Source organism: Peromyscus californicus, unplaced genomic scaffold (genome assembly GCF_007827085.1).
Source record: "Peromyscus californicus insignis strain IS unplaced genomic scaffold, ASM782708v3 Scaffold_13__1_contigs__length_99412109, whole genome shotgun sequence".
Taxonomy (NCBI): domain Eukaryota; kingdom Metazoa; phylum Chordata; class Mammalia; order Rodentia; family Cricetidae; genus Peromyscus; species Peromyscus californicus.
The window spans coordinates 79017951-79262807 of NW_026294424.1; the positions used below are offsets into that span (position 1 = coordinate 79017951).

Sequence of the window (244857 nt, forward strand, 5' to 3'; positions counted from 1 at the left end):
GTGTGTACTAGTGTGCCTGATTGGGTGTGTGTAAATATGTGTGTCTGAATGAGAGTGTGTGAAAGTGTGTCTGAGTGTATGAGTGTGTGTGTGAGTGTCTGGTTGTACATCTGTGAATGTGTTTGGCTGTGTTGGTGAGTATGTGTGTCTGAAGGTGTCTGTATGCTAGTGTGTCTGTGTGTTTATGAGTGAGTGTGTGTCTGAATGTGTCTAAGTGTGTATTAATGTGTCTGTGTGTGGATGAGTGAGTATGTGCCTGTCTGTGTCAGTGAGTATGTGTGTCTGAGTGTGTGTGAGTGTATGTATGAGTGTGTGTCTGAGTATATGTGTGTGACTCTGTGAGTGTATTTGAGTGTGTGTCTGAATGTGTGCATCTGAGTCTGTGTGTATATATACACATTCAACAAAAGCTAACTAATTTTAAAACTTGGCATAGATACAGATCTCTCTTTTTCTCTCTCTCCCTACCTCCCCTCTAAGAACAGAGGACCTCACACATGCTAGGCAAGCATTTTACTGTTGAGTTATGTCCCCAACCTTTGACACATTCATTTGTACCAGACTACACTTAAACATTTGCAACATTTTGGTTTAGATAACTTGCCTGTCTCTGCTATGATTTATACCATATATGTTGATTTTATTAATTTAAACAAGAAATATTTTAAATTCTGTCAGAGAATGAAAGAACTAGATACTGTACTTCTATATTGTCAACTATGTAGAATGTACACATAGTGAGCATACAGACATATTTAGATATGATACTTTTACATGGGTATACATAAGGGTCAAACAGAGAGCAGGAAGCCCGTGCTGGGAGGAAGTGAGTCCTCCATCTTGCATTGAGCTTGGGGAGAGCTGTCCAGACATGGTGGGTTGCAGCTTTTAACCAGCAGGGCCTCCCAACATCTACATATAAGAAAAGCTTGCTCCTTTTTTAATCACTTTGGAAGAATTTTTGCTGTATTTGGCATTAACAGTCTCCAAGGCTAAAAAGTAACAATCAAGTTTCAAAAGTAAAAACATTACAGCTATCAGAAATGTCCTGTTAAAAATATAATAATAAAAAAAGCTGTTAACTTGGGGGCCATGGAGGGGTTTTGAGGGAGAGTAGCTGGGAGGGCCTCTAGGGAGGATATAGAGGGAGAAAGTGATGTAATTCTATTTCTATAAAAAAAAAAAAAAGTTTTAGCCGGGTGGTGGTGGCGCACGCCTTTAATCCCAGCACTCGGGAGGCAGAGGCAGGTGGATCTCTGTGAGTTCGAGGCCAGCCTGGACTACCAAATGAGTTTCAGGAAAGGTGCAAAGCTACACAGAGAAACCCTGTCTCGAAAAACCAAAAAAAAAAAAAGTTTTAAAGATGAATTTATTTTTAGAATCCATTAATAATTACAAAAAGTCAGAAGTGTGCTTTTTTATTATTTACCTATTGGAGAAATGTTTATGGAAATCCTGTGCTCATTTATTAATTGTCTGTCTTTTTACCAGGTTGTTTAAAACTACTTCTATGTGTTTTGGATACCAGTCCCTTATTAAATGTAAGAGGAGAACTATGAAGGAATAGGAAGAGGAGGACAAGGACGGGGAACAAAGAAGGTGAATCTGACTGAATTACATTTTGTGTGTTTGAAGGTGTGTGCACGTGTGGGTGAGTGTGTATGCATGTGTGTGTGTGTGTGTGTGTGTGTGTGTGTGTGTGTGTGTGTGTGAAATACCATAAGGAAGCCTATTATTGCTAGTAAAAATGGTAACAACATGCACTAATCAGTTCTAAGAAACACAGAAGCATGGCCCTTGCATCATTTCATTCCCTGTTCCGCTTTGTTTGTGCTGTTATTGTGACAAGTTTCGCCAGCACATCTATCAACCCTTATAGCTCTTAGTGCTGTTCTTTGTGTAAACTTATGTGCTTTGAAAATCTAAGAGGGAGAGAGGAATAAGTGTAAAGTTTTAGCCTTCGCAAAAGAAACCTTTCATCCTTTCTGGGCCTCTGGCCTTATTCCTATGGTTGAGGTGCCACCTAGTGCTGCTCACAGATTTCTTCCCATACTCCTTTGCATTGGCACTCTCACATTTAGTTTATTTCTATAGAAAATGTGAGAATGTGCATGATTAATATAGAAGTATTTTAAGCCAATGAAGAGAAAAGTACAGGCAAAAAATGCCATTTTATGATCTTTAGTAATTGCTTAATTTTTCTATCTCTGAACTGGTATTTTGACGATGCTCTGAGTATGAGTTACTTTTCATTTATATTTCTTGACATTTCTGAGTTTTTAAATTGTACATGGATGCTTTTAATCAAATCTGGAGTTTTATTGTATTATTTTTCTCTTCATTTCTGTTTCTCTTTCCCTGTAGTACCCTCACTGTGGATATTTCAGTCTCTGGGGTTCTGTTTATTTTTATCTTCTTCCTTTTATCTCCTATTAGAGTTGCATCATCTTTATTGACTTATTTTCAAATTTGAATATACTTTTTCCTGCCAGCACATACCTACTGCTAAAGTCTTCTAGTGGATTTTTTCATTACAATTATTGTACTTTTGAAATCCACAAATCCCATGTTTCTTTCCTTTTTTTTTCCTAGAGCTGAGGACCGAACCCAGGGCCTTGTGCTTGCTAGGCAAGTGCTCTACCACTGAGCTAAATCCCCAACCCCAAAGATCTATTATTTATTATGTATTCAGTGTTCTGTCTGCATGTATGCCTGCACGCCAGAAGAGGGCATCAGATCTCATTACAGATGGTTGTGAGCCACCATGTGGTTGCTGGGAATTGAACTCAGGACCTCTGGAGGAGCAGCCAGTGTTCTTAACTTCTGAGCCATCTCTCCAGCTCCCCATGTTTCTTTCCTATCATGTTTTTACTTCATTCTAGCTCCAATGTATTTGGTGAACATTGTTGTCACATCCTTCTCTAGTCCTTCATTTTCTAAAATATTCATAACAGTTGTTTTTACACCTTTGTCTACTAATCTTACCAAATGGACCTCTTCAAAGGCAGGTTCTATTACTGGTTTGTTTTATGTGTATGAATCGTATTTCTTTATTTACATGTTTCATAATATTTTGTTTAAATTTAGAAAGTTCATTTAGTTTTTGTTATTTGATTTTTTTGTTTTACTTTGTCCAGCATAGGCTGGTACTCCCAACAGAAATCAGGTTAGCCTTAAATTCATGGAATTCTTTCTAACTCAGTCTCCCATGTGTTGATGTTACAGGCATGAGAGACCACATTCAGATATTCAGTTAAAATGGAAAATTTCAGATTTTATGGCAGTGAACCTAGTGACAGATTCCCCAGGGGTTGTTTGCTTAGAAGTTTATTTGGCGAGGGCTGACCTGATTCTGTGAAGTAAGTTTCTCCTGCAGTGTGTGATCAGTGGTGTTCTTCATGAGATTTTTATTCTCTATTTCCCTTTCTATATACACCACCTGCCAATTGACAATAACCAAAGTTCTGCTGAACTCTCCTTTGTGAGTTGGAATTTTACCCCTTAGCATTTGTTATATGTGTATCTTATTGGCTTCTATGATAGCTCACAGAGTTTATAATTTGCTTCCCCATGTTTATTCAGGGACTAGTTACTTTGAGATGTTTTCTTTGATAGTTTCTGAGAAGCTACAGTCTTGGTCATAGGAGTCATCGGAATTTCCAGAGAAACACAACTAATAGGAGGATTAAGGAATGAATTCACACATCTTTTCAAGTAACCAAGTGAATAGTCTACAGGGTAGACAAGTAGGCTGAGACCCAGTGAAGTCTGTCCTTTGGCTCTAAAGAGAATCTGGAGACATAATTCCCTACTAGTCTTAGAATCTTGGGTTTTTTTTTCTATTACAGCTTTTAACTAATTGAGCACCAACCCATGTTATAGAGGGATAATCTGTTTTACTCATTTTTTCCTAATTCTAATATAGATATCATCTAAAAACTACCTTCATAATAACCCTTAGATGGGTAGTTGATAAATATCTGAGTGCTATAGCCTACCTAAGTTGGAATAAAATTAGACATCATAGGCAAGCACATAGCTTTCATATTGCCAGAGTGACATGTTATGATTTTTAATTTGTTCTTTGGGAGTTTCATACAACATATTTTTATCATATTTACCACCCCCAGTACATCCAGATCCTTTTTCCTTCCTTACCCACCCAACATGTATCTTTGTTTAAAAAAAAAATCCTTCAATATCAATTTGTTCTGCCCAAATATTCTTGGATATGTGGTCTACCACTGAAGAATGGTCAACTTATCTACATTTTTAAGATAAACAATCGAGGGGTCATAATAATCAAAGTGAGAGGAAAGGTTCTGCTGCCACAGATCCAATTGGAAAGGTGTGTACAGACTTAGGATCCAAGATCACATCAGATGCAGGCAGCATTGTATGCATAATTCTCCAGTGTATTTGTAAAATATAGTATCAATTATTAGATGTAAAGCAAATGAATAGCCAGGCTACAATCCACAGCCCCAGAGAAGCTAGGGAACAAGGAGGACTCCTAGAAGGACACTTGGATCGCCCTGGGAAGGGGAAATAGATGAGATTTCCTGGGTAAACTGGGGGCAGGAGCGGGGAGGGGAGAGGGGAAGGGATGGGGAACATGAAAGATCAGGATGGCTGAGTTGGGGGAGGGACGGAGAGGGAGAGCAACAAAAGTGATATCCAGATAGAGGGGCACATTACAGGGTTAGGGAGAAACCTGGTGCCAGGGAAACTCCCAGGAATCCACAAGAATGACCCCAGCTTAGACAACTAGAAATAGTGGAGAGGGTACCTGAACTGGCCTTCTCCTGTAATCAGATTGGTAACCACCCTAATTGTCATCATTGAACCTTCATCCAGTAATTGATGGAAGCAGATGCAGAATTCACAGCCAAGCACTGGGATGAGCTCGAGGAGTCAAGTTGAAGAGAGGGAGGAGGGATTATATGAGTAAGGAGGGTCAAGATCATTAAGGAAAAACCCACAGAGACAGCTCATGGGAGTTTGTAGGCTCTAGACCGACAGCTAGGAAGCCTGCGTGGGACCGACCTAAGCCCTTTGCACGTGGGTGACAGTTGTGTAGCTTGGTCTGTTTGTGGCCCCTAGCAGTGGGACCAAGCTCTGTCCCTGGGGCACGAACTGGCTTTTTGAAACCTATTCACTGCCTTGAGCTTGGTCCTGCCTCAACTTGATATGCCATGCTTTGTTGACTCCCATGGGAGGCCTGACCCTTTCTGAGGAGTGGATGCGGGGAGGGGGGGGGTTATAGAAAGGAGGTGGGGGGAGGGAACAGGAGGAGAGGAGGGAGGGGAAACTGTGGTTGATATGTAAAATAAATAAATAATTAAAAAATAAATTCACTACTAGTTAGCAAAAAAATCTACTAAAAATGTTTTATTAAGTCTATATGTCAAAGAAGCCTCTGCTGTGCTGATGGATATGTAGCCCTGGGAAAATATTTCCAAATCTGCATCATGTCCTACTCTGAATGCTCCTGAGTGGGAGCAGCCAGCCATGCACACAGTCTTCTCAGTCCCCAGACTTCACAAGATCTCAGGAAGGCTCTACTTGGCTGCCTCTTTTTTTTTTATTTTTCCTTGAACTTCTATGCTGTTGTTTTACTTGTAATATGAAGTTACTGACCCCCTCCTAATTGTTCTCCACCAGAGGAGACTAGAGTTCACTCCCCGCTCTGAAGATAATCACTCCCATCACACAGAGCTGTGGAGCAATTTGTCCTCATGGTCTGCCTTGCTGCTGAGAAGAGTCCTGTGCAGCTGCCTCACACTTAAGGCAGAAGTCTTCCAAGAGTGAACACCACGCAGCATTGTAAGTGGACACAGTGTGGTAGGGGACACCTTGGGCTTCTTGGCTTACCTCTCCTAGGGTAAGATTTCTGACTACAAACGAGTGGGAGTAGAGACAGACTTTAGTCTTCTCAGTCTGCTACCACAAATGGAACCTCTTCTCTATGAGTGGGGGCTGTAATAAGTAGGGGGGACTCCACTACATCTGCCTGCAGAAGAGCTTCCACAACACATTGCTGGGTGGGTGGTGAGTGGAAAGAATCAATACCAGCAGCCTATCCCTCCTAAGGGGACTACTGGCTGCACCTATCTCACAGCAAAAGCTGCTGGGTTGAGGAGCTATGAGATAGAAGGAGTTGAAACTTCTATTTATGATGCAGATACTGTAGACTGTCCTTTCCAAGAGCTGTGTACTCTAGAGTGAATGCTTAATATGACTTCCAGAGACAGTAAATGAAGCCGTTATATAATTGTCACCAGTCAAATGTGTGTTTTACTTAGGAGAACATCCATAGAATACCTTCCTCTGCATTTCCATAGTCCTGATACTTTTTTTTACAGAGCCAAGATCCTTGCCTTGCATTCTCCTTTGTCGTTTTCCCTGCCTGGAATTAATTTGACCATGCCTAACCCAAATACCTGCCTTTTCCTTAAGTATTCATTTAAAAGTTAAATTCTTAGAGGCCTCTACATAATCCAACTGTCCAATTCAACCATTTTGTTATGAAACCTAGTTTTGTCCTAAGTTCTCTTTCACATCACACATTGAAAGAGGATATGAGAAAGCACTTTTCTGATTTCTGATATTTGCAACTGCATGCTTTGAGTATAGTTTGCCCCTTCTAAGACTCGGGCTGAACTTCAATTCTCATGATGTAAATTTAACTTGTGGGACCAGTTAAGAGAGTATTGGAATTCCGCTGTCCTTAGTGGAATCCATTCAGATAATTCATGGGTTAAGTTAATGTCAAAATCTCACAGGTGAGTCTGACTTAAAGTCAGTGTGGCTAGATCTCTCTCATGTTTTGCTTCTTTTATCCCACCTCAGCATTCTGACAAGGGCAAGACAATCCTCAAATTCAGCCTGTTGATCTTGGGCCAGAGCCCTGAGCTAAAATAAATCTATTTCCATTATAACTTGCCCAATCTGGTACTGTGTCAGCAGGAGGCATCACCTAAAGCTAATGCAAAGAAGAGTAGGTACAAAGTAATTCACATTCTTCATGGGATCCCAAATGCAGCCTACAAGACTTACCATTAGCATAACCAGCTACGAGGTCTCACCCATATTCATACCTATATAGCCATTTATTTGCAATTTGGAAGTTACAAAGAGATACATCTACTCTACTTCAAAGCCAGGTGTATGAGTTAAAAGAATAATTCACAGACGCTATGGTAGTGTGTGAAAAGGAAATACTGACCCCTTCTTGGGCCATGGGTAGCACAGCTCCTGGCCTGGTCTGAACTAAACAGAGAAATGGAGAACTGAAAAAATATAACAGTGAGAGCATTGTCCAAGGCTCTAATAAGTTCATCAGCCCTTCAACACATGCATATACTCATTTCCCATGTGCAGAATAAGCATTGTAGAAGTTAGCTAATGCTGAGATGTCACTAAGTCCTGCCCAAGGAGTGGCCTTGAAGGTACGGGGATCTGAGCATCACAAGGGTGCCAAGTGTACCAAAGAGAGGGAGGAAAACCACAGGGAATAAGCTGTGAAGTTTGTTGAGTAAATATGCCCTCATCCATTTTCTAGAACTCTCTCCCTTCCTAAGAATTCCCCTATCCACACACTCCTGATAGGTCAACAGACTGGGTTCGGGAAGAGACATGAAAAGAAGGACTACGTATGCCTTCCCAGTTCATGTTTCTCTCACCCACAGCCAGGTCTCAATGGAAGAGGGAAACAAATAATGAATTAGAAAGGAAAATAAGTATCTAAACTGTCATGGACTGCAATCGGTTGATTCCCATAGTGGTTATAAAATTATAAAATCCCCCTGAAACATCATTAAAGAGCAGGAAAGAGATACTTGAGAAATACAGATGCTCAACTAAGATGCAACTACATCCCAATCATAAACTGAAAATATTTTAAGTGAATATTGTACTAAGCTGTCTAAGTACTGAATATTAGCATGTGGTGACTTGCAGGGCATCCATCCTTACCATCATGGTCCTGTGGCTATCTGGGAGGTACCAAGAGAGAACTAGACTACATATTCCTAGGCCAGGAAAAGATTAAATCTCAAAATCTAAATATGGTTTCTAATTCATAATAGCATTAAGCTAACCCATCATATTCCAGGAATTAATTTAATAGAGAAAAGCAATGGGTTGAAAGGAAATTATTTTATGCTTGTACCCTACTAATTTCAACTGATGAGAAAAACTTTTGAACAATTGTTTAATAAAATTATCAATGGGTATCTGAATGTATGCACTTTCTTAACACTCTTGTTCCACTGAGCTCTAAGTTCTGTGAAAGCAGAAGTCATGTTCCCAGGACCATTCAGTCTTGGATACACTGAACATAACCAGTTATTACCAAATAAATGGGTGAATATATACAGAAGTTAGTACTCTTGGATTTTTACCTTAAAGTCCCTAATTATTCAGAATAAGCAACAAAATTGTGCTTTACTATATTCACATATTAAAAAAATACCATAAATACCAGATAATGCATTTAAGCAACTAGACTCTAGAGATAAAAAAAATTTTGGAAAAAGAAAGAGAAGGAGGAAGGGAGGGAGGGAGAGAAGGAAGGAGGGAGGAAAAAGGGAGAGAATGCCTCTGAGGAGAAGGTGACTTTCTTCTGGGAGTGTTAAATCCAAGCTTGACAGTTCTTGGAAGAAAACATTGAGAGACAGCATAGGTCTCTGAGATGGGAGAAGAGGCTCTGTTAGGGCAGATATGTTTTTACCTGAGAAAAGACTGCTGGGCAGGAGGAAGGGGAGTTAATTTTCCTGTATTTTTCCTTCCCACACAATGACTCTCAAGGTGATATTTCATCCTAGAGTGATCGAAGTCCCTGAAATCTCAAGAATGGGCAAGCCTTCTTTTACAAGCAACAGTGAAAAAAACTGAGCAGCTAAGCGTGTTACCAGGGAATTAATAATAAATCTGTACCGATTGGTATTCCCCTGAGATAAACACAAAGAAAAAATATTAAAGACTCAATGCTTCTGGCAAATGAAAAACTAATGGAGTGTGTATCTTTCGGGGGGAAGGGAGGGCCTGCACTTGCTCTCTTCCCAGGATTGTAGCGTGCCACGTCAGAAATGAGCAAGACTGTGTCTTATCAGCTTATCGTGTGGGCTTTAGCAGTCCACTGACAAAAACCTAAGAGCACGATGCTAAGGAGCCCAGGTTCCAGTGCCAGGTCTGCTGTTAAGAAGCTTCACATCCTATGACAAGAACTTGCTATCTATCCTAAGCCTCAATCTTGGCAATGAAAAATAGAGAAAATACCTTCTTCATAATAAGCAGAGAAATTAACAGAAGAGTGCACATATCAGCTGGCAGCCAGAAAAGACAGTATGCTTTTGATTCTTTTCCCATAATATAATAGGTTTTCTTCTAAGTAATTTCATCTTTGTCCAAAAAAAATGCTTTAGTTCACCTAAATGATCAATCCTTTATGTACTAACTCCTATGCTACTGTTTTACTGATAATCATAATGATCAACCTTTATATACTAACTCATATGCTATTCCATTTTACTAATAATCATAATGATCAATCCTGTACATACTAACTCACATGCTACTCTCTTTTACTGATAATCATAATGCCTCAGGAAATTTTTCTCTTACAAAACATTTTAGGTTTATTTATTTTGTGTGTATGAGTGTTTTGCCAGCATGAGTGTATGTGCATCACATATGTGCCTGGTGTCCAAGAAGCACAGAAGAGGGTATCTGATCCCCTACAACTAAATTTATGGGCAGCCCTGATGTACTGTGTGGGTGCTGGTTAGCAAATATGGGTCCTCTGCAAGAGTAACAATTGCTCTTGGCTGTTGATCCATCTCTCTAGCCCCAGAAATAATTTCTTTATCCAATTCTGTAGATATTGCTTCCTAGAGAATGTAAATAATGATTTTGTGGCTTCCGTCTCCTCCCACCAACAGCCAATCCACATTCCCATCAATCAGCTATAGATCAGCAGTGGAGTTGACATTTTTCTCACTACTGTACTAACACAGAATCTAACACTTTGAAAATCACCAGTACATGTCTATTGCATGAATATATTAATGATATATTCATTAATCATCTCTATATTTTCAATATTCTAGTATTTAGTAAGTGTATTTCTCATATATCCACAGTTGGATGTGGATTAGAGGAGGCTTGACCTCTGCACAGATGTTTAGACACTTAGATATTTTTAATGCATGTTTCCATTTCCTCTTGGAACTCCAAACCTTTCACTAGGTCATCTGTATCCAATGGCAGTGAACACAAGAGCAAGTCAACAAGAGTATGAAAATGTATCCATCCCTTCCCTTATATTTCTCTGACTAGAACTTGGAGCTATTGGCCAAACAACATATGGGAAAAGTGAGAAATTATATACAATTATTCCCATAAAGGAAATGGGAAATCCATATCATGAGTCTCTAGCCAGATTCTCTTACCAAATATGTCTGCTGAGTAACTAATTTGTAATATCATACTGGACATGGAAATTTTATTCAGCAATAGAATCCAAAGATTAGGGACAGGATTCTGTGAGGCATAGAAACATGGGAGAAACTGAATGAATTGCACAGAGGAAAATAAGATCCAAAATAAGATTTAGGTCTGAAAATTATGGCAAAAAATTACAACTCCAAGGAAAGTGGACAATATCACAGCTTAATGTTATTGCATATCAACAACCTACCAGTGGAAGAAAATAAGTTTTTTCTGCTTCAAGTCCAAGTTATTGTGGAAACTAAAGGTGGGATCAAGCAGAAGTTCGGAAACATAGAATGTCTGTCACTAAGATAAACATTCAGAGCCGTAACGCAGTATATGTAAAGCCGTTCTTGGCTGTCTACAAGCCCTCCTTATGAGATATGACTGAGGAAACAGGGCTCCCATCCATACTCTTGGGCCTCAGCATTCCTTATTCCCTATTACACATGTGTAATGGCTTTAATGAGAGTGGCCCCCATAGCCCCATAAGCTCATATATTTGAATTACTTAGTACCCAGTTGGTAGAAGTGCTTGGGGAGGATTAGGGAGAAATGTCCTTGTCGGAGGAAGTATGTCACTGGGGGTTAGTTTTGAGGTTTCAAAGGACTCATGTTTATGATTCTCATTCTCTCTTTCTCCCTCTCTGCCTCATGTTGTGGATAAATATGTGAATTCTCAGCTGTTCCTTTGCTCTGCCATTATGGACTCTAACTCTGAAACAATTAACCAAATTAAATGCTTTCTTTTATAACTTGCCTTGGTCATGGTGTTTTACCATAGTGATAGGAAAGTAATTATGACAACATATATGAAACAAATCAAAAATTCTGGATGGTCACATTTAACTGGAAGGAATACACCTCACCCTGAAAGACAAGTATGAGATCCTTGCATGTAAATGGGAGATGGGAACCTCTATCTGATGCCCCGGTGCTATGTACCTATTCCCTACATGTTGAAACACTCACGCCTGTAAGAAAGAGGAAGCAACGTATGTCTCAGGAAACCATGGAAGCTTACAAGGCTCAAAAAACTCACCCAACTCAGGAAGCTCAGAAAATGACAGGACTCTTGAGGTCAGATATAGCACGAATCTTAAGGGTCTTATTAATAAAAAACAAACCCAGAGCCAGGTATTAGGGTCAACGCTGAAAGATCAGAGAAACAGAACAAGCCGCAGCTAACCTCACCTTGCCAACTCCTCAGCTGATCTTGTTTCCTCAAACGGGAAGCCTCTGAGCCCTCATCTGAATTAATCTCAGCTGAACTGCTGCTAAAAGCTTTAAAAGGCTCTAGTTCCTGGTCCTCATACCTTTCTGCTTCCTGCCATCACTTCCTGGGGTTAAAGGCATGTGTCACCACGCCTGGCTGTTTCCAGTGTGGCTTGGAACTCACAGAGATCCAGATGGATCTCTGCCTCTGGAATGCTAGGATTAAAGGCGTGTGCTATCACTGCCTAAACCTATGTTTAATACAGTGACTGTTCTGTTCTCTGACCACCAGATAAGTTTATTGGGGTGCACAATATATCAATCACAGTCAGATCCCAAAGTTAAATCAGCAGTGAACAATTTCTGAGAAGGAGAAGGCTCTGGTGAATCTGCAGGCAAGTTCACTGGAACTCCAGTGATGCAGCATTCCTGAGCTGTCACTCATGCTTTTTGGGCCAAACAGCTGACACAGAGTCACCCATTTGCCAATGCTTCCAGTATGCTCAATAAGATCATTGGTTCACCTAGCTAGACTTAGATAGGATGGTTTATTTAGTCTGTAAATCATGGCCCTATCTAAGTGAATAGACGTTTGTTCACATCTCCCCAGGGAAAAAAATCAAACAACACTCATCTTGATGACTAGCACTTTTGCTGGGACAAGGCCAAGGTGCAGCAATGCACTCACCCTAGTCAGTGAGAAGACTACTCTCACTTCATGCATGCAAGATGCTGCTTTCGGCGTGTTTTCCTCCTGCAGGCATTGCAATGAGTGCTTCTTTGTGAACTTCATTGTAAATTTGTTTTGATGAATTGCCCTCCAAGCTAACATGGCGTTATTGAGACACTAAAGAGGATCTGGACTTATTTAGTAGTCACACTCCTATATGTAGATGTATCCAACTTTCTTATTAAATAAGAAACACAGAACCAATGCAAAGAAGAAAGCTAAGAGGTCAGAGCTAAGAGCTAAAACCTTACCCTTCCTCCTGCAGTGGTCCTACCTCTCCGAACCAGAGCTACCCCTGTGTTAAAGTCTTTATATAGAGTTCCTGTCCTGCCTTCTCATTGGTTGTAAACCCAATCACATGACCGCCTCCTCACGGCCTGTCTGTATAGGCCTCCAGGTTTTCCATGATTGGTATTAAGATTAAAGGCATGTGTATCCAATAATGGCTGTATCCCTGAACACACAGAGACTTACCCAGCTCTGCCTACCAAGTGCTGGAATTACAAGCGTATGCCACCACTGCCCTGCTTTCCTATGGCTTGATAATAGCTCTGACCCCCGGGCAACTTTATTTATTAACATACAAATAACATTTTAATACAAATAAAATATCACCATACCTGTATCTTATGAGACTCTTCTGTCAGCCCCAAAACTTCAAGTTCTAAACTGCCTGTGTTAGAAAAATGTTTTATGTGTCTAATTAACTATATGTCATTTTGAAGTAAGTACTAAGATACAGTCTCACCATCTTGTGTTAAGTGATGTATGTGTAACTTTTTATGGTCCCATGAACCATTAAATTCAAGAATCAATTTCTAGATTTGGCAACAATGACAAAATTGTCTAGTGTGTTAATTTGTGCTGTGGCACATTGTGATCTAACTTTCCAAATGGTTTCTTGAGATATTGAAGCCCTCTTCATCCTCTAGTTTTCTTAGTCTCTATTTCCAGTTTTCAATACAAAACTATAGCTGGTAGTACGCAGAGCCAAGAGTCACCCCATAAGCTTTGGAGTAAGTGTCCAACCAAGAGAGTAAAGGCACAGGTTCTCTCCATCCCTCTCACTAAGTACATGATTAGGACTGTCAGCCATCCAACAAGATGAGTTTAGGTAAATTAGGGACAGTATCAGCACATACAACTGAAAAGTCCAGAAACTGTTTTTTAGACACACCTAAATCAAGATCAAACTACAGGTTACAGGACTTGGTCTCTACTTCCTGTCTTTGGCTTTTCTTTTCCTTTTTTAATTGGCTTTATCCTTCAGTGTGTTTAAGGTGGCTAGAGAAGAGAATCAATGACAGTTCTAGAAATACACATGCCATGAAATTCTTAGTTGTATTAAAAGATGGAATCTCTTTCTCTCTCTCTCTCTCTCTCTCTCTCTCTCTCTCTCTCTCTCTCTCTCTCTCTCTCTCTCTGAACATCCATTAACAGACTTTTACATTTAGTCCCTGATTATCTCATTGGACTTGGAGCCCACTGCTGCCTCACTCACCATAGTGAAGGGTTGAAGTAATCGGAGCCACGTGGGCTGTCTTACACCCTCTCCTATAGAAATAAGGGGGAGCAAAGGAACACCAGGACTACCTCTCCAGGGGTGACACCGCACCTGGTAAGCTAGACAGATGCACGTCAATAATTAATCAAGAAAATGGTCCATCGGCCAATCTGGTGGGAGTATTTTCTCAACAGAGGTTTCCTCCTCCCAAATGACTCTAGTTTATGTCCAGATGACAAAAGCCCAACCAGAAGAGTATTCCCCTGAATAAGTTGCTGCAAATGTCAATTTTCCAGAAAAACTAAGGAAATGTGAAAGGTATAGTGAGCCTTCCTTGGAGTCTCTAAGCATGGACAGAGCTACTCCTCAGTTGGCTTGGAGGCAGCTCCCTGTGAGAGAAACATCACTCCCGTTGAGACCGGGCCCTGCTGACTGCCTGTCAACAGGTCATCTTGCCTTGCACTCACCGTGTTTGTCGTTCTACACAAATGAACAAACGGCAGCAGAAGAAAGGGGAAAAGGCAAGAGTTCAGGAACAAAGAGCTTGCTTTCTTTAGAAGCGTTTGCCTCAAAGAACTTGGCAGCAGCACTCTTACTCACTTTGTCTTTTTGTAATGCATCAACACATAATGTCAGAAAGGAAGCACAGTAGTTTTGTAGAATATCAATGAGATGACATGAAGAGGGTTGCTTTCTCTACCAGCGTAAATATTTACAAATCCGACTAAACTTTGCCGAGGTCATGATGAATGGGTCCCTGGTTATGGCCAGAGGAGCAGTGTGTGTTTGTTGTAAGCTATCTGCTAGAAACCGATTATTTTCTTCGCTCTGTAATTTTCAGTGTGTGTGTGTGTTTTTTTTTAAGTATGGTCATTTATTTACTATGTGAGATTCCACACTTTTGTCAGATTATTTCCAAAGCATTATAAACCAATGTCAGATGCTTATGGCAGTGACACTTGTAAAAGCCACCCAGTGGAATTTAGCAAGGCCTGCAGCCAATGAATAAGTAATGTTGGCCTGAAAAGAATAGTAAAAACACAACCTCTACTTCTGCTTCTACCCATAAATAACTACTGAGTATTAATTGCTCTACAGCATACCATGGGAAGAAACCTGTGCCCATGGCAACCCAGTAGTTGAACTCTGATGGTGGGTTCTTTTAATCTTGGAGGAGGGAGGATGTGAATTCACATGCCTACCACAGCTAATAATAATTTGTAAATCTGGCATTTCCTGATAATGCAAAACACTTAGAGAATTGCTTTTATCCAAGGACCTGTAAAAGGCCTAAAATCAAGCAAGTATTCTCAGCATTTAAAAGATAAAGAAGCCCCTAATGATTATGCAGTTTGCCCAAGGTCAGACAGAAAAAAAAAATATCTAAAGTGAAAATACAATTCAAGGTAAGCAACTCCTGGACTGCTCTAATTATTAGACAATCCTTTCCTGTCTTAAGCTTAGAGTCTTGCCTCAGGTTCTCAAGACCTTCAACAGATCAGTGAAGTCCAGGAGTGTTCCCAGAGGGCAGCTGTGGTTAATTGAACATCTTGCAAGTTGCAGGATTCTGTTATTAGTCTCATTAATTAGCTTAAAGTATTTCTCACAAAAGAAAAGTCTCAAAACACATGAAAATTAAGGATCTCCCTTTTGTTTTACAACCTCATAAATGAAGATGTTAGAAACCAATCATAATTGAAATAGATGTACCACATTTTCATTTTATGACTCAATAGAAAATAAGGTCTTAAAAAATAAAGTCTTAGTTGTACTGGGTTAAGGTAGATGTAAAGGGTGTGGAGGTGCTCTCTCCATGCTTCAGGAAGTGTTCTAAATTATGTACCTTAAAACAATAGGTGCTAACTACATACAAGCAAAGTAGTAAAAAAAATAGTAATAATATATTAGATGCTTCCTTGCTCACCTTTGTTTCACTTGCATTTACTGTTTTCATAACCCACACTGCCCTTCCATTTCCCTTTCTGTCTTCATCAGCTTACCTCCCACAGGACCCTACTTTGGTGCCTCCTGTTCCTTTGCCTGCTTGCTCCCTCCAGATTCTACCCCATCTCTGTGGACTAACATATTACCCTCCTCTGTGCTCATCTCCATCTGTCGCCTCTCTTCCCCTGTGCGTGTGGGCTCATTTGTGTATTAGAAGAGCAGGCAATTCAGTTCATTCAGTGAAGTGCTTGTTTCTAATTTCCAGTGACATGGTTTGATTCATTGACTTCAGAGTTCAGAGAAAATGTCCAAAATTGGAAAAATGAATGTTTCTGTTTCATTGCCAACACATAAGTTGCCAAGAGGCTGTCACTCTGCTTCTTGGAAAAAGAAGGAGGTGAGAGAAATGAAGACCAGTGAATTCCCTTGGGCACATCAGAGAACTGAAGCTGTGAGGAAAACCAGCATCCCCAAATCTGGATAAATAGATTCACCTAGAGTTATAATTAAGACTTGCTTACTGGGAGCGGACACTTCTGGAACCATAAAGTGGTTGGTTGACAAATTGGATGAATTGCTAGAGCTGAGTGAGTGCAGAGCACTGAGAGACTCCCTAGAGCTGCAGGTTTAGGAAATGCCCACCCTCACATGTCCATGGCTTTTATATCCAGAAACTCAACTATTGTCTCATAGTAAAAAGCCAAGAAAGATCTTTTATGGCCTCAGCAGGGGCCAGAAGAAAGTCATCATTGAAAAATTCCTGAAGCATTTTCCATTACAAGGCCCACTTCCCTGGGGGGCAAAAGACCACACCACAGCCTCATCCCACCAGCAGATGAAATATATCAGTTAATTCCAATCCTCTCTAGCATCCCAGTCTTACTTAGGATGTAAAAATAAAAGTACTGGACATTGTGAAGAAGATAGCCCAGACTCATTAAAAGACTGAAATTCGATCATGAGATTATAGAACCTTTCTCTGGCCAATTCCTCACCACCACACCAACAAGGCTGCATTACCACCGAAAGTATGGCAAAATGGAGACTATTGGAGGAGGAGACTAAAAAGACCAAGGAACAAGAAGAGAGAAAATCAAGGATATTTGGATAATTTGGAGTCAAACAGTAAAGAAAGACCATACTTTGAACTAATAATGGATATCAGGGTAAAGACCTTTAGATTTAGCTCCTGCTATTCAATAAATATATTCAACTGTCCACAAAAAAAAAAATCATAAGGCATGCTAGAGGTCAGAGGAACTGAATCAGATATAGTGATACAGATTGTGTTTGGGGTTCTTATACAGGGAGTTTATGATAACTGCATGATACCTTCAGGACTCTTGTGCAAAAAGGAAATCTTATGAAAGAACATATGGGCAGTGTAAGCAGAGACATGGAAACTCAGATAATACTGAAAATGGTAAAAACAAACCACACCAAACAAGTGAAAAATGTCTCTATCAGCTCACTAGAATACTGGACACAGACAAATAATTGAAAATTGCCAATACAAACTTGCCAAATTAAAATAGAAAGACCAAAAAAAAGTATTTTGAAGATGGAAATAAATGAAGATCTCATTTATAACCTTCCTGCCTCAATCTCTCAGCGTGGGTACAACAGGCATGCACCACCTGGCTTTTTGTGGGATAATGTCAGAAGAAAAAAAAAAAAACAGAGCAAAAAAAAATATTGAAAGTAATAATGACTAAGAGTTGTCCAAAATTAATGTTAGACACCTATCCACACATCCAACAAAATCAGAGAACACCAGGCAAGACAAAGACTGAAAGAATTTTGCTCAGAAATTCAAACCACAGAAAACAAAAAGCAAAGACAACAGTTCGAAGGAGGGAAAGCAGTTTATACATATAGACAGACTTACTAGAAACAGTGTAAGCAAAGCACAGCAAGCTGAAAGATAAAGCTGCTGCATAAGACCCTTTGCAGGGGCAGAAAATAGAATTCTCTTTAACATGTTTTTTTTTTTTTTTTTTTTTTTTCTTACAAAAATTTTTTTTTTTTTTATTAATTTATTTTGCAATACAATTCAGTTCTACATATCAGCCACGGATTCCCTTGTTCTCCCCCCTCCCGTCCCCCTCACCTTCCCCCCAACCCCCCCCCCCCATTCCCATCTCCTCCAGGGCAAAGCCTTCCCCACAGACTGAGGATACTCTGGTTTCTCTTCAGATCGTATAAATCTTTCGCCTTTTACTTTAACATGTTTTGATTCACAATAAATAAGCAAGTTACTATATCCTAAGTATACAAAGTAGTTTTTGTGCGTGTGTGTGTGTGTGTGTGTGTGTGTGTGTGTGTGTGCATGCGTGCATGCGTGCGTGCGTGCGTGTGTGTGTGTGTGTGTGTGTGCCTGTGAAACTATTACCACATTCAAAATCATGAATATATCATCACCTTCCCTATGTTCTACTGTGTGTCTTTGTGACTCTTCATTCCTATCCTTCCTGCCCCACAGCCTCAGGCAAACCTTGATCTACTGTCACCATAGTTTTTTTTTTATTACTTTATTTAAATTAAATTACACATTATATTTGAGAACTATCCATGTTATAGCATCTGTCCAATTGTTCATCTCTCTGTGTTGCTGTGCATGTAGTACATGTACAGATGCACCACAGCCTGTTACCCATTCACCTACGACTACTTATGTTGGTGTTAACTTGAGGCTATTAAAAATAAACCAGATACAAGCATCCATGTAAAATTCTTTTTGTGTACATATTTTTCTTTATTACTTTTCAAAGATTTTTGTTGATTTTTAATTATCTGTGTGTATGTGTACAGCTCAGGTCTTCTGCAAGAGCAGCAAGAACTCTTGACCCCAGCCATCGCTCCAACCCCTATTTTCTTTTTCTCTTGGTTAAGAAACTTGTAGGTGGAGTTTTTTGTCCTGTCAGCCCACTCCCAAATAACCACACAGAGACTTATTATTAATTATAAATGCTCGTCTGATAGCTCAGGCTTGTTACTAACTATTTCTTAGAACTTAAATTAACTCATATGTCTTATCTATTCTTTGTCATGTAGCAGTACCATTTTTCAGCATGGCATGTTAATCTTCTGCTTCCTCTGGGTCTGGCTGGTAATTCTGCACTCCTTCCCCATGCTCTCTTTTTGTCCACAACCTCTGCCGGCCTAGCAATTGGCCATTTAACCCTTTATTAAGCCAATCCAAGTGACAAATCTTCACAGTGTACAAAAGGATTATTATACCACAATGTCTAGTAGTAAAATAATTGAATTATACATATTTATGTTTAAGCTTTTAAGAAACTGGGCAGCTGTTGACAAACTGGTTGTACTACTTCTTATTTCCACCAGCAATGTGTGCTTCAGTCTGAACTCAGCAATACTGAGTCACACATATTTATTAATGGTATTTTTAATTTTAACCATTCTAAGAAGTCTGTAGTGCTGTTTAAACAGTTTTACTTAATTTTTATGACTATTAATGACAAATACATTCATATGCTTATTTGACATCCGTATATCTTTGATGATATACTTGCCAAAAATACCTGTGCTTTTTAAATTCTGTGTGGCAGACCTTGAACAAAAGCCAAATCTATTACAGGCTCTTGCTCCAAATTCTGAGCCTGAGATTATGTGTTAGGCTTTTTCTCAAGAGATGTGCTCATTAACATCAACTTCGAAGTTCACTTCTGTAATATTCCCCAAAGTTATTCAAATAATCAGGGGGAGGCTTCCTATATGTACCCAGTGTCTTTGTCTTTATATTGTATATGTTTATATTTTGGGGATCTATGTTGATTGCATAGTACATTAGTTTGTTGAGACTTTTTGGATTCCCAACATATTGGAGGTGGATTTTTGAAAATAATGTTAAAAATATTTTTTTTATCTGTATGAGTATTTGCCTGCATGCATAACTGGTGCCCACAGAGCCCAAAACATGGCATTAGATTCCCTGGAAGTGAAGTTATAGACAGTCATAAGCTATGTGGGTGCTAGTAAACAAACCTGGGTCCTCTGCAAAAGCAACAAATGCTCTCAACCACTGAGCCATCTTTCCAACCTTTTTTTTTTTTTTTTTTTATCATTTTAAGTTTATCAAAGCACCCACTGAAACCTAAAAACAGAGACACACAGTGATGGAACCAGAACAGGAAAGCTATCTGATTATTAAAATTGCTGCTTTAATAACTATAGAAATTCAATTATTGAATTCCTAAATATTGTTCTTACCTCCTAGACATAGTCAACAACTGTAGGCTTTTTAGGTTTTATTTGTTTGTTTGGCTTTGTTGTTTGTTTTTTAAAGGCAGGATTTCTCTGTGTAGCCATGGCTGTCCCAGAACTCACTCTGTAGACCAGGATGGCCACGAACTTAGAAATCCACCTTCTTCTGCCTCTTGAGTCCTGAAATTAAAGGTATGTACCACCACTGCCTTTCCTGACTGAGGTCAGATTATTCTCTATTTTCTAATTGAGATTTTTTAAATTTCTTTTTGTTTAGTTTATTACATATTATATATTCTTTTTCTTTAAGACAGTGTCTCAATTTGTCCTTCACACTGGTCTTGATCCTCTTGCCTCAGCCTCCTGAATTCTAGGATTATGGAAGTGCACCAACACACCCACCCACTTATCATATATATATTTTTTATTTTTTACTATATTTATTTATTGGGGTAGGGTGCATGCATGTGACACCATGTAAGAGTGGAGATCAGAGGACAATCTTTGGGAACTGGTTCTCTAGACTGTGAGTCCTAGGGATGAAAGCATGCACCCGCCTAGCTGCTCACCAGCACCTGCTATATATTCTTGATGGAAGTTCTTTATTATATATATATTTTATATATAATATAAATATATATATATATATATATATATATATATCCTTTGCAAACATTTCTCCCACTTTGTGGGTTTTTTCATTTTGTTAATTATACCTTTCAAAAGAGATCCTTAAATTCATGAAGGCCAACAGAGCTCATCTTAACTTTTGTATCATGCCTAAGACTTATTTTTCTAACCCAGATCACAAAAATTATCTTCTTCAAGTTTTTCATAGAAGTTTTCTAGAAGTACATCTTAAATTTATTTTATGACCTCTGTGAGGTGTATTTTTTGTATACTTCATAAGGTCAAGTTTGAAGCTCTGCTTTCGTGCATGTGTGTATTCAGTTGTCCCAGGAATATTTATGTGAAAAGTCTGAATCTGCTTTACTGTGTTATCCACACACATTTGTCAAAACCACTCCCAATTGCCAACCACACTGTGCCATGTGCACACAGTGTTTTCTGAGTTTCTCATTGTCACACCACTTGGTCACTGTTCTCATGCTGTACTTTCTTGATCACTGTAGCTTCATTAAAAAATGGAAAGCTGGGATATTAGTCTTCCAGTTTTGTGGCTCTCTTTAAAATTAGATTAGCTCTTCTAGGACCTTTGTATTTCTATATGGATTTTCATATGAAACTAGAAATTCCTATTAAAATTTGCTGACTTTTGTTGGTATTTGATTAAGTAAATCCATTTCAACAGACTTTATATTTTAACATTGTAGTCTAACCCATGAAAAATGATTATCATTTCATTAATTTGGGTTTTCCTTAATTTGTATGCTTTGATATACATGTATTATACACGTTTTAACATGTTTGTTCGTAGTTTCTTTGATTTCTGATATTATGAAATATTTCTTATTTCAGTTTCCAATTATTCATCACTAGTATATGGTCATATAATTTTATCTCTTATCTTTGGTAAGTTTAATTATTTTTCTGGGTTTCTTTTTATTTTTTAGACTGAATCTCAAGATAGTTTTTTTTCTTTGTCATTTATGATGATTTTTCCTCTCTCCACCCCCACTTTTTTGCCTTGGCTAGGACTCTACTGTGCTGAAAAGAAGTGATAAGAGTGGTAAACCTTCTCTCTAGTCTTGGAGGGAAAGCATTCACTATTACACTTGATGTTAGAAGGACAATTTTTGTAATTACCCTTTAGTAGAAAACCCCATTTAGCACAAGTTTAATATGTATTTTACTAGGAAAATGTGGGGGTTTTTTTAGAGATTTACTTTTATGTGTGTGTGTGTGTGTGTGTGTGTGTGTGTGTACCACATGTGTGAGGGTGCTGGCAGAAGACAGCAGAGAGCATTGTGTTCCCTAGTGCTGGAGTTTCCAGAGCCACTGGACATGAGTTCTTGATGAATCAGCCTACTACTATCTTAGGCTTGAAAGTCATCTTATAGTAAAGACAAAGTATGTCCATTCCAGTTTATGATTAAATCTCTATTTCTCAAGGATTGGGCTATGTCCCACCTGTAACCTTAAGTACAAATAGTTCTGCAGTGCTTGTTCCAGGAAACTGAAACCATGTCTTTGTTTCAGAAAGTTGTTATGAGCATCTTACAATCCTACCTTTGTTTCAAAAGATTATTATGACTACTTTGTTATGACAACCTTGTTATGCTGCTCCTATAACCCTGCCTACATGCCTGCCGAATCCTCCATTTGGAAACCCCCTACCCCTGAGCTATAAAAACCGTTATCTTGCCCACGTCCAATGCAGACCTCTTGAACCCCACCTTAGGAGGAGGCAGCCCATACATACAAATAAAAAAGCTTGCTTTAGCCGGGCGGTGGTGGCGCACGCCTTTAATCCCAGCACTCGGGAGGCAGAGCCAGGTGGATCTCTGTGAGTTCGAGGCCAGCCTGGTCTCCAAAGCAAGTTCCAGGAAAGGCACAAAGCTACACAGAGAAACCCTGTCTCGAAAAACCAAAAAAAAAAAAAAAAAAAAAAAAAAAGCTTGCTTTAATTAATTTGGCCTTGATGATTTTGGTCAGTGGGCTTTCTCCCCCCTTCTTTGAAATTAATATTCTGTAATGAAACTTGGGTCCTCTGAAAGACCAGCAAGAGAGCTTAACCACTAAGCAATCTTTCCAGCTCCAAATGTTGGATTTTTTTCATATTTCCATGTATCTATTGAGGTGATCATACAAATACTGTTGGTGTTTTGAGTTCCCCTTCCTTCCTTCCTTCCTTCCTTCCTTCCTTCCTTCCTTCCTTCCTTCTTTCCTTTCTCCCTCCCCTCAACCTTCCTTCTCCTCCTTAAGATGACATTTTTTTTTTTTTTTTTTTGGTTTTTCAAGACAGGGTTTCTCTGTAGCTTTGCGCCTTTCCTGGAACTCGCTTTGGAGACCAGGCTGGCCTCGAACTCACAGAGATCCGCCTGGCTCTGCCTCCCGAGTGCTGGGATTAAAGGCGTGCGCCACCACCGCCCGGCTTAAGATGACATTTTATTTAGTCATTTCTGTTTATAATTGAAACTCTGGGGATTCAAAATTAACATCCTTGCTGGCAAGCTTCTGGTGTACAAAAACACTTTGGACCTTGCTCTCCCTATCGTTCGGATGCACTCTGTATAACCAAACTCTGAGCCAACAGCTGTCCAGTTACTCGCCGATCCTCTCACCCACAACTTCTCTTGGGAAGGTCAAGTCCTCAAGGGTGGCATTGTGCACCTCAGTTAGTGTGAGTTCTGTGGAGCTTTTGCTTAGTTTTTGTGTGACTTTTTTGAGTCGGCTTAGGCAAAATCCTCCTCCAAGCAAAGACAACTATGGGCTTCCCACGCAACTTTTTCTCCAATTCATTTGTTAGCCAGACTTGGATTTTCTGTAAGGATTTCAACTGAGGAACTGGTCCAAAATTATGAAAGCCTCCAGACCACCACCAATTTCAGTTTCCTCTGTCATGGTGACATTGAGTTCCCACAGCTGTGCCTTGAGGTCTGAGCTCATCTTCAGCTCCAACAGTGCCCAAGAGACACTGCACTCAACCCCTCCAGCTTCCTGCCATTGGGCTTCCCAATATTGGCACTCAGCTGAACACCAGCTCACCTTCGTGAGTCCAGCTTAGAAAGTACTGTACATGCTTTGCTAATATGATGATTGAATGGATTTATTCCACAGTGGTAAGCAAATTCAGCATTCTTAGGATAAACTTAGGTGATCATGATGTATGCTTATATGATATTTAGGGATTTAAGCTACTTTTGCTGAAACTGTTCTATCTATGTTATTAAGAGACATTAGCCTATACTTTCTAATCTTGTGACTTTCCTATGTAACCTTCCCAATACTGTGCTTGGGAGTAGAGTATCTCCTACAGGAAGCAGCTGCTGTTTCTTCAGTTATGTTGTGAAAAGGGCCACTTAAGACAAAAACTGAGAATTAAAAACCAAGCTTACTGTGAGATAAGTGTATAAACCTAGGGGCATGGTGAGCTGAAAAGTGACACCTATTCAGTGGAGACAAGTCATAACTTTGGCAAGGAGGAAACTTCCTACCGTGCGTGAGGATTAACCAAGGGTATCAGCTTGAACACCAGTCTGAGTGGAGCCAATTTTAAGTGAGACCCTGTGTTGGCTTTCCTTGTATTAGTTTCTGAAATTGAATAAACTCTGCCCCAAGAGGCAGCCTGGTTTAAAATGTGAGAGTTTAAGAGAAAGAGCTGAGGAAGAGAAATAAAATGAAGAGTAGTGGTAGCTCTTAGCAGCCCGAACTGAGAGAGAGATAGCAGAGGCACGAACATCCCAGAACAGTCATGACAAAAATGGTGATATGCTAGGCACTTCCAGGCAGAGTGGAAGGAGAGAAACTCTTTTACCAGGCATGCAGAAAAACACTGGGAATGAATAGAGCATTTGAGATATGCACAGAAAGAACAGAGCATGCAATCATTTGGAAGGAGAAGGGAAAAAAATTTAGTAGGGAGGCAGTATATGCAAACCCTGGCTGTGCCCTTACAAACTGATGGAATTACACCAAGTAGTTCAGCCTTTCTGTCCCTTACATTCTCCATCTCTAAAACGGCTGCAATCATAATACCTACCAGAACTCTTCTGAGGAGGGCACAGGTAAACACACTCTAAGTATTAAATTGAACAAATAAAATACTGTCATTTACATAGACTGGTAAGAGCTAACAATGGCATTTATAATCATGTGTTTAATGAAAATGTCACAAATAGTATGTCTGCTTTAGTTATATCTCATCGACCTATGCAGATCCAAACAGCATTATGGAAAATATGCTTCGGTTTTATGAGTTGAGAGAACATAGGTCTGCTTTGTGGTGGTATTGTGTTCCTCAAAATATTGTGTATCCTAATAAACTTATCTGGGGTCAGAGAACAGAAAAGCCACAATATTAAACATAGAGGTTAGGCAGTGGTAGCACACGCCTTAAATCCTAGCATTCCAGAGACAGAAATCCCTCTGGATCTCTGTGAGTTCAAGGCCGCATTGGAAACAGCCAGGCATGGTGACTCATGCCTTTAATCCCAGAAAGCAGCCTTTAATCCCAGAGAGTGGTGGTAGAAAGCAGAAAGGTTTATAAGGAGTGAGGACCAGAAACTAGAAGCATTGGGCTGGTTAAGCGTTCAGGATTTTGAACAGCAGTTCAGCTGAGAGCCATTGGGATGAGGACACAGAAGCTTCCAGGCTGAGGAAACAAGATCAGCTGAGAAGTTGGCCAGGTGAGGTTAGCTGTGGCTTGTTCTCTCTCTCTGACCTTCCAGCATTCACCCCAATAACTGGCCCCAGGTTTGATTTTATTAATAAGATTTTAAGATCTTTTAAGATTCATGCTACACCACTTAAATTTTTTCTTTTCACGTGTCTACTTCAAGAGTTACCTAGAGTAAATTTTTGTAAAAATGAAAGTATTTTTAAATATGCAATGAAAGAAGTTTAAAAGTCTAATAAGTTTACTGATATAAATCAGAATCTTCGATATGCTCCAAGAAATAAATTTTAAATTTTATGTCTAAAATATCCTATTTATAGAAGAGTCTCAATTTAATCATTTCCAGATGTGAGGTTTAAAAACTATGCTGCCTACTATTACTCGGCTTGCCTCATTAAGGCAAGTCTATCTATCCTTGTCAGCGAAGGACAGTATGCTAGACTCTGAGGGGAAAGGCAGGGAATAACTGGTCTTTACAGAAGTCATTCCATGTCACATAAGCAGCTACATGTTAACTTCACCTTGGGAAATTATTTAGTATTGAGTCAAAAAAAAAAAAGTTCTCTATACAGATCTCCTCAAAGTTTGCACAACAATCTTATAAAGAAAGCACTACTCTTAGCTAGATTTTACAAGGAGGCCCATAGAAGTTAAATAACTTACTCCAATCAAAGAGCAAGGTAAGGATCTAGCCAAGAGCCAAAGAAAAGCCCGCTTGTATATCCAGGCACCAGCTATTAACTGTATTACCTCAGAAGCACCTGTATACACAGACTACACATAATGGAAAGTGTCTCAGTCGTGCGAGCACCTTAACAAAATGCTGTAGATGAGGTAGCATAGAAACTTACACTTCACAGTTTGGGAGCTGTGAAGTCAAAATGCACAGGTAGATCTGGTGTCTGGCACCTAGATCACACCTCGATATTTGCTCACCTGAAGGAGACAAGGCAGCTCTCTGTCCTCCTTCATTAGTACACCAATGTCATTGATAAGGGTTGTGCTGTAGTGACTTGGTCTCCCCACAAAGTCCCTCTCTCCAAATACTCCCATCTCAGTGATTAGGTTTCATCCCATGACCTTTCTTTGTAGAGGACACATTGAGACCATGGTGAAGAGAACCTCAACACACAGGATGTTCAATGGTTCCTCCCCAAGCATTTTCTGTTACTGACTCACTGACTTGAGAGCTCTGTATCAGCTCACAGATTTGAAGCTAAATGGGAAAAAGGAATTATCATCACTAAGAACACTGGACATAAGAACAGAGTACGCTTCTTGTGCAAACCTTCTAAAAGTAGTACATTGTGAGCTTCGGAGGCAAGCATTACAGCACTCTTTTTTCCTTGTCACTGTAGAATGAAGTTGTCACTCATTTATTTTGTTCACTTTGCCATAAATATTCTGAACATCTGTTCTCTTCCAGGCACTGGGTGGTAGGTATTAACGGTGCTCTCAACAGTCCATTTAGAAGCACTTAATTTTTTATTTCAAGCTTTTCAGACCATTGCTCACTGAGATTCAGTATTAACAGAAAGAAAAATGTCCCTGCCTCCATGCACATGCCTACTCCTTCATAAACCCAGGCCTTGGGCTTCTCTCATGTTCCCTACACAAGGCACAAGTACTTTTCAGTCTCCCATACTAAAGTACAATCAAAATTACACATGTACAGACACACACACACACACACACACACACACACACACACACACACACACACGAATGATGAAGAAAACCAGTAAGTATCCATTCAAACAAAGGCAAATTCAATCAAAAGGCATAGATACTCAGCAGGTATTTGTGAAACTGAGGCCCATTTATAGCCAGAGATTTCTATTTTTTTAAGTCTGTTAAAATTACCGTTATCCATACATACTAACTGCTTTTATCCATGATGGGGCTGGCATCTTTCTCCTTCCTAAGCTGCATCCTTTATTATGGAAGGAACGTTTAGTAATGGAGTCATTATCCTGCTGAGGACTAAGAGAGAGTGTTCCTTCTTTCCAGTATTAAAGTGCCTGCTCCTTGACTTGGTTATTAAAATGAGGGCTCAAATAGCTCCTTGTTCTAATTTTCCTTATCAGCCTCCACAGGACCCATTTCAGGCTGTCTGTGAAGTGTTAGAATGCAATTGTGTGCTTGAATAAAAAGAGAAACGGAATGAGAGCCTCTTAAGGCCATTATATTGTCTTATTTAGTGACACTGTTTGCCTCACCATTACTAAGCAATGAGCTAAGTGTTCTTCCTGAGTAGAATAATAGTACCCACATTTAACCAGCACTTTACACTTTGCAGAGCACTTCTGCAGCATGCAGTCTCTCTTTTGAACCAGGCTACAATAGTGGAGCAGATTGAGAGTGTGCTGTGATCACAGATTTACATGGTTAAGTTATAGCTTTCAACCTCCAAAGTCAGAAAGGACAAGTTGATGGGCATGGTAATAGGAAAAGAGTTGTCCTATCTCTGGAAAGTGGAATGTCTGTCACAGAGCTTTCCAGCTCACTAAAGACTCAAGCACCATCATTCCTTCTGCTCTGTGTAAAGAGACTCACAAATCCTCACTGAAACTGTTCATATTTGAAAAGACAGATAATGAGGCAATTCCATGGAGTTTATCTGATAATCAAAGGGGTTTATTTAGGGTTTACTTACAACAAGCAAAAGGGAGTTGGTCGTGGGGCCCAAGAAAGTTGAGGCCCCGTCCAACGCGGTTCTCTGGAGAACTCTGACTTGGTCCGCAGTACCAGCATCCAGCATCCAGGACCACGAGGTAGCCAAGAGAACCAGCACATATGTATTCCAGGTCTTAAGAGATCCCCCTTGGCAGTGCCCTGGGGGAGGGGGTATGTACCTAGCAGTTACCTGCTGCCTATTAGAAGTGGTGCTTCAGGGGTAAAACGCAGACAACCACCGCTACAGACAGAAACGCTACAAATCAGAGAAACCATAGAGAGGACAGGCAGATACATCAGGATTAATTACTAATCCCATCAATTACGGAGGACAAGGAAGTTTTAAAGGTCATAAGTTTTTAACATCTGTATTGAGGCAGGGGAGAATGACAGAAAATTAAGGGACATGGGAAAGGAAAGATGCCCCTCTGAGGCTAGCTGAAGCCTCCTGGAACTGAGAATCAAGAATTGCAACACAATTAACATCTGCTATGAATGTTGTTAACACATATTTCCCTCTTTAGGTATTTTATTAACTCTTTATGAATTTTATACAATGCATTTTATCGTATATACCTCCCTCCTCCAACTCCTCCCATATCTACTCCCTGTGCCCCCCACCCACCCACATTAAGTTCTCTCCTCCCCTCATCAGGTCCAGCTTATGTTGCCCAACTACTCCTGGGGGTGGGGCCTGCATCAGCACGGTCAACCGATATGGGGTCATATCATTAAAGAATACTGACTCTCACTCTCCCAGCAGCTACCAAATGCCCATAGCTCTCAGCTAGAGGTAGGATGTCATGCCCACTTCCACCCACATACCTTCTGTATAGCAAGACACCATCATCCAAGAGAAGGGGCAGTCTACAGAAAGAGGAAAAAATCTTTACCATTTATGCATCTGACAGAGGGTTAATGCCTAGAACATACAAAGAACCCAAAAAATTAATGACCAAGAAAACAGTCAATGTGGTTAAAAAATGGGGCATAGCATAAAGATGGAAATTCTCCTGATTTCCTATTCTGCTTACCTCATAGGAACTAAAAGTGGTTCTAACCATTACTTAGATACTTGAAGACATGTTTCAAACTACACACAGAAAGAATTCCATCTCCACAGTAAAGAATTATTTCTCATATTCTATAAAAATGTTAAAAAATTTTAAATTCCCAGATATTAGTTAACTCATTACAAAATAAAGTCTACCAAGTGGGCAAATTGAACTCACACACGCTTTCTGTGTGAGGTCTGTAGCTAGTAGTAAACTTGAACTCTTGCCAGATGGATATGAAAATATTCCCAAAGAAACCAAGGAGAGGAGGAAAGCATGGGTTCATTGAAATTCTGATCCTTTCATATGTTAATTTCATTTAACTTTCTTTTTGTCTTCTGTGTATTTTTTTCCTGAAGCATTTCCGTTATCATAGATTGTAGGTCAATCTCTCCCTCATCTTTAACAATATCTGTTTCTTGTTGGAGTTTTCCATTTCAGAGCTCCCATCTTTCTTTATAAATTCTAGACTAAACCACTCACTCTTCTCACTGTAAAGCCTAAGTAGATTCAGGAAAAATAAATACATTGCATCTTATGTTTTCATTAAAAATAAACAAAATGAAATAATGGGGCATGAATCTAAGCAAAGAGTTCTCAAAAGAGGAGATACAAGTGACTGGAAAACATTTTTTTTTTAAATGTTGAACGTATTTAGCCACCACAGAAATGCAAACTAAAACTGAATTGATATTTCATCTTACTTTAGCCAGAATGGCCTAGGAAAAGAAGAGAGAGCAGAGGCTGGCAAAGATGTAAGAAAAGAATACTTCTAGTGGGAGCATGGTCTGGTACAACCACTACACAAGTGAAGTAGAGGTTCCTTAAAAATCTGGAAGTAGAGCTACCAGATGGTCCAGCTATCCAACTCTTAGACATCTGTACTACAAAGTGACTTGCTCTTCCATGTTTATTGCTACTCTGTTCACATTAGCCAGGAAATGGAAATACCCTAGATGTCCATCAACTGGTGAAATGGATATGAAAATGCAGTAGATTTACACAATAAAATATTATTTAGTTGTTAAGAAAAATGAAATTATTAAATTCACAGGTAAATTAATGGAGCTGGAAACAATCATTCTGAGTGAGGCAATCCAGACACAGAAAATCAAATATCATGTTTTCTCAAATTTGTGGATGTTAGCTTTGAATTTTCAGATATGTGTTCCATTTTGAAAACTCATAGAGGTCAGAAATTTAGTAAGGGGTTATTGTGAGGTGCTTTCAAGGAAGGTAGATATAACACAGTAGGATAAAGAGCTAAATGGGAATATTTATTTTATATAGAGGTATATAAGCAATGAACCATTCTTAAGGCCTAAGTGTGTATGGCCTTCCTCCTTTCCCAGCTGTAAACCTTCAATTTTCTAATAACTTCACCAGAAACCCCACATAGAGTAAACCCTCAGGAACCCCACATAGAGTAAACCCTATGTCCTATCCTCCTTGTGCCACCTTAGTGGTTCCTGGTTTTATTTAATCAGATTTTAATGTCATCCAAGACAACTCAAGAGCTACCCTAAATCTCATTTGTTGAAGGATGGGAGAAAGGAAGAACAAATAAAATTTGTTAGCAACCCATTGAAATGTAACTTTAGAGACACCAAAATGGCATATGGCTATGGCTAAGACATTTAGTTGTGACTCTTCTTTGAGAAGCCCACACCCACATACTCATATGTACCTTTCTCTTTTCAGTAAAGTCCAACTTTGTTTTGTACTGGCTCATCCTGTAATTCTTGTCTGTGATAGAGTCAAGGATTTGGCTTTCCATTAGTGGAGGACCCTAAAAGAAAAAGGCAACTCCTTAGGTTGTAGTTCTGGGCTATCTTCTGCTGCACTGCCACTGATGTTAACTATTTGGATGTATATTAAGTATGTTCATAGTCTGTTCTGGTATCCTGCCATATGGTAAGAAAGTCCTTGATGTGTGCAACATTTCAATGTTGTCTCAGGTTATCTTTGGTTATTAATTATTCTAGCATATATATATCTATATTTATATATATATATTTGCATATATGCTTGCTTGTTATAAAAGCAAACATGTGCTGGGCAGTGGTGGCACACGCTTTAATCCCAGCACTCGGAAGGGCAGAGACAGGTGTATCTCTGTGAGTTTGAGGCCAGCATGGTCTACAGAGTGAATTCCAGGATAGGCTTCAAAAGCTGCAGAGAGAAACCCTGTCTTGAAAAAATTAAAAAAAAAAAAGCAAAGCAAACATGTTCTTATAAATGTTTGTATGATCCAATTTTCTGATAAATTTTATGAAAAGTTTTTATCTTATGTAATTCCTTTAGTACACTATTTAATGATGCAAATATTGTCCCTGATAGAGCTCTGAACACGGAATCGCAAAATATGACTTGCCATACTATTTTAATAAAGCAAACTGAGAAAGTGTGTGTGCAGGAAGAAACTTGTGACCTTCCCTTGGATCTGGATATAAATCTGTCCTTTAAGAAGCAATTTTGATACACCCATAGAGAAGAAACACTCTTATTTCCAACCATAAAGGGACCCAGAGAGGACTCCAATTATACAGGCTTTGCTCACTCTTTGTTGTAACACGTCTGCCTGTGACTTTCCACACTTCACCAAACATGGTAGAAACAGGTTGTGTCCAGCCTTTCCTTGGATGTTCTTTTCCTTCTGAAGACTCCTGTGTCATACAAAAGTTACATCAAGCAGGCTTATATGCGCTATCTGTCTTTTGTTGCAGGATGACAGCCAAAAGAAGGAAAAGATCAACCCTCCCCTCCTTCCACCTCACTAACTTCATTCATCAGCTTGGATGTGAGGAAGTTCACAGTTCTTGTCAAGCAGGTATTGACAAGAAAAGTAACTAGTGCATCCTGCCTCGGCCCCACCCCTCATGAATGGTGGCTGCCTGCCACCTCCCTTTCTCCCTTCTCTCCTTTCTATCCCACCTTACTTGAGTGGCTTACCAAGAACACAGAAAGCCCACAGGTTCAGCAGCGAGGGTTTGTGAGTAACTGCATCAGGGATGAATTTTAGAAATCTCGTGATCCAGTTAAAGATAGGTAGAACATTTGTTGCCCCTGGGGTCCTGCTAGAGTGTGAGAACACAAAGACGAGCACGTCTGACACAGGACAGATACTAAGAAGGAAAGTTGTCTTTGTCTCTATTTGCTCAGAGTTAGAAAACAGCAAATGTACCGCCTCCAAAACATAGCACCTTGATTACTGACTACTTCAAGCTGAAGAAGAGCAATGTAGGGAGAGGTTTTCTCTAAACGCCCCTCCTAATACTATCAAAAAAGACAGGTGACTACCTACCTGATGATATCCTCTGACACATGGCTAATGGTCAGTAACCCTCTTTACAAACAGCTTTCTAAGTGCCCAACAATACCCTATCTGAAGTAGAGAAAGTAGGTGCTTCCCACTCCCAGACAAGGCTGAAGACCTCCTGCCTATGCAATAGGGGAATATTCTATTGACACCCAACAAAGCCCATCCTAGAGCCAGAAATAGGCTAGACCTGAAGAGGTGATGAGAAATGTAGGGGAGCAGCTACTCCCTCACTGAGTTATGTTCTTAAATACTACAAAGTCCCTTCCACCGGGCAGTTACTCACAAACCATCACGGCTAAACCCGTGGGCTTTCTGTATTCTCGGTGAGCCGGGATAGAAAGGAGAGAAGGGAGAAAGGGAGGTGGCAGGGAGCCACCACTCATGGGGGTGGGGTGGGAGCAGGATATATTAGTTACTTCCCTTGTTGCTGTGACAAAATACCCGAGGTAAACAGCTTAAGGGACAAAAGGGTTATTTGGGCTCACAATTTGAGGGGATAGCCCATCATGGTGAGGACACCATGGCTGCAAGGTCATGAAGCTGCTGCTTAGTGTGTCCACAGTCAGGGAGCCAAGAGAGATGACTGCTCGTGCTCCGCTCACTTCCGGGATGACAGGCCACGAAATGGTGTGGCCTACAGTTAGAGGGGATCTTCCTACCTCAACTAGCCCAGGCTAGACACTCTCTTCAGACATGGCCTTAGGTTTCTCTGAAGCTACCCACTATCTTGTCAAGTTGACATCAATATTAATCATCCCAGAGGGATTCTGAGATAATATAGGATTGTTGACTCAACACAGTAAGTATTCTTTTGTGTTGTAGATTCACTACATAAAACAACACACCATTTCCCACAGAAAATACTAAAGTTAGAGATAAGATTACTACTATACAGCCTTGAAAAGTCATGTTGGTCTCCTTTGAATACTTTCCCGATTACAGTAATTGGTGTGTTTTTAATATCTATGGTTTCCTCTACACCGTATTTAAGGACAAAGATCACATTTGTTTTCTATTTCAATTATAGCTCAAGTAGCTAGTCCTCAAAGAGAGCTAACCAAGTACTTGTTGAGTGAATGAATGAATGAATGAGGTAAATGTGCTCAAAACTCAGCTGAATTGTTGGTTTTCTGCTACATTTCAACAGCTTTTCTGGTCGTGCATTCATAAAGATTAAAAATGCTTTTATTCTTTTAAGAGAAAATGGGATTGGGAATAGAAAACACTGTTTATGAATGTTGCCGTATCAAACAGAGTGACAGGTGTCCAGCGCTGGCTATATTGTGCAATACACGTGTGATGACTAGGTCAAGGAGTTATTTTAGATGGGAAAGCGATAGTTCTCTCAGCTACGGCTGTCTTCCTTCTCCCTTCCTTTTTTTCCTTTTAAGACAAAGGTTTCACACAGCCCTGGCCTTGAACTCTTAGCTATCCTGCCTTGACTCTTGAGTGTTGGGATTACAAGTATGAGCCATTATACCTGGCTCAGTTCTTCATAAATTAACAAGGTGCCTCTTCTCGCTCCTAAAATCATTGAAATCTATATTTCTACTTAGAATTAAATAACTTGAAAGTATTGTCGTGATGTTTTGAAATAACCTCCCTATGAGCTTTAAAATGAAGGACTGAAGTCTTCTGCACTAAATAATTTAGTAGTTTGTAAAGAGCTTACAAAGTCAAAGTACTCCCCCACGAAAAAACAAATACCCAACTCTTCCCTCCAGCACTTTAGTTCCAATCCTTAAATTACTTTTATCCATTTCACTAGGGCTTCTTAGGATAACTGAGGCATAGTTGCCAGAGGTCCCATAAACTAGATGTGATGTATGTTCTTCCAACACCCCCATAAAATTAACCAATTAGTCAAAAGTTGAGTCCTTTAATAAACAAGATTGGACTGCCACCTACTGGCCTAATATGTAAGCTAATGGAACCTCCTTGGTAATAGCAGATACTCCAAATTTGGTTTCTAGCTAACCCAAAAATAAAACTTATTTTTTAACAAAGATGATGAACATACATCCAAAATTCATTCCTTTGCCAAGATCATCTGTAGATGGAGTTTTCCTGCCTGGCCCACAGTCAGGGCAAATCTCTCTCACCTGCTAGTCCCACAGCTGCTCAGACCCGACCAATTAAACACAGAGACTTATATTGGTTTTAAACTGTATGGCCATGGCAGGCTTCTTGCTAACTGTTCTTACAGCTTAAATTAATCCATTTCCATTAATCTATACCTTGCCACATGGCTCGTGGCTTACCGGCATCTTCACATGCTGTTTCTCATCATGGCGGCTGGCAGTGTCTCTCTGACTCAGCCTTCCACTTCCCAGCTTTATTCTCTTCCTTGTCCCGCCTACACTTCCTGCCTAGCCAATGGCCAATCAGTGTTTTATTTATTGACTAATCAGCAACACATTTGCCATACAGACCATCCCACAGCAATCATCCAAAAGTGATCAAACAATATGAATGCATCATCCATAGCAATGTTGCAATGAAAGATTAATTTGTACCACTAATATGTGGAAATAATTATAATTCTAAAATTTCTAGGTGACTATATAACTTGGTGTTAGAAAACATGGCTTGAATATCACTTGCCTTGCAGCATGTGTATGAAGTCCTGGGTTGGATCCCCAACACACACACACACACACACACACACACACACACACACACGAAGGTACAGGAGAGGGTGAGTGGGGGATAAGGGTGGATTTGGCTTCTCTCTCGTCTTCTAGTTCAGAACCATTCTTAACATCAAGCCTCAAGCTCCTAATATATAAATTTTTTGTTAAAAACAGAACTATTCATGATAAAAACAAGATGTCATTGTCATCTAGAGAAGGATGTAAAATACTAGTTGATTCAGTTCAAGACGTTCTAAGACTTCCTCTGCCCCGCACCAATCTTGCAAATTGGCACTGCAGAAAGCAGAAAAGACAGGAAATTCACTCTCACCTTCCAGTGACCTGTCATCCCTGCAATAGGCCGTTAAAAGATTCTTTCCTACAAAGTAACTCATAAGATCTTCATAATGTTCTGTTCTCAGGTGAAAGGAATGAAACCCAGAGAATCTGAACAAGTCACGCTTGCCGAGCACCTTCTGGTTCACCACCCTGAGGCCATAACCTGTAATTTGCCTCTTTCTTTGAATCTTCATTTCTGAAGATGCCCTGTCTCAAAAAAATTATATTAAAATAAGTATCACATTGTGTACGTGAAAGTGTTGATCTTAGAGGCAACAGCCATGAAACTTGTGATAAATAAGGAATCCTTCTTCCTTCCAAGAGGCGAGCAGTAAATGCACAGTGACGAGTTTATTTATACTGACCCAAGTGAAGTAGTGTGAGTTCTGAAACTTGTTAGACAACTCAATGAGCAGAGTACAAACAAGAGAATTTTAAAAATGGTGTGCAAGGAATACAGCTTGGCAGGAGGGCACAGAGGTGCCCAGCACAGGGGCAGGGTACTGGAGGAGTTACCCAGTATATATTGAAGAGTCAACGGAAAGAAACAAAGATCATCTACAGGAATCAAAATCCTAACCACAGTGAATAGAAGTTCATACATAAGAAAATAACAGAAGGCTGGAGAAGTGGCTCAGCAGTTAAGAGTACTAGCTGCTTTCCCACAGGACCTGGGTTCAGTACCAACATGGTGGCTCACAACCATCTATATAACTCCAGTTCCATAAAAGGATGTCCTTTTCTGGTCTCCCCAGACACAGGCATGGGCACGCACATAGTGAAGACACACATCAGGCAATATGTGTGTGTGTGTGTGTGTGTGTGTGTGTGTGTGTGTGTGTGTGTGTGTGTGTATATATATATATATATATATTGCAAGAAAAGAGTATGGTGCAGGGAATCATGGAGTTGACTTGGTCTAGCTGCCATGAGAGGTGTGCATCATAGGTTTTTCAGGTTGGAGTCAGTTGCTCCTGGGGCACTGTGCACCTTTCAGTTCCTGAGAAACCAAGGCACTCCTTCAAGCAGTGAAGCGTTCAGGCTGCCTGTGTTTCTCTGTATTCCCTAGAAGTCAGTGAAGCACATAGAAGCTTGACAGAACAATTAGTCTTAGACATTAATCTTATGTATGCTGTACACCTTACAAACGTCATTGAATCCTAGGAACTACCATCGTATTGATCCTGGCAACCTCCATTGTATTCTGTTTCTGACAAGGGGATAAAATTCTAATTGCTTGCAATAAATTTATCACAGCCTCAGTCTTGGTGTGATCCCTCCAACCCGACCTGGTCAAGATTTATTTCTCATTGGCCATATCAGGTAAAGTTGGCCCAATACGCAAGCACTGGATATGGTACAGGCATATAACACTAGTCCCAAAATATATGGTCCTCTGGCTATCAAGGGTGTGTGTGTGTGTGTGTGTGTGTGTGTGTGTGTGTGAATGCCCACCCTGTCTCTCATATTCACACATGTCATCCCAAAGTTTTCAACCTTAATCTCCAAAGTATAAATTCTACCAGGAGACACATATATTTACACAAACACATGCAGACATTAATTCAAAAGCCTTGAACTTGGAAAGCTTCCAAGTTCATTCCTGGAGGAACATGACACAGACAGTCAATGTTACGATGTTACAGTATTTCAGTTTTGAAAAATATGACCAAACTCTTGGGAGGATTTTGTTTAATTACTAAAGTAACAGTTAAGATTTCCTGGCTTTTTTATGTGCATCATGTGTGTGTGGAGCCCAGGTAGCTCAAAAGGAGGTGTCAGATTCCCTAGGACTGATCTACAGACAATTGTGAGCTGCCATGTGGATGCTGGGAATTGAATTCAGCTCTTCTACAAGAGTTATAAGAGTTCTTTCCTGACTTTAATTCAGCCTTATCTGCTTTGCAAAAAGAAGTCACCTACATGAAAAACATACTTTAATAAAACTGTAGTCAGTGTTATTTCATATTCAGGACCATGCTATCCCAAAGCAGAATACCTCATCATGCAACTTCTGCTGAAGCAGTTTAAGAGCAAACACAGGAAGAGCAGGCCTTCTCCAGAAGCATGTCCTAAGACTCTCACAGGAGAGGTCCTCCCTGACCTCGAAAAGGAGCATCAGAGAGCAAGCTAAACCAACAGTGACTACTGTCTCCCTAGTGCACTGCTCTTAGCCCATACCCTTCTTGTCCTATCATACTCTCCGATGACTTTCTGCTCTGTATCAGAACTAGTACAACATTACTCAAAGTTAATCATGTTTTGAGGTCTTAGTTTCTTATGAAGAGTGTAGCACTGAAAGCTTTTGACAAATGGTGTTTTTCTTTTCTTTGTTTTAGGTAGGCAGGAAAAGACATTTTCCTCCCCCAAATATGCATAGTATATTTTATACATTAGTACATTAATTATTATGTACTATATAATATACTGCATATTACATTGCTATATTTAGAATATATTTTCTGATGAAGTGAAATTAAGGCTCTGTTGCTAGATTCTATTTAATTTGTTTGAGACAAGGTCCGGTGTGTCCCAGGCTGACCTCAAACTCACTAAGTTACCAAGGACTCTCCTGCCTCCGTCTCCAGAATGCAGGCATTACAGGTTTGTGCACGCACATCTAGATTAAAGCTCTGCTGCTCTTTAGAATGTGTTCGGGGGTGATAAGGATTTGGAACTCGACTATCCTCACTGATATGATTTTAGCTACTTATAATGCTAGCCAGGTCATCTTTCGTTACCTAGCTATTCTGAGGTTTGAGTTCTTTTACAAGAATGCAGAGGTGGTCACAATAGCACTACCCTCAAATCACAGGGGAGTTAGGAGACGCTGTTTTGGAAGGCCACAGAAATGCATCAGCAAGTTTCCCTTTTCTGTTTAATTAGCTCAGCCTCCTGCCATCTCTCTCCTCTTCCTGTTCTCCTTCATGCCTTAACCTGACCTGTCTCAGCCAATTACACCTAAATTGTCCCTGAATCAACATTTTCCAAACTCACTCAACAAAAGAGGCTTCATTTCTCCAAATCCTTTCGTCCTATATTAACTTTAGGACGAAAAAAGTAAGACACATATCTTCCTTTGATTTCCAGTCAGCTTAGCATAACTGACCTCTGCAACAGATGGTAAGTGTTAAATTCTAGTCTTTAAACCAAAAATAAATGTAGGTTTATTCTTGCCAAACTAAATTCTTAATCCTGGCTCTTCTTTGGACACAAAATGCAAATTGTTAAACAGTTAAAATAGTTTGGAAATGATATTTTATGTCTTGCTAATTAACCCTTGCAATAAATGAATGGCAGGGTTAATTGGCTCTTGTAGTTTAGGCAAAAGAAAGAAAAGCAACCAAGCAAACAAAAGCCAAGCCTTTCAGATTAGAGATTCTCTTTTGCCATCTTGTGGCTTAATTCCCACATTGCAATGTGTGACACAGCTCTTCTCTGTAAAAGCTGGAATGTGTATGATATATATATGTGTGTGTGTGTGTGTGTGTGTGTGTGTGTGTGTGTGTCAGTTTGCAATATTTGTATGTATATGTGAAGCTAATACTTAAAAATAATAGATGACTGCATTTTGTTTTCAAATACCAGATAGCCAAATGTTGAGTCTCCATAACCTTCTAAAACAGGAGAATGTTTCCTATACATTTGTTTATATATGATGATGTGTAAAACAGCTGTGTTTACAAAGGCTGAAAGCTGCATAATTCTTCAGAATTCTATTTTTAAGCTACTGTACTGTTCTATTTTTACAAAAACAGTGAAACCCTTAGAGAATCCAACCAGCACAATTAGGCCATTTAACCTGAAGACAACACATTGTGGTTTTGTTCTTGACACTGTTTTTTTTTTTTGTTTTTGTTTTTTGGTTTTTCGAGACAGGGTTTCTCTGTGTAGCTTTGCGCCTTTCCTGGAACTCACTTGGTAGCCCAGGCTGGCCTCGAACTCACAGAGATCCGCCTGGCTCTGCCTCCCGAGTGCTGGGATTAAAGGCGTGTGCCACCACCGCCCGGCTTGTTCTTGACACTGTTTTTTGATTAACTTTTCTTGTATTTGTCCAGTTGGCCATTTCCTTTATTTGCCTCCCTTCAAACTGCTGACAGGGAGAGAGCCTGAAAGAAAGTTCATTGGCAGTCCTGTGCATTGGTTAGGAATATTAGTGCTGAGATCAAGAAAAACTCAATTCGTTAATTCCTCGTGCATTTTAATTTCCATCACAGCCTTAAATTAGAAGCTTATTTGCATAGAACATTTAAAGCAAAAGTATTCCTATGTTTTTCCATGGTTCCAAAAAGGACTACCAGAATTAATCTTAAAAAAAAAAATGGAACTCACAGTTAAAACATGTCTATCATTTTTCTATGAAACCTAAGAGTAAACATTGGACTTCAAAAACATCCATCCTTAGACAACGCCCAGTTTTTCTCAGACATGGCAGTACGAATGAGTTCACTAAAGACTTCCTATCCAGCCTCAGTTAATTGCTGTATCAATAACTGACAGTTAGTTGTGTATCATGTCAGATGTATAAGAACCAATTTTAAAAGTGACTCAAATAGTAACTCTACAGGTCATTACCTTGAGCTGGCCTTAGGCAGGTGACTCTTCTGGTGCTCAGTGGATTCACATACACAACCAGTGGCTGTTTGTTAGGTTTGAAGCTAGCTGGGCTAGCTTGGCCTCAGCTGAGACAGCTTTTCTGTGATCTGTGTGCTCTCTTATTCAGTGGACTTAGCTGGCTTTTTGCACACGAGCCAGTTTCCACATTAAGGCCTGTGGTGGTTTAAAAGAAAATGGCCCCCAAAGGGAGTGGCACTATTCAAGGTGTGGCTTTGTTGGAGTAGATGTGGCCTTGTTGGAGGAAGTGTCACTGTGGAGGTTTGCTTTGAGATCTTTGCTCAAGCTACTCAGTGGGGTAGACAGTTTACTCCTTGTTGCCTGCAGATCAAGATGTAGGACTCCAGCTCCTTCTCCAGCACCATGACTGCCTGCATGCCACCATGCTCCCCACCATGATGGTAATGGACTAAACCTCTGAGCTTCAAACCACCTCAAATAAGTGTTCTCTTTCATAAAAGTTGCTGTGGTCACGGTGTCTCTTCACAGCAATAGAAACCCTAACTAAAACAAGGCCTTCACTTGGAACTAGCCTGAGAAGTACTAAAGGAGTTAATGCCTCGGCTCAACTTTGGCACACTGTCACTTCTGTTTTGTTATATCAGCTGCAGTGATGGACTGTGACCTAGAACTAGCTTTTTTTAGCACACCACTTACTTGCTCATCTCCATAAATTAAAGCAATGGGCTAAGAGATCTAAAAGGAGTTCCTGTCAGCTCTTCAAAAACAGAAACATGGCGAGCATGGAGTTCCCTGGGTTTACCATATAATTGCTTTGCCAAATGTTCATTTATCCTCCCACTATCTTTGCCTCTCACTCCTCTAGGAGGAGAAAAAAAAGAAAACCTTCCAAAAATACATATGCTGAATGGCCTTAATCCAGTTGGGCTAAGAATACTTGCAATGTAAATGGGATCATTCAATATGCTAACATTTGTGGTGAGTGACAACTTGTTTAACAGACAGATTACATGACAGATGCATAAAGACAGGCTGCCAAGAGTGGCCTGGATATGAGACTCAGAAGGAATGACAGAGACAGGAAAGAATAAAGGTCGATGACCCAAAAATGACAGTGTCCTGAAAAAGGTAGATACAACTTTTAGTTAAAACATCAATACTCAGAGATCTGTGATTAGTCAAGGTATGAAAGCCAAACTTCAGAATTGTTGGATGGAAAAGAGACCAGGGGAGCAGTGTGGGAGTACAGGCCAAAAAAGAAAGAAATCCAGGAAACGAATTACAAGAGTGTCTTAGTGCTTTTTCTGTCTCAGCATAGAATACAGCAGGCTGGGTGATCCATAAACTCAAAATTATTTGGTCCATAGATTTGGAGGCTAGAAGATCCAAACATCAGTGGCCCACATATGGTGAGGGCCTATTTGCTGTATCACAAGATGGCAAGATCCCCCATGGGTGAGAAAGAGCAAGAGAGTGAACTCACAACACAAACGCTTTTATAGTATCATTCATTCACTTCTGGAGGTAAAGCCCTCTTGACCTAGCTACCTGTAATTAGGCCTTGCCTCCCGTGGCTGGGGATTGAGTATCTAACACGAACTTCAGGGTAGAGGTATGAATTGAAACCATAGCAAGGAGAAGCATACTCAGTTCAACTCAATGAATTCAACAAATGTACATTAGAATTATATCTATGCAGACTACTGTCTCCACAGTTATGCTGCCGAGTTATATGTCAACTTGACGTGCACTATAGTCATTTGGGAAGGACTCTGAACTGAGAAAATGCCTCCATAAGATTGGCCTGTAGGCAAGTCTGTAGTGTATTTTTTTAATAACTAATTGATGTGAGAAGAGTCCAGCCTATTGTGGGCAATGCTTCTGGGTGCTATAAGAAAATGGGTTGACAGCTCTGCTTGGACCAAAAGGTAAGTGACTCTTCTCCCACCCAGAGAGTCCTGTCTCTAGGACCTAGTCCCTGGGGCACAACCTGTGCCCCCCATTCCCACCCATTGCTGTTCCAATTGCAGGCCAGCAGGGAAGACTCCTATGGGCAGGCTTCCCCATCTACTTCCCCAATCAGACCCTGCAATCTATAAGACCCACTCCTTAACCCAAACCTACCCATCCTCCTGCAACCTCAGTGGCTTCCTGAGACACAGAATCTGCTGGCTCCAATTAGACCAAGAACTATGACTGGACCAAGAATGGACCCCTGAGACACAGATACAGCAAGCACAGATTGGATCAAGAACAGTTCCCTCAGACACAGACACCTCTTGCACCTATTGAAAGAAGAGATGGGTAGACACCAGTGCAAAAATACATGCAACAACATAAAGAGCAACATGGCACCATCAGAATCTAGTAGTTCTAAAACAGCAGGATCTGAACATCACAACATAGAAGAAGCAGAAAAAAGCGACTCTAAAAACAACTTTATAAAGATGATAGAGGCCTGTAAAGTGGAAATGAAAATTCCCGTAAAGAAATTGAGGAAAAGACAAAGAAAAAATGGAAGAAATCAATAAATCCCTTAAAGAAAGCCAAGAAAACCAAGAAAAAGGAAATGAACAGGTGAAGGAAACAGTTCAAGACCTGAAAATTGAAATAGAAGCAATGAAGACACAAACTGAGGGAATGCTGGAAAGAGAGTATCTGAGTAAAAGAACAGGAACTACAGATGCAAGCATAACAAACAGAATACAAGAAATGGAAAAGGGAATCTCTGGTATAGGGGATACAATAGAGGAAATAGATTCGTCAGTCAAAGAAAACACTAAGGCCAAAAAAGCCATAACACAAAACGTTCAGAAAATCTGGGACACCATGAAAAGGCCAAACCTAAGAATAATAGGGATAGAAGAAGAAGACGAATACCAACTCAAAGGCACAGAAAATATATTTAACAAAATCACTGAGGAAAACTTTCCCAACCTAAAGAAGGAAATGCCTATGAAGATACAAGAAGCTTATAGAATATCAAATAGACTAGACCCCCCCAAAGTCCCCTCACCACATTAATCAAACCACTAAACATACAGAATAAGGAAAGAACATTAAGAGTAGCAAAGGAAAAAGGCCAAGTGACTTGTAAAGGCAGACCCATCAGAATAACATCCAATTTCTCGATGGAGACTCTGAGAGCCAGAAGTTCCTGAACAGACATTATGCAGACACTAAGAGACCATGGATGCCAGCCCAGACTACTATATGCAGCAAAACTTTCAATCACCATAGACATAGGAGTGCACAAGATATTCCAAGACAAAACCAGATTTAAACAATACCTATCTACACATCCAGCCTTATAGAAAGCACTAGAAGGAAAACTCTAACCTAAGGAAGTTAGATGCACCCATGGAAACACAGGCAATAGATAACCCCACAGCAGCAAATCCAAAAGAAGGGAAATACACACACACTACCACCAAAAGATAACGAGAATTAACAGTCACTAGTCATTAATATCCCTTAATATCAATGGACTCAATTTACCTATAAAAAGACACAGGCTAGCAGAATGGATACAAAAACAGGATCCATCCTTCTGCCACATACAAGAACCACACTTCAACTTCAAAAACAGACACTACCTCAGAGTAAAAGACTGAGAAAAGACTTTCCAATCAAATAGACTCAAGAAGCAAGCTGGTGTATCTATCCTAATGACTAATAAAATAGACTTAAAACTAAAATCAATCAAAAGAGATTGAGAAGGACATTACATATTCATCACAGGAAAGACCCACCAAGATGAAGTTTCAATTCTGAACATTTATGCCACAAATACAAGGGCACCCACATATGTAAAAGAAACATTACTAAAGCTTAAATCATACATCAAATCCCACACATTAATAGTAGGAAACTTCAACACCCCACTCTCACCACTGAACAGATCTGCCAGATTGAAACTTAACAGAGAAATAAAGGACCTAACTGCTGTTTTGAATCAAATGGACTAAATAGATATCTACAGAATATTCAACCCTAACACAAAAGATAAACATCTTCATTAATGTGGCAGAATACAAGATTAACTCAAAAAAATCAATTGCCTTCCTATATACAAATGATAAACGGGCTGAGAAAGAAATCAGAGAAACATCACCCTTTACAATAGCTACAAACATTATAAAATATATAATATATATTAATATATAAACATATATTAATATATAAACATATATTAATATATAAAAAAATATATAATATATAGAGGGTAACTCTATCCAAGCAAGTGAAAGACCTGTATAATGAGAACTTAAGTTTCTGAAGAAAGAAATTGAAGAAAATGGAAAGATCTCCCATGCTTATGGATAGGAAGGATTAACAGAGTAAAAATGGCAATCTTACCAAAAGCAATCTACAGGTTCAATGCAATCCCCATCAAAATCTCAACACAATTCTTCACAGACCCGGAAAGAACAATACTGAACTTCATATGGAAAAACAAAAAACCCAGGATAGCTAAAACAATCTTGTACAATAGAGCAACCTCTGGAGGCATCACTATCCCTGACCTCAAGCTCTACTATAGAACTGTAGTAATAAAAACAGCTTGCTATTGGCATAAAAACCAACATGTGGACCAATGGAATCGAATTGAAGACCCCGACATTAATCCACACACCTATGAATGCCTGATTTTTGACAAATAAGCCAAAACTGTACAATGGAAAAAAAGAAAGTACCTTCAACAAATGGTGCTGGCATAACTGGATGTCAACATGTAGAAGACTGTAAATAGATCCATATCTATCACCATGCACAAAACTCAAGTCCAAGTAGATCAAAGACTTCAATATAAATCTGGTCACACTGAATCTGATAAAAGAGAAGGAAGTAGGCCTCTGATAAAAAAAAAAGGAAGTAGCCTTGAACACATTGGCACAGGAGTCCACTTCCTAAATATAACACCAGTAGCACAGACACTGAGAGCAATAATTAATAAATGGGACCTCCTCAAACTGAGAAGCTTCTGTAAGGCAAAGGACACAGTAAATAAGACAAACAACAGCCTACAAAATGGGAAAAGATCTTCACCAACCCTACATCTGACAGAGGGCTAATCTCCAAAATATATAAACACAAGAAACTAGACATCAAAATACCAAACAATCCAATTTAAAAATGGGCTACAGAGCTAAATAGAGAATTCTCAACAGAAGAATCTCAAATGGCTGAAAGACATTTACGAAATTGCTCAACATCCTTAGTCATCAGGGAAATGCAAATCAAAATGACTCTGAGATACCATCTTACACCTATCAGAATGGCTAAGATCAAAAACACTGATGACAGCTTATGTTGGAGAGGATGTGGAGCAAGGGAAACACTCCTTCACTGTTGGTAGGAGTTCAAACTGGTACAGCCACTTTGGAAATCAGTATGGCGGTTTCTCAGAAAATTGGGAATCAATCTACCTCAAGACTCAATGATACCACTCTTGGGCATATACTCAAGGCATGTTCAACCACACTGAACATACCACAGACACATGCTCATTTATGTTCATAGCAGCATTATTTGTAATAGCCAGAACCTGGAAACAACCTAGATGCCCCTCAACCGAAGAATGCATAAAGAAAATGTGGTACATATACACAATGGAGTACTACTCAGTAGAGAAAAACAATGGCACCATGAAATTTGCAGGCAAATGGAACTAGAAAATATCCTGAGTGAGGTAACCTAGACTCAGAAGGACAAACATGGTATGTACTCACTCATAAATGGATACTAGATGTAAAGCAAAGAATAACCAGACTACAATCCACAGCTCCAGAGAAGCTAGCTAACGTGGAAGACCCTAAGAGGGATGCATGGATTGCCCCAGGAAGGGAAAATAGATGAGATCTCCACGAGCAAACTGGGGTTCAGGAGGGGCAATAGAGGGTAGGGGATGGGGGATGAGAACATAAGGGAACAGGGCAGTCGAGCTAGAACAGGTACAGAGTGGGAAAGCAATGAAAACAATATCATGATAGAGGGAAACATCATGGGGATAGGGAGAAACTGGGTGCTAGGGAAGTTCCCAGGATTCCACGATGTCCCCAGCAATAGTGGAGAGGATGTCTATACTGGCTTACCCCAGTAATCAGATTGGTGATTAAATGACTGTCATTACAGAGCCTTCATCCAGTAATTGATAGAAGCAGATGCAGAGATCCAGAGCCAAGCAGCAGACGGAGCTCCAGGAGTCCAGTCAAAGAGAGAAGAGAGATTCTATGAGCAAGGGTATCAAGATCATGATGGGGGAACCTACAGAGACAACCAAAATAAACTAGTGGGAACTCATGAATTTTAGACCAACAGCTGTGGAGCCTCCATGTACTGGACTAGGCCCTCTGCATAATCAAGACTGTTATGTAGCTTGATCTACTTAAGGGACCCCCTGGCAGTAGGATCAGCTTCCATTCCTGGTGCACAAGCTGGCTTTTTGGAACTCACTACCTATGGTGGGACACCTTGCACAGCCTTGATGCAGGAGGAGGGGCTTGGACCTGCCTCAACTGAATGTACCAGGCTCTGCTGACTCCCCATGGGAGGCCTTACCTTATCTGAGGAGGGAATGTGGTGTGGTTTGGGGAGGGGGAAGGCTGGGGGGGTGAGAGGAGGAAAGAGAAGGGGATCTGTGATTGATATGTAAAATGAATAAAAAATTCTTAATTAAAAAAATAAAGAAAAAAGAAAATGGGCTGAGCCGGGCAGTGGTGGCACACACCTTTAATATCAGCACTCAAGAGGCAGAGGTAGGCAGATCTCTATGAGTTTGAGACCAGCCTGGTCTACAGAGAGAATTTCAGGACAGTGGGGCTACACAAATGCTGTTTCAAAAAGGGGGGGTGGAGGAGACTGCACAAGCCAAGAGGTAACAAGCCAGTAATCAACACTCCTCAATGGCTTCTGCTTCATATCTTGCCTCTCCAGGTTCTTGCCTTGCATGAGTTCCTGCTTTCGCTTCCCTCAGTGATAGACTGTTACCTGGAAGTGTAAAGCAGAATAACCATTTTCTCCTCGTGTGGCTTCTTTGTGGTTTTATATCAAAGGATAGAAATAAGTTCTAAGAGAATAGTGAAAGGAAAATTTTAAAATCTTTGTACTCATGAAGCATTTTAGAAAGAAAAAAATACAACAATAAACTATACAAATAAATGTAGCATGAATTGTTAAAGGTCTTATTAATAAAAACAAACCCAGGGCCAGTTATTGGGGTGAATGCTGAAAGATCAGAGAAACAGAACCAGCCACAGCTAATCTCACCTCGACAATTCCTCAGCCAATCCTGTTTCCTCAGACTGGAAGCCTGAGTCCTCATCCGAATGGATCTCAGCTGAACTGCTGCTCAAAAGCCTAAAAGCTTAACCAGCTCTCATTCCTGGTTTTCACGCCTTATATACCTTTCTGCTATCTGCCATTACTTCCTGGGATTAAAGGCTCTTGTTACCATGCCTGGCTGATTCCAGTGTGGCTTTGAACTCACAGAAATCCAGACGGATCTCTGCCTTCAGAATGCTAGGATTAAAGGTGTGAGTGCCACCATTTTCTGGCCTCTATGTCTAGTGGCTGTTCTGTTCTCTGACCCCAGATAAGTTTATTAAGGTGCGCAACATACCGGGGGACACAATATCACCACAAATAAATTAGAAATTGGAAACTGCTTAGTGTTGTGGGAATAAAGCAGGAAGAGTGTTCTTGAGTATGGTCAGGAAGTTTACAAGTTTAAAAGATTAGTCAAGGAAGTTCTCAAGAAGTGCCCGCTGGGCAAAGATTAAAAGGAGGATGCAAAGGCTCATCTCTAACACTTGAGTTTGGTGAAACCAAACAGTGAGATGAGAACAAAAACAAGGTAGAGAGGCAGCAAGAAGAGCTGGCCCCTTGTGCTGCCTGCCCAAAGCGGTCTTGACAGTATGTGAATGACACTGCACTGCAGCCGGGGGACCCAGAATGTGCTTGGCTCTGAATTTTATGCCCTGGCAATCTTTTGTGGAACTCAAGTATTACAGAATATCCTGCTGTAGGAAGAACACCAAGAGCCTCAGCTCCTCCAAATAGTTAACTTAGGACCCAGAAGTCTTGGTAGACTTTAGTATTCTGACAAGTCTAAGAAAGAGGGTGGAGAACTAGGTTCCCCTCAAACTAACTTGCCTTCTTAGAGGGAAGAGATTATACAGGTGCCTACTGAGGAGAGATGCTGGAAGCTGAGCAGTGTGCCTCAGAGTTAAGGACATGAAAATAAGCCAGTCTGGCTTAAATGGAGTTAGCGGGGGACAGGAAGAAGAGGTCTGATTTTAGGGCATATAGAAAGAAACTTTAAGGATATGAAACTTTTATTTAGAGCATCACAGAAAGGTGATGCTCTAGAACTCACTATGTAGCCAAGGATGATCAGACTTCTCCTGCCTCCACCTTTGGAGTGCTGGAATTATAAATGTGTGCCACCAAGTTTGGTTTAAGGTGGTGCTAAGAATTAAACTCAGGACTTTTTCCAGGCTAGGCTCTAGCAGATGAGCTTTCCCACCAGCACATACAAACCTTTATTGAGCCTAGTTCACCAGCTCTATCTAAACACTACCTCTTCACTAATTTCCCTTCTGATTATAACAATTTCTTTTCAACAGCCACAATAAAATCTTATGTATAATTCCAAATATCAATGATAGGTATCCCATACATATGCTGTGTGTATATATACATAATCATTATACACACACACATATATATATATAATATATTTATATATGGAAATTTTTTAATTTCATGCACAGGAAACATAAGATACTTAATTGCAATATGAATTTTACACGTGGGGACCTTGCATTTTTAAAAACACTAAAGATGTTCTTGTCATTTTCATCTTCTTTCTTACATTAAGTGGAGGCAAGGGATGTAGAAAGTCTCAACTGGCATAGCCTGTGCTGTTTGACCAACTGCCTCTTGAAAAAATTAATGATCCCTCCAGACACAGACAAGCTGGTTGACTCTTACTCTTCTACAGTGACAAACTAGATAGATGGGTGTTTTCTAAGCAGTTCTCTAAGTTCTTTCTTAACAAAAAGCATACAGAAGACACACTTTAAAACATTTCATTAAAACTCTTCTTCATGAGGTCCTATTTCCAATTTGACTATCATTACAGGGTCCAATTAAGTTTAATAGTCACAAAGCAGATAGCTTGTGAACAAGCACATCACAGATGTGATAGCTAATCCTAAGGCATCAGTTATCATCTCTAAAAAAACCCCAGCATAATGTTGGCTCTCATGTCTTCTAAACTGAACCAAAGAAGTGGGGGTTTGAAACCTAGGAATCTTATCTTCCATAAAATATTATCCTCCTTAGCCTTAATTCACAACTAGTGCTTCATTACTATGCTCTAATAATATTTCCACTAGTTTTATTGGTTATTGTATATACAGTTAAGTATTATTATAAACCATTAAGTATAACTTTAAAGTTATACTTAATATATAAAAATATATAAATATACTTAACTTCTTTAAAGTTTAAAGAAGACTTCTCTTTAAACAAAAATCAGCTGAGATGTACCTCAATTAGTACAAGGCTTAACTAGCATGCATGAAACCGAGTTCCATCCTGTCTTAGTTAGGGTGACTATTGCTGTGATGAAACACCATGACCAAAAGCAACTTGGAAAGGAAAGGCTTTATTTTGCTCACAGTTACATATAACAGTTTATCAACAAAAGCAGCGAGGGTGGGACCTCATGCATGGCAGTAAGCTAGAGACAGGAGTTGATGCAGAGGCCATAAGAGGAGTGCTGCCTACTGGCTTGCTCAATCTGCTTTCTTACATAACCCAGGACTACCTGCCCAGGGATGGCCCCACCCACAGTGGGCTGGACCCTTCCCCATCAATCACTAATTAAGTAAATGCCCTACAGGCTTGCCTGCAGCCCCATCTTATGGAGGCACTTTCTTCATTGAGGTTCCCTCTTCTCAGATGACTTTTGCTTATGTCAAGCTGACATAAAACTATCCAGCATTTGTCCGTTTGACACATAAACACATCACTATAAACCCACAACCTTTCCTTTTTCATTCGTCCCCAAGAACTCACATTAAATATATAAATAACTTTAAAAGTTTCGTAGTCAATAAAAATTCAAACACATTAAAAGTTCAGTCTCTTTAAAATATCCAATCTCTTTAAAATTCTAAAATCTGTTTTAAAAGTTCAAAATCTTTCAGCTGTGGGTTCCTGTAAAAAATCAAAATTAAGTTAAATACTTTCTTCAAGAGGGAAGAACCAGGGCACAGTCACAATTTTAACCAAGACCAAACTCCAACAGTCTAAATAACTCAATGTCCAATTATCTGGGATTCACTAACAATCTTCTGGGCTGCTCCAAGGACCTTGGGTCAATTCTCCAGTTCTGCCCTCTGCAGCACACACAGCTTATCTTCTAGGCTCCAGCTGGCTATAGTCCACTGCCCAAAGTTCCAAAGTCCTTCCACAATCCTCTCCAAAACATGGTCAGTTCTGTCACAGAAATACCCCAGCTTGTCTAAGGGTTAGGGTTGCTATTGCTGTGATGAAACACCATGACCAAAAGCAACTTAAGGAACAAAGGCTTTATTTTGCTCACAGTTCCATGTAACAGTTCATCATCAAAAGCAGTGAGGACAGGAACCTGGGAAGGCAGGAGCTGATACAGAAGCCATGGATGTATACCACTTACCAGTTTGTTCCATTCTTAAAGAACCTAGGACCACCACCCGGGATAACACCATCCACAATGGTTTGTGCCCTCCCTCATCAATCACTAATTAAGAAAATACCTACAGGCTTGAATACAGCCCCATCTTATGGAGGCATTTTCTTCATTGAGGTCCCCTCCTGTCTTAGTTAGGGTTTCTATTGCTGTAAAAAGACACCATGACCAAGAAAACTCTTATGAAAGAAAACATTTAATTGGGGTAGCTGGCTTACAGTTCAGAGGTTTAGTCTATTGTCATGGTGGGAAGCAAGGGAGCATGCAGGCAGATATGGAGCTCGAGGAGCTGGGAGTTCTTACACCTTGACCCACAGGCAACAGGAAGTGGTCTGAGACACCGGGCATGGCTTAAGCATATATGAGACCTCAAAGCCCAACTTCACAATGATGCACTTCCTTCAACAAGGCCACACCTACTCTAAAAAGACCACACCTAATAGTGCCACTCCCTATGGGCCAAGCCTTCAAACATATGAGTCTATGGGGACCATACCTTTTTCAAACCACCACACCTCCTCTCAGATGATTTTTATCCAGAACAATTCCCTAGCACTACACAAAAGCAGGTATGGTGGCACATGCCTTTATTAGCAACCACAATGTCAAAACTTCATGGCTGCAGCTTCCCTGTATATAGAAGGCCCCACATATGGAAGGCACTATCTTGAAGCAGGCATACATCATGAACCTCTGGCTCCTACAGTATATGCTCTTGCTCTTCCTTAATGTTCCATGAAGTAGGGCTTGTGCTGCAGACCTATTAATTTGGATCAAGCACCACACAGTCAGTTGTTTTCTGCATTTTGAAGTTAGTTGATTTCTATAATAGTCTTCATTGGCTACAAAAAGAAATTTGACAAGGGATGAAAGCTACACTTACCTGTGAGTATAAGTATTTAGAATACAGAAATTATCCTAGTCTAGGAAAGGTGGTTGTAGTAGTTTCTCCTCTAGGGTCCTTGACCTCACCAAACATAGATAATGGGCTAGGTTTACTGTTTCAGTCATGAATTAATTGGCTGTTGGGAATCCTCAGGATACAAGTGCCACAACTGAAGAAGTACCATGCCATCCTGGTTATGGTTGTGATTTGTAGGCTTTACAGCTAGGTAGGACTACTGAATACAATTCTATCTTGGCAGCTTGCATAGCTTCTCTTGGTATTATGAGAACTAGTCTTCAGGCAAGGCTTCTACATCAGGTCCAGCTTCATTCCTCTAAGTCTTGTGTCTGAAATGTGTGAAGTCCTCAGCAACAGGTTCTTACCTTCAAAGCACTTATTTCTCAGACTTCCACTTCTCATCTCCTATTTCCACAAGATGGATACATAAGCAAAAGCTACTCCAGGATTGCAAAAGGAGAAAGCCAAACTTGTAAGTAAATAACTTGATTCAATCAGAGTGTTAAAAGAAACAATCTGGGCCCAGACAATTCCCGAGCTCATGCTGGTGAGATGTGTGTTTACCACCATGCAGGCACACTGGGCCATTACCCACTGCCCCAAGAAATTAGTCAGTATTTACTGAGCCTCATGCTAAGTGCAAAAATAATCTGAATAGCTGGTGGCTGTTTGGGATGGATTAGGAGGCGTGGCCTTGTTGGAGAAGGTGTGTTATTGGGAGCTGGCCCGGTGGTTTTAAAAGCACATGGTATTTTCAGCTCACGTTCCCTTATGCTTATGGATCTAGATGTAAGCTCATCTTGTAAGCCCCAAATGAACACCTTCTTATATAAGTTGTATTTGTCATGGTGTCTTATCACAGCAATATTAAAGCAATTAAGACATATGATAAGAGGTAAAAACTGAAGTGTTTAAGGTACAAGACAAGGAAAGCCAAAAACAGGAACCAAATCAGATAGTAGAAAGAAGAAATGAATCCCTTTTACAGAAGTGAGCATTGCCCTGATGACACCTTGAATTCATTCACACTTCAAGCCTCAAAAAACTGAGGCAAAAAAATACATAAACCCAATTTCCATTGTTTTAAATCACTTTGTTACAGCAGCCCATGGAAATTAATTCATCACATTTACAACAGCTTTCTATTAGATTATTTAATGACCAATGATTTAATATTTGTATTTGGAACCAACTATTGTAAAGGAGTAAACATATTAATTATCTCTTTTATAGCAGATGTGTTTTATATTGTGGGAACAGTGATTTTGTTTTTTTCAATATTATTAAAACAATACCAGCAAAATGGCAATCACTAAAGGTAGTATGCACATTCAAGCAAGATGATGAAATGTTTAACCAGGAGTATGAAATGATTATCTAATTCAAGTTTACTCAAAACTAAATAAATGTTTTATTTTAACATAATCATAGTTACAAAAATTTACAATAAACAACCTATTTTATACACATACACATATTTCATCTCTTTATTTGAGTAAAAAGAAGACAACTTTCCACATTCAAGAGGTTTTTAATGTTGTAATGATTACCTAAAAGTAAAGTAACAAGAAAACAGAATTATTTCAAGTAACAAAAAGATCTGTTTCCATAGAATCATTACTTCTCCACGTAACACATACAGCATATAATATGAAATAGAAACAATTTATCTAGCTTAAAGTAACTTATTTAATTTTAATTGCATGAATTCAAAGATACAAAAGTTAATTACCACCTACTGATTGAAAGAGGATCTGGCCGGGCGGTGGTGGCGCACGCCTTTAATCCCAGCACTCGGGAGGCAGAGCCAGGCGGATCTCTGTGAGTTCGAGGCCAGCCTGGATTACCAAGTGAGTTCCAGGAAAGGCGCAAAGCTACACAGAGAAACCCTGTCTCGAAAAACCAAAAAAAAAAAAAAAAAAAAAAAAAGAAAGAGGATCTGAAAGAACACAAATTTCCCGTCATTCTCTAACAAAGGCAGAGTTAAATTAGAAATATGTGCAAGAAGAGAAACCATTCTGAAACCAATCTTTAAATGATCTTTAGAAATGCTGTAGGTTCCTATAAATCAGACACGTACATGCACGCATAGGTAAGAATGAAAGGTGCAATGTTATATAAAGTAATTTTAAAAGCAAATGCTGCTCTTAATTAATTAGGTAATATAAAAGTGTCAGATGGATAGTGTCACATATGGCAGGTTTACTTGCATTATTATTAAATGTTATTACTGTGACTTTCTCTATAGTAGAAATTAGTATTCATTAAAACTAATAGAATTAGAACATTTCTACAGCAGTGCTAGCACACAGTAAGCTCAGGGCTAAGGATGGGGATGCACTCACTGAGCACTTGCCTAGCAATAAGAAAAAGATCTCAGTTCAATTCCCAGCACCACAAGACAAAAGTATATAAATATAGCTACTATTGCCTTCATCACAGTCTGAGCTTTGTAAATGGAAGATTTCTCTCTTTTCCATTTATTTATCCCAAACTTAAAGAGCAATACTTGGCACCACAGTACACTGTTACTCATATTTACTGAATGAAGGTATAAGCAAGCAAATAAATCAAAATACCTACTACCAATGACTTGTAATTTTTTAAAAATACATTGGTCTGTATAGTTAAAACAATCAACTAAAAAGGACCATATACTGTCATAGGAAATAACATTGCAGAAATAACTTCCCTTATAGCTTGGAAGGCAACATAACTGCTACTTAATATTTTTATTCTTTAGCAATAGACATCTGTCTGAATTTCACACATCAAAACACTAATATATACTTACTTAGTGATAAAATGAAAGAAAAATATGTACCAAACTGCTTTGGCATTAATAACATGGTAGTTCATTTTGACCACTGTAGCTTCCACATTCATGGAACTATACACTAGCAACCGTACAGACATTGTAACAATATGAATCAAAATGCTTTAGTTGTTCTTACCTGAAGGAACATAGAACGAATCACCAGTAGTTATCATATACGGTGTTTCATGTAAGGTACATAAAAGGTCACCAAAGTTAACATAAAAAACCTATAAAATTAAAAAATAAAATCTCATTTCAAACTGAACCACAATGACTGTACTTCAGAAATCCTTAAATGAAATGCAACAGGCAAAATAAAGACTCCTCATGGATGTCTGTATTCTAATCTGTAGAATCTGCAATTACATTCTATGTGGCAAAAGAACCTAGAGGCGGAGACTAATCCTTCATTTCAACTGAACCCAATCTAAACATACAAACCCTTAAAGATGAACTCCCCCATACCAGCGACTGACCCCCATACAAACACATCCCAACACACACACACACACACACACACACACACACACACACACACACACACACACACACACACAAAGAGAGAGAGAGAGAGAAGTAGTAGGTAGTAGAAAAATGAGGCAGAAAGAGCAATTTTAAACTTTTTAAGTTTTTTGTACTCTTGCTGGTGGTAAGAAGGGGCCACAAGCCAAGGAACAGGCTATTTGTAAAAGTTGCCAACTTCCAGAGAAACAATGAGAACGTCGGTTCTGTAGTCACATGGGAACTGAATTTTCCCAACAATATCAACAAAACTGGAAGGAAATGGACAGATTGACCCTTTGAAAAGGAAGCAAACCTGTTAATATCTTAATTCCAGACCCGTGCTACTCAGGACAAACTACATAGCCGAGCCTGCAAGATGTCTAACTAGGCAAAATAAGATAATTAAAGGTCACTGCTTTAAGCTACTAGTATGTGGTATTTTGTTAGGTCAATAAAAGAAAACTAAGATCAATTCATTTTTGTTCTAATTTTGCTCATTCAATGTCATTAAAAGGCAATACTACCTTGCTAGTAAACTTTACTAAAAAAAAGAAAAATGTTATACATGCTTCTTCCAAGATGTTTTCTGGATACCACACTTCTCAACAGGAATGATGAAGCCCAGATAGAAAGTCAGATCCATCTTGTGGGTGTGGGGGACGACAAAACAATACAAGACAAAACAGAAAGCCCATCTCACATATTTAAGCATCAGACTAAAAAAGAAATAGGATAAATTTGCTTTTCAGCTGTATTGGCTTCTAATTCAAAGATGGCTAACTTCATAATTTATTTAGATGTAGACATACTGTTAACTATCTGTTTTGGAGACAACAAAAATAAATACAAAGTCTCCAAACTTTAAGATGTGCCTACTGCTAGGTTTATCATCAAATTTCATACTTTGATGTCTCAATTCTCAATTTGATGGTAATAGTATGGAGCCATTCTGAAAGGATGATACAGTATCCTTAAAGCTACACTAGAATGTTCTCTCCTTTTCTGTCTCTCTCCTTCTTCCCTTCTACCCTTTCTCTCTCTCTCCTCTGCTCTCTCCTTCTCCCTCCAACCCCTTTCCCCACTTCTCTCCTACACATAAACCAGGAAGTATGCCTTCACCAAACACATCTCAGTCTCTAAAACTGAGAAATAAATGTTCATTTTTGGAGACACTAATCTATAGTACTATGATTAAACTAAGGTACCCATCAAGAATATTTTGCTGCCGATAAAATGCCTATGTTTGAAAAGTGGGGGCATAGAAGCTGGATAACTTTCAAAAGTCAATGAAAGGACAGAACTGGGATTAGAAGTGTGCACTCTGACTCCACAACTGACATTCCCAACTTCTACAAAAGGATAGCTCTCTAAATGGAGAAATGGTCCTCAATTATTTTTGAGAAACTAGAAAAATTTTGAAAATTCTTATGTCATCTAAAGACCTGCCTCAAGTAGAAAAGGTGAATTTAAAGGTATGCATATATCTCTAGATCATTTTCCTTATCTGGTCAGCTTGGATCTCTTCTCATTTTTGCCAATATTTAATTAAGATAATCTTTATTTAAATGAGAAACAGCTCTACATAGACATCAAATGAGAACATACAAATAGCTAATATTTGAATATCAGAATAACAAACTTATCAATAGGAAAAGAAAAGTTACAAGCTATCACCTTACCCCACTAAGAAAGATTATTTTCAAAAAAATTAACAATAAGCCGGGCAGTGGTGGCGCATGCCTTTAATCCCAGTGCTCGGGAGGCAGAGGCAGGCGGATCTTTGTGAGTTCGAGGCCAGCCTGGTCTATGGAGCGAGATCCAGGAAAGGCGCAAAGCTACACAGAGAAACCCTGTCTCGGAAAAAAAAAAAAAATTAACAATAAAAACTGCTGGTAAGGATATGTACGGAGAGAAGCAAATGTTTCTATTCTATTGGTGGAATGTCATTTAGTGTGTGCCTTATGGAAAACACCACTTAGATACCTCAAAAATTAAAACTACAGCTATAATATAACCCAGCAATTCCTCTAATGGATACAAATACACAGAAAATAAAATGAATATATTGAAGAAAGTACCTGAGGCTCTCATGTCCACAACAATCAAGCACTAGAAATAAACTAAGTGCTCACTGTCCAATGGGTGGATATAAAATGTGATACACATACAGCATGGAATATTATATCATAAAAAAGAAAATCTTATTATTTGTAACAACAAATAAAACTAGAGATCTTTAAGTTGAATAAGCCACCAACGAAAAAGACACTCCTGGAATATAAAAAAGCTAATCCCGATGGGTACTAAGTTACAGGTAGAGAGACAGAAGCAAAAAGCTCTGACCCACAAAAAGGCTACAACAGAAAATACTCTGTACATTTTTAAAGCAGTAAGAAACATTTTTTAATTTCTTTTATTTTTGAAGTTATAATTACATCATTTCCCCTTCCCTTTCCTCACTTCAAACCCTCCCATATACCCCTCCTTGATCTCTTTCAAACTCATGGCCTCTTTTTCTTCAATTGTTACTATATGTATATATGTACATCTACACACATATATATTCCTAAGTATAGCCTGCTCAGTCTGTAGGTCACTGTGTGTATATGTCTTCAGGGATGACCACTTGGTACTGGACCACCAGTTGCTGTGCTCTTCCCTGGAGAGGACTCTTGCTCTTGCTCTCAGAATTCCTTAGTTGCTTGCTGTTCTTTGTATAGGGTTGAGGCCTTGTGGACTTTCCCCTGTCCATTTTTACCATGAAGCAATGATAAAACTACGAAATATAGGTATGTTTAACCTGATTTAAATAGTATATAGTATATCACACATGCATCAAAACATCACATTACTCTCTATGTATTGCTTTTTAACTCAGAGGAAAAATAATAAGATTTAACTAAACAAAGCATGATTCAAATGTATTAGAAAACATGTTTTTTGAGGGGCTGGCGATGGTTCAGGTAGTAAATGCAAGCATGAAGACCTGAGTTCAGATCCCAGTACTGCAGTTAAAAAAACAAACAGGTAACATAGCACATGCCTATAATACCAGTGCGTGGGTGGTGAAGACAGGAAGATCCTAAGGTATCATCGCCCAGCCAGTCTAGCCAATTGGAGAGCTCCAAGTTTAGGAAAGACTTTATCTCAAAGAATAAGGTAGAAAAGCAACTGCAATCAACCCAATTTCCATGTGCATATGTATACCCTACCCATACACGTGCAGCCCCACCAACACAGGCACATTCACACACACACACACAAAAGAATTTGATACATACAAAAACAGAACGAAATGGCAAATATCTACGAACACCTATAACAAACTACCTGTCCAATATACAGTCTATTTCCTTCATTAGTTAGTATTTGAGAAGAAAGCCTAGCATAAATAGTTTATAAGCATTCATTGTGTACTAGAAGATTAAGTCCTTCATAAAAATATAACCACAATATTGCCATTGCTAAAATTAATGTTCAAAATTCTAATTGTGTTAACCACATATTTGCAAGGATTTTTTTGGACTAGGGTATACATTAGAGGTGCACACAGTGACTGGTCAGTCCTTTCAGCCAATAGCAGTGGTCTCTATAAAGGCTGATTGATTGTTCTCCTCAGGATACAACAGTTTCTGAAAACATAACTGTCACTGCCTCATGTGGTACCAGTAGGGAGACTCTAGGGAAGCTTCTAAATACCCTTCTATATATAGGATAGCTCCCTGCTTCAATAAAAACTATCACGCAGGGCAAAATGTCAACAGCGCTATGTTGGGAAGCCCTGACATAGAGGTTTTACCTGGTCCTCTCTCTCTTTTCAGTTCCTACTGCTCTCCTACACACACAGCAGGACTTTGCTCATTATATTCAGTTTCAGCTTTCTTTCATTCCCTGTAAACTAGTAGTTCGATCTAGAGACCTTCCATGTTGTCTTTTTCCAGTTTCTATGTATTTTAAAGAGACAGAGACACTAAGATTACTCAGAACTCTATTTTTCTATCAGAAAATACATGTCTAACTATGCTCCTTACAGATGTCAGCAGCCACTGATGCTCAGTGCCCACATTAAGTAGTTTATTGAGGAGATGCAAAATGGTGATATTTCAACTGTAACATTCCATGTTCATTCAGTACCTAAGTATTCCTAACAAGAAAATTCTCATCTATTGTCTGACTACCTAGCTGCAGACTTTGTATGGGAAAGGGAGAATAAAAGATTGATTTCCCCCTCAGCTTAACTATCAGCCGGGAACATGATAAGAAGCTTCCAAGAAGCCTTCAGAATTAACACATTAATTTTTCTTTCAGAGGCTGGCTAACAGTGATGGACTCAGACATAACTGAAGTACATCAGCCTACTAAGGTGTTCTTACTGATGCTGCAGTGCAGATTTTATCCTTGGCCAGTGGAAGAGCATCTTCAAGCTAGCTGCTGAGATGTTATTACCTAATCCTATTCATCTGCGGTGGTCTTCCATCAGGTATGGTGTGATAAAAATATTCAAAGCTGAGCCAAAGGCCCCAAATCAGGCATTTCCCCCCAAGAAATGGAGAAATGGTTAATGTGAGCAGGTCGAGAAGTTTTTTGGCTTTAGTTCTGGATTTTTCATTTAATTTTAAAACTGTACTTTCAGCCCCTTTTTTAAAAAAAGAAATTCTGTCTTTAACATTCCTACTATTTGAGTACATTGTCATGTTTTGTTCTGTTATTCATACCATTTTTTATTTAACATTTATTTTATTTAATTTATTTGGGGGAGGGGGGTACAAGCCACAGGCCACAATTAGGAGTTGTAGACACCAGTTCTCTCCTTTCCGAAGCTGTCAAGCGTGGTGGCAGGCGCCTTCACTCAGCGAAGCATCCTGATGGCCCTCCTTACCTTCCCCACTTACTATTTCTAAGTGCTCTTTTGTTTATTAGGGAAGATCCATCATCAACTCTAATAGTACACTGTTAATCTTTTTTGGTCTGGTCTCCTCCTCCTCCTCTTCAGACAGGGTCTCTAACATTATATCAGGAAAGAGCTAAAGGTAAAGGCTGGGGCTCTATTCTTGTCTCTGTTTTTCAAAATCATATCAAGTGTGCTTCAAGTTTTAAAAATAGGCAAAAAATACTTCGTATGCTAACCTAAAGAATTAAGAAAAAATGTTCCTATTATTTAGAAAATACTTAATGCTGATTTTCAGTTAAAAATTAGTACTCAATTTGAGGCCAGCCTGGTCTCTAAAACGAGTTACAGGAAAGACCCAAAGCTACACAGAGAAACCCTGTCTTGAAAAACCAAAAAACAACAACAACAAAAAAATTAATACTCAAGGCAAATAACCGATCACATAGTAACACGTTTTTCCATATTTGCTTGCCATTTACACTTTCAAACTCTAATCAGGGGCTAAAGATGCAGCCCAGTGGAAGAAACTTGTCTAGCACATACCAAACCCTGAAGTTCCATTCCCAACACACAGTAAAGCAAACAGAAAGTTAATATATATATATATATATATATATATATATATATATATATTTGTCTTAAAAATTTGCTTTAGAACTTTAGCCCAAAGAATTTCTCATGTGGCTAGTATTAAAGATATGTTTGAGATAGTTTTTAAATGTACAGACACTTCTTAGATTACATTTGAAGCTATATAACTTTATTTTGCCACACATAGTGGCTTATGTTATTAAGCCAAAATAAAAATATAGCCATTTTCTCTCTGTAGTATGTTCTTCTTTTCCAAATTTTCCAATTATAAGCAATATTACAAATAAGTGTAAATAATCATTTTGTATTCTAATATAATAAATTCTATTAATTCATTATAGTGTCACTTGTTTTAAAACGTGGATCCCTTTGACTACTAACCAGGTTAAATATTTCAAATATTTATTATTTAAATTTCCTTTTCTGTAAAGGCGTTACAATTGAACGGGTAACTACTATTAGGTCTGTGATGATATAAAATGTCTTCATCATTAGTTACTCTTGTATCCACTGTATTAAATAAGTCATTAAGAATCATGGAACAGGAGCTAGAGAAATGCCTCAATGGGAAAGACACTTGTTACACAAGCACGAACAGCAGCACCTCCGTCAAAAGTCGGCTGTGGCATGTGTACCTGAACCCTAGCAGTACAGGGAAAGAGGTGGAGGGACAGTCAGGAGAAGCGCTGGGCTTGGGTTTGTCATCCTAACTGCCTGTTCAGTGAGGTCCTGTCTCACGGGAATAAAGCAGAGAGAGTAACTTAGCAGGACACCATCTGGTCTCTGCACCTGCCATGTGTGCACATACCACACATACATATGTACACACAACCACACCTGGAAAGCTACAGAACAGTAAGACTGAAATTATTTTAATTGATTCTAGTCATCATGATGCAACAATAAATTATTCTTGCAATGTCCCTTATTTATAATGTTGCTAAAATGATGGCATAATATTAAATATCTTTAAAATATACTTCATAGGTTCTATTTCATTTTAGAATGAAATCAGAACTCATGAACATATGCAGAGCAGATACTGAGACAAAGGGAGAGGAAGGAGGGAAGAAGGGAGAGAGGAAGAGAGTGAGATAAAATAACTCATCATAAATCTCATTGTAACTTCAGACCCTATCAAGTGCAACAGCCTATGGTACTGATTGATGCAGCTAGCCCTTTGTCTCCAGGGAACTCTTAACCAGTTAAGTCATTTTTAAACTCTTTTGATTCTCAACAAGATGATTACAGAAATTCACAAGACTTAATCTCTATAATCCCTTCCAGCTCTAAAATTCTATTTATTTGCAAATCTGTATCCAAAGATTCTCTTAAAAAACAATCACACCTTAAATCACTGAAGCTCAAGGTTGTGCTATACACAGTACAGGTATTTTTAAATAATTACTGACTGGCTAACCACAATAGATTTAATAAAGGAAAAGATTTCTTTGTGCAGCATAACAATGGGATTTCACTACTAACTAAATAGAATTTTAATGTATCAGAGAAAAAAATTCAGTTGTACTTCTAGAAAAACAGAAATAAATGGAGAAATATACTCACCAATATATCTTGGCCAACATGTTGCTTTCCTTTTTCTTCATGGGGTCCTAAAACCAATTTTCCAGTAGAAAAAACTGCCGTATCCAGTGTTTTAAAAACTTTCAAACCATGTTGCTCCACAAAAAATTGGTATGTATCTCGTGGTCTTATAAGATCTAGGAGGAAGAGAATAATACAAATATAAACCATCACAAGCTACAACAGCCTGTAACTGTGGTCTCAGCACTTAGAGAACTAAGGAGGGTCACAAATTAGAAGTCCATCTGGGCTATGCATGGGAAACCCTATGTAATAGTAGTGTTCAATGATATACTAAACGTTTATAGACACCTCATTTAGACCATGCATACATAGAGGAAGCACTATTACACAGGGTGAAGATGACTGAATCTGGAGCTGGAATGCCAAAGGTCACACTCTGCCTGGCTCATAAACTGCATGACTTTGGACTACTTAAGTTCTCTCTCTAAGCTTCAATTTCCTTTCCATAAAAATGAGCAACAGCCTATGTTTAAACAGCTTCTGTGAACATCAAAGAGTTAATATAGAACAAAAAGAAATGACTGGCTCAAACTGAGCACTATGTTATTTATCTTAGCTTAACAACACTGGAACTGTTTTTACTTCTATGGAGGCTAAGAAGGACAATAATATTAGGGAGACACAATAAAGAGCTTCGTGTCTTTACAAAGCTGAACAAAGTCCAAAATAAAAAGTGTCATCACAGTAACAATAAATTGGTTTTTGTTCATTCGATGATTAATCAGAAACATTTTTATTTAATTAAGCAAAGACTACAAGAAAGCAGAATATAAGCCTTAGCTCCATAATCACTCTCTCATTTCAGGTTTCCTTTGCATTTATGAACCTTTTCAAGCCTCTTAATGCATTCATTAATCATAGCTTCTGGCTCTGTGTCACTAGATATTTGAGAATGTTAAGGGTCAATATATACAATGCAATAAAAAAAATGCATAGACTATTGAAACAGATAAAAGTTGAAAAAATTTTTCTGGCCTGGAAGGGCTCAGTTTTCACACTAAACAATGCCTTCTGTATTTCAACCTCTGAAATACAGAATGACTCTAAAGATGATAAATGTAAACTAGTTCACAGACAAAATTTAAGTTGGAATATCATTAGTGACTTCTAGTTTGACCAATCTGTTTGACTTGAGAAATAGTTGTTATTACTTCTGATAGTCTGTGGTGGTTTGAATAAGAATGGCCCCCACAGGCTCATATATTTGAATGCTTAGTCACCAGGGGTGTGGCCTTGTTGGAGGAAGTGTGTCACTAGGGGTGGGCTTTGAGGTTTCAAAAGCTAACGCCAAGTCCAGTGTCTCTGCTTGCAGATCAGGATGTAGCTCAAGTACCCCTCCAGCACCGTGCCTACCATGCTTGTGGCCATGCTTGCTGCCATGATAATGGACTAAACCATAATGATAAATGAAAGTGTGAGCATGCCCCCAACTAAGTGCTTTCTTTTATAAGAGTTGCCTTGGTTAATGGTCTCTTTTCACAGTAATAGGACAGTGACTAAGGCACAGTCCTTACAGTTATTAAGATATTTAAGTACTTCCTATACGTAAATACTGCTTGGGTGGTATGGTGGTTTGAAAGAAAATGGCCCCCAAAGGGAGCAGCACTATTAGGACGTGTGGTCTTACTGGAGTAGGTGAAGTCTTGTTGGAGTAGGTGTGGTCTTGTTGGAAGAAGTGAGTCACTGTGGAAGCAGGCTTTGAGGTCTCATATTTGCTCAAGCCGCGCCCAGTGAGACAGTTGCCTGCATATCAACATGTAGCAGTTCCTTCTCCAGCACCATGTCTGCCTGCATGCTGTCATGCTCCCCACCATGATGATAATGGACTAAACCTCTGAAACTGTGAGCTCCCACTTCAATTAAATGTTTTCCTTTATAAGAGTTGCTATGGTCACAGTATCTCTTCACAACAATAGAAACTTAACTAAGACAGTTGGTAAACACCCAAGTATTCCCTAAACCCCTATACCACTAGAGTTTATTCCTTAGAATTGTGTATGGCCTTCCAGAAACTAAATGTTTAACATCTATGTAATACAGTATGAGGCTTCTAGGTTCTTAACATTAATGCTAATGTTTGTATGGCCGATTGATGCTATTATACAGTCATCTTCACAAAGGTTTCATGTCCCAGATATCATTATTGGTGTCCAAAGGTTCAGAAGATGGTGTGTACCCTGGCCTAAATTCCACTTGGTCACATGGACTACATCCTGGGGCATACCAGTTAACTTTCCATAATTTCCCATAGAAAGTTCCTCACACTTCTTCCCAGTTATAGAAGGCCTAGGCCTACTGGAGGAGATAACACACCTGGTAGGTAATAGTTCCACGTGAACTCCAGAATTCAGAACACAAACACATAATACTGTACTTAACATAAATGCTCATCCCTAATTATTCTCACAGAGGCTGTTTATTGGAATAGACTTTAGTGCTGAGAGAGGAAGAGGGGAAAGAGGGAGGGAAGAGGTAAAGGGAGGGAGGAAGGGAGAGAGGGAGGGAGGGAGGGAGGGAGGGAGGGAGGGAGGGAGGGAGGGAGGGAGGGAGGGAGAGAATACACACACAAACCAATCATTCAATAGTTTCTGTTAAATTATTTTCGGTATCATTCCCAAGCTTACCCATAGGGACAATCTCTCTTGTTTCTGGGTCCTTTGCCAATGTTGCCTGAAAGGGATCTCCTAGAGTTATATCCAAATTCAGTACTAACCTATCCTCTGTAAAACAAATACCATTAAAATAAAACTTAATTAATTAATCTCCATTATAAAAAAAATCAGTACAAAATATGAGAGACAAGTTGTAAAGAAAGCTGACAAAGATTTAGCAATCTCTTCCTGATCATATGTTAGCACACTAAGAAACAAAATTTTAAATTCTAAGACATATTTAATGTAAAACCAATACCTCTGTGAGCCATTATGTAAACTTTCATTTCAACAAAACACTAAATGATGATTTGTATATTCCCTCAGAGCTGCAATCATGGCAAAGTTCTGAGAAAGTTCATTAAATGTCTACTGTAACCATATTTTGAGCATGGAAAAGGGAAGGGTCATATGACTCTTCAGTAATGCACTCATAAGGAAATATTTTATACTATACTGTACAGCTATTTTTATAAGAATAAAATTGTCCTACATTCTAAATTGCAGGGGGGCAACATTATAAAGTGGCTTTTACTGAAGAGAATACTATGTCTCAAGTTTTTAAAAGGTATGAAGTCTAAGTTACATTAGAACATGCTCATCATACTTTCAGAGCTATCACGATGTATCCACTTCCTGTTAGCTTTTTTGTTGACTTTGGCCAGGTTTCTTTTCGACGTTCTTCTGGGTGATACTGGAGGTGGGGATACTATTCCAATGACAAGTCTTCCTAAAATTTAATAAAAAAGGTAAAAATAACATTCCTGGGGACTTCAAAAGCTAAAAGCAAAACATTAAATATATTTCTTTTCAAAGTACCAAGGGAAATGCTGTTACTACATATTACAGCTGTTAAAGTGACACAAATTTTAACCAATTTCATTTGTGCCTCTAACACTCTAAATCTAGAAGCACTGATGAGACAAGACTCAATGACTGTTTACTCACCCAAAATCAACAGTTATCAATGGAGGGCTAAAGACAAAAAAGAACGCTCTAGAAACTAGTAATGAACTTGAAGGAGTAAGCCACATGTAAGTGTCCTTTAGCATAGCTACATCCATCTAAATAGGGAAATAACTTTATCACTTAGTTCCTTGTTAACTCTCTATAAACAGAATAGATGCTAAGAATGAGAAAGACACCATTTTTATCAGATACATTCTAGTATGTTTCATTTTAGGCTAGAAAGACAGTTCACCAGTAAAGAGATTGTTTATACTGCTCTTATAAAGGACCAGAGTTCAGTTCCCAGCACCCATGATGGGTGCCTCACAACCACCTCGTCAATCCAGCTCCAGGGGGATCCAATGATTCTTTGCCTCTGTGCATATCCTCACACCCACCCACATTCATATAATTAAATAAAAGTTAAAATGATTCACTTTATGCAATCAGAAACCTCAGATATTTAAGTGACAATATCTACAAAGTCACAGAGTCAAATAGATAGTAACAAAAAAAAGGGAAAAAAGTCAACACCTCTAAAATAATGAAACAAATCTGAATGAAAACCCAATTTTCAGATGTCTGTATGTGGGAGGTGATGATTAAATGAGGTAATGTATAATAATGTGTAGGCTAGGGCCTGTCACATGATAAAATTAATTAGAGCAATAATTCCTTCCTTTATAAGACATTATCATCTAAATTAGGTCTTACCTGATGGCCTTTCTTGATAATCTATCCGTTCCCCTCGCCAATATTCCAGAGGTTTCAAACGTATTCTCTTTGTTCTACGAACATTTGGTGAGTTGGAGGGCAGTACTGCCAAAAGTTAACAAAAATTCAAAGGCTGGGTAAACATAGTAAAGATGCATGCCAACCCTTAGAACATAATGTTTCTATGATGAGACAAAATCCACAAATTTTTAGATGTTTGTGCAAATAAATAAAAGTCCATGAAAAATGAAGCCTCTAGATTGGCCAAGAAATAAAAGTTTGATAATACCCACGTGTGAGAATGTTAATGGTATTATCTGAACAATGCTACACTCCATATATTAAACAGAATTGGTTCTTATAATTTGAGACTCCATTAGTTTATGACTCCCGCTAACCTGCAGAACCACTTCTACCAGGGACCCCTGCTATGGGATGTTCTGTATGCTCTGAATGTGTTGCTCATAAAATGCTGATTGGCCAGTAGCCAGGCAGGAAATATAGATGGGACAAAGAGAGAGGAGAAGGCTGGGAGTGGAAGGCTGAGTGAGGAGACGCTGCCAGTCACCAGCCAGACACAGAGGAAGCAAGATGTGAAGGCAGAACTGGGAAAAGGTACCAAGCCACATGGCTAAACATAAATAAGAATTATGGGTTAATTTATGTGTAAGAGCTAGTCAGTAATAAGCTTAAGCTAACAGCCATACAGTTCATAAATAATATAAGCCTCTGTGTGTTTACTTGGGTCAGAGCGGCTGTGGGACTGGTGGGTGAGAGAGATTTTTTCCTGACCACTGGCAGGCTGGGACACAGGAAAACTTCAGCTACAGCCCCCCACCCAGTCACAATATATGGCTAGGTCCCAAGTGGATAAACTTTATCTTCCTTCCTGCTCTCCATTCCAGTTTCTTTAGACCAACTTTTAGGCCTGCTGCAGCTTGCCCACCTTAGTAACATCTCCCAAGCCCATTTCCAAGTCCTTCAGACTCAGCCTGTTGGTGCAGAGTTCTTCCTTACCACATCTGTCAGCCTTTCCTTCTATCCCATCTCAATTGCATTATGTCTTCTCACTGAACCACAGAACTACCAGGGACCCCAGTCACCACACTTAGCTGGGAATCAGGGACTCCAAAGAAACCACGGTTGGTTAGGACCCAGAATGGACAATAGCAACCAAAATAGAACATCCACCACATAACAAAAACAAAAAGCGTTAGCTATGCCAAGAATCACTTCAAAAGTCATTAACTTCAGAAGCTAGATCCCAGGGCCAAAAAAATAAAAAAAAAAAAAAAAACCAAGAATATGAATAACTAAGACAATACAGGACAGTATAATGCCTCTTTCAGAAGCTAGTAATCCTATTATTGTAATAGGCCCCAAGAAAAGCATTTTAGCTGAAGCACAAGAAAGGACTTCAAAACTGGCAACAAACAAATATGTTCAAAGATGTTAAAGAGGATATGAATAAATGTGTTAATTAGGACTATGAAAACATAAACAGTTGAATGAAATAATGAAAATGATTCAAGATATGAAGGTAGAATTTAACAAAAAAGAACCACTAAAGAAAACCCAAACAAAAATAAAACTAAATAAAAAGCTTATGATGTCAAACAGAATCCTCAGAAGTAAGCCTCGCCAAAAAAAGACATGGAAGAGAGTCTCAGGTGATGAAGAAAAAATAGAAGAAATAGTTCAGTTAATGAAAATGATAAATCTAAAAAAGCCAGGCACAAAACAACCAGGAAACATGGGACACTACAAAATGACCAAACATACAAATAATAGGTGTAAAGGAAAGAGATGAAACCCAGGTCAAAGGCATAGAAAATATTTTTAATGAAACCATAGAAGAAAATGTCCCCAATCTAGAGAGAAATACCTATCAAGGTACACAAAGCACATAGAATACCAAATATGTGGGACTAGAAAAAAAATTCAAACCAGGAAACCTAAATAACAAGTTCTTGATATATACAACTTACCAAAGTAAAATTGAGATGAAACAATTTAAACAGATACGTATCACCAAGTAAAACAGAAAGAATAATTAAGAGCCTCACATCCAAATACCAACAACAACAAGCCCATGGACAAATGGATGCAGAATTCTACCACAAATTTTAAGAATGAACACCAAAATTCCTCAAATTATTCCACAAAATAGAAACTGAAGGAATATTTCCTAATTCATCATACAAAGCCAATATATTACACTGATACCAAAATTATACAAAGACTTAACAAAGAAAATTAAAGACCAATCTCTTTTATGAACATAGTTGTAAAAATTCTCAACAAAATACTTGCAAATCAAATTCAAGAACACATCAAAAAGATTATCCACCATGATCAAGTGGTATTCATCCCAGAGATGCTGGGATGGTTCGACATACATAAATCAATAAATGTAATCTAACACACAAACAGACTGGAAGACAAAAATCACAAGATCATCTCATTACATGAAAAGACCTTTAACAAGCATCTAACATATATGTGTGTGTATATGTATGTGTGTATATGTGCATATATGTGTGTATAAGTGTGTGTTTGGATGTGTGTATAAAGGTGTACATGTGCATGGTATATATGTGTGTGTATGTATATGTATATGTGTGTGTGTGTGTGTGTGTGTGTGTGTGTGTGTGTGTGTGTGTGTGTGTATGTGTGATAAAAATCAGGGAGACACTAAAGATCCAAGGGACATAACTCAACATAATACAGCCAATTAAAAGCAAGCCCACAACTAACATCAACTAAATGGAGAGAAGTTCAAAGCATCTCCGCTAAAATCAGGAACAAGACAGGATGTCCACTCTCCCCATACCTATTCAGTATAGAACTTGAAATTTTAGAAATATCAGTAAGATAACTGAAGGAGATAAAGGGGATACAAATAGGACAGGAAGAAGTCAAAGTATCTTTATCTGTAGATGCTAAGACGTTATACATAAGAGACCCTAAGGATTCCACCAGGAAATCCCTACCGTTGACAATCTTCAGCAAAGTAGCAGGATGCAAAAGTAACACACAAAAGTCAGTAACTTTTCTATATACAAATGACAAAAAGACTAAGAAATCAGGAAAACAGTACTTTCCACAGTATCCTCAAAACAACAACAACAAAATTGGGATAACTAACAGTCAAAGACAATGCAAATTTTAAGACATTGAAGAAAGAAACAAGACACCAGAAGATGGAAAGATCTCCCAAGCTAATGGATCTGTAGGATTAATGTTGTAAAAGGGGCCATCCTACCAAAAGCAATCTACAGTTTCAATACAGTCTCCTTCAAAATTCCAACACAATTCTTGACAGAATTAAACACCCTTCAACTTCATATGGAAACAAGCAAAACAAAACAAACTAAGGAAAAAAAAAAAAAAAAACAGGATAGCTAAAAGAATCCTGAATAATAAAAGTAGTTCTGGAGTTATCACAATTCCAGACTTCAAGTTATACTATACAGAACTACAGTAATAAATACAGCATAGTATTGGCATAAAAATAGACACATTGATCAATGGAATCAAACTGAAGACCCAGCCATAAGGCCACTCACCTATGAACACCTGGTTTTGACAAGCCAAAAACACAATGGAGAAAAGACAGCATCTTCAGCAAACGGGCAAATTGGATAGCTACATGTACAATGAAAATAGATCTATATCTCTCATTCTGCACAAAAATTCGACTCCAAATGTAAAAAGGACCTCAATATAAAACCAGATACCCTGAATCTAACAGAGAACATGGGAAAAAAGCTTGAACTCATTTTCAGCAAAAAGACTTTCTGAGCAAGACACTCAGAGACTAAGACTATGGTGGTTTAAATAAGAATGGCCCTCAAAGGCTCATATATTTGAATGCTTGGTTCTCGGTGAACTGTTTATAAAGGATTAGGAGATGTGACCTTGTTGGAGGAATTGTGTCACTGGGGCTGAGCTTCAGGTTTCAAAAGCCCATGCCAGGTCATCTTGCTCTCTCTCTGCCTACAGAGCATGGATCAGGATGTAAGCTCTCAGCTACTGCTCCAGCACCATTCTTGCCTGCCTGCCGCCATGCTCCCCACAGTGGAAATGGACCATCGCTTTGACACTGTAAGCAAACCCCCAAATAAATGCTTCCTTTTATAAGTTGCTTTGTTCATGGTATTTCATCACAGCACCAGAACAATAACTAAGCCAAAGACCAATAATAAATGAGTTCTCATGAAACTGAAAAACTTCTGGACAGTACAGGACATCATAATTTGAACACAACAGTAGTCAATAGAATGGGGGAAAAATCTTTACTAATTATGCATCTGACATAGGGTTCATATTTAGAATATATTAAGAAATAAAAAACTGAACAAGTAAAGAAATTAACCCAATTTTTAAAATGGGGTACACAACTAAACAGAGTTCTCAAAAGATGAAACACAAATAGCTGAGAAATACTTTTAAAAAGGTTAGCAGCCTTAACAATCAAGGAAATATAAATAAAAACTACTTTGAGGGGGCTGGAGAGATGGCTAAGTAGTTAAGCGCACTGGTTGTTCTTCCAGATGAGCCAGGTTCAATTCCCAGCACCCACATGGCAGCTCACAACTGTCTGTAACTACAGTTCCAGGAGATCTAACACCTTCACACCAATGCATATAAAATAAAAGTAATAAATTATTTAAAAAAAACTACTTTAAGATTTCATAATACACTATGAAATGCTGAGAACTGAATATATAATACTAATTGGGATATATTTTCCCTGCTTAAAAAAATTAAGTTATGTTTATAGAGAGATTCAATAATACCATTTTCTTCAATGGAAATACTGTAAGAATAAATTATTTTACCGAATTTGTGATGTATATTCCTATCTGGTGGCACATTAGAACTTTTTCTTAAATCTGCAAAATACAAAAGATAGTATTATAAACAATACCACAATGCCTGCTAATTCCATATTGACTTAAATTACTATCTGATCAACTTTCACTAAGTATTATAAATAAAATTTAAACCTGAAAATATAATTTATACTTTCGTTTTTCATTGAGTAACAATACAAACTAAGGAAAAAACAGTACAACATTTCTTTACACTTTGATACAACAAACATATTTAAAGAGCACAACCATTAAAATTAACAAAAAAACCTCTATTATTCATGACTGGTAAATAATCCACTAGCAAATAAAAATGCATGGCATAATGGTTAGGAATAATATGTAATAATGTTACCTACAATCTACCTACACCTTTCTTCTTAAAGTTCTAATAGTAAAATCACTCCCAGGTTCTCAACTTAGCAATGTGCTAAAACACCAAAAGATTTTGTCATTGATTTTTTTCCCCCGTCATATACACAAGTAATCTTTATTAAGAAGCAGAGTCCCAACATTGTACAGGTGCCCAAACTGGTGAGTCCACCTAGTTTACCGTGCAGCCACACTCCCAATCCTCAGATCCAGCCATAATCCTACATTCAGTGCCTAGGACTAATCTGCTGAGCCCCCAGCCCCAGCCCCATACTCTCCTCAACCTCCACGCTTGGGCCAGGGTACACATCCTATGTACTACCCCAGCATTTTCTGTGTCCCTAATACTTCAACCCACCACACCATATCCAGCTTCCACGTGCTATGCTCTGTCCCAGCCTACTGTGTCCACATCAAACACAGAACCAATGAATGAAGTCTACATGCCCAGTTTATCACAAAATAAAAATATGAAAAATCAAAACAGTATGTTTCCTCTAAATCCACCAGCCCTACAGAGGAGTTCTAAAAATAAAATTATTTAGATGAACTTTAGGACACCTAGTGCAAAAGAACTACCATAAACTTCAAAGAATTCAAGGAGTTTAAAGAAGAAACAGCTGAATGAACTTGAAGAATATAAATGCCTAAGTGACACCAAAAAAAAAAAAAACAAAAAAAAAAACCCTACACAGAAATGAAGCTGATGAAAATGATGAAGACATCCCAGGATTCAAACACTAAATTCAATAAAGAGGTGTATATTGACGAGAACTCAAGATGAAATGATGGTGAATTAAAAAAAAAAAAAAAACAACAAGAAAATTTAGGAGAAATCTTTATAAGTAGAATGAATCAAAAAGAAGACAGAATATGAGGACTCAAAGACAAAGTAGAAGTATGAGAAAGCAAAGAATATGAGAAATTAAAAAAACAATCCACAGGAAAGGAATATGCAGGAACATACACCACAGATGAGGAATAAAATCCCAATTCAATGGGATAGACCAGATCTTTAACAAGATAATAAAACAAAATGTCCCCAAACTAAGGAAAAACATACCCATACAGATACATAGTTAAAACACTAAGTATACAGAACAAAGAAATAATATTTAAAGCTACATGGAAAACAAACCACATTTGACATAAAGAAAACACATCAGAGTAACTGCTGATTTCTCAATGGAAACTGAACAGCAGAAGATCCTAGAGCAATGCACTAGAAGTTCTAAGAGATCATGGGTGACTACCTAGACGACAGAACCCAACAAAACTATCAGTCACAGTCAAAAAATGGTCCATAATATAAAAAGGCTAAAAGAACTCATGTTCACCAAACCAGCTCTAAAGAGAATACTGGAAACAATACTTCTATTTTTAAACAGAGAAACATGCATAATCAAGAGACCGTAGGAAAAAAAACAAAAACAGAAGAACTATAACTACTGAAATACAAAGTACAACTAGGAACAAGAAGAAGAAAAGAAGAAGGAGGAGGGAGAAGAGGAGAAGGAAAGGAGGAGAGGAGAAGAAGGAAAGGAAGGGAGGGAGGGAGGGAGGGAGGGAGGGAGGGAGGGAGGGAGGAAGGAAGGGAGGAAGGAAGGGAGGAAGGAAGGAAGGAAAGCTGTAAATTGCCTTTATTATGTTTAGGTATGTTCCTAGTATTCCTGATCTCTCCAACACCTTTATCATAAAGGGGTATTGGATTTTGTCAAAGGCTTTTTCAGCATCTAATAAGATGATCAACGTGGTTTTTTTCTTTCAGTTTGTTTATATGATGGATTACATTGACAGATTTTTATATGTTGAACCATTCCTGCATCTCTGGGATGAAGCCTACTTGACCATAATGGATGATTTTTTTGATGAGTTCTTGGATTCGGTTTACCAGTATTTTTGCATCAATGTTCATGAGAGAGATTGGTCTGTAATTTTCTTTCTTTGTTTCATCTTTGTGTGGTTTGGGTATTAGGGTAACTGCAGCCTCATAAAAAGAGTTTGGCAATGTTCCTTCTGTTTCTATTGTGTGGAACAATGTGAGTATTGGTATTAGCTCTTCTTTGAAATTCTAATAGCATTCTGCACTGAAACTATCTGGCCCTGGGCTTTTTTTTTTTTTTTTTTAGTTGGGAGACTTTTATCATAGAACCTTCATCCAGTAACTGATGGAAGCAGATGCAGAGATCCATAACCAAGCACCAGGCTGAGCTCCAGGAGTCTAGCTAAAGATAGGGAAGAGGGATTATATGAGCAAGGGAGGTCAAAATCATGATGGGGAAATCTACAGACACAACTGAACCAAGCTCATAGGAACTCAGGAACTTTAGACCAATAGCTGTGGAGTCTGCATGGGACCAGAATATGCCCTCTGCATAGAGGAGACAGTTGTGTAGCTTGGTCTGTTTGAGGGGGCCCTGGCAGTGTGATTAGGATCCATCCCTGGTGCATGAGCTGGCTTTCTGGGTTCCATTACCTATGATCAGAAGCCTTCCCCCTGCCCCATGCAGTGGGGAGGGGCTTGGACCTGCCTCAACTGAGTGTACCAGGCTTTGCTGACTCCCCATGGGGAGCCTTATCCTTTTGGAGGAGGGGATGGGGGATGGGCAGGGGGTGGGGGGAATCTGGAGGGGGAACTGGAGGAGGGATGAGAGGGGGATCTGTGGTGGTATGTAAAATGAATAAAAAAAATTTTTTTAATTAAAAAAAAAGAGTTAACAAATCTAGGAGGTGGATCTCTGAGGAGATAAACAAGATTAGCAGACCCCTGACTCAACTAGCCAAAAGAAAGAGGACCTGAATTAACAGAATCAGAAATGAACAGGGAAACATTATAACAGACACCAAAGAAATCAATATTATAAGTGAATGTTTTAAAAAAAAATACTCCATTACGTTGGAAAATCTAAAAGAAATGGACAAATTTCTAGATTTACTGAAATTACAAGGGGGAGGGAATTATGTAATTATATTTCAAATTTTTAAAATGGCAACAAAAAGAAAAGCCTCAGCAACATTTTCATTTCCTTTTTGAATTTCTGCCAGCCAGAGTGACTTGGTATACTAATTGAACACACAAAAATTACTTTCTGGGACTAATGTGATTACATCCAAAATCCTAAGAAGATATGCAAATTCCATTAGGGAGTCAAACTTTGGGGGGAGACAATAGTGCTATCAACTACTCAAGATTGCCATGCTTTCAGGAAAGCCAAGACAGCCCCACGAAAAGGCCATACAGAGGGAAAGATTCTGAGACAGCTCACAGCGTTCTGTCTATCCAAGATGGGTGCCAAACACAGAAGTGGGGAACTCATTTCAAATATCTAGTTCAATTAAACTTACAGAAATTAGTTAAATAGCTCATATCTAACTATCAAATCATAAATGTACCCTCCTAAGAACTGCCAAGACAAATCAAGTCTACTACCAGAACCACATAAAGTAAATCAATGGCTGTAGTAAGCCCCTGAGTTTTGAGGTAGCAATGAAGCAGCAAGTGGTTGGAGAACTTCTTGTTTATGATCTAAGTATGTTGACTGAAATACACGCATTTTCCAGAAAAGTTGGTCCAAGCTTTCAGAAAACAATTTTGTTTTGTTTTTTCGAGACTACTAAATCAAAAATAGAATTGTTGATTTGGAAGAAACTTTCATGTCTATAAAATTGAACTGTCCTGTACTAAATAAATCTGTGAAGATCAAAAGCAGATGAGTGTTTGCCCAGGCCTGAGAGGAAGAGAATCCAATGATGACTACATACCATTGACTTGTAAGCTAATTATGACATGTGAAGTTTATCTTAAAAATTAAGCTGTCTTCACCTCCACTCCAATCCAATTTCCCATGTAATCTGCACATAAGTAGATGCCTTGTCTTTGTTGAAAAATTTCCCACTATCTGGTAGATAGATAACTGAATGCATTGAGAATAATGGGAATGAGGTCCTTACTATTTGAGAAAGGTCTTATACAAACAGAAAAGAGAAAGTGTACTGTGCTGGAATTGGAGGCATAGATGTAAATCTGTGGTTTCTAGATATAAATATATATATAGCTGCTGTGCTGGATAGTTTTTGTCAACTTGACACAGGTTAGGGTCATCTGGGCAGAAGGAATCTGAATCAAGAAAATGCCTGCCTAGGATTGGCTTGTAGGCAAGTCTGCAGAGCATTTTCTTGACTAATATAGGAGGGCCTCTGCATCAGCTCCTGCCTCCAGATTTCTGTCCTGTTTGAGTTCCTGTCCTACCTTCCCTCTGGGATGAACTATGATGTAGAACTACAAGCTGAAATATACTTTTCCTCCCTAAGCTGCTACTGGTCATGGTGTTTTATCACAGCAGTAAGATAGATGGCAACTGTTAAATACAGTCAGTCTCAGAGTCTCAGTCTCTCTGCTTCCCACCAACCCTCCCACCGTGTGTGTGTATGTGTGTGTGTGTGTGTGTGTGTGTGTGTGTGTGTGTGTGTGTGTCTGTATGTCTGTCTGTGCATGTGTGTCTTCCTCCCACCCACCCTCCCACCGTGTGTCTGTGTGTCTGTCTGTCTGTGCATGCGTGCGTACGTGCGTATGTGTGTGTGTGTGTGTGTGTGTGTGTGTGTGTGTTTTCCTATCCTAGCCAAAAAAAAAAACTAGAGTCAAAGGTATGTCAGTAATAAGAACACTGATCTTAGATTCTAAATGCCATAGTCCACCAAAATAAATCAAGTGTTTTCAGAGAAATAATTAATTCCAAAGTTAAAAGTACACCTTATGGAACAACTTACATCCCCCAACTCCCTAAAAGGTAGTATTCCAAAAATGATAGATTCATAACAAAAGAAGGTACCAGCTAAAATAACAGCAAATGATGAAATCGATCACTATTTGAGTATAAGAATAAATGATAGTTAATTACTATAATACCACGGAGCAAAAACTAAGTATTTTTTAAATGATGACGCATTAAGTAAGTAACAATTCAGTCTGCTGTTTGTAAGGCATTTTCACTTCTCTAACAAAGTTTAAGTAAGGGGCTGAGAAGATGGCTCTGTGGATGAAGTACCAGCTGCATAAGTGTAAGGACATGAGTTTGGATTCTCATCACCCTCCTAAAAGCTATGCACTGGCCAAAGGCATTGTGGGGCATGGTGCATAGGTACATCCCCAGACCTTGCTGGTCAACCAGTCTAGCCCAAACAGCAAGCTTCCAATTTAATAAAAAGAGTCTGTCTCAAAAACAGGTAGAGAGAAAAAAGGAAGATACTCCAACATCAACTTGATCTGCACGTGTGCATTCACAGCTGCAGAGATCACATGTACAGAAGTGCGCACGCGCGCGCACACACACACGAGAATGGAGGGGGTGAGAGAAGGGGAGGAAACGAGGGAAGGAGAGGAGGGGAGGAGGGAAGGAGGACAGGTGGGGAGGAGGAGGTGGAGAGGACAAGAGGTTTTACCTAGGATGCATGATCCTACATTCAGTCCCCAGAACTCCCTTGGAAATAAAAATACAACAAAAACATTAATAATATAGAAAATGGGGCTGGAGAGATGCTCAGTGTTTAAAAGCATTGGCTGCTCTTCCTGAGATACTGATCACAGGTCGCTGTAACTGTGGTCTCAGGTAATTCTCATAGAATCTGATGCACTCTCCTGGTGTGCAGATGTATATGCACACAAAACACTCACATACATAAAACACATAAATAAATAAAAATTAAAAAAGAAAAACAGAAACAACAGTCTTCCAGTTCTGGTGATGTAGGCCTGCAATTTCACCTACTCCAGAGCCAGAGGCAGGCTGCAAGGTCAATAAGGTCAAGTCTGGCAAGTTGGCTGGTGACTACTACAGAGTTAGCTCAAGGCCTGCCTGGGCAACTTAGCAGGATCCTGTTTCAAAACAAAAGAGAAGAGGAATGTAAAAGATATAGCTCGATGGTAAAGTGCTTGCCCAGCATGCACAGGGCTTTGAGTTCATTCCTTAGTACCGTTAAAAAAGAAAGGGAGGGAGGGGATCAAACCAAAATCCAAGACATTGTTAGATTAAAATAAGTAAATAAAATGCATTTCATTATATCAAGAAAGTTTTAGCCAAAGCAGGCTACAGTGCATCCGGGGGTTTACACACTGGGTAACAGCACCGATAGGTCTGAAACAGGGGTTATACGGAATACAAGGAGAAGCCAACACACATCCAGCTGCAGTGAACACTCACTCCACCTCTACCAGTGATTAACAGTCTCTAGTCAGAAAGGATACAAACGGTCACAACAATATCAAGCTTACCATGTTCAAATCTACCATTCTGTTTCCTCTGCCTCCCCCCAAATATCTGCTCCTCCTTTTGTCTCCAATTTGGGTAAAAATAATGCTATTGTCTCAGATGTGTAGGCCAACAACCTTAAAAGTTATTTCTAGCACCTTTTATTTCTTATATCCAACCCAGTCGTCAGGAACTCCTCTTGACTCTGCCTTCCAAAATTTACTATCAGTAAAAGAAACAAACAACAACAACAAAAAAAAAACATAGCTTCTTAGACTAGCAGCAATACTAATTGGAATCAATACCAGAATTTTATATGTAAGTGAACTGAAGTTACAAACATTGAATTTCAAGATAAGAGCTAGTAAGGAGCAGAGGCAGATTTACCCCCAGGTCTAGACAGCGAGATCTCTATGTGCTCCTTCAGTAACTACTGGGTAACAGAAAAATTATTATAATTCAAACTATATTACAAGGAGCTGGAGCGATAACTCAGGCATTAAGACCACTTATTGATCCTACAGAGGACCAGGACTTGGTACCCAGCACCCATATCATGGGTCACAACCATCTATAACTCCACTTCCAGGGGATCCGATACCCTCTGCTGATCTCAAAAGACAGCAGTCACATACGTGGTGCACAGACAAACATGCAAGCAGAACACTCATAAACATAAAATAAATAAAGCTAAAACAATCTTCATACTTGAAAAAAGTCTATTTCTAAAAGAATCTATTACAGTACTATAGGGAAACCTATTAAATGACATCAAAATTATACTCAGGCAAATTCACTGCTTCTTGACCAAATAAAAAGTAAAAAAAAAAGAATACAGAAAGATGTAAATTTAAAAAGAAATATATAAAATAAGTCTAAACATAGGGGGAAAAAAGAATTAGTGAATTAGGAACAAAAAAGGTATAACTTCATATTCAAGCACAAAAAAAAAATGTGTAAAACTTTACTGAGACATGAAGTTTCAAAATTATTTAAAAAAAAGGAAAACACCCTAATGAATCCAATATATCGACCATCTACCTTCAGTAACCATCAACATGTACTTACTGTTTCTTTAAGTACTTCCTTACAGTTTAACGGATTTATTTGTTTATTTATTCTGTTGCAGAGGGTATTTACTCCCAGAGAACAATGATAGAAATAATTCTCTCTATCTACTGTGTGGTAGGTTCTAGGAAACAATGGTAGAAACAATTCTCTCTATCTACTGTGCGGTAGGTTCTAGGGAATGGAACTCAGGTTGTCAGGTTGTTAGCAAGTGCCTTTACCCATCTGGACCATTTCAACAATTTCCAACTTTACAGCAGTAATCTCAGGAGTAGATCCACACTTACTATTACTGAACATTTAAATAAACACAGAATACCTTACTTTATAGTCATAGTGCCATAGAAACCAAGACAGTAGAAAATAATAACTTACCCAAACTCTCCTGGTCCTTTTCATCACCCACGTCAGAATTATTGCTTCCAGACATTAAATGATCCTTGAACCTGGAAGGTCCACTTAAAAATAAAATAAACCATAAAATTTGTGCTTTTATAATATAAAACCCTGTGTATCTAAATTTCATGATGTCTTAAAACTGCCATCAGTTTCTTTCTTATGAAACTAAAAGTGATGTAATACATCAAGAATGTATTTCCATGCAGCATCAAGCAAGGACTATGATTTGATCCCATAATTGAGTCAAATCTGACAAATACAAATTTATATAAATGAAAGAGATTGAGCTTAGATAGCTCAGGCCCTGGGCCTCCTTATTGTAGCCTAAACTGGTCTAGAATTTGCAATCCTCCTGCCTCAGCCTCCTGAGCATTAGGATTCTAGGCATGCACTACCAAGCTCAGCTAGAACATTTTAAATTAATTCATGGATCAGTTATGAATTTAGTCAAGTCCAATAGCAAGCTTCTTTCACACAAATAACAGAAACCAGCAAGCATATCGTAATTTTAAAAGAAACCATCTACAAAAAATAAAATTAAACATATAGTCATATCATCATAGTTGACTCAAGCTATGGTAGTCCCAGGTTCCTTTCCTTCTCCAAGTCCTAATCACAATAAAGAACCCTCCTTCAAAAGCCGAGGTTTGCTTAATTTATTAATCTTGCATTTTTAAAGGTTTTAACAGTTCATAGCTAAAACAAGCAGGTTAATCTCACTTGTTCAGTGTTAGTGAATATTTTAACAATACATCCACAAATTCTGCTACAATCTTCTTCTCAAAAGATAAAGTCTTACTTCCCTTTTCCTGAGTGTGGTGTGGACTTGTGATGACTTGTTTCTGATGAACAGAAACCATAAAAGTGAGTGTAGACCTTGCACAGCCTTGATGCAGCTGGGGAGACTTGGACCTGCCTCTACTAAATGTACCAGGCTCTGCTGACTCCCCATGGGAGGTCTTACCTTGTTGGAAGAAATAGGGGGTGGGTTATGGGGGGAGAAGGCTGGAGCGGTGGGAGGAGGGAAGAGAGGAGGATCTGTGGTTGGTATGTAAAATAAATAAAAAATTCCTTAATTTGAAAAAATGAGAGACAGAACTCCAAGATTAAGTAATTAAGAGGTATTTGATTTCCCTTGTCTTCTCTCAGGTTATTTGCTTTGTAGGAAGTCAGCTGCCACATGACAAGAAGTGAAGGTTGACTACCAAAGACAGTAGAGAACTGCAACCTTCAGCCAACAGCCATGAGCCATGAATGGATCCTTCCAGGTGTAGTCAAGTCATTAAAGAGATACAGAGAGACACCTCCAAACCCAAACAGCTGGCTAAGCCTTGCCCAGATTTCTGACCCCACAGAAAGGATAAAGCAACACACATTTGCAAGCCAACAGCAAAAATAAAATTCTGTTTGGAGTAACATAGAAATGGATAAACAGTACAGTGAGTAACTTCTATTTTCACTACACTATATACACACCTTTCTTCCCAAATCGAATTTTTAGGCTCGCCTGAATCCCAGTTAGACTCTATTGGTGTCTTACTTGTATATTTCCCAGTATGAGACTTTAAATGAACATTTTGTGAAGTCATAATACTGTTTTGATACTTAGAGCCTCGTGTAGGTCTATGAGAAAAAAAAAAGGTTAAAATTATTTTTCAAAAGTTCTTTCTTCTAGAAACAATATACAAATGTTTATACATGCAATATATACTCAGCTATAACAAGTATCAGTTCATCATGTTCAGACCTTAAGGTTTACAACTAGGTCCACAAAGGTATCTGAAGTCTACCAAGACTCCGGTACAAACCTGGCCTGAGAATAAGAGTGATGCTGAGTGACATTAACAGTCTACCACATGCACTACACAACCAGATACTCATATTCCCAATGTGACAGCAAGGAAACAAGTTCAGAGTGGTAGTGTACCTAGGTGTCATCTAGCTGACTGCAGAGCCTGGATTTAATATCAGCTTTGACCAAGTGCTTATTCTTACTCTGAAGACTGCATAACAGACAACTACTAAATTCTCAACAGGGGAGGGAAAAACAACAGCTATATTGTAAATACAACAGAAATTACCCAGAAATATCCAGACTTTTCGTCTGAGTTGGGTCTGCCTCGTTGTTTTCCAATGGCTCACTCTGGGAACCAGAGATTTCATCATGACTAACACTTCCTCTAGAACCCTTAACGTTTGAAGACTTCTGTGCTCTCGAGCTGCCCTTTGTCTTCTGTCTTTTTGATGGAAAAGGTTTTTTGCCAGGATTCTCAGGTAATTGATTTTTCTTAGCCCGTTTTCTTCTATTGTGATACACCCCTGACGATTCATTTTCTCTTGAAGAACTTCTATTAACAGAACCTGAAAGATTCAATGACAATTTGAAATTAGCATGTTTGTTCAAGTGATCTGGCTCACTGAAATACCAACATCATTATATTTACATATAAATACACATAACAATTTCATAAGCTAAATCTGTTTTCACATAAAAAAATTCTTACATTTTTCAATTGTATTTACACGACATGCTAGATTTTTTAAATCTATCATAAACTTCCTTAATTTTTTTCTCTGGCTCTGCCCTGACCATCTGTAATGGTAAGTGTTGTCAACCTAAAAGAATCTAAATCTCCTAGGAGATGGGCTTCTACATATGCCTATAAGGAGGCCATGTGGATTGTATTAACTAAGGTGAAAAGACCCACCCACACCCAGGAGAGTGGCACCATTCCTTGGCTGCCATCTTGGATCCTGGATGATTCAGGTGGGGAAAGATGCTTCCTAGATGCGGATGCAATACAAGCACAGCTAGCCTCCTGATGCCACCGTATCTGACCCCTCTAGAACTGTGAGCCAAATAAATCCTTCCTCTCGTAAGCTGCTTTTGTCAGAGTATTATCACACTAACAGAAAAGTGGTTAAGATAGCATCCTTAAGATCTGAGTGTTTCCTGTAATTCCAAATTTCTCAGTTTATCATCTTTCTTTGTAGCAACCTAGCCAGCCATAGCATCTTGTACTAAAATCGTACTCAATTCGATCTAGGATTCCCTACCATCTCTTTCTTATTTTTATTCTTCTTCTGATTTTTAAACATCTATCATTACATGTATTATTTTATCTATACTATTTTCCCTCATAGAATGTAACCTTCTTAAGTACAAGGACTTCTAACTTTGGCTATGTTTATCCACAGACCATGCCTCCACACAGAATACTGTATAAATTTATACTTTATAACTGACAATATTTCTGTTGGTGAACCAATTTAACTTTGTCTTTATAAAATTTTTCTATATAATGGGAATAAGTCACACATAACCCTGTAGAGAATGATTGGAGGGGGCTTTTAACAAAGATGATTTAAATAAAAATACTTACCTTCCTCTGGTTTTACCAGCCACCACTCAGATGGATGGTGAGAAATTCTACAACTTCTCCTGACACTCACAGATACTTCGTCAGGCACACATTTGTCCTTAGACCCACCAGAAAAACATTTCTCTCTGGATTTTTCCTCATCTTTTTGGGTGCTATGCTTTTTTTTCTTGTTTTCTAATGTAAAGAAAAACCACAAAAACTATTCAAAATATCAGTTTTCAAAAGTTCACAACAGGTTTTAAATAAATAAAATTCAATTACAGAAACATGTTTATCTCATGAGCTACTTTCAAATTAGTTTCTTTAAAAAGCCATGTGTTTTCAATCTCTGGTTTTCTGTCAATTAAATATAAACGCTTCACATTGCCTGTCATAAACTAAAAGAGAAATATGTGTGTATGTGCATGCAGGTACATGCATATAGGTGCACATGTATGGAAACCAGAGGACAATCTTAAATGTCATCTCTTCTCTTTATTTATTTTTTTCTACTTTGTTTTATTGAGAGGGCTACTGCCTAGAACTCACCAGCTAGGCTATGCTGACTGGCTATCAAGCCCCAAGGATCTGCCTATCTTTGCCTCCCTAGTACCGGTATTACAAATGTGGGAAACCTCAACAGCTTTATTTTTCTAACTTGGGTTCTGGGGATCAAAATCAGGTCATTCTGCTTAAAAGACAAGCACTGAGCTATCTCCCTAGCTTGAGTATCTTTTGAAAAACAAAACATTGTTTCTTTGTACTCACCACTTCACAAAAATAAAACAGGTAATTACTGACTTTCATTTTAATTGTTTTGAAATCTAATTTTGGAAGAAATTAAGTATAACTAAATTATAAACCTTGAAATGAGATTACTTTGGATTAACCCTACTAGCTCAATCATGTATCCTTAAAATTTGTGATCAAACAGAACTTGGGATGATAGCAGGAAAAGTGAGAAATCAGCCACAGCAGAAACTGTTAAGCTTTGATGATGGAGAAGGACCATCTAGGATTATGGGTACCTAAACACAATGGAAAAAGTAAGGAGCAGACCCCTTACAGACACACCAGAAAGAGAGCTAAACAAAGATCTTTGTTTCCATCTTGTGAAACTTCTGACCTAAAAATTATATAAGATAGGAAAAAATTTTTAAGTGTTTTGTTTAAGCTAGTAAATTTGTAACAAAAATGGAAAATCAGAATCAGTATGGCAACACATCAGAACATTATATTCAGTCTTTACTCAAAAATATTTATGAAGATATAAAGATCTTTGGCAATATTGGGTAGGGACTTATTTTCTGTTCTACTTTCATCCTATATACATGTTTATCTGTCAATCTACATACCCACCACACACACACACACACACACACACACACACACACAGAAATGTTAGCAGGTGAAAACGCTCCATTAACTTGTTTATAGGCTTTCACTTCTCCATGGGTGTTTCCGCCTTAGGATCTATTTCAATAAATTAAAAACAAAAACAAAAAACTGACTGTGCACTGAACTAAACCTAGAGAGATTCTCAAAAAGAACCCCCAAAAGACTTGTGAATCTGCAGGCAGCTTTCCTTTGCCTAGCTCCCAAAGCTAAGGAGGAATATAACACCTATAAAATACTCCTACTCTGAATTAATATAAACACTTACCAACAGGCAGCATCTGTTTCTTGGGAACAGGCTCATTTCTCCCCTCTTCACAGCCTTCCATATTTCTCTTTGAATTTACATGTGACTTGTCCTGGCCAATGTTTGACATGTTCCTCTTCCCCTTTTTACCCTGTTGCACATTAAGCTGCTCTTCAACTACTGTAGGCTTCGATGCTCTTCTCTGCTGCTGTCTTACAGTCCTTTTGCTTCCAGATGGTTTTTTGGCATTCTCAGAACGCATTTTATTTTCTGTAGATCTACAGTCATTTTCCAGTTCATCTGTACAACGAGTCCCCAGGAGGTTTTCAACAGAAGGCTGAGATTTCTCTATTGGGGGAGCCTTATGAGACTGTGAACCACTTATCAAAGTCTCAGCTGACACACTGTCAGGTTTTTCTCTTGACTTCTTATCTTTAGCAGTTACAATGTTTCCAGGAGTTGGCGAGTGGTGTCTCAGATGTCTGCCTTTTCTTGGTATTGTCACCCAAGGTTGACTTGCAAAACTTCTATCTGACTCATCAATAATAAATTCATCTTCTAATAATTTCATGTCATTTGCAGGAGATGAAAGAGGTCGAACTGTTGTTGTATGTCTAACAATGGAACTGAAACAAAACATTATTTTAACAGTTAAAGTAACTGAAGTTTCATCTTTATTTACTGAATATTCTTTACAGGAAATAAAATCACAAGTCTCCTCAATTTTCTCTTAATCTTCTTCTCCATTTTATAATACTAAGATCATAGAAATTTAAAGTTGGGCATCCACTTTGATGCCCCTCAATCAATACACATGCTAAAACCTTGAAATTTACAACTGTATAATTATAACGCAACGTATTTACTAACAAAAAAAGAGTGCATGCCTTATCCATGTTTGATTAAACTATTTGTACAGATATCTGCATTTCTTTACATCTAAAACATTAACAATGTTAAATATAATAAGCCATCACATCCAATATTTTAAAAGAAAAGTAATATAAGTGATCTTGAATGCCTTCTTATCCTTTTTATATCTGACAGATGTAAGTAAAAGAAATGTAATCATCATTCATATAAATGAACTATAATACAGAATTTCAGCTTAAGTTCTAATACTTCATGCTTATTCTCACAGATATTTCTATACAATAATAGTGGTTCAGAATGAAGTTGACTAGGGTACCACTGGCACAAGAAATTTAGTGCTAAAAAAACAGGGAAAGATGACTCTTATTATAAAGCGGACAATGCCACACAATCTGTTGTCATGAGGACAAATCATTGTCTCCTGCTAGAGCCCTCTAGTCCCACATAGCTAACCCTGAATTTATTTTACTAAGGAAGCATTATCATACTTGCATATACTCAGTTATAAAAGAATTATAAATTTACTAAAATATTCATAAAAGAACACATTTGTACATCTTAGGCAATTCACACATTTAGTAATTGCCCTGGTTAGGTTTGTTTGTTTGACGGGTTTTGTTGTTGTTTGGCTTGGTTTTTATCAACTTGACACCAGCTACTGTTCTCTAATAGGGAAACACAATAGAAAAATGTCTCCATAAGATTGGCAAGCCTATGGAGCATTCCCTTATTAAGTGACTGATGTGAGAGGGCCCAGCCCCTTGTGAGCAGTACCACCCCTAGGCAGGTGGTTCTGGATGGTCTAAGAAGCAGGCTGAGCGAGCCACCAGGGAGCAAGCTAGTTAGCAACACTATTCCATGGCCAATCTTATTTACCCAGCTGTGACTCCTGAATTACAATAATGACTAGTCTCTTAACAGACTCACTGGTACAATCATGGCAGGAATACCAGAAGTAACCAACCACTTTCTGACTGGATTTAGCTCCCACTACACAAGATGAAAGCCATACCAGGCAGCACTATTGGGGTCAAGCACCTGTGGCTATACAGGTCATAGGCCCTAGGGGACAACCTGCTACTATTATTCTCTAAATGGACATAGTATTAAACTAAGTGCTATTGGCTTTTTGTTATGCCCATACATAAATGTATCTCTCAACCCTCACAGAGAAGCTACTATTTATAGTAGAAAAAAAGAGACCTACAGAAAATTAGAGACCGTGGATTGTCCTAAATGGGATATCTATATCACACTCCCTTCTCTCAAGGGATCAAATGATCAAGGATGATCTGTGGGAGAGAAGTGAGAAGAATATAAGCGCCAAAGGCAGCAGGTGACTACAAAGGAACAGTATCTTCCAGACATAACAGGGCAGCTGGACATATGAACTCACAGTGGTGGTGACAGTATACATAAGACCTGTGCAAACTCATGCCAGTGAAGGTGGGCACAAAGTCCCACCGCTAACCAAGGATACTGGCAACTGAGAGCTGTTGGCAGAGAGATACTTGGTTTTCTTCAAGAATGTAGCCCTAGTAAGTAAACCACGCTCCAGTGGGAAGGTCACACATCCCAGAATACATGCGCAGCATAAAATGGACTTTTAACATGTTAAAAAAGAAAAGGCCACAAAGCTGTGTGGGTAGGGAAGGAAGGAGCCCAGATCTGGGAAGAGTTTGGGGAGCTGTATAAATGGGGAGGAGTATGAATGATCAAAACACATTGTACAAAATTCTAATGAAAATTTTATAAGTCAATAAGAAAAGAAAATAAGATTTCTATATTAAATAACAAAGAACACCCAAATATGGTTCAGAGAATGAATCAGAAGAAATGTCCAAAAGGACAGTTTTGTAATAACTTTACCTAGATTCACTTTTCCTCTTGACAGTTTCTAAATACAATGCTGAAAAACTCTTCTTAGATCGTGGTTGGATTTCACAGCTCAAATCTTGTCCTCTTCTCTGAGATGTTTCTGATGCTATCCCTTCTTGTACTTCTGATGTGCTGTCTTCTTCTACTACATTGTTCTCTATTTCTGCTTTGTTCAAAATACTTTTATCTTCAAAGTTTAACCTGAAAGGTTGAAAAGGTAAGCAAATTCTCCATAAGGTAAATTACACTTATAACAAAGGTCTCCAAATAACAAAGTATCTTAAATAACCTATTGTTTGTATCCTAAAAGCAAAAAGAAAGCTCCAAGAAATGGAACTGGGTTTATAACTCATCCGTACTCTGTTGTTCTAGAAAGAACCTAATACTCAAACTTGCAATCACAAATAATATGCAGGAAATATAAATTGTTTCTTTCAAGAAGTTAAAGATAATGGGGTGGAATGAATGTAAGCAATGCACAATGGTATATAAAAACGTCAGTGAAAATTATTATTTTGTAAGATAACTAAAAAATGTTAAATAAACAAAAGACATTACAGAAAACTTACTATCACAAAGAAAACTTTGTCTTATTTATTGTGTATCTGCATGTATGTGTTAGGATGCACATGCCACACAAGCACATGGACGTTGAGGACAACTTTGTATGATGAATAAGGATGCACATGCCACAGCACACACATGGACGTTGAGGACAACTTTGTGGAATCAGATTTCTCTTTCCAGCTTTATTTGGTTTCCAGAGATTGAACTCTAGTTACCAGACTTGCACACCAGGTGGCTTAATTTGCTAAGCCATCTCACCAGCCCCACAAAGAAAACATTTTCCCACAGACTCTAGAAACGTTAACCTCCCAATCTCTCTGAAGTATACTTTAATGCCTTTCTTACGACTAATTAAAAACTAAAGCTAAGCAAAAAGCATTTGTTTTCTTCTCATGTTACCCCTCAACCCCTTTCTTCAAATCTACATAAGAGGCTAAGTTAGCATTTGCAATATAAGGATAAAAATTAAGAATTATTACTCAGACAAAAATTACCTCTTCCTGGTTTTAAGAGAAATGTCTGTATTTGAAGATTTTGTATCTCCTGAATTTCTTAAGACGGAAGCCACTCTTTTTTGGCCAAGAGATGAAATAACATTCTGCAATTTAGACGTTTTTGCACCCAAAGGAACCACAGGGGAGCCACCAGATAAGACAAAGTCATCATTGGTGGCACTGTGGTGACCATTTGTTTTTTTACTTGACATGTTGTTTGAGTCCGCTGTACTTTTAGCCGGAATTTTCTGATGAACTTCATTAGCCTGAACTAAAAGAAAGTCATGTGGTGACAGTTCTCAGTAGTTAAAAACAGTATTTAAATCAAATGTACTTTAAAAAATTAACCATAGTTAGAATAAGAAGCTTTCAGAAGACACATATTTCATTAAGTTTAGAATCAAAGGCCTATAATTAAAATACCTAAGTATTTTAAAGAGTTCTGATACCAAATTAATGAACTGAAGCATATACATGTCTACATCATCTGAGGTTATAAAAACACAGAAATCCTCAAACACAGAAACTCCAAAATGTATGCCCAAAGTCTTGAAATGTACAGTTTGTACACAGCTAAAATACGCAGAACAGAGAAATTATGAAATTCTGCTGTGGACAGGCTAAGAGCAAGTAAGCTCTTATGTATACATAAGAATCATACATACTCCAAACCTGGAATGTAACACTATATTGACATAGTAAAAAACAAATGAGGTCCAAGTTCAAAAGTGTGTTAAATTAAATTGAAATTCAATACAAAAAAGTAATAAATTCAGAAGAGCACAGATTAATGAATGAATGTATCTGACAAAACAAACATGAAATATATCACTTTATATATGTAGGTATGTGGCTAGATGAACATACCTATAAATATAACAGGCATACACATAACGTGTGCATACATGTATCTATATACACATACAGAGAATATACATACATACTTACATAAAATCACCATCAGTCTTCAATGTCAAAGAAAAATGACTAGACAGTATTCATACTAATGTATTGCTCTTAAATGCACAGATTTAAAAATTAAATACAACAAAAAAGGGCTTGTGGTTCAGTGGTAAGATGTCATTTCTCTACTTCTACCTCTTAATGAAACTAAATTCCTTAGAAATCACCCATCAACAACAACAAAAAAAAAAACGGGGCTCTGAACCCTGAGAGGAACTAGGGTATCAACATAGAAAACAGAAGACTAAGGAACAATTCACAATGTGGTCTTTGGGTTTCCTGGTCACTTCCCATTTGTCCCTGGACTAGGCATCTGAGATGTCTGCAACCCAGAACCGACACTAAGCAAAGGGAAAGGAAAGAACCCACATACTCTCAATAAGGTAAGAGCATACCGACTAGAGGGAAACTCCAACCCTAGGTCTAGAACATGGGCCATGGGGGCTCTCTTCTGCCTGTAGTGGCAGAGAAGCAAAGCGCCAGGTTGTACTATGGGACAGGGGTAAGTATTATGGAGGAAAAGTCCTTGTCAGATAATTTGTATGTGCACTTTCTACTACACCTTAGTTATCCATTTACACAGTTTATAGTGCCCTTCAAGCTTTAGCATTTTGAAGGGCATATATATGTTGTTGAAGAAGACAAATAAAAATTGTCAAAAATTACAACATCAAGCCCATTCTAGTTAGAGTTTTAACAAAGTTATCAGGAACCAAATAAAACTGAAAGTTCAGAGAAACATTTTGTGAATGGTAGGTGAATAAATGAAAATAGTTAGTTTTGAATCATACATACTCCAAACCTGGAATGTAACACTATATTGACATAGTAAAAAACAAATGAGGTCCAAGTTCAAAAGTGTGTTAAATTAGATTGAAATTCAATACAAAAAAAGTAATAAATTCAGAAGAGCATAGATTAATGAATGAATGTATCTGACAAAACAAACATGAAATATATCACTTTATATAAAATCCATCTCAGATGGACTGATGCCCCACAAAAGATAACAAAATTAATATCTTATTATAGATATGTACTACTAGGGGGAAAAGGACTGTTGTTTAATCAAAATAGGAAACTAGGCAACTTACAGCTAAAAGTCACACATTCTACAATTAAAATAAAGAGTGTTAAGTTACATAGTTAAAAATGTAATTTCAGCTGTCATTGTGGTATAATACTCTGGAAGAAGAAGGCAGACTGATCTCTGAGTTAGAAGCCAGCCTGATAGCCACAGTGAGTTCCAGAGCTACATAGTAAGATCCTGTCTCAAAAAATAAAAATAATTATTATTATTATTTCAGGTCTGGCCTGATGTTTCAGTGAGGAGAGCTGCTTACCAAGCAAGCCTGACAACTGAGTTCAAGTACGGGAACCTGTGTGAACGTGGAAGGAGAGAACCAGCTCCAAAGTAATCCTCTGCCCTCCACACACATGCCATGGCATGCCAATCACAGTGCACACATGCCATGGCATGCCAATCACAGTGCACACATGCACATGCAAATAATAACAATTTTTAAATGTATATATTTATATTTTTAAGCCCATAATCTAGGGATCAGTTAGAAGCATACATGCCACACAGGGCAATCATGTCACACACAAGCTTATTTCTTTTAAATTTATGAGCACCAATGGAGCTGTGGAAAAGTTCAAGAGTTCCCGAAACAAAATGATGGAAACAATGATTAGATTTTTCTTTTCAATCTTTGAGTCTATGAGCTCAAACAGAATAGCAGTCTTCTAATTTGGAACAAAGATAAAGAAAAAGTAAAATTAAAAAATAAAAAAAAATAAAAAAAAAAAAAAACCAGCAGCATCTATCACAGAATAAAGCAAAAGGAAAAGGGGGAAGAAAATCAACCAGACCACAATCAACTGGACCTTGTCTGACCCTGACTGATCCTGTCACCTGACCACAATCAACCGGACCTTGTCCGACCCTGATCTTTTCACCTGACACAAGGTGTCACCACCTTTGTCATGGCAGCTTTTTAACTGTCATGAGTATACTACCAACCTGATCCATGAGCAGCTTCACTCAGTTCTGCAGCAACTTGCAGAAAAGCTTCTTTGCTCCTTGAAGAACCCGGAACTGATTTTGAACGTGATGCCTGGCACTGAGCACAAAGAAATACATTGATGTACTTTTATTATATTGTCAATTCTGATTAGATGCATGCTTTTAAAATGGGGGGAGTCAGCTAAACAACAAAGCAGCTGGTCCTGTATACTGAAGTATGGTGATATTTTATTTGTACTGAAATGTGATTTTATTTGTATGTTAATAAATAAAATTGCCTGGGGGTCAGAGCTAACAGCAAGCCATTGCAAAAGCCATGGCAAAAGCCAGGCGGTGGTGGCACACGCCTTTAATCCCAGCACTCAGGAGGCAGAGACAGGCGGATCTCTATGAGTTCGAGGCCAGCCTGGGCTACAGAGTGAGTTTCAGGAAAGGCGCAAAGCTACACAGAGAAACCCTGTCTCTCAAAAAAAAAAAAAAAAAAAAAAAGAAAATTCAATTCAAATTCAAACCCTAGAGGATAGCTGCAGCAGTAAAGGGTCAGGCTGTTAGCTCTGACCTCTTGGGCTTTCATCTCTGCATTGCCTCTGTGTTTCTTATTTAATAAGATGGTTGGTTATATTTACACTGAAGAACTACTGAACAGAGAGGGCATAAGCAAACTATGGAACATTATATATCTCTAACAGTTCAAACACCAGAGTTAACACAAACTGCTGTGGGATGGTCTGTATGTCAAATGTGTTGCTGATTGGTCAATAAATAAATCACTGATTGGCCCGTGGCCAGGCAGGAAGTATAGGCAGGACAAGGAGGAGAATAGAGCTGGGAAGTGGAAGGCTGAGTCAGAGAGACACTGCCAGCCACCAGGATGACAAACAGCATGTGAAGATGCCGGCAAGCCATGAGCCATGTGGCAAGGTATAGATTAATGGAAACGGATTAATTTAAGCTGTAAGAACAGTTAGCAAGAAGCCTGCCACGGCCATACAGTTTGTAACCAATATAAGACTCTGTGTTTACTTGGTCGGGTTTGAGTGGCTGTGGGACTGGCGGGTGTCAGAGATTTGTCCTGACTGTGGGCCAGTCAGGAAAACTCAAGCTACAACAAACCACAAACAATTATATTAACAAAAAAAAAGCAAGTTCATGAAATACATAGTGATGTCTTTAAGATTAAATTGCAAAATAGATAAAAGGAAGTATGAAACAAGACAATATTCAGAGATTCACTCTATGTAATAAAGTGTTAACACAGCATACTTAATCATTTAAATCTTAATTAATTTTAATGGGCTAGCCATTGCCATGGGATAATGCTCTTGTATACTGGTTTAATAAAACACTGATTGGCCAGTAGCCAGGCAGGAAGTATAGGTGGGATAAACAGACAAGGAGAATTCTGGAAAGAGGAAGGCTGAATCAGGAGTCACCAGCCAGACACAGATGAAACAAAATGTGAAGGCAGAACTGAGAAAAGGTACCAAGCCATGTGGCTAAACATAAATAAGAATTATGGGTTAATTTATGTGTAAGAGCTAGTCAGTAATAAGCCTGAGCTAATGGTCATACAGTTATAAAGAATATAACTTCAGAAAACAGAAAAACTTCAGCTACAAGCCATTGCCAGGAATCTACAGATTGGGTTTTATAATGCTGCTTCTTTAACAAGTGGCAAGGTTGAACCTGTTATGGCAACCTGCCTTAACTATTTTACAAAATATGATTATGATGAACACTTGTTTTGTTTCCTTCTGGGATTATATTTGATAGACAGGGAATGTCCAGGGGTCCAGAACCCAATAAAAATGGACTTGGTGTCAAAAAGCTTTCCCAGGGAGAAATAACATATGCATGATTGCCTTTCACTGATAGTATACTAAGTGATGGGTATCCGAGTGTGTATGTGTTATTACTCTTCAGATCTAATATTCATGATTCCTAGGGTAACACAGGAGCCTGCACATGGATGTCTAGACTTGATGTCTTCTCCCCTTATCAACCGGGCTACCTGTCCTACCTGTATGGCAGTAATAAAACTCAATTTTCAGTTCAAACGAACAAATTACATTTTTTTTTAGGTTTATTTTATTGGGCTGGAGAGATGGCTCAGCAGTTAAGAGCACATACTGCTTTCCAAAGACCCAACTTTGAGTCTCAGCATCTACATCAAGTGACTCACAACCACCTGTAACTCTAGCTCCAGGAGGAACCAACACCTCTGGCCTCTTCAGGTACCTGTACTCACATACATACATACACATAATTAAAAGTGACAAAAAAAATTTTTAAGATTTTATCTTATTTACATGTATGTCAGTGTGACTGGGTATGCTACATGCATGCTGATAGTATGGAAGTCAAAGAGACTCCCTGGAGCTTGAGTTAGGCAGCTGTGAGCCAAAAACATGAGTGCTGGGATTGAATTTAGATCCTCTGGCGAGAGTAAAAGTGATCTTAAGCCACTGAGCCATTTGTCAAATCCCCCAAATTACATTTCTTACGTGAAGGTCACACTAACTTTGCAGCTTATAAAGTCCCAATCTGGATAAAAAGCTTAACACATACAAAATCTCTACTGTTTTGAAATACCTTTTACAGGAGAAAAACTACACATACATATATATGAATAAAAAATAACACAGAAACAACTATATAAGGAGAAAAATAATGAGACTAATAACAAGTGTAAAAAAGAATCAACAAAACTAAACTTCCTTTTGCCAAAAGACCAAAACTAGTAGCCCTGACACACTAATGAAGGAAAATGCTAAAGAAAAGTACCAATGTCAAGAATGTAAAAGAGGACATCATTATGGATCCTAAAAACATCAAAAAAAGTTTTAGAAAGTTATTACCAAATCTATGTTAATAATTTGAAAATGACAAAAAAAAGGAAACCTTTTTATTTTTATTTTAAGGTAGTCTACCATGACTACCTAAAATAGAATCTCAGCCCTTCATATTGTATACCTTGATCTAGATCATGATTATAAAAATTCATCAAATATGCATTTAAATCAGGCAAGCTAGTGTACAACTATAATCACAATACTTAGGAGATAGTGAAGGATCAGGAGTTCAAGACCATCCTTGGATACACAGCAAGTTCAAAGTCAGACTAAGTTACATGAGACCTTGTCTCAGAAATTTTTTTAAAGCCAGCACAATGGTATACATCTGTGATCCCGGTACTCAGGAAACTGTGCAAGAAGCTCATGAGTTCAATCTCAAGTGAGACAGGGTAAGTTAATAATTAAATAAATACATATATACATATATACCAAGGCCAGGAAAAAAAAAAAAAAAAAAACATCTGAGCCAAACAGAAGCTAGATTAATGCCTGTACCTACCAGCTAGAAAGGAAAACCTTCCTAAATAAAAAGACACATAAGAACCTTTTTCTCCCTCAGAAATGAAGAAAATTGGCTAGATTATATACTGCTAAGCCTGTCTACCTTATCTCTGAGCTTTAAAACTATAATTTGTTTACATTTTATACTTAATTAGCTATCACAATAGGGTGTTCCTGGACTGCTATAACATACTTTATTCTACCTAGAAAAGGAACCTCAAAAGTTAAGACCTATAAAAACATTTTAAGGGGAAAGATAGGAGAATATTCATGAATATGGATGCAAACATTTCAAATATTAAACTAAATTTAAGCAAAAAAAGACAATTTGTCATACACATGTATAAAACTGTCAAAGTACAGACTTACCTCTTAAGAATTTAATGATCAAGTCAAGTTGCCAAGAAATTTAAAGTTGATTTTAACTTTCAAAGATCAATGTAATTTCTCATATTATAAAAGGTCTCTCAAATTCTGGAAGATATGTTGTGTACTTTCCTTAAACCAAAGGCAATCTATACAGGTACAGCAATCAGGATCATGAACTCAAGGCCAGTCTAGGTAGTATAGCTAAGTTCCAGGTCAGCTTGTGGTACACTGTTTATCAGTTTTTACTTCTATGATCTTTCTAATTAGTACTATGCTTCCAAATAATATCTCTTAGGTTACTAGCTTCAAAAACTTTACCACTAGGAGTGTGGCTAAGTGATCCAGCCTTGTGTTTGGCATGTGCAAGGCCCTGGGTTCAAACATGGCACTTAAAAAAAAAATTCTAACTAAAACTGCACTACTTTTGGATAATAAATCAACCTACCCTTTTAAGGCACATAATCAACCAAAAGCAGTTTTTGTGGACAGTAACCAGTCCCATCAGTCTTCAGAAAACAACCACACTTGTCAGTCTAATCAGGAACTTTAAAGCTACCCATTTCCCTAAAACTCTTAAGTATTAGTTTAGAACAAAAAGGATTGCTATAATTTTGTAATTTTTTTCCCAATTTCAAACACTAGAAATATCAAACCAAAATTTTATAATATCTCCAAATTTTATGAAATGCAATGGAAGCATAGGATTCTCTTTAAAGAATAAGATAACTAAAATGTACATAAGAACACTGTTTAAATATCATTCATTAAAGTACCAAACCCACATCAGTTCTATTAGACTTACCTCTTTGCCTGCTGATTGATTATGATTATCTTTCACTTTAGGTGTGGAACAACGCAAGGACTCTGTAGAATCTGTAATAAAATCCATTGACAAGACTTAAAAAAAAAAAGCTGGGAAAGGTGGAATACAACTTTTAAATCTCGGCACTCAGGCAGAAGAGGCAGGCAGATCTCTGAGAATTCAAGACTAGCCTGATCTATATATTGAAACCCTGTCTCGAAAGAAAAATTCTAATTGAACAATTAAAGGGACTCTATATCAATGGCTCTCAACCTGTGGGTCATGACCCCTTGTGGGTCAAATGACCCTTTCATAGAGGTTGCCTAAGACCATTGGAAAACACAGATATTTACATTGTGATTCATAACAGTAGCAAAATTAGTTATGAAGTAGTAATGAAAATAATTTTATGACTGGGGGATCACAACGTGAGGAACTGCATTAAAGTGTCACAGTCTTAGGAAGATTGAGAACCACTACTCTATATGACCTGTGAAGAACTGTCAGTTGACTCTTCAAAATACAATTAGCCAAAAGAAACAGAGATGTCAATGTAATATTCAAATGTTCCTACAGAGCATCAGAAACATAAAAACAAAATTCCTAAAAAAAAAAAAAAAAAAAAAAAAAAAATTCAGTTCTTTCCGTCTGTAATGAAGATACTTTTTCCGCTGTCTTACTTTTGTGTAACAGAATACCTGAGACTGAATTAGGGATGTAGCTCGGTGATAGAATGCTTGCCTAACAACCACAACGCCCTGGGCTTCATACCCAGATCTGCAAAATAAATATAGGAAACTGAATGATTTAAAAAGCTCAGAGATTTCAGAGATTTTGTATCTAGCAAGAGTTTTTATTTTATCCCAAGCAAGTAAGATACAGAACCAACAAAGCTCCCAAGGCCTTGATGGTTGGCTCAAATTCATTCATGAGGGCAGAAACCTTATGATCTAACACAACTCAAGTCTCATCTCTCAACAGTTGCACTGGAAGTCAATGTTCCAGCCCAGGCTTGGGGAGCTGACATTCAAGAGCAGCATCTACCATTCATCTCTCCACTCGCCTACTCATGCTCAGCCTCAGAACGCTTTTTGCGTTAATTCATCACTTTGAAATAAACAAATGTAAATTGCCAAAAATTAATTCAAATTCAAATGATCCCTTATGCTTTCTCCCTTACAGAAATGCTTGGATCTGTAAGTACCTAATCTCATGTTTTATGCAGATTTTGGAATATTTACATATGCATCTTAAGATTTTTCTTGAGTCTAAACACAAAATTTACTTACATTTCATGTGCACTTTATATACAAAGACTGAGTGTAATTTTGCGCATAAAATAAAATTTCATAGAATATTCCACTTGTGGCATGATATTCATATTCAAACTTCTGGATTTCCAAGCATATATGATTTTAGATTTTCACATTTAAAGAAATATTTTCTTTTGTGGAAGGTAGTGATCTATGGAGTTCCAGTTTATAGGGATCTACTGTGAGTTAATGATGGCACATTACTGTGGCTGTATCAGTAGTATTCTATATTCTTCTCAATATACCAAAAGATACAAGAAGGATTAATTATGTATATTCAAAGTTATGAAGAAACTGCCCTACATATTTAAATGCTAGAACATATCTGCTACATTTGACATTAATGATAAATTTCATTTTCACCTATACCAACTCTGAAAGTCCGTCTAGAAATGAAGCCTTACTTTGTTCTTCAAAACAGTCTTGTAAGATATCCAGCACATTCTGGCCTTGCTTTGCTTGAATGATGGGCACTCTAATAAAAAAGAAAAAGTAAATATATAATTTCTGCAAGATATGTGTTACTTTGTTACTTGTTGTCTACTTGAAAAGCCCATATAAAATGTTAACTGTAAAGAGGAAAAAATATCTCTATTATTTGAAAACTTGGTAGTCTGAGTCCAACAAACATTCTATTTGTATATAATATTAAGAGAAGTTATCTTATTATCTACATATATCTACTCAAAGTTGAATATCTGTATCTAAAATTGGTTCAGATAACTGCTATATTTCAATAGCAATTCCAATTTTTGAAGAACTAAACTAGTTCTGAAATGTTTTGCTTTTGTTTTGGGAACTAAACCCAGGGCTTTTGGCATTCCAGGTCAACTTGTCTACCATTGAATTTTATTTCAAGCACTAAATGCTTCTTTAATGAAGACTTTATAGACACCAGTCTCAACATCTCCAAGTAACACTGTCTTCTCTGCAAGCTTTCAAGTGCGCTTTGGATTCAATAGCATTAATTTTTAATTAATCAGCAATTATGGATGGTTAGAAATAGTTTAAATTGAATATTATATTGATTTTACATTACCATATAGTTATAATATATTCATTCAGTTTTTTCTGGTTCAATATGTACTCACTCATGTTTTTATGTTTTGAAATGACTAATGTAATACAGTTTTGTCTCAACTTTATTTTGTCTGCCTAGACTCTTCTCAGCCTTCCAAACCTCCAATAGCCACATCTATCTTGGCATCACTTTGGGAACTGTCATGACCCCGATTGTGATCCAGATATATTAACTGAAATAACTGATCTTTGTGGAAGTTTAAAAATAAAACTAAAGTAACTAAGAGAAATATAAATCAAAAATAATTATCATGTAGTGTCTGGAAAAATCCCTCACTACTGTGAATGACCCCCTCCCCTCCACCAACCGCCAGCACTGATGTAACTGTGGTTTTGTCTTTAAAAACACTGTACCCCTGAGCTTGGTCACTAAGAGCCTTTTCAGAGGCACGAGTCTGTTCTTTGTCTGGCCATTAAAAGGACTCAAAACTTTTAACCGGTTTAATTTGTGTGGTTATCAGTAACTATCTCACATAGATCATTTCAGTTTCTATGGGGTGTGTGTGTGTGTGTGTGTGTGTGTGTGTGTGTGTGTGTGTGTGTATTATTCTACCCAATGTATTACCTCTGTAGGTTCAATATCACAACCAGAAACAAGATACTGGTTTGGTCACCATAAGGATCCCTGTATCGCCTTTCAGTAATAGATCTATTTCCCTCTAAGTCCCTTCTGTCCTCACCTCATCCTATCATTCCTAACCCCTGTCCACTAACTACCTGTCCATTTCTAAATTTCTGTCATTTAAAAAATAATCATCCATAAAAATGAGATTGTATAGTATGCAATATTTTGCAATGACTTTTTTTACTCACTATAATTCTTTAGGGAGTAATGCAAGTTATTGCAAGAATGAACTATTCATTCCAATTATTTATTGCTGAATAATGTTCTATGCCATGAATATATCAGAGTTTAAGCATTTACCTAATAAATGACATCTGGATTTTGGTCAGCATAATTTAGATATGTAGGTCTAAAGAGGGTTAATAAACTTTTGCTTAAAATTACACTAAACCTTTAATGTTTCATTAAATTCACACAAATTCCATATAATTTTTTACATGGCTGGGTACACTTCAAATTAATAGCTAAATTATATATAAACCTTTTAGGACATAAACTGTTACTTTATTATCCTATATAAGTAATACTTTTGTCTATTATGTAATTTTACTGATAGTACAGAAAAAAAATCTTTCAAACAAAATGCAAGCTCTTTATGGTCCAAAAACTTATTGAAATAAGTATACTTCACTACTTATTGAAATAAGTATATTTCACTAATATTACCATTGAGTGCTAATAATTCATTGTTCAATTCTTCTTGTCCACGATTCTATATAAGCATTTTTTCTTACTTCCACTAAGTCATTAGATGATTTGTGTTAATATTTCTCTTTTATATAAAATAATTAAAAGACCAATCAGTGTGCATAGAAATCAGTCAGCCAAAGGTAATAGATTTTTCTATCTTAAATTAAAAAACCCACTTTCTGAAGATGAAAATAAGTCGCCTTAAAAGCTTAAGTATAAGCATGTCACCTGGAAGGCCGGCAAAATCTTCTGTGGTAATTTTTTAGATGATCCTGAAAGAAAAGTTAACTATTAATTTTTAAAAACTATAATCAAATACAACTCATCTTCAAAATAATTCTAGTACAATACAGGATTAACAAAAGAACATATTTTCCCATTTACTCATTTAACAAGTATCTATTAATTATCCGATATAGTACTATAACTAGGGACAGGCAAGATGGTTAATTAGGAGCTTTCCACTCACAATACAAGCTAGATGACATGTTTGATCCCAAGAATCCAAGTTAAGTTAGAAAAAAAGAACTGACTCCATGAAATTGTCCCCAGATATCCACATGTCACATGAGTATACACACACACTAAATGAAATAGCAAGAAATAAATTAACAATGAAAATGGAATAGAAAGCCATATGCAAATAAACCAACAATTTTCTGAAAGATGAAAACTAGATGAAGCATGATAAATAATGAAATATGACAAAAACTGTAGCAACCTAAAGTAAGATCAAATATTATATATTAATATTCTTCATTGGATATATATGATATCCTTATTATATATATGATATATAATATATAATATCCTCCATTGGATATATTAATATATTAATTCCTTCAAGGAGACTAATCTGCCCGAGAGAAAGCCACAGAGACGCAGAAAAGGAACTTGAGATAAAACAGAAGGAATAAGACAAGCAAACAGCAATAGAGCAGTTCCCAGGTACAGCGGGTGCTCAACTGTAGTCCCAGAACTTGAGGAGGCTAAAACTGAAGGATTTCAACTTTGATATCAACCTGGGCTGTGCTAAATAGTGAGACTCTGTCTTACTAAAGGTGGGTAGGAGAGATTAAAAGAAAGCATTGTATAAACTGACAGCATGACATGAAATGGTTAAGAGGAAATTTTCTATTATAGGTATGAGTTAGAACAGCCAGAAGCCTCTGGAAGAGCACAGAACAGAGAAAGAAGTAGACTATACATGGTCAACAGACTGGACCTGTCCAAGGCTATAGGGAAGACAGTGAGACCAGCAAGGGATAGATAATAAAGAAAACATAGTGAGAGAAGCAGGAGCAGAAGAGAGATAAAGAAAAACAAGTATAGCAGGGTTGAAAGGAGAATGAGTATCTGTGGGGAGGGAAGCTTATGAGATGGAGGGAGTTTAGGATAGAAAAGGAGGTGAGAAGGGCTAGGATGCTAGCATGGACTTGGAAATGTGTAACTGGTGCTTGTGTTCCTGAGGGGGCCTAGAGGCCAGCAGGAGCTTTGATATGCTGATAGGTAATACCATGGTAGCCATTTGTCCTTCTGCAATAAGAAAAACATATTCCTTTTGGTAGAGGGGAACCAGCTTCCCAAGTTCCTGAGGTATGCTGGCTTTTCTCTAATTGCCAGAAATCCTCCTATAGTTCAGGTTGAGCTCATTTCTGGAAATGTGGACTGCTTTTGGAGTTTGAGGAATTGGGAGTTTCCTTTGGATCTAACAAGCATAATTATGGAACAGACAACTTAAAGTTGCATATCTCACAACAAGTATTCTGTTGTCCAAGTCTCAAATATGACCAACACCTGCAGATTACTGGACATTTAAGTCTCTAAAACAGAAAAGGAAAATCAAGACATGAATTTTTAAAATGTAAAATGTCCCAGGAGAAAATTAATGCCAAAGACAAAAATGGAGAAAACCTAAAAATAAGAAAACTAATACTTTTAAAAGATATCTGAAATACAGAATTCTTAAAACTAAAATGGAGCTTGCTGTGGTGGCCTGTGCAAGAGGATTGTAAGTTTGAGGTCGCCGGGGCCACATAGCAAAATCCTCTCTAAAATAAATAACAAAAAATAAAAACCTAAGATTGCATATTATCAACAATAAGCAAAGAGCAAGAATTCTTAACAATGAAAAGCAGAATTACCTAAAACTATGATAATTTTAAAATTGAAACTAATTTTTAAAATGTACCCCACCATAGAAAGGAAGGAATTGGGAACAAAGGAAAGACAAAGTACAGTAAAATGGTGCTGTGCCCTTTGAACCTTATCTGTTAATTGTAGAACTACAAAGGAAAACCTTCTAGTTGGATTCTGTAGTAAGATGATGACCAGCACTCTCTTAAAAATGAGAGCACTATCAACACCAGTTGTTTACTTAACCCCACTTTTATTACACCCAATGGTATATAAAAATAACAAAATATTCTACTTGTTCTAGGCTAACTTTTATGCTGGCTGCACCAGCTCTGAAAGCCACAATTTTTAAAGAGATCTTCAGTTCCCTTTAGTTTTAGTTTAGAAAGCAGGAATGAATTGAATGTCACGGATACTCATTGTTTTGGGGAAGCTGCTATCTGTTCTCCAGCCTGTAAGACAACAGAGAGAATATGTGTGCACCTCTACTTCTCTGTATCTGAGTTCAGTTCCCTACAATTACAATCTAAAATCACAGGACCCATTCTACGTTATTCTTTCTTCTCCCAAGTATGGAAGGATATATGTGATCTTCCTCAAGCTGATTAATGTGGCTTGTATTAATCCATTACTATACTGACTTCACTCTGTCTGATCAAACTTCCCAGATGCCTATCTGCTAAGGAAGCTCTCCCATATGGGTCCCAGCCACACCTTCCACATGTTATCTCCCTCTGCTCAGGCTTTCTCATGGAGTTCTAAGCCACTGTCTGTGAAGATGCCCCATGACACCACCAGGATTCCAACTCACTATGCAAACAGTCCAGTACGGATGTCCTCCTCATACCACACCGGATTACTTCTCACTGAAACACTCGCTGCTCCCTAGCTGGGATTCACCCCTCACCAAAAATCCTAAGTGAATCACTCCTATGTCCATATTTGATCTCATTGACTACAGAAGCTGTCCCCATGTCCATAAGCACACAGGTACTACCTTCTCGACACCTAATGCCCTGGCACTGTAAACTGGGCTATCCTGTCAACCCGATTCATGCTTGCTCCTACACACCAGCTCTTGATTCACTACAGTTTCCTATTCATAGGGATAGCCACATCATTTAGTTCCACCTAATATTGTTCAGACTGTGTTGCTTAGGAAGGGAAGAAAAGGCAAAAACAAAACAGATATAAAGAAACATGGAAGGGCCATGGAGATGGGCCAATGAGTAAAAACACTGTTGTGAAGCCTGTCAACCTGAGTTGGATTCCTAGAATCCATGTAAAGGTGGAGAATCTTCTAACCAACAAACACAGATCCACGCCCCCACTCCCTCCCACACACACAATAAAATATTTTCAAAAAACATAAACTTGGGGTAAAGATTTTGTCTTGAGATAATTTATCTTCTTTCCAGAACTTTTCTACTAAACTATATGCCATATTAACATACAAAAAAAAAAAATCTGTGCCAGGAGTGCAGTTGATAGAATGCTTTCTTAGCATTCAGGAATCTCTGAGTCAAATCCCCAGGACCTATAAACATGAGGAGGTGGTAAATCTGTAATCCCAGCATTTATGAAGAGTGGAAGGAGAGTTCGAGGTCAATCCAGGAAACATGAGACCCTGTCTCAAAAAATCAAAAATGCTTGCCAAAAGTTGGGCATGATGGTATTGTAGACCTATAATCCAAATTACTCAGGAGATGGATACAGGAGTTCAAAGTCATCTTTGCCTATATAGTGAGTTCCTGTTCAAGGCCATCCTTGGTTACATGAGACATTGTCCCAAAACCAAACAACAACAACAAAAAAGATATGCCAAATAAATAAAAACAAAAAAGTAAATAAAAATATTTTTTAAAAAAGGCGAGAACCCATAATCTTAAAAGCAAAAAGATGGAATCCATTTTATAGGCAGCAAACTAAAGAAAAAAATGTCTAACAATTTGGCTTTATTATGAATTTTCTTTTAGTGTCAAGATTAAACCCAAGACCCATCAATGCAGGAAAAACACTCTATACCCTATGTTACAACCTCAAACCCGCAGCTGCGGTATTTTTAAAACAGCCCCACTATTACTCATTTGATGGAAACGTTTAAAGCAGACATGTAGGTCTCTCTCCAGTATTCAGCACTGTGAGGCACTGAAATAAAAGCCAATCCTGAGAATGTAAATTACACAAGCTTCTGGACCCGAATTTATGAAATTTCTTCTCATTTCAGTAAATTGAAGGATCACAAATCTGCACACTGAAACATGTTTTTAAACATAAACACCTATACAATGCTACCTCTTCCTCTGCTAAGTAGGAACATTTTTAGGACAGGCTAGGTCACCTGCTCATGAATACTGAGCATCTACTAGAATGTCAGTGAGTTTTAGGCACACTCAAAAGCAGGTAGTAAGCAAGACAAATAAGGTTCCTTAATTCTGAGTTAAAATCTAGAAAATATTTATTGGAAAGTACAACCTGTCAACTTCAATTTATCCTTCAGTTGATCTCAACTTGAGTTTCTTCCACCGGGACTACAGCTCTCAAAAAAAAAAAAATGTACAACACAATTGGATTTGCCAACCTCTATTAGAGTGAATGACTTTTTGTTATAGGATGCTTAGCAGAATCCTTGGCCTCTACCCACTAAGTACCCTGTTAGGGTTACCTGTTAGATATGCCCTCATCCTCCCCATCCCAACCCCAAGCCTACCTTGGGAAAAACCAAAGTTTCTTTGGTTATAACCAAATATGTCTAAGGTAGGAAATCCCCTTGAAAACACCTGAGTATATAAGAATACCTGAGAATAACCCCTAACTCTTCTCTGCCCTTATCTTCTAAACAGACCACACATAAACATCAGAACTAATAAGCTCAAAACAGTTGTAAGGTTATAACAGGTATTTGATAATGTACAGCAAGCATTTGTTGTGTTGTTCTTTGTGGCTTTAATGATTTTTCCCTCTGATCAAATGCAATGTAAATTACATATGATTTTGCAGAATACCCACTATACTGTCTTTTCATATATGTTCAGGCATACATACACAACTGCATAATAGGAGATCATCAATGAAGATTTTCTTAAAAAGATAAATAGAACTGCTAGGTGAGAGCATAGTAATCACACGAAATTTGAAAGACTAATGAATATCAATGTGTCAAGAAACATAAAGTTGCAAAGTTGGCACCTTTTAAAAGCTCTATCAATAACAGGTGTCCCGTTAATATTAGAAACTTCATACAAAATAGTATTTCGACAAAAAATATAATTTCAGGGTTTTTGTTTGTTGAGAGAAAAAAGCAGGCATAGATGAAACTACGATGTGAAACCTTGAGACTAACAGTCCAGTTACTCCGACTGTTGGTACACAATCACACCTGGTTTGTTACCTGTGCTGCTTTCAACCCACCCATGACCAGCCTCACACAGCACCCATCCCGACCCACCCCTCATGAGGCGCTCACAGCACCCATCCTGACCCCCCCATGACCAGCCGCTCACAGCACCCATCCTGACCCACCCCTGACCAGCCGCTCATAGCACCCATCCTGATCCACCCCTGTCCACCCCTGACCAGCTGCTCACAGTACCCATCCCAACCCACCCCTGACCAGCTGCTCACAGCACCCATCCCGACCCACCCCTGACCAGCCGCTCACAGCACCCATCCCGACCCACCCCTGACCAGCAGCGCACAGCACCCATCCCGACCCACCCCTGACCAGCCGCTCACAGCACCCATCCCGACCCACCCCTGACCAGCCGCTCACAGCACCCGTCCTGACCCACCCCTGGCCAGCTGCTCACAGCACCCATCCCGACCCACTCCTGACCAGCCGCACACAGCACCCATCCCGACCCACCCCTGACCAGCTGCTCACAGCACCCGTCCCGACCCACCCCTGACCAGCTGCTCACAGCACCCGTCCCGACCCACCCCTGACCAGCTGCTCACAGCACCCGTCCCGACCCACCCCTGACCAGCTGCTCACAGCACCCATCCCGACCCACCCCTGACCAGCCGCTCACAGCACCCGTCCCGACCCACCCCTGACCAGCCGCTCACAGCACCCGTTCTGACCCACCCCTGACCAGCTGCTCACAGCACCCATCCCGACCCACCCCTGACCAGCTGCAAACAGCACCCATCCCGACCCACCCCCGACAAGCAGCTCACAGCACCCGTTCTGACCCACCCCTGACCAGCCGCACACAGCACCCATCCCGACCCACTCCTGACCAGCCGCACACAGCACCCATCCCGACCCACCCCCGACAAGCAGCTCACAGCACCCATCCCAACCCACCCCTGACCAGCAGCGCACAGCACCCATCCCGACCCACCCCTGACCAGCCGCACACAGCACCCGTCCCGACCCACCCCTGACCAGCCGCACACAGCACCCATCCCGACCCACCCCTGACCAGCCGCTCACAGCACCCATCCCGACCCACCCCTGACCAGCCGCTCACAGCACCCATCCCGACCCACCCCTGACCAGCCGCTCACAGCACCCATCCCGACCCACCCCTGACCAGCTGCAAACAGCACCCATCCCGACCCACCCCCGACAAGCAGCTCACAGCACCCGTTCTGACCCACCCCTGACCAGCCGCACACAGCACCCATCCCGACCCACTCCTGACCAGCCGCACACAGCACCCATCCCGACCCACCCCCGACAAGCAGCTCACAGCACCCATCCCAACCCACCCCTGACCAGCAGCGCACAGCACCCATCCCGACCCACCCCTGACCAGCCGCACACAGCACCCGTCCCGACCCACCCCTGACCAGCCGCACACAGCACCCATCCCGACCCACCCCTGACCAGCCGCTCACAGCACCCATCCCGACCCACCCCTGACCAGCCGCTCACAGCACCCATCCCGACCCACCCCTGACCAGCCGCTCACAGCACCCATCCCGACCCACCCCTGACCAGCTGCTCACAGCACCCGTTCTGACCCACCCCTGACCAGCTGCTCACAGCACGGGCCCCGCGTCGGGACCGCTCGACCCCAGGGCCGCCGCTTCAGCTCGCAGCCCGGGCCCAGACCGGCACTTACCAGATGGAAGGAGGCCATGTTTCCAGCCCACGATGCCCGACTGAGGCCTGAGAGGGAAGCCCCCGCAGGCCAAGGTTCCAGGAGGGTCGAAAAAAACTAAACCCCGCAGGCCGAGAGGTAAACCGCGGCCGGAGGCGGCCCAGGAGCCGCCGGATCCGCACCGCAGACTCGGCCCTAAATAAACAGCAGAGGCGGAGGAGGATTCAAAACTGCTGCGCGTGCGCAAAACGCACCGCGCAGCCAATAGGCCACTGGCCGTTATTTGCGTTTTTAGAGTCCCGCCCTTCTTCCCGCCCCCTAGCCCGTCACTCCACCTATCAACCCGCCTTTCACAGGTTCCCCGCCCTCCCACCCAGCGCCTTGCCGACCGGCAGAGCGTCTCTCCCCCCCCCCGCCTGTCTCGCCGCCTCCCGCCCCGCCTCTCGCCCGTCTTCCCGTCTCCCGCCTTACGACTTCCGCCCGTCGGCCCCGCCCGTCGCCCCGCCTCCCGCCCGTCGCCCCGCCCTCCCCAAGGTTTAACGCTCCTGTTCCACAGTTCGGTTTTTTCCGAGCACAGTTTGCTGTGCACATACATGGCTGCTTTTATTTGGAAAGCAGATCGAGCACGTGTGATCCTTGAGATAAATGTATAATACGTTTATTACGTTCTATTATGGTTTAATGGCCAATAGTAGGAGGAATTAGAGAGCGAGAGCCGGAAGGTAGTGGAGCATGTCTTTAATCCCAGCACTCGGGAGGTAGTGTGGCAGATATCTGTGAGTTCAAGGCCAGCCTGGTCTACATAAGCAAGTCCCGGAACAGCCAGGGATACGCAGAGAAACCCTGTCTGTCTCGAAAAAACCAAAGAAGAAGGATTAGAGGTAGAAATTGCAGACATCTTGAACAGATTACACAGATTCATCAGCTGCAGCCAAACCAGCTCATCTATACATTATCTCTGAAAATAATAACGATAATAATGCCGTCTATCTTTTTTTCAAGTATGTAGAAATTATTTATGAAGCATCATTGCAGACAAAGTAATTTGCATGAATATGTATGTGTATGTATGTATGTATGTATGTATTAGCAGAGCGACTTATTAAGGGAAAGTGCCTGCTTCAGTCTTACACAAAATTAATGGCCCAGATTGGAAAACAAAATAAACCGATGTTCTGAAAACTATCCCGTACCACTTCTGGGTCACTTAAGAGTCACACAGTTGCAGCCTGTAGCTGAACTATATCCTGAGAGGAAAAAATGCCCTTTAAAAACAAACAAATAATGAGTGAATGAATGAGGGCTAAAGAGATGTCACTGTGGTCAAAAGTGTTTGCCGCACTCTCAGAGCATCAAAACTCGGCTCCCAGCACCCAAACACCAGCTCACAACCATCTATAGCTCCAGTTCCAGGGGATCCGACGCCCTCCTCCGACCTCAGCTGGCACCAAGCATGCAGGTGATGCACTTACATACATGCAGACAAAAAACTCATACCTATAAAGTAAATATTTTTTTCTTTATTGGAGATTATTTAGAATGATGGTGTTCTCTAAGAGCTGTGCTGGTGGCTGCGCCAACGTCTGCCAGGCTTGCCGGCCAGATCCGCCAGAGGGCAGCAGAGCTGCTGCAAACCTAACGGGCAAGAGCTGCATTTATTAATCCTGTTCTCCAATAGAAAGCTGCGGAATCCAGGCAACTTGTACCTTGCACAAGAGCAACGACTGGATAAACCTCAGTGAGGAGTCAGCTGATCCTGGTTACTGAAATAGAGTCTTTCTCCTACGTTGGAAACAATTTGGGACTGTTGTCGTCAAACACAACACTGTGCTTTGTGGGTATTTTGAACAAGAAACACCTGTGACCAAATGGCAGCGAATGATGCTGAATTGTTCAAATGTGCAGACACTGTTTGCTAAAGAAGCAGTTGAGAGTGAATCTACTCTAGAGAATCAGATGAAATGTTCGGGAAAAAAAAACGGATTTTTCCTCGAAACTTTGGTAACCAAAAAGCATAAGCAATCTCTGAACTCCAGGAGAATAAAGAGAGTTGACAGTGAATCTTTGAGTCTCCCAGCTACTAAAGACAAAGAGAACATCACTAATACAGAAGGTTCAGTCGCTTTGGTCAGTGATGCCATCCACGATGACTTGCAAGATGACTCCCGCCACCTCTCTCCATGCTATGCTGATGCAGCCAAACCTGAAGACCTGTACTCAGATGAAAATATTCCGTCCCCTGCAGAGTATGAAGCTCTTGGATATCCATGTGAAACTTTCAGAAAGGCCACATACTGAAGATGACTGAACAGGACAGCCATTGGTCTTTTGTCATCAAAATGCTGAAGTCGGCCAAGGGATGAGGAGAGTGGAGACCACCTCCAGGATGAATGCATCTGTTTTCTAGAGACCTCATCAAGTTAACAGCTCAGAAAGCCATAAAAGAGGGAAGGGAAATGCTCTGGGACTTGGAATCCTCCACGTCATCAAAACCAACTAGCTGGAGCGCTTTACCTGCCTGACTTACAGGAATGGCAGTTCACAGAGTTTAATTTCGAACCCTGTGAAGGCAACAGTCACTGTGTATATAATCATACTGGCCTTGCACATAAATAACTTCAAGATTTTCCTGGTGGTGTCACAGGGGAAATGCCATGCAATGTCCTATGTTTGGATCATCCTTAAGTATCTGTTAATTCAAAGTGACTACAGAAAACCATAAATGATGAAAATGCCAAACTTTATCTTATAGGTAGTACATAAAATTTAGAGATTGTGTAAAAGAGGAAATACAAAGAAAACTGCCTGCAAAGATATGCAGCAAAAATGAAACATTGCTGAAATATGGAACACTTTTCTTATATTGAAAAATATGTTAACGCTAGCAAAATGGATTCTGATTATGGAACACGTCTGATGTTAGAATAAAATTTCACTAATTCTATGGTCAATGAAGGACTGTATTAATCTAGGATTGAGTATAAAGAACAACAATTTGTAATCACTAGTTCAGAACAAAACTCATCCACCATCAGGCATTTAACAGTTTTCAGAAACTTGAGAGGAATGATAAAACTGTGTATTGGGGGGAGAGGGGAGTAGGGAACCATGCTCACAGACACAGTGTGGAATTAAGCCACTGTTTCTACAATCATGAAGCAAATTGAAAAATTAGGAACCTGATAATAATGTCAGTCTCTAAGAACACATAGGCAATGCAATCAGGAAGTCGCCACAATTACAAAACTGCCACCTCACGGAAGCCTCCACAAGTAGCACACCAGTGAACAGCAAGACTGCTTATTGCTTCTGAATTCATGCCACATCACACCTGATATGATACACAGCAGCACAACTGATGTCGCCTGGCTAAATTGTCAACATCCACGAAACTAGAGATCACACGCTGGACCATCCCATCACATTACCATGGAAAAGTCGGATGCTTATGTGCCATTCTTGCCTTTTCTTTGGTGAGAAAAACCAAAGGCAGCATAAAAATTAATTCTGCTTCTCTTCTTCCTTGGCAATCATATTGATTCTTCCCAATCCTACTTGGAAAACTTTCTGAAAAATGCAGAGGTTTTTTTTTTTTTTTAACCTTTTCAACTTCTCCAGTAAAGAATGGCCCTTTAGGAAGGGTTGAAATGGATGTGAAACATCAGTCTGCTTTGCTTTCTCCAGCAACGCCAACTAAATGATCTTAAAAGAGTTTGCAATGGTAGAATGAATTTTAAAGAAATTGGACTAACAATATGATCATTACTCTATCCCCAAAGTATCTATTATTCTGCATTCCTAGTTTCTGTTAAAGCTAGCAGCAGCTTGTGATTGGCTTAATTTGAGAACTGGCGGTCTCTACATATTGGCCTCTGTTAGAGGGAGAAAACAACTTCATGGGAGGAGGGTTGACTTTGCTCCTGGTTTCAGAAGTCTCAGTCCACTATGACATGGGAGAGGGGATACGGTGCAGCAGAACACACATACCACAGAAGCCAGAGAGCAGAGAGAAAGCATGCCTAGCTCACTAGCCCTCTCCCCTTTTACCCCTCTTATTCCATCTGGGTCCCCAGTGTGTGGGATGGTACCACCTACTTTCACAGGGAATCTTTCCCTCTCGTTAATCTTTTCTGTAAATGTTCTCAGACCCATCCAGAATTGTCCTTTGCTAGTTTAGGTGCTCCATAATCAGTTGTCAATCAAGATTCACAACTTCAGATGAATGTGGTGGTGTACACCTTTGGTCCCAGCAGAGGCAGGCAGATCTCTGTGAGTTCCAGGCCAATTAAGCTACATAATGAGACCCTGTCTTAAAAGGGAAGAGGAGAGATTGACAAGCTCCCAAACTATACACACATACATACACACACACACACACACACACACACACACACACACACACACACACACACACAGAGTTACATTATAAGTGTGAACATATAACTGGGAAAAGCTCTTACCAGCTAAAAGTAATTCTTTATACAATACTGAAAATTCTAAGTCTAGCAAATTAAATTATTAAACAGTGCTTCTAGTATAACTTCAGTAGCAGTGGTTTTATACCATTCTTTTCTGACCCAAATACTTCTGGAAATCATGTTCTGAAAGGCTCATTATGTCAATAATTCTTGGGTAAAGGGGGAGGGAAGAAATTCCATATGAGTGCCTATGGATATCGGAGATTATATTACTAGAATTTCCATTTTCTCTACTGAAGACACTTTTATCCTACTAGCATCAACAAAAACTGACTGGGAATAAGACTGTGACTAATAACTCATTCATGTATTCCACCTTGTTATTAAATTTAAAGCTGTTTGTTCCAGTTATGTGTTGTAAACCTAGTATGTGTGTACCTACGTGTGTGTATATGTGTGTGTACATGCATGTGTATGTGCATGTGCGTGTGTGTGTGTGTGTGTGTGTGTGTGTGTGTGTGTGTGTGTGTGTGTGCATTTTTCAAGACAAGATTTCTCTGTGTAACTCTGGCTGTCCTGAAATTCATTTGCTGACCAAGCTGTTCTGAACTCAGCAATTCGCCTGCTTCTGCCTCCTGAGTGCTGGGTTTCAAGGCATGTGTCACCACGCCTGGCAACAGAATTCTATTCAATGTCAATATCTTTTAAATCTATCAGAATGAATTGTGATGCACATGGTAATAAATCAATAAATAATAAGGGCCAGAAACTAAGAAGTGCTGGATGAGGACTGGACATTTCTATTCAGATTTACTGGCTTAAGCAGTACTAATAAGTAGATAATAAAGTAAAAATTCACAGTAACAGAAAGATTTCACCAGGCTGTTGACAGATGGATAAGACATTACCAAATAGATAACAGAAAGGACATGTGAGCACACAGTCCAGGGAGCTGTGAGAAGAAAGACCAAAGGGCTTTGAGACATCTAGGAAGAAGAGTAATGACTACCGCAGAGGGGACTTGTTTGCAAAAGACTTTGGTTGGATATGTTGCTAGTGCCACAAATATGTAGGGTTCAATAAAAGTTGAAAGAAGAAATCTCAAAAGCAGTGAGGATCTGTTAGACAAATGTTAAAGGTGGAAGTGACTTCACCCGTTTGTATTTCATGTGAGTGAGTAGAGAAAAATAATGGGGACTGGTCTGCACATTTGATCTATCTGTAATATAGGATTTCTACTTCAGTAGTGCCAGGGAACAGTGGTGTTGGGATTGCTGACAGGCCTAACTGGCTGATTAATGTTTAAGACAGATTAAACATTCAGATAATGTTTAATTATTATTATGTGTATGTGTGTGTGTGTGTGTGTGTGTGTGTGTGTGTGTGTGTGTGTGTGTGTGTGTGTGTGCATTTTTCAAGACAAGATTTCTCTGTGTAACTCTGGCTGTCCTGAAATTCATTTGCTGACCAAGCTGTTGGGGGCGATGGTTGTAGGAGACATCATTGGTTCTTGGTACATTAAGGATTCATTTTAGTCCCAAATCAATAGACCAAAAGAACCTCATTGATTCTAGGTTTTATTTTGTGTTTGCTTTTTTAAAAGGTAAAAAAGACATAGGTAAGCAGATGTTTGCTTAACAGAAATATTTCTGTCTAGGCCAGCTGAGATGGCTCAGGGGGTTAAAGAACATGCTGTCAAGTCTAAGTCCTTGAGTTCACTCACTCCTCGAGCCCCTCATTGTAAAAGGGAAAACCAATTGCCCTCTGCTCTCCACACAAGCATCGTGGCATGTGCACACTTAAACCTGAGTGTGAGCTCACACACATGCGCACACACTAAGTAAATGTCAAAAAATAGTTCTTTCTGTATTTTTCTGGAGGCCTTCTTTTTCTCTCCTATAAAACTCTACAGCCATGACTAGGCATGGTAGCACAAACCTTCATCCCAGCACTTTGGGAGCAGAAGCAAATGGATCTCTGTGAATTTGAGACCAGCCTGGTCTACAGAGTAAAATTTCAGACCAGCCATGGCTACAAAATGAGATCCTGTTTTAAAACAAAAAACAAAATCTCTCTATAGATCCTATAGATTTTATATATATATATATATATATATATATATATATATATATATATAGAGAGAGAGAGAGAGAGAGAGAGAGGTTGAGAGAGGTTATATGTCCACTAGAATCAATACAAGAATATTCAATGAAGTATTTTTCAATGAACACAGTTTATTTAAGTCACGTATTTTAGAAATAAAGACAGCAATAAACCATAATAAAAGCTGAGAAAGTCGAATGTGTCCTTGGTGTCTCTAAAGCCCACAATGCCTGCACCTGTTCCTTTCATCCTTAGGAGATGATAATCTGCTGTTTATTTTGCTACCATAAATCTAAGCACATGAAGCTTGAAACGAGGTTGCCTTTTAAAAGTTGGTCTGTGCCTGATCTTTCTTACTTCACTGAAAGCAAAGGGGGGAAAGTGTGTGTGTGTGTGTGTGTGTGTCCTGTTGGTGGAAGGGTTGGTGGTTAAAAGCAAGTTGGGACTTCCTCTTTGAACAGTTGCCTTTCCTCTCACAAAACGGAGATTTCATTTTGTCTGAAGCTGGATAGAATTGAAAGCGAACCAAACACCAAAGCCACGGGCATGATGGCTAAGAAGCCCCCAAAACCAGCGCCCCGCAGGATCTTCCAGGAGAGGTTAAAGATCACTGCTCTACCCCTGTACTTTGAAGGGTTTTTATTAGTCAAACGGTCTGATTACCAGGTAAGTCTGTAGATAAGAACTTTAAACCTGAAAGTTTTCACTTAACATAAAACTTACTTCTTAACATTGCAATGTGATGAGGCCTCCTTGTCTCTGTTTGGGTTATACCTTCTTCCTTGAGTGAGAAGAGTGACTCTAATTTTGAATAGCTTAAATACAATGCACAGCACGTGTGTGTGTGTGTGTGTGTGTGTGTATACATATATACATATATATGCATGTATAATAAGTTCTCTAATATTTATCCGTAATAGAAAAACTCAATGAAATTTCCAAAGGATTCTTCCAAACATCACATAAGATTTTGGTTTTCAAGATAATTTTTTTAATGATTTCTCAGCAATTAACTACTATACTTCAGTGGTGATGAATTACATAAAGAGAAGATGACTTTAGGATGACTAATAACACACTCCTACTCTCAGTCATACTGAAATGAATGGTAAACTTTGATAAAATTGTGAAAATTTGATATTTATTTCATATTGCTTCATTTCACATTCTGAAAATACTGTTCATGATACTGGCTTTAAAAGAGAGGATTTAGGGTGGTATTATGAATAGTAAATACACTAATTTTGTTTTTAAAAATGTACCTTTACTCTAAGAAAACTCACAAAGTATTCTACATATTTTTAAATGTAAAATTTTAAATTATAGTTATTAAAAAGTATTTCCTTTAAAGTTGTAAGTGTGGACAACATAAGATTAATTAGAGAAATGAACATGAAATCATGTTACTGAAAAAGTAAAGAAGCCCTTGGTGTAGGTAAAATATTATGAAATGTTAATATTGGCTAAAGCTAGCAAAGTTTTAAATGGCTACAGAAATAACAATAAGTGTTCAATTGATGATAAGTCAAGGCCTTAGAGAATTCATTAACATCCATGGAAAAATTATGAATGTAAAAATACTATAACAGTATATTCATATTGTGTATACACATGGTAAAGACATTTGCCATTTGAAAGCCAGACTGCAACTCTTGTAGGTGGTAAACATTTGTCAGTAAATTTGAAAACTATTTTGGAATTTTTGTTATTGTTGTTGTTATTGATCATACACAGTTCAGCTATATGGTTTTACTTCACCAAAAATGGGGAACAGCTGAAAGTCAATTTCTAGTTGGTAATGTAAATTTGGTCATTCACTGACTGCCTTTCCAGAGTGTCTCTAATAATTGCGTCTGATACCAAGATCTTTCAGATGTTTAAACAAGGCATGAGTGGGTATGGTTAGCAGAAAAAAAATCCACAATTTTAGACTATCGGTAAACTTGATGGTTTTTCCACATACAACTTGTGACCTTGTGAAAACTACTCCATCATCTCCCCTAGACTCAGTTTATTCAACTTCAAAGAAAAAGAAGGATACTACTTGCCTAGCATAATATATTATTATTTGCATTGTATTCTTTATTATTTCTGGTATAAGTAAGTATGGTACTGAATCCATTTGTTTTTCAAGCAGCATTGTACACCTTTTATACAACAAACATGAGAAGAGGCTTAGCTTAGTAGTAGTTATGATTTCTTATCTAACTCCTACTCTGGTTTTTCTTAGAAAGCATGCTTTAAAACAGAATGAACTATAATCAACTATTTCTCATAAGAGCTGGGGATATAGCTAAGTGGTAGGGCACTTATCTAAGATGTATCAGGCCCTGAGTTCAATTGGAGTACAGAAATATAAATAATTGTGAAGTGTATACATGAGAAAACTAATTTGTTTACCCGTTTGAATTTATAGCCAAGTTCCTTTCCCTTGTGTAGTAAGTAGAAGAGGAACTAGAGAATGGCAACAATGTCAACGTACATGGTGGTTTCAAAGATGAAAATGATAACTATATAGAACACCAATTTCACACTTAAGATTAATTAGATTCATTTTCTTCTGATTTACTTATTTGTTGGCTAACATACTGAAGTCAGTTTGAGGTCTATAAATGAAATTGCTCAAAGGGACACCGTAGTGCTCACAAACGTAAATATAGAAGCCATGAGAGGAACACTAAAGGAAATAAGTGGGATTTCCCCACAACTGGCAGCAAATGCCAGGGAGCATTGAGAAGCAAGCTGAGCAGAGAAGGTTACTGACCAGTCAGCTGTGGAGCTAGCTCACGGTGTCAATGACATGGAGAGGCTATGCGGAGCGCTGAGTCCCTGCTGAAAACAAATCCAGAAGACTGAACTAGAGAAAACTGGGTTAAAGAATAAGGTGTTCAATAAAGAAGTTACAGGAAGAGAGGTTCTTATTACAAGGTTTTCACTTTAGTTTAGTTTAGTTTAGTTTTATTCTTCTCTCATACATTGCATTCAACCCACAGTTTCCCCTCCCTCCCCTCCCCTTGTCTCTCCACCCCACCTCCCCGTTCCACCAGATCCACACCCCCTCTGTTTCCCCTCAGTAAAGAGCAGGCCTCCCAGTGACCTCAAACAAAGGCAGCATAACAAGCCTCAAAAGACCAGGCACATACCATCACATCAAGGAGAAAAAGAGTACCACAAGCAGTTGTTGCAAGCTTTTTTTTTTTTTTTTTTTTTTTTGGTTTTTCAAGACAGGGTTTCTCTGTGTAGCTTTGCTCCTTGGCAGTCCAGGCTGGCCTCGAACTCACAGAGATCCACCTGCCTCTGCCTCCCGAGTGCTGGGATTAAAGGCGTGAGCCACCACCGCCCGGCGTTGCAAGCTTTTTAACAGATCACTTTAAAAATATAGTGTCTCACCCCCAGGAATAATGCACCTATGCTTATTTTAATACAATTCTAGAAGGACCCGGAATTTCAGGTCAATAATCTATGAAAAGTATCTTTCAAGGGGAAAGGTATGGGAAGATTTACTTGAACTGTAGCATTAGGATTTTGGATTGACTAAGAAGACATACTCAATAATTAAAACACAATCAAATACAAAATATATCGCACTTTTTATAAATCAGAACTGGAACTTTAAACACAAGAAAGTTCAGGTACTAGCCCATTGTTCTTTCCATCTGTGATGTACACAGCTTTAAAGAATGTAATATGTCCTCTTAGCCTGAACATGATGATGTGATCATCATAATATATCAAAGTGTCACTTCTTTGATGGCCCTCACATTTATGAAGCTTTTAGTATTACTTCAATTATGTCATGAAACACATTTCTTTATACCAGAAAACTCCAAAATTTTATAATAGCATGCCTCTTCCAGAAAAACATTTGGAACACAGATATTCTCTATGACAATATGAACATATGTACCCCCTTTACAAATATTCTATGCAAATTGCTGAATATATGCAAAAGGAATTAAGAAGAAATACATTATATAAGTAGATATCCTCTAAGTTTCCCAATGGATGCTCTTGCAGGTTTTGGGTATGTGCACCTCATTTTGGAGAAGCATTATATAACATCTTCAGCTATCCAAATGCCTTGTTGTTAGGAAAAAGAGGACCATTTTGTTGGGGGAGAAGGATAGAGAGAAACTTAAATGGAAATTCCAGTGGATTGTATTATAACCTATCTTATCTAGTTACATTACCAAGAAAAAATTCTGTGGAGACAAGAGATTGGTCAACGTTTATAAAGTGTACAATTCTTTTAAGTGTAATCTGTCTCCTCCTTCGTAAAATGGTTGATTAATCTTTTGCATAAGTAAATGAATTTGTGGAACAAATGGAGCATGTGACAGTGGATATATTTTATTGAGGTTTGACTGTGGAGGATATTATGCAAGGGTCTTAATGTCTTGTCACTCCAGTTGTTAAAACAGCTCTTTTGGATAGAAAGTTTGTGCATCTCACAGATAGATATCTGTGGCTCATGGAAGTTTTGTTGACAATTCCTCATCAACTAAAAAGTATGGATTTTATTGTGAGGCATGTGACAAAATGTTGCCTCTCAAACTCAAGTTCTAATTCCATTTGACAGTAGCTTCCAGATATTACAGATGCCGTTTTAGGTAGACATTTCATCATGAACTCAACAATAAGCTTAGCAGACTTTCACAATCTTTTGAGTATAATGAGACAATGACCTTAAATTCTAACTATAAAGTAATCGGTGGTTACGAAGCAAGGGATAAATTAGAAATCTCACTTCAGCACCTTTAGTCCAGAGATTTAATGTAGATTAAAATGCAAGAAACTATGTGCTAAATGCACTCCATCCAGAGATATGGCCATCAAAAGTAATTTTGAAAATATTTAAACATCTATACAAATAAAAATACATATCTAGAAAGATACTAATTGTTTAGTATTAGTCAAGTTATACTAGAATCCATGTGGTCTTATCAGAAACTAATTCAGGTTTCTGACTTTCTCTCTACACACTAAACAGAAGCTACCTCTATCTTTGGGTTTGTGACTGTGGCTGAAGCTCATGGGTCGTACTGCTATTTCTAACCTTATTTTTCCTCCAACAACATTTGTACTCAAGTCATTGCCTTTATATTTGGTTCATATTCTATCCAATAACTTCTCCTTATTTGTGTCTATCAATTTATAGGATTGCTCACCCTTTAACTCCTGTTTATGCCCTGGCGAATTCTACCCAATTAATACCATTCTGTTGTGTTGGGCCATCTCTGTAATTTTTCTCAGGAGCACAAATAGACACTCACAAGGGCATACTGAGGAATCTTGATAATATTTGTCTTTTTAAAATGATGTTAGCCTTTTTTTCTTCTGAAGGCCAGTTAGGAAAATGAACAGAGTGGTAGAGCGACTTCTAGTGTTTTCTCCAAGACTATCTTGGGTTAGACTTGATTTTAGAGGCTCCTTATCTGTTAAGCATCACTAATGGTCATGTTCCCTAAATGATGCACCTACATTTCAACTGCTTCTATAGCACTCTCCCTCATTGCTGTTCTAGATCCAAAACACAAAATAGCTTTGACCTATTCCCTTCATTACAGAGGCTTACTGAAAACTCCCTCCAGCGCCCCCAAAAAGAGTATGGTAAACTAAATAAGCCAGCTCCTCAGACATAACTCTTTTTGATAATTCATTGCAGGTCAAGTCTGTGTTAGTTCAGTCTTTTTCAACAGTGTCAAAGACTACTCAGTACCAACAGTTTTACATAACTCCCAACTGATTGAGGGGCCAGTCCATATTAAACAACTCCTGAAGTGAAATTTCTCCCTGAAGTTTCTAAAACATCTCCCAATGTAAGAAAGTAACTTATGGACCCAAGAGATGGCTCAGTGGCAAAGGGCACTTGCCATCAAGACTGCTTAACCTAGTTTGAGTGCAGAAACCCACATGGTAGGAGAGAATGGACTCCATCCACCAAGTTGTCCTCTGACCCCAACACAAGCTCTATGGTATATACGTGCATGCACACACACACACACACACACACACACACACACACACACACACACACACACACTAAAGAAAGAAAGAAGGAAAGAGATGTTTTATAATTAAAAAGGGAACGTTCAGGAGTGATTTTGTACAGGAATGACAATTTATTTGATTATTCTGTTCTTTAATATAACCTATCCTACTCATCCACAGTCTCATTGGAATATACCTACTTAGGCATATCTTTAAACCATATCATCATTCTCTCAGATGACAATATAAATCACTAAATTAAAAAAAAAAAGCATTACTGGCTGGAGAGATGGCTCAGTGGTTAAGAGCGCCCCTGACTGCACCCACATGGTGGCTCATAACTGTTACTCCAGTTCTGGGGATCTGGTGTCCTCTTCTGGCATTGAAGCAGCAAACACACAGGGGATACAAAGACACACATGTGGGCAAAACACCCATACATATACTATTTGTTCATTTTGGTGTTTGTTTGATTGTTAGTTTGTTTTTGAGACAGGATCTCTCTGTGTAGCCCTGGTTGTCCTGGAACTCACTCAGTAGACCATGCAGGCCTGAAATTCAGAGCTCCACCTGCCTCTGCCTCCAGAATGCTGCCATTAAAGACATGCAACACCACCACCTGGCAACATATATACAGTTTTTAAAAAGCTTTATACGGGTAATGAAAAATGCAAAGTATCTGTCCACACTGTGAATATCAAAGCAATGTGCTGTTTTGTTGTTGTTCAAGTGGTGAAGACTTGGTAACATTTGCTACATTCCAGCTCCTATGTCCTTCTATGCATTATTATCACACCAAATCTTCAACAGCTCTATGAAGTAAGAGTAACTATCTACTTCTATGCTCTATCTCCCAACAGTGAACTGTCACACAGCATACACAATGATAACTGTTAGTTGATGGTTCTAAAAATATTCACAAACACCGGGTGGTCGTGGAGCACACCTTTAATCCCAGCACTCAGGAGGCAGAAGCAGGTAGCTCTCTATGAGTGCAAAGCCAGCCTGATCTATAGAGTGAGTTCCAAGCCAGCCAGGACTACACAGAGAAACCCTGTCTTGAAAAGCAAAAAAAACAAAACCAAACAAAATTCACAAACCAATAAGTCATCACTGCTATCTATTTCCAAAATAAACAAATCACTATGTGTGGAGCCAGACCAACCCAAGACTTTCTTGGAGGCCCTGATTCAAGGAAAAAAGGGAACTTTAATTCTGTGTCCTTGTCTAGTAATGGACTTGGCAAGACTGGTCTAGGGCTGGAGTCCATGCCTCAGAGGAGTCAACGTTGTAGTTTCTGGGGACACGACTCTTCCCTGTTGGCTGTGGTTATCAGTGTTTAGGCATCTGTGTCTAAGGTATCCCATGTTCTCTTTGCCAACATTGTCTAATTTAGCTCTCTGCTGGCCTTGGCCATTTTCCCTGTACAAATAGTATATAAGATGCCATAGTTTTTAATAAACTTGCTTGGCCTTATGTCATCAGCTCATGCACGACCTCCTGATTCCAGCTACTGCTTTTGTCTTCTTTACTTCTTATCTGCTCCATTTCTCATGCCCCGTCTTCCCTCTTGACACCTTGCTATGTAGGACCCTTATTTCTGTAGGTTTGTATCATCCCTATATGAAGTTCCACGAGCGGCCATCCCACTCTCTTCCCCCAACTTTAAATGTTTATGATCTTCTTCTGTGATTTTTCTTCTCCTAAGTTTAAAACCAGACAGGCCCAGGAATTACATAACTAAGGATCTTACTTACTTTTATTACTGATAAAGTCTACCAATGTGTGGGTTTGGTAGTAGGCCTAGGGAGCTAACAATCCATTCTAGAGTGAGCTACCTTGAGTCACTGACTCAGCTTGAAAACCTAAGCCTACACTTCTTTTTTTTTAATTTTATAATTTTATTTTATTTTATTTTACAATATAATTTAATTCTACATGTCAGCCAGGGATTCCCTTGTTCTCCCCCCTCCCGCCCACCTCCTCTTCCCCCAAGCCCACCCCCCATTCCCATCTCCTCCAGGGCAAAGACTCCCCTGAGGATTGAGATCAACCTGGTAGACTCAGTCCAGGCAGGTCCAGTCCCCTCCTCCCAGGCTGAGCCAAGCGTCCCTGCATAAGCCCCAGGTTTCAAACAGCCAACTCATGCACTGAGCACACTTCTTAAAGCACCTTTGCTACCTGGCAGGAAATGGAGCAGAACACCCACTCTCTCCAAGGAGCCAAGGCTGAGAGAGGACCGGAAGGGGTGAGCTAAGCATCCTGCCTCCCAACCTCACCAGTTTGATATTCAGTCCTACTCAGTCCAGAGATCAGTCATTCTGGAAGCATTCATTAGTGAAGACTAAATGGAGAAGCATAAAAAAGTGGCAAGGCCAAAAAAGGGCTATTGTCATGACAAGAAACATAGTGTCCTCTATGAACAGGAGGAAAGACATTTCTGATGGGCTCAGAATTAAGGTTTGTTTGCTTACTAATCTACTTGACTCTAAGATGCGTCAGCCATTGGCGCACATGGGGCATTTAGACTTCAGGAACCTCTTCCTCTGTTTTGTAATCACCTTTTTGGAAGGATCTTTTGACTGACCCCTTAGCTGCATCCATAGGCCGATTACAGGTTGTAGTCAGCTCTCAGTTGTGGGTTCACTGGAGTGGAAAGACCACCTACCGTGGGCAAAGTACCTCATCCCAAGTTCCAACTCTATGACTGGGGTAGATTGCTGTAGTAATACTATCATTTTATTTAAACTTGACCATATATACATACCACTGAGATATAACTTTTATCTTTTTTCCCCACAAATAAGGTGAATCTATTTCTCTACCTTTTGAATTTTGACCATGTCATGTAATGTGGTAAATATGACAAATGCAGAAATCTATATTAATAATATGCTTGTTAAGGATAGAGAGATGGCTCAGTGGTTAAGAAGATTTACTACTCTTGCAGAGGAACTGGGATCGGTTCCTAGCATACACATGGTGGCTCACAACCACCTTTCACTCCAGATCCAGGAGATCAGACCCTCTTCTGGCCTCTGTGGGCTCCTGAACACATGACATAAACTCATTAGGTGTGACTGCAAGCGCGCGCGCGCGCGCACGCGCACACACACACACACACACACACACACACACACACAGAAAGAGAGAGAGAGACAGACAGACAGACAGACAGACAGAGAGACAGAGAGAGACAGAGAGAGAATTTAAAAATGAACAAGTATGTTTGCACATTGGGCCTTACTCTCTCTTATAGAAAATGCTTTGGATGTTTTATTTTTACGATTTAATTTTAATTTTGTGTATGTGTGGGTAAGCCCAACATGAATCCTGGAAACTGAGTCATGTCTTCTAGAAGAACAGTAAGCATTTGTTGTTGTTGTTGTTTTCTAGATAGGGTTTCTCATGTAGCCATGGCTATCCTGGAACTCACTCTGTAGACCAGGCCGGCCTCAAATTCAGAGATCTGCTTACCTCTGTCTCTGGAGTGCTGGGATTAAAGGCATGTGCCACCATCCAGCCAGTAAGCATTCTTACCCTGTACTTCTCTCAAGCCCATTTTCTTAATATTTATGAAAATATTTGAATGAAGTTTGGGCATGGTGTAGTTGGGAGACAGAGGCAGGTAGATCTCTGTGAGTGCAAGGCAAGCCTGCAGCATGGTCTGTGTAGTGAGTCCCAGGACAGCAGTAGCTACATAGTAGGCCTTGTCTCAAAAAAAAGTGAATGAAGCCTCAGCTAACTGAAATGGGACTCTGACTAGGTTATTCAAATTTTTTTTTACATTTAGAACGTTATGTGTATAGAACTCATGGTAATGTGAATGTGTTAATAATTAAATATTCACTTCATGGATGAAATTCTGTCTTCAAACTTCAACTATGATGCATTAAATCTTTTTATCATCAATTTTTTTATATTACTTGATCTATGTCAAAAATAAATACTGTTCCACAAGCCCACACTGAAAGTCACACTCTCTGCTAAGTGCTTTAACTGTTTTTACTCACTCATGCAGTCCTTTCATCTGTTCTAGAAGGCAGGTGCGTCCATGTCCTAAGGTGACCTCTTAAGTGACCCTATCACTCATTTGAACTTCCTCTAGAATTGAATAAAAATTCTTAAATTATTGATAAGAATTGCACAAGTCAAACATTATACTAAAATAAACTTGAAAAGGATTTAATCAAGAATTAACTGCAGGGCTGAAGAAATGGCTCAGTGGTTAAGAACACTAGCTGCTTTTCCAGAGGACTTGGTTCAATTCCCAGAACTCAAATGATGTGGTTCACAACTGTCTATAAGACAACTTCCAGGGGGCCGAGTGCCACCTTCTGGCCTTCAAGGATGCCAGACACACATATGATGCTAATAAAATACATGCAGGGGTGAAAATGCTCATACATATAAAATAAAATAAATATATCTAATTTTTTTATTTTTTTGGTTTTTCGAGACAGGGTTTCTCTGTGTAGCTTTGCGCCTTTCCTGTAACTCACTCTGTAGCCCAGGCTGGCCTTGAACTCACAAAGATCCACCTGCCTCTGCCTCCCGAGCGCTGGGATTAAAGGCATATATCTATTTTTTTTAAAAGAATCAACTGCAAAATAAAGCATTAAAATGTGGATGAACTTTGTTTAAGAATGCCATATCATGATAATATGTATGGTAATGTAAAAGAATTTAGGGTCAAAAGATTGAGTGAATAGCCAGGTGCGATGGTACACACCTTTAATCCCAAAACTTGGGAGGCAGAGGCGGGCAGATCTCTGTGAGTTCAATGCCAACATGGTCTACATAACAAGTTCCAGTCCAGCCAGAGACTTATAGTAAGATCTTGCCTTAAAACAAGAAAGAAAAGAAAAGAAAAGAAAGGAAAGGAAGAAAGGGTGTGTGTGTGTGTGTGTGTGTGTGTGTGTGTGTGTGTGTGTCTGTGTGTGTGTGTGTCTGTGTGTGTCTGTGTGTGTGTAAATGGCTCAGTGGTTAAGAGCACTTCCTGCTCTTCCAAAGGACCTGGGTTCAGTACCAAGCATCCACATCAGGCAGTTTACAACCTCCTATAACTCTAGTTCCCATGAATTCATCATCATCTTCTGGCCTCCTTTGTCACTGCTCACAAGTGCTCTCAGGAACACACACACACACACACAAATAAATAAATAAATAAATAAATAACTTTTAATATTAGGCAAAATGTGAAGGATAAAGAATAACTATATAGTATACAATTACAAAAGATAAGACAGAAAATTAAAAAGTTGAATATGCAGTTACAAAATGGTGTTTGTGATTTCTTTCCCACAGGAGTACAAACACTATTGGACAGAGTTGAGAGGAACCACACTCTTCTTTTATACCGACAAAAAAAGTACAATAGTAAGTAGCTTGACATGTTTACCTGGTTCAGCTTTTCAATAGACCATTGGCATGTAATCTATTATCCATTTTTTCCTATCACCCCAAAATAAAGGTGTTAAAAAATGTAACTCTGAGGGGTCTATCAATTACGATGGGATAGGGGTGACAATTCCCTAAACAACTCAGAAGGTATTAACTCATATTTTTAACTTTTTGTTCTTATTTTCCTGACCTAGATAATAAAGAGTTACGTTAAAAGTAGAAATTTTAGATTCTTGGGCATAAACTGCTAAATACAAATGATAGCTCCCATTTCTTGTAATCTTGGCACACTAGTGAATGCAACCATTATCTGAAAGGAACAAGATGATTCCCATAGCATCAGAAAATATGATGTAACAATTTAATTTTCCTAGACAAAAAATACCCTCTAATAGCAGACTCCTAAGAGCTATAGTGTGAGAATAATGATGAAGTGATTCTTCAATTAATTCTTTGCAGACTAAGATTTTCAGTGTATATTCCAACTTTCTAGTGGCACCAGGAAAGCAAAAACCCTGGCCTAAACATGTGTGATTTATAGTAACCAAGTTCATTTATTACTTCAAGAGGCAGTGCAACGTGGTGATTGAGATCCTGGTATGCCCAGAAAGACTGTCTAGTTTTTTAAAGCTTTAAAGCTGGCCCTATCATTGTTAACTGGGATCTTGAGATAATTACCTAACCTCTCTGAGACTCGTTGCATAAAAAGGGACATGGTAGAAAAACAGATGACATCTCAAATTGGTCAGTTTAAAGAATGTTTAATTAGGTTCTTATAAATATTCAAAGCAGTGGGCAGAATAGAAAGAAGTCACAAACAGTGCTCTGAAGCTAAAAATAGAGCTGTATCACCACATGAAAGGAAAGAGTGGGAGGGCTTCTACTTAAGGGAAGCATGACGTTTGATTGAGGGAGCAGCTAGACAGGGTGATAAACATCATCCTCACTCTGACCTCCTGCTGAAGGTCCCCAATGGTCCAATTCAACATGAAGTCAAACGGTATGGCAAACTCTGATGTCATATACATCCTCCTGGTGCAGTGTTGGGAGGTCAAAGGATACAACTGAATCTGTGGGAGCAAATAACAAAGAAGCACACAGGAACTCTCCAGTACTCCCATTTTTCAAATCTCTGTATTTAGGATGAAATTCATAGTCATCTATCTCATAAGGCTATAAAAATAATCAAATGAGATGGGACATAAAAGGACTTCAGTCAGTAGACTGCACACAGTAAGCACTCAGATTGTTTACATATATATACTATTTAATTCCTATGCAAACTCTGTAAATTTGCTTTCTGGTTTTTATCATTATGTCTGGTTTTTGATCAAGGCCTTCTGTGAAAGCTGTCTGCTTAACTCATGATCCTCCTGCCTCAGTCTCCTGAGTGCTGAGATTGCAAGCATGCACACCACTGGCCACCACTTCATCCCTATTTATAAATGGAAATTGTCAAGTTTAAGGATTAAGAAATTGTGCACAATCATACTTACCTGGCAGGGTTGATACCATCATCAAGAAGGTGGTTTTCCAAGGGCAAGCCTTCTCCATTTTATTCGAGATTTGCTAATCCCTGAAATTTCCCCAAATGTGCCAAATGCGGGGAATTGACTGCGTAATGTGTTAGTGGAATACTGAGTTCACATTTTCCCCTAAAATAATTTGATACACACACACACACACACACACACACACACACACACACACACACTTATGAAATGATACAAGTTCATACAGCTAGTAAAGGGGAGTAACCCAGGTGTGGCTTGTGAGCTGGTGGTCTTTTTTAGGGCACTGTGTCACAAAGAGGTCACAACAAAAGACTGTCGAGTTGTCCACCTACCAATTTTGTTAAAAGAGGATGAAAACCCTTGGGGAAGTTTTTTTGGGGATACTCTCAGTAGAAACAATGGGAGGACCAGCTGAGAACTTCAGGCATTTGTATGGTCCACAGCATGGAACAACTTGAAGCTGCTTTTACATATCTAAAAAAAAGGGGGGGGGTAAGAGGAAGCCACATCAATAGGTCACTGAATTTGTTTAGTGCTATTCTGTAGAAAAGAGTTCAGGACCAATGGACAGGAAATACCTAGAAAAAAAATGGGACTCAGTACAAGGAACACTTAGCAAGGCTATTTCAGAAGTGTGAGTTCACTGTTTTTACAGATGCTCAACTGAGGCTTGAGCATAACATAGGGAGCAGACCCAAACATCTGGGCTAGACAGATGACCTTTAAGGCTCTTTACAGCCTACCATCAAAACTAGAAGATATGACTTCCCTTTCTGTAATTGGTGTGTCAGCACTGTCTGTTAAAGCAAAACTCACTGAGTCTGATCTAGACAGTCCACCATACACAGATGTGTTTAAGTTCTGGTTTTGTACCCTTGTATTTATCCTTCTATTTTAAATTTTTCTTTGTTTCTTGAAAATAAATAGGACAAACGAAGCTTAACCTCAACCTCATCAATATGGAAATTGCTCTGGAAAACTATTTGTCTGTTTTTATGCCCTACATTATCTAGGAAAGTTAAGAGAGACACATAAGATATTATACTAGGAACAGCTGAGAAAAACTAAGGGCGAGAGAAAGAAGTGAAGAATGGGCTAATTTGTCAAAAAAAAAAACAACTAAAAAACAAACCATAAAACCCCTATCACATGAGGTCTTTCTAATAGTAGAGGACAATGTTGGCCTGTTGTATACAGAGCAATTGCTCAAAATGTTTTTGGTGCACCTGAAAATCAGAAATTTCTTAATAGGTACTTATAGCCAGTGGTGTTCGATGAATGTGATGAAGGATGACTTTCTAAAATAAAGTTTACATATGAAAATAGGTATATAAACTCATAAACATAATTTGTGTAAAGATGTACAGCACTCATTTGAGAAAATACTTAATATTGTTTACTATAACTTTTTTATTATAACAATTCTTTTTTGTATAGACATTTGATTCTATATGTATGAGTACAATGCTTTACTTATTTTTGTTAAACAGTTCCTTTGATGAATTAGACATTATTTTTTTGAAAAAGTATTTTGCAACAACCATCACCCATGGACAAGGAAGCAACTTTAGATATAATGGACTAATGAAGTTTCATCTGGGTTATTAACATTTTTTTCTATTATTTTCTATAGTTTAGACAGAAGGCCAGAAAGTCAGTAGACCTTGAGGTAAATTTGACCTATGACTTGATTTTATATGGTCCCTGAAAAAATCACTTTATCTTTATTTTTTTTACATTTTCAAAAATCTATAAAGAGAAAGCAAAAACAGAAAAATATGTAATGGAGAATTATACACACCCAGGGTATTTATTATTAGAAGGGCTGCCTTTGGGAAAAGCAACAAGCCAACAACATACACATTCATTTTTAAATGGTTTACTAATTTCCATAGTGTAAACACTCCTGTCATGACTGATCCAGCCTATCAAGGTTGAATGATAGCCTGGAGTATGAAGAAATGCAGAGCAGCACTGTTACATGGTATTTATGCCACACAGAATAAAGACGTAAATAATGTTGAGGGCGTAGACAGTAAAATATTGCAATATAATTAGAAAATAATGAAACTTGAATTTTGACTATATTATAAATTTTATTTTAATGTAATAGTTTATTTACTGGTATGTTAATATAATTAAGTTTTAGTAATAACTATGTTAACCAAATGCAAAATTCTCAAAAATTTAATATTGTCTTTGCAGATTTGTATGGGTCAAGTCCAGCACACCACCACAAAACGCATTTTCACATACTTTTTAGGAAAACCAGGTTATCATGCAAAGTGCAAATATGTTTAAACTATTATTTCCCTTCACGCTAGAACAAATTTATCTTACCCAGGAAGTAACTTAACTTCGCTTTCCTTTATCTTTGCAGTATGTTGGCAAGTTAGACATAATAGACCTTGTATGCCTTACTGACCAAAATTCACCTGAAAAGAGTTGTGCAAAATTCACTCTTGTTTTGCCTAAAGAGGAAGTGCAACTGAAGGTGAGCGAAAAGTAGCAATTTGTAGAGTGTAAAGCTTATAATAGCCTTTATCTTTTAACATCCCGTGGTTGGAATGAAGAGGAATTACAAGGGGGGGCCAAGTCTTAATACTTCGCTAATATTGCCTGCCCTTCGCCAAGGACTACTGTGTTCTGAGTTACATTTTAGAAGAGCACATTCACTTGTTTAGTATCTAAGCACAATGAAACCTTAGACATCTGTCCTCTGACGACGTCAAGCATCCCACCTGGTGTTTGTCAAGATTGTCCCTGAATCAGCCTAGAGAGCTAAGAAAAATTGCCCAACAATGACACTCATAACACAGAGAACAACTTGGAGTTGGTAAAGACAATATTGGAGAGGTTCCTAGGAAGTTGCTGTTTGACGTTGAGCATCGCGGTGTTTAGAATGAATCTGAATTTAAGCAAGCTCTCTGTAGAGCTCTTGGACACAGAGGTGAAGAGTCAGGCAGAGTGAGGAGTCAGGCAGAGTGAGGAGGCAGGCAGAGTGAGGAGTGAGGAGGCAGGCAGAGTGAGGAGTGAGGAGGCAGGCAGAGTGAGGGGTCAGGCAGAGTGAGGAGTCAGATATCTGCTGAGGCAGACATTCGCTACTTTATGCACTAGCTGTGTATCACAGGCCAGTCACTTAACCTCTTTTGTTTCTTGAATTATAATAAGTAAGTCTTTGCTCAAATGTAAACTTCTCACTGTGGCCCACCTGGAACACGTCATCAAAATTGTAACCTTGTCTACCTAGCCTGTTGTGGTCCAATTGAGGATGACTCCATGGGCTCCTGTTTGAATGCTTGGTCCCTAGTTGGTGAACTTCCTGAAAAGGATAGAAAAATTAGGAGATGTGGCCTGGTTGGAGGAGGTGTGTCACTGAGGGTGGGCCTTGATTTCAAAAGTCCACACCAGGGCCAGGCCCAATCCTCCCCACCAACCCCTGTCTGTCTGCTTCCCGCCATGATGGTCACAATCCCTCTTAACCTGAAAGCAAATCCCCAGTTAAATGCTTTCTCTTTTATAAGAGTTGCCCTGGTCATGATGTCTCTACAGTAACAGAACAGTAACGAAGACAGCTGCTCTTTCAGCCCATTATCAGTTTGTCTTACTTCTACACTTTATTTTTCCTGTTTGTTTCCTTCCAACAATATCAAATGCACTATTATTTATTTATTCTTCCATGCTATATTTTTCTTTTTCTTTCTTTCTTTCTTTCTTTCTTTCTTTCTTTCTTTCTTTCTTTCTTTCTTTCTTTCTTTCTTTCTTTCTTCTTCTGAGACAGGATTTCTCTGTGTAACAGCCCTGGCTGTCCTGGAACTCACATGTAAACCAGGTTGACCTCAAACTCAGAGATCTTCCTGCCTCTGTCTCCCTAGTGCGGAGATTAAAGGCACACACCACCATTGCCCAGCCCTTGCTATATTTCAAACTCCACAAGAACAAGGATCTTCATTTTGTTCCCGATACCTATACTTAACAATACACAACATATATCTTTTAATTAAACTGATGCACAAAATGACATTAAAAATACATTTTGCTGAATTACCTTGAAGATTGTCAAAGGACAAAAACCACTTCATATAAAGGTCTTAAATTAGCTTTATAGTCTACTCAAGAACCGAGTGTGTTTTATTCCAAAGAATAAAATATTGCAGTCGGCTGAAAAGAAGAAATTTATTTCATAGACAGGGAAAGCAAGAACAAATTTAAAACCAGTAATAAAAGTAATTGCTCATTTCAAATGTTTCCATGGTAGGCAGAAATAGAAGGACAAATGATAGAAAAAATAACTAATTGATTATCAATAGATTACTTCAGGTTACTTTTTTTTTTCTTGGAAATAAAGGGGACAAATTGAAATTGGTCTCTGTGGGAAATGTGGCTGCTATGTTTCTTTCCTGATTTCTCAAGAAGGCCAGATAACAATTTAGTTTTGCTTTCGTGGTGTGGGACATCAGCACAAGTGGCCCCATTTTTATTTCTAGTGTGGACCGTGCAGGATCTCAGTGCAGAAACCTAGAAACAATGGCCACCTATAATATTTCTTAGACACAATTGAGCAGGTAATAGCTGTGAAGCGCTTAGCACCACAGTAGCTAGCACTGAGAGTGCGCAAAAGAAATTGCCTGGTGTTATTATTATTAGAAATCAAAGCAGTAAGTAGCCTTTGAAGATAAGAACTGGATTTTTTTTTTTTTTTTTTTTTTTTTGGTTTTTCGAGACAGGGTTTCTCTGTGTAGCTTTGCGCCTTTCCTGGGACTCACTTGGTAGCCCAGGCTGGCCTCGAACTCACAGAGATCCGCCTGGCTCTGCCTCCCGAGTGCTGGGATTAAAGGCGTGCGCCACCACCGCCCGGCTAAGAACTGGATTTTTTTTTTACATTGGTTTCCCCAAATTTCAAGCAAGCCAATGGAGAGAGTAGGCATTAAGTCACATATTGTAGAAGTAAATTCACTAACATTTCATTTTTTAAGTTAAGCATAAATTTGTACAATTGTACTTGTTTAGTAAGCAAATAATTTAAAGGTATATATTTCAGTTTTGTTTAAAAAGTTATCTACGTGTACATATGGTCTTTGTGCGTAAATGAGTGTACATGTGTGCCATAGTGCATGTGTTACACAGTGAGTGTGTGGAGGTTCAAGGACAGTCTTGAGTCCTCATCTTCTGCCTTGCTTGTGACCGGGTCTCTTTGTTGTCCAATGTTGGGCAATGCCAGGTTAGCTGGGGAGAGCTTCTAGAGATTCTCCTCTTCCTACCTCCTATCTTGCCATAGGCACACTTCCATTATGTGTCTCACTGTGCCCAACTTTATGTGACTTCCGGGGATTTGAACTCAGGTCTCAACACTTGTGTAGCAAGTGCTTTATTCATTGAGCCACCCCACCCCCAATCATTTCTACTTCTGTTTAATTAAAAAAAGGGGGGGACTGAAATATTTCATGATAAACATGTTAATAATTCTAAGCAAAAGGAAAGTGAATTAGCATTTCTCCTTGCAGCTGATTTTATGTAGTTTAAACTTTTCAAATGTTCTTATTTAACAAAGTGCCCGAACAGAAGACTATGCAATTTTTGCTAGTCTTACTAGTTTTTTTCTCTTTTTTGCATCTATATGTGTGTGGTATATGTGCATGTGAGCACGTTTATTTGGATGTGTGTGGGTATACATGTGTGTGTAGGTGCACATGCATATGTGTGTTTATGTACGGGGTGGCCAGAAGTTAACAGCATATATTTTTCTCATTCACTTCCATCTTACACATTGAGGCAACACCTCTCACATGGACACGTAGCTTCCCAATTTGGCTAACCCAACTAGCCAGCTTGCTCTAGAGATCCTCTGACTTTATCTCTCTGGCACAGAGATTACAGTTGGGCTGCCATGCTCACTTGTCATTTTACTTGGGTTCCAGAGGTCCAAACTCTGGTCTTCACACTAGGGTGACATACACTTCCCCCAAAGAGCCATCTCCTTCGCCTGCAACCTTGTGAGCTTTTCATGGTGCACCTACCTTGTCCTATCATCATGTGAAGTTCTTGTTACTTAAAGTTAGTACAGATCAGTCACTAATTATGTATTTTCTGCTTTGCTTTTGTTTCCGTCTTTAGACAGAAAACACAGAAAGTGGGGAAGAATGGAGGGGCTTCATTCTTACAGTAACAGAGGTAAGAAGGCCATCCCTTTCTTTTGTTGAACAAGGTCTCAATAGCCCAAGCTGGCCTCAAACTTATGATATGCCTGTCTCAACCTCCCGAGTGATGAGATTACCACCGTGAGTCACCATTCCCAGCAGAAGATCATGTCAACCTGTTGATTCACTTGTTTACTAAATAGTCGCTATCATCACTACCATTACGGACATTAAAGTGTCTGAGTATATAGGAACTAGAAAAGGCAGATAGAAATCCATGCTTTTGATTCTGAACATTACATTTTTATCAGGTGGGTTGAGAAGCTAAAGACACGGGGTAAATACACAAGCCCATTTCATCTTGAGATAACGGTTCTGAAGTGATGCAGGTGAGCAGGGATAAGGAAGATCTACTGCTGTCATTTTATCTTTTTGGCTGTGAGCCTTAGGCTTCACAGCTAAGCCCTACCATCTTATCTTTTTAACATGGAGGTGTTTTATATATACTGACATTTGTCATTTTCATAGTTTTATTATAAAACAATCTCCAACATTTTTCTCTTAAATTTATAAAATGCTGTGCTGCACTGGTTTTGTGAATGAAATAGACAACATGAAAGAGAGAACCCATCCAAATGAAAATTCACCTTTAAACATTTATTGCGTTCGTCTTAAAACAAAAGGATGCTTATCTGCTCAATGGCAGCATCTTATCAGAGGCAAATAGTCAGACCCATTGCTTAGAGTCAACTACTGGGGCAAGATAAAGTACCATTAGTTTGAATAAAGCCACAGCAGCAACTGTCTTCAAAACATGAGATACTTCGATAACCAGCACCATGTTCTTTAAAACTTTTCGAGAAAATGAAAAGTTTCCAGGTTGGGCTCAAATGCCTGTTCCACCCAAGTGAGTTTCTGAATAAAGTCTTTGCAGTCATAAAATAAGCTGGACTCTTTACCAAGACACTGGGTGCTGATTCTTCATATCACCCTTTTACAGGTAAAATGGGTGGAGGGTCAACTGCCAGATAGGGTGTCCCTCTGAGGCCTGAAAGGAGACTTTTAAACAGGTGAAGGACATACTCGTGGGGTTGGAAAAGAGACTGTTAGAATTGTGCTTCTTTCTACCTCTGTTACAGAAAGGTCCCACAGGCTGCCATTGAGTGTCTATAAGTACTCCAAGGGCATGTGGCTGGCATAACACTGAACCCACTGGAAAAGTCTTGGCACCCCTTCGTGATGGCACCCCTTCATGATACATGAATACTTCTTGAAGTTTTGGCCATTTCATTTATATTTTTCCTTGATTAAAGACAGAAAGCAATGATTTTTAATTCAAACATTGACATAGGATATAAAATGCATTTCATATGAATTTTCAAATTAAAACACTTGGTCTATTATTTTATACTCTATAAATATTTGGGACACAGTATCCAGTCACTGCATGTGAATAAATCATTTGTAAAAATATTCCACTGTACTGACTATTCCTCCAAGAACATAATGAGGCACTAGACTGGGGGATGCAAACAATTCAGTAGACATATTTGGGGGACTCAATCAAAAACACACTTCTAGAAAAGGTAGTCCCAACAAAACTAACTACCGTGTAATATTTTAGACCTTTATTAGAAGTGCACAAGTATCAGAGACTTCAGGAGACAAAGAGGTGACCTCATTCCTGAATCACAATAGCCTAACTAGTAATGGTGCTCTGGACTTTCATCTTTCTGAGCATATTTTCAGTTTTGTTATTGTTGTTTTTGTTGTCATAAAGTGCAAATAACAATATCTGCCTTGTAGGATTGTTGTACTTTTGATAACATTTGTATAGTGATTGAGATACATACAATTGAAAATTCATGAGAAGTAGCTAAAGGAGAAACATTAAAATAAAATAAGAGGTAATTATTTTACTAGTTCCTCCTCATTGTTTTATTTATTTTGCTTTGGTTATTTGTTAGAATAATGGGAATATGAACCTTTTTGATTGTGCATCCCTATCAGTGAATCATCTAAATTTCATGCATACAGATACACACAAATACAAACAACAACATGAATTAATGAAATACTAGCTAAGCATGAGACTGGGGTGAAGCCTTACTGGGTAAACTCCTAAGTCAGGATCCCCAGCGCTTACATAAAAGCCAGCATCTGTAACTCCAGTGCTGATCAGTTTAACATAGGTGGACAGTTAATCTAGTCACACTATACAAATACTACTACTACTAATATGGAGTACAATAGAGAAAGACATCTGATGCTGACCCAGGCCTTCTCATATGCGTTTATGAGCAAGCCCACTCCCCTACACATGCATACACATGCATACAAAACACACGCACACACACACACACACACACACACACACACACACACACACACATACAGAGAGAGAGAGAGGCAGAGAGAGACACACACACAGAGACAGAGAGAGACAGAGAGAGCGAGAGCGCTAAGTTTTCTTGTTTTCTTCCCACACTCTCATGGATTCTCTTGTTTATCTCCTGATGAGTACACACTCTCCTCTGGTGGTCAAATTATAACCCAACATGGCTGCCCCAAATACAGTCCAGCTAATGTCACATTTAGAAAAATACTGCATCATACTTCCCCAGAAAGCACAGGTTGTTCCCAACTAAATTTGAGATGTGAATATGACTATATATGGATAATCAAATTCAAAACACATTTCTAGAAAAGGTAAACAACAAAACTAATATGTAGAGAAGTATCAAAATGCTAAAATAGGGGGCCCCCAGGCAGGGGGATTGGGATCCATCACTGGTGCACGGGTGGGCTTATTGGAGCCCAATGCCTAGGCTGTGACACCTTGCACAGCCTTAGTGCAGTGGGGAGGGGCTTGGACCTGCCTCAGCTGACTCTGGGGCAGGCTCTGCTGACTCCCCATGGGAGACCTTGACTTGGGAAATGTGGGGATGGGGCGTGGGTTGGGAGGAGAGTGGGGGTAGGAAGAGGGTAGAGGGGGCAGATCTGTGGTTGGTATGTAAAGTGAACAGAAAATTTCTTAATAGAAAAAAAGACAACAATGTAAACCTGCTGATCTTATGCTCATTTCAAACCCATGTTGATAACAATGTATCTCCCTGGAGCTCCTAAGCATCTTGGGCATTGCTAAGCTAGTGAGTTAGAATAAGAAATGAAAGATTGGTTGCTACTTATCTATCAGTAAAAAGCATGTGTATTTTGCCCTGAGACCAAATCAAAACAGAAGACTTCAGCCAGTCATGGTGGTGGCACACATCTTTAATCCCAGGACCTGGGAAGCAGAGGCAGCTAGATCTCTGTAAGTTTGAGATCAAACTGGTGTACAGAGTGAGTTCTAGGACTGTCAGGGCTACACAGAGAGACCCTACCACAACAAACAAGAAACAAAACAGATGACTTCTTAGAAGAAGGCTCTACACTGCCTGCCGGCTCTAGTCAATAGAGGGGCAGCTCTAGGATGTCGACTTTAGATTGAAATCTTCTATTTACTCTTCTCTCCATTCATTTCTGACAAGTCACTAAAACTCCTTAAGGCCAACAAGCTCGTCTTTACTGAAGCCAGAAGGCTACTTAGCTGTGGTTGTAGTTTGTCTGCTGTTCCGATTTCAGTTGTCGGTTCCTCAACACGTATCGCTTCTACCCGGGCAAGTGATTAGACTACACGAAGTCTTAGAGAGAGAGAAGAAAAGAAGGCTTGAGACAGAACAGCCGCCAATTATACCTGCAGAGAAAGAGAAGGAGCCAGTACAAGATGATGTGGATGCACCGAACCCTATGCCAGCGTAAGTGCACGATTGCCTCATTTATTCATTTAGTTAAGACGGATTTCTAATTAGCAGGTAGCATGACCCGCTTGAACTTGCTACACAAGGGATACCAAATACCTTGGGGATAAATCGTATGTCTCTGAGCACCTAACACATTTCCTCTTCTATGTCAAGATCAGCATCACGCACCTTTGAACTAACCCTTACCACAGAGGAAATCCCCTTCTACCCACACATCTAGACTAAATATATATCTTTCCGAAGCTCAAACCTGAATTAAAACTGCTATGAAGAAGGAAGGAAAAGGTGTGTGTGTGTGTGTGTGTGTGTGTGTGTGTGTGTGTGTGTGTGTGTGCCCCCATAATTGGATTATTTATCATCATTAATACCAAATCTTTTAAAAATCTTAGAATATTGTACTCAGTTGTTTGATCAGTGAGCATTGAACTTGACCTCTGAGGAAAGCCTTGTGTAAAATGTTCAAAATAGCAATGGTACAGCATCTGGATTCTGAAGCATCCCACATGTGTCTTCTTCATTGCTAAAAATATGATAGGCCTTTTCCTCTGGAAATCTTGGTGCTTTTGTCATTAAAGCATGTCCTGACTCCATCTCTGACATTAGGTTCTGATGTACAATCTATCTGTACTAAAGCCACCGGGACCTACTAATCAATGCTGCTAGCTCAAACTAGACAAGTGATCAATTCATAGGATAAAAATCACATAGACTGCTTCTTTTTCTTTTTCCCCAAAACAAGAAGCAATGTGTTTATTACAGACAAATAAAGAGAAGATTAAAACTAAGTCTTGTCACAACACTTGATGATATTTACCACTAACATTTTAGATGTATCATATACTCCATGAAGTTTATACATGGCTATTATATTTCACTAAATATAACATGTATTATAAAAACAGGAAGTGTTTAATTTCTTAATTTTGTGTCTAAAAATACTACTGGTGCCATTGTAACACAAATTATAAGCCAAGAGTGGTGGGAAACCTTTAATTCCAGTGTTCAAGAGGCAAGTGCAGGTGGGTCTCTCAGTTCAAGGCTAGCCTGGTCTACAGAGCGAGTTCCAGAATAGCTGGGTCTATAAGGCTATACAGAGAAACCCTGTCTCAAAATACCAAATGAACAAACAAATGAATAAACCCCACAAACTACAAAACATACCAGATGTAGTCAGTTCAGCTATAGTCTTAATGTCAGTGGTTTAAAGCAGAGCCCCATTAACTAGACGTGGTGCCTCACACCTTTAATCCCAGCACTGGGAGAAAAAGGCAGGTGGATCTCTGAGGTTAAGGCTAACATAATTTGTTTATATGGTGAGTTTCAGGCCATCCAGGGCTACAAATCGAGGCCCTATCTCAAAACAAATAAACAGATTAATAACAAAAATAGACCCTCAAAGACAGTCTTGGGACATTTTGGAGTCCTGAAAGGAAAGCATTGTAACACAAATTGCTAAATGGTCTTATTAATAAAAAAAAAAGAAAGAAAGAAAAGAAAAGAAAAGAAAAAACAACACAGAGCCAGATATTGGGGTGAATGCTGAAAGATCAGTGAAGCAGAACAAGCCAACCACGTTCTTGCCTCTACAAAATCCTCAGCCAGAGAGAGACTTCCTGTTTACTCATGCCTTATATACCTTTCTGTGCCCTGCCACCTTCCTTCCTTCCTAGTGCTGGGATTAAAGGCATGTGTGCCACCTCGCCTGGCTCTGTTCCCAGTGTGGCCTTGCACTCACAGAGATCCGGATGGATCTCTGCTTCCCGAATGCTAGGATTAAAGGCGTGTGCTACCACTGCCTGACCTCTATGTTTAATATAGTGGCTGGCTTTGTCCTCTGATCCCCAGGCAAGCTTTATTGTGGTACACAACATACCACCACAAAGCACCAACAAATTAATCTTAGCCCCTGTTGTGAATTAAGACTGGGGATATGCTATTAGTTGTCATAGGTTTTCAATGGTGATCATGGTTATGCATGGATTAGTAGATTGCTTTTCATGTTCTCTTTGTTTAAAAGATAACTCTGTATCTCTCAAGGTGTTTAGGTAGCATTATTTTCAAGTAATGATATTCATCAGTTTAAAAAAGAACTTTTTTTTTAATCTCACATTTGTAGATGTTTTTATGCAGTTTCCCGGAAAGAAGCAACTGAGATGCTGGAGAAGAATCCTTCTTTGGGAAATATGATCCTGAGACCTGGTAGTGACAGTAAAAACTTCTCCATCACTATCCGGCAGGAGATAGAGTATGTTCAATTAATCTGGCTATCATACTGTTAAGAGCATGGTATTCCAGTCAGTACCTGTTATGCTGTCTATTAGGGCTTCAAATATAAACACAAGCATGAGAAGCAGTGTGACATAAGCAAGTCTCTCTCCTTAGTGGTAATAAAGAGAACAGGTCTGGGATTGCTATTGTTTAATATACAGTGTTCACAAAGGCAACTCAGTTAACTGATGTTTAAGCAGAGACTCAAAGGGAGTGAGAAACCAAACCATGTCAGTATGTGGGGAAGAGCATTCCAGGCAGCAAGTGTCCATGCCCAGAAGCAGAACACCTCTCTTGTTCAGGAAACAGAAAGTGCCTGCATACTTTAGCTATAAAAAGGCCTACTGAGGAGCCTCCTGCTAAAGTTTATACATATTTGTAAAATGGTTTATGTTTGATAAAGCTAGTAATACTTAGATGTAAGTGTCAGGGCGGAAGAGCTAGCTCCTCAGGGGAGTGCTTACTTTGCAAGTGTGAGAACCAGAGTTCAATCTCCAGAACATATAAGGTGGGGGGAGGAAGGGAGTAGGGAAGGGAGGGAGGGAGGAAGGAAGGAAGAAAGGAAGGAAGGAAGGAAGGGAGGAAGGAAGGAAGGAAGGAAGGAAGGAAGGAAGGAAGGAAGGAAGGAAAGAAGGAAGGAAGGAAAGAATGAAGGAAGGTAGAAAGAAAGGAAGGAAGATGATGATATATACTTGCAATTCCAGCAGTGGGAGGTGGAGACAGGCCAATGCTTGGGGCTCACTAACCTACCTGGCAAGCTGCAGGCCAGTTAGAAACCTTGTCTGAAAAAGAAGGTTGAGGGTGCATCTAAGGTTGATCTCAGGAATCTACAAGTAAGTGCACACATGCACATGGGTAGTCACACACAAATATACACACAAAATAATTTCATACATAATTAGAGTTGCTGGACCTTCTAAGGCCATTCCAACTTTCAGAGTCTATAAAAACCTCTGCATTTTTTTTTTTTTTTTTTTTTTTTTTTTTTTTTTTTTTTTTTTGGTTTTTCGAGACAGGGTTTCTCTGTGTAGCTTTGCGCCTTTCCTGGGACTCACTTGGTAGCCCAGGCTGGCCTCGAACTCACAGAGATCCGCCTGGCTCTGCCTCCCGAGTGCTGGGATTAAAGGCGTGCGCCACCACCGCCCGGCCAACCTCTGCATTTTTAACAGAGATTCTGGTTTAGGTAACACTGTCACAACTGACAATATAATTTAAAATACAGAAGCTTCTGTCCTACATTTAAATATTAAATAAGTGACTATGTCTTATTGAAAACATAAATGGAACATTGATTTTTCTGAATCTACTATTCTTTGTTAGGATCATATTCTATTTATTTACTATAATGTATCTACCAATAAATATACCAATTTATTTCATAAATAGCTGTCATTCTAAATAGATTGAATATGAAGACATTAACAGTGGATAAACAGGTAAAAAGTAAATATATTTTAGAGAAAAAATTAAAACCATGGCAGTATGGCTCAATTACTATTATAAGCCATGGCTCCAAAGCTTCATTTGCTTGCCAGTTAATATAAATAAACCCTTGTCTTCCTAGAGTGGCCATACATCGGTGACAAGAATGTTAGGTGAGAAATTAGATCCTGGTGCTCCCAAATATGCATTGGTATCTCTGTGTATTTTTATATTTTTCCACTGTGAATAATTGTCAATCTTCTTGTGGATTCCTTATGTTTCTTACTTATTATATACTAGAATTTATTTAGCTTATAGCATATGCTATAATGACATATGCTTTTATAAGCTAAACAGCAGCAACACATTTTCAACTCCATTGGAATATAATAAAATATTATATATTTTTAAATTTACAATTTATTTGATTAATAATTTAATCAGGGATCTCAAAAGAAGTACGGGTTATAGCTGCCAGTGAATATATTTTTTTGGCCAACACAGTTCTTTTTTTTTGAGATTATAAATAATCACAACATTCTCCCTTACCTTTTATCCCTCCAAATCCTCCCATATAATCTTCTCCATTCTCCTTCAAATTCAAAGCCTCTTTTTTCACTAATTGTTATTGCATGCATATAAATATATATCTTCCTAAATATAACATATAAGTATAACATAAATGTTTCTAATTGTTATTGCATGCATATACACATATATTCCTAAATATAATCTGCTCGATCTGTATAATGTTACTTGCATGTATGTTTTCAAGGCTGATCATTTGGCACAGGACAACCAAATGGTGTGCTCTTCCCTTAGGAAAACCACTTCTCCCACTCAAAGATTTCCTCAGTTGCCTACAACTCTCTGTGGTTGAGGCCTACTGGGTTTATCCCCTGATACACTTTGGAATGTTCATTGGTGGTGTCCTTTTTCAGCTCAAGCTTGGGCAGTCCTGAACCCTGGAAAAGCACTCACTCCAGATACAAAGCAGAAAATTCCACCCTGCTCTCAGGGTTTAACATCTTCTAGTTAATATGTCACTTGATTTTTAAAGATAACTATCTGAAAGAGGATTAGAATTGTGCCTTGCTAATAGAGTACAGCTTAGTTTAAAGTTTTTGGCAGGAATCTGGACTATTAAGAAACACCTGTGTTTCCTACAAAACAAGCTCATATTCTTTCAGGGAGGTTTCAGGAGAAATGCTCAGCCATGCAAGTTGATGAGTGAGTACGGTAAACACAAACTGGGAAGGACAAACTGGTTTACAAAGCAGAACTTGAAAGTGATTTTCCCCCATGTGCTTACAGATCAGCTGTAGGAAGGAAGGCTGCCATTGGGAGTAAACAGAGCTTGCCTGTGCCAAATCAGCAGGTGATTCCTCTCAGAGCAGAGCATCATCTATCTTTAATCAGCTCAGTGGCACATGAACTCTTAAGACAGAAAGCTATTTTTACAACAAACCTCACACTTTAAAAAAAAAAAAAATTTCCTTGAAGTTGTTCTGACTAGGTGCCAGGCTGGCATTATAGTCAAGTAAGTCATTATTAGCTAAGGAGGAAGTAGAAAACTTTTATCCCAAATTCATCCTTTTTTAAAACTTGAGATCAGGAACTAAGAAAACATATTTAGAACCTCACTTCAACCCATGCTTTTCTTTTCCTTTAAAGACTAGCTTCTCTTTTTCTGTCTTAGCTTAGGTTGACTTGTAATTCTCCTGGCTCAGCTTCTTAACTGCTGGTATCACAGGTGTGAGCCACCACATCTCATTTTACTTACTCTATTTTTGATATCACAACCAAAATGCTTTAAACAGCTAATTTTATCCATTTTGTCTTTTATTTTGCAAAGCAAAACAAAACAAAAATTGGAAGAAAAGTACAGTCTACAAGGAGAGACAAAGCCTATGAAACTTCAGGGCCACTGTTTTTCTGCATCAACTTTGACTTCAAAACTTAGTCCCATTACTCAAAAGTCCCAAGGGCTTCTACTGACCTCTGTCTGCCTTCATCTCACACTTTCCCCATGAATTGAGTATATGAAGTGATGGCTACTACCAACAAATGTTGTCCCATTATATGATACCCTTTGTATACCTTGTGTTGAGTGCTACAGACATTTCCTACAGGCACAAAGAATAATTGAGACAAATAGTATTTCCATGCTTTATAAACTAGATTGACAGAAAATAATATTATCTACATAGTAAATGTAGATAAAATAAGTATAATTCAGTGAGTGCTTAAATATGTCAAGGACTGTACTAAGGGCTTTGAGAGTATTAGACCACAATAGCCCTAAGAGGTAAACCTTTACCATCTCCATTATGTAGACTGAAAACACACACATGCTCTCTCTCCTCTCTCTCTCTCTCTCTCTCTCTCTCTCTCTCTCTCTCTCTCTCTCTCTCTCACACACACACACACACACACACACACACACACACACACGGTGGGAGGGATGTTTCACACACATTCACACACATGGTGGGGGGATATTTAGAGATCACATATGACAGAAACAGAATTTAAGCCAATGGTCCTATCAATCTCCCAAAGTCATTTAATATCAGGATACAGGAATTCTAATTGAAAGTGAAGAGCATTTTCAACAGTAACTTTCTGGTTACAAAGATCTTTTCCTGGTAGGGTAACAATAAGGCCAGAGCCAACCATTTTAAACAGGCACATGTAAAACATACTCTGTCCAGAGACTCTTTCCCTGCCAGTCTGTAACTAATTCATGACATTTTATTGTTAAGGAATATTTCTTATGAAGGGAGAAACTTGGCTAAGGTTTATGCCCTATTTTGAAAGTAGGCCATTGCGATTAAAGATTTGCTTTCCAATGTGGTAACCAGTAGAGTGGAGATTTGGATGTAATGACAGATGAGGAGAGTCACCAAATAGGACACTGTCATACAGTTTAGCCCTCATGGAATATGAACTAGAAGTGGGAAAGTTGTGGTTCTAAAAGGAAGGTGAAAAGGCCCTGTAGACAAGTTAAACCTGATGAATACTTTTCCTTAGCTTCTAAATATGAGGTGAATATTGAATTAGTTTGCCATTCTGATAAATGACACCATAATACATGTTGTTAACTTGTCACCATTAGAAAAAGTTTGAGTTAAACACCATTGCCATGTGAACCAAATGAGTTCAAGACAATCATGCTACTATCCAAAAGTAACTGCCATGGACATTGACTTCTGTCCTCATCACGGGTTCTTAGCTCACAGCAGATAGCATTAGGAGATGAACTCCGAATATTGTTAAATCTGGCTTTATAAATAAGTGCTGTGTTTATAATGTTGGAATACAGTGATGGAACACAATGTGATTTCTTGTTCTGAAGCAGTTCATAACAAAATCTTATCATTTGGGGTGGTAACAATTTAGTATGTTATCTATCTAAAGAGGAAGGCCTGAAGATGCCCCTGCCCTATTTGCATTCCCATCCCTCACCTGTTACAGAGCACCCAACATCTTTCCTGCCTTTAAGACATCCACAATGTTAGCAGCAATGTTGGATAGCATCTGAACTAACACAGTGACAGCTGTAAGGGCTATTTGGTGGTATTAGTGATGAGGTGGAGTATAAAGCTATTTGCTTTCAATAATTCTTTCTACTTTTCTTTTACTAGAGAGGGCACATCATTTAACTTATAAATCCCCACAGAAGATTTCTTTTATTCCTTTTAGTTTGGGTTTATTTTATTTTATTTCAGTTTTGGGGAGTGGACATTATACATGTTAGAGAAGTGCTGAACCACTGGGCTACCGTCCTACCCTTTCATAATATTTTGTAGGTCTACTTTATAGGTTACTGACTGAGAGAGTTTTAGTTTTTATTTTTATCTATTCTTTTCTCATTTACCAATGTGGTGACTCAGATTTCATATGCCTCCCATTTTTTTTCCATTTGCCTCGAAGAGATATAGTAATCCCAGTGGGAAAAAAAAACAAGATGCTCTACCCTAAACTATAGTTGTAGATGTACAGGTTTACTACACAGGGCACATTCTATACTCATTAAGTTTGCAATGACTCAACTGTATAATTAAAGTGAGGTCAACCCTGTATTTCATTTTAGAATGCCAAGAATCAAGCACTACAAAGTGATGAGCACTGGAAAGAACTACACCATCGAACTGGAAAAGCCTGTACGTAGCCATCTCTGTTGTTGATAAACTTTTTCCTGTTGCCTTCCAAACCGACCTTTATAAAATCCAGAGAAAAGTAGGAAAACAGAAGTCTTCTTCAGGAAGAGACACAGTGATTGTAAAAGGGAGATAAGCAACTCTAGGTAAGACAGGAAGGGTGAGAGCCTTGAAAGAACAGGCAGGTGAGATTGACTGGAAGATAACCTTCATCTAAAAGTGGTTTTCCCTTTACTTTCTCTGCAAATGATTACTCAATATGATTGTTTCAGAGAAAGAAAAATGTTTTTATGAATTGTCTATATAATATCCTCTATTTACAAATATTCAAATGAACCTTTATCTGAAGGGAAGCAATCTCATGTCTTGTCCTCTAATACCTACCATACCGAAGTCCAACAATGCCCTCTTAATAGCAGTGTACTAGAAGGCCTGGTTTCTTGTCTTCAACCCCTCCTCAAGCTCAGTTATTATATCATGGAGCCAATGATAAGCAATCTCATCCTCCAGCACAATGTCTGGCACACAGCTAGGTAATTTACATATTCAATTTAGTCTTTTCTATTTCCATGAGGTAAATATTGTTATGCCTATTATACAGGAGAGTAAAGTGGCATTTATACTCGTCTCAGCCATTGAAAATGTGGTGATGTGGCCTGTATTTCTTTAAAATTAGCTTCTCGTTCCTTTGCCTCTCCAGGCACATTGTATAGCAATGTATAGGTAGAATTTCTCATGCTTTGACTATAAGTCTCAGAGAGACACTGATTCACACAGCTCACTTCAGTCAAGAATGTCTCCAGAACTTCTCAGATCCACATCTGTGGATCCAGCCATGTATCTCAGCCAATTGGAAACTCCAGATCTTCTTGCCTCTGTCCCCCAAGTGCTGGGGCAATAGGTATGAACTAACCAGGCCTGGCTCCAACTGAGCTTTGTAAGCAAAGTTCTGCTGAAGGAAGCAGAGGACTAGGTTTCTGAAGGAGTATCCATAAAACTAAATGGCCAGAAGTGGTTCCAGTGAGGAACAATGTAACTAGTGTACCTTTGTAAGTGGAGACCTGGACTCCTTGTGGTTAGCCTCTACAGTCCACAGTAGAAGGAAAATGGACAACCTGGATAGTTCTGTCAACTTTCAAACTCCTTTGTTACCCAGCCCTTCAACCAGATTGCATAATTTATAACCAGACATGTCCAATTGCTTCTGTGGGATTTTCCTATTCTCATTTACTTCCTCCGCACCCAAATCCCTAGTTCTAGCACCATCTGTGGGAGGTCAGCTTCCACCTTTTAAAGGGTTCCTATGAGGAGGAGAGAGGAATAAGAAATGTTTTAGATAGAAAGATAACAGAGAGAAGACAGACAGAAACACAAGATAGCTTCAGGAGGACCTGGATCAAAATCCACTGGCCTCTTCTGTCTCTTCAAAAGGGCTTTTCATAACAATGCCAAAGGATGAGGCAAAAGACCTCCCCCTTGCTAGATCAAAGCATACTGCACAACCAAGTATAGACCCTTCCAAACACCTGGTAACCATGCTCATGATCAAATCATCCCCTTATGCAGCCCTGCTGGGTAAAGCAAGCTCAGACTCTCAGACCCTGAGTAAGTTCTCACTAGGAAACCTCTATGAGTGTCTACAGCTCCCCTTTCTTAATATAATAAAGGGCCTCTCAGACCCCTCAGACAGATTGTCCTGCCTTAGGTCATTCTTCTTCCATAGTCAACCTTACCCGTCCTTGTGATACACTTTCCATCAAGCATACTCTATCTTAGGTTGGAAGCTAGCAAGAAGAATATTACCCATTCCTGACTAACAGCCTCTGGCAGTGGGAAATACAGAGCTTAACTCAGCTCTGACTCAGGTACCTACTAAGAACTTGCAAATAATTGAAACAACCACAGCAGTCCCTAGGACTGCCACACTCCCCAGTAAAGGAGTAAAGGATGATAAAGAGAGAATGTCTTTTTTAAAAATATTTTTATTTAAAAATTTTTCTTTCCTTTTACACACCAATTCCTGTTTCTCCTCCCTCCCCTTCTCCTGATCCCTCCACCTACCCGCATCCCATCCCCATTCCCTCCTCATAGAAGGTAAGGCCTCCCTTGGATAGTCAACACAGGCTGTCATACCAAATTGGGGGTGGACCTAGCCTCTCCTCCATGCATCAAGGCTGAGTAAGGCATTGCATCATTTTGAATGGGTCTAAGATAGCTATAACAGCCTTAGCTGTGCCAAGCCCTTTTTAAAATCAATAAACTCTTGATGCAAAAACATCAAATAAATCAATTAATTCCTGATGCAACTGCATCAAACTCAAAGACTCTCTTAGCTTACACCAAACCATGATTCATTAATATCAACAGATTAACATAATTCTAGTATGAATACATATTTACAACTAGCATGAATATTACTATACATATTTACATTTCTTACAAACTTACATTCAAAAGCAAACTCTCTATAGGACTACTTTGCGAACTTTAGCAAACATCTAAACGAGATCTCTTAACAGAACTATTTACATTTTCTTCCAACAAGACAGAGGGTATATGAATCGTGAGTCACCACAGTTAAAATTGTAGGTGAACTCAAAACTGTTTCATTTCTGAAGTTTGCAAAAGCTCAGAAAAGTCAGTTCTAATTACGGTCTTAAAGTTCTCCTGCAAGTTTGAAATCAGAGCCTAATTTATCAGTGGTCAGTGACTCTAGAGTCTTTGTATCCAGCTGCCTCGAGCCCGGGATTTGGTGAGTGCTGCTGCTAGGGGACTGGAACACTCAGGACGAAAATGCTCCCCCCCCCCCAGCCACCTTCCCCACCAGGCCCTCCCAGCCATTCTGGAACCAGTGGGAGTGCGCTCAGCAGCAGACAGTCGCCAGCCAGGGGGCAGTCCCTTTACCCAAATTCATTGCAGTTCCCCTGAATGCAACAATTCAACTAAGTTCAAACAAATGGCTCTGAAGTTTCACTCTCAGCCACAGAGGCACTTTCAGTTAGCTTTCCCTAGGCAAAACCTGCTGTAGGGCAAAAGCTGCTAGCTAGCTGGGGAAGAGTCCTTTCAAAAGAGACTTTCTTACAGCCAGCAAACAGAAACTGCATGGCTTTAGCTGATAACTCTGTTCAGGCTTTTACAATCCCAGTCCTTAGGCCCAAGTGCTCTCAACTGCCTCTCACCCCAGGGGCTCAAGTTTCCTCCCACTGCTATGAGTCGGGGCTCTGAAGCAGCCCTGGCTCTGGGAGGAAACCCACCCACTATGAGCTGTGGTTTCACTCACACTATATTACCGTGGGCATCTGGCTGTTCAATTATGGGGAGCATTTGAAAGCCTTGTACCTCTTTTCCTCTGCTAGCTGCCTCCTGAATGCTGGCTTGGAGAGGAGACACAGCACTAGCAGCAAGGGTTTGCCATGTTCAGGGAGGTTTTTGTGCCAGGGCAATTATGGGCAGCTTTTTCATTCTGATAGACAACCCCCCTCAGTTGAGTCTAATTCTGCCCCTACAGAAGGAAGAGAGACTTGGGAAGGAGAGACCCAAAGAGCTTCCAGTTGTTGAGAAAGAGAAATTACTAAGTTTTTCAAGCCCTTTAGTTCCTTCCTTGTCTCATCCCAAGACTTCTGTTCCTTAAACTTGGCTTCATGGCTAAGAGAGAACTAACCCTGATTGAACAATGTTGTACAAGTGTTCTCATCTAGTGGCAGTTCCAGTGGAGTGGAGAGTTTTGTTCCCCCCATGTCCACCTCAGGGAATACTCCCCCCCCCCTGCCACTCAGGGCTCTAAGCCATCTCAAATTAATGCCCATAGGCCAAAAGCCTTCACTGGAATTTTTTTCCAGCCCATGTTCCACATAATATTTTTGCATTTCAATTCCAATTCTCCCCCAGGAGTCTGCACCTAGAGTCCCATGGTCAGAGAAACAAGGACACAGTTCCTCTACAAACTCCAAGAACCTCTGTACTTGTTGCTGTTCTACCTTTCAACAAGTGAATATTCAAACATCTGCTTACTATTTCCTACTCTAAGTTTTTTCCTACACAATGTTCCTATAACTAAGCCTTATATTTTTTCCTAATTTAATAGATAGAAATTAAGAGAGAAAGAAAGAAACCCAGGCAGAGAGAGATACTTGCTGAAGCCTAATTTTTCTATAGACAGATTTTGCTCTCAAAGAATAAAATACCACCACCTAACCTTTTCATAATTCATAACCAGACATGTCCAACTGCTTCTGTGTTACTCCTCCCCCCACTTACTTCCTCTTCACTTAAGTCCTTAGTTCTGGAACCATCTGTGGGAGGCCAGCTTCCACGTTTTAAAGGGTTCCTATGAGGAGGAGAGAGGAATAAGAAATATTTTAGATAGAAATATAGCAGAGAGGAGACAGACAGAAGCACAGGATAGCTTCAGGAGGACCTGGATCAAAATCCACTGGCTCCTTCTGTCTCTTCAAAGGGTCTTTTTCTAACAATGCCAAAGGGAGGGGCAAAAGACCTCCCCCTTGCAAGATCAAAGCACAACACACAGTCAAGTGTAGATTCTTCCAAACACCAGATAACCACACTCATGGTCAAATCATCCCCTTATGCAGCCCTGCTGGGTAAAGCAAGCTTAGATTCTTGGACCTTGAGTAAGTTCTTACTAGGAAATCTCTGTGGGTTTCTACATTATAGAAAGTTCTTATAATAAACATTTTGAAGGCTAGTAAATCTTAGGAAGGAGGAAACATTTAGTTATGGAGCTGCCACTTTTTCTTGTTTGCCTATTGCAGTTCCAATTTCAGGAAGAGATAAATTAGCCTAAATTGAGTCATTTTTCTGTTTTAATTGTGGGGAGGTAAAGTACCTAAATATTGTTCATCAGACTGTACCCAATGCTAAGGGAGCATTTCCTCACCAAAGAATGGCCACATAGTCCTTAAAAGGGAGAAAAAAAAAACAGGCATGGCTAAGAAAATCATGGCTGTTCAGCAAGTTATTGAAGTATGATGCCTACATGACCTGGGTTTCTGGAGGTCAGGAAATACACAACAATCCCCACTAAACTGCAGGGGAGCATCTCTTGTTTGTTTTTAGTCAGGCACTGAACCATCTCTCACTTTCCTTTACACAGGTAACACTGCCAAACCTTTTCAGCGTCATTGATTATTTTGTGAAGGAAACTCGAGGGAATTTGAGACCATTTATACATTCAACTGATGACAATCTTGGTATGTCCTTCACTTTACTGCTACATCAAACAAAACAAAACCCCACACATGACAAGGTACAAACTAAACTTTTAAAATTTAAAGTTCCCCACTTGGCAATCATCTTTGTCAGAGTCTGGGGCGGGGGCAGGGGAGAGAAGCATCTGCTTCCAGATAGTCTATGAGGAATGCATTGTGATTATTAACATCATTCCATCATTCTATCTGACTTTATCAAACAAGTTCAGGGACAATAGAAAAGCAAAACAATATAGGTAGCAAATAGGAAATGTAACGGGATGAGCCCACAACAGTATCAGATGCTTGAGGCTGGGTAGAATGCATGAGAGTAAGCAAAGGCTGTGGGGATTAGCCCCTTGGTATGTAGCTAGAGTTTTCCTGGTCCTGTCTGGCCCACAGTCAGGACAAATCTCTCTCACCCACCAGTCCCGCAGCCGCTCAGACCCAACCAAGTAAACACACAGAGACTTATATATTATTTACAAACTGTATGGCCATGGCAGGCTTCTTGCTAACTGTTCTTATATCTTAAATCAACCAATTTCTATTAATCTATAAGTTGCCACATGGCTTGTGGCTTACTGGTATCTTTACATGTTGCTTGTCATGGCAGCAGCTGGCAGCGTCTCCTCACTCAGCCTTCCTGTTCCCAGAATTCTCTTCTCTGCTTGTACTGCCTATACTTCCTGCCTGGCTACTGGCCAATCAGCATTTTATTTATACAGAGCGATATCCACAGCAGTAAATGGCCTTGATATAGTGCTATTCTGCTCTGAAGGTAAAGAAGTCATATGGCAAGGTCATAGGAGTGAGGAGGTGATGAGGAGCTACTGACAAAACTATAGTTGGGTCCAGCTTCAAAATTGGTGAGCTCCTTTTCCATAAACGAAGAACTTTAAAACAGTGGTAGGTAGTAGTCCATTAACCTGAGCAATGGGACCTGTGTCAACAGTATAGTTCACATGTTCATTAAACTGACTCCATTTGCATTCTAGTTTCTGCAGGCTAGCCTCGATCATCTTGCCCTGTTCTATCCAACAGTCTACATGTGGTCACTGGGAAAGCTCTAAGCAGAAGAGGTTAAGGGTCTCCAGCTAGTTTGGGTTTCATTCAGAACAGTTTCTTTTCCTATATGTTATAAAGGAAAACTACTTTGTCTACCTGCACCAGGGGCATATCTGCAAAGTCTCACTAATTGAAACAACAGCAGGTTTAAAAATCTAAGTTCTTAAAATATAACTGTTTGTCTTTGGATGCTACATCACAATACAAAAAAAAAAAAATACAAGAGCTCAGAGTCTGCAGGAGCTTTAGGAAGTGATCAAATGCAATCTTGGTCTCTGTAGGGTCCTCTGTGCACTCAGCAGAGAAAGTGTCTCTAAGATGTGGTCACACAGATTGCTTGCCAAGTTCTGTTATAGTGTTCACTGACTCTTGAAGCAGCACAGTTCACTGGGTTCTTGTTCTAAAAAATTCTTCCCTGAGTCTGAAACATTACTTCATATGAATCTAATTTCAGGCTTTGAAATACCGTTAAAATTACCACATCATTTCCTCTTAGTGTTTCTACCTGCTCTTTGACTTACTGGTTCCTGCAGCCCTCTTTCCTCTTATTTCTAACCTTCTCTGTGTGTTGTCTAGCTTCTGAAAACTTCTCATAACCCATGACCCCAAGCATAGGCATGTAACTGCACACATAGTCAACACATTACTTTGCCTGGTGTGTATGCAGGAAAACATACCTACTAGGGTTCCGTGAGAGAAAGAGTTCTTAAAATAACATCTCTCCAAACTCTTAGGATTTCTTAAAATAAAATCTGGAGTGTGTAGAAATCTGTCGTAACTCTCCTCATCCCTGGATATAATTCTATCAGTTAGTTATTCAACCCTGTATAATAAACCACCTCCACAGTGGTTAAATCAACAACTATTTTATTGGTTCATTGTTCTATGAGTCAGAAAATTGGATTGGATTCAGTTGGGCAGTTTTTCTAGCATCACTTTGTCACTCACATAGGCTCCAGCGTGATGGAAAACTGAGGCTGACCTTGTCGTCCACTCCTAGGTGCTTGTGTTACAGGATTGTACCACCACACCTGGCTTCTTGGGACTTTTCTATAGGATTCGTGGTATGACAGAGAGTTTTAACTTTAATTCATGTTTCCCAATGTGCATACACTGTATTTTTTCCTTACTGTATTGGCTGGAGTATCCAAAACCTCCTTTTTTGCTCCCAGCTTTTTGGAAAAAGTTTCCTCTTTCATTCCTAAGTATGAGAATACATTTATTCATTTTTGTCTAATCTCAGAATGAAGGAAGTTTCCTTAACAATTACTACTTATTTATTCAGATATTGTAGATAGAAATTTGTGACTTGTTTTTCTGTTATATATGTTCACATATATAGTTTTTCCTTAGTTGGTTCATATGATGAATTACACAGTTTTAAATGTTACATTAAACCTACTTGATTATTATATATTGTTTTAAGTGTTAGATTTGCTTAATATGCCAAAATTTGCTTGCTTACGAGAAATACTTTGTTTTTGTTGAGTGACTTTACTTCTAATATTTTACCATCTAAGTTTCAGTATGGTTTTCATTCCATCTTAGATTCAGGAGCTTTATGTTTAGGCTGGAGAATATAGCTCAGAGAAAGACCCTGCATGTGACCTCTAGTGCTCTCCCCCAAGTTAAAAACAAATGTAGCTGCTTTAAAGACCATGTGATAATTCCATTTGGTTGCTTTCTTATTGGCATGTTATTTTTTTCTCTGGAGAATTAGAGGACTGGCTACATTTCTCTAGCTTCTTGTGTATCAAAAAATTTCCAACTGTCATTCTTTTCTTTCTTTCTCCCTCTCTTTCTTTCTCTTGGGTTTTCAAGACAGGGTTTCTCTGTGTAACAGCCCTGGCTGTCCTTGAACTCACTTTGTAGACCCAGCTGGCCTTGAACTTAATATCTACCTGCCCCTGCCTCCTGAGTGTTGGAATTAAAGGCATGCACCACCATACCCCGATCAATTTTCTGACTTTTTACCAAGTAATTTGGGGTTCCATTTGGGCATTTTGAGTGTTATTGCCATGGGTCTTTGGGTCCTTCTCCAGCCTCTGCAGCACTTGTTTCAAGCAGGCAATCAATCTGGCTAGGGTGAAGCAGCTCTCCCAACTGCTGTGGGAATAAACTCTAAGTCTGTTACCTTTGTTTGGCTGCTTTGGGTTTGTACACCTCAAGATCTTGTCCTAGGGCAACAGTCCATACTGCAGCTTAGTTCTTAGAGCCTTTGATGCATTGCATTGTCAGCTACCATTCATCAGCTGAAGGACGTTTAGTTTGTTTCCTAGCTATAGTGATCAGAGCAACAATGACATGGCTAAGCAACTATCTGTGGAATGGGATAGCCGGTCATGTGGTAGATTTAGTTTTAGCTTTTTGAGTAATCCAAATAGACTGATTTCCAGAGTGGTGGAACTAATTTGTAATCTCACCAATAGTGAATGAGGGATTCCCCTTACCTTACAGTCCTCCCCAGCAATTACTATCAATTGTTGATCTTAGCCATCTGACTGGGAGAAGATAAAATTTCAAAGTAGTTTTAATTTGCAACTCTAATTGCTAAGGGTATTGAAAGCCCTTTGAGATAATTCTTAACCATTTTTTTTTCCTTTGGAGGACTTTCTGTTCAGACCCATGGGCCATTTTTCAATCGGGTCATTTGTCTTCTTGACTTTTAAGTTCTTTATATATTCTGCATGTTAATCCTCTCTCCGATGTATATATAGCTGGCCAAGGTTCTCTCCCACTCTGTGGGCTTCCTTTTCATGGCTGTCCTTTTGCCATACAGAAACCATTTAGTTTTATGAGGTTCCATTTGTCAGTTGTTGGCCTTATTTCCTGCGTGAATGGAATACTATTCACAAAGTCCTTTCCTGCACCTGTATCGTGTAGGGTATCAAGGTATCGTCTGTATCCTTGTAGCAGTTTCAGTGTTTCCGGTTTTACTTTGAGGTCTTCGGTCCATTTGAGTGGACTTTTGTTCAGGGTGGTAGATACATGTCTAAGTTCATTCTTGTACACGTGGGGATGCAGTTTCCCCACACCATCTATTGAAGATGCTGTCTTCTCACCCGAGTTTTTGGCATTGTTGTCAAGTATCAATCAGGTGACTCCAGTTATGCATACTCATGCTTGTGTCTTCTGTTTTGTCCCAATAGTCTACACATTTTTGTACCATTACCATGCTTGTATCAGTATAGCTCTGAAATGAAGAGCTACACAAGGTCAATGACTACCAAGAGAGGGAGAATTGGTGTCCTCCAGGGAGAAGCTTTCACATGTGTTGTCCAATCCCAAGCGTTCAGCCCTGGACATATGTACATACATACTAGCAAAGGTAAATGAACTCAGTAAGTTATATATCAGTAAATACACACATGTACATTTAACAATATTAAAGAAAAAAAATCATGAATTAGGGAGAGGCACACAAGAGTTGGACTTTCTAAAAAAAAACAAAATCAAGAACATAAAATATAAATAATTTCTTTCTCCCATGTAAAAAAAAAACTATCCAGAGCCTGGCCTCCTACTTTAACTGATACAATGCAGACTCAAAAGTATGCTTCTGCCTTTGCTGCTTACATTTAGTTGCATCTTTTATTTCAATGTTACCTAAATCTTTATAAAACTTTGGTGTCAAATAAAGATTTCTATCTGGAACAACAGAAGTTGCCTCTGGGATCTTTGGAAAGAGGAGCTCTTTGGTTAGCCTGGAATCTGTGCCATCCATAGCCAATACAACACTAGGTGGTGCTCTTTCTCTGTTCTTATCTCTAGGATGGCTCTGACTAGCCTAAGGACCACTGTTCGATCCTTCTAGGTAAAGCAAGTTGCTTGAGAGCTTAAGCAGTGCTGTCCTGGGAGCTAGGAGCTGTGTCTCTTCAAACAAGTTAAAGAAAAAAGCATGCAAAAGCAATTCCCACTCTCTCAGTTCTCTGAGACAATTTACTTGGTTTCTATGGACAGAAAGAAAGAAGAAAAACAGACAATAGAAAAAAAAATAACTGAAAATGGGCTGCTGACTTAAACAGACAACCAGATTATTATCGCTATGTGACTGAACTGGTTTGTTTTGCTTTGTGACCAAGAGTATTACTCAACAGCCTTGCGCCTGACTCCTTTATTATTGGGGTTCTTGACTGGCAGGGAGAACAAGAGGCCCAGGGAGCCTTTTCAAACCAGAAAAGCTTCTGCAGAGCAGGATATTTTTACTTTCAAAAGCAGAAAGAGAAGGAAAACAGGACTTCCCGAGAAAAGCCATGGCCAAATCCCTAAATGCTGCATTTTAAGAAAACTTTGTGGAACTTGGTGATTATTTCTAGGACATCAACTTGCTTATTGGGGCACAGTGTGAATGCTAGAACACTTAGTTTTAATTTGCCTTGAGCTAGAAATTGGAGTTGTAGAGTACTTAATGGTTCAGAGATCTGGAAATGTGGAACTGGTCAATGTGTTTACTAATGAAAAGAACCCAGAATTTTCTTTGACCATTGTTAACCTGTGTTAGTGCCCAGCTTTCTCTGTAACACCAAGAGGCAAGAGCAGCAATAGAAATATAATAGTCAAGTGATATTCTCTCAATTTATTTTTCCCAATGTCAGAAATTAACAGTTTAAAAGTCATTTCAAAATATAGCACAGAAGGTATACAGAACATTAAGTAAAGCATAAGAAAATACATGACATTTTAGGTCCAGGATATAAAAATATTAAAAGAAATCTGGATATTCCACATCTAATTACATAAAAATTATTAACATACCACCAGTGTTCGGGGAACAGGCAAGAAATCAACTCCTGCTGAGAGTGGAGAAGAACTTGGTCTCATAGCATCACTTCAGAAACTAATCAAGACTTTCCACCCATAATTTCCAGATCAAGAGCCCAACATAGAAGAAAGAAGTGAGAAGCTTAAGAAAAATCCACACAAGGCATGAAATAACGTGGAAACTGCCTCCTTGATATTTATTGTTTTCAAAAGGAAGATTTTTCTCTTCTAAAAACCATTATCTCTATTTCCTTGACCCTAGTCACTTGTTTGGGCACAAGAATAAAACGATGCACCATATAATTTCATTGTTTGATCAGTAGGAGACCAATTTACTGGTTACCACCAGCTGTCTGTAGAGTAACTTGATTCATGCATTTCTCTATATTAAGTGGCAAAAATTTGTTTTATAAAGCCAGGTTTTTGTTCCTCCTTGGCTTCAATGAAATACATTTCACATATACAATTTGCAATGCAGATTATCTAGTTCCCCTAAATCCTACTTATTTTCTAAACCTTAACTAGGTTTTTGGTAAAATCTGATTGGACCAGTTAATCAATTATAAGTTATTTAATTGATCTAGTTGGCGGTCACAGACATGAAATGAGCTAGAAAATGCCCATCTGGTAGAAATACCCTATGGTCGCATATTATGTTCATGGAATTAATGCAACTCTTTTTTATGTTCTTCCTTGCCGATATCTTTCTACTAGTTCAAAACTCACCCATAGCTCATTACAGGATGACAAAATAAACACCACTGTTGCAAATTTAATACTATGATTACTGTGATTCATTTCTTTAAAAATACAGAACCTTCATCCAGACTAGGTATCATACTACTTTTTTTTTTTTTTGAGACAATTTCTCTGTGTGGCCTTGGTTGTCCTGGAACTTGCTCCGTAGACCAGGCTAGCCTCAAACTCACAGACTTTATGGTCAAAAAATTCAAGAATAATGTAATTCAGAATGAAATGGTATGGTTTCTAGCTTATTCGTGGTTCAAATTATTTGGGTATTTAGTTTGTTTTTCTCACCTTAAAAAACAAAAACGCAAGCAGGCTAGAATGGATTAAGATTCTCTTAGTTCCAAAATATTATAAAGATGTTAAGGAGAAATTAGGACACAGAGCAAAGACTGTATGAGACCCAGGGTGAAGATGGACATTTATGTTGGCAAAAAGGATCCCTTGGGGGAAAACAGAGCAATCAGACATTTAAAGACTTCCAGCCTCAACACTATGAGAAAATATTTTTTTGTGCCTTAAGCCGTGTATTTGTTATGGAACTCCGGTAAACTAATTAAATGAGCGATCTTCTAAGTCTCCCTTCCAGAATTTCTGAGGTTTGCCTTTTTAGTATATGCCACAGGTAATTACTACACACAATAAAGTTTGAGATTATCTTAAATTTCTGTGTAGGAATATATGCAAAATCAAGTAAAGCTATCTTTTAAATGGAGAGTTAGTGTTAATGGGAATTCTTAGATCTGGGACATAAAGTGAGTAATATTTATAGAAATCTGATAAGGAACACATAGCTCATGCACCAAATGAGGCTAAGAGACTGATAGCTTTAACTTAACATCTGAAACTGTTAAGTCAATTATTCCTCTAAGAAAATACAGTGCTTAAAATTGAAAAACTATACTTTAAAAAAAGATTTATTTTAATGTGCATTGGTGTTTTGTCTGCATGTATGTCTGTGTGAGGGTGCCAGGTCCTCTAGAACTGGAGTCATAGACAGTTGTGAGCTGCCATATAGGTGCTGGGAATTGAACTTGGGTTCTCTGGAAGAGCAGCCCACGCTCTTAACTGCTGAGCCATCTCTCCAGCCCAGAACAAATACTTTTAATGTGCTGATATGAAAAAGATCAAAGAATGTTATATAGGTATATAAAAACACAAGCATTGACTATTATAGAATTCAGACACTAAACAGAACTAAATACAACAGAACTAAAATATGTAAAAGAAATGTGTGATAAAATATAAGTTGGATAAACAAAGTTGATCCCTGTATGATAAAGAACTCTAAAACTCACCACTGTATGTTCATGCATTTGGCAGATAAAGGAAAGAATGACTAGTCCAGGGTCGGTGAATTCTAGGCCTAGAATCATTTTAAAAGCTTGTTTACTCACATGACAGATACCTGAGGCTGTTGATAGCCTCATTGTTTACGTGGGCTACTCTGGTTTTCTTTACAAACTGGATTCTGAGAGTATGTTTCACAAGGGAAACAATATGCAACAGAATGAGAGCAACCCAGGAAGGGTGCTTTGCCCCAACCATGGTAGTCTTAAACAGGGCTGGGAGAGGCAACCTTCTACATGAGTATTTGCTTCTGGAAATATTGCTGTTTGGGGAATATACAGTCTGCCAAAAGGTAATGATTAAGGTTAGTTTTATTTTGTGCAAATATACAGAATTTAATATAGTAAAAAACACTAGTCAAGACAAAACAAGGCATACCTTTAAGAAGACAGAAACCATGATTTATTTTAATAAAGAATTTAACATAAAAATCAGTAAACACATTTTGGGAGAAATGGAAATGTCCACATAAAACACTACTATAAGGAAGGTGCGAGCATTATAGAGCTGGGGAAGAGATGCTCTGTGGGAGGGCAGAGGAAAAACTACAGCCTGCCACACAGTCACAGCTGCTGGAAGAGCAGTTGTCAGGGCAAGATCAGTCAATGCCTCCTGACCACCAAATCCTAGCAACTGTAGTATATACTAGGCAAACATCTAAAATTTAGAACACATAAAGGTTCAAAGTAGGTGGACAGAAGAAATTATTCCATGAGATTACTGACCAAAAAGAAACTGGAGATGGCCAAAGATAAAAGACTTTAAGGCACAAAGAGATAATTCACATTGATAAAATACAATTGAGCAGGAAAATACAACAAACTAGATTTACAGCCTCAGTCACTGTTCTATTGCTGTGAAGACACACCATGATCAAAGCAACTTTTATGAAAGGAAGCATTTTATTGGGGGCTTGCTTACAGTTTCAGAAGTTTAGTCTGTTATCATCAGGTGAGAAGAATGGGGGCAGGCACGGCACTGGATAAGTAGTTAAGAGTTTACATTCTGATCTGAAGGTACACACACACACACACACACACACACACACACACACACACACACACACACAGGGAAACTTCAACGCCCACCCCTAGTGCCACACTTCCTCCAACATGGCCAATCCTTCTAATCCTTTCAAATAGTTCCACTCCCTGGTGAGTAAGCATTCAAAAAATGGCCTGTGGGTGCCATTCTTACTTAAACCACCACATATGAATTTACTAATATTGCCTTAAGACATATAAAACAGAAACACACCCTGGGAGAAAAAAAACAAGTAAATAGGTGATTTTTAATATAACTCTTTTGGTAATTCACATTATAGTTTATTAAAAACACATGATATAGAAAATTTAATAATATTAAAAGATTTGATATCATTGACATGTACAGCACATAGCCCCTAATGACTACAGAATGTATCAGTTCCAAATTGATAAAAACTATCATATTCTGGGCCACCAAGTGAGTCTCTAATGAATTTACAGATTAAAAAGAAATCTTTTAAATTTTCATTAGTTTTTTTAATGTTAAAAGAGTGAAAATTTATTTTGCTCATGGGTATGGATATTGGAAGCCTAAATGTACAGGACTGAAAATTGTGTAGGACCCCTTCCTGGGTCTCAACCTGGCTGGGAAAATCATTTCAAGTCAGGTTCATTTCCACCTTTGAAACCACTGGTGTTATGTCTGATCTCCTCTAACCTAATCACCTTTCTAAGTCTCACCTAAAAATAACAATAGCAAGACTATGTTCCAAACATGCCTGCTCTTTAGGGACCCACTGAAATAACACCAAAAAGTTGTGAGACAAATGTGGGTTAGGTTGCAATGATCTTGGCTCATTAGAATTTTTTTTTATGAGTTTTTAAATCATCAGTACTTTCCAAACATATGGGTCTTTTAATAATCTTTATATTCTGAGTTTTAGTTTAGCTGGACCTTGGTTAAGAAAAAAATGACCTAATTTTTAGGGCCAGTCAAGAGGTGAGGACCCTGGTAACTTCAAATCACATTTGGAAATTTGAAGAGATGAACTTTAAGGGTAAGGGCAGACAATAAGAGAATAGGAGAATAGTAGTCTGAAATTCTACTTTGAATCACATTAGAAGGGCTAGAAAATCTGAGTGGCTGAAATTCCATCAAAGTGATTTTAGGTTACTAGTCCCCAGGCAGAAGCAAAAACAAGTCTCTGAAGAATGAAAACATTTATTCTATTAAATAATTTATGCATGATTTCAAGTAAAATACTGGCAAGTATTAAAAGGATACTGGATACAAAAAAGAACAGAAGAAATGCATCAGATAACAGACTCAGAGGAAGGCATTAGATTCTGAAATTAGGCAGACTATGCTGTTTGGTTAGAGATGGTTCAGTGGGTAAGGGTACTTGCTGCTCTTGAGAGGAACAGGGTCTGGTCCATAGCATCCATTCTTGGGCAACTCACAAATGCCTGTAACTCCAGATCTAGGGGCTCTGATGCCTTCTGGCCTCTACAGGCACCTGCATACACATGGTATGCATATCATATACCGATGATATGCACAAACACAGAAAGGTGTGCACCATGTGTAGAAACACACACCACACATAAATGAGAAATTAAGATTCTTTTGGCAAGAAAAGTGAAAACTGCCGGAGTGACCAGTTTGCAAGTTTACAAAGAAATCTGAGAATGGAAAATAGAAGGGCTAAGAATAGCCAAGACATATTAACAGAAAAAAAAAACTAAGTTTGAAGGATGAATTTTGTCAAACATAAAAATATTATCAGCTACAGTGATGGAGACAGTAATTACCATTAGGGCAGAAAAGGAAAGGAACAAAAGGCTCATTAGGAGACACACACCTTTTCTAATGCTACCTTGGCAGAACCAGGGAAGAAAGGAAAACACTTTACCTAAGTACCACTGGTATAGTACTAGCCATCATGTTCAAAATTAACTCCCTATGACTTACAACTCAAGCCTGAAAGGCAAAACTAAAGTGCTGAGAAGACAACAGGGGGATCTCAGAAGATGCCCCAGGCTGGCAACGAGGTTTAATTACGAAACAAAAGATTGGTCCTACTAGGTATCTCACGTTTAGCTACAGAACAGAAGATATTTAAAACGATATAGACAATAAAGACCATGATTTATAAAGATCTTTCACGTACCAAGTGAGGAAAAGCATTGCCAACACAAAAGGAAGATATGTAACAGATGTGACAACACACTTTTCAAAAAAGAAAGTGGAAATGGCTATGTGAAAAAGGTGCCTATTCCCTCCCCACCCCTGGCAATAAGTGAGGAAACGGTCAATGAAATACAACTGCATATCCACCACGCTGTCAAAATACAAAACAAAAACCATCCAAACTGACCTCCATGTGGAGAAAATGGGCGTCAGAGCAAGGGGATGGTGCATGGGAAGGGTTGGAAGGAGGAAATGGAAGGGGGAAATGATGTAATTATATTTTAATATTTTAATTTCAAAACTAAAATATTAAAAAATATCTACAACCAGGCAATTTTGATCCTACACATCTTCCACCATTTGCAACTGAGGAGAAACAAAATAACATTTATTACAGAACTGTAATTACCCTGAACTAAATACATCTTTATCATTCACAGTCAGTACAACGTAAAGTGGTATATTAATGCAAAGGTAAACTATTACAGCAATGGTAAATAAAATATGGCTACAACATGGATGAACCACAGTGAATGAAAGACATAAATGAATGCAGAATGATTCTTTACATACAGTTCCAAAGCAGGCAGAACTAAACTGTTGTTTAGATTTACACACAGAGGGGGTAACACCACAAGAACAAGGTAACAGTACAAAAATAAAAAATAAAAGACAGACATAATTACCAGGGGTTTAAGATATCTGTGACTGGGGAGGGATTAGGAAGGTTTCTGATATCAATGATGTATTTATTAACTTCAACACTGGTTAGATAAGCAAACATTTTAAAACTATTCCTTAAACTGTATATTCACATTTTATATACTTTCAGCATGCATGTCTCAATTCAAACAGGAAGCTTCTGGGGCTGGAGCGATGGCTCAGTGGTTAAAATAACTGGCTGCCCTTCCAGAGAACCTGGCCGGTCATAACTGTCTGTAACTCGTCTCGGGGGATCCGACGCCCTCTTCTGGCTTCAAGAGCACTGCACACATGTGGTGCATAGACATACATAATCCACACCCACAAAACAGACAGACACGCTTTCCAGGTACAGCAAGAGAAAAGCAAACACAAATTGCCTGCTGACGCTTCATCTGACTCCCTAGAGCCAACCTTTCTGATTTCTGGTTTTGAGCTGGGACTCAAACCCAGAGTCTCGTGTTTGCTAGCGAGTACTCTACTGTAGAGTTACATACAGCCCCAACTATGGCTCTATTTTTGCACTCTGACACTGTCCTAACAATGTGTGTGCCATGAAAGATAAACTATAAAAATAATATAGTTTTTAATCAAGTTTTACTTCTGGAACAATGTGTAAGGAACTTAAGACACATAATACAACTGATTCAGATTCTATAAGGAATTGACTTTTGAAACCCCAAACTAGGTTTTTCATGGAGTGACTATTTCTGCCTGTTTTTCTCATATCTTTTTGCTCTTGGGGATTAAAGTTAGGGCTCAGAGCTTATTAAGCACACTCTGTCCCTTTGACTATATGCCAAAACTAGTCTGCTTGCAAAGCATAGAAATCAGGAAACACGGACATGGTACTAACCACAGAGTAAGAGGTATAATTAAATTCTCTGCAATGAACCACAGAACATAGTTTATGACAATATTCTAAAATTTCTTGGACTGATTTTTAGGATGGATGGATATATGTATATATGTATCACTGAATGGAGTAACACCAAATTGCTTTTCTTTCTCTTTTTAGCTATATTTTAGTAACAATAATCTTAAGGTACAAAATAAAACAATGGAAAAAGTTGTCATTAACTTCATTGTGGCTTTCTAGCTTAGTAATATTTAGGACGATAGTAATAATCATCACCTACAGAAAAACAAAATGAAAAAACAAATGGCAAAATGATTGTAAATTTAATTGTAAAAGAAGCCTAATCCCAGTTGATTTTATTTACTGATGCACTCTACAAAGCACGGTTCTCATTTACTTCCAAAGAGATGCAGAGACTTAGGTAAACAAACCCAAGCTATTGGTTCATTTTTGAGGATTGCTGGTTACCTAGAAAACACATTACTACCAAAGAACAGAAGACAAAGTAAAAACTGGGAAAGGTGGCTTTTTTTTTTTTAAACAAAACTTTTATTATTTCTACCCTCATTAAGTTCTAAGCCATAGAGCCTTTGATGTTCCTGTATTCAATTTATGTAACATTAATTTTGAACATTATACTAGGAATAGGCAAAATGGAAAAGGGTAGGATATGACAAAAACAATAGTTTATTTCTTTAAAATGGATCCTGCCACTTTTCTCCATCTCTCAATGAACAGAATATTGTATTACAGAAACTCACCCATTTCCCAACTGGATACTTCATAAGAGGAGGAAACCAAAAGCTGATCAACATAGATTTAAATTATTTGTTAATGGAAAGTACAGAAAATAAAGAGATACCGCTGGAGTAATACTGATGTAATCTAAATTTTAATTCATCAAAGTAGCTACTAATGGTCTGAACAAGAGTATGAGCCCCAGGCAGGCGACTTTCAGAGGCTGTAAGCACTCGCTGTTTAGAGTGCATAATAATCCTGTAAAAGAGTCACGTGCTGTTTTCACTGATTTTACAGCCAATACTATTTGTACCTTTTAATGGACCCAATTATATCATTAATTGCAACTGTTCATATCAGGAAACAGGGTATTTCTCTCAATAAAGAAAAACTTAAAAAAATATAATTTTTCTATCTCTGTCAATTCCCATTTTGGGAATGAAGAGTAAAATGACAAGCTTCCTTTAAAAAAAAAAATATTGCTTTTTTTTTCTCTATTACATTGTTGGAAGGAAAAAAAAGACAATTCTACAAGTATTAATTTTAAATTTTCATCTATTTCTAAGGATATTCCTTTTATAAAACATTTCAGTCTTATATACTATGACTAGTTTAGAGTTCCAGATAAATAAAATAAAGGCATATTAACAATCAAATGATTAGCCACATTTACTTGCTCACATTCATGGATTTTCTGAGAGTCGTCAGAGTGCATATAATACTGTTAACATTTAGTCCAAGTTAACATGTCATCACCTCATGGTTTACAACACTGATCATATCGCGAAACTCTTGATTTAGGGGAGGAAGTAATATAACAAACTCTGTTAGCAGAGCTAACAGGACACTAACTGTAGCTACCCAATTTTAAATCTCTACTCTTCATCTACCACTACCATCCCTCTGTCTCTCAGTGCTATGAAAATTTCAAAGCTTAATTATGTCAGAGGTACAGCATCACACTATTTATACTGAAATACAGGTCTCAAATACCAAATAAAAAAGAAAACCTTAAAACAGGATTTAGCTTTTTGAATAGCCAGGATTCACTATTTTCTATTTCTTCATCTTTATTTCTTCTGGTCATAAATAAATTCTTTCTTTGTTCCTTCTTTTCATCCACAGGGCTTAATATACAAACTTGTAAGCATTAGAAAATGGTATTCCAGTTCAAAGTTGCTGTGATCATAGCTGTATGAAGCAACAGATGTGTACTATGCTCCAAAATGTTTTCTAATTATTCAGTGTAGTTGAGTTTCCTACTGATGTTTCCCTTAAATTAAGGCAAAAAGAAATCCACAGTATTATGAGCTGGTTAATTTAGCTTCTGAATTAAGTACACTTTCCAAAATAAAGTAGTCCTGGAGTAACTCTATGGCAACTATTCATCAGTGTCTTGACTGAAGTAGTATCGTACTGGAGGTCCTGGCAAATCTTCATCTCCATCAGTGTCTGGGGCAAATGACACAGTAAGATCCACATATTTCTTCTCAGTCGAAGGTTTCACAAGTTTGTGCATTCTAAGAAAAATAAGCAAGGGTAAATACTTTGGTAATTGGGTAAAATGAAAGACTTTGCTAATTAGTACTATTCAGAGACTATGGACTTGTATTTTATACTTTAAAATATAATAATAATCTGCCTATACTCTATTAATTTTTCCTTACTACTCCAAATTGAAAATACTTACCTAATACGATCCTTGCTGTAATGATAAAAAGGAAAGAAAAAATCCCAAAGAATAATGCAGTGATTCTGAAAAACTAACTTTCTTCCTACATTTCTTAAAGTTTAGAGACATCAGGGATCCCCTAGCATTCTTTTAAAGAAAAAAAAGTAAGCCTCATTAAAATCTTAAAATACAAGCTGCCCCTAATCTATCCTTTCTTTTATTACTTGGTTGTCAGAATTCTCCTAAAATGTAAGTTAAAGACCTACTTCATGCCAGGCTCTGAATTATGTTACTAATGTTACTATTTAATCCCCCACATAGCTCTTTCCATTTGAGAAGGGATACTTTGTCCTATACATAACTCTTCATCCTTTCTACTACTCATATCCATATCATCTGAGTTTCCAGAGATCATCAAGTGTACTTTTTATTTTTCAAGCTAAATGTGTATGCACAAGCTGTTTGCTTTTGCATATAATAATCCTCCCTCAAATCTTCAAATGAAATCCAACCCCAAATTGAGGTCTGAGTTAGGAAAGTCCATGGTGCAATGTCAACATCTCCATTATAATGATTTTAGTTACATTTTAATTAATAATCAATGTACCAGTTTCTCTAAGTAGACTGTATTCGACATCAGGGCTATTTGTATAATAACAAAATAGTAACAAAACTAGCAATTCTGGAATACTATTCCTGTACCATTACATTTTTAGGATTTACTATTACTTTAACACTCAACAGCTATGGGAACAAACACGGAAGAGAATCTATGTTTCAAAGTTATTCAAGGACACAAAACAAGTATTAATAAGTAACCACTCAAGCATGTGAACATGTCTTTATAAAGTCAAGCTCATGCTCTAAGGCAGGCTCTCATTGATTGACCTAGAGTGTCCAGCCACTTAAATAATAAATAAATACCTGCTAAATTAAAAACGTAGAATGTAAGACATATCACTCATAAAGCATCTCATGCTGCAGGGATCACACACTGACCAACTCTCAAAACACATTCTTTTTTGCAGCAAATCTTAAATTACACTAATTCATGATCATGCATTTCACTGACATCTAGGTGGCACACATTACAAGAACTCTAAATACAGCCCTCAAGTTCTCTCAATACCATTCCTGAGTCCTAACAAAAGCAACTGCAAAACAAAATTAATGCTGACCTAATATAACCATTTTTATAGTAAAGCTAATTAAGATAATTATAATGTACAAGTGATTAACTTCAACTGATAATCCAAAGTTGATGGTCATGTTAAAGAACACCATCACATATAGAGATCCACTTATTCAAACAAGTTCTTACAGATGGCTATTTTGTGCCAGGTACTGGTCTAACTGCTTGAGATACAGCAATCAAGAGATCAAATAAAGACTTATACCCTGGGAAACTTAACATTCTAGTGTGAGGGAAGGGGATAATGACAGAAATAACAATACAGGCAAAATGTGTTGTAGCTATGACATAACAGTAAGTGTTATGACAAGGAGAAAAAAGAGAGGATGAGGAAGACAATGTTTGCTGGGCAAGCATGAAGATCTGAGTTTGGTCCCTAGAAGCCAAACAAAAAAGCTAAAAGTGGCAGCATTCGTAGTCTCAGTACTGGGGAAGTGGGGACTGGGTTTACGGGACCGCTGGCCAGCCAGCTTATCCAAGCCAGCAAGCTCTAGGTTAAGTGGGAGACTCTGCCCCCAACACTGACATTAAGCTCTGATCTTTACACACACTCATATATGCACCCACACACACCAGACCACACACCTTCATTTGCACACACAGACACACATGTACATGAAGCAAGTTGGTTTTCTGAAAAGATAAACACAGTTGGCATACTCTTAGTTAAACTAACTAAAAGAAAGGGAGATCCTCCTGCTGAAGACACCAACTTCTTTGGCTGAAGGATGGAGAGAAATGAAACTGAGCTGGAAGGATCCACTTTGCTGGCTAGACTGTACAGTGCGGGAAGGTGGTATGCAGACTACTGGGGTTTAGCTGTGAAAACTGTGCTATAATACCAACTTGCCAGGCAAGATGTGCCCAGTGCCCAATGGTACAAGAGTGGCATGTCTGTTGCGGGGACAGCCAACTGTATTCTGACGGATTTCAGGCCCCACTACACAGGAATAATTCTGCTTTGAGCTTTAAACCTGGTTCAAAGTTCAAGGCTAGGGAGGTTGTAGGCCCTGGATGCATCTGCTTCTGTGTGAAACAGGACTTACTACTGTTGCTTCGATATGTGGACAAAGTGTTAAACCACCTCCTAAGTATTTATTTCTACTCACAGACAGTTCTGCTTTCAGTTTGGTCAGAGAAGCTTCTATCTGCAGTGAGCGACAGCGGGGAAACCCCATGTGCTGAGAAGGACTGAGCAGGCAGCCCTACTGGGACCCTGCATAGCCCTCTTTCAAAGCTCAGGAACTATGCAGAAGAGGGGTGGAAAGAATACGAGAGGATGGGAAAGAACGCTGTTATCTCCTGGACATGGCTGTTGTACCCACAAAAGCATAGTAACAGTGGCTGCACAAAACTGGCCCATCAATGTTCCACAATTAATGAGGAAGGACTCCTGAGGTTACTGGAGAAAAGGGAGTCATATTCCTCAGTGGGGCAGCCACTGCTTAGTTTCTCAAAGCTCACAATAACTAAGCCCCATATATGCTAATGCAAGTACTGTAATTAAAAGGGAGTGGGGGCAATGAGGTGGCTCAGTGGGTGAAGGAGTCATAATACTATGCAACACTGACAATTCCCAGAACCCATTAAAAAGGTGGAAAGGAAAACATTCTACAAAGTTGTTCTCCAGCCCTGACATGAGTGCTCGCATGTGTGGGTATGTATACAGTTAAAAATAAAAGGATCTGGGGGAAAAAGGATAACAAAATAGGAGGGGGGAATGTTAGGAAAAGAATGGGTTTAATGGCAGGAAGAATGGGGATAAGAGGATAACGGATAATGGGAGGAATATGCTCAAAGTCTATTACACATTATGGACTTTTGAAAGAATAAATAAATATATATATTCTTTTTTTAAAAAAAAGGGAGAGCAAAACAGGGCAAGCATACCGAGCTATAGCTATAGAATTCAGAAAGTGTTGTGGAATATTATTTTAAGATGTGTTACATTGGTTTATGCTGTGGAACATTTATTTAATGATGCAAAGATGTGTTGCATTCTTTTATGTTGCATTTGTTTAACTCTGTGAAGCTGTGTTACTGTGCCTGTCTAAAACACCTGATTGATCTAATAACGAGCTGAACGGCCAATAGCAAGGCAGGAGAAAGGCTAGGCGGGGCAGGCAGGCAGAGAGAATAAACAGGAGGAGAAATCTGGGAGGAGAAGATCAAGGAGCAAAAGGAGAAGGAGAGGATGACTCCAGAGGCCAGCCACTCAGCTACATAGCAAGCCACGGAGTAAGAAGTAAAGAAAGAAATACAGAAATAGAGAAAGATAAAAGCCCAGAGGCAAAAGATAGACAGGATCATTTAAGTTAAGAAAAGCTGGCTAGAAATAATCCAAGACAAGGCTGGGCATTCATCAGAAAGAATAAGCGTGTATTTATTTGGGAACTGGGGGGGGGGGGGGGGGGGGGGGGGGGGAGAGAAAAAGAGCAAAGAATAAAATTAAAAAAAAAGAAAGAAAAAAAAACCCCACAAAAACTACAAGAAAGGGCTTTTTAGAAAGTGTAAAGACCAAAAATGAGAATTAGCCCACTCTCCCGTCTTCAAGCAGAGGAAATAGCTCGATCAAAGCCCTCGCTAGAGAATGACTGTAGTGCTACAGAAACAGAGGAACCAGTGTGGAGGGAGGAGAGAGGGAACATACAAGGGTACACAGGAGCTAGTCAGCCAGTGCCTTGAAAGCAACTGTAAAGGTTTGGCTTTCTTTGGTACTTTTCTTCCTCTAAAATGTAACACCAGCAGGTAAGATTCTAACACTCAGAGGGAATATCTAAATCATTAAACATAGAACTCAACCCTCCTCCTCCCTGTATCTCTTCCTCTTCTAATTCTTTACTTTCTCTACAGTATCTACCACTACCTGACTGTATGCAGTTTTTATTCAAACTCAAGTAGGAAAGATTTTTGTTCATAACTGTAACCCCAATGCTTAAAACAAAGCTGGACACGTAGCAGGCATCTTTGGCAAAAATTCTCCAAATAAAAACAATGTTTGGTGCTCTTGTTTTGTATCTCAATTTCACAAACATAGTTTTCTATGTTTACATGTAAGGCATGGATTTACTTTTACTTAATAGTATACTGATCAAATTTCTAAGCCTATTAGCTGAAAAATATTTGATTGGTCTAAATAAATTTACAAAGGTATAATCCTGAGTCTCATTTGAGAATTGGACTGTTGGCTTTCCCCTGCCAGATTCAGTCTTTACTAATAGCATAAGGCAAGAGTAATGCTTTTTATATAAATTCCAATAACTTCTTTAACTTTCCAGTGTGTATCCATCTTACGTTTTAATTTTTGTGACCCTTCTGCACATAATGTTAAATACTTACGTTAACTTTAACCTTTTTGCATGACCCGGCATTACAGGAACATAAAGCATTTTGACTCCCTGCACCACCATTGTCGGTTCAATTCCGTATTTCTCCTAAAGGTAAACATCCCAAAGGAAACAATCAAAGCTTCATTCAAACACGGAAGTACACGGGTAAAAATATTTTATATGCACCCAAAGGAGGGCAGGCTTATATAAAATACAGTTTATACTGTCCCATAAATTTAAAGATTAAAAACTATAGTGGTAATCTGTGGTTTCACTTTTCTCACTTAACCATATCCTGAAAATATTAAATGGAAAATCTCAGAACAAAGGTAGATACAGGTAGCTTATGTTCATCCCCAGTACTGGAGACTGATCCTACCTAGGGCTGGATGCATGTCTGCTAAGTGCTCTCCCACTAAGTCACAGCCTCAGCAATTAGAAGTAAGTGTGCTAGTTTGAACTGTATGCCAGCTCAGGCAGCGTGAGGTCTGAAGCTGTCCAAATGTGACTCATTTGTCGGTACAGGATATCCATGCTGTGTACCTACCTATTATTGTTTAAGTATCTGTCTTTGTGATTAGAATGACTTACTTCTCTAGTGCTACTGTTCAAGCAAGCCCTGTTTCAAAATACAGCAGTTCTCAACCAGTGGTTGTGACTGCTTTGGGGGTCATATGTCCCTTTCACAGGGGTTGCCTAAGACCATCGAAAAACACAGATATTTACATTACAATTCATAACAGTAGCAAAAATTTAGTTATGAAGTAGCAATGAAAATAATTTTATGGTTGGAGGTCACCACAACATGAGGAACTGTATTAAAGGGTCTCGACATTAGGAGGACTGAGAACCACTGGTTTAATAGAAGTCACAAAGTGCAAAAAAAGTGAGGCTGGTAATGCAGCCTCGCCCAAAGGAAACCAAAAGTGCCTCCCTTTAAAGTGAAGAGCTCTCAATGTCATAGAGAAAGAGAAAAATCAAAGGCTCAGGTTAAGATCTACTATAAAATAAGCTAAGCAGTCTCGAGAGAAATATGGTCATTAGAGTATGGTTCTAATATAATACTGCTGTTATTCTCTTAGGATGTCTTATTTGTAAACTACATTAGGGGGATATATATATATATCTCCAGGAATGAACCAAGTAAAGAATTTAGTACTATCATAATTACAAGGACCTACTGGAATTCCTATGAATCAGGAGGCACGACATTACACAGAAACCAGACTTCAAGGTACAAATTCAATCGAAGTAAAAATATCCTACTTTGACAGCATTTATGAAATCCGAGAGTGTGAAATCTTCATTTCCATGTACAGCCCATCTATCCCAAATTGTAAATGAAATTCCATTTCTGTTATAGAAAAATATTAAGAACATAAGCATTAAAATCTCTTTCTACTAGTAGTAATAAAAAATTCCCTGCAGTTCATTATTTGTAATATGCTTAGGAATTAATATGTGCCAGCAGGGGGATAAAATTTATAAAATATTCAATAAACAATATATAACCACTTTTATCTGTGTTTTGTATATTTTTTCAGTGTCTCATTTCAAATGTCTTACAGTGTCCCTCTCTTTCTAAAACTTCTTTATTTCACACACAAAGTAACGAGTCACGACACCTTCATGTGTGTGTAGCACTGCTCCTTACTCATACACAGCACCTGCCTCAGTCCCCTCCTGAGCTCCTTCCATTCAGTCTCCCTTTTGCTTTAATATCTTACATATTACATAGATGTACAACTATGTTATGTGACGTTTCTCTCTCCGTGTGTACGTGTCTATGAATGTACATGCATGCATCCCTTATTTTTAAATAGCTGTAGAGGTTTCATGGTGCATATGTTCTGGTCATCAGTAACTGAACATTTGGATTGTTCAAATCATTGGCTGTCATAAATATGCTAGAATGATCACCTTGGCATATATGTAATTTGGCATGTGCGTAAATGTATTTAGAAGTGGGAAACATAGCACCTTATTTCACTGGTATGGATTACAGTATTTTGTGCTCTCATAAGTAATGTATGACGATGATAAGAAGATTAGCTCTTCCTGATAAGACTCACATTTCTGACTCTGTCCAACCTGAAATGTGAAAAACAGAAACTCAAGGAATTGTTTTCTGTTGTCATAAATGTGTGGAATTAGATTCTAAGTTTCACAGTCTATAGTCAGACAAGAATGCCTCTGAAACTGTCCAACTTAGGAACCCTAAAGTATAATAGTGAATGGTGTGACAAAACAACTGTTGTTAGAATTCTTTGGCTAGTCTACTTGGAAATAATTCACCAAGATCCTAGAGATGAAAACCAGTACGTTTCCTTGCTAAGGGTAGAGTATTTTATTTCTTTCTCATTATAGAAGCAAAACAGATTTTTATACAGACCTGATTTCAGTTCTTCTTACTTCAGATGTCTCTGTAAACACTATTATTGGAATGGCTAAATTAAGGAAACAGTTTTTGTAAGCTTCGAAGGGATAGCCACCAGCTACTTTGATCATCTCCAAGGCAACCTAGACAAGAGAAGGTGATCTGATTACCTGAGGAACTTCAATCTAAAGCTACTTGGGATTTTAATCAGTCTTGTTCTTTGCCAAGGTTCAAGCATTTCTCTGTGAATAGTAAGAACAGCTATGTGATTATAATAATATACACTTCTTATTTAACTGACTTATATATTTTTAGTGCATTTTATTTTAATATTCAGCCTATTCCATATATAGTGAACAAGGTTATTTCACCATTTAATCATCTTATTTTCAAAGCAGACACCATAACTAAAAGCTAAAGCAATTTAACCAACCAATATAGGAGCAAATAACTATCTCTAACTTTAGAGTACCAATACAGTACAGTAAAATAAATTGTCGTAATAATGATTCTTAAGTGTAGTTCAAAGTTTTCCTGTGTCCCACCCAGTCCCCACATCCTCACGGTCCCATAGCCGTTCAGACCCAAGTAAACACATAGAGGCTTATATTAATTAAAACTGCTCAGCAATTAGCTCAGGCCTACCACTGACTGACTAGGTCTTATATTTAAACTCAGACCATATTTGTTAATCCATATGTTGCCACATTTTCTGTGGCTTTACCTGTGTGCCATTACATGCTGCTCCCTGGACAGACGGCTGGCATCTCCTAACTCAGCCTTTCTTTTCCCAGAATTCTCCTTGTCTGCTTATCCTGCCTAAACTTCCTGCCTGGCTACTGGCCAATCAACATTTTATTTATCAACTAATCAGAGCAACACATATTCACAGCATACAGAACATCCCACAGCACCTCCCATTTTCTGTTTAATTAAAAAGGAAAGTTTTAACTTTAACACAGTAAAATTATATATAACAAAACAGTTATCAAGCAAGAATTATAGTTACAATATCTAATCTATTTATATTTGGCAAATTTAAAGGAAATTTTTTTATTTATCCTATATTTGTGAGTCCAAGGTTTCATATCTTACCTTATCTCTTATCATAACCAAAGAAAACAATAATTATAACTATCTAGTCTTCAACTACATCAAAGACCTCAGAAGAATATAATATTACCTAAGTAAACAGGAATTGCATTATAAGCAACTTTCAAAAATCTAGAATGACAGAGACAACTGCCTGCCTGAACAGTCACCCAAAGTTCTTCTGCAATGTTGGGCATCCATCTTCAGCCCATGGGCCTAGAGTCTCTCAGTCACTTCTCTCTGTGTCCTGTAGAATGTCTGACTGTTTCTTCTGCAAAGCAGGAACCTGAAGGACCATTTTGCCTTGCAAAGTTCAGTGGTCACCTTCCTATGGGTCCTGCATGTCCAGTCGATACAACATTTTGTCAAGCAGTCCAGGCAAGAACAGTCTCTTGCCCAAATTGCTATTTTTGCCAAGAAGAAGATAAATTCCATACAGAGTGCCTTCGATGCCCATCTTTCTTTTTGAAGTAAATTGGTGCTGCCAGGAGCAGATGTGTCTCACTATCCAGAAAGTGAAGTTTTAAAAAACATTTTAAATGCCATATTCTGTAGGTCTTTGAAGTATTTGAAGATTACCTACCTAACTGAAATATATCTATGTATACCTAGAAAACTTAACTAACATGACTATAAGTTTGATTATCATAGATGACTAATTATTAATCTGTTTCCCAGTCACTTAAGTACTTACATATTAAGAATATCTACTTGACATGGAGGCTAACATGATTTCTGTGGTAGGTGGAGGGAAAAGTGACAGGGTGGCCACATGATCCTCTGTTGCTCTTGGCCCTGTGCTCTGGGAGGATGGGATACCATGTCTTTCCTCTCTGAGCCTGTCTGGCTATCTCTCCCTGGGTGCTCATAATCAAGTACTCCTCAGATTCCAGAACTCCCTCTGCGACTCCAAGCTTCCTGGATGCTGAACTCAGAATCCAGGGGATCCTGGAGTGTACCCTGGGTTTGAGAACTTGCTCCTCAGCTAGCTGCTGGGTTTGATCCTTTCTTTCCACTGCCCCAAACCCAGGAGGGAAGAAAAAAGTCATTGAGATCACCATCTCTAAGAACAACTATACTCTATGTTAAGCTTATTTTTTAATGTTAAAATATTTTTATACATAAGACCTACAGATATACCTTATTGTATTTTCATAAATATCTTGAAAATTTAAATTATAGGATCCATTTTTTTCTATCCCTTCATGTCTAAAATCTGAGTGGCCAGCTAAGGTTGGGATGATGTAGGGAAGACCGAAGTGTTTTTGAAGAATAAGCTTACCAAGCCAGAAACTGCAGCAGTAGATGTTGCTATAGCAGGGATAATTTTACCCGCTATGCGCTTAGTTTTAAGCCTGTCAGCTGGTTCAATGCTATACATTTTGGCTCGAAGGTTGGATGCAGCTGTGATGAAATCGATGTGTCCATTATTGTCATCATCTTTTTCAAATGAAAGGACTGCCATCTGAAGGTCACCTGACCAGGGTAACAAAAAGAAAGTTCTCTAGTTATTGGTAAAGGTTTTATGAGATAAAAGCAATGTACAAAGTGTGCATGCATAAAATTTTCAAAGAACAAGATTTCTAATAAAGAAATATACAAATTACCAAGCTGAAGGATCCACTGAAAGCATTGATCAATTAATAAAGACATTCATCATAATAATTTTTTATGTTACTAATCAAATTAAAATGTATAAAAATGTAGGCAACTGAAGTTGTAAAAGAACATGAGAACAATGGCTTTAATATCACCAAACTAAAGAACTTAATGTATAAAAAATAGTAAATAGTGAAATATAAAAGTCATTTGTGACATTAGCTGCTCCCCAGTGGATTATAAAAGTAAATCTTTGGTACTACTCAAAATTTACCCCATAAATATTACTTTGAAACATTTTCTCTCTGACAACTAACAAAGTCATTTAGGTATCCTTTTGAATATTTCTAGATTAGTGATTCCCAATGTCACTTTAAAGACTATTTACATGAAATTTTACTGGTTCACACATGAAATCACAGAACTTTGAGAAATACTGATTTATCTAACAAAAGATGGTAAGGATGCCTATGCACATGAGCAACTAACTCTGCTTTAAAGAATTAAATGTTCAGCTTTAGCAAAGCTGTTAGTAGAGTCGGTTTGTATCCTAGTCAGTACCTGAGAACAGTAAGAGTAGGGAAAGAGCTAGTCACATAGCATGAGGACCAGAGATCGAGGCTCCAGAATCTACACAAAAGGCAGACACACACAGTGAGAATCTGTAATCACAGTGCTTCTACAGAGAGATAGGAGGCAGACACTGGAGCATCCCTGGAAGCTTGTAGGCCAACTAGCCTGGTGTATGCATCAGGAGAACAGGCAAAGGAGGCAGGACCAGCATCCAAGCTTAATCTTTGACCTCCATGTATGTGCCATGGCATGAACACGCCCACATGTTCACCTATATTCTCTCTCTCTCACACACAGACACCAACTCCTCTCTCTCTCTCTCTCTCTCTCTCTCTCCCTCCCTCCTTCCCTCCCTCCCTCCCTTCCTCTCTCTGAGACTTTTGGTAATTCTTCTCCCTAAAGTGGTATGTGTAAAAGTATGAAAGTATGAACAGGTTAATAACCTGATTTTTTAATTTGAGATAGGGTCTCACTATGTAGCTTAAGATGACTGTGACTTCCTGAGCCCGCTGATCCAGTATGCCCAGCTAATCTGAACCTTCTGCTCCTTAAAAGCAAGCTATTTGCTTGTGTTTTAAGACCTATTCAACATCTGAAGCATAAAAACAGTAAGAATTATAAAACAGCACTTAATGTAATTTGGATAGTTAGATTTTAAAACTTGATGTCAAGGACATGAGAATAAAAAATGATGAATTTAGTCAGTTAAAGGACAGAAACTTTTGTATGATGATACAATCAGCTATTATGACTAAGAATTATTCCCCTCAATTTGTCAATATGGCTCTTTGGGAAAGTAAGTCTATCTAGTCCAATATATTTGAAAGAGGGCCCCTTACTTTTGGTAGCTTTGTTAGATGAAATAGCCTTTTCTAGTTGGAAAACAGCATTCCTCTCATCTTCACTGGAGATAGGAACATGGTCTGGTTTCCTTGCAGTTTCATCTGTTTGAACAACCTTTAAAAATATGTATATATGTTTATTACTATTATCAGATTTTACATCCAGGTTTGACTATTATTTATGTTTAATCAGATCATAATATGATTATTTCTGTGTTTGTTTACTACCTATCCTCATATGCTGGCAGGTCTATGCTATAACCAGGCTCTTTCACCTTGGTCCCTGAGAGACCTCCAGCATATCTCAAGCAATTTATTTTTCTTATTGGACCTTGAATTTTTTTTTTTAACTGAAGAGCTTATATAGATAGATATCTTAAAATTCCACACTTAAATGAAGTTGAGATTCAAATAGTTTTGACTTGGACCAATCTACATTTGACTAAAATTGCATAGTTCAAACTAGCTGATTCATGTAGGAAAAAATGGAAATATTTACAAAATATATAATATGGGCTTTAAGTACTTGCTGATTACTAAGTATTCTTTTTATAAAGAATACTTCTTTCTTCATATACTAAGTACAGCATCATTAATGCAGCATATACCACAACAGATTTATCTTTAAGGAGTTACCTAATAGAGAGCACACAGAATCAGATGTTTTCAAACAAAAGAATGTCTCCCTCTATTTACTATTTACTTTAAAAATTCACCAAATTATGTTCTGAGACATTAAACATCACAAACATTTAAGATGTATTAAGAAATCAATAAAACAAAAACTCCTGTCTGCATCATGTCTAATTAATATTCTGACTGTCGCATCTGTATCTATAAGGGCATGTTGATCTTTTAGCTTCAGTGTGAGCTATTTTAAGAAGTTGTGAAACAGACCATAACTCATATTAAAACCTTCAACTGCTCAGGGAAACCTATTAGGCCTGAACTGTTATACCCGTGGAAGCAATGTAAGCCAGAAAACATACTGAAGCGTGTTTCCTGGGTGTTAGTCTAGTTTTACTAATGGGAAATACGGGTTGGAAACTTTTTTCCTATCAATGTCCTTAATTTACTACTATATTATTTATAAGTTACATGTCATGAATATTTTATTCAGAAAACTCATTCACTTATGCAAAACTCCACTGCCTACAAAGATCCCTTTCTACAAAATAAAAATATAGGATGGCTGGACATATCATGTCCTTGAGGAAGGTTGCTTTGTGGCTAATTTTTAGAGTATATAAAAGAAAGGCATATAGTAAGCCTGTAAAAAAATACTTTATATATGCATAAGCATATTTACGTATTTTTTTCTTTTTCAAATTTTCCTATTTCACTGCCAACTTCTCAGGTTCTGATGCTTTCTAAGATATTTTCTGGGCATAATTATCAGACCAAATTTCCATCTATTTTACAGCACAAACAAGTGCCACAATGGTAAATGTGCTTGCATGTAATGGCAATCTATATTAGAATACATCACACTAGCGTTACATGGATCCTTAGTGCTGTCTTGCAAGTCTACATCATTCAACTGAGTTTTCTACTCTGCTCTCAATTACTGTATACTCTATCTTCATCTTTCTAGCTTCATCCTGAACTGTTAAAAGTTACTTCTTATTCCACCTAAAAAACTAGCCGTCTTTTTTGGAACTCAAGAGCCTATGCTGAGACACTTTGCTCAGCCTTGGTGTAGGGAGGAGGGGACTGGACCTGCCTCAACTGAATCTACCAGGCTGGGCTGACTCCCCAGGGGAGACCTTACCTTGGACGAGGTGGGAATGGGGAAGGCTGGGGGGTGGGAGGAGGGAGGACAGGGAATCCATGGCTGATATGTAAAATTAAATTCATTATAAAATAAAAATATTAAACAAACAAAACCTAGCCATCTTTCTCAAGCTCCCTCCAATCTCCCTGAGAAATTCTGTCAGGACCTCAGCGACATGTACAGAGAACCCAGTTCTGTCTCATCTGTCTTATTTGCTACTACCGCTTCATTAAAGCCTGCGTTCTTACAATCACTGACAGCTTTTCCTGCTTATGCCTGTATTTATCACCATTAACTGTAAGGACAGGTTTCTCTGACTAAGGCTAGGAGCTGCTTCTTTCTGTTCAACACCAGCCGAAGCGGCAGGTCAGCTAGGCAGCCTCTGGGTGCATTTCTGTTTATAGCCCATCTCCTCTTTGGAATAAAATGTCCTTAAGGACAAAGACTGTTCATTACGGTATTCTCCAGGCTAAGAATGAGATTTGCTATAAACAGTAGTTTAATAACCACTAGCTAGCTGAGTGAAGGGACTTCTATCTTACCTTGTTGGAAGGTTTGAATTCCTGAATTTTAACTTCTGAAACAATATCCATGAGGGTATCCACTGATAAGTCCTGATTTATTAAAAAAAAAAAAAAAAAAGTTATTTTTATCAACACATTTCTTTGAACTCTGAATCTGAGATTAAAAACTATAAAAAAAGGTCTTTTTATCACATTAACTATTTAGCAACTTAATTAAGCAACATATCACTCATGTATTTATATCCATTTGAAACATTTACCTCCACTGTGTCAGAATTATCAGCCATAAAGGCTACTGGGGGAAAGAAGGCTTGGAGTAAAAATGTACTTATTAGTTAACAAACTTTAAATTTTTGTTCTTTCTGCAAATTTTAAAAAAGGGACCACATTCCTATATCCTCAGTGTCTAAGGTTTACCTTTCCCGAGTAATGTTCTACTTTATAAATTAATCAAATTCATACACTGAGAAGCAAAACGATAATGGTTCAAATTGAACTAGATGAACCTGCATCTACATTTACTACTAGGAAGCACCTATGAAAAACAGACTGCTTTTGAGGCTAGTTAGGACTTGTAACACAAGACTGAATACCATTACTTATTCCTAGACCTTTATGTGGTAGTTATCAGAAAGATTCATCTAAAATAGGCATATTAAATGTTAAACACAGATCCAGATTCGGTAGCACACGTCTGTAATTCCAACAGTTAAAAGGCTGAAGATCCGGAAATTGAAGCTAGTCTTGGAGAGTTTGTGTATCTACTAATAAAACCCTATTTTAAACAAGATAATGACAAAAACTAAGACCTTTTTCTACTTCTCTAATCAGTTTACTTGAAGGCAGAATTTATATAACTCTAACATGTATTTAAAGAGAAAGCTAACTTATGCACATGTGCTGTCTCACAAAACTCTAACGAACCTGTTGGATAGGACTCAAAGTTAGAACGGACAATAACACAATAAAATAAAACGTTTTTCTCTTTCAATGCAAAAGAATGATTCTAGCTGGGTATGAAGGTACATGCCTATAATCCAAGCACTTATGGGGTGAAGCAGGAAGATGTGGAGCTCAGGGCGAGTTCTAGCTACACAGTGGATTCTGGACAAGCCTCAGCTATGTGAGCTCACGTATGAACCAAACAAACAAAAGAATGACACTTAGGATCTAAAAACACATTTCGATGCTACCAACCAATTCAACCTGGGTATTGAATCACTTGCTAGGGCGTAAACAGTACCTTACCTTTTCTGAAAATGGAATGCAATATACTGTAGCATATAATTTTGCAGCACTCTGAAGAAAACTGAGATGCCTTTTGAAATGAAAACAAAAAAAGCAGTTTGAATGGCAGTTTTAAAGAAGATATTTAAGTCAACAGGAAATACAACCTTTGTATTAACACTTAAGAGTTACATTTAAAGAATTTTTGTTTCATAATAATGTTTACCCTTTTTAAAGTTAAGACAATGAAATTCTTGTCTAGACTAAAACAATATAGAAGAAAATACCAAATTTTCTTTTGATACAAAAATGCTTATCAAAAACACTCATAATATTCAAGTAGTCACTAGCAATACTATGAAGAGAAAAGCGAGTAAAAACTATTAGAATACTTGGAGAAAAGTCCTTTTAATTTATGAGAAAACATGTATCAGGTATGAATGAGAATACACTAGGTTTGAACCAAGCAAAATAATTTACTTAAAAACAAAAATGGGTATGTCATATCAGAAAGGTAATTTATGATAATGTAACTCAAGTTCTGAATCAAGCAATGGATGGGAAAATTAAGCAAAGTACCATTTGTAGAAGACAAGATTAGTGAAGGTAAGCTAAGTGTCTGATGAGAATATACACAATTAAGTGTGAATCTAAAACCAGTGTACACATATAGGCATCCACACAGAGACAAGCTAAAACATTATCTGTATTAATTTAGGCAGCTAGTATTAATTGAATTTTCCACCTTAAGTAAAGCATCTTTAGCTTTAGTTAGTGTAAGAACATTTATTATCATTTTATTTTCTTATGGGCAAAGGTAGGGGTGACTTGGTTTTTTTTATGGAGTAGATATTACAAAGAATAGTTATTTACCATGTAAATGAATGGATGCACATTTGTGTGGAAAGATGTGGCTGGCTCTTTTGACCAGAATGATTTGTTAATTTTGGAATTAAGAGTTTTAATCATTTAACACTGAAGACCCTGTAGTGTCCAGCTAAGAAATTTACAGTGAAAATATACACATATACTTACAAAGTTTCATTTAAATCAAATTTTATTGGAGAAGGCGGCCTTTTTGGTGACTGCCAAAACAAACCTGGTAAAAAGATAAAATATTGTTTTCAATAAATATTGGTCATATCCAGTATGTTACATTATAATTTCTTCTCAATACTTATACTCACTGCCATCTTTTAATCGTGTGTCAAGAGGGAAACAGTGAAGAAGTTGCAGAGCCTAAAAGAGGAAAAGGAAGAATGAAAAAAAATTCCCTACTCTTTGTTGCTATCTGAAGAAAAAACCCTGAAATTAAAAAATATAAGCTTTGCTCAGATTTGCTCAGGATTCATAAATCAAACAAAACAAACTGAAAAGATAACACAGTGAGGTCTTGTAGCCATGCACAAATCAGTTTATGTCTTCTCCTGTCCTGCTGTTTTAGCTTTCTTATAACAAACATGAATATTGATTACTTCATTCCTATTGTACAAATATCATATTTTAATCATAATTTTGCTTTATTCTAAGAGCTAACTCTTAGAATAAATATAAAAACAAATGGCATTCAGCATTTCAAAATTATATACTTAAGATGTGATTGGAAAAGGGTGAGAATATGATACAGATCTGTAAACTAATGCTTAAATCTAGGTGAAAGGTAAATAATGATTACTATGCTCATTATACTCTTTCATTTCCATGGTTCATTTTTTTCCATAATAATAATGACGACGGTGATGATGATGAAACAGGGCTGATGCTCAGCAGGTAAGGCTACTTACTGCCAAGCATGAGAACCTGAATTTGATCCCTAGGACCCACACGGTGGATGGAAATGATGCCTGTTATTTGCCTTTTAACCTCCACGTGAGTATTGTGACATGAGCAGTATTTCTACAAAACAATTAAAAATGTAATAATAAAAATAAAATCCCAACCAAACAAAAACACAATCACAAAAGATATAAACTAAAAGGAGCAAAGAGAAACAAAAGGCCACTGATAATTATGATAAAAACAGGTAGAATTTGAAGGAAAAAAGTCCTATTTCCTGGTGAGATGTGAGCTTAGACCATTTCTCTAAAAAGCAAATCATGCAGGAAGAAAACACAAGTGTACTCAAAGATTGTTTTTTTTTTTTTTAAAGATTTATTTATTTATTATGTTTACAGTGTTCTGTTTGTATGTATGTCTGCACACCAGAAGAGGACACCAGATCTCACTATAGATGGTTGTGAGCCACCATGTGGTCGCTGGGAATTGAACTCAGGACCTCTGGAAGAGCAGTCAGTGCTCTTAACCTCTGAGCCATCTCTCCAGCCCTCAAAGATTGTTTTTAAAAGATGAATGTATAAGGTAAGGGCCTGAGGGAGGGATTAAAAAAGTACAGGATACAGTCTGTTAGCTATGTGACTGCAATCAAGAATAACAGGTAGTACTACTGAATACGTGCCTTGGCCTATCCTAAATGCTTTATATGGATTAGCTTATTTGATGCCTACCACTACACTGTGCAATGTACTTCTTTTTTTTTTTTCAGAGCTGAGGACCGAACCCAGGGCCTTACGCTTGTTAGGCAAGTACTCCACCACTGAGCTAAATCTCTCAACCCCGCAATGTACTTCTTAATCATTTAGATTTTCAGACAAAGAAAACACATAAGATGTGTTTATGAGTTATGTTTGGAAAAGGCAAAATTCGAACAAAATTTCCATCTGAATTATTAGTCTCTTGTTTCTATTCTGAACAAGCTTCTTTTTTTTTTTTGGTTTTTCGAGACAGGGTTTCTCTGTGTAGCTTTGCGCCTTTTCCTGGAACTCACTTGGTAGCCCAGGCTGGCCTCGAACTCACAGAGATCCGCCTGGCTCTGCCTCCCGAGTGCTGGGATTAAAGGCGTGCGCCACCACCACCCGGCTATGAACAAGCTTCTTAATGAATGCATTCCTATTACCTGGAGAAAAAATTTATCTGTCTAAAACCCAACTTTGTACCTAGGGTCAGCTGACAATCAAGCCAGTAAGTAAAGCTAAATGTTTTAATTAGTAACATTCAAAGAGAAACTAGTCAATGCCTAGCCTTTACACTCAGCTAACTATTTACTTGTGAAAGGCTGAGTGTAAGAAAACAACAGACACTTTAAGTCAGGGACATTAGTAATAAATAAATAGGCCAAGGACAGATCTTTGCTTAATGTCTTAGAACGTATACCTACCTTATGGTTAAAATATTTTTCAAACTTTAGTCTTGCTAATTCTACACACTGGGACCAATTTCTGGGTCTTCTGCTAAGTAGCTTAATAACTTGAAAACAGCCTTCTAAACTCTGTCCATTTTGTATCTTCTAGAATAAAAGGAAAACAAAGAAAAATTAAACACTTTCAATTACAAGCATATACACATTCCAAAAGTATGAGTCAAAGCCTGAAAGATGGACTCACAGGCTTAGTACTTTCACTTTTTTTTTTGGCCTCAAGCCCTTATCTCTGATTCTTTTGGGTTTTTTTTTCTTCATTTTTTTTTTTTTCATTTTGAATGAATAGGAGGATAGCAAATGAAATTTCAGATTTGAAGTTTCTTAATTCATGACATACCTTCATGTTTTCCTAAGTACAAAAGAGGTCCTTAGTATATGAGGACCTATTATCTATTATAGGATAATAGTTAATATAAAATTGATCTTTTCAGTTGTATATGATCAAGAAATGCAAGGCAGTATCTTTGAAGTTGACCTTATTATGAGAGCAATGAGATTACTGTCCAGTCATGATTATTTTCACTTGAATTAATCTGAACTTTTTTCCCAAGAGTTTACCAAACCCTTTGATTATCTGTTGCTCTCACTGGGTTGAACAACAAAAACTAACGTTTTAAGGTAAAACAGTGACAATGGCATACAATTCAATTCAATTTCAGGATTCCCAGTAACATTTCACTGTGATCAATTGGACCACTCTTATTTCTGCAGGAAGGTTTTCACATTTTTAGGTAACTAGAAACAAGGTTATAAGGACATAAAGGATTAAGTCTGTAGTAAAAGGCATTAACCTTTACCTGTAAGACGTCTTCTGCAGAAGGATAAGCTTGCCAAAATTTGTTAAACAATGAAGGCTTGTGGGAAAAGGAACTTTCAAACTGTAAAGGAAAAACAAAGTTACAGGTGTATTTAGAAGTTATAATATGGCCTTTTCTAATTCAGAGAGGATGAAGTTATTAAGAACTTTCACCTTGTCTCTTGCCCACTGGATAGTATGTTCGATAGCAGCTGGAAAGGACTTCAGAGTACAAAATGGTATTTCCTCCTCTGGGGGGTCCCGCTATTGAAAAATAAAAATCTCAGTATTATTTACTGCTGGGTACTGGTGTGGCGTGGCAGAAAGTCCCAATGGTAGATCACCACACACTATTCACTGTTTTCTTCTCTAAAATTCAGGTGACATGTAAAATTTTATAACATTACTTTTTACTTTGGAAAGTGATTCAAGAATCCTTATTATAAGTTCTCAGCATATTCCAGGTCTCTACATGAAGAAAAACATTTGAGAATAAGACTCTTTGTAGTTTCCTAGAGAAAATAGATTTAAATAAATGGAGAATGAGTAAGCTGTCTCACTAGAGAAGCACCACTCAAGATCTCCTTGTCTATTAGAGGCTGTGTTTACAGCCTAGGCTGACTGGTTTATTCAGTCAAGAATGACTCAGTTTATGCCCTTTTACTTAGAGATATCTACTTTAATTTGCTGATTTATGAGCTACCAGTAACTATTTAAATTCAAAGAGGAACACTATTAAGAATATTAAATTGTTTTATAAGAATTTGAATAAAAAACTAGGAGAAATTTTAGCAAATGTAGTTGAATGAAAGAATTCCCTACTGTGTAAATCTTCCCATGAAATTTTGCATATCATCATTTCCCTCCTGTTTAATACATTAATTAAACACAGTTTAATCTATTACATTATCGTCATTAAATGTATCAATGTATTTCATAAAAGAAAATGGGTAAACAGTGAACCCTAAGAATTAAAAAACTTACTAACTGAAACATACTCTTCAAATCAAGGGACAATGATACTTATAAAAACCATATACCTTGAATTATTTTACTTGAATTGTCCATTTTAAAATAATAAAGGATACAGTTATTTCCTAGACTAACAGTCTCAACTTTAGCAATATTGTAAAATCATTTATGGGGGTCAAAATTTTACATTTTATCATCTACCTAAAATACACACTCTCTCTCTCTCTCTCTCTCTGAAGAATCTGACTTTTTCAGGTAGATTCTGGGTAAATTACCAGGTTTATTTACCAGGTTTCACATATATTTCTAATAATGCATGCTGGGTCATAAATTCTTAATGCAGATAAACATCAGAAACGAGTACACAGCTATTAGACTTGTAATCTTCATTCTTTATATGCCGGCTAATTATCTTACACAATAAAAGCAAAAGATCAGCAAATGGATTATGATTCCAAGTCTTTGGTGACAGCTCTGTTTTCAGTCCAAAAGTTTAATTGCTCCTAAAAGCGTTTTGAACTCTAGGGGTGTTAGAAAACTTAAAAGTTCTAAAAAACAGTAAAGACTACTCCAGAAAAGACAAATTTTTTTGATGATTTCTAAAAATTGTATGTAGGAACTAAAGAAATGGCTCAGTTCGTAGACTGTTAGCTGGGTAAGCCTGAGGACCTACATCTGCTCTCAAGCACCATGTAAAAGCGTGTGTGGAGGTATGTGCTTGTAATCCAACACAGGAGAGGCAGAGGCGGAGGGTTGGGGGCCGGGGGCATTCCTGGCACTTGCTGGCCAGTACCTTGTCTCAAAAGTAAGAGTCCAACAGAGGAGGATACCTGACATTGAACCCTGGCCTTCCCACAGGTGTGCCCCTTGCACCCTGAACACACACTGAAATCCTGTGTCAACATACTTTAAAACGCAGATGCACATAGATAGCGAAAACCAAAATTAATAAAGTGAAGCAAATTTACTGATTCCTCAATGGAGACAAAAATTATGACATAAAAAGACAGACTTTTTTCAATATACCGACTTACATGACTGTTATAAGATTCAGTCAACTGAGGTACAATAATTTCAGTGTGTCCCTTTGTGCCCATTGTTCCAGAATCTAAGAGAGGCCGGAGGTTTGCTAAGCAACGGCTGTTTGGAGACAAAATATGTGGAAAAACAAACAAACAAACCACAAAAGTGAGCAATAAAAGGTAAACGGAGGACAGCTACTTCTGTATTTAATATTCCACATGCTGATAATTTCTGAATGCAATGTTGTAGGAAACAGAACATGACCCACGTAACAGTTCTACTTCCTAGCCCTATGACATATGTAAAATCTGATGTCCAACTTAATACTTTGTTTCTTTCCACTTACTACCCCCAAATCCTGGGGTTTTTAAACTTCTATTTTCACCTTAATTATTAACTATGTTACTCTTTCTTCACTTTCTTTCTATTTATTATTTGGTTATTTTCTGACTCTAAGTTCTACCACACTATATTTTCTCAATTAGTCTTTATTCCAAGCAGTAGTAACTACTTTCATTAGTCATGTTTTTCTTAAATTTTTTGTACATAGCCCCTCTAACACCTAAACACCCAACAATAAATGCAATTATTATTTTTTTCTTTCTTCTGCTCAAGATTTGTCTTCTTTCTCATTTCTCAACTGGTAAAGCTTCTCTGACAAATGCTCTAGTATATTAACATTGTAGTCATATAATGATTCATTCAATGACTGATTTCATAAATCACATTGAATGAAATCAGATGATTGGCACTGAAGATATAGTGGTGGAAAACAAATGGTCTCTGGATGAAAGATTTAGTAAAGAAACAAACATTAAGTAAACACATATGCAAAAAAAAAATAAGTGCCACAATGAAAAAATATTAAGAAAGGCAGATAACATCTGTTTGAAGAAAGATACTTAGGTTGAAACTGAAAGATGAGGGAATGGCTTAAAGGAAAGAACAGGCAGGTATATTTGGGGAGAAGAATTTTGGAGGGAGAGAAGTATAATTTCCTGAGGCCAAAAACCAATCTCGTTCCTAAGGTAAAAAGGCCTCTGAAGAACCTAAAGGAGGCATCGACAGCTAGAATAAGGAGAGCCAGGGAAGACTGTGCACATTTAAAGTGGGAGCAATGGCCAGGCGGTAGGTATTGCATGAAAAACATTCATGCTGTTTTATCAGTATTTAATTTTTCTAAGTATAATAGGAAATCATCAGCATGCTTGAATTTGAGTAGTACTATTAGAGTGACATAAAAAAATAATCAGAAAATTTGGTAGTTTTTCAAAAAGTGAGGGTGAAAAACAAAAATAAAAATGAAAGTAGTTCTTTATGCACTTGAATTTCAAGAACATACCTGTCTACATATCTCCTGGCTTCCACATTATCTAGTGCTGTAATAATGATATCTTGCTTAGTATAAAATTCATCACTGTATATACTCTCAGTGGCTGGACAAACTTTGTTCAGATGTGCATCTATTTTTAATTGAGGATTTATTTTCAGAGTTGCTTCAGCAGCAGTATAGCTTTTAGGTTTCTAAACAAGTAACAAATAAAAACAGAAGGAATAAATGTTAAACAGAAAAGATGAACTATGACTGAATTTACATATACTAACCATTTGGAAGATCTATGAGGTGATAGCAAGGTAATGAAACTAGCTCAAATAGTTTACATATTAACAATCTAAACAACCTTCATTGTGTAACAAAGTGCTTTTGAGATTTTTAAAATATTAAAAAATACTAGTTAAGTCTTAAAAATAATTCTTTTTTTTTAATTAAAGGTTAAGCCATCACTGAATTATTGTGTCATTTCAGGTGCTCTGAAGGTTCATTTTGAATACTGGCTCTGAATCTACATTCTTTAGCATCCTCTAAATTTCTGCATCTGATTTAATGGTCTTTCTGTCTCTCTTAGCTCAATTATAACGTTTTATTTCTTACTCTAAGAACAAAGTCAGAAACTCTTAGAACTCAGGACATTTATAGACAGGTCTTCATTGTTCATCTAGAGATAACACACAACACGAGGCTCCAATGTCATGTCCTCTGTGTTTATGTAAGAGGCTATCAGATTAATAACTAAGACACCTGATGTAGTCTCTTCTTGTTCATAACATGCCTAAACTTCATTTCCTACGGCTGACAATGAGTTGACAATACAAGGGAAAAAATTGAAACCTAAAGCACATGCTTTTGATGAACATATTTCTTTCTTTTCCGCACTGTTTTCTGATACAGGGTTTCACCATGGAACTATCACCAGCCTATTACTCATGTATAGACCAGGCTGGCTTGGAACTCAAGAGATCTACCTGCCTCTGCCCTTGAGTACACTGATTAAAGGAATAGGCTACCATGCACTGCCTGTTTCTTTTCCTGATTTAAACATTTTGATCTTTGAGAAAACTAAGTAGTCTTTAACAATAAAAGGGGATGTTAAATAAAATTGGTACGGCAATTTTAAATACTAAACCTGGCCTGCTCTAAAACAAAAAGCAGAGTTAAAGTGTGTGCTTTGTTAAAACCTCCAATTAAAGAACTTGTTCATGGAAACACACTTTGGTGATGACAAAATGAAAAGTACTATTCATGTTTTGCAACTCAAATATTAATATTCAAAAATCAATGCAAAAACCAACTTTATTATGTACAAAAGATAACTTTTGATTTTCTCCAATTTTGTTCTTCCCAAAGAACACTTCGTTCTTTCTCTTAAGAGTCTAACAAAGGACAGAAGCCCCCAGCAACCGTTATCTATTTAGAAGAAGAAAACAGTGACAAACCTGGATGTGATGAGGTCGAAACAGGAACTGTCTGTTTAGGTTGGATTTTTCTATCAAGTCAGGATCTGTAACTGTAACCTTGTATCAGAGGAGAACAAAACAAATAAATCTGCTTTGCATTTTTCACTATGACTGAAACAGTACCCTCAAATTATTTTTTCTAGTAAAAGTCATTACAAAAATAAAATTGTGAATGATTGCCAATAATGTGCTATCACTGTTAGATTTAATTCCAATTAATGTTTAGTCAACGAGCATAGTCCAACTAAGGCAGGATCTTTAAACTACAAAGTAGTTGAGCATTTTTTAAAATAATTTTTATGTCTGTGGCTGTTTGCATGTTCTCAGGGCAGAGCCAACTAGCTGTAACATTTGACCTATAGGTCTAAAGTACTTGCAATTTAGCCCCTTAAGAAAGCTTAGACTCTTAATTCTATAAAATGAAAGAAAACAAAAAGAGCCAAAATAATGTGCAGAGTATTGAATATGTATGTGCTACTCAACTAGACTGAAGAAGACTGGCCTAAGTATAGTACTGCTCAGCACGGGTTCCAGTTTCAGGTGTTGATTAGTGTTCACACATTGATTTTCGTTGAGTAATTTTCCTGAGGTATGCGCCTACCTTTTTTGTGGAATTTTATGTTAGAGGGTATCTCTTTCAATTTAACAACTACAAATAGTAGGGTTGGGACACAATGTCTGCAAAAAGGCTCACTGTGTCTTTGATTCTGAGCTTACATGAGGTGAGAAGTTTTAGGATAGTCCCCCCACGATGCCTGCTTCACTGTAAGCCTACAGTGATAGAGTCAAGAGGTTGAGGACAGAAACCTCTAAAACCATGACCAGAACACATCTTCCTTCATCTGAATGCTTCTCTCAGGTGCTTGTTAGTGACGAAGACCAACACAAAGCTAAACAGACGCGGTCTTATGAAAGTTCACAATACCTCCTCATTAATCACTGTGATTAATGCTTTGCCCTTTTGCTTCCTGAAATCCTGCCTTTTATTCTTTCCACTTTGTCTTCTACTAGACTGACCAAGTTTTCATGGTAGGTTTGTAAGTTAAACATTTTTATGTAGTTCCAACTTTTGGAACATATCACTTCTCTTCTAGAAATCTCAGCATCTGTGGAGAATGAGGCAGAAGGATTTTTACTACAAGGCCTGCCTAAACTACAAAGTAAATTTAAGGGCAGTCTCGGCAATTCAGGAAGGTACTATCTCAAAGGAAAAAAATTGGGGAGGGGGGCTGGAATACAACTTAGCTTTGTGGGATTTGAACAGCATGCTCAAGGACTGAGGTTTAATTCCCCATACAGAAAAACAATTCTAAAATTAGTTTTAATGAAGTTATCTAAACTTTCCATGTTCTAACTAAACACTTTAGTAAGATTTTTAAAAATAATTTTCCCAATTTTAAATCAGTAATTATTAAAAGATTTTTAAAAATAAATCATTTCACATACTTGAATCTAAGTATGAATGTCCATAAATTTCATGGCTTATCCTTCATTTACAGGTCACAAACCTGTACTTTGCCCTTCTTGAAAGACAATTAAATGCAGAAATGCAGGCTAACAGTCGTTTTCCCTCCCATTATAAAACTAATCTCCATCAGTGTCTTGCCCTGCCTGTTACTCAGATGTCTCTTCTGGAACCTCATTCTGCACCCCGACAACTTCACTATCGTCACATCTGGTTGTTAAGTCTACTAATTGTTCAGAATATATTTTGGAAAAGTTGTCAATGTCCTTTTTTTCTTGTGTTCCTACTTCCCTGTATCTTTGTCTTTACATTTAAAGATTTTTTTCATCTGTAAATTTTTCTATTACCTAAAGTATTCCCTTTTTTATATGTCTCAGGGGGCTTCATTCCTTTGTGATGGCTGATTCTTCTATGAAGTGGTTCTCTACTGCTGTTAATTTTTTTTAATTACACATATTTGTTTATTTATTTGTGTGAGCACATGCACAAGCCACACTAGGGCATACATGTGAAGTGCATCTGTGTGTGTATGTGTACGTTCATGTTGTATGGGCATGTATATGCCGGGGTGGTATGTGGAGGTGAAAAGATAACTTGTGGGAGTCAGTTCTCCCCTTCTACTATGTGGGTCCTTAGGATGAAAATCAGGTTGTCAGACTTGGCGGCAAGTATCTTTACTTCATAAGTCACCTCACCAGATCAGAGTTCCAACTTTTAAAATGCGAATCATCAATGGATAATGTTTGTTCTGCATAGTCTATGTGCTCTGGACAGCTATGACTGAATTTTACACCTGTTTAAAGAGCTTTGGTGGTTTCAACAGGCCTAAATTTTCTATAATATATCTGCTTGAAATTTTACCCAATATAACATTGGATCCATACATGAGTATAGAGTATGGTCTAAGAGTCTTATTTTCTGGTGAGTGATTTCCTTTTCTACTTAAAACTTTTAGATATCAAAGAGAGAAAAAAAAATGTCTCTTGTGTTTAATTAAAGGTTTCATTTCTCCCTTGATTCTAGGTACCTGGGGATTTCTCTTTCCACCTTGGCTGTATCTATGAACACTTACAGTTTTGTTACAAAAACATCTGTGTTGAAATTGACAGCAGCCTGCCCACATTACATGCTTTATTTTGCTGTCTGTTGTCAATAGGTTTCTTCATTACAGCTCTTGTCCAGACCTTTATCTACTAGAAGCACTGTGACCATCCATACAGTTAAAACATTCAGGTGACCCACAAGTTTACAGTAAAGAAGGGAATTTTATTTTTTAAATCAAATAACTTTTAAGCCGCTAGACCCATGGTTTATGGAGCACAGTGTAGTAATGCTAAGCATGGATATTATAATATGTACCCACCTATAGCTGTGACAATAATGAATCCTTTTTAAAAATAGAACAATAAGCCAAAATGTAGATTATCATATACTCTTTAGTTACTTGTGTAGTGTCATTGTTAGTTACCAAGATAAATATATGAAGTCAGTAATGGAAATTTTTATCCCGAAAGATAAAATACCACTAATGAAACTATTTTAAATATGACATTATTTTGCAATGAACTCAGTCTGAAGAATTTCAACTGTATACCAAAGTATGTATTATTCCCACTGTATGAAACTCACTATCTAAACTATATTAGTACTCTGCAGCTTCCTAATGTCATCTCATGTTCATGTTAATTAACAATAGTCTAACAAAATAATAACATGGTTTTCAGTTTGCAAAGCTATGACAACAAAGGTTCCTTTTAATTTTGATCTTGATGGTAACTACAAAAAGAAACAAAGTCCATTTCAGTTTTGGAGAATTTCAGAAAGTTAAGAACCGAGAAGCAGAGAATTTGTCACTTAAAAAGTGACCAGAAAACAATTAAAATCCTCCAATTCTCAGCTTAACGATCTACCTGACATACAGGCTGGTACAGTCAAACACAGCTCAAAAAAGGGCAACAACAGAAATATAAACATTGACTCTCAAAAGCTTGTATCTTACCATTCCCTTCTCTCTGCTTGTACCAACACCCAGTAACGCAAAGTTCTTTAACATTTCACAGCCTATGGCGCCACATCCTACCTATTTAAGAGAACAGGAGTATAAATGTCAGACAATAAATCTATAATCTACTTAACAAAGAATTTTCACTCAATTTTCTTTAAATGCTATTACAACAAATACTATTTTAAAAAATGACCATTTGTGATTCACTTGTAGATTTTACTTTTACAGGTTTTATAACACCTTATAAGTGTCTCAATTAAAGAAAACACAAAACAAATAAGGAAAATAGACTATAATTTCTTTAAACAGAAAACATTTGAAGATTCCTAGCAAAAGCTGAACACAGAGCTCCCTTTTTACGGTGGCTAGAAAACAATGGCAGAAACAAAATAAGCCAAACCACCCAAGCCCAGAGCTAGGGAACAGAAAAAATCTTTAGACATTTGTTAGCTCATCTGAAAGGCAAAGTCTGTTTAAGACAATTCTAAGAATTTTAAGTAAAATAGATTATTTGAAACTTAATATTTCTAAGAGGTTCCATCTACATGCAAAATCTCAACAGTAATTGTTAATCTTTAAAATATTACTTTACACAAAAAAATGATCATTAAAACCAAGTGTTATTTGTAAGACTTGCCAAGAGTGTTTTACGCTCTTGAGAAAAATTTCTCTCAAAATATACAAATACATTTAAAAAAGAGAATACATTTATTCATTTCTTAATTTAGTGACAAAAAAATCTCCATGCTTTTAAAGTACTTCTAGAGAATCGTTTAATGTTGAAAACTATTATATTCATGCTTTATTTTGAAATGCATAAATTCTTTAGATCATGAATTGGTTAACTTCTTATGTAGAGGGCCAGACAGTAAAATTTTAAGCTCTGGAGGTTATATGATTTGTCAGTCACTCATTTAGATCCAGTTGACTTTAAAAAATTAACTTGACAGTCAACATCAGTTTGAACAACTACTTATTCCCATCCTTATTCATACTTACTAGGAAGACATTCAGATTGTGTAGCTTCTGACACAATGTATTTCCAATGCAGGCTCGTAAGGCATCATATCTATCTCCTCTGAAGAAACATTTACCAACACAAGAGAAAGATACAAGAAATACATTTCATTACTGCTAATAACAATTCAGTATTGTGTTTTAAAACAGAATATACTGTAAGGGTTTTCTCCATCCCTTCTCACCCCTAAACAAAGAACTAAAGGGCCAGGCAGTGGTGCCACACGCCTTTAATCCCAGCACTTGGGAGACAGAACCAGGCAGATCTCTGTGAGTTCGAGGCCAGCCTGGTCTACAGCATGAGATCCAGGACAGGTACCAAAACTACACAGAGAAACCCTGTCTCGAACCCCCTCCCACCCCCCCCCCCCAAAAAAAAAAACAACCCACAAACAAAGAACTAGAGGTAACTAATGACTGCTAACAGGGGAATAAGCTTCCAGGGATGAGGCCCCTCATTGGTTATCTAATACAAAGTAGACAACACTGAATTCAAACACACACACTGCCACACTAAGTGAGCAAACTGTATTTATATATTTATGCATATATATAAAGAAAATTATAAAAAAGAGGACATCAATTTGAGAGGGAGTGAGGAGCATGGGAAGAGTTAGAGAAAGGACAAGGAAGAGGGAATTGATTTGACTGTATTTTAATTAAACTTTTTCAATATAAAAAAGTTTTCCTCAATTCATGAGAAGAGCTACCTTCCTTGAAAGAGAAAAGATCCTACCAATATCCAAATGACTTAAGTGAAGACGACTTTTTAGTTTAGAATACTCAGGGGATCCATTCTAAGATCATCAGTGGATGCCTTAACTTTGGATTATACTGATCGCTAAGTATACTGAATTTTATACTACACATATGTGTATAAACTTAAGATACCACACACCATGGTAATAACTTCTTTAGGCTGAATACCAAAGGAAAATTAACAAATTTCTTCCCCCTTCTTTGCAATTTTATGATTAGATTATTTCTTCTTTTTGAAATTTATTATTTTTTGGTTTGGGGAGACAGGGTTTCTCTTTGTAGCCCTGGCTGTCCTGGAACTCACTCTGTAGACCAGGCTGGCCTCAAGCTCACAGAGGTCCACCTGCCTCTGCCTCCCGATTGCTGGGATTATAGGTGTGTGCCACCACTGCCCAGCTAAAATCTATTTTGTATTTGGTTTTGGCTCAGCTGTTTTCTGCTGTGTTGAGCAGGGTCTTGCTTACGCTGCCCAGGCTGTCCTGAACCCCTTTCTGCACCTCCGACTTTACTATGGCACTGGCCACCACTCATGGCGATTACCAAATGTTTTCAACCTCGGCATACAACTGTTTTGTTTCCTTAGATAAAAACATTCACTTTCTTTACATAAAGACTGCATTTTTCTTTCTTCTCCTTGGTATATTATCACTGCCAGCATCACTAAACACTGTTTACTTCAAACAACCACCAAGTTTACTGTGAACATAAGAAACTTTGATATTAACAGAGATAACTTCTAAAGGATTAATGGACAGACAGAAGGATGATTCATGCCTTGAAAGGAAACTGTGTAATGTCATCACTTACATTGTTGGATATAATGACCAAATGTATGTGTATATATATGTATGTGTGTATGTATATATATACATACACACACACACACACACACACACACACACACACACACATCCAACTATATGCAGTTTAAATTTATCAATAGTTATTTCTGTACTTTTCTATCTTCTAATTTTTGATATTTTGCAGGTAAGTAAAATCTCAGGAAGCTAAACTACAGATAAAGATGGACTACTGCATTCAAGAAAAACAACTGCTAAGATAATATTTTTTTAAAGTTCTTAGCAGAATCTATGGGAGGTATTTGGAATTATTAACTCATTTAAACTGAAGGCAGAACTCTAGGTTATGTGGTTTTCTAGGGTAATGAAATCTCTATAAAGTTTTAACTGGTTTTGAAAAAGATTTATGGCCTCAAATGGAAGGTGATTTATACATTAAAAAAAAAAAAAAAAAAATCGCCGGGCGGTGGTGGCTCACGCCTTTAATCCCAGCACTTGGGAGGCAGAGGCAGGTGGATCTCTGTGAGTTCCAGGAAAGGTGCAAAGCTACACAGAGAAACCCTGTCTTGAAAAACCAAAAAAAAAAAAAAAAAAAAAAAAATCACATATAGCAAGCAATCTTTTCCACTATTATTTTCCACTAATGACATTTGAATGCATTAATCATTCTCATGGCATACAATCTAAAACTCCCTATCACTATGTCTGATGTGGTAACAAGACATGGTACTACTGTAATATTTAACCACTAGGCAGGGAAGAAACAAGCCAAGAGTAAAACGTCAGGAGAGACATCTAAGACAGACACCGGCTTACACAAAGGTGCTCAATCTCTCATTCCTCCAGAGATACTAAGAAAAAATAAGACAGATTTCAACATTACCGTGGGAGGAACTCTTCGCGACCAGGACTGCCCAGGGACTCGACAGTATCTGCTGCTTCAAGATACAACTTAGAGAGAAGATAAAAATGTAACTATGCATTAAACTTAAATCACAAAAAAATCCCCACTTTTCTTATAGTTATTTAATAATCATGGGAATAGAAAAATAAATGTTTCTAATATATATTCTTAAAACAACCATGAAACCCAAAAGAACTGTTACAAGGTAATTCATGTCAGTTACCCATACTAAGGATAATTTTTTTTAATCTTCAGAGGAAATTTACCTCAAAATCTGTTTTGCCAACAACAGAAAAACTCTGGACGTCTCATTCAATTCTAGTTACATGTGAATAAGCAGTACGATTAGCTTGAGAACAAAGCACCTACTCTGCACTTACTTTCCAACTAGATATATTTATGTCATCTTTAACCACAAACATAACTATAGAAGAAAAGATCTAAGAAGACAGTTTCAACATTTTTAGAACAAAGAAGAATTCAACTCAATAATGATTAAAAGAACACAGCCTTACTCTTATTTTCATTTAAGTAACTTGTTTTGAATTTGCACATAACCAAATGTTTATCTCTGTAAAATAACTACATTAATAACGTAATTTACATTTCATATGATGTTGAGAGTTGTAACTAAGCAGATTTCCACTAATCAACTTGTTATCTATTTAAAATAAGTTAGCAGAAAAATGGTATTGTGTAGGTGCAATGTTATATTCAAAATAAACTCAAAAAGAAAGGACAGGAGGACTGTGTATAGACTTTTTGCCAATCAGTTTCCTTCTGATAACAGATCGAGTGTTTTCAGTTCTTGTAACATTTTTATTGTATACAGCTCTTAAATTTACATCATTCCTATATTCTCCATCTTCAGGCAATATCAAGAAGGAAACCTGAAGATTCGTGATGGCAAAATTTCTACAGAAAAAGTTCAAGAGCCCTGGGAGCCCCAAAATGCTAAGTGAATGGTACTAGAGAAAAACTATAGCACAGGAAATTCAGTATTGTTATTTCATGTGATAGGAATACATCTGAGAAAACAACTGGGTTATAACCCAACAGACAAAATATATCCACCTGTTAGTTTCCATTAAAGAATTAAGATCTTGATTTTCAATTATGGAATTATGTCACTTGCCTTTTCTAATATATTTACACAATGTTATAATTAACAACATATTCATATTATAGATGGAACCCTCAACTTAAAATGTAAGAAAATAGGAGAAAACTGAACTCACCCATTGGCACAGAGGAGAAAACTTCCCTGTCACAGCTTTTAATACTTCTTGGCTGGCAACCCCGCCAACTGCTGCAGCAAGTGGGGGTAAACAGCCTTGAGCAGTCCACGAGAGCCAGCGCACAATGTCAGGGTTCACTTCAGGCTGCAACACAAAGCACACACCACAGTGATACCAACCGTGTTCACACAGTACCTGTGACTTCAATGACCAATATCATTAGAACGTAATTTCAAACAAACAAACAAAAACCCCAAAACTACTCAATTTCCTTCCAAAATAAAAATATCTTAATCTCATGATAAAAACACCAATTTTCATGTTGCCTCAAGAAGCTTTTTTATATACTAGTCTCTATTCGCTTTTGCTTTTCTGACTGTAGTCTAGACTACCATTTAGAATTAAAACAAGTATCTACAATTTATAGCTTTTGCTGAAAGAACAGTCCTACAATGACAGTTACATAAGTGGAATTTAAAAAGTTTATAAAACTACAGAAAAAACCTGAACCCAGAAAAGAATAACAATAACAAGAAAAAAAATGACAGAACAAAAATGATTTTAAAAAGTTCTTTTTCTTTTCTTTCTTTCTTTTTTTTTGGTGTGTATATAGTCTTCTACAGCTACTTAAACAACATCAGGTGTATGTGTAGAAAGCAGAACTGTAGATTTGTGAGGAAACAATGGATTCACACTTTGAACACCATGCAGAACAGTAGGAAGGAAAACTCCCTCAGGAGGGTTTAAGGGAACGAGAAAAGGAAAGCCGAGATGAACACAGACACACAATCTGGCACTGCAAAATTACAGTTTATGACTACAGATCTGTGACCCATGCAGCGTGTAGCACAGAAGGGCTCCTTATGTTCCAAGCTTGCTCCCTTGTGCAAATGCTGGGAACCATCTTCAGAGGTTTCGTTGTTTAAAATTTTTTTTTCCCAAGGAGAACAGAAGTCTCTGCTTTTGTTGTTATTGTTTTGTTTTTAAATCTCTAAGCCCAAAGGTCTCCCCCTCTACACTGGCTAAGCGACCACCCTGAGAATCAGTATGATCCAGGTCTGTGGGCTGGGAGGTCCAGCCTGTGCTGCACAAAGAAGCAGGTGGCACAGCTGGAAGCTGGGCATGAAGGATGTCTCTGTGCAAGCATTTCACCAGCACCGAAAGCTTCTGTCTGGCTGCTTTCTACCCAAATCTCAGAGCCCTGGACACTCTGTAGAAACAGCCACAATTTGGGCATTTCTCATGCCTGGGCCTGTAGTGGGAGAGCAGCTCCGATGTCAGAGAGCTTCCAACCAGAAGGTCCTCAGCCTCAGCTGACAGAAACAGCATGAGTGTTGTGGCTCCAGCCGTTGATGTAGTGCTCAGTATGAGCACTCAGTGACAGGAATTCACTCCAGCAGTAGTCAGAGAAGCATTTGGCTTTGTGAGAACACCAGGTCAGGACTGAGCTGAAAACAGCCTGTGCTAGTCTAATCTCTCCGGAGTTCACAGAAAAAACAACTGAATACTCTCTTTCTCTTTCTCTCTCTCTCTCTCTCTCTCTCTCTCTCTCTCTCTCTCTCTCTCTCTCTCTCTCTCTCTTTTTCCCCTCAGTTTTTCCAGACAGGGTTTCTCTGTATAGTTTTGGTGTCTGTCCTGGATCTCTTTCTGTAGAGCAGGCTGGCCTTGAATTCACAGAGATCCACCTGGCTCTGCCTCCCAAGTGCTGGGATTAAAGGCGTGCACCACCACCACCCGGCCTGAATACTCTCTCTCTCTCTTTTTTTTTTTTTTTTTTTTGGTTTTTCGAGACAGGGTTTCTCTGTGTAGCTTTGTGCCTTTCCTGGAACTCACTTGGTAGCCCAGGCTGGCCTCGAACTCACAGAGATCCACCGGCCTCTGCCTCCCGAATGCTGGGATTAAAGGCGTGCGCCATGACCGCCCGGCCTGAATACTCTCTTGTCCCCCACATCAAGTAAACTGCAAAATGACAAGCCTGAAGGAAGAAAAATGAAGCAATTCCCACTGCTAACTCTTCAGCAAGGAAGAAACCCCAACCAGCCTTTCTGTTGTTTTTTTTCTTAGCCATTATCTGCTATACTAATACCTCCTATTTTCCTGTCATTTCTTGCTTTCTTTCTCTATCATCTCTTCTTATGTAATTTTTAATACTTTCACATCTTTACTCACTTACCCTAATTCCTAGCATACTTCTTGTCTCCTATTATTAGGGGTGTAACTAATATTTATAATTGATCTTTTTTTTAAACTTTAGGTATCTGGTTTGCTCTTGAACTGTTACTGCCGTTACTATGGTCAACTCTTTTGAACAGCACTGAGGAGTAAGAATTCAAGAGGATTCCCAAAGACCACCATACAAAGCCAGAAAAGGATGTATTTCCCAAGAGACGCACAAGTGATAGTGTATACACAGAAAAACGAACAGCAAGACAACCCAATCACTGAACTCAAAGGAAATGAAGTGGTATTAGAAGTAATGCAGACTAGAAATTAACAAAGTAGAAACCAAAATTATGAAACTATGAGTTGATTCTGTGGAAGGATGAAAAGTTGACATATTGCCAAAATACCCAAAGGAAGGAGCCGGGAGGAAACCCAAATCACTAAAACTAGAGATGAAAATGGGGTTTACACAGATACACTGAAATGCAGGGGAATAGGGAATACTTATAGAAAATACTGATAATTTTGGAAATCTAGAAAAAAACGAACACATTTCTAGACATCTATGACCTATTAAATCGGAACCAAGTGGATACAAAAGCAACTAAGTGGATGTGCAATGAGCAGACGGATTGAATCAGAAGTAATGATTAGTGTCCCAACAAAGCAAAACCCAGGATCAGTTGTTCTGATGAGTTCTACCAGATTTGTAAGGAAACTATAACCCTGCCAAATTATAAAACTTTTAGAAAAGCACAAAAGAACTTTGTAATTTTGGTTAAAATATGGTAATGCCGCCGGGCGGTGGTGGCGCACGCCTTTAATCCCAGCACTCGGGAGGCAGAGCCAGGCGGATCTCTGTGAGTTCGAGGCCAGCCTGGTCTCCAAAGCGAGTTCCAGGAAAGGCGCAAAGCTACACAGAGAAACCCTGTCTCGAAAAAAACCAAAAAAAAAAAAAAAAAAAAATGGTAATGCCACATAATCAGTAAGCAGCATAGGGGAGATCTGAATTAGGGAAATATTAATACATAGAACATTTATGTTATAAACAAATACTCTGTTGACCATAATTTTTTAAGTATTTACCTTCTCTTCCAAGGTTTCACTTATACATACTGTTAATTTCAACAGTTCATCTGAATCTTGCTGACATCTACAATTTGAAACAAAATATCACAATTTCAATTTTTTGAACTGCTGCCAAGGTCATATTCATCATAAGATACATATATATATAAATAAGAATGGGAAAATCTGCTAGTATATAGTACAATGTGTTTTAAGCTAACTTCAAAAACTGTCTTATGAATATATTACTTCAAAATCATGGTCATCTAAGACAGCACATGAGATTTAGATTTAAACATATAAGGCAAGAAATTTTTTGTAATTTCTGACAGAAGCTAGAAAACATTATCACAGATAAACAATTCAACAATTAGCAGGTTTTGGTTTTAAAAGCTATAGATTTTAAAGTCTTCAAATATGAAAAACTCCCATGCAGTATGATTCCATTCTTACAAACTGATTTTTCTACTTCCAACAATAAATCACCCTAACTAACATGTTTATACAGTTTGTCATATTTATTAGTAATGTAATTACAAGGCTTAGTTATATTTTTTAAACTATAATTTCTGAGACATAGTTTTCATAAAAAAAAAAAAAAAGAGAATAGTTATTTTAAGCAAAAAGCATCACCTGATATTTGGCTTACGACTGTAGTTTTCCTGAAAATGGTCCAAGGCAAGCATGGCTGCATGAATCTGTAAAGGTTCCTATTTGAAACATAAAAAATTGGACAATATTTGTCAATTGCTGTGGACTAGGCTAAATGTTTTTCAACTATTAATTTCATTCTCACAATAAAAAGTATAGTATGATGAATGCCTTAGAAAAGTTAAATGATTTGACTTCAAGACCACAAAGTATTTTAAGAAATATTTCCAAATGACTAGTGTCTACTGGGTTATTCATATGAAGCATCAGTTGAACAATAGTTACAAAACATTTGTACAGCCAGGTGTGGTGACAGACACCTTTAATTCCGCCCTAACAAATGCGGATCTCTTTAGCCTGGTAAGCACAGTGAGTTCCAGGGCAGCCATGGCTAAGTAGAGAACCTGTCTTAAAAAAACAAAAACCAAAACCATCCCCAAAAGCATTGATACAAGAACAGCTAATCTTTTTTTTATTAGTTTATCAATTTGGAAACTGTTTATTTCTTATATAATATATTTACTGTTAAAAAAATCAGATGTAGTGACATAAAGTAGAATGGAACACATGCTTAAGGTTGTTTCTTCTTGTACTATATAAAACTCTGTGACCAGTGAAACGGCCTACCACCAAGCCTGACGACCTGAGCTCAGCCTCTAATCAGGTGCTAGGGCATTCCCTGGCTGACCGCCTCCCATCTCCCTTGCACACAAAATAAATAAATATCTAAAAACAGCATGGTTAAGAAAATCTTGTATTAATGCCCTACCTACTACTAAAATTGCTTTTTAATTATCAAAGCTGGCAAATCACTGAAGTACAACTTCATTTTATTTCAACATTTCTTTGTGATAGGAATTTGTATTTTTAAATCCTTCAATGTCAACTTTAAATACTGACATATGAATAGAACCTTTATAAGAAATAATTAATCCATTTTAAGGTTTGAATCATTTACCAAATCCCATCACCACTCTACTGCCTCTTTTAAACCAGCAAAGTAAATATTTACCTCAGGTTTGCTAAAATCGGCAATAAGGCACTTTGGATGTTTTATCTGCCTCTCCAGGGTTTCCTAAGAGGAAAACACAGTATCATTTTACAGCATACTGGGTGATTACTTCACAAAACACATCAACACAGTTAAAGTAAGGGATCTTTCTCCAAGGCTGAAAATCGAACTGTTCACTAATATGTTATTACTGTACCCAAACCCAGCTGCTCTACGTAATGACCGTGGAAGAAATGGTAAAAATAACTTTATAATTCCATGCATTCTGATATCATTAAGCAACTGAGATTAGTTATGCCTGGTAAGTTATAATCCGAGTTAAAATATTTATGAGTGTAAGGTAAGAATACACAGGCAAAGAAAAGAAAAATTTGAAAAGTAACAATTCCCCAAACATCACCACATATGAAATTATTTGATATACAAAATTATTTAATTAAAAATTAGGGATAGAGCAAGAGAAAGTATACAGAAGCAGATCTGACTAGCTGCCCCTATTTTAAATGGCTTAACTCTGATTTGAGTAAAGTCTTGAAGAAAAACAAACAAAAAAACCAAAGAAGTTAAAACTTTAAGAAAAGGAAAAAACTCCCTAAAGCCTTCAACATAATCACCATCAAAAGCCCAGAACTACAGACATGCTACACATGTCACTGAGAAAGAAGCAGCCTGCCAATTTGCATCTCTAGTTAGCAGCTAATGTTTTTCTTTCACTAAGAATTGTCAACGGGAATTAGACTACATTTCAAACATAATACAGTTATAATACAGGTTAAAATTGTAATAACATGAATTAACAAACAGTTGAGTAATAAAGAATAACAACTTGAAAATATTTTATCTTTTTCTTAGGCAGTAAATAATAAGTATGATAAACTTTCATTATTGAGGGTATAGCTCCTTTGAGATACAATCACATACCTCAATCATATACGCAAGTTATTCTAGTTATAAGCTTGTATGTATCTGCCTATTTTTTGCAGTACAGAGGACTGCACATACTAAGGAAGTTTGTGAGCTACAGTCCTTTGTATGCTATTTTTATTTTTATAAAATTTGTTCTTAAGCTGATTATATTTTCTTCAAGTTGGTTATAAATCTAAAAAAATAGTAGTACAGTTTATTTTTTAAGCTACCCTGAATTAAGTGAGCATTTTATTCTTTCGGTTTATTCTTTTTTATAATAAAAAAAACTTTTGAAAAAGAAAAAATACTTACAAAGCAAAATGTTTTAGGAGTCTTAACTTGTACAGCTATGCCTCCGTGTAAATACGGATCCAGTTCTGTAGTGTCACCAATGCTGAAGAAAACGGCGACACCACTGGGGGACAACAAACAAATGAACATTAAAAACAGGTACTAAAACGTCAAGACGATTATCACAAAGACAGCAGTCTCCATTACAAAAGTAAGATTCGAAAACAGATCTTTTTTCTTTTTCCATGGGGTTGGGGTTCTGTTAGGAGCCATACCAAGTATTTCTTCCAATCTGAGCTCAATTGAGGAAAACCAGAGAGTAAGGAAGTGCGAGGTACCTACTATAAAATACTAAGATATATGAAAAACCTCTAGATCATGCTAAAACAAACTGTATTGGTATGTGAATATATAGAAGGAGTAAACTGAGGACCTGAGAAATACAGTCAAGCTCTAGCCTTAGCATCTACCCTTTCCTTTGAGCAATAATCTGCAAGTCCTACAAAAAGAAAAGGGACAAAGGGGAAAAAAAACAAAAGACCCCAAACTTGCCTGCTCATAGAACCGCTGTGATTCAAGCCACTGAACACAACGTGTTTCTGACAACCATCTCTACCTGACTGCCACCTCATCCTCCAGAACCTACATGGCTTGACACACTCCTAAAGCAGGAGGCTCAAGCAGGAGTCTTTGCTCACCTAGCACTTTTCATAACTGTCTTTAAACGTGTTATTATTTAATTTCAATTGTACTGTCTCATAGTATATTATTTTACTTTCTTCCTTTTAACATTAACACTGTTTAGCATGTCTTCCCATATACAATGATTCGAGGCTAAAAGGTATGAATCAGGTCCAAGGCAATGTGTTCTAACACTGAATAAAGTATATGATTATAAATATGAATAACTAAAAAGCAATTAATAACATACATAACTTACCAGTTATCTGCTGTATAGATCCATTTAAACCTGTCATTCCATTAATTTCTCGAAATGTTAGGAATTGTCCTGTCTCAAGATTGTGAGGATGATTTTCAAGGCATGTAACAATGCCTGGATTAGCCTAAAAACCAGAGTACTCCATTGAAAACCAAGTTTGTATATTCTATTATTATTTGCAAGTTTTTAAAAATAAGTCTATAAATATTAAAAAACCAACATTCTTATACTCTAACAATTTTATTAAAATTAATTACTATAACCATACTTGTGTTATGTTTGAAATGAAAATTTCCTTTGGTTCTTCTCCTGTTGTATCTGAAACTTCAAATTCGTCACCAAAATCACAAAACAACCTGGACCAAATTCCATGTACATCTGCACTAATAAACTGAAAAGAAAAAAATAAATTTATGTGAATTGGAAAAAGAAAAACCACCTCAATTACCTTACGTCATTTATGATAACTTTATTTAGAATTAAGTACGTTCTCTGAAATGTAACATTAACATGAGTCATTGATAAGAAATGCACACCTTTAATCCCAGTACTCAGGAGGCAGAGGCAGGCAGATCTGTGAGTTCGAGGCCAGCCTGGTCTACAGAGTGAGTTCCAGAAAAGGTACCAAAGCTACACAGAGAAACCCTGTCTCAAAAAAACAAAACAAACAAACAAAACAAATGTGGTATTTGGTAGGTGGGTTCCTGACACAATAAAATTAGATACATGATACCCTCCATGTATCACCATTGCATACTGTATGTTGTTTCAATAACAAAAATTCTGGCTTGGTCATAAATTTCATGTTCAATACATAAGAAACAGTTATCTTGGTTTAATGGTCTAGGAATGAATTATTATTTTATAGAAACAGAAATGAGTGTACACTCACCAAAAGCACTAGTTAGTGGAAACAAGGAGAGGACATTTAGTTGGGAGTAGTGTAGATGTAACCAACCTTCTTATTAAATAAGAAACACAGAACCAATGCAAAGAAGAAAGCCAAGAGGTCAAAGCTAAGAGCTAAAACCTTACCCTTCCTCCTGCAGTGGTCCTACCTCTCCGAACCAGAGCTACCGCTGTGTTAAAGTCTTATATAGAGTTCCTGTTCTGCCTTCTCATTGGTTGTAAACTCAAACACATGACCGCCTCCTCACGGCCTGTCTGTATAGACCTCCAGGTTTTCTATGATTGGTATTGAGATTAAAGGCATGTGTATCCAATACTAGCTGTATCCCTGAACACACAGAGACTTACCTAGCTCTGCCTATCAAGTGCTGGGATTACAAGCGTACGCCACCACTGCCCTGCTTTCCTATGGCTTGCTAATAGCTCTGAACCCGGGCAACTTTATTAACATACAAATAACATTTTAATACAAATAAAATATCACCATAGAGTAGTCTACAGAAAAAGGCCACAGAGGTCACAGTGCAAACCACGCCATGAGGTTCTTGAACACAATTACAAATGCTTTATGAAAAGTAATTTTTATAATAACAGCACTGTCTCCATCCCAAAAATCTGTAAAGAAACTATTTTTTTGTACTTTAAGCTCTTTCTGCAGCTGTTACAAATCTATTTAGCTCTAAAAAATGTAGTCACAAAATTTGAGTGACAATGGATGGACTTAAAATGTATAACATTAAGAAAGGTCACACATTCTCAGAAGAAAACTCCGCACATTCTGCATCATATATGGAATCTAGGCAATAATATATGCACATATGTAAATAAATGTGTCAGTGAGATAGTGTAACATGTAGAAAAGAGATCATGAAAGTATAAAATATTAGAGGATGAGGTAGAACTGAATGGACAAACTTATGAAAGAGAAAATAAAGGTAACTGTGTCAATTCTAACTGTCATGATATTTTGTTCTTGGACACATTTCACAGTCAAAGTGTGAAATCCAACATGGATCTCACCAGCTTTAGAACAGCTACTTTTTGTAGAATTTCCTGAGATTTACATACCTGGGTTTTGTTAATTTTGGGGTGTGTGTATGTGTTTAAGTTTTTTCTTTGCTGCATTTTTGTAGACAGGGTCTCACTACCTAGCTTGTAACTTGATATGTAGACCAGGCTCACCTTGGTACTTACAGGTATCTACCTGCTTGCTTCTGACTCCTTAGTGCTGGAGCTAAAGGCTTGCACCAACATGCTTGGCTACTTACAAAGTTTTAAAAGTATAAAGTTTATTTGAAAACAATTTTTACTATGACGGTACACATACAAAGCTTTTTGTTTAACAGTGAAAACCTCTAAATTTTAATATTGAAAATGTTCTTCCTTTAGTTAACTGCATGTCATTATTAAATTCTATTACCTTAATCGGAGGGCACTGAGAACGGCAAAAGTCATTGATCTTCTTTTGTAAGGTCAGTTTCACTTCAGTCAATACTACGCACTGTTGAAAATAAATTAAAGATCAGAAAGTACACAATTACTTTTATAAAATACAACTTCTCAATTAGAAGCACATCAATTCAAATTTTGCCAAAGAATTATAGTTAGTTATCCTCACAAGAAAGTTATTATCCTATATTGTTTTCTGTTCTAGGATTAATAATTATAGAAGTACAAAATAGAAAACCAAAATAAAAACATATAGAGAACATATGCTGATATTATATAAATTCCTTTATTATAAAGGACTCCCAACTGGAAGCAACTCCTAGCACCATACACTGTTTGTAGTCTCCCCAGAGGTTTGGAGAGTCCCTGTCACTGTCCTGCAGTCACTAACACAGCCAACAAACATTACTTTCAGACAAGCTCAAAGAGGGACAACTGCAATTTAAAAGATATCAGTTATAACTCTCTAATTTCTGCATTCAACAGATTCACAAAATAAACTTTTGCTTTACATTAGTGTTAGTAGTATTGCTAATATAGTATATTAATAATTTAATGTTACATTATGCAATATTATTTAAGATAGCAAATAATTTCCAATGCTTAATTTTTTAGCACTGTGATACAAGGTGTGAAAACAAGATTTTAATATAATTACTTTATACTTATAGAGGTCAAATACTTCTTGAAAGCCATTTGCCTATCAAACATCGAAAGATTGCAAAACATCAGAGATAGATTCTCAGTTCTATCCTCTTGTCAGTGCTTACACACAGGAGTTGAAATAGTTTCCTACAACATTTTCAGGTGTGGGTTTAAAACATGGTATGCTTCCTATAGTGAGACACTCCTCCAAGATCTCTCATCCTGTACTCTTACTAAGTGCCATGAATGTAAGGTCCTGACCACTCTTCACTTAGAGCCATTCTATTTTCTCAGAGTTTTATTTTCCTTTTTAAAAACTTTAGGCAAGAGGTAACATCTCCTTCAGGATAAAGGCTTACAACTTCCTGCAGAACACAGGTGCCTTAGCTCAATGTTGCCCTTTAAAGCAGGTGTCTACTGAGAACTCCGCACTGTATTGGCGGGGAGGGAAGGGCAGAGTTGGTGGTGGTAAACAGTAATGTTGTATGATGCTCACATCCTAAAACTTTTACATGTTGGATTAGCATATAAGTTGCATATATTAGAAGGCTGTGTTACAGACCACTATGTATGTACTGATGAAATCCATCCTTTCTTTTACACCTTTCCCCACACCTACATATGTGTAAGTATGAAGACAGACAGACAGAAACACATACTCACAAACCAAATTTTATCTAAGTATACACTGGAAGAAGGTCATTTATTTATGTTTGATTACATATATTCAAGCTGAACAGAGCTGCAATGAGCATGGCCTTGCAGCTCTTGGTAAGCTGATTTCATTTAGGTTGGTTAAAAACCCCAGAAGTGGGATAACTACATCATACAGATTATTAATTTCTTAATTTAAAAATTATGTGTATGGTTATTTTTCCTGCTTCCATATCTGTGTACCACTTGTAGGCCTGGAGGTGGAGGCCAGAAGAGGGCCTGTGATTCTCTGGGTTGGAGTTACAGAAGATTGTGAAGAGCCATGTAGGTGCTGGGATTTGATTACCCAGGTTCTCTGCAAGAGTGCACTTAACTACTGAGCCAATTTTAGGACACAAGATTATTAATTTTGAGGACCATTCTTCCCAGAATTGTTTAACTTATACTTCTGCCAATATGGTATGAGAATTCCTTTTTTATGTAGATTCTTGCAGCAGGTCATCATTTTGTTCTTTTTTAAAAAAAAAAATAATAGTTTTCTAATTTGGATGGGTGAGATTTTTGAAGTTTATTTTGTTATTTTTCCTTTTTTTAACATAGTGGTCAAAGAAGACACAGTGTTTCTTTCTCCTTTCAGACAAGGTCTCATGAAGTCCAAGGTAGCCTTGAATTTGGCATGTGCTAAAAATGACACTCAACTTCTGATTCTCCTGCCTCCATCTTTAGAGTGGCAGGACTACAGACACGTCTTACATGTAATTTTATCTGATGCTGGCAATGAAACTCAGAGTTTTGTGAATATTTAGGAAGCAATCTAGCAACTAAGCTACATGCCTAGTCTCCACTAGTGCAATTTTTGTGAATGTCTCAAGATTTGTTCTTATGTCCTAATATGTAATGTTCTTTAAGGACTGTTTCATATGCTGAGGATGTATATTCTATACTTGTTGGATAAAATGTTCTGGGTATATCTGCTGCTCAGTACATTACCTAGAGTACTTCAACACTGAATTTTTCTGTGGGGGAATTGAGAAAGGGTATTGTTACTATGTAGAACTGGCTGGCCTTTTACTCACTATTTAACCCAGCATTTCTTTAAGCTTATGGCAATCTTCCTTTCTTTGCCTCTCAAATAATAGGACTGGTGGTATGTGTCACCATAACCAGCTTGCTGTTTGTTGATTCTGTATCTGATGATCTGTCCATTGATGAAACTGCAGTGCTCTAACACTGTACTGGATCCTGCTGGGTAGAAAGTACTGAACTGATCCCTCAATTAAATGACTATTTTCATCTTACAGTTACTCTGTGTAAGAATATCTACTCCTGCTCACTTTGGGTTTACGTGTGTGCGCACGTGCGTGTGTCTGAAACCCGGAGAATGACCCTGGGGTGTCATTCTCTATTGTAAGAGCACTGCCGTATTGCCGAGTCACGGTCTCTCACAGGCAGAGCTCACTGGTTCAGCTAAGATGGCTCGGACGCTAGGACAGCTCTCAGAATCCCCATCTTACTCCCACCCTAATGCTGGCAAAGCCACACCCTGCTTTTTACCTGAGTGCTAGGGATATGAACTCAGCTCCTCATGCTTGTAGAGAAAGCACTCTTACTCACGCTGTCTTCCCAGGCCTGCAACCTTTCCCCATCTTTCCCCTTTCAGTGTCTGTGTTTACTACCGAAGTGAGTTTCTGATAGACTACTGGTATGCTGTTGAATCTTGCTTTCAATTCACTCAATTTGTGTCATCTAACAGGGGAATACAGTCCATTTACACTTAAAATTAATATAATGTAAGGATTTATGTTTTTCTTATTTGTTTTAAATATCACCCATTTAAGTCTGCCTTTCTTCATGGGAATAAAAATTGCCATTCCATTCCCTCTTGGTCAGGAAGATTTTTGTTGACTAACGGTTTACTGGCTACTGAGTGAGGCTATCTTTAGATGTGACTTGTTCACCATTGTGGCTTGGCTCTTTTAATTCTTCTTTTCTGTGTCTTCTTTTACAAACGGGATTCATCTTTCATATACTTTCATGTGTATTCATAATTCTAGCTACGATTTTCTGCTTATGGATGGGAATTCCCTTGTGCATCTTTTGGAAGCCTGGTCTGGCAGTAATAAATTCCTTCAAGTTTTGTTTTAAATCTTGAGATGACTTTTTCATCTTAGAAGGATAGTCTTCCCAAGTATAGAAAGCTAGTTGAATTACTTTTTTTCTTATTTCTTGGGTTCCTATGCATGTTAAAATTTATGTTTCTGATTGATCATTTTGATGGGTTATACCCTAGTGTTTTCTGTCAGTATTTATGAAACATTACAGGCTAATATAATAGGGTGTAAATCACATAAAATCTAGTTCAGGCTCCAGCCCATCTTTAATCTAAGGACTTGTTGTGTTCATCAGGTGCCAAAACTTTCTGACATTAATGTTTCTTTTCTTATGTGCAGCGTATGCATATGTAAGCCGTCTTAAATGTGTTTGCGTAAGTCAGAGCTGATTCTAGTATCTTCCTCTATCACTTTTCACTGCGTTTTTCTGAGACAGTTTCTCCCTGAACCTGGAGCTCATCCATTAGCTAGGTTGGATGACCAGCAAACAATGGGGGTCAGCATGGGTATTGGGGATCTGAACTCAGTTCTTTTGCTTATTGTTAAAAACCACTGAATTTCAATTGTACTACTGTCAAATACCCAGCTTACATTCAGGAGTTATTAGGGCTCTTTCTCAAAAGGATCATTTAATAGGTATTGTTTTAACTTGATTTTTTCCATTCTGCTCATCAATATATTAGGTTATACTAGTTATATCATATAACTTCCTTGGAATCTATCAATAACACTCAATACAAAATACTAACCTGGTATTTTTTTAAGAAGGAGAGTTCTGTGGTTTCATCAAAAGGGGCAGAGGATGATGAGACATGAACATATGGATTCAGTTCTGCAATATGATGAAGTACAGCTTCAGCCCTAGAAAATAAATATATTTACTAATCTCTCATTTATTCTACTCAGTCTCAATATTAGATACTTGATTAACATGAGAAGGACCCAGCACATGAAATTTTAAGGAAAACTAAATAAAATGTAGATAAACAGAGATTTATTCATTTGTCTAAACAGCTCCCCGATCTTAAGACATACTCTCACATTCTGTAGCAAGCCTACCACTCTTTACATATATCCTCTGACTTCTAATCTCCAAGCTTAAGTCTCCTAATCACAGCAGACTCTTTAGTCGTGAAAATAGAGGAACTGTCAGAGGGAACCAAGAGTATATAGGCATGGACAAGGCAGGCAATAGAAAAAGGTCACGGAATACAGATGTCATGACAGCAGGAGGGACAATCCAAATGAATGAAGAGAAGGTGAGGAAGGTCAGTGGGGGCAAAGGGATAAAAGCAAACTCTAATGGTAGATACGTATAAAAAGGTCACAATAAACCCACTGTTAAGTAATTAAAAAAAAAAAACTTCCTTTAATGATGTCAAATTCATTTCAAAACCTTGACAAAGGAAATAAATACATGCCAGTACTTATTTATCTAGGGCAGTGCAAATTCACCTTGACAAAGTAAACAGCTGTGACTAAACTGGCATTCTCAATATAGAAAACATTCTATATATTCTTTTTTTTTTTTTTTAAAAATCTCATCTACCTCTCTGTTGCTGGGGGGTCCCTATGTCCCTCCTAGGGTCCTCCTTACCAGGTAGTCTCCCTGGAGTTGTGAGTTGCAGTCTGGCTATCCTTTGCTTTAACTGGACCAGGCCCTCTGGATAAGTGAGACAGTTGATTGGCTTGAACTGTTCAGGAGGCCCCTGGGCAGTGGGACCAGGACCTGCCCTCAGTGCATGAACCGGCTTTTTGGAACCTAGGGTCTATGCTGAGACACTTTGCTCAGTCTTGGTGCAGGGAGGAGGGGACTGGACCTGCCTCAACTGAATCTACCAGGCTGGACTGACTCCCCAGAGGAGACCTTGCCTTGGAGGAGGTGGGGATGGGGGGGTGAATCGGGGGGGGGGGGGGGAAGGCTGGGGGATGGGAAGAGGGAGGACAGGGGAATCCATGGCTGATATGTAAAATTAAATTAATTATAAAATAAAAATATTTATTAAAAAAATCTCATGACACTGTATCAAAATATCTTTACCTATTTCTCTCATTAACAACATCGTCTTCACACAGAAAGAAATTGGTCCCTAGATCCCAAGTTTGGCATATTTTCGTATCATGAATTGTCAGTGCCTTCAAAAAAAAACAAAGGAAAATATCTGTTAAGTCCAAAATAGAACCAGGAGCATACTACCTTTAAGGCTACTTACAATGTACTAAAAATACTATGTATACATGAGTAACGAAAAGAACTTAGTGTTGTAAGAATTGAAAAGGATATACAATTACATCTTTATTTAGAAGACAGGACTATAAACACTTGAAAAACTCCAACAACCTGATGTAGAAACTACATAGTGAAAAGGTTTAAATTTTATTAAAGTGGCATGTTATAAAAAAAAAAAGAAAACATTCAGAAAAATTTATATAAAAACACTTCAAAATATCCCATGCCCCCCGATGATAAGGGTAATGGGTAAACTAGGAAAAAATGTAAATGTTATCATGCCACACCTCAAAGAAAATGATTAATTTACAAGGAACATGCTGGAATATACATATTTTATTGCTCTTGAATATGAAATGCTGAATATGTAGCACCTTCCTCATTCATTAGACTGGTCAAGTTCAACAAGTTGACAACATGTTCTATCAGAGGATGATGGGAATCAATCACTCTCATGCATTATGATGGCACTATTGGTGCCTCAACCTCAATGGAAAGAATTTTAGTATAACCTGTCAAGACGTACATTTCCCCTTTAACAGAGAAATCTTATTTTTAGGAATCTGTCCCAAAGACATCTTTGAAAAGATTCAAAAGCACTTACAGCCAAGGTTATTAAATGTATTACTATTAAAAACACTAGAAACAAAATGTACATAAATATGGGAAAATTGGAATAATGTAATATATCCACACAAAGTATCTTCTAGTAACTATATAAGAAAATAGAATCAAGCCGGGCGGTGGTGGCGCACGCCTTTAATCCCAGCACTCAGGAGGCAGAGCCAGGCGGATCTCTGTGAGTTCGAGGCCAGCCTGGGCTACCAAGTGAGTTCCAGGAAAGGCGCAAAGCTACACAGAGAAACCCTGTCTCGAAAAACCAAAAAAAAAAAAAAAAAAAAAAAAAAAGAAAATAGAATCAAAAACACTTATCACTATGAAATAATCTTAGGGACATGTTGTAGAGTAATAAAAAGCAAGAAACTTTAAGACACAGAGAGACAGAAGTATAGACTTGAATGGGATGTCTATGTATGCATGTATTTGCTTTTATTTAAATACAAATGATGAGTAAATCAAGTTTAAAAGTAAATATCTAAGGGAAAACAGAGTAGACAGAAACCAGACTAACCTGAAAATACCTTAGTTTATGCTTAATTTTAAATTAAATAAATAGCCTGTAGTAGCAATATTGAATTTAAAAAGTGATACCTGAGAATTCAACCAGAAATAAACTAAACTATTTCTGAGCTGTTTGCATGGTTAACTGGAAGAGTTATATGATTTTCTTTTAAAAAGCTATCAGACAAAATTAAGGGGTTTTAGAAAAGGATAAAAGATACTAATTTTCAATAATTTGTTAGTAATATTGAAATTGTTATTCTGAAACTCTGTCGTACAAGTTAAATACAATACAGGACAAGTAAGTGGACTGTCATTAAAAACCATGAATCTTACCTAAGAGAAAATACAACAACAGAAAGTGAAAGAAGCAATCTATCATTCCTAAGTAAATCAGAAAGTTTCATAGTAACTTATAATATTAAACTTGAATACGCGCCAGTGCTTCCTGAGGATTAATGTTTTATCTCCATCCCTCAACCAGACTTAAGTGACAAGGACTATGGGGGCCATGTCAAAGAATTCATCCCACTAATGAAAGATGAACCAATTAGTGCTAATAAAAACAGAATGTACAATGAATAAAAACATTCCAGCAGTACATTTAAATATACAAGTTTGTCATGGTTTAGGTAAATTCATTAGGCTCAGCTGAGGGATGGTCAGCATAACTTTTGGAAGGTGGCAAATGGGGGAAAATCCAGTATACTCTTCATCCTGCCTTTGTACATGCAGTCTATACTTTAGAGAAATTAAGTCATCAATGAAGAGAAAATTCTTTCTAAATATTATTATAGCTAATAAATGAGGAAGGAATGACAACTGTTAACTCTTAATGAAGTAATGAATATAAAAAATGATGATTAATAGATAAAATAATGAAGAGATTAGAATATTATCACCTCCTGGCAGAGCACAGTATTTCCTACAAAATAGTCTTGTCAAAGGAATCAAATCTCAGTTTGAATCTGGATATGACTACCAGTTTGTGGGAAAATACAGGACACAAGTATATACAATAAATACTTTTTTCATTCTTTCCATTTCGTAGGAGACAGGTCTCGCTATGGAGCCCTGGCTGGCCTGGAACTCACTATGTAGACCAGGACCAGGCTTGGTCTTCAGCCTCTGAAGGGCTGTAATTAGACATGTGCCACTGTATGTGCCACAAAAATGACTACTTTCTTCGAGAAATGAATTTTATTAAGGTGAAAAACAATCAAATCAGGGAAGGAAAACCTACAAATTAAAAGAAAGTAAGTCGCAGTGCACAGATTCTCTTGGTTCCTGATTAGAACAAAAGAGAATAAACTTTAAAAAGATTTCTCAAGAAAACAAAGCCGAACTCTCAACTGGGCATTTTGTTTCTGTCTGCAGCTTTCAGGGTGACACCAACAACCCACACTTTTTGATATCTATGCTGTTGGGTAATCCCTTGTCTTGACTATGAGCTAGACTTATTCTGAACTAAGGTGCTAAAGGACATCCTCTGTCTTGTTGAGTACAGTCCCTCTTGTTTAGTGCCTCAGGAAGCCAGCTGCTATATTGTCAGCAGCACTGTGGAGACAGGCACATGGCTAGAAACGGAGAGTGACCTCTGGTCTAGTCAGTAAGGGACTACAGTTCGCAGTCCTAAAACCCACAAAGAAAGCAAGCTGGAAACAACCAAATGTGAGCTTTGCAAACAAATTCTTTAACAAACCACCCCTAAGATGGCTGTGCAGATCCTATGAATACTGTTGGCAGCCTTGTGAGAGACCCTAACAGAAGAACAAGCTAAAATCTCTGCCCATGCAAACTGGACATAATGCATGATGCTGTTAAATTTTGAAATAAATGATTTTATAGAAATAAAAAACTAATACAACAATCTTAAGAAATTATTAGATTTTTAAGGTGTTAAAATGTTACTAAGTTGTGGTTATATTAAAAATATATACGAAAATATTTAAGAACAATAAAATAACTGAAGTTTTATTTAAAGAATTTAACAGATGCAGCCAGTAGGTAATGGGAAGCAAATATATGAAACATACATGGTCATTGTGTTGGTAAGTGAAGCTGTATGATAGGTAATTAAGAATGTGTTAAGTGATTCTTTTTATGTTTAGATTTACAATAAATTTAAAAAAGAACCACAGAGCATTAGTGATTCTGTTACGTAAAAAGAAGAAATAAGACAAAGTACTTATCACCACACATCAGGAAAAAAGAAATAGTTCATAACAAAGCACTTTTCATACTACAGGTATATACTCACCTTAATCCCTGCGAGAACAAGATTCTTTGCTATAAAGAGAAAAGGAATGACTTAGCATTGCAAATTCATACAAAATACAACTTCATGGAGCTTCATCACAGTTCTGAATAATTATACCTTTTCATTTTTTACTTAAGAAAGTTAGAAAATCCAGGTGGAAAAAAATGAATTGATAAATTTTACATAATCATATCATTTAAAGATATCTATTCATTTCTCAGTGTTCTTATGAATATACTACGCAACCATAATGAATTACGAATGATCGTATAGCCAGGTATGGTGGCACATGCCTTTAACCCCAGCACTAAGGAGGCAAAGACAGATAGATCTTTGTGAATTCAAAGCCAGTGTGTTCTACATAGTGAGTTCCAAACAGTCAGGGTTACATAGTAAGACCCTGCCTAGAAAAAACAAAATGAATGATAATTTAATTAATAGCTATTAAGCTATTAAGATCACCACATAAGGGGTGTTTTTTGTTTTTCTGTGGAAGACAAAATATTTTGTGTTTTGTCAAAAAAAATCTTTGACTCTACTTTCTTCTAAAGAAAGTAAGAGTTATGTTCTTTATCTTATGCAACTCAAAAGTATCACCGAAATTATAGGAAAAAAATATTGCTTACCAATTTCTACTCCAAGACCACCCACACCACTTAAGAAGACATGGGACTTGGCCATCTTCTGCATTGCTGTGTCACCAAGAACATACCTCTGTCGACTGTTGTAAAACACAGTGAAAATAAAGAAATTATTCCATCAAAATAAAATATGCCTTAAAGTTTCGCAAACTAACAGCCATGACACTCGATTCTGTCCAGAGTTGTTTTAGACGATTTTTACAGCATTTAAAAGTTAAGCAACTGAATTCCTAACTATATTAGACACTTTAACAATGAATGTAGTCTGGCACTACAATCCACATTCCAACAAGGCAGAGCTGAGTAGGAACTGTCCTCTTTATGGAATTATGAGAGGTAGACTTGCCACTGTTCCATTCCTTCCTGGTCCACTCATTTCATCATTTCGGCATCACTACAGGCATCTGATTCTGCTATCTTTGTTTTAAAACTGACTGCAAACAGGACTTTGGAGGGAAAAATTCAGTTCTCTTAGGAACTTGGTCCTGCCTCAACTTGCTGTGCTATGCTTTGTTGACTCCCATGGGAGTCCCGCCCCTTTCTGAATGGAGATGGAGGAGGAGTGGATTGGGGAGGGGTATAAAGGAGGTGGGGGGAGGGAATGGGAGGAGAGGAGGGAGGGGAACCTGTGGTCTGTATGTAATTAATGAAAAAAATTCATTAAGGAAAAAAAGCTTAAAGTCACAAAAGGACTAAGTAAGTTATACAAGGCTTGTGGAGGATGAAACTTAAGGATGACAGATGTTTGAGAATTAAGATTTATATATCCCTAAGGTTATAATGACCTACTTATTCATGGTAATAAGAACTAACTTAAAAAATGTTAAAAAGAGAGAGAGAGAGCACACTCGAGAGAGAGCAAAAAAAGAGAGAGAACTGGTCAGGCAATTCTTGAGTATTACTTTGTACTGAAGACCTGGTAAAGAACACTTTGGATCCTGTTAAGTTATGCATCCTAAGAACAGGGAGGATCAGGTCAGGGTTTTAAAAAAAAAATATGTTCTGGAAATCAAAAAAAGGTCTGCTCCATTGATAAGTCAGTAGCAACAGTTTATCTGAATTAATAGAAAACAATATACCAGTCCTCGTAGATAATACAAATTCCAAAAAATCCTTATGAGAATTCAATATAAAAACGTTTGGCGTAAGCAATAAATAGTTTTAGTAACTCTTTAGTTATAAATATTTAGTTCTCAAATTATAATACTGACACACTTAATGTATATTAAAAATAATTTGCATATTTTAATTATCTCAAAAGCCTGGAAGTGTTGGCTAGTTAGATGAAAACTGTAACTTTACCATTTCCTTCCTTGTTCTCTAAAATACAGAATAAAATCAGAACTTTTGGCACGTAGGTAACTTTATTTACGTGGGGTCAGTGCTGGGGACTGGCCTCAGAGAAGGCAAGCAATCTACTAACTGAGCTATATTACCAGCCTACAGCTTAAAACTTTATATTTTTCAATCAGTATTTACGACTTTCGTTTTAGAAGTAAAAACTATGCATTTACTCCTTACTGAATATCTGTTAGTGTGTGTTTGGCCTGTTTTCAACTTTATGTAAATTACACTATTTCAAACGTGTGTCTTGTTTTGTGTCTTTGAATGAAAACTACATAGGAGATTCTCCTCTGAGACTATGGTTTTTCATTTTAATTTTTTTTTAATTAAAATGTTATTACATCATTTTTCCCTTCCAATCTTCCTTTTAGCCCAGTCTCTCCCCATACTTTGCTCTCTCACAAATTCATGGCCTCTGGAATCTTTTTAACTGTTGTTCACACACACATGCATATGAATATATATTCCAAAGTATACGAACACAATCTGCTCAGTCTGTATAATGTTGCTCATGCGTATATAGTTTCAGGTCTGACCACTTGGTATTAGATAACCACCAGGGGACTCTCTTCTGGGAAGACTGTTTTCTTCCACTCTTGGCATTCCTTAGTTGCCTATAGTTTTGTTAGGGTTGGAACCCCTTGAGATTTCCCTCTCTGAAGTTAACATGATTTATTTATATGTACATGTGGGATCTGTGTGTAAGGGTGCCCACAGGGGACAGTACCAGATACTCTGGAACTGGAGTTACAGGATGTTCATGAGCTGTCTGATATAGGTGCTGGGAACTGAGCTCCAGTTTTCTGTAAGAGCAGTATGTGCTTTTAATCACTGAGCCATCTCATTAGCCACATTTGTGAGATGTATTCATCTTGATTAATGTAAATGGTCAATGATTTTCATTTTTTTCTGATCTATATTATACTGGTGACACTATTAAGTGGGCATGCCACACAGTAGTGAATATGCCCGGTAAAAAGAAATCACCAAGGTAGTTTACTTTGAGAAAGTCCTAGCTACTAAAAATTTCTATCTTTGCTGAAGGAACACTATGTTCTCGTATTTTAACACAGTGACCCTAATTTTACTTCCTTGAAGCCATAGAGAACTCATCTAATCCCTCTCTGAAGATCTGCAGATTGTATTTACAATTTAGTATTTTCTCCCTAGCATCTCCAATTCTGTAATTCTTAAAACAAAATGATTTCCAGTCCCTCTAAATAGTCTAAACGTTTTCTTCTGGATGTACTTCAATGATCCTTATTATGTGTCTGTGTTATTTATTAAAAACAATATTCCAGGAGGCTGGAGAAATCCTCAATGGTTAAGAGCACTTGTTACTCGAACAGATGACCTGGATTTGGTCTGGATTTGGTCCTGGGCACCCCATGCGGTGCTTCACAACATCCATAACTCCAATTCCGGGGGGTTCTGATGCCCTCTTCTGACCTGCACAGGCTCCAGCCATGCGTGTGGTGCACACACACACAGGTAAAATGCTTCATATACCAAAAACCAAAAAAATCTAATGCTTTAAACAGAAAGGCACTGGATAGATTCATTGTACAGAGAAAATAACAGAATGTACTTCATAAAGGTACTATTAAGGATCACACAGTCAAAAGATAAAAAATGTAAAATACTCAGCAAAATGTCTATGACAAGCCCCTGTGAGATAGATAATCAAACCACTGTATAAGGTAATACACAGAAGTACCAGAAACTATGGGAAATCAGCAATACAGAAGATTATTTGTATTTAGGTTAGGGATGGAGTGATTTCAAAATGAGGTTCATTTAGGTTGACTTCTAAAGAATCAGTAGTAGTTCAAAAGTTCATCAAGATAGGAAAAGCATAGGAATGTGACTTGGAACAATGATTGCCTAGTATGCACAATGCCCTGGGTTCAATCCTCAGCACTTTGTAACTAGGGTAAGTGTTGCATGCCTCTTCCAGCGCCTGAGAGGCAGAGGCTGGGGGAGATCTGGAACTCAAGGTCATACTCAGCTACCTAAGTTTATGGCCAGCCTTGGTTACCTGAGACTTCTACCTTGGGCCAATGTGAAATAATAGGAATCAGATTTATTCTCCTGTTTTAAATAACTGAAAACTGATAAAAAATAAATAAATAAACAAAACAGCATTTCAAACACTAAATACCAAATAACTTAAGACGGCAATCTCTGGTAGAAAACAAAGTGAGTCTCATTGTCTTGCTGTCTCTGTCTCCGTCCCTCCCTCCCTCCCCCTCCCCTCCCCCCCCCCCCCCCCCCCTCTCTGAGATGGGGTCTCACTATGTGGCTCTGCAGACCGGACTGGTCTTAAACTCACAGAGATTCTCCTGCCTCTGCCTCTGCCTCCTGAGCACTTCAATTAAATGAGAGCGCCATCACATTCATGGCCTTAATTTAGATGTAAGCTGAAGGATTTCTAGGTTGCAGCAGAGGGAGGGAAATGCAACTGGAATCTGGTGGTCTCCCTAAACTGATGAGCTGTAGTGAAGAGGCTAGAGTTGGCCAGAGGATGGCTCAGCAGGTAAAGGCACCTGCCACCAAGCCTGATGACCCGAGTTCAATCCCTGAGACCAACAAGGTAGGAGAGAAACTATCTCCAACAGTTTCTCTGACCCTCCACACACATGCACGCATGTGAGTGCACACGGAAACACATACATAAATAAATATTAAAAAACAATTTAATGAGGTAAGAGAAAGTTAGGGTTTTAAAGTAGAGGCCCAGAAATTAGCAGAAGGGTCTCCAACTTAAATTTAGTATAGATTGGTGAACACAGTTGGAAAAATCTAAAGCTGGAAAAATTACCTTAGAGGACAAGGGAGCAATTACTACTATTAAAATAGAGCCCACAAAACTTTGTGTTTTGCTTTAGTTAAGCACAAAATATCTCCCAATATAAAGGGCATTAGATACAGTATTAAGAATATTACATAAATAGTGAAGAAAATTTTGCTCCAAACTAACTGAAGACTCCTTTTGGTCTTAAGCTAGAAAGCAAGCCAGTAAAGGAACACACTGTTTTTAAATAATTTAACTGTGTTCCTAAATAAAGCTAAAGAATATTTTAGGAATCTAAAATTATCCAGCATCCAAAAACATAAAATCTACAAGGTTTGACATCCATAAAAAAGTTACCAGTATACAAGAAGTAGAGAAATATAACTGCTAATGAACTAAACATAACCAACAGATGCACCTTCAGGAATAACACAGACATTCCATCAATTATAAATACGATCCACATATTCAAGAAGGAAGAGGGAAACATAACCAAAAAACCTTTGGAGGATAGAAATACAAATCTTTATGGAACTAAGAACCTGAAGTTCAGCACCAGCACTTCTTAACATGAAAACAGATACAGCCTGAGAAAGTTATGGTGCTTCTTTAGCCCAATATATATGAAATTGGAAGTCCTAAAACAGAATATGAAAAAGAGGGAACAAAGAAGGTATGAATGACTAGTAGTCAATTTTCCCCCCAGAAATACTAAACTCACATATTGCAATGTAAACTATTTCCAAACAAAAAATACAAAGAAAACTAGCCGCACCACAGTATATTACAAACCTAGGGAAGAAGATCAAATCCTCAAAGTGGCTGGAGGCAATGGGGCGTTAGGGAAGGGGGAAAGGTGAGAGTACCTGTCAGCTGCCTTTCTCCCAGGGAATCAGAAACACTGTATTTTTAAAAGTATAGAAAGTATTAAAAAAAAAAAAAAAGGCATCAAAACACAGTGACCTGAAATTCCACACCCATCAAAAGTATTTCTTAAAATAAAAAAAGTAAAATAAAGACTTCATCAAGTATATAAAACCTAAAAAATTAGTTGCTGAAAGAAATGTCACTTTAGCAGGTAGTAAACAGTAAGAGATAAGAATCTGAATTTACCAAAAAGCAGAGAGAACATTAGAAATGATAAAAAATGTGGATAAAGCCGGGTGGTGGTGGCGCATGCCTTTAATCCCAGCACTCGGGAGGCAGAGCCAGGCGGGTCTCTGTGAGTTCAAGGCCAGCCTGGACTACCAAGTGAGTTCCAGGAAAGGCGCAAAGCTACACAGAGAAACCCTGTCTCGAAAAACCAAAAAAAAAACAAAGTGTGTATAAATACATATTTTTTTTTACCGTCACAATAATAATAGAGTGTGAATTCATAAAGCACTCAGAACTGAATGTCAGACAATAAGAGCACAACTCTTCTAACAGGAGGAAAAGAAGCACTCTGCTGGATGATTTTATACCATATAAATACAGGAGAAGCGCTATCACCTAAACATATGTTGTACAAACGCAAGGATGGTTATGCTCAATGAAGTAGAACTGAAAAGCAGGGCTGGAGAGACGTGGGGCAGGTAAAGTGTCAGGCACAAGCATGACAACTTGAGCTTATCCTGGAACCCATGGCAGGAGGAGGAAACTCCCCAAACAGCACTACCAACTGAGAAACAAGCATTTACATGAGTGTGTGTGTGGACATCATTTCATTGTCAAACCAAAACACTATGCCACATCCTCCACAGTCTAACAGTCCCAATATTATAACAGTATCAGAAGTCCAAGTCCACAATATATCCTGAGACTAAAGGCAAACTCTTAGCTGTGAGCTGTAAAATAAAAAACAAAGTTACACATTTCTGAGGTAAATAGCGGAGTATTTCCACCCTGTTAGGGAAGAACAGGGATAGAGAAGGGAAGGAAAAGATCAATGAGGCCAACATTAGAACCCACAGTTCTCTGTCCAGCATCTGCCTCACACTATGGTCTCATCTTCTCCCAGCCCCGCCCTTACAGTCTTACTGGCCAGAACTACACGGACTCTCTCTTGTTGGCTCTGCACACTGCCCACAGCTTTCCTGAAGAGACATTTCATACACTGGCATCTCCATCAATCCAGGTCATTCACTGGAGCTTAAGCTTCATCCTCACAGCTCTGAGCATTGCCCTGTCAGAAGCTGCCTGCAGGATCCTGACCCTTCCACTCTAAGGTCTCACTGGAATTAAGTTCCCAGTCAAGCGACAGCATCACCCACTGTACTGTGTGGCATATGGAGACGTGACAGAGCTCTTCATGGATGCTGATGCTCCCTTCACGAACAACCATGTTTCTCAGAGTATTGGTAGACAAATCTCTGGATCTTCCCAACATAGAGGATAGGTTTTTACATAGAAAATCTATTCTAGAATTCAAGTTTCCCTAAGCTTTGTTACTAAAAATATTTCAGTGTGTGGATGCTTGAACTACTACTGCATGTGTGTAACAGTTTGTGTATAGAGGTCCAAGGATAACTTCTGGAGAGTCAGTGCTCTCCTTCCACCATGTGGGTATCGGGGATGAAACTTAGGTTGTGAGGCTTGGTAGCAAGTGCCTTTACTCACTGAACCATTTCTCCAGTCCTGAGAGATTGCTTATATACACCTGAAACTGAGAACTTAGTATGACTTCATTCTTTTTCTTTGTTACTTGGTCCTAAAATGCAAGGAACAACTGAACATCACTACATCTCTTTTAATTTTCCAGAGGTACTCAAGCAGTCATTAAATTCTCTAACTCTCACAATTGCCAAGCTAGGAGTATCAACGCATTTACTTTGCATAGCTCTTTAAACAGTTAATAGCACAGATTATCAGTACTATCAGGAGGAGAGTCTTTCCCAACATTAAAATTAATCAAATTAGCAAAACAAACACAATTAAGGAAATTCATCCTGGAAATTCTATTTCTCTAGAATCACTTCTGGTATGAAATTATGTACTGATTATTTTTCTCATTTCTGTGACAAAATACTGGATAGAAAAACCTAAAGGAAAAACAGATTTATTTGTTTCACAGTTTCAAAGAATTCATTTATGGTTGCTTAGTCTCATGCAAGTGGCAGATGCATGTGTAGACCTCAGTAATAAATCAAAACACACAGCAGAGAGACAGACTGGAACAGATGGCCAGGTACAACCTTCAGAAATGATCTACTACATCAAGTAATCTACTCTGTCTAGGCCCCATCTCCTAAAGTTTCTACATTTCCCCAAAAAGTACTGCCAACTAGGGATCTTTAGATACACAAGTGTGTGGAAGCCTCTTCCCATTCAAGCCATATCTCATTTAAAAAGAAACTCATTAAATTCCATTCAAATTATAACTCTCGGTCACATATTTCTCCATTTTCTATAGATTATAATTTCTTGAGAGTACAATGAAATAACCATCCTCTAAAATTTGACCACATAACTAAGGTAACTGAAGAAGCTCCCACACTGTAAGAACATTAGTGAAGCCTCTTGTCTAAACTCAAGACATTTACTTTCGTATTGGACAATGAAATACTTCTTAGTCCTATCATTTACGTCTAAAGAAACTGGAGCTTATTTACATAACATTAAAATGTTCATACTACATATAACATAAGAAAACTCCATACAAATCCCAATTTCAGTTTGAGAGGGACCTGTAGGATATCCATACAAAATTCTGCACGGGCACAGTCTTCAAACAGACTATGAGATTCTGAACTAACGATCAGAAAAGGTGGGTTTCAGTCTCAAGTTCTTACCTGTATAATCCATCATCGATTTCCACAGATTCTGTTGACATGGTAGGAAAATTTTTACTTGCACTAGGGGGAAGAAAAACAAACCCAAACTTTTAAAGATCAAATACGGCTTTTGAATAGTCACACTCTATAACGTGAAATTCAATTATGCATGAGACCAGATTCAGAAGTTACTAAAGGCCCTTATATACCAAATGCATATTTTATTAGGGATCACCTTCCTTAAGATTTTTTTTTTTAAATGTGTTGAAGTTAATTTCACTAATTGCTGCTCTGTGCAGTTTTACTGTTGAGATTTTAGAGCAACCAGACAGTAACTGCACTCTAAGATATCTTCTAGCTAAGAAAATCAGCATACTCCTATAACATACTATTCTGGCAATAAAGGTGTACACACACACACACACACACACACACACACACACACACACATTTGTAGTTTCCTATCATCTTGTTTCTACTACACTTTTACTTGCTGTCCTATTTTGGCCAAAATTAGTTTGGTGGATTAAATTTCTGAGTAAAAATGAGAACGGGCACATGTACACCCTGCTCTGCCACTTAATGGCTATACCTGGCACTAACTTTCCAAAAAGTTCTTTCTCACTGTTTCAAGAATATGTTCAGTTGGGTGGTGGTGGCACACACTTTCAATCTCAGCACTCAGGAGGTGGATCTCTGAGTTTGAGGCCAGCATGGTCTACAGAGTGAGTTCCAGGACAGACTCTAAAGCTACACAGAGAAACCTCGGCGGGAGCTGGGGGGGGGGGGGGGGGGGGGGGGGGGGGGGGGGAATGATGTTCAAAAAAAGCCATGCCTGATTGCACATACTTCTAATCTCAGAACTCCAGAGGAGGAGGGAAGTCAGGGGTTCTAAGCCACCCTGGGCTAACTAGGCTTGTAGCCAGCCTCAAAACCAATAATAATAACAATAATAATGATGATAATAAAACAATAATGATATCTATGAAACAAAAATGCTCCAACTAAGGGGTGATTATTTGTATTAAGTAGTATTTCTCAAGTCGATTTTAGCAGCATCTGCCTGGGCAGACAATCCGGTTACTTAAATCCAGTGCTTGAAGCATCCTTCCCAATATGCAATGTAAAACGCTAAAGGCTTATGTTAACTGGAAATAATAAACTCAACGCTTCTCTACTTGGTATAGAATTCTTATACGGGGCAGGATCCAAGTGTGGGGCTTGATTAATTCTAAGAAGTCTGAAAGAGAAACAACCCAAACACACAGGGGAGAGTATAGAAAAAAACTACAAGATCCTAAGTGGGAAATAATCATAAAAGCCTGGGGCTCCTCCTCCTGCCCCAGCACCCGAGTAGCCAACAGGGGGTTCTCGGGGTGTCCAAGCTGCAACTGATTCATCCAGACTTGTTCCTTCATGTAATAGTTTTTCCAAGTGGGACGGTTGCAGGATGGAGTAGAGTGGCGCTGCAGCCGCTGCCTCTTCAAAGAAAGGTGCCAAGCAACAGGGGCCACAACCCACTCCTGACCAGGCCCGACAGAAGGAGTGACCCGCGGGGAGGATGCTGGACCCCACCCGGAACCGGGCAGACTCGGGTGCAGCAAATCTCCCCGGCAAAGGCGAGCGGCGAGGCCGGCGCCCACGCCGCCACACCCACCGCCAGCTCACTGGCTCGCTCGCTCGCTCGCTCGCTCCCTGGGGCTCGCCGCTGCCCCCGTGGCCTCCGCGCGCACCGAGCCGCCCCAGCCCAAGACGGGAGCGGGCGCCCGCGATCCTCCGCTTCGTCTCGGCCAGCCCGCCCGGGGCCAGGCCGCTCACCTGCAAGCTCCCCAGGAGGAGCAGGACGCCTCTTCCCGGCGAAGAGCAGCCAACGGCTCAGACCTCTTCATCGCCTTCCGAAGACTCTGCAGCAGCAGCCCCGGGGAAGGCAGGAGAGGGGGCGGGGCCGCCAGGGTCAAGGGGCGGGCGGCGACGTCACCGGAGGCGGAGCTGGGGCAGAGCGCCCAGGACAGTGTTTCCCGTCAGCCCCAGGGACTCCTAACTTCCGGTTGGGGTGGGGCCACGGGGCCGCGCTTCCTTGCAGGTGAGGGGCGTGGCTAAGGGAAGGAGACCGAGCGTCGAGGGGCAAACACGGAACCAAAACACGGAAAGGGCACGTCACCTCCGGCTGTGGGAGCTAAACGCGGGAGGGGTCGAGGTCCGCCGAGTGACGGAGTTCGTTTTGCAAATCCTACGGTGCTGGAGCACCTGGAAGAGAGCAAAAAAAAAAAAAAACCCGAAGACATCGTGGCTGGGATTCCACTTAAAGATTCCATTTCAATAGTCTTGAGCATCTAGTGCGTGGGAGACACCGATTTCTGTAATCAAACTGGGATTCCACGTGAAGATTCCATTTCAATAGTCTTGAGCATCTAGTGCGTGGGAGACACAGATTTCTGTAATCAAGTGACTTTTCGGAGATGTAGAATTTGCCACTTTAATTTTAGGGAGGATAAAAAGGAACTTCCAGTTAAGGATCTGGTCAGAGACATGCAGCCAATAACCCAGATTGCCAGCTAGTGTCTTAAGGATTCACATCTGATTCTCATTTCATTGACTCTCATTTTACCATTTTTAGAAAAAAAAATGTGTGGACACAATATGATTAAGAATCTTTCTAAATAGCTATGTAGTTAAAGAAACATCATCAGCACAATTTCAAAAAATTGGCATTTACTTTGACTGTAGATATAATACAATAGTCTGTAAAATATGGTATTTTTAGTTCAACATTGTCTTATATTTGTAATTGAGCCTATGTTATCCTGTGTGTCCATCCATGCTGTCTCCAAAATTGAACATCTCAAAAAGGTTGGAATCCTGTGTTGGCTATCTGTTACATCCTGGTTTCATCTGTAGGATGGGGTTTGTTGTTGTTAAAGGGAAAAATCAGTAGCCATCTTGACAGACGCTTCCCCCTCCTCCAAAGGTATTTGCTGACCAGCAGTTTTAGAAGTGATCAGAAATAGAACTTATGAGGCTGGGACAATAAATCTATGCATCCTGGACTTGGCAAAACAAGATATGGGGAGTAATGGGCTCAACTGACCAGAAGTTGACCTTAGAGGAGTGTAGGACTGCAACAATAAATCTGAATGTGTCCACAAAAGCAGGACATAGGGAATAAAAATTTATATATCTATAGGTACCCTGAATCCTGTTAGCAATTAGTAACCTTATGCTTACTCACCCCTAGCCCTCCTCGTCCAGTCCCAAGCTGCATGTAAACTTTTCTTATATAAACCCCTTAAAGTGAGTGCTCGGGGCTGCTCTCCTCCACTTGCTGTGTTGGATGCTGGACACCGGACCAAGCTTGCTTGTTTTGTTAATAAAAACCTCTGTGTGCTTGCATCGGATAATGGCTCTGTGGTGGTCTTGCATGGGGGTCTTGCAACCTGGGCACAACAGTTTTTTTTTTTTTTTTTCATCCAGTTGTGGACCTTTTTTACATTAACATTTAAATAAACTTGGGTTGTATCTTAGTCTTTCAAAGTTCTGCTCTAGCACTAAATATATCCCATCTTTTATTATCTAAAGGTTTTTTGGTTAGGAAATGTGCATACATGCTGCTTGTCTCCCTTCTTTTTATCTTCTTGTATATTGAATATCCATTAGACACTAAGGTCTGGTGGCTAGACAATAATCAGACCATAGCAACAGCTCTTGCTGATTTTATCCATCTCATGGTGTACTGATTAACTTGGCACAAACCAGAGTCACCTGGAAAGAGTGAACCTCCTTTGAGGAACTGTCTCTATTAGGATGGCTTTTCTTGATTGTTAATAAAGTAACTAAATCTTTACTTGGGAATGGGTTCAATTCTGGTTAGCAAATCATAATCAATTGTTTGTGTTAGCTTTGTTTTCCTCCTACGACATTCTTGATTATTAATTCTCCCAAGTTCTATCTTGCCATTTCTGAGTTTGAGGCACCTCTTTCAGTAATGTTTTCATTGTCTGTGATGATATTAGGTTCCTTATTCCTTTCTTTCCTTTTCAACTTGATACTCTATTGCTCACTTGTCTGCTAATTTCTTATCCCTGAGCCATTAGAACAGGACAGAAACCTGAGTTCAGTAAGTACAAACTCATTCCAAGGACCTGAGTTGGAAGAGGCAGTCCCAGCAGCCCATTTCAAGAAGGGAATGAACTTCCTAGAAGAACCATCCATTACCTTTCCAAACAAAGGATTTGTTGTAGGACTTTAGGGAAACATAAAGTTTAGGAGACATTAAAATGAAGTTGTAGCATGAATCTTAAAAGTTCTTATTAATAAAATCAAGCCTGAGGCCAGTTATTGGGGTGAATGCTGGAAAATCAGAGAGACAGAACAAGCCACAGCTACCTCACCTCGTCAATTCCTCCACTGATTCTGTTTCCTCAGATTGGAAGCTTCTGTGTCCTCATCCAAATGGATCTCAGCTGAACTGTGCTGCTCGAAAGCCTGAATGCTTAACCAGCCAAATGCTTCTAGTTTCTGGTCTTCACGCCTTATATTTCTTTCTGCTTTCTGCCATCACTCCCTGGGATTAAAGGCTCGCTTCTTGGGATTAAAGGCATGTGTCAGGTAGCATGAATGTGAGTTTAGAAAGGAAGATCTAATTACAGGTGGGACCTCAGGAGAAAGAACAAAGGAGAGCTCCTGTGTCACAGGATTGGATTGGGTCCCAGTAAATGGACACCACCAAGCTGCTAGACTTAGGGCAGAAACTGGGGGTAGGTGATGAGGAGGGGCAGTTAGTCCAGTCAGTCCCATGACATTTCCAGGTACCTCTCAGTTTTGGTCATGTGTCACGTGTCTCTTCCATGCAGTGGAGCTCACTTGAGTTTTGACAATAGGAAATGAAATTAGGAACCATCAACTCAGCCAGAAGAGAATCAAGTACATTTCTGGCCCAGAATAAGAAGTGAGGTCCCTGTCCTGAAACCTCTCCTCTCCTCTCCTCTCCTCTCCTCTCCTCTCCTCTCCTCTCCTCTCCTCTCCTCTCCTCTCCCTGTCCTGAAACCTCTCCTCTCCTCTCCTCTCCTCCCCTCCCCTACCCTCCCCTCCATCATTGGGTGATCCCCGTGTCTTTCTTGGGGTCCTGTTTTCCAGGTAGCCTCCCTGGTGATGTGAGTAGTAGTCCAGTCATCCTTGTTCCACATCTAGTATCCTCCTATGAGTGAGTACATACCATGTTTGTCTTTCTGAGTCTGGGTTACCTCACTCAGGATGATTTTTTTCTAGATCCATCCATTTGTCTGCAAACCTCATGATGTCATTGTTTTTCTCTGCTGAGTAGTATTCCATTGTGTATATGTACCACATTTTGTCTATCCATTCTTCAGTTGAAGGGCATCTAGGTTCTTTCCATGTTCTGGCTATTACAAACAATGCTGATATGAACATAGCTGAACAAGTGCTCTTGTGGTATGATTGAGCATTCCTTGGGTATATGCCCAAGAGTGGTATAGCTGGATCTTGGGGGAGATTGATTCCCAATTTTCTAAGAAAGTGCCATATTGATTTCCAAAGTGGTTGTACAAGCTTGCATTCCCACAAGCAGTGGAGGAGAGTTCCCCTAGCTCCATATCCTCTCCAGCATAAGGTGTCTTCAGTGTTTTTGATCTTAGCCATTCTGACAGGCGTACCAGCTGGATCAACAACAGAGAGGGAGAACAAGGAATAGGAGACCATGGTAAATGAAGACCACATGAGAATAGGAAGAAGCAAAGTGCTAGAGAGGCCCACAGAAATCCACAAAGATACCCCCACAACAGACTGCTGGCAATGGTCGAGAGACAGCCCGAACTGACCTCCTCTGGTGATGGGATGGCCAAACGCCCTAATTGTCGTGCTAGAAACCCCATCCAATGACATCTGGATGCAGAGATCCATGGCTAGGCCCCAGGTGGATCTCTGGGAGTCCAATTAGTGAGAAAGAGGAGGGTTTATATGAGCGAGAATTGTTGAGACCAAGGTTGGATAAAGCACAGGGACAAATAGTCAAACGAATGGAAACACATGAACTATGAACCAGTGGCTGAGGGGTCACCAACTGGATCAGGCCCTCTGAATGGGTGAGACAGTTGATTGGCTTCATCTGTTTGGGAGGCATCCAGGCAGTGGGACCAGGTCCTGTGCTCATTGCATGAGTCGGCTGTTTGAAACCTGGGGCCTATGCAGGATCGCTTGGCTCGGCCTGGAAGGAGGGGACTGGACCTGCCTGGACTGAGTCTACCAGGTTGATCTCAGTCCTCGGGGGAGGCTTTGCCCTGGAGGAGGTGGGAATGGGGGGGTGGGCTGGGGGGAAGGGGAGGGGGGCCGGAGGGGGGAGAACAAGGGAATCTGTGGCTGATATATAGAACTGAACTGTATTGCAAAATAAAAATAAGTAAGTAAATAAATAAATAAATAAAACTTGGCTGACATAATATGTATGTGCTGTACTTACCAAGCATATGTCAGATCTGTAATGAAGTATCTATTAGATGCATTAACACTTATTAAGAAATGTATAATTGTGCTGAGTAGAAAAGCATTTAACACAACAACAAATACTTTAAAATTAAAAAAAAATGAAATCTCTGAAAAAATAGATAGAAATCCAGCTTAGAGGTAGGATGCTTGCCTAGGATATGTATAGCATGTGCCTGGCCTCAGGTTCAATCCCCAGTACTGCAAAATGAATGGATGAATATGTGCATGTTTTCACTCTGTTTATTTTCGTTGCTTTGTTTTGGGTGACTTTTTAAGGAGATCTAACAGATTTTAAGTCATTTCTTCGTGTTTCAGTGTATTTGTTGTAAATGTGAGAATAGGATGATGTCAAGTAGCTGTAGTGTTTGGATTGTGTAAGGCCCAATGCACGGGGAACAAATGTGCTGTCAAGAATGGATTGTTCAAATATTGATCCTTGGAACGAGGAGAATCAGGACAGATCTGCCCATGTTGGTGGATAATGACTTAGGATTTTAGATTCATAAAAATTGAGTCTAATTTCAATGTCCTTAGGGGAAAACAATTAACTTCTGATTAGTATAGTATTTTAGAAAAATGAATTAGTACTCACGTTATAAACTTAGAGTGAAGCTTAGAAAGGAAAATCTCCTTGAATACTCTTCCTAAAGGACAACGGTACCTGAAATAGGGTTTACAGTAGGATTGCCTTTGGCATGCACATGCCTATCAGGTCACTTAGACCCTCAGCTCTTGGAGAAAGGGCTCCAGGTCTTTACGGTGTCTGGATTCTAGCCTAGTACAGTATCAACACATACCCCAGTTTCCCCCCATAACATCTGCAGATGCCCAAATCAGAGTTCATTTGAGATATTGTCAATTCAGATGACAAGGACACATTACAAATTTCCTAACTATGAAACTTAGGTGTGGATCTGTAAACGATGACCTTGATAAATCAAGACAGAAATCAAGGCCTATGGACTTTTTGTGGCATGCTCAATGACATGCTCATTACCTATTTTATGAATTTTTGGGGACATTTTCCAAGTGTCATGTCCTCTAAAATAGGCAAATGAGGTACAATAGCAATGAACTCTTGATTCAGACAGATATGACTTAAATAGGCTACATCTACTTGTGTTATAGGATTGATGTAATTTTAAAAATATATTTATTATTATGTATGTGCACGTGTATATGCATACATGTATGTGGGTGCCCACAGAGGCCAGAAGACGGCATCAGGTCCCCAGGAACAGGAGTTAAAGGAGGTTGTGAACCACCTGACATGGGTGCTAGAAACTGAACTCTGGCTCTCTGAAAGATCAGCAATGGTCTTAACTACTAAACCATTTCTTCAGCCCTAATTGATTGAATAGTAAGATGATGTGTGCAGAGGGTTTTGCAATGTGTTTGGAATATAGTAAGCTCTTAGTAAATGCTAGACTTTCCCTCTTCAACAGTAAATTTCTAGGAAAACTTCAAAGTAAAGAAAATGAGGATGGGATTATGCATCACTCAGAGTTTGGCGCAGAACCTTGATGGACTCAGTTTGGTAGGTGGCTGTTTTCAGTTCAGTTCATCTGGGGACACTCCTGCTCTTCTTTGTTCTAGATTGTCATCTGAGTGCCCTGACGTGGTCAGCTGACAACCGGTGGCCTCAGCCACACATGCGCAGTAGCATTGGTACAAGTGGGTCACAGTGGTGGTGAAAGGGTTCAGGGATCAGTAAGAATGAGCACCCTGATCACACTTTCCAGACTTCTGCTGTGTCTTGTTTTCTACTGTTCCTTTAGCCAGACTGAGGCACGTGGCCACTGTAGAGAAAGATATTCATCAGGCAAAGAAAGAGTCACCTCTTGATGAACACGGGTGGGAAGGACTTGTAGCCATGTTTGTGATCCACGTAGATGTTTCACTGTCTACTAGGCCTTAGGCTGGATCACTTGCATGCTACTCAGTTAAGCTTCAGGACAACTTCCTGACATGTATGCATAGTCCAGTTTCAAAAAGGAAAAAGCTGATGACCAGAGAAGCAAAGAGACTTGCATACATGAAAGCCAAGGTTGTTACTCCAAGTTATGGAAAGGCCTGTGGGTGCTGTCTTTTCATGAGCAGGAAGGTGCATGCCTTAGCAAGAAGTTGGTTTAAAAGGAGTCGCCGTGATGAGCTGTACATCCGCAATTACCTGTGGAAAACACTAAGCCATGTATTTTTCTGGTATAGAAAACTGTACTGTCTTTTACAAGTCTACAGAGGCTTATGGGAAGTGTGTTTTTGTTTGCTAGATCACCTGCACCGCCTGGGTCTCCCTGCATCTTGGACATGACTGAGCTTCTTCAGTGGGCCAGACATCACTGGCATCGGCTGACGAGTGGGAGAACCCAGGATGAAGATGAGAGGCCATACAACTATTCCTCACTGCTCGTCTGTGGGGGCAAGTCCCCGCAGACCCCCAAGCTGACAGGAAAGCATTGCGTGGTTATCCCTCACCTTCAGTGCTTCAGAGACGAGTATGAAAGGTTTTCTGGAACCTACGTGAACAACCAAATACGGACAACCAAGTGCACACTTCTGAATTTTGTGCCAAGAAACTTATTCGAGCAGTTTCACAGGTACTGTGGTACTTTTAGAGAAAGTAAAACCTCAGACTGTTCCTCATTCTTCTAGTGAAATGCCCACCAACCCACCCACTTTCATCATAGTCCTATGTGCTCCATAAGCTCTTCCAAGGCAATTTAGATTCACGTCTGGGCTGGAGTGAGGATGGCTAGGGTTCACATGGTTCTTAACAGTTGGATGGATGTCTTCTGTTTATCAGAGAAGATGATGCTATCTGTTATCTTCAGATAGGAAATCGTATGTGGCTCAGCCAAGGCCACACCAGTAACAAGCCGCAGAGTGGATGCCATAGCCTTGGGCCTTCCCTGGCTTGCTTCAATGTCCTTTCTATTAAACCATGTTGTGTTTTAACTGCAGATTTTTCTTACTTGATAACAGGAAAAATAAAGGGACTCTTAAGCAAATGTAATAAGATGGTATTAAGTGAGGCAGTGATGTAATTCAGTTGAACAGGCATTTATCGGAGCTTTCTTGAGATCTTGGCCAGGGAAGAGAATGCAGGTATAACTTGCTAGTTTCCCCATAGATTCTGTAAGTTATCTATGTATGTGTAGAAACAGTGAGAGGGCACAGTGGGTTTACAAAGTGCTGTCAATCAGAGTGGAAGCCTCAAGGGAAATCATACTAGTCCATGGAACACTAGAAGGGGATGTGACACTTTATGTGACTATGGAGGGTGGGGTGTCTTCTGCCCAGGAATGGGCAAAGCATATCTCATGGAGAGGAAGGAATATCAGTGAAAGCACAAAGACCTCAGCATAGAAGCCTCGCTTGAAGCCTGGGAGATGATACTGCCTGGGGAGGGGAGCAATAGGAAATAATGGAAAGATGGGTCTAGCCCACCAGAGGAGTATTGCTGCCAGAATAGAGAATTAAAACTCCATACAGCAGGCATGGTTCTGAAGAAGAGAAAACCATGCTTGTGTCTGTACGGAGGCAGTCGGGTGAGCAAAAGAAAGGCCTTAGAAATACACTGAAGAAAAAGTAACAGTTAGGATGCCGCTGCATATACCCTGGTGAGCTGTCAGGGAGACCCATGCTTATGATAGCATGGGAATGAAGGGAAGGATGGCCCATTACATGCGTTATAATCTAGCCTTGGGAAAATAAGGGGAAGAGAAGAGTCTTAGATGGACATGTTGTGATGACTGGAAAACTTACCAGGAAAAGGAAAGGCAGGACCAAAAAGCAGCTGGGCTGTTCAGTTCCTTGTTTTGGAAATGCCCAAGTTGCTTGTGTGAGTCCAGAGATCCTCACAATTTGTATTTCATAGGTTCTATGTACATTTACTGAATAGTGGTTATGTTTAAAGTGCAGATGTGAGTTTGTGAGGTTAATGGCCTTGAGGGCTATGGGTGTTTATGTCTGTAGACTGTAATCACTGTACATTTGATGAGTAAATTAACTTCAGAATTTACAATGTTCTCTCTTGAGCTGTAGACTTGGATGGGACCCATATATAAATAATTGAAGTCACAGAGCTAACAAAGACAGTTAAAAAAGAAAACTTCAAAACAGAATAAATTGGCGATGACAAAGGAGACATTCGGATAGATAATGCTTTTAAGGAGTTTCACGGTTGAAGGGAAAAGGAAAATTCCTGATAGCTATGCAGGACTGAGATTTCTTGTTTGTTTGTTTTTTAACTGAATATATAAAATAGCAAAGTTTGGGGGGTAGAAGAATTCCCTGGGTACTATGGTTCTAAATAGTGTGAAAAGAAACAGAAACTCTCAAGGAGAGTAAATCTCAGGTGTCCCTGCTCACTTTGAGCCTTTAGATTTGAGCCTTGTTTGAATCTAATGTGTTGACTCAGAATGCCTGGGTTTTTCTTTTTTAACTTTAAAAGAGAAAACAGTACTTCCTTTTTTCAACAAGTTACGTAACTTGAGACTATCCCGTTCAAATGTTCACTATTACATATTTAGTGAAAAAATCTTATATTTATTCAAATATGATCCTAGCCAAATGTCCTGGATAGATATAAATACTTCATATTTGTTAGATTCTGCTAATTCCCTGTTCTGTGACCTATGAAACCATCTAATACTGACTTAAGCAAAAGAAAAAGAAACCCAAGTCTTGCCTCCTTTATTTTAGTTCTTGGAGTGTTTTGTGCAAACCTCCCTGGGTGTGCTTGGCTTACAGGGCTGCCAATTTGTATTTCCTGTTCCTCGTGGTCCTGAACTGGGTGCCTTTGGTAGAAGCCTTCCAGAAGGAAATCACGATGCTGCCGCTGGTGGTGGTCCTCACAATTATTGCAATAAAAGATGGCTTGGAAGACTGTCGGAAGTACAAAATCGACAAGCAGATCAACAATTTAATAACCAAAGTTTACAGTAGGTAAGTGAGATGCATGTGTCCCTAAGGATATACTGTGTCATTTATAAGCATGTTAGTCTTTCTGCCCTTACGTATGATCGGGACCATTTTTGTGCTGCTGTTATTATTTTGTTTGTTTTTTTTTTCCTCTCCTGGTACCAGGGATTGAACCTAGGATTTCATAATCTTTTCCGTATTAGTAAAGTGTTCTATCACTGAGCTACACCCCTAGTTGTTATTATTGATTTTAATTAACCCTTCTTAAAATCCTTCAATTTATTTAATTGAAATCTTAGAGGGGAAACAAGAGCTACTGTCAATCATGGGCCTGAAAAAAGAATACAAAACAAAACTTCTGACTCAGTCACTGGGGAACTGAACAGATTTGAACTGGATTGAGAGCTGGGTACAGTGACATACCCCTATAATCTCAGCACTTGGGAGACTGAGGCAAGATAGTTACCAGCCTGGGTATGAGAATCACGATGAGGATCAAGATAAAGAGAAAAACTTGAATAGATATAAAAAGTTGAATGGAATATGGGAAGTCAGCTATCTATGGAGGAAAGGGTTGTGAAAACAGAACAGAATTCTTTTTGTGCATAAAACCCAAGAAACCCTATTGCAGCCATTTCTGAGGCATCCACTGGAGAGGGTTTATTCAGGTAAATTCAGTTATTGCATAACTTCATTTGCAGTATGTAAAGAGAAAGTCCATGTATCCAAGAGGGAATTCAGGTAAAGTGAGTTTTGAAACGTGATCCTCCTGATATGAGCTCCTAAGTGCTTCTTTTTAGATGTAAATGAATACTTAATAAACAACATGGCTCAGGGCAACTTGTGAGAATCAGAGAGATTCTCTTATGAGAATCAAAGAGAAAAAGTTTAGGGCAAGTTTGTTTGAAGATGTGGCATTCAAGCTAAAGCCTGAAAGACTGTGAATTCTGTTCATAATTAGACTTCTTCAGTACCTTTCACAACATTTATTTACAGACCTATTTAAAAAAAACAAGGAAAGTTTATTTTTTATCATTGTAAGATGATGTGAGATTACTTGAACAGTGAAAAAATGCTTCCAATTTTTATGCTATTTATGAAGGAAACAAACAAAGGAACAAAAAGCCTTGATACATGCCACCAAATACTAAAATAGTTTTAGAGTAAAAGTTTCTGATTTGCAGTTGAAAGCCACAGAACATGAGTCATTCAGTAACCCTAGAGGACTTAGGAAATGCCAGAGACAGGGAGGTGGCATGCTAGACCATACTGACCTTTGGATACCAGCTGGAAGATGATCATAGTGACAAAATCCAGATTTTGTGACACTAAATTTAGCAAAAGGGGAGGGCACTATATGTGTGCATACGTATGTAATATATATATATATATATATATATACATATACATACATACATACATATATGTGTGTGTGCGTGCATTTTGTGTATAGATTATTTTGAGTGTGAATGCTTGTTGACTTCTACCACTAGTTTACAGTCAATAATGTGTCTTTGGTTTCTGTATTTCCCTAAAAATGTTATCATTTTGATTTCCCCCCACTTAGTAGCTCTATAGCCTTGGGCAGATTACATAAGCTAGCTAAAGGTCAAATTTATTTCATCATGAATATAACGATAACACAGCAAACACAGTGATGAGTGTATTTTAAGAGCTAAGTAAAGGTTAGACACTAGCATTATGATGGCAGATTAATGGCAGTTAGCAAGAGAGTTTCTTAGCACATGGGCAAGTCATTTAATTAGCATGGGAGACTTTGTAATAGCGCTTCTCTGTTTCCTAGATGTTAACTGCCCAATGGGAGACCTGGTAGAGTCTTTTCTCTGGGGTCCTTTTAGATGATTTGCATATACATTTAGTGATGAAACGCATTATTCTAATCATTTATACCCATTTTATCACTCCATGACTGCATTTTATAAGAGACCTGGGTAACTTGATATCTTTTTATCTATATTCTAGGCAATTTATTTTTGCTCAGAGCTATGGAAGAAATAATGTTTTTTATGTTTTCTCCCCCAAATTATCTTTAGAACAATAAAGATAAAAAGAAATAAAAATAGGCTATGAAGCCATACCATGTTGATTTACATATGCTGATTTAAATGCCCATGGAATATTAAAAAGATAATGGAAGACAAAATATTTTTCTGAATATTTAGGATGAAAACATGGAGCTATTGAATGGAGCAAACTTTTAGAAGAAGAGTGTTGACATTTCCAGGCTGAAAATTTGGTTCATAATATCTGGCCTATCACAAAGTAGTCCATTTCTGTGGGTAAATATCATATAAAAATAACAAACACTACTGTAGAAATTAAACATTTAAGCCCTGTCTTAGCCAAATTAAGTTAGAATGAACTAATACAGAAGACATGAATTTCTTTAGATTGTCTTTAAGATAGAAGTTATTCATAAGTTTTCACGACATTAGAGTTGTCATAAGACCCAGTCATTAAACAAACTTGAGTGTCTTCTATGTGATTAACATGGAAAGATTTAGAGACTGGTTGGGCTTGTGTTATAATAAAATGCCTGATAGAATCATCTTAAAATGATGGAGGGTTCTTCTGACTTACAATTTGGGAAGTTTCTGTCCATGGTCTGCTCTCCTTGTTTTTGGGCCCATGGTGATGCAGCTTGTCATGTCAGGTTCATGTGACAGAGAAAACTGCTCGCCTTATGACAGCCAGGAAGCAGAGAGAGAGAGAGAGAGAGAGAGAGAGAGAGAGAGAGAGAGAGAGAGAGAGAGAGACAGACAGAGGACCAGAGTCCCTTCAAGTGCACACTCCAAATGACATACCTTCTTCCCACAAGGACCCAGTTCTTAAATGCTAAACCATTTCTCAATAGTACCATGAACTGGGGGGCACCTTCAATCCCTGGGCTTTGGGAGGACCATTTACCCACACAATAGGAGGGTTTAAACAAATCATGGATACAATACACATGCCCTCAGTGGTCAAGTATATTTTCTGACCTGTGAATGTCACCAATAGTTTCTCCTTCATTCTCCCTCTCAACAGAGTTCATGTGATCACCCTTCTTGGAGGTCATCAGACCTCCTGATGAGCTAATGCCATAGGTGTGCTGGTCCCTATTAAAACAGGGTCCCTTTGTAGAGTTGGACTAATAATACTCCCTCTTTGAAAGTTTCTTCTCCTTTGGTTTTTATGACATCACTTCCTTTTGGATGCCCTTTCACTTCCCTGTCTTCTTAAAGACTTTGCACCCAAGGATGCTTGTATCCTTCCTTGCCTGTTGCCGCTTGTCCTTTATGGACCACAGGCTTCCACATCCATGTCTTTACTCACAACATCTGGATAAGAATCTTATACCAACTGTACACATCAACTACCTAATTCATGTCACATAAAAACTTCTGAAGATGAATTTGCTCTCCTCATTTGCTCTCCTTTGCTAACTCATTATGTGCCTTCTCCCCCCTTCACTGAAATGATCTACAGATCATCTTTCTTTTCTTCAGTTTCTTTTCTACTTGGTTGATAGCCCCATCCTTCAGCCCAGAGGCCATCAAATACCAAGAAGCCTCCTTACCTCCTTGTTAAAATACACTTGTTAGATCTCAGTCTAGTGTTTCTTCTTAAGTATGAGGCTGAGAGTTTGGCTCTCTAGCAGTGTTCCCTGGTTCTCTATGTGGGGCTATAGGATAGGACCGTATCTTGTGCTGTCTGACCTGCTTCCTCTGTTTCATCGTTTGACTATCTCTTGTGTCCAAGTGGGACTTCTTACTGAATTCTGGTCTTTGCTGATTTGTAACAGGCTTTGGTTTTTCTCATGACGTTTCTGTGTGTGTGTAGTTCTGTTGCTCTGGCTCTGACCTACGGCTTCATTCTCTGAATTCTGTCTTGAATCTTGCCCGAGTAGTGACATCTCTTTCCAGTTTCAGTTTTCTTCTTGATAAGTTTCCTTTGTTGCTTGCACTGGTTTAATGCGTCTGTAACTCATGTAGGCTATACTTCATAACTGTGAAATTCATAGGGTGTTTTGTATGTTCTAGGGAGAGACTAAGTAGTATTGACCAAGAGTGGTGTAAACTACGCAGAAAAGGTACACACACACACACACACACACAGACACACAGACACACAGACACACATACACACACACACACACACACACACACACACACACACACACAGAGAGAGAGAGAGAGAGAGAGAGAGAGAGAGAGAGAGAGAGAGAGAGAGAGAGAGAGAGACTATAATTTTAAAAAGTAACTAAACAGATAACTGGTGATTCATGTTGCAGACAACTAGTAACCAGACATGGCAAAGGATGGAGTGGACAGCTGTACTTCTCTTTTTGTTCTCTCTTATTGTTTGTTTGCTGGGTTGCTTGTATATCTAGTTATCATTTTCCCCAAATTTTTGAATCCACTATGATCTCTTTATACTCTTACTAGGGTACATGTCAACTAAAGTTCCCAGAAAATAAGATTCACTTCTCTTAAAGATTCTAGAAGGATGATTGACTGGTTAGATTTTGTGTGAATGTGGAGAGTTAAGTGTTGAGGTTTAGAGCCAAATATCTTAGGCTAGCTTTATCCCTCTTCCTAGCTGTTCACTCTTTACCCCTGTGTTTCACCTAACATTCTTGTAAGCATCAGATGAAACGTTTTGGAATGCACTCCTGGACTCCTAGCTTCAACTAAGGCAAAGGGCAAGAGAGCAGATAGCATCTGAGGCTCATAGCAGAGACTTCTCTGCTTTGCTGTAATTTACCTCCTTACTGTTCCTACCAAGATACTTTTAAAGCGCTTTCATTTATGACTTTTTTGTTCTATAACTATAAAAATTTCATCAAAACTGTTAACACATTGGATCTTGCTTTTAAAGGTGACTTAAATACATATTCTTAGGGCATGGTCATTTATAGTTGGCTCTTTGAGGGGAGAGTTATTTTTTTTGACAAATGTATAATTCAAATACTCCCCTTTCTGTCTCCTCACCTGTATACACAAAGAACAGATGGCCTCTTGGAATGACAAACTTGGGGTCTAGACATGCCCAAGCATCAACTGTGCCTGCAGTGTTGCTTAGGGAGAACACACCTCCTTTGCTTTGGCAGCCTCTTCTAGAAGATCAGAGTGAGGTTTATAAAAGATGTTGACCTTAAAGTCAGGGAGGCACTGATCTAAACTAAAATAAACAACAGCAGTGTAGCCATCCTATATGTGAAAAGCATTATTCTAATACCATAGGCAGAGAGCCATACAGTTATCTTCAGAAAGGTCATATCTCACCATCTAGTTGACTTTCTCAGCTTAGTAATCTCTGCTACAGAAAATGTTTGTGATAGGTTTTTCAAGCAGTAAAAACTGATGTTCTGAGAAGGAGAGATACAGAGATAGAGAAGACGTTTGCATGGGTTTGTCACAAACAGACGTTCAAGACACCTAAAGTCTGAGAGAAACAGTAAATACGACTGATAATGTGGTTAAGTAATCATGTATTAGATGCTGAATATCAAGGTTTGTCCGTGAATATAAAAACAGCCACATTTTCTAATAGAGGGAGAGAGCTCCAGGATAGAAGGAGATAAAAACCTCAGCCAATGCTCAGGAAGTTAATGGAGACTCTAGTGAACATTGATTCTGCCAACTGGCAAGTAAAACAACTTGTTTTTACCATCCCCAGCAGAAGTTCAAGAAGGCCAAAAGAGCTGCTCTTAAGTCAGCCAATTTCTTTTTTATTTAAATAATTAATTAATTAATTTATTTATATTTCATAATTTGATTTAATTTTACATATCAGCCACGGATTTCCCTGTCCTCCCTTCTCCCGCCACCCCCCCCCAGCCCACCCCCCATTCCCATCTCCTCCAGGGCAAGGACTCCCCTGGGGATTCAGCTCAACCTGGTAGATTCAGTCCAGACAGGTCCAGTCCCCTCCTCCCATGCTGAGCAAAGTGTCCCTGCATAGGCCCCAGGTTCCAAACAGCCAGCTCATGCACTAAGGACAGCTAATTTCTAAGCCTTATTCAGTGTGAGGTCACTGCTGATAAGTAGGGGGGAAGCCAAAAGGAAGTAGTTTCACAGCGCTGAGGAGTATGTCTCAGGAAGGAAATCAGTTGCTGTAGGATTTTTATCTCAGTCTGTTTCCACTCAAATATCCATGTTTGGCTTTGCCTGCTAACCTATTCTAGTTTGCTTTCTGTTTCTCTTATAAAACACCGACCCAAAGCAAGTTGGGTAGGAAAGAGTTTATTTGCCTTACAGGTTCCAGTCCATCATTTAGGGCAATCGAGGTCGGAACTCAAGCAGGAACTTGAAACAGAAATCACAAAGGAAAAACAATACTTTTCGCTTACTTCCTCTCAACTCAGTCACCTTTTTTATACAGCCCAGGCCCACGTGCCCAGAAATGGCACTGCTCGCCATGGACTGGGACCTCCTACATCAATTAGGAATCAAGAAAATGCCCTCAAATACTCGCCCAAATGTGAATCTGGTTCCTTAGTCGAGATTCCCTCTTCCCCAGTATATCTAGGTTTGTCTCATGCTGGTGACACCTAACCAACACACTGCTCTTCCTTGTTGAGAACTTCCCCTACACTTTTTTATGTGAAGAGAGTGGACTACTATACTGATGAAAAGAAAAATTACATACAAGTACCATTGAGACGAGAACTCAATAACTCAGTACGGTTTTGAGGCAATGACTGTTTCCGTGAATAATCAATAGATGATGGGCAGATGTCTAAAAAGGGGAGGACTTTGTTTGATAGGGTTAAAACCAAGGCTCTGGGGAAGGGTGATGTGATTTATTTACTGATCATGGTTGTCCAACTCTGCTAGGATTAGTGTTTATGCATGCTGTTCGTATGTTGGCCAAGAACCCCCAATTGGATGGTATAAGGTAGCATTTTGATGTTGAGTAGACTCAGATAAGGTCCTGAAAGGATCCTTATGATGGGACTGTTCCTGTGCCCTAATAAGGAAAGAAGTTACTCTCTGTCTGGTTTGTTAAGATATAATGTGAGATGACCACTGAAAACCAGGAATTGAACCTTGAAAAGAATGCAGCCATGCTGGACACTGATTTTTTTTTTTTAATTTCTTGGTCTCCAGATGGTGAAAAATGGATTTCTGTATGCTGTCAATATATGTTGTTCCATTAGTTAATAAATAAGCTGCTTTGGCCTATGGCAAGACAGCTTAGAGGCAGGTGAGAAATCCAAGCAGAGATACAGAGAGAAGGGCAGAGTTGGGAGAGACACCAGCCCACTGCTGAAGGAGCAGCAAGATGCCAGCAGACCGGTAATGCCATGGCCACGTGGCAACATATAGATTAATAGGAATGGGTTAATTTAAGATGAAAGAGCTAGCTAGCAAGAAGCTGAAGCCATAGGCCATATAGTTTGTAATTAATAAAGCCTCTGTATGAGCTGGGCAGTGGTGGCCCATGCCTTTAATCCCAGCCAGGTGGATCCCTGTGAGTTCGAGGCCAGCCTGCTCTACAGAGTGAGATCCAGGACAGGCACCAAAGCTACACAGAGAAACCTTGTCTGGAAAAACAAACAAATAATAATAATAATATAAATAAATAAAATAAAAAAGATAAAATAAAGCCTCTGTGTAATTATTTTATAAACGGATGCAGACTGCTGGTGGGAGAGATTCAACCCAACTGCAGGTGGGCTGGGTGGGACACAGAGAAACTTCCCTCTACAGTCTTTTGTTTAAACCATGGAATCGATGCCATAAGGTTATTGTAGCTCCTGCTAAGACACCAGCTGTGCTTTTTGGGTTGTTGCTTATTTATTTATTTATTTATTTATTTTTTACATCCCATCTAAAGTTCCCCTCCCTCCCTTCTTCCCCGTCCCTCCCCTCCCAGTTGTGCTTTCCTGTAGTTCTGCAGTGATCTGTGACCTTCTACAGACATTCTTGCCCGATGGTCGCCTTCAAATTAGATCCTCTTGTTTCTTCCCCCATCGCATTTCAGTTCAACTGGAGTTCTAGAGCATTCACCAAGAGAGAGCCCAGGACCGCTCTACCTGAGTTCTTTTCAGAGAGGATGGATGTTCATTTGAATATTAATGAGCATTACGATAAGTCAAACTATTAGTTGTGATATTCAGCTAATAATATTAATAAGAACAGGATTAACTTATTAGGCGTTGAGGTTTGAAGGAATAGTTACCAGGTGCAGACAACTCTTGAAGTTATTGGCAACAGGAGAATAGAGGAATGGATGGTAGGAGATGAAGGTGAGATATTGTTCAACGTTGCTATTTTAGTCAATTTTGCCATGTTAACATGTAGCCCTCGCTAGCCTAGAACTTGCTAGCTGGCCTTGAACTAACAGAGATCTCCCTGTCTCTGCCCCCTGAATGCCAGGTGGTTTATGCCACCAACCCTGGCTAAAGATTGTATTAAAATTTTAATTATGTGTATGTATGTGTGTGTGTGTGTCTTTGGGAGGCTGTGTGCATGTGAATGCAGTGCCCTGAGAGGTCAGAAGATTGCATGAGATCTGCTGGAGGTAGAGTTTCAAGAGGTTCTGAGCCCCTGATGTTGGCGATAGGAACTGAGCTCTGAAGCACGAACCTAATTAATCTTATCAGTAAAAACCAGCAGTCAAATATCGGGGTAATCACCTGAAAGATCAGAGAAGCAGAGGAGCAGCCATCAGTGACTTTTTAAACTCTCCAGATCCTCCCATCCAAAGGGCCGAGATCCTTTCCCCTGCCCTGCCTTATCACTTCCTCTCTCCTAGTGCTCTCTCCTAGAGCCACCACTACCCTCTACGGTTAACTAGTAGCTAGGTCTACTCTCTCATCTCCAGGCAAGTTTTATTTGTCGGAACACAAACAAAACATCACACAACAGAGCCCAGGTCCCCTGTAAGAAAAGTAAGCACTCTTAACTGTGGGGTCATTTCTCAGCCTTTCTTTAAAGCTATGTATGTTATGCAACTAGTATGTAAAAGTGCAGCATTTAGTCTTTATGCTGTATTTTTAATTCTGTGCTATTTAAATTTGTAATATTTACACTTTCAATTTTGTTTTGAAAAGTTAATCAATGATAACCCACCCCTTTTTTTAGAGATTTTGGCTTGGGGTGATCATGTTAGTGTTTGATACAGAATAAAATTCTGAGGTCCTGGTAAAGGGAGTTCCCAAATGAGAAGCTGCCTTTTAAGACTTAAAATGGTGACAGCCAACTTCTAGTCAGGACAAAAAAAAAATTCAATGTAAGCAAAGAATCTGACTCAAAGTTTCTATGCCTACTTTTGGACATGTTCTGAGATGAGATGGGACTATGCCACTTCTGGTTTGAAATGTCTTCACACCGCTCTCATTTTTTCTTTTCTCTTCTTTTCTTTCTCTCCTTCCTCCTTCCCTCCCTCCCTCCCTCCCTCCCCTCCCTCCCTCCCTTCCCTCCCTCCCTTCCCTCCCTCCTCCCTTTCTTTCTTCTTTTTGGGACAGGCTCTCAGGATGTAGCCCAAGGCTGGTCTCAACTTGTGGTAAGTCCTCCTGCATTTGCTTCTTGAGCTCTCTCTTCTGTCTGCTTTGATATTTCCATTCCTTACAGTAGAGCACATCTTAGTACAAAGGGTGATGCGTAAAATAAAAGTTGTTCACGTGTACAAAATATATTATGTTTTCTTCCTATTATAAAAGCAGTATTAAGTTTATTTGGGGATTTTGGAACTCTAGGCATCCACAAGGAAGAAAAATTAAATCATGTCACAATAACTATGTAAAATGTTCACATATACCTGTTATTTCTAAGTATGCATTTTGTTATCAACATCTAAAATGAGACTATTTTTTACTTGATTTTTTTTCAGTTAATTATAAGAAAGAGATTAAGTTGGCTTTTATTTTATTTCTTTTCTTTTTCTTTGTGAGCAATTAAATCTGTAAACACTGAGACAGTGTTTAGGCCACAGATGGACTGGGAGATAGCTCAGTGGCTAAGAATACTTGTTGCTCTTGCAGAGGGCCCAGGTTTGATTCTCAGTACTCACAAGGCAGCTGACAACTGTCTGTAACTCTAGTTCCTGAGGACTCAGTGTCCTCCACAGGCACCAGGCCCACACACGGTACACAGATATACATGCAGGCAAAACATCAATATACATAAAATAAAAATAAGTAAATCATTAAAAAAATTCAGGCCATGGATAAAATAAATGAATTCTAAAAATATCTTACATGTCAAAAACGTAATTTCTTTGGGAGAACCATGTAAGTTCTGAGATGGACTCACTAAGGGAATCCCTAACTCAGTCCTGTTATTTATATTTCTTGAGATAGAGTGTTTAGGATTCTTACTACTCGATCCTACAAGGTATTGTTCTCTCTAACAGTCTGAAAATGAACTGATACAAGCTTTGCTCAATTAACTATTTAGTCTGATTAACTTCTTCAAGAAACTGAATTACTTAAAGAACTGAAATTTATGACAAGTTCAATAGGCTAAGTAAAATAAAAGAACCAAGATAGTTCCTTAATTATCTGACATATTGGATTTACTCGGCATGACATTTACTTTCTACTAATAATCTTCGTCTCTTGTAGTAGTACAGTACATGAATGTAATATCAGATTTGAAATACTCTGTTGAGCGATGTAACTTTCTTTTTTTTTTTTTTTTTTTTGGTTTTTCGAGGCAGGGTTTCTCTGTGTAGCTTTGCGCCTTTCCTGGAACTCACTTGGTAGTCCAGGCTGGCCTCGAACTCACAGAGATCCGCCTGGCTCTGCCTCCTGAGTGCTGGGATTAAAGACGTGCGCCACCACCGCCCGGCGCGATGTAACTTTCATTTAAAGGACATGTTTAAAATGGACACTGTGAACTTTCG

The 244857-nt window shown here is 38.5% G+C and overlaps 3 protein-coding genes, 1 non-coding gene and 1 pseudogene across 5 annotated transcripts; 2 read left to right on the top strand and 3 right to left on the bottom strand.

Moving 5' to 3' along the window:
* Positions 1-23201: 23201 nt before the first annotated feature.
* On the bottom strand, positions 23202-26466 carry LOC128108774 (40S ribosomal protein S7-like; annotated as a pseudogene).
* A 23201-nt stretch (positions 26467-49667) lies between these two features.
* Positions 49668-106824, bottom strand: Cenpc (centromere protein C). Of its 2 annotated transcripts, XM_052735296.1 has the most exons (19): positions 106596-106824; positions 99616-99659; positions 97397-97467; positions 95680-95750; positions 91150-91249; positions 88161-88431; positions 87091-87300; positions 84370-84974; positions 82728-82901; positions 81426-81705; positions 80821-80967; positions 79321-79403; positions 71228-71281; positions 66384-66488; positions 65329-65451; positions 64695-64790; positions 62029-62183; positions 54613-54703; positions 49668-53208 (listed from the first exon to the last, which is right to left on the bottom strand). In XM_052735296.1, exons 1-19 carry the CDS (start codon positions 106611-106613, stop codon positions 53138-53140), a joined length of 2769 nt encoding a protein of 922 aa, XP_052591256.1. In that variant the 5' UTR covers positions 106614-106824; the 3' UTR covers positions 49668-53137. The 2 variants fall into 2 exon arrangements, with proteins under 2 accessions (XP_052591256.1, XP_052591257.1); XM_052735297.1 differs by lacking the exons at positions 87091-87300; positions 88161-88431; positions 91150-91249; ... (2 more) ...; positions 99616-99659; positions 106596-106824 and adding an exon at positions 86429-86506.
* A 6759-nt stretch (positions 106825-113583) lies between these two features.
* Stap1 (signal transducing adaptor family member 1) lies at positions 113584-162203 on the top strand. The gene is made up of 9 exons (XM_052735300.1): positions 113584-113761; positions 124394-124465; positions 128384-128497; positions 132118-132174; positions 135765-135937; positions 138060-138188; positions 143730-143799; positions 148910-149006; positions 154940-162203. The coding sequence occupies exons 1-9, from the start codon at positions 113642-113644 to the stop codon at positions 154999-155001; spliced, it is 894 nt and encodes a 297-aa protein (XP_052591260.1). The 5' UTR covers positions 113584-113641; the 3' UTR covers positions 155002-162203.
* On the top strand, positions 125978-126145 carry LOC128109214 (U1 spliceosomal RNA). The gene has a single exon (XR_008217751.1). It is a non-coding gene; the product is annotated as a U1 spliceosomal RNA (small nuclear RNA).
* Uba6 (ubiquitin like modifier activating enzyme 6) lies at positions 157305-224553 on the bottom strand. Its single transcript, XM_052735295.1, is given in 34 exon segments — positions 157305-163925; positions 168609-168703; positions 169865-169952; positions 170991-171118; positions 173350-173543; positions 175079-175196; positions 177398-177469; positions 178628-178697; positions 179642-179705; positions 179794-179845; positions 181821-181949; positions 182660-182740; positions 182833-182922; positions 184665-184770; positions 185996-186177; positions 187429-187506; positions 190914-190994; positions 191919-191997; positions 194379-194446; positions 195638-195781; positions 198887-198953; positions 199502-199578; positions 200532-200594; positions 201750-201838; positions 201841-201852; positions 202669-202792; positions 202937-203059; positions 204998-205078; positions 209186-209297; positions 210478-210572; positions 214049-214077; positions 214675-214769; positions 222598-222660; positions 224398-224553. Coding segments are annotated over 34 exon segments (3159 nt in total). The 5' UTR covers positions 224469-224553; the 3' UTR covers positions 157305-163786.
* Between the last annotated feature and the right edge of the window lie 20304 nt (positions 224554-244857).

What these genes read in the sequence shown, in the direction of transcription:
- Cenpc (XM_052735296.1), bottom strand. An exon ending in TGAAGCTGCTCATGGATCAG is followed by an intron (nt 88,432 to 91,149) that starts GTTGGTAGTATA and finishes ACTTTCTTTTAG; the next exon opens with TTCAGGCTAATGAAGTTCAT. An exon ending in ATGTTGGCCAAGATATATTG is followed by an intron (nt 54,704 to 62,028) that starts GTGAGTATATTT and finishes TTAATTTTATAG; the next exon opens with GTTTTTTATGTTAACTTTGG.
- Stap1 (XM_052735300.1), top strand. Translation starts at nt 113,642, where the DNA reads ATGATGGCTAAGAAGCCCCCAAAACCAGCGCCCCGCAGGATCTTCCAG. An exon ending in TCATTCTTACAGTAACAGAG is followed by an intron (nt 132,175 to 135,764) that starts GTAAGAAGGCCA and finishes TTCCGATTTCAG; the next exon opens with TTGTCGGTTCCTCAACACGT. An exon ending in TTCAACTGATGACAATCTTG is followed by an intron (nt 149,007 to 154,939) that starts GTATGTCCTTCA and finishes CATAATTTCCAG; the next exon opens with ATCAAGAGCCCAACATAGAA.